The sequence below is a fragment of the Botryllus schlosseri genome, chromosome 3 (genome assembly GCF_051294905.1).
Source record: "Botryllus schlosseri isolate E-star chromosome 3, Bs_hap1, whole genome shotgun sequence".
Taxonomy (NCBI): domain Eukaryota; kingdom Metazoa; phylum Chordata; class Ascidiacea; order Stolidobranchia; family Styelidae; genus Botryllus; species Botryllus schlosseri.
The window spans coordinates 18,252,016-18,540,373 of NC_137238.1; the positions used below are offsets into that span (position 1 = coordinate 18,252,016).

The 288,358-nt window shown below is 40.6% G+C and overlaps 13 protein-coding genes and 4 long non-coding RNA genes across 26 annotated transcripts in view; 12 read left to right on the forward strand and 5 right to left on the reverse strand.

The window, feature by feature from the left end:
* The first annotated feature begins 2,064 nt into the window (after positions 1-2,064).
* Positions 2,065-10,608, forward strand: LOC145435910 (endoplasmic reticulum chaperone BiP-like). The gene is made up of 10 exons (XM_080313174.1): positions 2,065-2,207; positions 2,924-3,039; positions 3,100-3,388; positions 4,046-4,236; positions 4,929-5,083; positions 5,718-5,953; positions 6,761-6,998; positions 8,436-8,603; positions 9,251-9,510; positions 9,923-10,608. The coding sequence occupies exons 2-10, from the start codon at positions 2,924-2,926 to the stop codon at positions 10,232-10,234; spliced, it is 1,965 nt and encodes a 654-aa protein (XP_080169300.1). The 5' UTR covers positions 2,065-2,207; the 3' UTR covers positions 10,235-10,608.
* A 17,029-nt stretch (positions 10,609-27,637) lies between these two features.
* On the forward strand, positions 27,638-41,085 carry LOC145435911 (galactose-3-O-sulfotransferase 2-like). Its single transcript, XM_080313176.1, has 8 exons — positions 27,638-27,870; positions 29,699-29,827; positions 30,616-30,788; positions 32,934-33,033; positions 35,386-35,504; positions 37,555-37,702; positions 38,926-39,042; positions 39,834-41,085. Exons 1-8 carry the CDS (start codon positions 27,745-27,747, stop codon positions 40,194-40,196), a joined length of 1,275 nt encoding a protein of 424 aa, XP_080169302.1. The 5' UTR covers positions 27,638-27,744; the 3' UTR covers positions 40,197-41,085.
* A 15,514-nt stretch (positions 41,086-56,599) lies between these two features.
* Positions 56,600-57,684, reverse strand: LOC145435913 (uncharacterized). The gene is made up of 2 exons (XR_013914104.1): positions 57,401-57,684; positions 56,600-57,165 (listed from the first exon to the last, which is right to left on the reverse strand). It is a non-coding gene; the product is annotated as an uncharacterized LOC145435913 (long non-coding RNA).
* An 88-nt stretch (positions 57,685-57,772) lies between these two features.
* Positions 57,773-65,631, forward strand: LOC145435912 (dolichyldiphosphatase 1-like). The gene is made up of 6 exons (XM_080313177.1): positions 57,773-57,967; positions 58,291-58,391; positions 60,330-60,511; positions 61,906-62,089; positions 63,877-64,004; positions 65,409-65,631. Exons 1-6 carry the CDS (start codon positions 57,904-57,906, stop codon positions 65,443-65,445), a joined length of 696 nt encoding a protein of 231 aa, XP_080169303.1. The 5' UTR covers positions 57,773-57,903; the 3' UTR covers positions 65,446-65,631.
* A 5,169-nt stretch (positions 65,632-70,800) lies between these two features.
* On the forward strand, positions 70,801-75,497 carry LOC145435914 (uncharacterized). The gene is made up of 2 exons (XR_013914105.1): positions 70,801-73,703; positions 74,032-75,497. It is a non-coding gene; the product is annotated as an uncharacterized LOC145435914 (long non-coding RNA).
* Positions 75,498-79,517: 4,020 nt separating this feature from the next.
* Positions 79,518-82,156, forward strand: LOC145435915 (uncharacterized). Its single transcript, XM_080313178.1, has one exon. The coding sequence runs from the start codon at positions 79,679-79,681 to the stop codon at positions 81,875-81,877; it is 2,199 nt and encodes a 732-aa protein (XP_080169304.1). The 5' UTR covers positions 79,518-79,678; the 3' UTR covers positions 81,878-82,156.
* A 21,208-nt stretch (positions 82,157-103,364) lies between these two features.
* Positions 103,365-137,233, forward strand: LOC145434979 (uncharacterized). 6 transcript variants are annotated; one of them, XM_080312210.1, is made up of 8 exons: positions 103,365-103,564; positions 112,982-113,086; positions 119,432-119,449; positions 121,389-121,544; positions 124,710-126,572; positions 129,396-129,578; positions 130,581-130,701; positions 137,015-137,233. In XM_080312210.1, exons 1-8 carry the CDS (start codon positions 103,466-103,468, stop codon positions 137,206-137,208), a joined length of 2,739 nt encoding a protein of 912 aa, XP_080168336.1. In that variant the 5' UTR covers positions 103,365-103,465; the 3' UTR covers positions 137,209-137,233. The 6 variants fall into 6 exon arrangements, with proteins under 6 accessions (XP_080168336.1, XP_080168337.1, XP_080168338.1 ...); XM_080312212.1 differs by lacking the exon at positions 103,365-103,564 and adding an exon at positions 109,196-109,561; XM_080312214.1 differs by lacking the exon at positions 103,365-103,564 and adding an exon at positions 109,591-110,987.
* Positions 137,234-147,727: 10,494 nt separating this feature from the next.
* LOC145435000 (glutathione S-transferase Mu 1-like) lies at positions 147,728-148,582 on the reverse strand. Its single transcript, XM_080312254.1, has one exon. It carries the CDS (start codon positions 148,538-148,540, stop codon positions 147,884-147,886), a length of 657 nt encoding a protein of 218 aa, XP_080168380.1. The 5' UTR covers positions 148,541-148,582; the 3' UTR covers positions 147,728-147,883.
* An 8,480-nt stretch (positions 148,583-157,062) lies between these two features.
* On the forward strand, positions 157,063-170,277 carry LOC145434989 (uncharacterized). 2 transcript variants are annotated; one of them, XM_080312233.1, is made up of 15 exons: positions 157,063-157,225; positions 157,617-157,719; positions 159,784-159,835; positions 160,223-160,620; positions 161,675-161,803; positions 162,423-162,511; positions 162,992-163,037; positions 163,189-163,275; positions 163,328-163,399; positions 165,915-165,978; positions 166,609-166,743; positions 167,575-167,678; positions 168,054-168,131; positions 168,709-168,800; positions 170,137-170,277. In XM_080312233.1, exons 1-15 carry the CDS (start codon positions 157,180-157,182, stop codon positions 170,199-170,201), a joined length of 1,560 nt encoding a protein of 519 aa, XP_080168359.1. In that variant the 5' UTR covers positions 157,063-157,179; the 3' UTR covers positions 170,202-170,277. The 2 variants fall into 2 exon arrangements, with proteins under 2 accessions (XP_080168359.1, XP_080168360.1); XM_080312234.1 differs by having other exon boundaries at positions 157,065-157,225; positions 161,678-161,803.
* Positions 170,278-179,582: 9,305 nt separating this feature from the next.
* Positions 179,583-185,028, reverse strand: LOC145435916 (uncharacterized). Its single transcript, XR_013914106.1, has 3 exons — positions 184,697-185,028; positions 182,345-182,519; positions 179,583-180,003 (listed from the first exon to the last, which is right to left on the reverse strand). It is a non-coding gene; the product is annotated as an uncharacterized LOC145435916 (long non-coding RNA).
* Positions 185,029-194,139: 9,111 nt separating this feature from the next.
* LOC145435917 (glypican-6-like) lies at positions 194,140-212,835 on the reverse strand. Its single transcript, XM_080313179.1, has one exon. It carries the CDS (start codon positions 200,175-200,177, stop codon positions 198,039-198,041), a length of 2,139 nt encoding a protein of 712 aa, XP_080169305.1. The 5' UTR covers positions 200,178-212,835; the 3' UTR covers positions 194,140-198,038.
* A 3,501-nt stretch (positions 212,836-216,336) lies between these two features.
* LOC145434993 (S-adenosylmethionine decarboxylase proenzyme-like) lies at positions 216,337-229,653 on the reverse strand. The gene is made up of 8 exons (XM_080312237.1): positions 229,410-229,653; positions 227,551-227,637; positions 227,131-227,257; positions 226,779-226,881; positions 225,548-225,759; positions 224,483-224,575; positions 218,130-218,285; positions 216,337-216,634 (listed from the first exon to the last, which is right to left on the reverse strand). Exons 1-8 carry the CDS (start codon positions 229,514-229,516, stop codon positions 216,497-216,499), a joined length of 1,023 nt encoding a protein of 340 aa, XP_080168363.1. The 5' UTR covers positions 229,517-229,653; the 3' UTR covers positions 216,337-216,496.
* Positions 229,654-234,880: 5,227 nt separating this feature from the next.
* Positions 234,881-254,138, forward strand: LOC145434998 (uncharacterized). Of its 4 annotated transcripts, none has more exons than XM_080312249.1 (7): positions 234,891-236,812; positions 239,612-239,735; positions 244,396-244,513; positions 246,774-246,848; positions 248,764-248,929; positions 253,162-253,263; positions 253,984-254,138. In XM_080312249.1, the coding sequence occupies exons 1-7, from the start codon at positions 236,734-236,736 to the stop codon at positions 254,049-254,051; spliced, it is 732 nt and encodes a 243-aa protein (XP_080168375.1). In that variant the 5' UTR covers positions 234,891-236,733; the 3' UTR covers positions 254,052-254,138. The 4 variants fall into 4 exon arrangements, with proteins under 4 accessions (XP_080168377.1, XP_080168378.1, XP_080168375.1 ...); XM_080312250.1 differs by having other exon boundaries at positions 234,899-236,812; positions 253,162-253,256; XM_080312251.1 differs by lacking the exon at positions 246,774-246,848 and having other exon boundaries at positions 234,881-236,812.
* A 7,669-nt stretch (positions 254,139-261,807) lies between these two features.
* LOC145434999 (uncharacterized) lies at positions 261,808-267,110 on the forward strand. The gene is made up of 4 exons (XM_080312253.1): positions 261,808-262,148; positions 262,675-262,855; positions 265,626-265,818; positions 266,694-267,110. The coding sequence occupies exons 1-4, from the start codon at positions 262,026-262,028 to the stop codon at positions 266,884-266,886; spliced, it is 690 nt and encodes a 229-aa protein (XP_080168379.1). The 5' UTR covers positions 261,808-262,025; the 3' UTR covers positions 266,887-267,110.
* Positions 267,111-275,247: 8,137 nt separating this feature from the next.
* LOC145435005 (uncharacterized) lies at positions 275,248-276,239 on the forward strand. Its single transcript, XR_013913664.1, has 3 exons — positions 275,248-275,405; positions 275,629-275,719; positions 276,152-276,239. It is a non-coding gene; the product is annotated as an uncharacterized LOC145435005 (long non-coding RNA).
* An 862-nt stretch (positions 276,240-277,101) lies between these two features.
* LOC145435918 (uncharacterized) lies at positions 277,102-282,123 on the forward strand. The gene is made up of 2 exons (XM_080313180.1): positions 277,102-277,255; positions 280,729-282,123. The coding sequence occupies exon 2, from the start codon at positions 280,729-280,731 to the stop codon at positions 281,386-281,388; it is 660 nt and encodes a 219-aa protein (XP_080169306.1). The 5' UTR covers positions 277,102-277,255; the 3' UTR covers positions 281,389-282,123.
* Positions 282,124-285,017: 2,894 nt separating this feature from the next.
* Positions 285,018-288,358, forward strand: part of LOC145435920 (uncharacterized) — a 22,731-nt gene continuing 19,390 nt past the window's right edge. The window contains exon 1 of the mRNA XM_080313181.1: positions 285,018-285,157. Within this exon, the coding sequence (XP_080169307.1) occupies positions 285,094-285,157 (64 nt within the window). The 5' untranslated portion in view covers positions 285,018-285,093. The remainder of the gene's footprint in view (positions 285,158-288,358) is intronic.

The following is a 288,358-nucleotide window of genomic DNA, read 5'->3' on the forward strand; positions in this document are numbered from 1 at the left end:
GTAAATGTGTGTAATGACTCGACTTGCACTCGAGACATTTCGCATAACTTGACCAAGTCGGACGGCCAAGATAAGAATTTCTTTGTAACTTTCGAATAATAGTAAAGTTACAGCATTTTTCGTATTTCGTCTATCTCAGTGGTTCCCAACGTTGACGATTTGGCGGTCTAGGAGGGAAAATAACGAAGGGGGCGATAGGGGGGCGTTGGCGCATTAAAACGGCTATATTGGAGTCAAGTCGGAGAAATGACCTTTTTTTTAGTCAATCACGAAATGTGAGCTGTAAAAGTGTAATTTCGAGGTCTAGCCGAAAAGTTGACCTTTTTTTAGTCAACTCGCCGGTGATTACAGCTTTTATGTCCATTTTTCGGTTGGGGGCGATGATCAAAGTGGAGCTTGAAAAGGGGCGATGAGTCGAAAAAGGTTGGGAACCACTGGTCCCTATCTGGTACTTGAATAATAGAGCTAGAAAATGTTAAGAGTGAGGAAATTAGGACAGTATATATTACCCTAGCAGAGTGTTGAAAACGAAGGTTAAAGATGACCTGAACGGGAAAATTAACAGTGAACACGATGGCTTGGACTCAGACTCAAACTCGACCCTCTGCTCCCCGACTTGGACTCGGACTTGACTCGGTGGTGATTTCAAAATCCCCAAAAAGTGAGATTGAGTTGTGACTTGGAGCCTTGTGACTTGATTACAACCCGCTGCCCGCAGCCTTCAGGACACACAATGCTGAGAGCATCATAACCATGCAATAACCTTACGCATCTACGATTCTTGATAACATAAATGTAAAATACTTCTACACATATCGAGGACGAATCTTCCGAACACGCGCTCGAATATCTTTGTTTCAGAGTGCAGCACTAAAAGTAATAAACTTCCTGGAGTTGTCAATTTAAAGGCATACACTCGTGAGTCGAATTGTGTCATTTCCGTTTAGACTTTCTGTAATGTTTAGCAATTGAAAGCTTTCATAATGGTCGGGCCTTGAGGTCAGGCTATCATAGGCCTACGCTAGCAATAAAAAAAAGCATCATAGTAAGACTATACTTTAGCATTGTCATGGTGAAATATATTAAGAAAATGTATAGTAAAGTCTCTGCGCGCAATAATTATATTTTCAGTACGCATTTCATCGATGTTTTTATAACGTTTCTTGAAGCTTTCGGGGGCCGCACAAAACGGTGTGGTGGGTCGCATGCATGAATGGAAAGACTGCTCCAATTCATTTTGACGACGCAATCTTGTGGTGTTTTAGTGGTGTTTATGCAAATGTTAGCCGCATTACAAAAACACACAATATTGTAAAATTCACAGAAGAATCCCACAGAAGTGGTAATATCACATTTATTACTAAAAGATACGATTCATTAAATCATGAAGCGAATATACAGAACCACGAAGCCTAAACATCTCGTCCATCTCATAATGTCAAAATCAGGGATTGCCCTGTCCTGACTTGGCTATAGCTATGTCTTGAGTGAATCATAAAAATAAATTCGCCTATTATAGATTTGATTATAATTATAGGTGTGAAATACCCCACATTTTTTTTCAATTTTTATATGCAATGGTTTGCCATGAGGTCTTGTTAGTAATTTGTTTGCATCTGATGTAGGTTATTCCGATGCACTTGAGTGCTCATGATTCACGATCCGTAACTGAGCAATATGACACGTGTGCCTTTTATTTAACTCGTTGCGAACTCATAATAATCACTTTCGAGATCTTTCGTTGCTTGCGGAAGTGATGATGCAACCTGGCGGGTTAGCTTTACAATTTCGTTGAAGATGTCGCAAGAAACAGCTGATTCATTCACCTTCTGATGACGACTACCGTTTTAATAACGAATCAGAATTTAACACAGGCCGTTAGCTCGGCCAATCAGAAATCAACACCCAGCCGTTTATCGGCACGGGCTATTGCGCGAACACGAAATCATCATTGCAGAACTTACGAGGCCTCGCGTTCGGTTTATAAGTCTGCGTTTCGATGTTATTCAGTGAGTGCGTGCTTGATATGGTCAATGTTTGTAGTTAGAGTCACATAAGAATATCAAGAGATTATCGCTGTAGTGACCAAAGTATTTCTTTTGCAGAGAGAAATCTACATCTGTAAATTATATCATTATTAGGAATTTTCACTTACATCGTACGGTAGTTTTCGTTTTTCTACAATAGTCTGCGTTCAACATTGTGAGGTGAGTTTGTAAAGATACTTTGATTAGATACATGACTTATTATTAATATATTTGAAGTAGCTATGGAATGGTACTGTAGGTAACCTCAGTCAGTGTTCATGCTGAAATATCAATTGCTCATTTAGGTTACCTCGTCAGATTACCAGTGAAACATATCTAATCTAATTGATGAGTATCGATAGCGGCAAGTGCTAAGCCGAAAGTTTCCATTTTTGATGGGCGAAAGGTACACTTATTGTATGGATGATTCGGTTTAAAAGTTCATTGATAATTTGATCAGATACAGCAAATCCACCACGGGATGTGAAATATATCAACTCTGGTGTACAAGTGTAGTAAAGAAAAAACTATGGATTGCAAGATGAACCTCCAAAATACATGAATATTCATGTTGAAAGTTATATGGTGGCTCGCCAAATTTGAAAATCATGATCATCAGTCAAGGAAAGTTGACGCGTAATAACCGCAAGCCTATTCGTGTATGATAAACTCGTCTTCAAGTCTATATAAATCTTCTTTGGTGTATTGTCGTTTAAATATACTAGGTAGGCTTGTAATTCCAAAATCCACACACCAACCTCATATATGTGAGTATTTGACAGTGACACTGTGACAGATGTCCCGATTCAATTTTAATGAATGATTCTATTTAAATCTCTTGATGTGTTATCTTTTGAATGTTGACAAAAACCTAAAAACAACTTGATATTTTACAGATGAACCGATTCACTTTTATATCCTTGCTATGCATCGCGTTTGCGTATGCTGAAGATAGCGACACGAAAGACGTAGGAACCGTTATTGGTATAGATTTAGGAACAACATATTCATGGTAAGCCGCCAAATCCCTTCCATTCAGCTGATCAAAATTGAGATTCTCAAATATTCTCAGTGTTGGAGTTTTTCAAAACGGTCGTGTTGAGATCATCGCCAACGATCAGGGTAATCGTATCACCCCTTCGTACGTCGCGTTCACTGCCGAAGGAGAACGACTCATCGGAGATGCTGCTAAGAATCAGCTGACCTCCAACCCGGAAAATACAGTTTTCGACGCTAAACGACTGATCGGGAGAGCGTGGGATGAGAAATCGGTGCAGAGTGACATCAAATACTTCCCTTTCGCTGTGGTAGAAAAAAATAAGAAGCCACACATCAGGGTGAACACTGGATCTGGCGACAAAGTGAGTAGGCCTATTGAAGTGTTTTCCGCTAAAATCCAAGGTCATTAAGGCTGTTGTTTTCTGATAGCAGTTGACAGTCAAATACATCTGCCATCAACAGAATTGATAGGTCGCACTCTGTCATTTGAAGCATATTTGTAGTTATAGCCTACATTCTCACCAGCCCAGAGAACTTGGCAAGTGAGAATTGCCAATCGTGTATAAGTAAAAAATGCTGTAAAATTCTGCTTAGACATTTTGAAATTAATTTTCAAGGGTCGAAGTAGAAATGTAGAAAAGTACTCCAAGTAATCAGGTAATTCCAGGTGGCGACATTCCTAATGACCAATAACGCTGGAAATAGATAGAATCTCTTGATATATTCAGTTAGTCTATAATGAAGCTATTTTGTGCGGTTCTTGCGACATAGTCACTTCGAAGTGACTGAAACTTATCCGAAAACTACCATTACGGTTCCAGTTTACAAGAAATGTGAGCAGTTTTGACTTGGAAAAAATTGCAGTAGAAGTAGTCCACTTAACAACCACTTTTAAGTGGAGCAAATATTCTAGAAAAGTAGAAGTACCTAGTTGCTTACGATCAAAGCACTAACAATATATATATATATATACCAATCTCGGATACGCACAAATAATATCCTCTCGTCCGTTGTTCCAGGTGTTCGCCGCTGAAGAAATCAGTGCCATGGTCCTTGGAAAAATGAAAGAGATTGCCGAGGCCTATTTGGGCAAAGAGGTGAGCCACGCCGTCGTGACAGTCCCCGCCTATTTCAACGACGCGCAAAGACAAGCCACCAAGGATGCCGGAGTGATTTCGGGTCTCAACGTCATGAGAATCATCAACGAACCGTAAGTATTTCAGCACTATGGACAAAATTATTGATGGTTTACCATTACGAAATAATTATAATACTATTGTGATGAATAGCGGAAATATTTAGAAATGCCAATGTGTCTTGTATGTAGAATGTGTCTTGTCATACCATCCATATAGAGTTGTGTTTATTTAGACTGGCGAAGTCTTGTAAAAACGATACGATATTGCATTTATAAGACTTAACCATATTCCCGACAATTGTTGTTAGTTTACCTTATTCTTTTTGTGACCACCATTATTGTTTGAACATGATATACGAACATTGACTTTCACCAGGCTAGATGGCGATCAGTCATTGATCAACACTGGGCGAAAGTGGTGACCATCTCAGATCACAAATTCGAAATTAAGCTGTTGTCTCAGTCTTGACCTTCATTAGTTTTTGATCCATGTTAATGGCAACCCTGCTTATGTATTTAAAGCTGAATCGTATCTCTTAGATGTTAACTGCCATTTAATTGACATAAGATGACTGTCATAAGTATATACGTGGCAGCCTAGTTAATTTAGAAAGTGGATATTGTGACAAAATTACATTAGTTTTACCTAATTGAATCTTCTATTGCTAGAAACAAGAAATTGTGGTGTTGTATATCAATTTCATATTATACCACCTACTATGAAGATATCAGTGCCCAAAATGCATACAATTTCTTCTTTGCAGTACTGCGGCTGCTATTGCCTACGGTCTTGACAAAAAGGAAGGCGAAAAGAACATCTTGGTGTTCGATCTCGGCGGTGGTACTTTCGATGTATCCATCCTGACCATCGACAACGGAGTATTTGAAGTCGTTGCCACTAATGGCGATACTCATTTGGGTGAGTCACAGTTTCGAAGGTGGCGTGAATTCGTATCATCAAGAACTTGAGGTCCGTGCCGCTAAAAAGGGCTGACAACATCGTTTTATCCAGCTGTTCGCAGCCCTAATCCTGGCTGGCTGACTGAAAATTAATGGAGCATCATAAGCAGGGCACCTAATGTGCAAAGATCTGAAAAACGGAAAGCCAAATATCAAAAGATTTTAGTAACGTAACATACTGCCAACCATTTCGCTTACATCTATGATGTTGATATCAATGCCGTTATTAAAATCGCTCAATTGGTTGTGCGATCATGGCCAGTTTGGCCACCTTAAGCTCCGTCTTAATGTTGAACTAATTTAGAGCCAAATGATTATCTTCATCAGTAAAAACACAGATGTGACAACTTGCTAGTGCCTGAACTCAGTTGAGATCCAGCAGCAATAAGCTGATCCGCAGGCATGCGACACCCAAGCAGCATCTAAGGATGGGACCAGGGTTAGTTTTGTAGTTGAAATATCACATGCGTGAATGTCATGCATCCCAATATTTCTTCGTATCTCCCTTAACTGAAATTATATGTAGTACAAAGCATAACGGACTTTGCATTCTGAATTCTTGGACAACATCACAAACTCTTATTAATTTTCAGGTGGCGAGGACTTCGATCAACGTGTGATGGACTACTTCCTCAAGTTGTACAAGAAAAAGAAGGGAAAGGACGTCAGAAAGGACAACAGGGCCGTCCAGAAACTGAGACGCGAGGTCGAGAAAGCGAAGCGCGCCCTTTCGTCGCAACACACGGCGCGAGTCGAAATTGAGAGCTTCTTCGAGGGTGATGACTTTTCCGAGACTCTGACTCGGGCTAAATTCGAAGAACTGAACATGGTAAGCAACGCGTTATATTGAACCGAATCGTTGGTTAGTGGCAGTGTACTGGGAGATTGCTTCCACCGGTACATCATTGCCCAAAAGTAAATTATTATAACTGTAAGCTATGCATTTTTGGGAGGGCTTATCAAGAGTTATCGGCACGCTACGAATGTGTTTGATTCAGAAGTGAAATCAATGTGGCGACGGGTATAATGTAACAAACCAAATTACAGAACATGAAAATCAAGAGTCTGAACATTCAAGTCTGTTATAATAGTAGTATAGAACAGAGTAATGATGTACGGTACACAAAACAAACTAATTAACGGGAGATTTGTCAGCAGACAGAATTTTTCATTTACATCAACTGAGACTCTCAACTGATTCATTTTGACTCCATCAGTTGCAAATTTATTCAGGAACATGTCGTTATGTTTCTGCGCACAGGAAAGATACTCAAACACTGTCCAATTGTCATATGACCGTTTTTGTTGTTACAAATAACAGTGAATTAGTCGGTGTTTGCTGGTATATCCGACGCCTGCTGCAAATTACTGCTTGAGGTTATGTTCTCTCTTTTGTCTGAGAATATCATTGTATTTTGTTTTTCTGTTCCCGAGTTCATGTTTTGGATTTCTCTTATGTGGGCAAATGAAAATTCCGAGGTTTGGAAATGGCACGCTAAATTGTACCATTCATTACTTCATATTGTGAATATATTGTTCGATGCTATTGCGAGGTTATGTAGGAAAGCATCACTATGGGTGCAAATGTTGAATTGTTTTCAAACGGTTTGTTGACGGTCGTCTCGCGTTCATCCAGGACCTCTTCCGATCCACGATGAAGCCCGTGCAGCGAGTGCTCGACGATTCCGATTTGGAGAAGAAAGAAATCGACGAAGTTGTTCTCGTCGGAGGCTCGACACGTATCCCGAAAATTCAAGCTCTCGTCAAGGAATTCTTCAACGGTAAAGAACCGAACCGTGGCATCAATCCGGATGAGGCCGTCGCTTTCGGTGCTGCCGTGCAAGCTGGTGTGCTCGGCGGAGAATCCAATACTGGTAAGTTTGACTTCCTTAGTCGTGACTGGGGTGTTTACCCAACTGCGCCGCTAGCTTCCCAAAATCGCAAGTATACATGTAATTTTTTGTCAAATATTTTCAACGTCTCGAATGAATTTCGTTGGAATGTTGGTAGTGTCGCGTGTCACTTTTAAATTTTATACATTTTCAGTCCGTGTGATCAGATGAACCGTTCGAGGTGATTGAGGGGGGTGTCTTGGAAATATTCCGGGCTCAGAATTAATGATGAATACTCTTCCGGTTTTATTAATTACTTCGTTGCATGTCATTTCTTGGCCTCCCATCACGATTGTCGGTATAATCACAATATATTGGAATCGCCCTATGCCCTAACGTTCCAAAAAAACCTTCATTCGTTCGACGCACACGATTCCAACTTGGTATTCTTTTAGAGGATCTCGTTTACCTCTGCGGTGCGCATTGGCGCAGTGGGTCTCAGATTTCCAGGACACTACCGGTGTTGTATACAAAACAAAATATACAAGTTACCCTGAATCGAACCACGCGTGAGGGAAATTTTTAGGAACCAATTCGATAATTCGAAATGTACATTGACTGCCCCCAACACATGCTAATTTAATTATGTGTATACGTAAACATGTGTATAATTATGTATGTGTATGTGTATGCATAACTTTGGTTTCACTGCAGCATGTGGCAGTACGTCCGCAGGTTGGCCAGCCACCTACGACCTAATCGATGAGCATGATCAAAGCTCCAACGTATAGGAAATGCTAAACACTAATCGGCTCGAGGTTACCGGATCACCATCTAACACGATGGTTCTCAAACTCCACCCCTGGCTACGCCCCTGCCATTATGGAAACTACGCTATTTATAAGCTCGTCGAAGGAATTACCAATTCAAAATGTCTGAGCTATCGTGGCGATTTCCTGTCGATTTCCTGTAACGATTATAGACAGATATTGCAAGCTGAACACATGTTAACTATACCCTGTTCCACTCTAAAAGGAACCAATAAGGCCATTGCCAACGGTTAACTGGAGAGGAGAAACAATAGCTTAGGACGTCACAACGTCTACAACTCCACAGTACACCCCATCCGAGTGGTACACCCTTTGAAAATTATGATACACCCGGTTGAAGAGCCCTGATATATCGTGTTTGAGGTGTAAAATGAGGCATCTTGAGACTGGAGTAATGATGACACAAGCAGTCTACTTACTGGTATATATAAATATTTTCACGTATTTCAAATCAGCGATTGATTCCATTGAACTGGTATCGCTTTTGGGGAAGTAATATTGTGAATTGGAACAAGGATGGGGTTAGTTGTAGTTAGTTTATTCTATGGAAAAATGTGGTAGACTGGTAGGATTCATGTATCGATGTCGGAATATGAAAATTCCGTATCCATCTCGTAAATCGGTACCTAACAACCTATTTACTTTTCAGGCGATTTGGTCCTGTTGGATGTCTGCCCGCTGACCCTCGGTATCGAAACTGTCGGAGGCGTCATGACCAAACTGATCCCGAGAAACACCGTCGTGCCGACCAAGAAATCTCAAATCTTCTCCACCGCTTCCGACAACCAGCCCACTGTCACTATCAACGTTTTGGAAGGTAACGCTTATCCCGAGGTCATCAGTGACGAAATGCTACTTTTTACGAGTATTTAAATTAGTTTGCCTACTACTGACGCGCTGGTCGAGTGTCAGCCGAATATATTCGGGCTCATTTCAATATACGAGTATACTTTTCAATTGCATATTGATGTTCTGTATCTCCAAGAAGCTCTTCAAATACGGGTTGGTCACTCGGAGTGGCTCTGACTCACGCTACTTACCCTCAACAGTTTTCGGTTATTTGGGCTAAGCCAGCTCTGCAATACTTCTCTACTTGAAAATCGCCAAGTGCTTGTACTTGGTGTAAATTGATGTCACTTCTACATTGGTATCAGCAGTGACTTCTCCAACCACCCCTGCCAATAACCCATTTCCTACATGCAATCAGTTGGTGACGAAGTACAAGTAGGTTTTGCTGCTATCTGCACAACTGACTTGATGCGTATGTGCTTAGGCTACTTGCTCTTCCACTTGAGATTTTGCTATTTCGCTATATTTGGCAATGTTGATGCAACCCAGTTTCTCTCTGTTCCCGGGTGTCTACAGTTAAGATTTAGGCTGAACTGGGCCAAGAGTACTTTCATTTACTTACTTCAAAATTGGTACTTGAGTTCCTAGTCTTCAGTTCGAAATTTTGCAAACCAGGTGAACGTCCGATGAGCAAAGACAACCACCACCTCGGAAAATTCGACTTGACCGGCATTCCCCCCGCTCCCCGTGGCGTGCCACAGATCGAAGTCACGTTCGAAATCGACGTCAACGGTATCTTGCGCGTCTCCGCCGAGGACAAGGGCACCGGCAACAAGGAAAAGATCGAGATCAAGAACGACGACAACCGTCTGTCCAAGGACGATATCGATCGTATGATCAAGGACGCCGAGACGTATGCCGCGGATGATGCCAAGGTTGGCCCTTTTCTGTCTAATCTTGCGTGTCTATTGCCGGGGGTGGTGGGTAGAAGCAGCGCTGTGAATTTCCATTAAATTATAAGCAGGGGTGTTCAGTAACAAAGTACTTTTACGTTTGTTTCGGCAAACCATCAGTTACGTTTGTTTCGGCAAACCATCGAGATGATACTTCGGCTTTTGTAAAATTGAAAGTAGCCTTGTTCGTCTGCTTTCAAGACATAGTGTTATCACGGTTTGATGAGTCGGCCCCTGTGTCACGATAGGTGAATATATTCTGGAAAATAGCACCATATTTGTAGTGTATTTTGTCGAGGTCACTCTTAAGAGTAACTGCTAACTGCTCTCAATGAATGCTAGATTAGAATCAAATATGGGACTGGATGTAAACAAAACTCCTCGATATCCACAGGTGAAAGAGCGCGTGGAAGCCAAAAACGAACTCGAGAGCTACGCGTACTCCCTCAAAAACCAGGTGGGAGACAAGGAGAAGCTCGGAGGCAAACTCTCAGACGAAGACAAGACCACAGTCACCAACGCCGTCGAAGAATCCATCAAGTGGCTCGACGAACACCAAGAGTCCGACAAGGAGGAATACGAAGCGCAAAAGAAGAAGCTCGAAGAAGTCGTGCAACCCATCGTTTCTAAAATCTACCAAGGCGCCGGTGGCGAAGGTGCCGCAGGAGACTCTGAAAGCGAATCTCACGACAAAGACGAATTATAAAAATGGTTCGCGGACACATGTGGTAAAGCCTTCGGATATCAAGACGCGTGACGGGTGGCCTCTTCATGGAATCTAGAAATTTGGACAGACTGCCATTTGACGGCATGCAAAGTTATCTCTATCTTGCGCGCACTTCCAGAGCGCTGTCCCGGCGGTGCTATTTGTAATTGTCAATTCTCGAAAAAATTCTCTATACTAGGCAAGCGGGGGTGTGAGGCCTGTTCTCGCGGGCGTGCCCTCGGAAAAATGTGATATCGTGTGTTGTCTTTTTTCTTTTGCAGTAGATATTCGTTGTCTTCGATTCTGAAATCCTTGCGTTCCGGATTTGTCTCCGAACATATTTATTTCTTAAAAAAATATAAACGCTCCCGAAATCTGGCCTTGTGATTCCAGGAAATTTTTGCCTTCAATGTCAGTAAGCAGCAGGAAATTGATCATATTTTATGAGCCCAATTAGGGCAGTGGTTCTGAAACCGAGAGGCGTGAAAGCATCTGAAGGGGGCCGATATGTGCAATTAACCTCCAGTTCATAGTTATTGCTGTGTAGAGTCAAATTCATATTTGGGAATTCTGCATCAGAATGGAATATTATCAGCTTGAACATACACATAGAGCTAGACCAGTGGTTTTCAACCTTTTTGTCTTTGCATACCCTCTTATGGCCCATCAGGGACCCCTGCGGACTCCCCATTAAGTACGAAGTTAGCTCAGTTAACGTGCAACCGTCATCTGTCTTGTGCAAATAATAGCTGTAGGCTAGTGATAAACGGCAACTGAATAACTTCACTTGAAAATAACGTCATACCGGGCCCTACGACCCTACGATAAGTTTTCGTAGGCTCCGCATCATATGTATATAGAATTACAAATACTTACATTATTTCAGAGCGAATTAATGACTGCATTTCTTGAAATATGAGGTTGTGTCAAGAAAATTCGTGTAGTTGATTTGAAATGATCGAGTGCCGAAAATCCATTTTCACAGAGGTAGTTGGTGATGAATGTAAAAATAATGCGGGACGCTCTCGACGACTCCTTTGGATATGATCGTAACATATACGGCACCAAATTTGAGAAACACATTTTTAATGAACATACATGCCCTGCCTAGCCTCGCATTTTCATCTCGCATCCCATCTTGAAGTTATTATGGAATAGCGGTTATGCGTGGTAGAGTTAAAAAAGGGATTTTTGCAAACAAATTATTTTCAAAACTCGAACAAAACATCTCTAATCAGCTATATGTTTGTACTAGTAGGCTATTGGCAATTTGACAATGAAAATGAATTTGCACAGCAGAATATTGCGTCTCAGACGGCCGTTCTGTTCATGTGAATCCTGAAGTTTTATCAGATATGAAGCGAGTCTTACTCGTGATTTCTTTAATTTAAAAACATACAAATTAGGTTATCAACCATTTTGCCAATTCGGAGGTTTCGCAGACCCCCTGAAAATGCTTCGCGGACCCGCGGTTGAGAACCACTGTGCGAGACCATAGCTGTCACCAGTGGCGTAGCAGCCACTTTGGCGGTTCAGGCTCTGCGCCAGGCTGCAAAGGGGTGGCAAAATTAGGCTGCACTTCACACAGCACCGACAGATGGCGATCCCGAGCTAATTTGTTCCGATTTGGTCCCACAGACCAAGTAAACTGAGGAAGGTGAACCATATGTGGTGAGTTAAACGTTTAATTTGTTATTAACTGTAAACGTTTAAATGACTGGTTGTGTTTAAATTTATGCAAATGTTAATTTAGACTCGGAAATGAAACGCGTCAAAGACAGTGGAGCTCTTAAAAAAGGAGAAGAAACCAAGAGGAGCAGAATTTAAAAAAGCATGAGAGAGCTATGCAAAAATTTGTAATCTCTTTTCGTTCAAATGTTTCTCTAGCATTACCTGAGAACTATTCAAACGAAAATCCACACAATAACGCTGAGATAGAAATACTGAAAAAAAACTTATCAGCAGAAACGCAAGAAACAGGGTCTATTAACCTAATGGATTAAACGAAAAAAAAAATATTTATGGTTCTAATTTAGGGTTGCCATACGTCCGGAATTTTCCGGATATGTCCGGAATTTCATTGTTAAAACTGCGTCCGGGAGGAATTTCTAAAATATGCCTAAATGTCCGGAATTTTGAAGGCATGAAATAAGCTCATAATTTTTTCGTCAATCCACATAAACAATACTATTTTTCGGCAGATTTATGCTACATCAAATTTTTCTTCGCGCTTCGCACGATTTATAGTACCGCATATATTGGTTTTAATATGGGGACTTACCACCCTCGTAACAACTGCGATCAAAAATAAATTAAAATATAGCATTGATTTTCACAAATGAGTCTAATTTTAATCGCAAATACAAAATAACGGTATATTCATGGAGTCAGTTTAGGCCGTTTGGATGCTTCATTCAAAGATAGTGGTTCTAAACCTGGGGGTAGTTTGCCTTTATTCTGGGGCTCGAGAAGATGTTGAACGTAATCAGCTTCCGAAATTGACCAAGGGTAAGTCTGGGCAAATGTGCCTACCTTTAATTAGTAATCAGCTAATCAAATTTGGAGCTCGGCCACGGCAAATTGGAAATGGAGTCGCGACCATAAAAGGTTGGAAACCACCGGATGTGCGGTGTTTATATAGCTCAGTGGTGCAGTGCGCACAGGCATTAGGCTGGAAAATAATCTTGTCCGTGTGACATCAACATGACTTAACGAGGTACAATTACCCTGCTTGCATTTTCGAAGTCATCATCCTCCACCACCAGCTTTCCAGCTCTACAACTAACTCTGATCATTTGGGTGGAGAGAGGATCAAAATTATATAGTAATATATGGAAGAACCAATATTATTGTCGTAATTCATTGTTGCATCGTCGAAGTTGCATCGATTACCCTACGGTGGGCCCAATATCAGTGTTTATTTGTGCGGGACGGGGCTGAAAAAATGTGGCTTCGGCCCTGGTTACAACTTACAACACACAACCACATACTCCTGAATCGGATCGTGACCATCTCTAGTAGATGGACAAAGCTTTGCTGTTGTGACGTCATAATGATCAACAATGTGCTCATACCTAATTTTAAAACCCACTAGTGGGCGCTAAAGAGTGTCCGGAATTTGAGACACAAAAATATGGTAACTCTATTCTAATTTCGGTTTTATAGTCTATATTGCCCTTTGCAGGGTTGTAACCAAGCCACAAGCTCCAAGTCACATGTTAAACTCACTTTTATAGTTCTGACTCGAGTCAAGTCGAGTCCTATTTAATTCACCACCGAGTCAAGTCCGATTCCAAAGTCAGCGAGCAGAGGGTCGAGTCCGAGTCATGACAGCTCAGTTTCGAGCTAAAGTCTCGTTAACACCACTTTTTATAACTCTGGTGATATCGATTGGTTCGATTTTAAAATATACTGATTGTCCTCACTTTTACCAGGTTCTGGGCATTTTGAAGTACCCAGTGGCGGCTCGTCCTATAGGGCAACTGGGGCACAGTGGCGTAGCAGCCACTTGGCGGTTCTGGCTCTGCGCCAGGGGCGGCAGGCTCCAAGGGGGCGGCAAAATGAGGCTGAACACAGTGAACACAGCCAGCTAAAAGCAGCGTAATTGGTAGTCCCGTGAGCTAAAATTTAATCAAAGTGGTCTCAATCGAAAGCTAGTGTCGCGCTGATTCCGAATATGTTAACATGCCAATGGAACCACTCCAAAATAGCCGTCAAGGCCAATTGTTCCTAACAATCGGAGTGCCGCAACACGATGACCAATTGACCATGATAATGGAAATTATATCGAGCGATTATTCGGAACAATGCCGATTTTCTGACCAGCATTTAAATTGTATTTTAGGAATCAGGGCAACAATAGCTTTCGATTAGGTTCAGTATTGTTAAATTTGAGCGACCGGAGGGCCTGGTTAACTATAGGATGGCCATAGCCATGACCAATTATGCTGCTTCTAGCTGTCTCAGCAGGAGGCTTGTCTGGGAATTCAAGTGTGACAACACTGACAATGAAGTTGCCCATCTATCCATAGGGGGGGGCGAGCTCGAAGGGGGCCCAAAATTATTTCGTGAATTAGCATAAATTATAAAGTATTTCTTGAAAATTTATGCAGCTTTCAAGTTGTCGAATATCTTAATTATTGGGTACTCTTCACTCAAGAAAAAATACGCAGGATTTATAGAAATGGGCATTTCGGTGTTGGCCATTACCGCGCCACGACGCACCAAGATATAAAGTTTTAGGCCATTTTAACATGCAACTCCAAGAAATGTGCCAGAATGATCGGCAGCTGGAAAACCTCGGCCGAAAAGAACTGCGCTTATGCTGATACGTATAGGTTTAATTGTCCATAGGTGCCTAAATGACTGACGCTGAATGTTCCTGTCTTAGCAATCTGAACCTCACAAGACAAATACCATCCCGCAAGGAAATATTATATGCCAGTGAAGAAATACCAATTTGAAATCGTGTGCGTCTTTTATTTTAGTACATTTATGCGATTATATATTTTGTGATATAGCGGAGGTCACGAAATAACATCATGTAACGAAGTCATACCAACGGGTCCGTCCGCCTGAAGATGTTTAATTAGCCTATTATTTACGGGTCTTACAGTTTCCAAGACAATTCACTCAGCTCTACCGGTAAATCTGATAACGCGAGCAGAGAGGACAAGAAATTGATAGCAATATGCATGCAATTCCCGATCTTATTGACCGATTTTATTATTACTTATTATTGAACATTTTCGCGCTTGGCGCGTGCTCACTATATAGTACAACTAATTTCGTGGTAAAAGCGAACAACATGATGGGAGGATGGTCGGTTTATCACCCTATGGGAGCCCAAGACCCTAGTTTTTTGCGGGGCCTGACGAAGTGCTGCTCCGTTCCTGCCAACAGGTATACGCCCGAAAATATTTAATTATTATTGAGTGGTCCTAACTTTTCAAACACACCTCACTCCGCTCTACCGGTAAATCTGATTACGTGAGCAGAGAAAGGATAAAAATTCATAGCAATATATATGAAATTCTCGATCATATTGACCGATTCAATAATGAATTATAAAAAATTTTCGCGCTTCGCGCGGTTACTCGAGAAAAGCTTACTCATTAAATGGACACCCAATATAGATGGTAAGTAGAGGTGAAAAACGTATAAGCTGAGGGGGGGCTGACGAAGTGCTGTTGCGGCCCTGACTCTGGGTCACGATTTGGTACAGTGCTCAGACCTAGATAGCTGTGAAGGTAAACCGGTACTAGGAACTGTTCCAAGTTGGTGATAATTGTCCGATTTACAGATTGACATAAATACATTCGTTCGGTATTTCTTGTCTTTATTATTTTTGGCCTTAATAACGTTGGGACGGTGAGGCTGAGACGCATTATATTATTTGTAATAATATTCCTTGAAAATATTACTTGAACATGAATATATGTAGAAATTTGCTGCGGTCTACTTAGGGGGGAGGGGGGCGGCATTCTAAGCGAGAGCCAGGGGCGGCAGCACATGCTGCTACGCCAGTGCTGGGGCATTGCTCCACCTAAAATTCTGTTCAATAACAATTCTTTACCATTTATAGACGCACAGCAATCTATATATACCGAAATCACAGCGAAAATCGTATTCTTCTTGTCCTTTCGCTTGTAAATGCCGTTATATAGCGAAGTCTCCGCCAAAATCGAATTCTCTTCTGTGTTTACGCTTTGCGAATGCCTAGCCGGGGCGTGCCAGAACAAGCTTTCACTGTCTATTCTCTCAAAGCCGCGCACAATAAAGAAACGGTGATTTACTCTCTCCTATATTCATACAATTACCGAGCAAGTGGGGCAAAATAGGTCTGTGCCCCTATGGTGTGATGTAACAATCGTATCTACATCTGAACTCGGTTACCGTCATATGCATTTAGTCGACCTTTGCTGGTATAAGTGGATTTTGATGGTGTTTCACACCATGATAATTCTTGAAACTTGGTATGTCATGTCGTGATGGTGGTATTTAACACTGCCCAAGTTTCAGGGTTTCTACTTGAATTGACCCGGGTAGTAATTCCGTTTCCGAAGTTGAGTGTGTGACTGTGTGCTGATCCGTCATGTATCGCAAACAGATTTTACTCAAAACCCGTTATTGGTATCCATTGATTTTGACGATGTTCCATACCGAGATCGGTCATGACATTTGGCACTGTAAGTCTTAATGTTAGTATCGAACGCTGTACCAAGTTTTAAGTTTGTCACTCACTGAACTATGTTGTGGTAATTTCGTTTCCTAAGTCGAGTGAGAGCTGACTCGTCATTTATCGCTAACAGATTTTACGCAAAAGCCGGTATTGGTCTCTATTGATTTCAACGATGCTCCTTACCTAGATCTGTCATAAGCTTTTGCACGGTAGGCTATGTCTTGATTTTAGTATGGAAAGCTGTGCCAAGTCTCGAGGTTGGCACTCAATGATTAGGGCAGTAATATCGTTATCAAGGTCGAGTATGGTAGAGGTGTGCGCTGATCTGACACTTAGCCTACAACGCATTGCGGATTTCACGCAAAAGTCGGTGTATCTGTGCTAACGTTAACTGTGTTCCATACTGAGATAGGTGATGAGATGATGATATCATGAAACAGTTTAGCCTACTAACATTCTCGATTTGCATTCGAATATTTACTTTTATATTATATTCTCCAATGTAAATTTCACCGTGAAATTGTGGCCTTCAAGACATTTGCTTACAACCCTCTGCCATTGCGATAGCTATTTCGTTTATGATGGCGGCTAACAGCTGATCAGTGTGATTACTTGATCAGCCTATTCCTCAGTAAATTTTACGCAAAATTCGGTGTTGGTCTGTTCATATTAATTTTGACAGTGTGCCATGCCGAAAAGGGCAATGGGGCTACTTCTCGATGATGTCATGTAACAGTGTACTAAGTTTACGGCTTTCATCCACGTATTTATTCGGTAATATATTTTCCAAAGGCGATTTCGCAGCAGACCTATAGAGATAGACAGTAATAAAGCTGTATGTATCGTGTTACAGTCTGCAGTTTCAAGGCCAGATCTCCTATGCTGTACCGAGACCGAATTTCCGAGGCTGCTATTCTTAGTTCTTCAGAACAGAGATGCCACTGAGATATCTTGGAAAAACCCAGATTTGGACGTTGAAAAATCCCAGAAAAACCCAGATCCTATATTTCACTCAAATTTCTATGATATAGCTGCAAAACAGTGACTTAGAGTCATCAATGACAGTTATACGGACATGGAAGAAGTTTTAGCCCTTGATATTGAAATCCTAACTAACTGTTCATTTTCATACTATACATTTTGCTCAGTTAAATGAGCAAATCCATCGAAATATGATGCTTTCCTCTCGACACATTGCTAGGGGCATTCGGTATGGAGGGGGGGGTAAATACGTAGTTTATTATATATTCGTAATGTTTGTCACAGTGCTAATCCGCATCTATGATGAGGATGATTTTAGGGTAGTTCCAGTGACTGTGAACTGACCAGATAGATTAAAACTAGCTTTCGATTCAATAAACCTGGGACAAGCACTTTTATCTGGGATGTTTAGTCGAAAAAGAAACTGCCAGATCATGAAATTAAGAGTACATTTGAATTTGACAAACCCCTCTCCCTCTGAATAACTTGCCCGTGTGCCCAAACTGTCTCTTTGAGTGTCCCTGTTCAAAGTGAATATACTCTGATGTCAACATGGTAAATTAGTTAGATCAACATTTGGTCTTTCCATGTGCATTAATTGCATACTTTACAGCAGTTACATACTATTTACTGACACACAGCGAATTTGTTGCAGCGCTAGTATTCTAGTCCTAAATCGTTTTGAATTGCAAAACAAATGCTCCAGAGTTGCCTTGTGAAAATTACTTTCTGCGACCTAGTAGTCAGTATTCAATTAAGCTCTCTCATCACGCCAAGACCTCTCATTTTAATAGTAAATGGGTCTCTTTAGACTCAATCACAGTAGAATCCGCCGATATTATGAGATCCTACTAAGCTAATAATCGATTTTGCGCCGTAAAATTGACCTGACAAACATGATGTTGAAAAAAAAACAGATTTCAAGCACAAAAACCCAGAAACCCAGGTGATGCTCGAATAACCCAGATCTGGGTGGAAAAACCCAGGAGTGGCATCTCTGCTTCAGAATGATGTTTTGGATTCAATATGACAGGCCCAATGTATGAGATAACAATTGCGTATGTGTCCGAACTCGTTGGCCTTTCCAGTTAGGGTTACGCAATCTCTCGAGTTATAGTCATTTCCATTTCTGCTGATAATTAGTCAGGTCAAGTGCGAACATGAACCGTGTTGAATCTTTGTCCGTACGCCGTTTACGCAGTTACCACACTTCAAGTCACAGCTCACCGACAGACCTCTCCTGGCACATACGTTAAAATCACTGTTGTCGGGAAATTCATGCCACCGTACCATCATTAAGTTACTTGTTTACGTTGGAAAACGCCATTGTGACGTCATCTTGATAAAAACTCGCTTGCATCCCTTGCCCCACCACCCAATATTGTCACGAGCCGCCACTGGAAGTACCAGTACCAATAGGCGAAATACCAACAGTGTGGACACTTTACTATTCTTGGAAATTACAATGAAATGTCGGTTTGGACGTCTGAGACTTGATACTCGAATCATATGACTTGGTTCGAGTCATGCGCACTGGCTCGAGTCCAAGTCGAGTAATTTCCGTATTTTGAGAAAATGACTCGAGTCAAGTCGAGTCATCAGTAAATCGCGACTAGAGCCATTACAACCCTGGCCCTTTGCTCATCCAACCTCCCTTTTTTAGAAGATTGAAATGGACAGTTGGACAGTATGGACACTGTATAAGCGAAACTAAATATCTTATTCACTAACATCAGACTGTGGAAAAGCAGGGTTAGATTCATGATTTTGATTGGAGATGCCGATGATTTGCTTGGATTAAGAATCGCAAATATATAAAACCTACAAGCTTAGCTGATTGAGTTGGCGACCTATATGTTTCTTATGACATTAGGGGAGATCGGGGAGAAATGTAACTAGGGGCAAATGTAACAATCGACCTCGCCGCTAGTAGGGTACAGAAATTGCTTTGATATTTTGAGTGCGTATCCGGTAGTTATGTCTCCTAACATATCCGAAGTTACGTTGAGCTACGACGCGAAACCCCCGAAGAATTTGAAAAAAAAATTGACCCTTGAGTAAATATATTTTTGGTCTGGAATAATTTGTTCAGAAGAAGAATAGCTCAAGTGCTTACAACGTAATAGATGTAGCTAGAACAATGTTACCACAGTCTACAATCGTGATAGGAAAACTATAACTTGCGTCGTCGGGAAGGTACCGGACTGATCGAGACACTAATCATGGCCGAGCGTGTCAGTGGCAATTGTAGCACTCCGTTACTTTTGCCCCGTTCCAATATCTTTTCAAAGCTGAATATCTTTGCTCATATGTTGGTATAACCATTTATCTGCTGCAGATTAATGCTGACACAGCCGGAAGTTCAATACCAGAACAGATACTACCTTGACAGGTTGCCATACAATTTCTAACATGATCATTTGTCCGAACGGCCATACAGAAGAGGTGATGTGAATCTTAGGGTTCGGTGTTTTCCGTGATTCTACCACCCTTTCTCATGTTGATGGACTTTTCGTGTGTCGACTTTCAATGGTCACTTAAGAACTTTTATATGACTGAATCGTCACCCCGTGACTTTGAGCATGGCCCACTTAAATTTTGTTATTTGGTGTGAACAATTCGTTTTAATTTTGTACAGAACAGAAGAATGCCATTAGCTTTGACTTCACACGATGTTGTCATGTTGTGCCCTCGATTTTCTACACCATCATCGTCCCATTCAACCAAGATATTTTAGCCAGGTCGGCTTCGCACCTTCGCAGGTGACCGAATGCCCAACCCATTATGCACGCTGAACAACAGCAGCTTGGTAGAAGAGTCCGAATATGTGTAGGGAGATGATGGAATGAATGTATTTCTTGTACACTTTGAGCTCATGAAGAAGGCACGAAGGGTGGTACTGTATTCAGATGCAACGAATGAGATGGACGTAGTCTGGAAGCGTTATAACTTCTCTTTCTTTAGTTTAATGCAATAATACAATTTGTGCTCCCGTTTTCGTTGTTCATTTCGTTTATTTATTTATTTATAAATATTACCGTTATAATTGTCCCGCATGGGTGGTACAATTGCCCCTGGGTACGGGGCGATTGTAACATTTGAGCGGCGAATTTCGCGACCCAAAATTTCCATGATCGATTGTTGATTGAGTTCCATTCTAGTTTTTGTATCAAATATCGAGTTGTTGGCTTCTTCATGTAAAACTTTGGAAATGAAATTTCTACGAGAAAAACACGTAATGTTAGAAAATCCAAAATTTGTTACAATTGTCCCCGGTCATCTTCACACGCTGGCTATCTATAGGCTATTCCTCGCCATCTGTTCCATGTAAGCGGTGTCTTACGAAAACCCTGGGGTGGGCTGTGGGCTGCGGTAGAAGTTGGCAAATATTGAATCAAGCATAAATAATATCGACCTGTTGTAAATGACTATTGCAGTCGAAAATAGCATAAAAGCCACAAACAACAACAACGCAGGCTGTGCAAGTGGCTATCCCGTAGCACAATTAAATGTAGCTATGGATGGAAATACACAACAGCTACATCAGTGAGTTAAAGTATTTGCTCTGCATTACGTATTGGCCATCGCTACTTTACAATTCATATAATATGGTCGGTTTCCGAAATTGATAGCGCGTTTGACTGTGCTGCAATTGTCCAATTGTTACCAAATAGCGAGTGAAGCAGATTCGATTCTACATCACCTGGCTATATTGTTTCTCAGCGCTGCCATTGTACGTGATAAAGTCGAATATTACATTCCTTGGCGATTTTGATGGGGTTCCAAATTGCTCTAAGATAGATTGCTCTAAATTTCGGAATCGATGCGACTAAAGTGCGACAATAGCATTTCCTAGATACCAGTTACGAGTTATTACGAATTATTAGCTGTTTATGATGAATTGCATTGTCGCAGGTGAGGCACGACGTGGGCATGCTCTAGTGCAGGGGCGCGCAACTTCTCGGGTTGGCGGATCGGATATGGGGAAATGAAGTGCTTGGCTGGCTGGCCGATAGGTCAGGTCGTAGTCCGGTAATTTTGAGGGCGACCCAAGACGACGGGCGGCTTGTTAGTTGATCTCTAAACGGAAGCCGTACGCTCATAATCAATAGGTTTTGGAAACTCCCTTCTTCAAAATAACACCTGACTGTGGCTGTTGCTGTCTTTCATTGAGACTGTTAAGTACAACTATAATATGGCGTCACTTGCATTGGGTATGCATGCCTATGCGCATTGAAATTCCCTCCTGCTCGGTATCGTTACTTTAATACAGGCTATTTATGGGACGTTAATCGGGAAATCCAGCAACGTCTCCCACCCACGTTATATTCAGCAAACAATTTGCCACTATATGCGAGGTATACTTACTGCGATGTCAGAACAAGACTTTGGATAGCTAGAAAATGTTCGACTTGTCCAAATTAATCTAGCATTAGAGCAACAAAGTTTATTCCAAACTAGACTGGAATTAAGATCATAGCTACACAGTTTTTCCAAATTACATTAGAATGAGAATGATTTTTCAAATTCGATTAAAATCGTTATAATTTTGCTTTAATTAGTCTTATTCGGCAGCTAGAATTGTCCAGTTTTCCAAATCTGATCGGTAGTCGAGTTTGAAGAAATGTCCTCACTTGGCGCAAATATCCTCCCTCTCTGTCCTACTTTCCAGTTTAAAATACCGAGAAATAACACGAATAACGCGAAATGTGGGCCGAATCGACGAGACACCGGTAGTTCGGGAGTCGAGTTTGATAAATTACCTTTTTTTATTCAACTCAATCACATTATCTGTATAAATTAGAAAATCTGCGGTTGTCCAGGGCGCTACAGTAACTTTTGCAGCCTGGGAAAATTGTCCCCCATTCCGGATACAAAAAATATGGTAAATATGGCGCATTCGATCGCAAATCCCCTGACTACCTGAGCAAGCAACGAAAAAAATGATTGATTATCATTTATTGAGCACAATTTACAAACACGAACACCGCAAGAGGCGACTATAAAGTCGTAATCAATGCAGCCGTATGTCGCTGTGACGTCACACTCATGTGGGAGAAATGACCTTTCTGAGGAGTGGCGTCACAGATGAACAAAAGTCAATTTCACGGTTTTCTGCGGAACTTCATCTCCGAGAAGCTCAGGAAGTAGGTGTCGTAATACCACCAAAAGCCCTTCCTGCTGAATTTGTTATAGTTTCCATTGAGATTGCTGTCGGTGTCTGAGTCGGAAGTGCAGTCATCGTAATACCACCAGCCCCCTTCGTGGCCAGAAGCGCAATTCCCACTGACCCGCTCATCGTGATCTGCGTTAGTAGTTGCAGTATCCAGTGGCGGCTCGTCCTATAGGGCAACTGGGGCATTGCCCCACCTAAAATTCTGTTCAATAACAATTTAACCATTTATAGACGCACAGCAATCAGTATATACCGAGATCACGGCGAAACCCGCATTATTCTTGTGCTTTCGCTAACAAATGCCCATACATAGCGAAGTCTCTGCGAAAATCGAATTCTCTTCTGTGTTTTCGCTTTGTGAATGCCTAGCCGGGGCTTGCCCCGGTAGCGCTCATAACAAGCTTTCACTATCTATTCTCTCAAAGCCGCGCACAATAAAGAAACGGTGATTTACTCTCTCCTATTCGTAAAATGGCCGAGCAAGTGGGGCAACTATGCCTGTCGCCCTTAAGGTGTGATGTAACAATCGTATCTATATCTGAACTCGGTTACCGTGATATGCGTTGACTCGACCTTTGCTGGTATATGTCGATTTTGACGGTGTTTCGCACCATGATAATTCTTGAAACTTGGTACGATATGTCGTGAAGGTAGTATTTAGCACTGCTCCAAGTTTCAGGCTTGCTACTCAAAGATAAGGGTGGTAATTTCGTTTCCGAAGTTCAGTGTGTGCTGATCCATCATGTACATTGTACAGCAAACAGATTTTACTCAAAAGCCGGTATTGGTCTCAATTGATTTTGACGATGTTCCATACCGAGATCGGTCATGATATTTGGCACAGTAAGTCTTAATGTTAGTATCGACCGCTGTAATAAGTTTTAAGTTTGTCACTGAACTATGTGGGTGGTAATTTCGTTTCCAAAGTCGAGTGAGAGCTGACTCTTCATTTATCGCTAACAGATTTACGCAAAAGCCGTTATTGGTCTCTATTGATTTTAACGATGTTCCATACCTAGATCTGTCATGAGCTTTTGCACGGTATGTCTTGATTCTAGTATCGAACGCGGTGCCAAGTCTTAAAGTTGACGCTCAATGATTGAGGCAGTTATTTCGTTTTCGAGGTCGAGTATGGTAGAGATGCGCGCTGATCTGATACTTAGCCTACCTACATCATTGCGGATCTCACGGAAAAGCCGGTGTCTGTCTGTGCTAATCTAGTCTGCGTTCCATAACGAGATCGGTGATGATATTTCCAATGGTATATCTCGATGATCGCACGAAACAGCTAACTAAGATTCTCGGTTTGCATTCAAATATTCACATAATTTTATGTTCGCCAATGTACATTTCACTGTGAAATTGTGGCCTTCAAACCATTGGCTTACAATCCCCTGTCAAATGCGATAGCTATTTCATTTTCGATGTCGGCTAACAGCTGATCATTCGATCAGCCTATTCCTCGATCTATTTTACTCAAAGTTCGGTGTTCGTCTGTTTGTATTGATTTTGACAGTGTACCATGCCGGAATGGGTTATGAGATTGCGAATGCTACTTCTCGATGATTTCATGTAACAGTATGCTAAGTTTACGGCCTTCATTCATGTATTTATTGATTAATATATTTTCCAACGGCGATTTGGCAGCAGACAGTAAGCCGTATGTGTTGCGTCACAATCTCCAGTTTCAAGGCCAAAATGTACTATGTTGTTCCGAGACCGAAGTTCCGAGGCTGCTGTCCTTAGTTCTTCAAAGACCATTCAAATTGATGTTCTGGATTCAATATGACAGGCCCAATCTATGAGATAACAATTGCGTATGTGTCCGAAGTCGTTGACCTTTGCAGTTAGGCTTACGCAATCTCTCGAGTTCTAGTCATTGGAATTAGTCTGGTCAAGTCAAGTGCGAACATGAATCGTATTGAATCTTTGCTCCGTACGTAGGCTAGTTTACGCAGTTGTCTTTAGAGCGAAAATTAAAGGTCTAGAAGACTACTCCTTGTCGCTTCGACATATTCCTGTCATTTCATTGTATCGCATTTTTGTGGTGTATTGAACTGATAAAATTGCTAATAAAGCAATGATGATGATGATAGAAATTGTCCAGTCCATTGATCCAATCGTACGCCGGGTACCTCCGCTTTGGTTGCCTATCACCTGGTCGTAACTAGGGCTGGGCACAATGATTCGAGTACTCGAATCTGAATCGAGTATTAATTTTAATGATTCGAGTCGAGTAGTAAAAGACGAATTTTTCGAGTACTGAAATTGTACGCTCCTCGCAACTGAAAGTTAATGAACTAACGAGAATTATGGTTTTGATAATATTTTTTCACCGAGGAAGCCTTGAAACCTTGATTGGCCGTGTCGTAGCATGATAGACATGGTGAAAAGCTACGAACGTTACTGGAAATAACACATTTCCGAAGTCATGATCGTTCCACAACATTGTCAAGAAGTGCAATAAAGTCGGTATGGTCGAAAACATACCGAAGTATCAATAATGTGACGGGTAACAGGCATTATGTTCTTCGTGGTAGCATAAAAGGTACATATTTAAACTTTTACATAGTACATTTCGTTGTGACGTCATAATGAGTGATACTCGAATACTCGACTCGACTCGAAGCATTTTACGTGATTCAGAATCGAATCACTCAGGTACTCGATTATGCCCAGCCCTAGTCGTAACTCGTAACCACCAGCTCAGTGGTCGTAACACACCAGGATCGTGTACGAAACACTTTCGGACGGCCTATCGATTTGCGTAATCTCTAACTCTACCATGAAATCATAACGCATGCTACTAAGGATGACCTGATAATTGATTCGTGGCATAGGGACGATTCTTAGTTCACGTACATTATGTAAAATAATCCTTTGATTAAAAAAAATGAATAAAACATTTGTTACCACACTTCAAGTCACGGCTCACCGGAAAACCTCTCGCGGCACCTACGTTAAAATCACTGTTGTCGGGAAATTCATGTGACCATCATATTAAAGTTACTTTTTTACGTTGGAAAACGCCATTGTGACGCCATGTTGATAAAAGTCGCTCGCAGCCCTTGCCCCACCACCCGATATTGTCACGAGCCGCCACTGGCATTATCCATGCAATGACTGTCACCTGACCCTGTGAGGCTAAGATTGCAGGTTAAAGACTATTTAGATCCGTCAGTTTTGGCGCCTGAGGATATCATTATGTCATGGACAGTTGGACACACAACCATGCTAGCTTCAAATACGCACCGATTACAATGTATAAATGTTGTAAATACAACGCTAACAGTGTCGTCATACCACACTGTCGCATTATTATATTTATCTGTAGCTTTCATGGATAGACGGCCTATACATTTTGGAGCTCGTGTTATCATGATAGTATCAATTACATGTAACACAGCGTAAACATAATTCCATCCTATCAATCTATGGCAGTGGTTCCCAAACGGTGGGGAATTCCCCACTGGTGGGGAATTCAATAGTCTCTGGTGAGGAATAGACGCATTTGCTCAAAAATCTATACAGGACAGTCTATATATTTACGGAGACACATGCGCAATTACCGTTACCAGTTAACTGCTCTGGAATGTATGTATCGAAAATTATATTGCGTGTTGTTCACAAAACCTTTTTACCTCAAGATTGCCAATCATGGTGTCACAAACGGATCCAGCACGACTAGTTTGACGTGAAATAACGCTTTCGCGAAATTTTGATCGTTACTGGTATCGGTTCACAATACGTTTTATATTGCAGTTATAGGCCCTTGTCTTGCGTACTGGTGTGGTTGTGTGTATTGTGTAGTCAAACAAGCAAATAGCTGCTCTGTGATGACAAAAGAGCTGGGTAGTGGAGAACAGGACCGTAACTGCCACACCCCAAACCCCCCAATTGGAGGGGGGGCGAGTTCGAAGGGGCCCAAAATTATTTCGTGAATTAACATAAATAAAGTATTTTTTGAAATTTATGCCACTTTTTCAAAAATATTTCGCGCTGGGTACGCGATTTAATATTGTCGAATATCTGATTATTGGGTACCCTTCCCCCACGAAAATCCGTAGAATTTAGAGAAATGGAGACTTCGGCGTCGGCCATTACTGCGCCACGACGCACCAAGGCATATGAAGTTATAGGCCATGTAACATGCAACTCCGAGAAGTGTGCCAGAACGATCAGCAGCGAGAAGACCTTGGCCGAGAAGGAATGCCCTTGTGGTGACCCAAAACTTCGATATATATACAATATACATATATGTTTAATTGGCTAAATGGCTGGTGCCGACTGTTCCTGTCCTAGCGATCTGAACCCCATGGGACAAATGCCATCCCGCAGGGAAGAATTAGTTGCCAGTAGGCTAAAGCTATACCAATTAGAAATCGTGTGTGCCTTTTAGTTTTGACGATTTCCATATCTTTTGACATAGCAGGTATAGAAGGTCACGAAATACCATAATGTAACGAAGTCAATATACCAACGGGTCCGCCCGAAGATGTTTAATTCTTATTTAGGAGTCCTACCTTCTCCAACACATCTCACTCAGCTCTACCGGTAAATCTGATTACGTGAGCAGAGAGGGGATAAAAAAAATGATAGTAAAATATATGCAATTCCCGATCATATTGGCCGATTCAAAGATGAATTATATCAATTTTTCGCGCTTCGCGCGTTTAGTCGGAGTAAGGCAACGCACTAAACAGTGGACCCAATGTAGCTGATAAGTTACATGGGAAATGCGTACAGGCTCAGCGGGGCTGAGGGGGTTCTGGGGGGCTGTTACGGTCCTGGTGGGGAATGAAGGCTCGGAATAAATCTGAAGTGGGGAATGAAGACAAAAAGGTTGGGAACCACTGATCTATGGTAAACATTTTTGAAATCAATCTTCATTCGAATTCAGGCTTCAAACAATGCAGGCCGATACGTAAGATAGGAACGAGAGAAAAAAGGCTAACAGCCACTGCATCAGACTTCGACATGCATATGACGTTGGAGAAATAGGGAAATAAGGACGAAATTATATACACGCCGTGTTACATATGTAACGGATACCATCATGATAATACGAGCTCCAACATGTAGGCCTTCTTTCCATGAAAGCTACAGATAAATCTAAAACAGAATGCGACATTGTGGTATGAAGACATTGTTAGCGACACTGCCGGTTATCGAATGAATGTACGGTGGGAGATGCCGAACAGAACGTGCCTTCAAAAACTAGCTGTATTACTATCACTGACCGTAATCATTGTTGTACAATGGAAGTATATCGTCAAAAAGTCGCCCGCATCAAGAAAAGTAAGATGAATACTCCTATCGATTGTATGTTCATAATTCGAGAATGTTGCAATGTAATGTACTTAGCATATTTGTTTGTTTTGGGGTATTCATGGTGTTTTTCGACTACTATGGTCATTTACACCAGGCCGATATTCTTCGTATTTTCCGTAACTGCCGACTTATAGCACGGCCCGCCTCTAGGCTTTTGTAGGACACCGCTGACGCGGATGAGGTGGTGAGGAGGACCCTAGGTAAACCTCCAACACTTAGGTATCGGAATTAGGAAATCAACCTAGCATATATATCAGGGGTCTTAAACTCAAATGTGCTCGCGGGTCAATTTCCTTATTTTTGATGACGCCGCGGGCAACAGCATCAAATATGGGTATTCTATGTGTTACCCAGTAGGCCTTATTTGACGGACCTTGCAGACTGGAAATCTATACACATCGTGAAAATGTGATTGACTATAGTAGTAATCACGAAAAAGTGATATATTTAAATTTTTGAATATAATTTTAAATTGGCATAAATTGTCGAAATAATAAATTATAGAGTCGATGCGAGCTATAGGTAGAATGTAACAACGATTGATCTGAAATCAGAGCATTTGGCCAGTGTAGCATGCTTGTAAGTAGGCTATTGTCAAAGTCAAATTAAATCATTGTTCGAATATTGAAACAGATCAATAACAACTTAAATATAATAATTGTGCCATTGTAATATAAATGTCCAATCGCTGCAGGATGCATTCGCGTTACAGCTGTGGACTTGTGGAGCGTACCCCTACTCACCTTCAATTAGCTATAATATCATGGATATGGTTCCATACCAATACCGAGAAAACCATTACCGAGAATGGACATTGTCGAGAATGGCATTATCGAGAATGGACATTGCCGAGAATGGACATTACCGAGAATGGACACCACCGAGAATAAACATTACCGAGAATTGCCAATGCCAAGAATCTAACCTACTGAGACGGCCTTGTCGAAAAATTTGTATCTGAGAATCGACACCGAATGTGATGTGGCAAAGCCGTGATGCAGATACAAACGACCTGTACATACGGTATGCATAACATGCCTGCATTGCATACATTGCATTCTCGGTAATGTTCATTCTCGGTGGTGTCCATTCTCGATAAAGGCATTCTCGGTAATAGTTTTCTCGGTATTGACCGGACACCTAATAGCTGATCTTCCACCGCAGCATGGTAGTCTTTCAAAGTGAGGTGATATTGAAATTTGATGAGTAGCTACAGGAGTGGTTTGGAGTAGTTTTAGGGTTAATTTTCAGTTCTCAAATCAGAAACGAGATATGTGCCGGTTAAATATTGTCGAATACTTGAAAATCGAACATGACGTCGCTGGCCGCACAAAATATTTTCGCTGGCCACATATTTAAGACCACTGCTATATATCCTCATGAAATCTGCAGTACCCTACCAGAGAGATGCCGAAAAAATTGACAATAACCGGTCCTGGCGTGATCTGTAATGAATGGAGTATCTCATGTTTTCTTGATAACCTGACCCCTGACCATCTCATGTGCCCATGCTTGCATAAATGTCTTAAAATATGATATATTAGGTTTCAGCGCTGCACACCAATAAGACTTGATTAGTATATTCTATATATATGCAATCAGACATATCCCACAATAGGAAACCTATTGCTAGCAGACGATGGTGAGTTACTATATGTAGCCTATACGGCACATTATAGCTGCATGTTATGCGGCCCTACATCGACAATGCGAAGCGCCAATTATGATATATCACTCTTATGCATTCTATTACCGGCGGTTACATTATTGCTTTTCATTGTCTTTTTGCTTTGAGAGTTCCATAAGAACAGCGGAATGCAAACCGGTGCGAAATTTCGTATATCTGAAAACTCATAAAACGGGGAGTACTTCTCTCAAGCTCATCCTGGAGAAACATCGTAAGCGACACAAGATATCTGGCAAAGTAAGCAGAATATACCGTACGTGAAATTCACAATGGGGTTCAGTAACGAAGTAGGCCTACTTCTACTTTTTGGAGTACTCAAATAGATTTTACTTATACTTATATTACTTACCCAGGTCGGTATGCATTGATACTACTTTCACTTCTAGTTGATAAATGAAACTTCTTAGCCTATGTTATGCACTGTGAATTTGGTAAAGTAGTTAGGGATACGTTTTTATCACCTTCATGAGTTAAATTGTAACAGAAACTATGCGAAATAGCCCCTATATCACCGTAACTGACTATATTTTCGGTGTTGCCCGACATGCAGCTCAGCATGCGACTCTTTAGCATGCGTCCCTCTGGCAAAACAAACCTAACCCAATCCTTAATTAAAACCAAACCCGGCCCTAAACCTAAAATTTACCGGAATGCTCAAGTGTCGCATGCGGAAGTGTCGCATGCTATTATGTCGCATGCTCATATGTCAAAGGACCATTTTTCGGATGTTGCGCCCATATGCAGTGTCATTAGTATGTTTTATCAGCCTCGAATGTGCATCTTGGAATTGCGACAGTTATCCTACCTACCTTCGATTAACTGCTAAAAATATGCGACCTAGCGTCCAAATCCACTTTTAACTACTTATTGAGTCGTTTTCAGGCCTTCGTTTTGCTCTTCCACTTGCAGTAGTTTTGACATTCGTTAATTGTACTTAGTTAAAATGTACGGCGTCACTTCTATACTTCTATTTGTGTGCCAACGCTGACTAAACATTGACTGATGTTATTACAATGCGCATGCAGGTTCGAGAGTTTCCATTTCCGTATTATTGCGGCTATCCCGGGAGTATACGAAAAGAATTTTGCTTTATCGGTTCCTACAATGCGTCCTCTGGCAATCAACGCGCTTCAGTATTAATGGGACATTTTAGATTTAACAAAGAAAACGTCAAAGAACTTGTGAGCACCGGAGCGAGGTATGAATTCGTAACTTTGAGTCTGTGCGGTGTAAATATTACAATATATAGTTTGGACACATGTGTAGGGCTCGTTCAATCGCGTCTGCGAAATTGGCGATAACCGCAGACTGTAAGTGATTTGAATGCCTCAGCATAGTATGTCCCGAGATGGTGACTGGTGAGATGTATAACTTAATTCGTTTCGCCTATACTTGCACTACTTACTGGAGTGGCTATGTTCTTGAACCACTTCATCTTCTAATTGAACAATTTTGTTCGGGCCAAACTACTATTACTTTTTTGCAATTTGAGTTTTAAAGTATAAAGCAGTTTTGGGGTATGTTTGCACTGTTTTGTAAAGGCTGTATCAGACGAGGCGATGTCGGCGGAGCGTTAGTGTTTGTTTCATCATCGCTGCCATCGGCCGAATCGCCGCCGATTTTAATTGACAGTGTCAATTAACTCGGCGACATCGCCGGCGATGAGAGAAGTGAGAGATGCGCTCATGCGTATCCATATATAAACCAGTGTCGAGACTTGAATAGCGTCACTTTTGCTCAAGCCGTTTGGCGGACGGACCTTCTGGCGAGGCATTGCGAAACGAATTACTGCGATGTAGTACTAAATTATTGAGCCGCTCCACTTATCCAGTATAAACCGGCGTTGCAAAATCGGATGCACCCACCACCTTCGAGTAGCATCAGCACGCGCATATTCTTCTACAGCTATCATGGCAGTCAAAACTCGTGCTACCTTCAACTTTTTTGACCTACCCTTACAAATACCATACTACCATGGTTCAGAGAAGGTTTCATTCGACAAGACATTGCAGCATGAACACATTGGACAGACATCATAACCATATTGCAGAATTAGTTTCGAATATTTTCGGCTAGTTGTAACTTTGTTTCCGGATAATTTTGACCAGACGTGACTTTTGACTTCAAATCGAAAGAAAAAAATCGTCAGCTCGACAACCAAAACGGACAGTGTACCCCTTGTTATAGGACTGGTAGCACTCTAAAGTTGTTTTGTCAAAGGTCCAAGCAAATATAAACCAGCCAACTCTAGGCCCTAAATGTATCTAGCTCCGCTGCACAATTGGGATTCTTCGGAATATTTATTCTGTTCGGATTTTCTGGATTATGGACAAGATTTTTCGGATTTGCATGGGTATTTGGATGAGATTGTTCGTATTCGGAAGGATTGCTCATCAGAGCTTTGAGCTGTCGGATGGATTCGGATTCTCAGAAATCACTATCCGCCCATCACTGATCATAATACGGTAGTATGTACGTTGTACAGTACATTGTACCTGACCTGTACAACAACAAAAAACCGATTCGCAGATGTCAATCATCCCCGAGCAGGTTTAAATGCAACGGGTCAACGCCTTCTGAAACTAATCAAGTGCAACGATCTCTCACATGATGGTAGAGAAATTATCGGCCGACATCGCCGGCATCGCCTCGTCTGATACAGCCTGAAGTTGTTATAAGAACCGCGTAAAATGACTCCCCTGACTATAACTGAATATGTTTTCGAGGATTGAGCCCATTTGTAATGTCCCAGTCGCGAAATTGCTTCTTGGACTTTTGAAATTAGCCGGCTCCGATAAGCCACCGACTGCGCAACCAGTGTCTTACAAAAGCTAAGAAGTTGGCCGTGCTATACAAGCCCACAGATAAGAAATCATAATACAAACACCATGAATACCAAAACAACAACAGAGACTGCGATGAGCTGCTAAAAGTAACATGACCCCTCGACCAGATCTACATTTTGCAAGTATAGGCTACTTGCTTGAGCACTCAGAGACATTTCATTTTATATATACTTGAAGTAGTGTCTACGGGTGTTGGAAATTGCTACTTGTACTTGTAATTGATTAGTTACGGCGCTACTTCTACTTCTACTCGAGTAGCAGCGCCGATTTCTTTGAACAACTATGACTGCGAGGTTGTAGCGATCAACTGTACAGTTTATGTAGTTAATTATGGCGGATACTCCCGCTGTTCTAATTTCGATACTGGTTGCTGTAGAAACCAAATATCAATATAGCTCCATACCGCCAACCATGTATCATAAGTATATCTATTATCTATCTGTTTATTATGGCTTTTGAAAATTTAATCATCTTGAGGCTGAGACGCGTTAATTTAGATATATTTCTATAATGCGAGATCCGGCGAAGGCACTGGAGTCATCATTCCATTACTACTACGATCACGGAAGGATCAATAAATCTCCGTATTACAAGATGGTATGTTACGCCGAGGCATTGCATGTACTCACCATTACACACGGCCAATATCTGCAGACAACGCCGATGTCTTGTTTATTGTACTGTTTTAATTGATCAGTGTTTGGATATGTTCACTGTTCAGTTTCACTGCAGTCATTGACTTACTTATACAGCAGGATATTGCTTTATAGTACATGCAGGGACGGGCAAATTTACCAGTCGGAGGGCCGGATATTGGAAAACGCTCTGCTGGTCGGATTCCTGAATCGATACATTAATCGCGTATTTATCCACATATACCAGGAATAAATCGTATTTGATGTAAACTAAGTTTTAAGCATAAAGACAAAAACAGTATTTATTGAAACTAATAATGTAATGTAGACCTACTTCAATAGCTGTTGAAGTTAATGAGACATCTGCGGTCGATCAAAGTTGTCAACAAGTCCTTGAACTCTGGCTGCATGTTGGACGTACAACTCCTTAGTAAAGACTGCACGTGAACATGAGCAAGATTGGAGCGTCGCTTTCTCCTGTTAATGTTCATGGTCGAAAACGTTTGCTGGCAAATGTATGTATAACCGGGCCGCAAGTCACATTATCATGTAAGACCGGAAGCAGTCCGCGGGCCATATGTTGCCCGAATCTGTTTTAGTATGATCCCTTCTTGTACGTTAAAATCTTGCTGCCTTGCAGCCAAATCGATACCGCCTCCAGCTTCAGAAGTTGCCGCTTTTTGTGTTATGTAACTATTAGTACCAGTGAGCTGCACTTACTTCTTAGATCAATGGTCGGGAACCTTTTTGTCCTGAACTAATCATGCTGGCTGCCTTACTTGAGCATGAGCAATGAGTATGCGAAACTTGAGTTACGAGAACGTAGGTTCGCCGCTATGATCCTTTGAAATGCGATAACCCAATTATTATTGCTGGTATTTTCTATTGATGTTCATGAATGACAAGATTTTGAACATTTTTCTCCCGAATTCACACAATTTGCATTTTATTGTTCGAAAATAAAGCGTAAAACGAGAGGTAAGGCACAGACTGGCCAAGCCTCACCATTGATAACGCAATTCATCGTAAATGGCTCAGACTTTAATATAACTGGTATTAATCCAATGTAACTGTCGCATTGACTCCGAAAATCTAAATACTGATCGACTTCTCAATTCTCAAAGTATTCCGCGGTAACGTATAACACGCCTATTCGCAGGTAGAGCTACTTGCCAATCAAGAACGTGGATAGCTATAGCATTGTTTGTGATTCGAGTTCGTAATTGTGAATGTTACGTTCACGGCAGTTCATTTCGCGCCATAGATCAGGAAGAAGATGTGTATTTGAAAACTGCGTTGTCAATTCGCGAGCTCTTGTCCGTTCCAAGAGTCAGAACATCGACCTACGGCGAGAGAACCTTTTCCTCCTCGGCCGCCATTCTTTGGAACAATCTTCCAATTTCTATCAGACTATGTGACTCGCTATATGTTTTCAAACGCAAAATCAAGACCGTTTTATTCGCACGAGCGTTCGAACTAGAGTAGTGTTCATTCCGCCCTACAACTATGCACTTCGTCTTTTATACATATCCTTTACTTTTATATTTTATTGCCTTTTATGTACAGCGCCCTAGTGTAGTAATGATATATTGTTATATTCGGCACTCTATAAATTATTATATTATATTATTATATTATTATTATATTGGTCGCCGGCGCGACAGTAACTTAAATTTGAGTATTTGGAAAAGAGTTCGAGCTCTTAAACCAGAAGACGGCATTGCCTTTACCTCTAAAATCCATGTTTATACTGCCACGGGAATAATTATTCTGGTCATGATGAAAATTTACTAACAAGTCGCTGCAATATCGATCAATTCAGGACAAAAATTAATATTTGGCAAAGAGCCATATCTTATACGCAAAAGAGCCAATCTATCAACCAATCAGGTCTATTAATATTTCCATCGTTTTTAAACATCACAAGACTGCGATACAATGAAAAGATAGGAAGGTGTCGAAACAACTTGGAGTAGCCATTAAGATCAGACACCCACCTTAGCCTAGGCGAAGTAAATAAGAGACATGCACACTGAATGAAAAGTAATGCAGAGAATATAAGACGCAAGCGACAAAATGCGAGCCATAGGTTCCCGACCACTGTCTTAGATTGATGTTTGGAATTGTTTCGCTGTTATTCACCTATCGAAATCAGTTTGGATCTGTGATGCTCCCGCTTGCAGTGTGATCAGTTGATCACGCCGATGCAGTTGGGTACCGGGTGATAGATCTTGATTTTACTGCATATAATTTGATATTTGATAATGGCTACTTTTCACCAATGATCTTCACTATCGCATGATTCGAATTTTAGGATATTCGATGTCTCGGATTCCCATACGTTGGGGTTCTTGGAGAGCATGGAAAGACCTTTTCAGACTTCATTACAACGGTGTCTCCTTCAAGTATATTGAAACAGCCCTGGGGATTCAGGTTTGATTTCAAGATTTTTAAACGATAAATCCTTCAAAGTCGAAGAGGTTCAGCACATGATACCGTCAAGCATGCGTATAGCCATGCAATTATTATGGAACTTGGTGGAAACGGCTTCAAACATGCAGTAAAAATGTAGCACATTAGTGGAAATTACATGTTTGTGAAGCAGGGCTTTGCAGCAGTCGTAAATTTCAAACTGATCCAGATCCGGAGCTTTCTTCTATCATAAATTAGCTCTGGCTCCAGCTGCGGAGCTCATTGATACCACTGCTCCGACTCCGAAAACTATTGAATGGTGCAGTCAGTATAGTCGGAAACAAACAGTTGCAGCACGGAACCGTCATATGGTATGGTATGGGAAGTCTTGTGACATGATAATTACTCCGTGTCGTCTGTAGATGATGTCAAGAGAATGCACACTGATGTGGCCTAATATCGGCACTTCCTTCGCTAAAATCAATTCATATAGTCGGGTCAATTTGATCTTGAAATGGCCCAACCAAGTGTAACTGTGGCAAGAGCAATATGAGCGCATGTCGCTATTTTATCGTAGAATTCCGCTTTCAACCAATTAGGCCTACCCAACGGATTGAAGTTCAATATTGATGCACTCGTAACCAGTCCGTCCGGTGTCGATCAAGTTCACTGGAATATAGAATGTTCTGCTTCAAACCAATAGAATAAATTGAGCATTAGTGCCACTGACAATCTGGCGTTGCATCAATATTTGAGAGCTTAATTCAACGCCGTGCACTGTGCAAGTGTACAATGCACCGTGTCAGTCATAAATTTAAATTACCAACATGCTCACAAGTGACATTGCGCGACGTTTCAAGAATACGAGTGTGCGAAGGAGACAAGAATGAGTATTGAGTAGCCCACACAAGATTGATAATTACAAATTGGAAAGCGCACATCCAATCACTTTGCAACAATACAATTGCCCTCACAAAATCGCATCGCGGCGAATGTATGCGGAGTATAATTGCGCAACTGGAGTGAACGATCATGAGCTTGGATGAATTTCCATTAGTACATTGGCATACACAGTAACACACTGTCCAATGTCGCGCTATGATTAAAATCTATCACCAACATACGTGATTCGCTACTGCATGCGCGCCTCCAAAGCGACATGTGCAGCAAGGTCACGTTTTTGTCATTTAGTGTCGCTAATATATTCGTCTGATTACTTAGTTATTGCTCAGCTCACATAAGCATCAGTCCCGATTTTTGAAATGCATAGTGATCATTATTTTTCGAACTGCACAATTGGCCATCGGAGTTGTGTTGATGACGAAATTGTGGGTATGACGAATACCCACAATACAGTAACTACGGAGTAAACCGCAGCATATCTAAACTACCCAGGTTTCGCACATTTCTACGAACATAGTTAGTTTCAAACGGTGGTGCCAACGAGGCAACAATTCTCAATTTTGTGGACGATTACCGGAAAATTATGTGAATTCAGACAATATACTAATAGCATAGCATATTATGAATTACGTCGGAGCTGCTTTTCAAACAATCGGGTCCAGCTCCGGCTCCGCTCAAAGTACACTGCTACGGGGCTCCGGCTCCTTGCTCCGACCACGGCTCCAAAGCCCAGTGTGAAGTCGTGATCAACTCACAACATTGTCACAAAGAGCAATGAAATAGCCATGGTCAAAAACAGCAAATTACCTTTAATTTGATTCCGAACTAACACTATACTCCTTGTGGTCACATAAAATGTACCTACTTGAAACTTCCACATCATCCAAACTGTTGTGACGTCATCATAAGTAATATTCGAATACTGGAATCGAATCACTCCACCGTAGACGCAATTTGACAAGTCGACGGTTCTCTGTCTTGTTTATGACGTTTCGTATGAAGTAACATTAACTAAGCGGCTGGCATTTATGTTATAATAACCGTCGTCATCACTTGATCGAGATTTTTAAAAACATGATCAATCCCACTATGAATCTGTTAGCTCTGTTAGATAATTTCCTCTACTTTCACCGCTGAATTATTACCATTATATTATCTTCGCACATAGAGCCAAGAATTATCAATCGTACGATTTCGGAGTTGATCCCCACAACGAAAGCTATCAGTATGTCATGGGAGAAGCCAGAAAACTAGACCAGACGTTTGACCTAGTTTTAATATTGGAGCATTTCCTGGAGTCACTAGTTTTGTTGAAGGTAAGCAGCTGAGTATATTGCACGCGTATTGAGAAGTGATACTGGCATTTCATTGCGACACCGTGAATCATTGGGGCAGCGTCTACTTCAGCAAGTATATCAGTTAAAATGTTTTTCAAGGCCTTGTATGGACTTCCTTACAACCAAGCAACCTACGGCGCTGTTGATTCCCGGATAATAAATTCAGATTTGAAATCACAATCCTTTGTTATATTTGCAGCGGTTGCTGATGATGAGAATCATTATTGTCTCTCAGCTGTTTTCTACTCCGTTGTTCACCTTAGTGAGAAGTAGTGAGCCAAAACCAAGCAAACAATGTCTTCTCGCATTGTACATTGTATGTGCATAGCTTGTTCAGATGAAAATTATAACCCAATGTATTGTATTGTATTGTATTGTATTGATGTGATAAGACAGGTGTCCGGTCAATACCAAGAAAACCATTACCGAGAATGCCAATACCGAGAATGGACACCACCGAGAATGGACATTTCCGAGAATGGACACCACCGAGAATGGACATTACCGAGAATGCAATATATGCAATGCGGGCATGTTATGCATATGCACAGGTCGTGTGAGTGCATCACGGCGTTGCCACATTCGGTATCGATGCTCAGGTACAAATTTCGCGGCAACGTCAGTCCCAGTAAGCTATATTCTTGACATTGGCCATTCTCGGTAATGGCCATTCTCGGTAATGACCATTCTCGGTAATGAACATTCTCGGTAATGTCCATTATCGCTAATGTCCATTCTCGGTAATGACATTTTCGGTAATGTCCATTCTAGGTAATGGTTTTCTCGGTATTGGTATAGAACCGATAAGACAGTGGTGCTTATAGCCTTATGAGGCTTTGTGCTCCACGACAATGGCACAATGGCAATTCAACAGTTCAATGCATTTTTTCGTCTTTTGGTGACTTCTCTTGCTACCACGATTCAGTCTCTCTCTCTTCCACACTCATTCATTCATCGGATCTTTGCTACCGACTTTCCAGCTCGGCTTACTGTACTTTCTGGGCTTTTCGAGTCACTGCAATTGTATTGTAACCAAATATGTAGGCTATTCACAATCCGTTCGACGACTCTTCCAAGTTGACTCTAGTAATCTTCGGAATATGTTTAAAATATACGATTCATCGGCCAGTACACACAATTTTTCCTAATGTTAATGAAACAAACTATCGTCATTCCAATGTATCTACTGAACAATTTTCCAGGATTTGCTTTGCATGACATGGCGTGATATTATCCCAAGCACAAGAACGGTCGGGCGTTATACTACTCACGAACTTACGGCGAGAGAAAGGCATAAAGTAGACCTGCTAACAAAGCAGGTAATTCTTTATAAATATATGTACTGACTGAGACCTATACACTACTTGAAACGCAACAGCCACTGTCTGGTCATTAATTGCTGAGTAACCATATGATGTTTTTTTTGCAAATTTGGATTTCTGCTTTCTCATGACAGAACTGTTTATTAGTGGTTAATTGGTCGATAAGGGTGCGAATGTTACTAATTGGTTTCGAAATATTTCTATATCCGCAGTATAATGCAATCTTCTCGTCGTTATCACTGTTGGGAGCTACAAGCGAATGAATGAATGCATGCATGAATACCACCTAGGCTTGTACGTTTCGTTTCGTAGGCTTGCATATGGGGTATATCTCGCACAAAGCTAAAAGGTATTACCGGGACAGTAATCAATATTAAGTTAATGGCAAATGCTTCAGCAGTTTTGTGATCGATCAAAATACGTCAATGAAAGCTCTCTCTAATCAAGTATTTATAACCTTTGCCCGTATTAAATTGTCACATCGAAAAGTAATCGAGGAAATGCTTGATAGATTACAATCACGGAAATATATTTTGATTCTGAATGTTATTTTGTCGAGGCATCGAGATGCTTTTGTCGTGCTTTTGGGCTAGTTCGCGTACCTAGATAGGTCCTGCATGGATGTGCTCAAGTTTATATCAGCGTCAATATAGTGATTCAATCGAGCAACCACGCAAAATTAGGATTACTTAATCCAAAACCGCTGATGGCAACGTTTGGATATTGAATGAGTCAGACTGTCGTAAAATGCAAAGCATTCTTATTTCGGTATAAACATGTCTTGACAGGATCGCATCTTATACAACTATTTCAATAGAAGCCTCTGGCGCAAAATTGGAGAATACGGCGAAAAAAGAATGAAGACTCATGTCAAAAAGTTGCGTCGTATGATAAAGTTTCCCGCGTCAAGACAATCTTTCACAAAAAAAGCAAAAGGCGATAGAAACAATGCTTCGGTGGTGGTCAGATTCCAAAACAAGACCAATGAAGACCGTGTACTTGAGATTGGAAGACGTCTTGAACTATTGTTTCCAAGGACCGATCGAAAGTCATTGCCAGATAAAAGTTTATTTTCCGGTTTGGCCAAGCACATGGTGGAAAATAATGGCTGGTGTCCAAGGTTCGCCACAAAAGAAATAATAAGAACCTGAAGATATATTGAGGCATGAGGCCTACGTTCCGTTCAGGTGCTCCCGCGTAGTGGCATACGACGATGTTCAACTATTGTTACGATTTCATTCATCCAACTTTATGACGCTGACAGCTCCTGTAAGCCTAACCAGCGACATAAATCTATGTGGAACGATTCCATTCTATGATTCGGTTGGGCTCGAATCGTTGCCTATATGTGATGCTATAGATATAGAACACCAGCGGTTGAGTCCTCAAGTTTCAGAATGGCATAAGTATAGTAATTTCATGACTACTCAGAAATTCGTGACTAATGTTAAACTATATATGTTAACGATGCAACATGCAGTGTGTATGATAAAACGAAATGCAGACTGCCCTGTGTTCATAACAGATGACAGAAAACCGCGAGCCAGTGTCGTACACGCCATGGAAGAACACGGGCAAAGATTTGAATATTCGTGACGTCATGGCTTAAATAAACAATAAAAAACATGTTATAAACAAGGGTCTTGTTTTAAAGATGTTCGTTTTCAATTGATTTCTGTATGAAATGCAACCCTAGTCTAGAATTACCATATTTTTGTGACCCCAATTCCGGACTCTCTTTAGCGTTCACTAGCGGATTTCTAAATAAGGTATGCGCACATTGTCGACCAATATGACTTCACACCAGCAAAGCTTTCTCTATAGATTAGAGTGGACATGATCCGGTTCAGGAGTATGTGGTTGTCTGTTGTGTAAGCAGGACTGAAGCCACATTTTTCAGCCCTTCCGCCCAAATAAACACTGATCTTGGGCCCACCGTAGGGTAATCGATGCAACTTCTGAGGCCTTACTATAGGCCTATGCATCTGGTCGTTGAATGATTTGAATGCATTATTTCAATAAGATTGGTTCTTCCATGTATTACTATCTAATTTTGAACATCCGCCCACATGATCAGAGTTCGCGGTAGAGCTGGTGGTGGAGGATGATGACTTTGAAAATGCAAGGAGTGTAACATGTACAGTATATCGTTAACTCATGTTCATGCCACACCGATAAGATTATTTATCAGCTTATACTGCCGGTGCGCACTGCACCACTGAGCTAAATAAAAACCGCACATCCGGTGATTTTCCAACCTTTTATGGTCGCGACTCCATTTTATATTTGAAAATGTTTCGTGGCCCAGCTCAAAATTTGATGAGCTGATTATACTAATTCAAGGTCGGCACATTTGCCCAGACTTACTCACGGTCTATTATGAAAGCTGATTACGTTCAACATCTTCGCAAACCTCAGAATAAAGGCAAACTACCCCCAGGTTTATAACCACTATCTTTGAATAAAGTATCCAAATGGCATAAAGCAACTTTATGAATATACCGTTATCTTGTAATTGTGATTACAATTAGACTTATTTTTGTAAAGGAATGGTGTTGTTTTTTATCGTAGTTTTTGCGGGGTGGTAGTACCATATTAAAACCAATATATGTAATACTAAATCGCTGGCTGCGCGAAGAAAAATTTCATGTAGCATAAATCAGCCCTAATGTTCATTATGTTGATTTACGAAAAACGTATCAGCTTTATTTAGCCTTCAAAATTCCGGACATTTAGGGATATTTTTAGAAATTCCTCCTGGACGCAATTATAACAGTGAGATTCCGGAAATGTCCGGGAAACTTCGGACGTAAGGAAACCCTACCCTAGTTGCACGACGTCAATTGTTACGGCATCAATTGCGATGATGGTTTTATTATGAACATGCTTCTAATCTGATTTATACGCACACTCGGGTCGATTGAAAAAAAACTTGAATTTCAAAATGTGGTCTTGATATTGGGTTAATATGGCTCTTTGGACAAAAGAGGTTCCCGAACCCTGGTATTGACTACTGTGTGATACTGAAACTATCTTTGAATTTTTTTTGGTTTCAATATGGAATTGTGTGATGCAAACTTTGCGACACTTGATAAGAAGTCTATCGGTCCAGTTCAATTGACGGTTCCTGTTTTAAATGTATAGATATCGCGAGGTCGCACTACTGACGCATCCCATTCTGACATACAATTTTAGAAGTTAATATTAAACCCAACCCCTATTTATATTTGAAGGGGACCTCATTTGTTTGAGTAAGTTTTTAAAAGCAATTCCAACTGATTATGTTTCACTATAGTCTCTATAGTTTCACAGACATAAGATTAATCCTTACACGCTTTTGACATCGCACCCACTGCTTCAGTGCTTTATTTTACTGTAAAATTATCTGTTCATTTTTACGGCACGGTTTTATAGAAGTGAGATAGAAACATGTTACTTCTGCATCTTCTAAGTCCAAAACTAGCGCTCTAGCGTGAGCAGTTATCAATATACGACAAAATTAGCTATTGCCGGCTCATTCGGTGAAATTGCACGGCCACTAGAGGGTGCACAAACACAAAATTATTTCATATTTGGTATTTGGCATCACATATCAAGACCAATGTTTGAAATTTAATTATTTTTATTTCTCATTCAACACTACCACACGGCAAATAAATAAACACGCTTCATAAAAACAAATTTCTGGTTCAGTTTACACATCCTAATCGTTTTAGTTCTCGTTTTAACATTTAAAACTATGTCTCGTTGCGGGCCGGTTTGTCCAGGTCTGTTTGAGAGGGTGAATCCTGCTCAGCGATGATCAGTCGTAGGTAGGTTTAGGAATTTCTAAGGTAAGGCGCAATATGAAAATGGTGCCCCCAACTCGAATTATTTTCCATAGTGAGGTTTTGTAGGGTACACCATACCAGAAAATCTGTAGAAACCCTGGGGTTTATAAATTTACTTCGGGACACTACGGGGATATTGGCTATTTCAAGCCGATATTTTACAGCTCAAAGTGTAAGGGATGAGTTGATGAAAATAAGTCGTTAGATTACTTTTATAAGGCAAAAATCACCAGAGGTGGTCAGTAACGAAGTACTCATCATTTTTCAAAGTACTCAAGTAGTTTTTGACTACTTGTGGTACTTACTCAAGTAAATCTCATATTCGCTACTTCTACACTGTAAATCCGCAAGGTCGTATTGAACACTTCATAACACTTTTTTCTGCGTACAGACACACTTTCTCGCCATATAAACACATTGGGCAAGTACGATCGCAACACTTCTCCATATTTTTCCGTTTATGTGAAACACTTCGAGAAAGGTAACATAACAACTTTGCAAGGGAAATGGAAAACGCCGTGCCAGGTGGTATGACCGGAGTCGAATGGTACCCTACCCCAATTTTCGATAGCTTCAATCGTTGTCACTTCATTGTCAAAGGTTCTTTGCCTTCTTGCACCAAATTCGATCGTGAAAACACACATACACGTGTAAATTGTATATTAAGGATGTAAAAGGTTACAAAGACAGAAATTCGAGTACATATTATGTAATGTGGTCAGCGAAATGTCATTCATAAAGTCTTGATGTCATGTTGACCGTTCCCTTCGACCATACTCTCGAGAAACCTCGTTGTTGCAAAATTATAAATTGTCTTAGGATTGCTACAATAACAGCGAGTAAGTTGAATGAGCTGGACTCTGCACAATCCGTTCGAGCTTTCAACCTTACGCCGACCAGATAGCGTAATGGTGAAGCGTCCGGCTTCTTCGTCGGCAGGTCGTTAGTTCGATTATTGATAACTAACCTACGGATGGATACGCAACACCCGTCGTCACGCTTGCTTGCTCGGAGGAAAATATTGCTCAGCAATCTAAACGCAACGTAATTGCTAATCCCATAGCTGACGACCCGAGCGCTCAAATTGAATAAAGTTGATCTTATTTGAACGCTACTGTCGCACTGATTCCGAAAATATACATTAAAATCCATCGCTGCAGCTGACTAGATGGTCCCTAAGGAACCGTATCGCTGCAACATGTATTTTGTTTTTGAATGTAATTTTTTGCTCAATAAAAACTGTCTCTCTCCGATTGGGGCAATGGAACCACCTCGAAATACACCTCAAAGTCTGAAAATTGGCATTGTTCTGAACAATCGAATACACGCAGGGGTCATTGTTATGGTCATTGTGGTGCGTCGATGCGATTGTATGGAACAATGCCGTTTTTTAGACTTTGAACGCTATTTCGGGCTGGTTATTTTGCCTTGATGAAAGTTTATTGTATATTTTCGGAATCAGTGCGACAGTAGCTTTCTAATAAGATCAACTTTAATTAATTTGAGCGCTCGGTTCGTCAGCTGTGGGATTGGCAATTACGTTGAGTTCAGATTGCTGAGCAGTATTTTCCTCCGAGCAAGCAAGCGTGACGACGGTTGTTGGGTATCTATCCGTAGGTTAGTTATCTATCGTTCGATCCCCGGCCTGCTTGGCGCTCATGCATTACTGGGATAGCATGGGGTGGTGGTGCATGACTTAGAAAGGCGTAAGGCCTATATCTGCACTCCCTTGTCCAGCAGCATATGCGCATCATGCACTCATGGTATGCATATGCACAGATCGTGTGTGTGTGTATCATGAGTCGGTGTGTATGCCGCAAAAATGAACTACGTCCTTTTCTTTTCCAAACTACTGCTGCTAACTTTCAACATAATACTACACTATATTTCACAAACACTTTTAGTATCAGTAGGTTCGTGAAATGCATAAGATTGTAGCACGTGTATGTGAGTTTATTTGGAAAGTTCTAATCACTACGCATATTTGCAGTATTTGAGGTGAATTGATTAGACTTCCCAATGGTAATCACTAATCAGCCGCCAATCAGCCTCTCCCGTCACGGTACAGCGCGTTCGTAGTCCTATTCTAAGCATTCGCGTATGGCGATCGTCGGTGCACGTGGTAACTAAGCAGGCTTGGCGTAATGGACGGTTCTTTGAAGCAGTTTCTGTTAGTAAAAAGCGTGAAGGAACATCATATCCATATACTAGAAGGTATGGAAACACTTTGAATGTTACTGAATGTATTTAGCGTGAGAATACTCGTAAACTGAGCTGGTTTAGACATTGCAGCATCATGAATATATGCATGTATGTTATACTATATTGCTATCTGCTATTCAGTAGCGGTCAATTTCACCGAATGTACTTAGTGTGAGAATACTTATGAACTGAGCTGGTTTTTACACTTTGACATTGCAACAGCGTGATACCGTATGTTATTTTACAAACGTGTAGTCAGGCTACTGCTTATGTTACCCCTTATTGATGTCTCCTATTCAGTAACGGTAAATGCTGCTAGATCTATTTAGCGTTAGAATACTGTTAGCTGGTTTTGATATTGAGACAGCATGGCTATGCTATCCATATTTCGGTATGCTGCAAATGTTTCGGTAATCTACTGCTTGTATGTTATCTGATGCTATTCAGTAGCTGTAAATGTATATAGTTTGAGAATACTAAATAATCTGAGCTGGTTATGACGTATTGACATTGTAACAGTCAGCGTCAATATAATATGTTTTGATAGGCCGTGCCTCTGTGTTATCCTTTTTGATAGCATTATTCAGTAGTATAGGCCTACTACTAGGAAACTTTTAGGCTCGAGCATCCATCAATGAGATAATATATTCCTTCCATCCTTCCTAGTGGTCTAGGTAAAAACACATGCCTATGTATTAGTATTATCTGATGCTATACGTTGCACCTCCGGTACTGCTATAAGAAGGATGGCAGGAATGAGCAATCATTTTGGTGAATGCTCGAGCCCCAAAGTTTGGGAAACCAGTACGGTACGATATTATTCTAGCACTACTAGTGACCTGCATTTGAACAATGCTGAAAATGCACTCGTTTATAAAATATAAATGAGCATTGTTGTGGTCCATTGTAGACAATGACAACAACGTAAACAAATGACTACCGGTATTGCTTCGCGTAGCTAGTTTAGCGGTGGTGTTGCAACAATTTGAAGATGTACAGTACTATGTTTCGGGCGAATCTCACAATATTTTACATTGTAATATTTGTTCTAAGTAGGCCTATAAGGTACTAGAACCAAATAATTCTCAGTTCATCTTGGAATCATGATAGAATACGTCACTTTATTGTAGGCTTTGTGTCATTCAGGTGGGTAACATTCATGAAAACTAGATACACTGTAATGCATAGCAGGGGTGGGTAAGCCTTTCAGCTCGCGGGCCGCATTCAACATCTTCATCCATTTGCGGGGCGCACTTTATCACATGCGCGAATCGCTTCTCCAAATACAGCACTAAAAGTGATTAACTTGCTGGGGTGGCCAATGTAAAATTACACTCGGGATCCAAAAGTCATTCTCATTTTGACTTTCTGCTAGATACTGCTCCACATGTAAGGCCCGGCATATTTGATAGAGCGATGATCTTCTTGGTCGGTCATATGATAAGTGGATGACGTGGACGTGTATGTCGTACTTGTGCACTTTTGATTGCGCGGTAAATAAGTCATTGGAATATTCGGGGCAATGACAGCAGTGGAACTGATACAGAAACTTGGTGATTTCTAGTTTCCACGTATCCTTTATGTTTAGGACACCGAATCTCTTCAGCACTGAGTTGTTGCATGGACAACCAGGCCACTTTGGTGTCCTAGCTATTATACTTAGTACTTCATGTTATAGATTTTGCAGTGGCTCAAGTGCAGTTTACGTCAGGCTATCGCGTCAGCAATGAAATAATAATACAGTATAGTTAGAATAACGAATAATTATCGTGGTGACGGTATAATTATATAAGAAAAGGTTTTATCAAGTCACTGTAGTACATTTTAGTACGCACTTAATCAATATTTGTGATACAATTCTTGAGCCTTTCGCGTGCCGCACAAAACGGTGTGGCGGGCCGTAGTTTCCCCACCCCTGCTGTATAGTGTCTATACCATTGGTTCCCAATCTTTCTCGACTCAGTAACAGTCAGACAACAGTCTGCTAGCCATTCGGGTGGAGGGATTTCTATATATGCTTCGGCTTGCCACATCGAGAGAAACTTTGATAACACTCCATTTGATTCTCTGTCGGTTTTATGATTGAATTACAGCACTGTTATAGCTGGTACTACAGTATCTATGTTGTCATATTACTTTAATGCAGTTCACAAGGATTCTTTATAGAAAATGTCGGGGTTGTCAGAAAGCTGTCAGCTTTGCTCATTTCAGTGTTCATCATTGGATCATCTCGGCAAACATTTGCTCAGACGTCATAAACATTCTCCCTATCTGATCATATCGTGCAAGCTTTGCAGGACTATCTTTTCAAATTATGGACAATTCATCAATCACAAAAAGAGACGCCATCCGATGACCGATCGAACGATGTCAAGTAATACTGCTGCCGAAAACTCCTTTTCACTTCAGAACGATTCAATTTCTTATGATGAAGGCGCAATTATGACCTCTCCTAATGCACCCTATATGAAGCAGGCAACTGATGCTCAAGCAGCTTTAATCCTTCGTCTCCAGACAAAACATAAATTAAGTCAGGCTGGACTTGATGATATAATAACATCATCAGTGACACTTTTGGGAAATATGTATGAGGAAATGAAAAAATATATTAAATCTGGAGTTCACCATCATGCAATGACAGATTTGAGAATATTTCAACCTTCAGCGATATTTTCGTCTTTGCAAACCAAAAATGCACGCAAGATGTTTTTTGAAAAGCATTTCAATCTTGTGCAGCCTAGCAGTGTTACCCTTGGGTCATGCAATGCAAACAGTGTAATCGGTGGACAATATATGCTCGTGGATCAGGCTGCCAAAGGTTATTATATCCCATTTTTGAAGCAATTGGAATCGTTACTGAATGCAACTGATCTGCAGCCCATTCCACCGTATGTCTTTGAGACAGATTTCGATATAATGAAAGATTACTTCCATGGCAAGTACATCAAGAACCACAATGGGATACTGCAACATCCAGACTGTCTACTGTTTTCAATTTACCTTGATGAATTTGAAATAGTAAATCCAATCGGGGCTCACCGTAAGAAGCACAAAATGACGGTTCTATACTGGTCATTGTTGAACCTTCCTCCTGAAAGTCGCAGCAAGCTAGGCAGTATTCAATTGCTCTGCATTGCCAAGTCAAATGATTTGAAAGATTACAACGGATACTCTCATATCTTGAAAGATTTCATTGATTCCATGCAATTGCTCTCTGCAGGTGTTGTGCTCAAAGTCAAAGGGCAAGATAAACTCGTGTATGGGTATGTTTTGTATTGTGTCGGTGATACGCCCGCTGCACAACTACTTGGTGGATTCAAGGAAGGTGTAGGTGGTGCCGATAGGCCTTGTCGCACCTGTCATATACATGCAACTAACCTCCCAAAATATTCCATCCATGAAGATTGCCATCTTAGAACCAAAGCTCAACATGAAGAACAGCTGAACAGACTTAAACTCAGTCAGAGTGCCCGTGAACGATCTGCGTTATCGAAAGAATTTGGAATCAATCGCGAATCATTTTTGCACGCGATTCCATTCTTCGATGTCACCAAAGGCATTCTTCATGACCCAATGCACATTCTGCTTGAGGGGCTTGCAAAAATGGAGGTGAAGGCTTTTTTATTGCATGAGATCGATGCAGGTCAAATCTCTCTTGCCAGGCTAAATCACCAACTACAAAACTTTGAGTACACTCGTGATGAACGCAAAGATAAACCCCAGATATTGGAGAGGAAACACTTGCAGCCAGGTGTCAATCTACCTCAGACAGCTACCAATATGCTTGTTCTCCTGCGAGTAATTCCATTCATTCTCGGACCCTTCATGTCTCAGAGTAACGAGTATTGGAACAACCTTATTCGCCTTGTTAAAATTGTTCAGCTATCTGTTTCTGCCGTTGCTTCAGTGAAGACAGTTAATGATCTAACAACCTTAATTTCCATACATAATGAGGAGTTCAAGCGTCTCAATCCGGATCTTTCATTCACTCCAAAGATGCATTTCCTTGTCCACTTTCCTCATCAATTGTTGATGTGGGGGCCATTACATCATCACTGGTGCATGCGTTTCGAAGCCAAAAATGGATTTTTCAAGCAGAAGAGATGGTTTAATTTCAAAAATTTGGCAAAAAGTTTGAGTAAATACCATCAAAATTGGATTTGCATGGAAATGATCGATGAAAATGGTTGTAGAAAAAACAATTTTCTTCAGTGTAAGACTGAACTTTTCCAGCCATCCATTGTTAGAGTGGAAGATCACTCCGAAGTTCTTGCTGAGATAATGCTCACTTTGCCAGATAATCCTAAAGAGGTTGTAAGAGCCAAGCGAGCTTATCATCAGAACATTAACTACTCAATCGGGGATGTTATTGTTCGCCAAATCCCAGAATATGACTTTCCTGAGTTTCTTGAGATAACTGAACTTCTTCTCGTTGATAAAACTCTGTTCTGCAAGTGCCATGTATTGACTGTTGCATCTTTTGAATCAGCAATTAATGCATTTGCTGTTTTGAATACTGGTAACCTTGGCTGGTGCATTGTAAGTGAATTGGTGTATCCTTGGCCTCAGATCTCTCACCGGATCAATGATACGCGTTTTGTAATGCTGAATCACGTGGACCATATTTGGGACTTGTGATTTGTAATTCCTTGCAACTTGGATGACCAGTGAACTACCTAGGCTTGCTACATTATTGTGCTGTTTTAATTTCGTGCTTTTGTTTAGCCAGACGTGGATACCTTGACCTTGGTTCGAAGGATTTTACTGTGTACTGGAATTAATTTGAAACGTCCCAGAGTAGCTTCAGAACGAACTGATTGTATTGTGACTATACATTTACCTTATATTGCTCAATTTCTTTCAGAAAATGAGGTTGATTCTGCTGCATTCAGTTTACTTCTTGAAAAGGATTTTTTTGATATGTTTGCTGGCAAAGTGGGTGTTGCACGAAAATTAATGGCCATACAGGAAGTATAATGCCTGCATATGTAGATAATTTGCACCACCAATATTTGAAATCATTAATCTTTCTTGACAGTCTTGGATTAGACTAAATATTGGCCAGTCTGATACTGAGTCGTTCGAAGTCTCTGGTTCTACTATGCCTGTGTCATCGAGCAATGTAGAGAGTGACATGACAAATGATGAGGAGTCGTTGACAGAGGATTTTGTACCGGTGCGAACATCTTGATCGTAAAACAAGATTTTAAGAATTAATCATGTCTCGTCTGTTCTCAGGAGTTAAGAAGGGAGGATGCAATGTTTCCAAAATCCACCAGTATCTCTGAAGAGTTCGCTTCAGCTACAAATTTTGCGGGGGTATGTTGGTCCTTGATATAAAAGACATGCTCGTCATGATAATTTCAACTTCAGATATCTAGCCAGCCAAGGTCAATACCACCTGAAGGCATTGCTGTTGGCAACCAGATGGAACATGATTTGGAATCTCGTACCAGCCACGACGAAGACAGTCAGGTTAATATTAATAACAAAAGCTGCATGCATGAATTTATATTATTGCCATGTTTTTAGGAGACAGAGTCATCTGGTACCCATGTACCTGGTAGAAAAAAAATCATGCCTTTACCGAGATTCAGCCCAAATATAGAATCGGCATTGCGCAATGGTGACAATACATATTGCTTGCATGCTGTTATTCAAGAATGTGCTCATCATATCATACGCCACGGCGATATGAGTACTAATGACCAATATGCAGCCTTTTGCAGTAGATTATGCAAAACCTACTCCTGCCTCAAGTATCCGGGGAAACATGATTATGTAAGCCAAGCTACTTGATTTTATACATCGTCACAAATTGAGTAATGCATTATTTATATAGTCATACTTTTCGCATAAACTATCACAAAGAATTCGGACGATTCGCCATGGCCGGAAAAGAGGTTCATCCGTTAACACCGGTGTACTTGACGGTAATGAGCTTGATTAATTTGCACTTATTTATATTTATTGTATGTAAAAACTGCAGCTTCCACAAGCACCTTCACTGAGGAAGAGGCCGAAGAGATTCTTCAATCGGAATTGAAAAAAACGAACTGGAATTGGCCAAAGATTATTGTGCTATTCAATCGTACGCACTTCCGTCGTCGTAGAATGCTATCGGAAATAACATCAAAGAGTGTCAGCCTGATCTTGAAGACGATCCCAACACTGAGTGATATTAGGCTGGTGAGTATTTTTTATCACATTGAGTATGGATGAGTGGTGGGTAGTTCTCAGGTGCTGGATGGTGGCAAGTTTCTAGTCAGCTAGCGAAATGTATTAGGACAGTTCTTCCCAAAAATTTGAAGGGAGGCGCAAAGCTGCGGTCACCTGAAAAATTTCCTCGTGCATTGCGCGAATTCTCACCAAGTCATGGTTATTGCTCTGTGTATAGTCCTTTTTTCATATCTGAGAATTTGCTCGTCAGCGCTCATCAGTCATAATCTTTCATGCCATCAGACTTTCGTGGGAATTGTTAGCTTCCTGTTTGGATTTTGTGATTTGACAATATGTAGTCTGCGAACTTCGTGTCTATCATAAAGGGGCGCGTGGCTGAAAAAGCTTGAGAACCACTGTATTAGAATTTTATATCAATTCAAAAATGTTAGAAGTTTAGACCCTTGTCCATTATTCAAGAAATGAAACATCGATTTTTGAATTGATTTTGAAGTCGGGAACAAACTGCTAACTCCACGATTAATTGCTTCAATTAATTTTATTCAGATAAGGGAGGAATTTAAAATGATGACAACAGTTACATTTACGTCAATGAAGGAAAATTACATTGAGATGCTCAGGACATTTGATAAAATGATACAAAGTAATTCCAATGAAGAGGTGAGATCTGTCGTTCATCTGTTTATCCGCCCCAATTCAGGACAAGTGCAAAATTTTGAATTTTACAATTAAATTTCGACTTGTTATATGAAGATCCCTAGCGTAAGTCATTTGTCAAGATAAGGCATCACATTACGCCCATGTATAAATTTGATATTACTATGTTTGTTCCCTAACGCATTAAATCAAGATGAAGAAGAATATTATTTTTAGGGAGATGAGGTTGATGAAGTGAACTGTCTGCTTCTGCTCCAAGCGAAGTTGAAAGACAACAGAATAAAAGTCAAGTCACAAGTCGATGCCCTCTCAGTGAGCCAGGTAATATTATCTTTAGTATTGTGCGCTATTTTAATGCAGTATTTTTGCAATAATCATAGATGGAGTGCTAAATCCTCAATTTCCACTTGGCCAGATACATATGCTTGTCAATCTCGATATCATATTATGGTTTCGTTTTGGAGACTTATACTACTTACTGCTCACTCCCATATTATTACTAGTTGTAACATAGTTATGTCCAAATGGCCATAGTTTACAGATCTGGCAGGCAGTGGTAGGATTTTACATATTTTTCAGACAGCGCATCTAATGTGATTCTATAAACTATTTCAAATATGTTCAGTGTCAAATTTGTAATAGTTCTTCTCAATCTTCCAAGGCACACAATCTGAATTTGAGCAGCAAGAAGATGGAACCACCACACCTTATTTTTGCACGCCACGAATCGGGAAGTCACCAAGGCTGGGTAGTAGCTGATGGAAAGATTATAAAGTGCTTGGGAGAAGACGGTGTTTTCGGAATGGTCCTTGACCTTTTGGGCTGCTATTATGCCCTGGACTTGGCCTATCCGAAAGACTTCCAAATTTTGGGCTTTTTGCAGCAGATCGTTGTGAAGGATAGCAAAAATCCTTTTTACAAATCTGCCAAGTTTGTAGACTTTGAGAAACGCTTTCTTGATTTTTGTTTCAATTAAAAGTGCTCAACATTACCCAGAAACAGACTTGGGCAACTAGATAATTCTTGTCTAATTGGTTGAAATTTCAGTAATTTAATTCTAATTTGAATGCTACAGTAGAACTATATAGTACGAAACGAGCCAGGCCGATGTTTACGTGAAATCAGTAATTCCAATTTTATTGGAAATAACTAGTCATAATTCTGATTTTCGTCCAATCTGGATATGACTGAAACTAATTTGAAGACTAATTGAAAAGAAGAACTGAAGACTAATTTGAAAAAAATATTGGTAGTTGTTGTAGTTGTAATTTAAATATAATTCAGCAAAATGCCTGTAATACAATATGGCTGTGAAATCTTTTATTGCTCTTATTCAAATTCTAATCTAATTAAGGTTTCCTGAAAATGATACAGGAGAACTGTATTGTGCAAAACGAGTCAGGCGTGGTGATTAGACATTTGCCGTACTCCGTACTAGAATGAACTCTGATTTGATATTATAGAGTGATTTACTGTCCGAGCTTTCGTGTAATTGGTAATTTTATATCTAATGCAATTTGGAAAAAAACTAGCTATACTTCTAATTTTAATATAGGTTGGATAAAAACTGTGAAGCGATTCTTTCATTTCAACTCTAATTAGGAAAATTTTTTGGTTGCTTTTTTAACTCTAATCTAACTTGATAAAGATGAGTATTTTCTAGTTGTTCAAGTCTGACCTGATGTATATACTTGGAATGTAACCACGAAAATTTCTTTCAGGCCTGATTACCGGGCGGAATTTCTTTATATGGTCAGGAAAAAACCTGAATTTGTTTAAGTGTATGTGATACAATTGTTAATAAGCTTACTTGTGGATTGCAAACTGATAGTGCCTTGCTTTGAACTGATTCAATAAAATCTGATTTTATTTCGAGCCCTGTGTTTACGTGCCAGGTCAAGCGGCGTTACAGTGAACACTTTTAGGATGAACACTTTTTAGGTCAACACTCTGAAATTGAACACTTTGCAACACTTATGGGCGTTCAATTTTTGGATCACGTTTCGTGTTCAATTTTCCGTGTTGAGCAACGCTTCAGAATTTACAGTGTACTTCGTAATATTTTGTGATCTACTTACTTACTTTTCGCTGTTCTCAGTTTGTCAAGTAGAAGTAGTATAATCCTCCAATACGAAAGAGAGACTGTGGAATTTCGGGGCTGTTTTCATGGAGTACTAACATTTAATTTTCATAAAAGTTAAGTAAAGCCCACAATTTTCATCGCGCAAAGTCGATTTGGATTGACAAGTATGTTTTCACGAAAGTATTGGTGAATAGGCTACAATTTAGGTAGCGGTAGCGTGACTCCCTTTATACTCACACCGCATTGCCGCCCATATGAAATAGTTCATCATAGTAAATATGGCCCATCATAACGTTTGAAACTAGTAGTTTCACAATCATAAGCATTTGCCAATCATATCCTTATCTAGCAGCTGTTGAAGCTAATTGGACAAGAGACATGTAACACATTTTCTGCTGTACAGAAGTAGCGTTTGTATTTCTCTTTTCATTCACAGTATCATTAGTTTGAGTCCTAATCAGTTTCAGTTTTTTTGTCTGGATCTGCATGGAGAACTTACATGTTGAAGTTCAAAAGCAAATGTAGGAACGCGTCCATTTTCCGAAAATAAAATTACACTACGGTATGGCATTTTTACGATCCGCCATCTTTTTTATTAACGTATACTGATTTCGCCAAGTCTTAACACCGTATCCGATACAGCTTCCTGGTATTGCTCTTCGACTAAACTATAGGCCTTATAATAGGGGTGAGGGCACCGCACCATCACGCTTTCTAAAACGGGGTGTTCGGGTAAAAAAAGATTAGCGTCCATAGTGATACTATCATTTGCATCCCATGATGCGGACGAATGCTTATGCTCTCGAAAATTGATACCTCATGTAATGCATCAATATGAATCAAGCTCTCTGCACCTTCCGTATAGCTCAATTTGCAGCTTTTGCCAGTCCACGCGAACGTATTATGGCCGTTTTCATGACTACTTAGACCTACTTACCTGAGTAGATTTTAAGGCAGGAAATTATACTTCCACTAACAAGTAATTTCAGGTTACTTTTACAAAGAGTAGCTTACGCTACTCCTACTTGAGTAGCCTTCTTGACTACTTAAACCACATCTGCAAATCACGCGTAACTGACCGTGAACAACTAATCATTGAACGTCGAATTCTGTACAATCAACTCTCAGAGGGTCGCCGCTACAGTAACAGTATATCGACACAGACTTATCCGTGTATTCTACAATTTACAATCTAAAACTGATTTCTCGTCCGCTCGAAGCATCTTCGTGACAGCTATATTCGCGCTCTGGTGAAAAAGGAGCATCGTCACAATTCGATGAATCAAGTGACGACCAAATCGGTAAACAAAGGGCATCAAAATGACAAAACCTTTTTAGATGCAACAAAGAAGCATATTTAAATAAAGTAGCCTGGGAACAAGAAAAAGTAGTAATTTATATCAGAAGAGCTTATTCTTGTGGGTACAAAATTTAAATATAAAATTGAATGATATTCGGCGGGTTAATTTTTATATGAATAGCCTATACTACTCAATTGCATAATTTAAATCAGCAAATTAGAAAATGGATGAGCACTGAGCAGGGGAAAATGAAGGTTTATCCATGTGATTTTCTCCAAGTTGGACAAACGAAACAAATTAAATAAAAGTGAAAATACCATGATACGACAATAGATTACTCGGATGAGTTATTAACTTGTCCATAAATTGCAACTTCCGTCGTACTTTTGCGTCATCATGTAGTAATATAGCAACTAAGGAAAATTTCATTCGGGGGTGCGTGAGAGAAGGAAGAGAGAAGTAGAAAGATGGAGATGAGGTGAAAGTGAGAGCATCAGTTGCTTAATTGGAAATTAACCTTCGATAGACCCATTTGATGTAGATAACACTTTCGAACATATTATGTGACCCTATATTGCAGTATCGTGTGAAAAATACTCTGCGTGACCACTGACCATAATGGGTTGAATATAATGGTGACGTAACTTATAACAGACGAATATCGTTGCATAATTTTTAATGTGCTTTGATATATCACGTGAGACTTGTCGCATCCAGCACTAGAATATGTTGCGACTCAACAGGCCTGGTTACATGTTCGACTCGACTTGACGTTCAAGTCGTCTCCGGTGACGTCACGCCTCATCTCCAAGCTGACTCGTTAAAGGGCCCTGTTTACATGATCCTTCAGGAAGCTGTATCGTGGACGACCCGGTGTCGCTTTACCCCTTACAAATATATATTCGTAGTAAGTTTGGTGGGCAAAGGTACGACGACAATGTGTGTTTGGTCGTACTCTGAAACGTTTCTTATCCTCGAAATTAACGAGGATGATGAGATACTCATAACATCGATATTTGTAGAGGAAAATAATCTTGTTTATATCATGATTGTAGAGGAAAACAACAAGTATAAGTTGTCAGCTAGCCTTTTCGGCGTCAACGAAAATGGGCCGTGGAGTATAGGCGGGAGTAACGACTGTTTTGATATTTCAGGCATCACTTGTCGATGCGATTAAAATAAGGTCATTAACACTCAAGTGACCCACTTGCAACCCCCATGTGGCCTCTAGTTGTTCGGCCGCTCCTCTGTAACAGACTACCCCATGTATGCCGGTGACTCAAGAGTCACGATATAACAACTACTGCAGAGATTTTATTGAAGCATCTTGTCGGCATGATATACGAAATAGGAAGTCAACAATACCAAGAATGTCTATAAAAACTGTCATAAAGAGCAATATAGAGCACTATTACTAAATTGCTACCCACCAATTAAACTTTGAGAAGTGCCAATTTCAGCACCCTCACAAACACATAGGCTACCATGAATACAAGACCAAAACGGCAAGCTGAAAATCGTGTGAACACCCGCACGACCGCATCATATCAGCAGAACACTATAACCCAGAACCTAGAACTAAAAACAAAGCAATAATCCTAACACCGCTGCGCTTCGTCATCACCAGGAGAGTCACAAATCTCCATATCACCCTCCCGGGAGAGACACCAGCTCCATCCCATCACACGCGCGCTCACATCAGTTTATCCAGTGGAACAGTATGTAGGAAATGCAGCAATCGTTCATGTATTCATGTATTCCCGTATCGATATAGCACACTGCAAGGCCGCTTCTTCCATCAGTTCACTATGCATGTCGTAGTCGAATTGTAGTACCGGTACAATCCACATCTCTTCCGAACTGTAGTCTGAGAAGTAGAAATACAGATGCAACGTTTTACCTTGTTAGCCATTTTATGTAGCTGATGACAGCAACTAGGCTACTACAGATCGAAGCGTCGCAGCCAAATAACAAAGAACACATAGGGAATCGCTAATAATACTGCCGTAAATGAGCACGGTTGCTACACCGGTTACCGGTACACCAGTTACCGGTACTGGTGTACTACATATATATTCCATCGTAAACAAGCGAGCACTTACAAAGTAACCCCACTTTTCCTTGCCATGTTTGCCCAATTTCTCAACATCAGATGAAAAACACGAATTACGATGCCAATAGCCCGCGCGGCAAAACCCAGCGCCGTCGAACGAAAATCGCCGGACGCCGATGGCCGAATGCTCAAGCCGATCGTAAACCACATTACACAACAGCTTGAGGCTCGAGTCGACTTGAAGCAGTTTGCCTTTCTCTCTTCATCGAATACGAGAGAGTCGGATCGACGAGTCAGCTTCGAAGCTGACTTAAACCGTCATGTAAATGGGCCTAACGACTTCTTGTGGACTTTTACAATGAATGGTAACATAGATTTGCATAATTCTACCGGATTCGAAGTATCTCCGGTTTGCAGGTCCGGATTGACTACAGATTCGCAAAATTGCATTGCTTGCGAGTTAGTTGCAGTGCAATGAAATATGAGTAAGCTTGCTTGAAGAGCATAGCGCGGGATCTGGTTGATCAAGTTTTGCATTTTTGTGGATATAACATGGGGAACGAGGACGACTTGAATTGGAAAAGTGTTTCCCACACGCATGTGGAATATCCTAAAGGTAATATGTCAATTACTGTGCACAAATATAATCGTAAAAGATTCAAATGAAGATACCAATCACGGCAATCATTGCTCCATAATAGAATATGATGTTAAATGGTTCGGGCACAGCCTGTACGTGTACTGTACCATACAGGTGCTATTTCATATCGTTGCGATAGAAAATGCATTTATTAGATGCATTTCCAATCAGGCTTTTCTCGGTGAATCCAGGAATAAGCATATTTTATTTTCAATTTCAATGTGTACGCAGTGCTACGCTTATTGTTTGATTATGTCACAAGTTATCATGGATGTATTTCAATTTTTCCTATTTCACAGGTGATCATATCGGCAAGATTTTAGCATACTCCAGTCTGTCGCCTATTTTTATACTGGTTGGGTTTGTTACACATATCTACTTCAGACGGGAGATTCATACGGTAAGTTGAAGGATCAGTCTGCTTGAAAATATCCTGAAACTGATTGCCTGATTGTCTGTTCTATATGTTCTCCATGTATATGTATATGTGTTCTATATGTTCTAATGTTCCTGTGATATTTTCCCAATTGTGATTGCTGACTAAAAATGCTGTCATTTTCGCTGTACCGTAATCATGGCCTCGTTGGTGGTACCAAGTCAAATTATGTTTTGAGTCGATGACCAATACTCTACTACAGTGGTTCTCAAACTAGGGGCATGCCCACTCAGGGGGAGGGGGTGGAATAGGGTGGAGTGAAAAGAGGGAAATTTTGAATTTTGAAAAGTGCCTTCGATATTTGGTCCCAAATCTTGAATGAATTACTTCTATCATCGTATCAGTTTCCTGCACCCTCTAGTGACTGTGCAATTTCACAGAGCGAGCCGATAATAGCCAATTTTGCCATATCTTGATAACCGCTTATGCTAGAAAGCTAGTTTTGGACTTGAAAGCTGTGGAAGCAACATGTTTCTATCTCACCTCAATAGAAATTTGTCCTGAAAATGTATAGAAAATAAGTTACAAGCAAATTATTGATTTTTAGACCGCCATTAAAATGTCAGTTGGTTTTTACCAAGTTTGCAATGCTTATTTGTATGGTACAATTTGTTACATTGCTGCTTTAACAAAAAAATCTTATTTGGCGGACCTATGAGTTGATTTTTATATCAACCTAGCATAATTTTGATTAGTAGAGAGAGTGATTGAACTGTCATCAAATTAGCCTACATCATCACAAATCTTCATGATATGAACTTGGTGAAAAGGATATCTTCCTGTTCAACTCTGCAACAAACGATAGGCGTAGATTGTTTAAAAAGTAAATCAGCTATATATTTAGCTGGGCTCAAGTGGGGTAATAAACGGAATTAGGCACCGAAATTGCTAAAATATTTATGTGCAACGTGCTACCATTGCACATGATTATATCTAACAAATATTGACCTGTAAAGTTTTTCGGGCTGTGCGCGATCTACCTCTGGTTCCTAATTATTGCTTTGTGTATAATCGTAATATTTCATATTTGTGAAGTGTCTCAAAAGCCAAACACTTTCGATGCTACCAAACGAGGCATTGGGATGGCTAACATTCTGGTTGCACTTTTCAATATTTTTTGTTATGACGGTATGGGGGACGCAGAATTTTTCACTATCATCAAGGGGGCGTGTCAAAAAAAGTTTGAGAACCACTGCTCTAGTGGATTTTGCCTAATGCTAGTTATTGAAGTGGTGTTGTTTTTACAATACTTCCACATCACTTTTACTTGACCATTTCTCAGGCAAAATCACTCAGGCTACTTTTTACACTTTGAATTTTGGAAAGTAAGTCGTTCTTAGATGCTATGTAATGTAGGCTATGCTTCAATTTTATGATTGGAATTGTCATAACAAATGGTCAACATAGCCTAGCCCTAGTATCATGGCAACTGAATATAATAGTCTTAACGATTCAACGCGCAATTTCTAAAGTATAGTCCTCTCCTCCGAATAACTAATAATTCCCTGATGGAATCTAATATTAGGATCTACGTCATTTTCTGCTACAAATTAATGTAACTTTGGCATGACTATGTTATCGCGACGATATTTCTACTTGTAATTGAGTAGGAATTTACAGTGTTACTTTAGTACTGACGCTGACTATTGTGACATGACATCGCTTAGTATTGGCCAAAACTGAATGTGTATAAATTTGTTTAAGTGTGCACGAGAATTCCACCATGTAAGAAATGGTATATCGTTGAAAAACACTAATTGGGGAAGTATTTTAATTGTTTTAAAGATTTTATAGTTTGCTAGATTGTATGGTTTCCATATTCGACCGTCTCTATAGATCCATTGGAACAGATCTTCTGACAGTTTGCTCCAGCTAATTGTTTATTCGGAATTTCGTTTCCAGATCACATTTCTGATCGGTCAGCTTTTGAACGAGATCTTCAACCAGATACTGAAGCATGTAGTGAAAGAAGCCAGACCTCAGGGTCCGCACAAGAATCTCTCCAATATTTACGGATGGCCTTCCGCTCATTCTCAGTTCGTCTGGTTCTTTGTCACCTATCTGCTACTTTTTATTTACTTCAGGTGAGTATTTCATAGCTGTACCTGGCAATTCAAGATAAATAATGATCAAGGTGGTGGTGGTGAGTACCTAGCTGATATATTTTACCGGAAGTTGCGGCAGGACAAATATGAGCACCAGACTTATTTCAATTCTAATTCTAAATTGAAATTATCAGTACAGAGTATTATAAAAACTTCTTGGAGGTACAGAACTTCAATATACAATTGAATAGTATATTCAGTGAACCCGAATATTTTCGGCTGACACTCGTCAGGGGTAATCGTCAGCAACTAGTAGAGAATTGGGAAGAGCATTGTGTATCATCAATCATATCGTAAAATATGTCACCTGCATGAAATTTTTGAGTAATCAGGCTGGAGAGAACGCTGAATGTAGCGTGATTGGCCTATTTTGATAAAAGTTGACTCCAAGGCACCAAAATGAAAGTGTGAACGGCCTTTTCCGACAACACGGAATCTTTCAACACAATAGTTTTTCGCATAAACAGAATTATCCAACAAATGTTTTCCCATGGCAGAATTTGTAGCCTTTGCCTGTTCTGAATCAAGCTTCAGGGGAAGTTTTAATGCTTTTATTCAATGACACAGAAAATCGTTATGCTCACAATTCCAACAAGGAATTTTAATTTGTTGTGTATCAAGAATCACTTGCTTTTTTCATGCAGCCAGTATACAGATGTGTTCAGCAACGAAGTAGCTTCACTGTTTTAGATTACTCGAGTTGGGTTTGCCTACCCAACTGGTTATGTTGTTCGACTGCGCCCGCTTCTATCTACTTCACAGTTTTGTAGAAAAGACTGCATACTTTTTTAAACGTCTGATTTTGGAAAGTATGAAGAAGTTTTCTGATACGTTTGCATCACTTAAGGAGCGAAATTGTCATCCTGTAATCAATAATTACACCCATTGTGTGATTCAGTCACGAAGGTACATCTTACAATTTTGAAACAAGCCATCACCGACTATTATCTGGTAAAAGCATGGCTTCACTTGACCCATCTACTTCTTGAAACTGCTTGCTTGAGCACTTTCGCGACAGACACCTTCATTTCTTACTCCATTTGAAGTAGTTTTGAAATGTTATGAAATCGATACTTGCTGCATCCTTGTAACTGAGTAGAAATTTCTGGCATTACTTCTACTCGTACTGCTGCTGACTAATTTGATCTCTGATCATAGCATTTGCAATTGGTCGAGTCGTAATTTCAATCCTGGTTCCGTAGAAAAGCGAATGTTGATCCTTGTTTTAGTCTGGGACTAAATCATTGCTGCCTGACCTACTTAAGCCATTTTCCTAGGACTAAATCCATTTCTCGCCAAACCTTGATGTCTGCATGATTCTTTTACTTTGATTTTGACATGCAATGTTTACGATTTTTCGTTGTATTTTTCAGATCGCAACGAAACAACAGTACATTAGACACACTGTGGCGAGTTTCCATGTTTTTCCTCTGCGTGGCATTTGCCGTGTGCGTTTCATATAGCCGCGTCTACTTACTTTATCACACGACTTCTCAAGTCATGTGGGGACTTGCAATTGGTTGTAGTACTGCGGTGCTGTGGTTTGGTCTTACACAGGTGAGTTATGCATATCTTATTGAAAGTTCGTATCATATAGATGTAATGGGAATGTTGTGGAATCAATCCGGTAGAATCAATTTTTCTTGGTGGTGATTTAGAGAAAGATTAGTGCATTAGTAATACTCATTATGACGACATAACATATATACATGATGTGGAAAGTTGAAATACATACCTTTTATGCGACCACAAAGAATGTAATGCCAGTTTTACATCACAAGGATTAATGGGAATTCTTTTGACCACACCTATTACATATCACTTTGTGAGAATGCTGTGGGTCGATCACAAAGTGATATGGAATAGGCGTGGTCAAAAGAATTCCCATTAATCCCTGTGTCAATGTTGTGTGTTGATGGTGGTGAGATAGCGAAGTGGTATGATCCACAGCTGCAAGACCAATGGGTTGCTGCGGGTTCAAGTCCGACTCCATAATTCCTACCCAAGTGTTGTAGGTTTATCTAGGCCCCTCCTCGCCATATCATCAGTGTAAGCAGTGTCTTATAAAAAGCCTATAAGTGGGCCGTGCTACAAGTCGGTATCTACGGAATAAAAATGAAGTAACTTGGCCTTTTCTAAATTACCATGGTAGTCGACAAACACCATAAATACCACAAACAAACTTTGGGTTGATTACGACTTCTCAGATATGTTATTTCCACTAACGTGTGTAGCTTTCTACTACATGCTTCTTATGCTGTGATATGACCAATCAACGTTTCAAGGTTTCCGCATTGTAAAATGGTATCAAAACGGCAAGTAACTCTAGTGGTAACTGTATGATTTCAGCAAGTCACAAGGTTCCCGAGTCACAATTCAATCTCTCTTTTATAGTTTTGACTCTAGTCAAGTCGAGTCATTATCAATTCACCACCGAGTCAAGTCTGAGTTGAAGTCGGCTAGTAGAGGGTCGAGTCCGAGTCATTATGGTCATTGGTCACTGTTCAGATTTCAGTTCAATTCGATTCAATCCATTTTTTACAACTCTGCTTGAGTGATATAGAATGGCTCGCATTCATAATATCGTAATTTTCCGTAGAACTAACTGTTTCTAGACCTATTCTCCAACTCCAAGTATCAGGAATAATAGACGTAACACCAATAGTGTGGTGACTTTACTATTCTTAGAAGTTACAACGAAATGTCTGTCATGGGCGTCCTAGTCTCAAGTCATATGACTTGGTTCGAGTCATGCGCAATGACTCGAGTACAAGTCGATTGATTCAAAAATTGACTCGAGTCGAGTCATTTTAGGCATTTGAAAATATGACTCGACTCAGGACGAGTCATCACAAAACTACGACTCGAGTCGAGTCATTACAACCCGGACTTCCAATTCTACTATCGTAGTTTCGAACTACTATTTTTACTCTTTGAATTTGAAAAATAGGAAGTAGTTGTGAGAAAGTCAGCATTACGTTTATTAGAATAACTGTCATAACAGCCACTTCTTTTTGAAACTATTTACTTCGAGTAATTTTTAAATTTCTACTTCTACCCTGAAGTATTTTGGCTCGGTTTGGAAATTGCGATTTCACAGCGTTCTTCTTGTACTTGACCACCTCTGCTCTGAAAACAATTTTCAACAACAATCTCTGTCGCTCCAACGCTTCAATCTGCACTTGTCAATGTGTCACTCAAATGAACCGTTTTGTCTCATTGAAATGAACTGTCACTCTTTGCTCAGTTGATACACCCGGTGGAATCAACTTTTCTTGGTTGCACTTACGACAAAATTTTGCGCTTTGCTTCCATGCTAATGTCAAATTTTCATGCGTTTTCAGCTTGTTTTCACGCCTTTCTTTCCGACCATTGCCAACACGAGAATCGCCGAATTATTTCTGGTGCGAGACTCCACCTTGATACCGAACATCATGTGGTTCGAGTACACCACGTCGCGACAGGAATCCCGGTAAGCACCTCTGTCCGTCTCCGTGACAAGCTTTCTGTGAGTTGTTTTGACTGAATGTAAAACGTCGTTCTCGTCAGATTTGGTCAAAGTAGTGAGCTTTCATACTGAAGTAGAAGTAAAGGTAAGGTCGTGACTTACTACTGGATTATGTGTAGAAGTGTCAATTTCCAAGACATTTCAAAACTAGTCGAAGCATAAGATCTGAAGATTACTCGAGTAGTTAGAAAAAGTTGATTTTGTCAAGGGGTTACGGATTACTGACAAGATAGCTTGATGGTGGAGATGAAGCGTCCGGTTCCTAGATTGGTAGGCATAGGCGCCGAGTTACGACACAAATATGGGGTGGCCGCCACCCCATACAAAATGCTTAAACGCCCACCGTCTGCGCTGTCAATTAGCGAGTCCGTGATATCACATAAATGCCAACTGTTTACTATTAATAATTGAATGCACAGCTTTAAGTAGTGCTTAAAAACGTATTTATAGTATAAGTCAGCGGTTCTCAACCTTTTTGGACACGCGCCCTTGGCGATGGTCAAAAAAATTGCGCCCCCCCCTGTCCTCCCCTGCACATATCGTCATGTCAAAAAGAGCACATCTAATACAGAGGTAGGCAACCTAGTTGCTAATCACGGCCGTATTTCGATTACTTATGAAGCCCAAGGCCGCATTCCAGGGTATAGCCGTAATGAACTAACTGGACGCAAAATACCTATGTCAATCTGTCCAGTCCATATCCATTCCTGGTGAATTCTGAACTATTCTACTTTTCACAACGGCCTATTGTACGCATCGAAATCGCGACTGTCAATGTCATGGATAGTTGCTGGGATTGTATATTGTCGTGCGGAGCGCAAAAATTTTTCAGATTCACGAATGAATTCCGTAATTAATAGTAGCAGTATCAGATATTACTTTCAAATATTTATCCTTCATCAGCCCATATGATCAGATTCACCGGTTAGGTTCATGGAGAGAGTGCTTTCAAAAATTTAGCGCAAGTTATAAATGATAATGCATCTTCGGGTGGGCCAATTAATATAAGTCACTATGTTGCATGCTGTTATTTCTTTCCCCCTTCAGGATTGTCGATTGTATCGGTAGTGGAAATAGTGAAAATGTATTGAAATCGCCCAAATGTACCGTAAACAAATTTCTTTCGTTAGGAGCACACGATTCCGGATGAGATTGAGAAGGGCGCTACTATATTAAAATTAAAAATGAAGCCATGTTGAATTGCGAGGAGCGCGAAGAAAATTACAAGATTTCAAGTTTGGTTTATCACCCTATGTGGGCCCAAGACCAACGTTTTTTTTTGGGGGGGGGGGGCTGACAAAGTGCTGTTACCGTATTGATCTTGAGTACTTCTCGAATAACTAAGCTACCTATTTTAATATGTTGCAGATCAAGACTGAGGCAATTGCAGAACAAGTCTCAATGACCGGCTCGTACCTTCTGCCTGGACAGCGAGACCATAAATAGTCTGTACGGAATCGCATGCCAATGTTGATTATCCTAATAAGCGATTACTCTGTTCTAAGTTTCGGTTGCTATGTAGTTTTAATTTCTTTGTGAGCACACATTCATTTTATCAGCACTGAATAGGAGAAGCTGCTATGGTACTTCACATGTAACGTGTTTTGCGTTGTGGTGTTGCGAAAATGGGTTCTATCAGGCAGATAGGTCATTTGAGACTCTCAGAAGTTGAACCACAGAATCTGAATGAGCTGTGCTCGGATTATGCTGTGGTGATTTTATTACATATGTATTTGTGTATTATACTTGAGGAAGAAATGAGCATTGGCTCAGGCATGCGACAATTGCTGGCTGTGCTGGGCTATTGACACATGCTACGGCTTCGATGTCGCTGGTTGCATGGTTTTATACAGCAGGCAGTTTAGATGTTTTGAGCGCTCAACTTTTAGAGCTGTAGAGTCACAGTGACGTGCGGTCAGGTGAGGCAGTGCACTCAAGTCGAAATACAAGCAATTACTACTAGATAAATACTAGTCCATCCTCAAGATTACCGGACCACGACCTGACGCATCGATCTCGCCTTCCATGACATGTCACCCCAATTTGTCGCTTGCTTTTTTCAATACTATCTTCTTAACTTTTCATCTAGTGTGCATGCCTCCTCTTTACATCGCCTAGGCCAAGGTGGGTGTCTGATCGAGTACTCCAAGTCGCTTCGACACCTTCCTATCTTTTCATTGTATCGCATTGTTGTGGTGTAAGGAACTGATAATATTTCTAATAAACCAATGATGACGACAAAATATGATAACGGTATAACATCTGAATGCTCTCGAAAAGCTTTTTCCGTGTGATAAATTAGGCAATATGAATATATTCTTTGTTGCGATATATCATACGTTCACATGATACCAGATCAATAACATGAGGATTACTTCAGTCGTCATCAGCTACTTTTTGTCATTAAAGTTCCATCCCACCGGGCTTGTGGGCCGTTTATTGAGAATATACTGAACCGGTCGGATTTCAAGTAGGATGCATCAATTCGTACAATGGCTTCGAATCTCTCCATTTGCGATGCTTGGATGACAGGGCAGTCGTCGAATATATCTTCGAAAAAGTGTCTGTGATTGTCGAAGGTTTCGAAAAGGGCATAATCAAGGTAGCTGAGTTTGTCGCCAAGCAAGAACTGGCGTGTCTTTAAATACTTTTTAAACATACCGATTTAGAGACTTCTAGCGTTTTCGTCTTCCTCTGGGCGATAGAAATTGTTAATGAAATGAAACTCCCATAGTATCTTGAATCACACCCTGCAGCATATCGGCCGGGCGTTCCTCCTGCTCACCATCCGGGTAGATTCCAATCTTCCTTGCAAGGTATCGGTAATTGGCCCAGCTCTCGGATATAGCTTCACGTCTCCGTCAATTATGTAGGGTAGGTTGGGAAAGTCGGATTCGCTTGAAAACGTTTCTGCTTGCCAATCCTCTCCATTAACCATGGTCTTCTGTACGTACTCGATTCCTCGCGGTAGCCTACTCTAATATCATTTTGACTGGGTTTCCGAGTCCTCTTGGACGCGAGTAGCAATGCAACAACTTACCCATAGCTGCGGTTATAATTCCTTTACTTGAAGCAAATATTTCCAGTTTCAACTAAGCAAGGATAAATTACGTCCAAATTGAAGCCACTGCCTATCAGCGGAATATTGAAGGTGGAAGACATTTTCAAATTTGAGGCCTAATGAAGTTTATTCATAGCTATATCATATCAGGGTGATTTGCAACTATATTTTGATAATCTCTTCAACATACCTTCAGATACCCACTAACACAAGGATTCTCAGCCCTTTCTTTGCCGTGGCCCATTTTCCGGGTTGAATATGTGCTGTGGCCCACCTCTAATCTTAAATTCATAATCCTGTTCAATGCGTGGTAATCGACGGCGCCGATATGCCTATTTCTCTAAAATATGCGCATTTTTCTTCTTATTCACTGATGAAATTAAAATATAAACATGTTGGAGCATGAAATCGCGCTAAGCGCGGCGAAAATTTTCAAGTTCAATGAATATCTTCCAACAAACGACCAACGAAATAATCTTGGTCCCCTTCTATCTCTCATGATTGGGGGTTTATGGTTCGGCAGTTACGGCTCTGGTAGATCATATGCTAAAACTTTTGAGTACTTTATGATCGTCCGCTGCTCCATTCGCTTCGCGAAACACAATGATCGGATTCCCGCATACACTGTGTGATTGGAATTTTAGTTCCACTATTGAGGGGAATGGTATAATCAGTCTGAGCCAGCTTCAAACAATTCATTGGTGAACGGGGTACTACAGAGGAGTGGAGAAAGATCTTCAGATTATATGCATGCTGTATAGCCTACAATGTACATTGTTTGTCACGTACTGAAGTTGCGATGTCGGAATATTCCATCCAGTGTTACTATATCAATTCATGTGACTCTCACATTATGTACATTGATTTCCAGGCATGACATTTTAAACAGACTGCAAATATTAATGCGCTTCGCCGAATCCCCAATCCATTACTATTCGTTGCGGTGGTGCAGTATACCTCCACCAGAAGTTGCTAATAATTTGCCATTATGGCACTTTTTTTAACCTACAATAATACGACCTGCCGAAGTACAATAAATCTATACATCAGTTACACTTCATTCCGAGTTTATTGCACACCCCTTTTAATGGCATACGACATTATGACCCTGCCGGAATACTTGGTTACTTCAGCATTACCTTCCAGGTATTATATACGCGGAATTAGTTTAGTTGCTGTTAGCCATATGTAGTCATAGCCAGTGGAATAAGCCGCCGTTTCTGCCTCCCATTTTAGACTTGAAATGCTGGCTCCATACGTACCACTACGTCTCATCAGAGTCGGATGACAAGCTTTATGTAGCCTACGTATAATCAAGTAATATGAATTAATTTTTTTAGCGATTAACACATCAAATATTGCTAAACTTACATTATTTCTAAAATTTTCCAAATAGCTCTGTGGCCCACCTCAAATGCTCTTGTGGCCCACCCTTTGAGAACCCCTGCACTAACATCATACCAGATTTTCTTATAACTTGTCTCTGCCTGTGCAACACCACTCTACCAGTCTAGTGCAAAATTCAATCAATTTTATTGGTGTCAAGATAGCCTACTTGGAATAAGTTATTCCACCTTATCTCCATGATTTAGATTCTTGTGCATTTGAAAAAAACAATGTTTTCATTGTCTTATCTCTAACTACCGCTTAATTGTATTTGCATTGTATTTCGAATTGTTCCATTATACCGTATGTTGTTTTTCTTTTCGTTCCTTATTTTTTAATTTTTTTTGATTCATATTCATCAACTGTTATAATTACTCATGTCCTGGATGGCTCATCGGCTCTGAAGACTTTGTCATATCGAGCCTATATCCCATCTATTTTGCATGTCGCATTTCCCTGTGTTACATTTTTGTTGTGTGATGTTGTTGGTAGGTATAGGTACCAGGGGGTATAATAGGGCTTAGCTACTCGACTTTTTTGCCCCAGGACTAGGCTATATCTGCCGATCTTGATTCCTGTACTATTTCAATGGTCTACAACTCTTTATATAGCCCTTCCACTTGTAGATATGCAATGGGAACGAATACGGATTCTCTATCTATCTATCTCTATCTCTCTCTTTTTCTATCTCTATCTTTGTCGCCGTAAGAACAACAACACGGGGGACGAGGAATATATAGAATGCATCGTTGTCTAATGTAAAAAAAAATATAGCTGGCGTAGGATCTATTATCTTGATTTTGTATGTGTTTTGTTTCACAAAAACCAAATCCGCCCGATTGGGGTGTGTTGGCTAGAAACCTATCACTTTGAGGTAATAATCTCTAGCAAGTATAGAAACCGGTATTTCACTCTGATCAATATCAATGTAGCAATAGTCTAAAACAGTGGTTCTCAACCACCGGTCCGCGACGACATTGCTGCCGGTCCGTCAGGTATGATACAATTCTATACTTTAATTCCCAGATGCAATGCCGAAGGCTTGTCCATTGATAAAATAAATAAAACATCAAATTTTAAACTGATTCAGAACCTCGCGAGGTAACATTAGGGTTGGAAACATGTTCGATTTGACTTCAAGTTCATGACGTGTCATTTGACGACATGCGAGCGACAAGTACAGATCAGATAAGAGCTGCCTCATCGCTAAACAGCGCAGTTTGCGTGATCATTCGTTTTCGATTAATTCATTTTGTGCCGGACCGTAAATGGGGCACATCGAACCGCCCAATTGGAGCGGGCCGAGCTTGAAAAAAGCCCAAAATTATTTTGCGAATGTCACTAAATGTCTTGCTTATTAGGTGCCCTTCTCCGAGAAATACGGATGATTTCTAGGAATACACTTTTTGGCGTCAGCTATTACCGCACCACGAAGTACCGACACACAATGAAGATTAGGCTAAGATTGGACTCCGAAAGGTGTGCCATAAATTCGGTGGCGAGAAAACCGATTCAGTCATATGATCGAAAATTTTCGCTATTGGCGCGATTAAGCTACATCAACTGTCTGCTTACACTGAGTGGAATGAATATGCTCGCAAGTACATGTGAAAACATCCACCCAACTGTGGGGTCAGGGGGCGAAGCCCCCGGAAGTTTGCCATTTCGCCCTGTGGTGGCCAAGACCAACGTTTTTTTGGGGGGGGCTGACGAAGGTCCGGATTTGCGGATGGCCGGTAGCCTATAGCTGCTGTAAGGTGTTTTCTTGCGACACTCATTGTATTCGTAGTTGCCAGAGTAGCCTGCGAATGGTGGCAGTGGGCAGTGGGCATTGGAGAATGAGCAAGCCGTAGCACGACAGGGTGCTTGGTTCAACTCCGAAACGGTTCTTCTCTCGATATTGTCAAGGAGAGTTGGCGTGATCGATTAAAACCACGGCCTGCGGCTCGAAAGACGGCAGCACGTTTATCTGGACAAGGCAATTTTTCGAGTCTTTGGTATGACCCGGCTGGGGATCGAACCCACGACCTGCCGCTCGAGAAGCCGGACGCATAACCATTACACTATCTCGCTCGATCATTTATCACGACCAAAACCCTCTCAATGTCACTCTCTAGCACAGTGGTTCTCAACCTTTTTGACCCACGGACTCTTCTCATGCTCGCCTATATATCCGGGGACTCAAGCCATTGTTAACGAAAATAGGTTTTTTGATTTCTATTCAAGAGAGTTTAATACTGTACCAACGAAAAAAGCAAGCACTGTTTTTCACTCAACACACACTCACTGAGAGCCCTGTCTGTCTTGAACTTGCTTGCCCAGCTTATCGAATTCCGGAATTATGGTTGTCAAGGCTTACATCTGATGTCATCTTACGGTTGAAGTCCATTGCGATAATTCTTTTGATCATCGTCTGAGTTGAAAAGCCAAATTCACACAGATATATGGTTGGAAATGGCAAAATAGCTGTTGCAGCTTGCTCGCAAAGATCCCAAAGACTATGCTCCATCGACTGCACAGTGCACATACGCCCGAGTTGAGACAAAGAATAGCCTTTTTGGACTTGTCTTTCCACATCTGTCGGCTTTGCAATACAAGCAACTGCTCACTGTGTTCAGTAATGCAGTCCATATCTCGAGTTCCACTGATAATAGACAACTAAAGATTGTTTATGTGATGAGCACCAGACATCGGGTAATCGTGATTAGTAATCGTAATCGATTACGACGATTACAGCATTTCCAAGTAATCGTAATCGCAATCGATTACATTCGAAAAAAATCCGAAGTAGGCTAATCGTAATCGTAATCGACTACTTCACATATCTAATCGATTTATTTGTGAAAGAACGATTACTTTTCATTTGTGCAATGCCCATGACATAAACTGAACATTCGTGAACAATGAAGAGTGCGATTTAAAACAGGTTTTGGATAGCAGGAATGTCGGATTTTCAAATGCTTTTTTTGCGTCACAAGTATTAGCTTGGTTCTTCATTGCGTAACGAATTATCCACACGTACTAAGTAAATAGATATATTCGATGTTCATGTAGTACTGTGATTTTAAGAACACTTGCTATGCATTATGTCAGGTTTTCAATACACTGCAGACGCCACTACCTCGCAGCAGGATAATAATCACCACTCTACCTAGTTTCGAATAGTAACGTATGTACTATGTATTGGTGTTTTATATGCTTAGGTAAACGCGGGTAGACCGTTGCTGATTGGCGAGCGGCAGGCCTATTTACGTATGCACCGGACAAAGATTTGAAAGTTTGTACGCAAAACATGACAAACATGACAATTCCTACATCGAAGCATTAAAACCAACGGCTGCTGATAAAAAATTATTATACCGAGCCGTTATTTTCCGTTACTCATTCAGAGATCTAAGCTGCGTTGAAAATTAGGATACAAGGATTTGCTCATTTATTTTCATGGGAGACTGATGATGGGGTTGAAAGTGTTAATTAGAACATATTCGCTGGTCACCACAAAGAAATCATAGCCAGTTTCACAATACATACCACATTATTGATATTTGGATGTTTCTCAGACCTTGCATGATAATGTTTTGGATCGATTACTATTCAATGGTAATTCATTCAGAGATTTATGCCACTTTGAAATTAGTATCCAAGTATTTGCTCATTTATTTTTTATGAAAAAACTGCCGATGCGGTAGAAATTACGAATTCGAAACTAATTGCGGGCTACCGCTAATACAATATTGCCAGTTTTATAATACATGCCCCATTAATGATATTTGTATATTTCTTCGACCTACTCTATTGATGATAATGTTTCGGATTGATTACTATTCCAGGGAAATGGCAATCAAATTTCGTGTCGGTCATATAACTATATTACCGTAATTTCAGTGCTGCAACATTAAATTTTACGACTTGACTAGAATCATTATAACAAATATAGTCGAGTCAGATCTCAGCACTCGAATTAGTGCACTAGGCGCATCGAAGAAATTTCTACTTCTTGACTATACAATTCTAAGTGATCACTATGGCCAATGTCAGAGCAAACTTTATGTATAGCTATGTGCGGCTCGATATCATGACTATTATTCATTTTTCAGGGATATTCGATCTCGCCATTCGGAAAGTATCAGATAATGTGTTGTGATTTTCTTCCTAAGAGCGGCTTGACTGTATTTCGGAGAGTTGATTTTACCGACTGGATTTATGCTCTCATCTATATGAGGACAGTGAGAAGCGGTTATGTATTTAGACTGCTTTTTCAGGTTTTAGGCAACACTGGACCCGTAATACTTATTTTCTACTCACCTTGAAATCGCTACCTCTTGTACTTGAGTAGAAATTTACTATGTCATGTAAGCCAAATTTTGAAAGTACTTTTTCAACGGCTTTGATGAAAGATAGCAGTTTATTCTAAATTGCACGATGAATTTTCGTGATGCTGAATAGCTATCGCAAGGAAAACATAGCCAAATAAATCGAAAACTTTGCAAAGTTCCGCTATGCGATATTAGAGTTCTAAAAATTAGCCTTCGACATGAGCCCGCATGTTGGATATTATCGGAAGAAATCGAATATCGTTACTCACCAGTATCCACAGCGCAATGTCGATTAACGTTTTACTTAGTCGGAAATAGCTATACTTATACTTTAATTGAAAGGAATTATCGGACATCGTAGCTTCGATTCCTGTTCAAGTGTTCATATTGCATGCTGTTCATTTATTTCGAGAGGTCGCGATTGGTCACTGGTTACTGAAAAAGTTGCTGACGAAAGGTGACGAAAGGAGTTACTCCTGCCTTTATCAAAGTATATTCTGGTCGGGTTTGCCTACCAACAGTACTTACTCGAAAGAGTATGCTTGAAACCAGGGATGAGCAAACTACGGTTAGCAGATCGCACGCGGACAACATTTTCGAGGTTCACGATAGCATCAAGATATATTTTGAAGATAGTGATGAAATGTACTCAAAAAATATAAATATTTTATCGACCTGATTAAACTTGCTATAATACTTTATTTTTTATTTTTTATTGCTGGTGCAATAGCCTGACTTCGGGGCCCACGCATTTCAAAGGTAGTTCATAAACATCTCATAAATTTAAAATGGCAATGACTTATTTCGTATCATGAATGTGATTTTCGATTGACAATTGCAGCGCGTTTATTGCTTTCAGCGATTTACTGGGAATAAGCGATCCATGCGCGTGTTAAGTTTGTTTTGTTTGTTTGTTTTACTCACAACATTGGCGCTTATCGCACATATGGTTATTTGCGCCCAGCACATTAATTGCATTAACACAATGTCTTTTGCGGTCTTGCTTCGTCTTTTTTGGTCATTAGCTGCCATCTTTCCAGAGTTCGGCTCTCTCTTCTCCTGGGCTTTTCAAGGCGCTGTATTTACAGCGGGATCGGCGATGAGGAGCCCAGATAAACCTCCGACACATAGAAGCATGGCAGAGCCGAGACTCGAACCAGCTCCCATTGGTGTCGTGACTGCAGTGTTTAACCAACTGCGCCACTCGCTTCCCCCGCGTGTTAAGTAGATTGCGCCTGTATAGATTCACTGGACTGTAGGCACAACTCGTTCATAACTTCCGTCACGACTCCAAGCAATTAAAAATCTGACGAGTTGAATATAAACGCTTTCTTTCAGCAACGAATCAAGCAAACAGTATTTCTGTTTGGACGTAGGGAGTAACGTAAAATGGAAGACTCGTAATGTAATGAAGTCGTTGCTGATTTCAAATTATATGAGCTGCCACATAACGTAACCGAATAAATAAAATATTTAGGACATCAGTAAATTACGTTTGTCTTCACAAAAGAATGTGCAGAGAGCATGTTTACATAGTAACATAGTAAGACATTAGCTGATGGGTGACTAAAGGTCACGTGGTTATGATGCTGTCAGCAGCTACCATAAGCAAATCTGTAACCAGATTCCCGCGCTGTTCTAAGAATCTGCACAATCCGCTTTCCTCACTAATTTCCACAAATTGGTTATTGAGGATAAGCAGCTTATAAAACTCAGTAAATGTTTATGACGCGAGTACGTTATCATGAAATCAATACTTGATTTATTCTAAATATATAGTTATTATCATCCTAAATTGGCTATAGTACGCCACACGAATGGATTCATATGTTTCATCCGACCCTCGGGCCAAAACAAGCTTCGAATTATAGTCGCTGCGGGCGTTTTAGTTGCAATTAAATTACCCTTATTCTCGACCTGTAAAAGTTATGCTGGTATTAGATTGAAGCCCATGTGTCAGCTGTTGGGAGTTTATCGCATCGGCGGGCGACGATGACACTACAAATAACAACTGCACGTGTATACAGGTTTGTGAGGCCACATTTAGTAGTGTTGCGACATTGGCCGGACGTATCAGTCCAAATTCTGAAAGCGAGAAAAGACACTCTGATCTTATTTGATTTGGAATTTAACCCCACGGAATCTCAAGTTCTTGCCCATTGGGCTGACAGCTGTCTGATAGATGTCTACGGAAAAGAGCTCATTCGATTTGTTGGTGTCGTCAATATTCAACGAAAATCGGTTTACATAATTGTGCGCGGGTCGCATTGTTAAATGTGAATTGGTTAGCATCCAGCTATACATACTGCACTGTATCAATATAGCATCAATGCTAGTTGAATATGCTCGTTTGTACGTCTATAATATTAATGGCATACTCGTCTCTTATTATTGCTCATGATTTACAGAGCCATTTATCATTGATATCTCGTTGTACGTCTATATAATGATAATGGTAGGTCTTCACTCGCCGCCTCGCGTTACAATTGAGGGCGGGGCTCGGAAGCGTACGGTAGCCCCTCCAATTTAATGCTAGTTTTCTTGAGACCGGAAATTGGACCTGAATCTTTTTCTGAGGCCGACAAGAAACATTATCGCACGCATTATCACGTGTATATACCAAGTACGTCCAATGTTTGTTTGTGCCTTATTAGACCTTTGAAAATCTTCAATACAGACAGGATATTCAGCTGGTGCGATAGTGTAATGTTTACAGTTCTGTTCTACAAGTCATAGGATCCTCGGTTCGAATCTTGGAGGAGGTGCGTTTACATGCTGCGAAGATTTCTTAGTAACACGGCGGTCAGGGTAATTAGAAAATAATAAAATGGCGGTAAAAATATAATTGAAAAAATAAAAAATTATTTACGGGGATATTCAAATTTGAATAATTGATCCCTCGTTGTACGTCTATATTGTTAATGGCACACTCGTCGCCTCGCCTTACAATTGAGAGCGCGGGCTCGGAAGCGTTCGGTGGTCATCTCTAATTTGATTGCAGTTTTCTTGATGCCTGAAATTGGACCTGAATCCTTTTCTGAGGCCGACGAGAAACATTTATCGCACACATTATCACGTGGATATACCAAGTAATAACTGATGATTGCCACGATATCACAATAATAAAAGAATAACTGGAGAAATGTGTTTCAATGTTTGTTTACGATGAGCCTTTATGAGCCGATATGCTACTACTTTTTTTTATAAACTCGAATGCAGACCGGTGTTTTGATCTGGCACGGTAGCGTAGTGGTTACACTTCTGCTCTTTAAGTAACAAGTTTCTCAGTTCAACTCTCGGAAAGGGTACGCTTACGTGCTGCAGAGATTTCTGACTAAAATGCTGCACAGAATTTCGAAAATGAAAAATTGCCCACGAAAAAAAAAGCTGTAGGGATTTTTGAATAAAATGACGGGCAGAATTTCGAAAATTAAGAAAAAAATTGAAATTCGAAAAAATGACGGGAAAATTCAAATTTGAATGTGGGCGTGGCTGGACACGTGGCGTTCACTCATTGGTGTCTATTACAGGCCTACTCCTACTACTAAGCGCGCACCCACTCATTCGTTCCACTCTTATATCCAACACGATGGAGTTCGGGCATCGAATTGACAAGCTCGCATCGCGAAAATTGTTCGAGGACTATAACGGCGTTCGCTGTATTGCGTTGATGCGTTTCTCTATTTACATTCGCAGATCCTTACAGCATTAAACGATCATGCGCAGGATTGAATTCCAATTTGCAGGCATAGGCCTACACAATAACACGCTGGTAAATTTCGCGGTACGATTAAAAAGCTCTATCACCAAAGAACAGGCATTTGCTCGACTAATTCAGAGGGTAGACGGCGTATCTCTGCGTGTGCGCCTCCAAATCGGCATGTGCAATGCAGCAGGGCCACATTTATCCTCTGGCGTCGCTTCGTCTAATTACTCAGTAGTTAACCTGCTTGCTCACATAAGCCCCAGTCCCATTTCGTGAAATACATGTGGTGATCACTATTTTTCGAACAGCACAATTGACCATTAGTGTTGTGCTGATGACGGAATTGTGGGTATAACGAATACCCACGTCCCGTAATACAGTAATTACGGAGTATACACGGCACATCTCGCATACCTAGGTTTAGCGCGTTATGTGCGAACAATTTGAACTTGCTTCGTTAAAAAGGTGGCACCAGCGACGCAACAATTCTTAATTTTTTCATGAATTAGCGTAAAACTTTGTATATTCGGCCAATAGTAGTAGCATATATCATCTTATGAAATACACCGGAGCTGGAGCTACTTTTCAAACAACTGGCTCCAGCTCCGGATCCATTGGAATTTTTATTTCGAGCTCCGGCTCCAACTCCGGATCCGTTGAAACTACACGGCTCTGGGACTCCGGGGCTCCGGCTCCTTGCTCCGGTTCCGGCTCCAAAGCCCTGCTATTACCAGTGAGCTTTACAATACATAGATTGATTGATTTTATAGCTATTCTTCTTACAAATGACAATGCATACATGTAAACACTTATAATGATGATATCAAATATCCTCAAATTACCAACATGTGATAGAATCACAAGATAACGATGACGTAGGTACGTCGCGCTGCCTATACAGGCCACATGACAGAATGCCATCCACGGTCTTCTTGAATTGGCGGGGGTTCAGTTATGGTAGCTCGACGTCAAGGACAATTCCAAAGTAGTAAACAACATTACTATTCGGTAGCAAATAGCCGTGAAATACTAGCAGATTTTCAATATCTGTATTCCCATTAGGCCTACGTATTGCATCTTTTAACAAAGGTTGTTTCTCTTACACTTACACTCAACACTGTTTAGTACCACATGATTCTAACTTTCTGTAATCTGTCATGTCTGGATGCTGAACAGTTCGTGTATGCGCAACAGCTATGAAGGTTGCAAGCGTGTTTTCTTCAACTTATCGTTTTGAATCAGCCTTTTGGGACATGAACTTCGTCAAAAACAAACACAGATCACACCTTACTAATGCGCATCTGGAACACTCACGAAGAGTTGCAGTGATAAGTTACATACCAGAGTACAGCGCACTAGTTAATAGCATGCAATGCCAGGCTTCTCACTGACTAATACAGAAACAGAAAACATGACGTCCAGTCTAAAGTGTGATATGATTTATTTTAAAATTTGAGTTGGCTGTTGTTGTATAATTTATACTAACATGGTGCGAAGTAATTCATGATTTCTTAAAAAAATCTTAGTGGCTAGCTATAGTTGAGATGAGATGTTTTGATTTGAAATCTCTCTCGTTTTATCGCTATAACGAGGTATATGGAAGTCACACCGTCGATTTTCGGGGAATATGTATGTATCCTCAAATTTATAAGTCCGAGCCTAAATCGAAACGTGATTTTATGACAACATTTGATTTAATACTTAATCTATTTTTTGACGGTTGCGACCGAAAATTCTTCTTTGGCTTGCTGTAGCTTAGATCATAATACTGAGCAGGAAAAGTTGTCACATCTGAGTTTTTTAGGGTATATGTGTCATAGGTCCCCGGGTCGTGTGCCATTGGACCCACCGGGTGGGGACCGATGACACGTTCGAGCAACAAATTTTAAACGTCCATAAATATTTTTCGAACAGACGGATATTCATGTCTATGTGCGCGATAGGTAGAGCTTGTATCAAAGTGCTGAGCCAGCAAAAGATCTGCTGTTTTCGGCTGAACATTTTGGGGCCAGCGATCATTTTCCAATTTTTGATCCATCGGTACCACATCTCCCCTACGTTGTTATTAGATCATTCTACTGCTAGTACATGAACGTAAGCTGTCATCATTTCGTTTTCGGTCAATTTATTATGTAACAAGGGGGGGTCAGTGAAATGTACAATCAATGAATGACTGGTTGCACTCACAAGTGACATCGGCGTATCGCGAATACAGTAATCCGAACATAAACAAGATACAGAGATTTAATCGACACCGTTTACTTGATGACTTGAAATTGACTCGCAAATTTTGCTTCGAGTCACAAGTCAATCCACATTTCTGATGCGCCGAGTCAAGTCCAGTCATTTTTGCGAAGTGACTCGAGTCAAGTCAAGTCATACGAAAAAGTCATGACTCGAGTCATCCCAACACTGATATGCAGTTTGGCATTTGACTGACGGCAAGCTTATCAGCTAAAGAAAGTATCAGCATTTTACATGCAGCGTGCAGTAATTCAATTGTAGCAGTCATTTTCACGGCTTCATCAGATTCATCCGGGAAGTTTTTTTTAGTTTTTTGTGAGTTTTATTAGTTCTTGACGAATCTGTTTTAAATCATTTTAAGTCCATCCTAGAAAACAGCTTTGGGAGCCCTCCCTGTCTCATAACGGACTTTACTCAGAACAAAGGATCATAAACGAATGCTAAGCTTGAGGTAGGCCTACGCATAACAACTATTATATTGTCACTGACGCATTACTTCATTCGCCAGTATTAGGTACTTCATGGAAGGGTGAACGTGGTATTATGAGCACTGGACAGCCTTAGTTCCGCTATAGTTTCCTAAGCTCCATAGGTCTGCAATCGATAGTTCCGCATTTCAGTTGCATTATTTGGCTACTAACCTACGTAGGTTAATAATCCATAGTGCAGGGGTGATCAACATTTTTGTTATTCACGGCGTGTTGCGTACGGCCGCATTCCAGCGGACAGTCGTAATGGCCCGCCTGGTCGGCAATTATCTATTTGCACATCAAGGGGGCCGCCGCGCTGCAGTACTGAGAAGATGCGTTCTCGTCATAAATAGCACAGCCTTCGCGCGTATCGGCATTTACTCTAAGCAATTTTGTTGAATAGCTTGGGTAGCTTGGCATTGACAAATTATATTTAGTTCTGCGTGAAGTCCGTCATGACACAAGGTGGACATTCAAAAATGCTGTCTGGACTGGTCATGAACAACAGACAACAAAACCTAGAATCTGCCAGGAAACACCAAGAAAATGGAGCTGACGAAGTCGCAAAAATGGCCAATACAGTTGGAATACTGCACGCTACATGTAAAGCACGGATACTTTCATTAGCTGATAAATTCGCCGTCAGTCAAGTACCAGAAAGCATAAGTCTCATTGACGAACCTGTAAAAGTTGAAATACCCGTGGAAGATTCCTGGGATTTCAAACTCGGTGATTGGGTAAGAATTCGTTATTCCATGCCTGAGTTTAGAAGTATACAGTTAAGAACTTTGGGATGGAACACGCGTTTATGCACCATTCATTCTTTTGATTCGGTCGTAACGAATCATTGGAGTCCGTTTGAAAATGGAGTGAGAATATATACCCCGGCCATGCTTATAGTCAGTGAAGTTTATGCTGGGGTGTTGGAGAAAATTCCTGAGTCGGAAGCGCAAAAGCAAAATGCACTCGTATCACGTTGGAAAGTAAACGATTACGTTATGATCGCGTCGGAAAAAGTTGATAGAGCCTTTATGATATTACAAAAAGGCCTTGACATAATACCAGAAAAGTTGATGATGCAAAGGGGGAGAATTATTGCGATTACGAAAGTTGCAATCGTTGTCACGTACGACGAGCGCGTCAGCTACGATGTGAATTCCGCCTTACTAGCAAAATGTCAAGACCAGGAAACGCCTCTTTCTACCCCCCAGAGACATCACATAGAAGGGTTCAGTATCGGCGACAAATGCAAAGTCATCGAGGATATCAGGACGCTGTTTCAGAATCAATCTGGACACGGTGGTTGGTCAGCAAATATGACGAAATGTGCCGGGAAACAAGTGACGGTAATTCATGTCACTGAAAACGGGGACCGTATGGTCCAATATAAGTATCGTCGGGTCTGGTTTATGAATCCGAAATCTCTTGTGTCCCTTGGAACTTCAGGGAGCGACGATGACTCTGATGAACGTCTGTTACAAAGAGGAGATATAGTTAATGTGAAGCTAATTGAAGATATCAGGGATGCCATGCGCAAAGCAAAAGTACCATCTTCCTTTCTCGAATATTTGCGTATAACTGCTGAGGTGCGGTTAGTTGACGATGCTTTCAACTATATGATAAGGTACAACTGCGATCAGCAAGTAAGTGTTCTTGCACCCTCACTGCGAAAGGCAACGGAGGATGAAAAAGATCATCACAATACAGTCAAGAGTCTGGTGAAAAATATAAAAATTGGATCCTCTGTATTTCTTGATGTGGGTCCACCCAGCTACGTAAAGGCGGTTTTGCGAGGTTTCTCATTTCCGAGTGTTGTTGTCAGAGCTCTCACTACGCCGTCAATATTAGTCGGGTACGAAAGTGGCGGCAAAGCTGTTATTCAATATGATGATGGTTTAAGATACAGTGTTCAGAAAAAGTATCTTACCGTTCCTGAGAAGTTCAACATGCAATCGAATCGTAATGGACTGAGTCTCGAAAGCATCAAAAGTCTTGAAGAAAATATAAAAACTGCCGTTGTCCAGAAAGGCACCAATGTTAGCGAGACAGCTGTTAAAATCATATCCATGTCTCTCGACGGGTCGCCATTCATCGATTTTCGGGTTTACTCCGACGATGCATCGATTAATGACATTTCAGACAATTTAACCGATTTGGACTTGGAAGTAAAACCAGGATTTGATAATTGGTTTTATGTGAGTGGCCTACAATGTTTCGATCGAGAAATCAAAATTTCGATATTCTTCAACGACGAGCCGTATTCACACAATTTCACTGAACTTGAAAAGACCCAAACCACCAACAGTTACCGGGATTTTGTTCAGCCGATGGAGAAATGTTCAAACGCTGTAAGAGAGAGTTCGGCTGCTGCGACGAAAAGAACGGCGGCAGAGCCGATTTTCGGTAAGCTTCAATCACACGGCGTCCGGATAGAACCTTCCCGGATTGAGGATGTGCAAGTACCGGACGCTGTCACGATTAAAGAATGCAAGTACATTCGCTTAAGCGACGGCGTCTATCTACCTATATACATCGGTGAGCCTAATGGCGAACTATTCTCGTCGGTGAAAGATTCGCGCGTTGCGGATACTGCTGGGCCGTCCACCATGATAAATCTCAACATGCACGGAAGTAGAATCGACAACAACGTGTGAAAACTGAGCAAAGAGCAGTCCATTTCTAGATACCATAACACATACTGATAGTGTGTGCGCCCGACTGTATTTCCCTTCGTGTATAGTCGCAGTAAATTTATCTTTGTTTGGTGTAATCGCTATGTCCTCGATAATCCTATACATAGAGCTACCCTTGATTTGCCTTCGTTTTTCTCGTATACCTATGATATATCCATATATATATAACAATGGTCTCTGTATCTGAACTCTATATCGTCATATCATGCGTTTTGTGGAATGAAATCACGATTCAAGGTTGGTAAGGTCTCTACGCAGTCGACGTTTCTTGTTAGGTTATACACAATCTTCCGAATATTAATTAATATTATAAATATAAATATATAAATATTATTAATAGCAAGTTCTTTAAATTATTATTCAGGTATTGTTGATATATATCCTGTGAAAACTTGAATGAAAATTGGAGGTTAGGTTCGGTCCTAATCCGGATAGAAATTATCCTTGCCTATTGATGCAATCGTACGCGGAAGGAATAAACGCACACGTAACCGCAGTGATGGTCAAAGTACTCTGCGTTGCGACATATGTAGAAGTAGGAGTATTATATAATGCCGCAAATATATAGGCTACCCAATTACAAGTAGAAATATAGCAATTTCCGAAACACATCTTTCGGTACAATGAACCTGTACATAAGAATCGTCATGTTCTGTCGTGGATAATTGATTCTAATGAATTATTGGATTTAATGATTTGCTCTTCGTGGCTGCGATTAGAAGGAAAGTTCGCTCAATATAGGGGCTCTTTTTGGATTTAATTATTACTCGGCTTCGACGGATAAGCATTTTGAGCCAACATCTCGACGTCGCGACGGTAGCAAAGGCATTTCAAAGACCATTCAAGATGATGTGCTGTATTCGACAGCCGAAAGATCAATATCAAGCACTGTACAGTGTACATTAAGCACTATATCCCGAGGTGAATGTTAGATTAAAATACCGTAATGGATCATTTCCACATTCTCTCATCCGCTCATTACATCGCATTTTGTATTGCGAAGGCTATCACATTGTACATTGGGTATCGTGAGTGAGCACATGTCCCAGGTCCCTACGTATTATCAGGATCCAGTGGCGGCTAGTCCTATAGGGCAACTGGGGCATTGCCCCACCTAAAATTCTGTTCAATAACAGTTCTTTACCATTTATACACGCAGAGCAATCTACATATACCGAAATCACAGCGAAAATCGTATTCTTCTTGTCCTTTCGCTTGTAAATGCCCATATATAGCGAAGTCACTGCGAAAATCGAATTCCCTTCCGTGTTTTCGCTTTGTGAATGCCTATAGCCGGGGCTTGCCCCGGTGGCGCTCGTAACAAGCTTTCACTGTCTATTCTCTCAAAGCCGCGCACAATAAAGAAACAGTGATTTACTCTCTCCTATTCATAAAATTACCGAGCAACCAGGGCAACATAGCCTGGTTACCCTTAGGGTGTGATGTAACAATCGTATCTATATCTGAACTCGGTTACCGTCATATGGGTTTAGTCGACCTTTGCTGGTATAGGTCGATTTTGATGGTGTTTCACACCATGATAATTCTTGAAACTTGGTATGTCATGTCGTGATGGTGGTATTTAACACTGTCCCAAGTTTCAGGGTTTCTTCTTAAAGTTTAGGGTAGTGATTCCGTTTCCGAAGTTGAGTGTGTGCTGATACGTCATGTATCGCCAACAGATTTTACTCAAAAGCCGGTATTGGTATCCATTGATTTTGACGATGTTCCATACCGAGATCGGTCATGACATTTGGCACGGTAAGTCTTAATGTTAGTATCGAACGCTGTACCAAGTTTCAAGTTTGTCACTGTACTGTGTTAGTGGTAATTTCGTTTCCTATGTCGAGTGAGAGCTGACTCGTCATTTATCGCAAACATATTTTACGCAAAGCCGGTATTGGTTTCCATTGATTTTAACGATGCTCCTTACCTAGATCCGTCATGAGCTTTTGCATGGTATGTCTTGATTTTAGTATCGAACGCTGTGCCAAGTCTCAAGGTTGGCACTCAATGATTAGGGCAGCAATTTCGTTATCAAGGTCGAGTATGGTAGAGATGTGCGCTGATCTGACACTTAGCCTACCTAACGCATTGCGGATTTTACGCAAAAGCCGGTGTATCTGTGTTAACGCTAACTGTGTTCCATACTGAGATAGGTGATGAGATGATGATATCATGAAACAGTTTACTAACATCCTCGGTTTGCATTCAAATATTTACTTTTATTTTATATTCTCCAATGTCAATTTCACCGTGAAATTGTGGCCTTCAGGCCATTTACTTACAATTACAACCCTTGTCTAGCGCGATAGCTGTTTCATTTTCGATGGCGGCTAACAGCTGATCGCTTGATCAGCCTATTCCTAAGTAAATTTTACGCAAAATTTGGTGTTGGTCTGTTCGTATTAATTTGACAGTGTACCATACCGAAAACGGTCATGAGGCTACTTCTCGATGATTTCATGTAACAGTGTACCAAGTTTACGACTTTCATCCACGTATTTATTCGGTAATATATTTTCCAAAGGCGATTTTGCAGTGCTCAGCCATATAGACACTATAGACCAGTGATTCCCAACCGTGGCCCTGAGGGCCGCATGCGGCCCCCACAAAAATATTGAAAAATCGATCTATGAAAAAAAATATATTTATAAAATACTCTTGCTTGGCTTGGAGTCTGGAGTTTTCAATTAGGATTGCTGGCAAGTTGTGAGTAGACTGCTAAGATTACGTCACTGCAGTTTCAATGCAATGTGCCCTAATGTTCCAGTTGAACGGGCAGTAGGCCTACCTCTGGATATAGGTGTAGTTAGAGGTATTGACAGGACCGTAAGTGCCGCACCCCAAGCCACCCAATTGGGGGGAGCGAGCTCGAAGGGGGCCCAAAATTATTTAGTGAACTAGCATAAATTATAGAGTATTTTATGAAATTTTATGCAACTTTTTCAAAGATTTTTTGCGCTGCGCGCGATTTCAAGTTTCCAAGTACCTTATTATTGAGTACTCTTCAAACAAGATAAAATACGCAAGATTTGTAGAAGTGGGCATATCGGCGTTAGCCATTACCGCGCCACGCCGCACGAAGACATATATAGTTTTAGGCCATGTAACATGCGACTCCAAGAAGTGTGCGATAACGATCGGCAGCGAGAAAACCTTGGCCGAAAAGGACTGCCCTTACGCTGACCGAAAACTTCGTTATATTCAAAATGCATATTACATATAGGTATAATTGACCATAGGCGCCTAAATTACTGGCGCCGAATGTTCCTGTCTTGACAATCTGAACGTCACGAGACAAATAGGCTACCATCCCGCAGGGAAGAATTATATTCCAGTGAAGAACTACCAATTTGAAATCGTGTGCATCTTTTAGTTTAGTACGTTTGGGCGATTCTATATTTTTTGATATAGCAGACTGGAGGTCGCGAAATAACAAATAACATCATGTAACGAAGTCGTACCAACGCGTCCGCTCGTCCGAATATGTTTAATTATTATTTACGGGCCCTACAGTTTCCAAGACACCTCACTCAGCTCTACCGGTAAATCTGATTACGTGAGCTGAGAGGACAAGTAATTGATAGCAATATATATATGCAATTCCCGATGATATTGACCTATTTTATTTTGAATTATCGAAAATTTTCGCGCACAGCGCTGGCTCACTAAACGGGGATCCTGATTTCGTGCCAGAAGCGAACAACGGCACGGGGGGTCGGTTTATCACCCTATGGGAGCTCAAGACCTAAGTGTTCTGGGGGGCCTGACGAAGTGCTGTTTCGTTCCTGCCACCGGGTATACGCCCGAAGATGTTTAATTATTATTGAGTGGTCCTACCTTTTCAAACACAACTCACTCGGCTCAACCGGACAATATGATTACGTGAGCAGAGAGAGGATAAAAATTGATATCAATATATATGCAATTCCCGATTCAATCATGAAATATAGAAATTTTTCGCGCTTCGCGCGATTTGTCGTGAGAAGCTGCCTAAAACGGACATCCGATTTAGATGGTAAATAGCGGTAAACAGCCATCTAGCCTGAGGGGGTCTGGGGGCTTCGAAGTTCGGTCTATCACCCTATGGGGAAAGGAAAGGAAAGGACGTAGTTTATTTTTGTCCTTGATGTTTCTGCGGCATATACACCGACTCATGATACACATACACACGATCTGCGCATATGCATACCATGAGTGCATGATGTGCATATGCCGCTGGACAAGGAAGTGCAGATATAGACTTTACGGCTTTCTAAGTCACGCGCCACCCCTCCATGCTATCCCAGTAATGCATGAGCGCCAAGCAGGGAAGCCATGGATACCAGCGTTACTAATCAGGTTTTTGGTCTGACCCGGCCGGGAATCGAACCCACGACCTACCGATCAAGAAGCCGGATTGTGCGTGGCGAGATAGCGTAGTGGTATAATCCGCGGCTGCAACACCAATGGGTGCGGGTTCGAGTCCGACCGAGGTCGACTTCCGAATTCCGATATCAAAGTGTTGGAGGTTTACCTAGGCTCCTCCTCGCCACCTCATCCGCGTCAGCGGTGTCTTACAAAAGCCTAGAGGTGGGCCGTGCTATAAGTCGGCAGTTACGGAAAATACAAAAAGAATATCGGCCTGGTGTAAATGACCATAGCAGTCGAGAAACACCATGAATACCCAAAAACAAACAATCAAGAAGCCGGACGCCTAACCATTACGCTATCTTGTCGGGGGCCCAAGAGCAACGTTTATTTTATTTGGGGGGGGGGGGGCTGACGAAGTGCTGTTACGGCCCTGGGTATTGATAACTAATTTACGGATAGATGTGCAACAAGGGACTCACGGTTGAATACGCCGAGATTCGTACTGCTTAGCCGGCAAAAGCAGCATAATTGGTAGTCCTATAGCTCGCGACCCAAGCGTCTGAATAATTTGATATGACGGTGTTTATGGAAAGCAAGTGTCGCACTGATTCCAAAAATACGAATTGAAATCTCGCCAGGGCAATAAAACTACTCCGAAATAGCCAATAAAGGTTGTTTGTTCTGAACAACGGGAGCGCGGCAACACAATGGCCAATGGCGTCAAGCGAATGATCGGAACAATGCCAATTTTCATATATTGGTGACTATTTTGGGTTCCTTTCATTGCCCTGGTATTCGTGCGGCCCCGGCCGTACTCTGCAATTCTAAATTTGGTCCTGCCATCGAAAAAGGTTGGGGACCACTTCATAGACCGTAAGCCGTATTGTGTCGTGTGGCAGCCTCCAGCCTCAAGGCCAAAATCTCCTATGCTGTACCGGGACCGAATTTCCGAGGCTGCTGTCCGTAGTTCTTCAGAATTATGGTTTGGATTCAATGTGACAAATTGGGACCAAGTCACTACCTTCGAGTCACGAGTCATTTCGAGTCATTGCACATTTTGACTCGAGTCAAGTCAAGTCAATCGATTTGCGAAGGTGACTCTAGTCAAGTCAAGTCACTCTTTTTTTGGAGGTGACTCGAGTCAAGTCGAGTCAAGTCAAGTCACAAGTCAAGTTACAATTCAAGTCAAATTGGTTTTTTGAAGTATGAGTGATGATTCAAAGTCATTACATTTTGCTAGCTGTGTGAAAGATAGATGTATTGGACATATGTCTTGCATCAAATAACGAGTATAAAGTCAAATATACATGCAAAAGAACATAAAGTTAAATATAAATGACGCAAAAAGGCGCTGTATCGCTTGAGCAGACGTAGAGCAGCTAATAAAATACGTGACCCAAAATGGAGGATCGAATACGAAGCGTTGAGAAGTTGAAAGAAATTGATATGGTATAATACACTATCCATCTACACATTCGTGAGAATATATACGCATAAACTATATTCGTTCGATTCAAATCATACAAGGGGGTTAGCTAAGGTGGGCACTGCGCTGCGTAAGCACTGAGCCGTCTAAGAAACAGAGATACGTTGCTATTAGATTATGCTAGTGATAGCACATAAACGTAAGCTGTCATCAGTTCGTTTTCGGTCAATTTATTTGTGATGTAACAATGGGGGTCAGTGAACGGTACAATCAGTGAATGGCTGGTTGCTCTCACAAGTCACACAGGCGTATCACGAATAATCCGAACATAAACAAAATACAGAGATTTAATCGACACCGTTTACTTGATGACTTAAAATTGACTCGTAAATTTTGCTCCGATCGAGTCACGAGTCAATCTACATTTTTGAAGCGCCGAGTCAAGTCAAGTCATATTTTCGAAGTGACTCGAGTCAAGTCAAGTCATACGAAAAAGTTGACTCGAGTCTAACTCGAGTCAAGTCATGACTCGAGTCATCCCAACACTGTGTGACAAGTCCAATCTATGAGATAACAATTGCGTATGTGTCCGAACTCGTTGACCTTTCCAGTTAGGCTTACGCAATCTCTCGAGTTATAGTAATTTCCATTTCTGCAGATAATTAGTCAGGTATAGTGCGAACATGAATCGTGTCGAATCTTTGTTCCGTACGCCGTTTACGCAGTTACCACACTTCAAGTCACAGCTCACCGGCAGACCTCTCGCGGCACATACGTTATAAAATCACTGCTGTCGGGAAATTCGTGTTACCGTAGGTAGTCCGTACCACCAAGTTACTTGTTTACGTTGGAAAACGCAATTGTGACGTCATCTTGATAAAAAGTCGCTTGCAGCCCTTGCCCCACCACCCGATATTGTCACGAGCCGCCACTGTCAGGATCCAAATAACGTCAACAAGTGAACTATTAGTCGCAATAAATGCAATAATACCCAGCGTATATCGGTCCGAAAGCTCGTGGAATGTGCATTGTGCATACGTGTGTATGAAGAGCTGTCATAGGGGTTTATACCTGGCATTTTCGGTATGCGAATACTCAGCGTAAAATTCCGCGTCCATGCGTACCAAATTCAAGTCAATCCGACCGAAAGTGTAGAGTTTGTGACCATGATAGAATTGCTTATGACAATTTTAACAATAGGCTACCTCGGATATAAATGTAAGGCATTTTGACAAATTCCAGTTGGCGATAATAGGGGTTTATACCTGACATGTTTGGTATCAAGCCAGGAAGATGCTAGAGATGTGCAAAAGCATCATCCCCTTTGCCTGTGACGCTTGCAACAAACTGGTTTGCCCAAGACACAGAAAACTTCAGAAGAACGAATATTGATTAGAATGCTGAACAATTAGTTGCAGTGCTCTATGTTTCGTTTTTCCTGCGTTTGAAATATACGTGGCCAAACATCGCTTATTGAGGTATCTCTAATACTGCTTTCTCTAATTTTTGACGAGTCTGCGCAAACACGCCAACTCACTGCGCAGGCCCATAGACAACAGTGCGCAACCCGCCCCCCCTATATGGTGATAAGCCTAATTTCTGGGGGGCTTCGCTCCCCAGACCCCCCTCGGGCCTTACACCTTTCATCGCTACTTAGCATCTAGATTGGATGTCCGTTTAGTGGCTGTACATAGCCTGGGCGCGCGAAGCGCGAAAAGTTTATCTAATTCATGATTTAATCGGTCAATATGATCGGGAATTGCATATATATTGTTATTAATTTTTGTCCTCTCTCTGCTCAATTAACCAGATTTACCGGTACAGCTGATCGCGTAAGGTGTGTTGGAAAAGGTAGGACCCCTAAAACATAATCAAATATTTTCGGGCGTACCCGTTGGTAATGACTTCGGTACATGATGCTATTTCGTCTTCTCCTATCTGCTGTGTCAAAAGATATTGAAATCGCCCAAACGTACTAAACTAAGACGTACACGATTTCAAATTGTTATTTCTTCTTTGAAAAAGTTGCATAAATTTCCAAAAAATCACTCCATGATTTATGTTTATTCACAAAATAATTTTGGTTCCCCTTCGAGCTCGGGCTGCCCAATTGGGGGGTTCGGGGTGCGGCAGTTACGGTCCTGTGCGTAACACCAGACGTGCGTGTATCCATTCGAGTCACATGATTCATTGATAGAATCAAAATACAGCATTTACATTTCGTTTTATTGCATTACACAAGATAATCACGTTATGAGTGAAGATGGGGAACTACGCTCTAAACATGATGTAGTCGCATCTTGAAGTTAAGCTATCGAGGGCATTTTTTTTCAGAAAGCCGTCTCGTTTGGGCTTCTGCTGAAATATTTTCGGGATATGCACCATAGCACACGTGCGACTCTGTGGTGCCGCAAAGTGCTAAGAAGCATTCACCAGCCATTGCGATAAACCTCGACATCATGAATATCGCACGTGTTCTGTGGTGCATTTTTCGAGGGTTTTTGGCTACAGTTCGAGTGCGGTGGCTTTTGAAGAAAATGAATGCTATTTTCCCCATATTTTGCTTCTCTACATATTTTGCAGCGCACACCTTTATCGCTCGAAAAAAAAAACTCTCACCAAATTTTAGTTTTTTCTTCCGTTTTCACATGCCCCGACAACAGCCATGTTAAACGAATCGCACTTTTTTGCTAATTTGGCTTGGTGAGGAGATGAGAAACTACCCATTCGTTTTGCCATTATTAAAAGCGGCCAGTATAAACAGTGCAGAATTAGCGAGTATTCACTCAACGTTGGCCACACAGGCAAGCAGCTATAGCCAAAACACTTGTAGCGACACAAACGGACGCCTCTCACGCCTGTAACCGCCAGTACTATAGAGGTCGAATCGGAATTTTGTGCGATCATCTGTGACGTCACAATAAATCCATGTAAATGGTGACCTAGGCTCCAATAGATTACTAGTAGACGTACACGCACGAAAACGCATCTCAAATCAATTTAGCGGTCAATGTGGGCTACCGCGTTAAAACACTGATGTGACGTCTTAATACCGGCAATATGCGGTCATTACTATCAAGACATAGAGTCAGATATAATGATACGTATATTCAAGTCTGACTGAAGCAAGAACAATATCAGCGTATGACCTCATCGACGGAAGATTGCCGTTCAAACGAATCGAATAAGACCAAAATTTGTGCTGCTGTGAAGCTGATGTAATTCAACGCCCTTCAGCGCACATCAGTTCTAGCATTTCCCGATAAACATTTGCAAAGAGATGGATTTTTTAAACAATATTGGTGCTTGTACTTGCATATTCTGCATATTACCATATCTCAACATAAGTGATCAGATTCACCTGATTGGAAGAGATGACTTCGAAAATTCACGGCATGCAACTGCACTGTAAATCTTACGCAATGCTCATGCCACGCGGAAAAGACTATTCGTTAGTTTTTCGCAGATTAACTTCGAGCTAGCCCATTGTTCTTTAAACTTTGTCAAACCATGTTATTTTGCCATTCCCAGAAAAGATTGCGCTATTGAAAAGATATCAGTATCGCTCACGCGTACGGGACCATACTAAAAGAAAAATCTCTTTCGTGAGGCGCACGTGATTGCAAATTCTCGCGGAGCGCAATATCTACCTTTGCAGGCAGCACTTGTACCACGGTTTCAGACTTCAGCGATAGCAGTACTAGCCCCTGGCAATGTTCCCTATAATTTCTAACAAGTCTGCGCACCTGCGCGGTCCCTTGGACAACAATGCGCAACGACTAAAAAAAGTCATCACTTCGGATTTTTTGTGCGCAACTTGGATTTTCTGTGCGCAGAGACCGTTTCACCACTGCGCATTTGCGCACGTGTGCAGCTTAGAGGGAACGTTGACTCGAAGGCATTTCGTATGCCCCTTATCAAGAGTTAACGGCACAACAAGAAGCAGACGGAAAGAGATTCAAACGAAAACCAAATTACCAAATTATGACGTAACAATGCAATAGTAAAAAAGGAGCGCTAGCTGGTCAGAGTCAGCTGTACCGGTACTGCGGTAGTCATAATAAAGGGACAAGAGAACATCAAATAATACATCACACACATGACCGTAACTGCCGCACCCCAAGCCCCCCAATTTGGGGGGGGGCGAGCTCGAAGAGGGGCCAAAATTATCTCGTGAATCAGCATAAATTACGGACTACTTTTATAAAATTTATGCAACTTTATCAATTTTTTTTCGCGCCACGCGCGATTTCAAGTTCCCAGATATCTTAACTTTTGGGTGCTCTCCCCCCCCCCCAAAAAAAGGGCAAATTTTATAGAAATGGGCATATCGGCGCTGGCCAATATCGCGCCACGATGCATCAAGACATCTAAAGTTTTAGGCCATGTAACATGCGACTCCAACAAATGTGCAAGAACGATCGGCAGCGAGAAAACCTTGGCCGAAGAGGACTGCCCTTATGCGGACCGAAAACTTCGTTATATATACAAAATGCATACATGTTTAATTGTCCATAGGCGCCAATGACTGGCGCCAAATGTTACTGTGTTGGCAATCTGAACCTCACGAGACAAATACCATCCAGCAGGGAAAAAATGATATGCCAGTGAAGAAATCAGGGATATATAGTTCTATAGTTCTATAGTTCTATATATCCCTGGAAGAAATACCAATTTGAAATCGTGTGCGTCTTTTAGTTTAGTGGTCTGCGTTTGGGCGATTCTATATTTTTGGATATAGCAGTCAGAGGTCACGAAATGACATCATGTTATGAAGTCATATCAACGGGCCCTACAGTTTCCAAGACACCTCTCTAAGCTCTACCGGTAAATCTGATTACGTGAGCAGAGAGGACAAGAAACTGATAGCAATATGTATGCAATTCCCAATCTTATTGACCGATTTATCATGAATTATCGAAAATTTTCGCGCTTCGCCCTGGCTCACTAAGCAGTGCGACTAGTTTCGTGGCAAAAGCAAACAACGTGATTTGGGGTAGGTTTATCACCCTATGGGAGCTCAAGACCCAATTTTTTTAGAGAGGCTGACGAAGTGCTGTTTCGTTCCTGCCCCGTTTCTACCCGTCGGGTATACGGCCGAAGAAGTTTGATTATTATTGAGGGGTCCGACCTTTTCAAACACACCTCACTCAGCTCTACCTGTAAATATGATTACGTGAGCAGAGAGAGGATAAAAATTGATAGAAATTTATATGCAATCCTGATCATATTGACCGATACAATCATTAATGATAAAAAAATTCGCGCTTCGCGTGTTTAGGTGAAAAAAGCTGGCTCAGTAATTGGCTCCCAATGTAGATGATAAGCAGCGGTCAACAGCGTATAGACTGAGGGGGGTCTGGGGGCAGTGTTGGGATGACTCGAGTCAGACTCGAGTCACCTTTTTTGAATGACTTGACTTGACTCGAGTCACTGTGCTAAAATGACTTGACTTGACTTGACTCGGCGTATCAGAAATGTGGATAGACTCGTGACTCGGAGCAAAATTCACGAGTCAATTTCAAGTCATCAATTAATCGGTGTCGATAAAAATCTCAGTATCTTGCATATGTTCGGATTGTTCGCGAAACGCTGGTGTAACCCGTGAGAGCGACCAATCTTTCAATGATCGTGCGTTTTACTGAGCCTCCATTGTTCTCTCACAAATAAATTTACCACAAACGAAGTGACCGAAGCTTACAGCTTACGTAGTCGTGAACTAGTAGTAAAGTAATATAATAGAAAATTATCTACCTTGACTTGATTTTGAATTCGAATATAGTTTATATATTCCTCAACGATTGCCGCAGACTCGAATTGTATCATATCAATATGTAAACGGGTAAAGGGTAATGTATTGCATCTTATCAATTTGTTTCTCTATTCCCTATTTTGGTTAGTAACTATAAACTGAGGCTAGGTATATGTGAGCGATACAGCGCTTTCTTGGGTGTATATGTACTCTATATTCATCGATTCAAAATCAATGACAACTCAATCTGTATTTCAGACAGCTAGCAAAATGTAATGACGTAATCATGATGCCTCATACTACGAAAAGGCAACTTGACTTGAAGTTTGACTTGACTTGACTTGACACGAGTCACCTCCAAAAATCGAGTGACTTGACTTGACTCGAGTCACCTTCGAAATCCGATTGACTTGACTTGACTCGAGTCAAAATGTACAATGACTCGAAATGACTCGTGACTTGAAGGTGGTGACTTGATCCCAACACGGTTTATTATCATATGGGGGGCCCAAGACCAACGTTTTGGAGGGGCTGACGAAGTGCTGTTACGGCCCTGAATACACATGCAATATTTAAAGATTGTATAGAAACTCTTTCTCCTTCTTATTGTACCGTTAATAAGGGGAACGCCAAAAGTCCTTGAGGTAATAAATTCCACTGCAATGAATGTAGTTCTGAAAGCACTATTCAAGTTCAGTACCGCCAGTACCGCGATATTTGAGATATCTTTGCATTTTATATGACAGCTATTAAGGCAGGGGTGGGCAAACTTTTGAGCCCGCGGGCCACATTCAACATCTGAATCCGTTCGCGGGCCGCACTATATAAAATTGGGATTATAAACCAAAACGTATTATTGGTATTTGATTATATAGTGACGACATGGAGATAATATATATGCTTATTAAAACAAACCAAACATTGTTCGATACGCGTCAGAAACAGTGACAAGATTTCATAGGCTGGTCGACCAATTAATAACCAATTTGTCAAAACCATAGAGATGAAAGTCGGTTGTCCCGATTCTTAGAACCGGATTGAAATTTAAATCTATGAGCATCGATCTGCTCATAGATTTACTAATTCCACTTTTGGTCCAGTTCCAGGACACACAATGCTGACAGCATCATAACCATGTTAGCTTCAAGCACGCTTCTACTATGTGTAGATAAAATATAAATACCCAATCATACGCATACAGAGAACGAATCTGCCTAAGACACGCGCGAATCGTTTTTTATAAGCACATCACTGAAATAAGTAAAAGTGGAGTGGCCAATCCAATCTGAATTATGTCAATCTCGTTTAGGATTTCTGTGATGTTTAGCAGTTGAAACCTTTCAAACTGCGTGGGCCTTGAGATCGGGCTCTCGCGCCAGAAATTAAACATAAAAAATAATATAGGAAGTATTTACCTCAGAACAGTGATTCTCAAACTTCTTAAGACACGCTCCCCCCCCCCCCTTATGATGGTGAAAGATTTCGCGCACCCCTGATCGTAATATCACTAGACGCAACCAATGCTAGCAAATCTAACGGGTAGTTTGATGGCATGGAAGGCTACTACTGTGGATGAGAGATTTTTAAATATGAAATTCAGACTTAAATACAGAGCATATAATGATGAATGACATGTAAATCGTGCGGAGCGCGAAAAATTTTTTCAGTCGAGCTCAGCTTCGCGACCCCCTCCAGATGCTTTCCCGCCTCCAGTTTGAGAACCGGTGCCTTAAATCATGGTGAAATATACTACGAAAAAGTTTAATCGAGTTCCTGCATTAATTCGATTTTTAGTACGCGTTTTATCAATATTTTTATTAAGTTTCTTTAGACGCTCGCGGGCCGCACAAAATGGTGTTGCGGGCCGTATGCGGCCCGCGGGCCGTAGTTTGCCCACCCCTGTATTAAGGTGACTAACATTTCAAAATCTGGAGTTCGACAGGGCGGACCCGAATCTCCTATCCTCTTCGATCTCTATATGAACTATGCAGTGAGAGTTTTCCTACACAGATCGAAACTAGCCGATATCGCTTTCAGCCAGTATCATTTTCGCACACCGGACTACGAGAAAATAAAAGGGACAAAAACTACCAAGGAACCGCTATCAACATGGGCTCAGGCTATGCGGACGATCTGGAATTCTTTTTCAAAGACCAAACTTCTCTTCAGGAGGGTCTAAAACGTGCTACCTTGCTCATTGCCCACTACCACCAGATACAGACCACTCTGGCAACTACGGATACAATGCGCCGCACGAAAATATCTTACATCAGCTCTACTAGACATCCGCAAATCCGGGCCGAAAAAGCACTTCGTCAGCCCACCCCAAAAACGTTGGTCTTGGGCGTCCACAGGGCGATAAGCCAAACTTCCGGGGACTTCACTCCTAGACTCCACAGACTCGGGGCTGAGAAACACTGCCAGTGGTTCTCAACCTTTTTACCTCGCGGACCGGTAAAATTTCAAAAAATGTCTGGCGGACCGGTGGACTTTCTAAAATTGAAAGGAAGCCAAAATGTAAAGTATGCAACCGTTTTATGCAATTATATGGTGCTGGAGAGTGACATCTACAGGGGTTTCATCGTAATTAATTGTCTTCATGATGGCATCCATGTGATTTTATAGTAGTGCGTTTGCTGTGTCGAGGTAAAATTACCTTGTCCCGATAAACGTGCTACCTCCGAGAGTCGTTTCCAGTTTTCCGCGCCGAAGGCCGTGGGTTTAACCGACCAAGCCAACTCGAATAGTATTCTTCTCTTTGACAATATCGAGAGTAGTAACGTTTCGGAGTCGAACCAAGCACCTTGTCGTGCTTGTCAGCTCTACTAGACATCCGCAAATCCGGGCCGAAAAAGCACTTCGTCAGCCCACCCCAAAAACGTTGGTCTTGGGCGTCCACAGGGCGATAAGCCAAACTTCCGGGGACTTCACTCCTAGACTCCACAGTTGGGTGGATGTTTTCACCTGTACTTGTGAGCACATTCATTCTAGTCAGTGTAAGCAGAGAGTTTTTGTAGCTTAATCGCGTCAATAGCGAAAGTTTTCGATCATTCATGACTGAATCGGTTTTCTTGCTGCCTAATTTTTGGCACACTTTCTGAGACCTATGTTAGCCTAAACTTCATTATGTGTTGGTACGTCGTGGCGCGGTAATGGCTGACGCAGAAATGCCTATTTCTATAAATCATGCGTATTTCTTGGAGAAGGGCATCTAATAAGCAAGACATATAGTGAAACTAAATTGCGCAGAGCGTGAAAAAAATTGAAAAATGTCGGAAAAACTTTCAAAAAAATACGCAATGATTTGTGTTCATTTGCAAAATAATTTTGGGCTCCTTTCAAGTCGGCCCCTCTCCAATTGGGCGGTTTGGGGTGCCCCAGTTACGGTCCTGCACGAAACGAATGAATTGAAAACAAATGATCGCGCAAACTGTGCTGTTTAGCGATGAGTCAGCTCTTATCTGTTCGGTACAAGTCGCTCGCATGTCGTCAAATGACACTTCTTTAACTTCAAGTCAAATCGAAAATGTTTCCAGCCCTAATGTAGGGTTACCATATTTTGGAAATCTGAAAAGAGGACACTTACAATACTGGAGTAAAATTTGGAAAAATGGTAAATCTTTCCGACTTCGTGGTTAGCTGACTAAAGAAAAATATTAAATAAAGGTGATTTTTCCGACTCGGCTCTCCATTCATTGACTAAAAGGTCAACTTTCCGGATAAGCTCCGGAAATAGCCGCCGGAGCGTAACTTCAGTTCTGATTTACTGTATCCCAGTCGGATTTAACCCTATATTAAACTAAAATTATCAAAAAAGAAGACATTTGGGCGTCCTCCGAGGACACTTTCAAAAAGGTCAAAAACGAGGACAAATCCTCTTAAAACATGACGTAAGGTAACTCTGAATCAGTTTAAAATTTGATGTTTTATTTATTTTATCAATGGACAAGCCTTCAACATTGCATCTTGAAATTAAGGTATAAAATTGTAATATACCTGGCGGACCGGCAGCAATGTCGTCGCGGACCGGCACCGGTCCGTGGACCGGCGGTTGAGAACCACTGGTGTATATCACTTTACGGAAATGTAGTCTTAGAATTGGCAATGTGACGTCCACGTTCGCGTTCACATAGGACAGTGGTCGGGAATCTATGGCTCGCGAGCCATATATGGCGTTTTTGGGTATAAGATTTCTGCCTCTATGCCGAATTTAGATTTTTGTGCTTTTAATTTATCAATATTGCAGTGACTTGTCAAGTAAACTTTCATCACAGCCAAAATAATTATTCTCGTGGCAGTATAAACAATAAACATGTCTTTGAGAGGCCAAGACAGTGACGTATTCAGGATTAGGGGTCCCGACCCCCTTTTCAAAATCCTTAAGTTTAAGTTTTACTGTCGCGCAGGCGACCAATATGACTCGCGAATTTGATGTACGCGGCTTTAAATCTTGGATTGCACGGCCGGTATGACTATAGATAGCTAGCAGTGGAAGGAACATTTACAATTACAAATTCAAATTACAAACAGCGCCATAAAATAGCTATCCACGTCTTTATTGGTAAGTATAGCTTTGTAGTACTGCCGTTAAAATGTACGCGTGTAGCGCAACGTTATGTTACTGACGAATACTTTGAGATTTGAGAAGTCCATCAATATTTTGATTTTCGGAAATAGTACCTACGACATTTACATTCGATAAATATCAGGTATAATAAATTCGAAGCTATAATTAGTACGAATTGCGCTATCACAGGTGACACTTGTCCCGTCTGTAAGATATATCTCACTTGTGCCATTACCTCTCCTTTTGCGCTTTACTTTCGAACAGTAAATACGCAAATTGCGTGATTTTGGCATTTAAAATGTTCAAAATCAAGTCATTCATGAATATCGACAAAAATACCAATACTATAATCATTGAAGGTTTCACGAATTACGATTACTCATCCTGACGATAGGTGAGGCACTGCCTCCCGTCACGTGCCTCCCCTGACCTCACGTCATTGACGTACCATACCTACGGTAGAGATGAGCATTGGGGTTGTCCAAAATTTGGGAAATCTTAAAAATACTCCGTGATTGTGTCTCATTCTCGTTAAAATCTCACACAAATTACCTTCTGCGGCCGCAGGTTGGCCTGGCAATCCCGGACGTAGGGCATGGCCCCCATTCTCCTAATCGCTACGCTACGCCTATGCATCGGCCATCCGCAGATAAAATATTTATAACTCAGCGATTAAAATGATGACTATTACTAATTTACTACGACAGTGTGGTACCGAAACATATACTTGAGCAGTAGGCCTACTTATTATGGAGTAACTTAGACAACGTGGGTGGATTAATATTCTCAAAAAATGCAGCAAACAGACGTGGGGAGGCCGGGGACAATTGTAACACCTTTTGTATTTTCTAACATTACGCGTTTTTCTCATGGAAATTTCATTTCCAAAGATTTATATAAAGGAGCCAACAACTCAATGGTTGATATAAAAACTAAAATGGAACTCAATCAACAATAAACCATGGAAATTATGGGTCGCGAAAATCGCTGCTCAAATGTTACCATCGCCCCGTACCCGGGGGCAATTGTACCACCCATGCGGGGCAATTATAACAGTGTTATTTATAACTAAAAACAAACGAAATGAAGAACGAAAACGGAAGCACAAATTGTATTATTGCATTGGGGTCACCAACTTTTTTGCAACCGAGGGCTACTTTTGCGTAATGATTGAAGCGGCGGGCTACTATTTACTCCCGCCGTTTACCCGCACCACACTGAATTTCCGCTTTGATATTCATAGCACTGGGCAGGACTGGACATCATGTTATCTGTTTCCATAGCAGTCAGGGGGATGCCTAGCATTGTATGATATCAACTAGTGCGCTGTACTCTGGTATGTAACTTGACACTGCAATTCTGAGTGATTGTTTCAGATGTGCATTGATTGAGCGTGTTTTGTGTTTGCTTTTGATGAAGTTAATGTCCGAAAAGGCTGATTCACAACGATAAGTTGAACCATAGACGATTGCAATCTTCATAGCTGCAGCGCATACACCACTGTACTTTTCCGTATCAACAATGAACCAAACGTTTGCTGCAGACTGAGGTGAGGGTCATTTTGCAGTGTTACAATTTCAATCTCCAACTGTTCAGCATCCAGAAATGACAAGATTGCATTATACCGGACAGCAGCAACGATTACATAAAGTTAGAAACATGGTATATTAAACTGCGTTGAGTGTAACAGAAACAAGCTGTGCAAAAAGATGCAATACGTAATGGGTATACAAATACATATATTGAAAATCTGCTAGTACTTCACGGCTATCTGACTCCGAATAGTAATATTGTTTACTACTTTGGCATTGTCCTGGTCGTCGAGCTATCGTAACGGAACCCCCCACCATTTTAAGAAGACCTTGGACGGCATTCCGTCATGTCGCCTTTATAGGCAATGCGCCTTATCTTGAATTTCTGGTGATTCTATTATCAAGTACATCTATATATATAACTAATTGTAATAGAAGATATTTTCAAGTGTTTATATATGTAAGTTACATGTTAGTGTGTTTTAAACAAGAATAGGCTAGCTGAATCAATCAATCTATATATTTAAAAGCTCACTGGTAATAATCTGACGAATATTGGTAAATGCTGCTATTCCACCTATTTTTAAAATGAGCTCGCGGGCTACTCATCTAGTCCTCGCGGGCGACCTGGTGCCCGCGGGCACCGGGTTGGTGACCCCTGCATTAAACTAAAGAAGGAGAAGTTGGAACGCTTCCAGGCTACGCCATATCGCATTGTTGGCATCTGAAATACAGTATCACCCTTTGTGCCTTCTTCATGAGCTAAAGGTGTACAAGAAACACATTCATTCCAACATCTCTCTGCACATATTCGGCCTCTTCTACCAATGTGCTGTCGATCAGCGTGCATAATGGCTTGGGCATTCGACCTGGCTAAAATATCTTGGTTGAATGGGCCGATGATAGCGTGGAAAAGCGAGGGCACAACATTATGTGGCGTCAAAGCTATAATGGCGTTCTTCTGTTCTGTACAAAATTAAAATATATTCTTCCACCCAAATGACAAAACGTAAGTGGGCCATGCTCAAAGTTAGGGGATCAGGATTCAGTCATGGGCAAGTTCTAGTGACCATTGAAGGTCGACACACCAAAAGTAGATCAACATGAGAAAGGGTGGTAGAATCACGAAAAGAAACGAGCCCTAAGACCACCTCTGTATGGCCGTTCCGACAGATCATCATGTTAGAATTGGTATGGCAAGGCAGTATCTGTCATGGTATTGAACTTATGGCTGTTGCAAGAATCATATGCAGTAGATAAATGGGTATACAAACATATGAACAAAGATATTCAGCATTGAAAAAATATCATCATGGTGGAAAAGTAACAGAGTGTTACAATTGCTGTCCCTGACACGCTCGGCCATGAATAGTGTCTCAGTATGATACCTTCCCAGCGATGCAAGTCCTAGTTTTCCTATCATCACGGTAGACTATGGTAACTTTCCTCTACATATGTTAAGTTGTAACCACTTGAGGTAACATTCTTCTGAACGAATCATTCCAGACCAGACAATATTCACTCAAGTGTCAAAAATTTCGTTTTTTTCCAAATTATTCCGAGGTTTCGCGTCGTAGCCCAACGTAACTTCAGGTATGTTAGGAGACATAACTACGGCATGCGCACTCAAAATATCAAGGCCAAGGCGATTTCTCCACCATACTAGCGGTGAGGTCGATGGTTACATTTGCCCCCATAGTTACATTTGTCCCCGCCGTCTCCCCTAGTTATAGGCCTACAAAATTCCTGATATTCGTTGCACAAATCATATTTATCGGGTGTCATTATTTCGTTCCGTTCAAGTCACACCCTATGATGCACAAGACACATTGCGAATTGCGATGCTATGAACGTTGGAAAATAATACTCCCGTATGATGTCGAAAGACCTGGTATATGGTTTACGAGTCTAGCATCCACGTTAGCCTATTGGTATTACTATTATGCCGGTTCCGTTCGATTTATTAGCAATTTTTATCAGTTCAGTACACCATAGAAACAGCGATACAATGAAAAGATAGAAGGTGTCGAAACGACTTAAATCACAGACACCCACCTTGGCCTAGGCGATGTAAAGAGGAGGCATCAGCAGTGTTGGGATCAAGTCACTACCATCGAGTCACGAGTAAAATCGAGTCATTGCACCTTTGACTCGAGTCAAGTCAAGTCAATCGATTTTCAGAGGTGACTCGAGTCAAGTCAAGTCACTCGATTTTTGGAGGTGACTCGAGTCAAGTCAAGTCAAGTCACGAGTCAAGTCACAATTCAAGTCAAGTTGCCTTTTCGAGGTATGAAGCATGATTAGGTCATTGCATTTTGCTAGCTGTCTGAAATACAGATTGAGTGGTCATTGATTTTGAACCAATGAACGAATATAGAGGTAAATATACACGCATGAAGGCGATGTATCGCTCACATATACGTAGAACTGCTAAACTACGTAAGTAATTGCATTGCCTCAGTTTATATAGTTATACGAGCCAAAATAGAGAATAGAGAACGAATTGATAAGATGCAATACATTAACCATTTACAAATAGATATGATACAATTCGAGCCTGCGCCAATGGTTGAGCACTATATAAACTATATTCAAATTCAATTTCAATAAAACAAAGAGGTTTGGTTAAGGTAAGAACAGAGAACAGAAATATGCATTTTGCCATTAAATTACTATACTATACTAGTTTACGAAAACGTAAGCTTCGATCACTTTGTTTGTGGTCGTTTATTTGTGAGAGAACAATGGAGGCCCAGTAAAACGCACGGGTTACACCAGCGTTTGGCGAATAATCCGACCATTTGCAAGATATAGTGATTTTTATCGACACCGATTACTATATGACTTGAAATTGACTCGTGAATTTTGCTCCGAGTCACGAGTCAATCCACATTTCTGATACGCCGAGTCAAGTCAAGTCAAGTCATTTTAGCAAAGTGACTCGAGTCAAGTCAAGTCATACGAAAAAAGTGACTCGAGTCAAGTCATGACTCGAGTCATCCCAACACTGGGCATCAGGCATGCACACTTGCACAGTGCACACTGGATTAAAAGCAAAATATGATAAAATAGAAAAGCAAGCGACAAAAATGAGGTGGCATGTCACGGAAGGCGAGATCGATAGTTCCGGTCGTGGTCCGGCAATCTTGATGACGGGCGACTCGTATTCATTTAGTAGAAATTGCTTGTATTTCGACTTGAATGTGGACAATGCTCGTCGACTGTTGGATAGCCGGCGGGATACTGTTTCACACGTCAGGTCCAGCATATTTGATGGGGCGATGATCTTTTCGGTCGATCAAATGATAATTGGACGACGTGGGCGCGCGTTTGTCGTAGGCCTACTTGTGCGCTTTTGATTCCGAGGTAAAGGAGTCATTGAAATATTTGGGGCAATGACCGCAGTGACCGATCGTGCAATTTCCAAGGATATCTTTGGCGGTCTACAGATTCCATCTATTACACTGAAGTTTACGTGCGAATTTACCTGGACAGTATTGAGTTTGGCCATGCCAAACATAAATCGATAGATTACGAAGCTGCAAACTAAACGAAGCATGACGCGCGACATCCGTTGTCAACATAACGATTCCCGGACGCCGTTACCTGGCGCTGTTTTGCAAGTTAATTTTCAGGTCGCATGCCTCGAACAGCTGACCGGTTGCCGTGTGGTAATTATTTTATTATCACCGACGTGTATTCTTATAGGGTGCGAAATGATTCCCATCACGTCATTGTGGGGCCAGCTTACTTGAGAACTTGATTGAAGTCAAACTCGTTAATATACAAAAGGTTCAGTCGATTTTCACTTTTATTGTGTCGTGACTGTGACCTTTAATTGATGGTTATCTTATCTGCAGATAATCTTGAATTTGATATTTGCAAATAGCCTTCAGGCACTAAAATTCACATCGCGATGAAGAGAGACAGTGATATCATGGTTGCATATCCTCCGTGGAAGTTGGAGTTTCTTGAGAAGAAACGGAAAAGGGAATCTAAAGCGAATCAAGTACAGGTATTGTGTGATATGGTTTGATTTTGGATTGAGTTGGAACGTAATTAGTTGGTAATTCCTCATTATGAAGTGATGAACTCAAGTTGAATAGTATGTGTAATCTTCTATAATTATGGATACTTGACCGTTTTCTACCTATAAGTACATGCCAATTTTCAAGTTGTGCACTAATCAGTATTTAAGATTCAGTGGTAGGCCCGAAGTTACCTGCTGGGTTGAGGTTTTTAGCACAGCATGCAACTAGGTTAGGAATATTTAGTGATAAATAGTTGAAAAGCATTCAGTGTATCCAAGACTGTTACCGCTTCTATGGGTGGTTTGATAGGAAAGGTCTTGAACATTTGCATGCGCCTATTCTGTAGTAGACTACCATAGTCCGTAAGTTTATCAAATATCACGGTGTCCTGCAATTTTCTGATTTAGCTTTGTAATGATGATGAATACCCCGTAAATATGCTGTCAAATTCATTGCAGCCAGCATACGAGTGATTGGTGAAGATATCGGAAGCTGTAATCAATTGTCCTCGAACAATTATACAAGTTTGCCTTTACTTCCCTTGATCCCTGAATTGCCCATTTGTTACTTTGTTTAAAGGGGTCATCTGTAAAGAATATATATGTAAAATGGTAATAGTTTTCGGTGAAGTCAATGTAAGTGAATGGTTTCATACTACTGCAACGTTGTGATCAGTGGAAATAGTGAATTTTAACTAGTGACCCTCTTGCACTTGACACATTGAGTTATAATGGTGGGACCATCCTATTCGAGACTTGCCTATCATTGTGATAATATCATATTCCGCTCACAAGCCTCGTTACTATTGCTTATCGATTCTATATTCCTCCTCCGATTCAAGGTTTGTAACATTGCCAAAGTTTGATCACACATGCGACATCTAAATTTTGGACATAGAAAGTCCAAATCTTTTGTTTTATCATTGGTCAGATATCGTTTTCTATCAACTCAGATGGTCACTAATGGATATTTTTGGGAGATTTTAAATTCATAGACAGTAGACTGTAGACACCATATTTTAAGTTTGACATCAGGCTATTGATTTTCATTGAACTCAAACCTAAGCCGTATTTTTGTTGGTACCGTATTAAATTAACTGTTGGGTTATGCCTAAAAGTGGGCACAGCAATTTTTCAAGACGCCTTCTCACTGCTAGTTTCAATGCTTTATTCATGCAACGTTAGAGCCTAGAAACTTCAGTTGACTGTATCTTAGCAACGTAAAATGTATTACACAAGGCTACAAATATTCAAGGAATGACTTTTTTGTCAAGTAATGATCGACCCACATAAGGGTCATGAAGCACTGGGAAATGTCATGCTCTTGAGTTACGGGATTGTTTCAGATGGCATGTGACTGGCATGATGGTCCCTGTTCAAACGCAAAAGATATATTTGAACTTTTCTAGTCATCATTACTGATATGGCTTCATATCGTCGCAGTGGAATCAAAAGGGACTTTTGTCCAGTTTTCAAATTTGGAAGGTCCATTCCTAAAACTTGAAAATATTCAAGTTTTAAAAAAAATTTCATTCTTTTTCAGCCATATCTTGGACATGGTTATGGCTGTTTCATTAATTCAAAGTTAATCAGGGCCAATATATGGCTGAGAGAAGATGAAAACCTTATGAAAAGTCTATTTTCTCAAACTGTGTAAAATGGACATAAGTCACTTTGATTCCACTGCGACGGTAATTATAATAGGTGGTGCTCGTTTCGACTTGACGCTCAATTCGGAATGGAATCAGTCAATTTTGACTAGTTTATTTATTTAATCAACATGACCTCTTCATAATTGGTATAAGTTTCACAACTAAATTTATTAGGTGCTACATTTTCTTTTGGTCGACTCGTATTTAGCATCTAACAGGTTTTGTTGTAACCGTATAATCTGATGAATAAAAACCGGCCACATTTCATGACAAACCTACATCCCTGTTTATTTAATATCGAGAAGCAAACGATAAAGGTATTTGTTCAAGGTGTGCTGACAAACAATGTATGAACATTCCTGGCGGTATTGAAATGAACAAATTCCCTGTTTTTATATTCATGGTATTAGGACTGTACTGGAGGATTCTTGTTCCAATATCAGAAGCTAAAAGCTGTACTTAGTAGTATAAATGGAATTCTCCTTGTGGGATGATATTCCTGGAAACACCTTGATGTATTTTTATTGCCAACCATTCATTGATGACCTACACGCACCTTTGTGTATCTGATCCAAGACACCCTATCGAATTTTGATTACATTTGTAAGAGATTTGAAATTTAATATCTACCTCTCTCATTCTTTCTTAGGCTGATGGTGTAGTATAAAATACAGACCTTTAATTGACCTATTTGCCATTCTTAAACATTGTGTTGACCTGCGTTCTCATATTTTAGGTCATTATCATCCTGCAGCTAGGTAGCAACTGGATATGTAGGTAGACCATATTCTATTGTAACGACTTGCCATTCTAACTTTAATATCTGGAATGTCAATAACCTTGGTTTCATTTTACACTCATGTGCTGTTAAATCTGACCCACATCGCTTGGTACTGGCATTGAGAACTTGCCATTACGACAATTACAAATCTGTCATCTGCGAGCTGTACCTAAACCTACAGATAAACCGATCCATTTCAATGGTAAATCCAATACTACAGCATTATATAACCGTCCAGATACATGTGGGTAGCGTGATACATTTCTGCGTGCGAAGGCCCTGCCAGTGATATCATCAGGCAGGAGTCATCGTAGCACTCAGCGATAAATTTGATGACACTAAAACAGCGTGAAGTGACCATCATTAATCGTAAATGAGGTGCAGCTATGTTTTCAATTGTCGCGTTATTGATTATTTTCAAAGAGTCACAGGTCGCTAAATATCGCGACTAGTCTGTGTGTCATAAAATCATATATTTCTGTCATATAACGTGCCGCACAGCGTCGGTGTCTAGGCTTGGTGTTAATCGGAATTGAAAGTATCCAATTCATGTATTCAGCAGATTAGACCGCATATATGCGACAGGTGAATCAGTATAGTGGTTTACAGTTGATAGTAAGCATGTTACCATAGTTCTTTTCAGGATAGATGCGCGGGGGCTAATCACTGTACTGTGTTATTACTGACCGACTGATATGTGAGGGATTACGTTAGGATATTAGGCCTACTTGTACCAAAAACGATCCATTTTCCCATTACTATCCATAATGTCTTAAAGAAACAATGAACTACCTCCGTGTTTAAAAAAAACTTGTAGCTGCGCTGTTCGGTAGCAGAAACAGTTTTAAATACCCGTTCGAGTTGGCTATCACGTTTTAAACGTTAATTCTACGTCGGCCGTCGCCTCCAATGGACTAATCTGTCAATAAGCAAAGTTTATGCGGGCTTAATAATTTTGCGAGTATAATCTCGCTATGTCCAATGATCACTGCAGACATTAATGCGACGTTGCGGCGAGTTATTACTCGATATGACTGTTGATGGTATTTGGTATGAAGTCTGCGATGATTTTGATCCGTTAAATACCCAGCGTGAATGACTTATCTTTGTATAATATACAGATTCTATTATAATCGTATTTTGCTCATCGCCGATAAATTCGATGTGCGAAGTCACGCTAACAGATGTTCCGGCGTATTCATGATTAAATAGCCCGCGTCTGATGTAATGCCGATGTTGTGGTAGGGGCCTTTTACTGTGTGTTGTCATAGCGATGTGCTGTATGCAAAGTAATGTCGTGGACTCCGTGGGTGTCGGTAAACTGACATTTTCCGACAAACTTAAGCTGTAACGAAAGTATGCGGATAATCCGTTATTTTCCGTGTCTGACGTATACTGTAATCGTTTTTTTTTCGTACTGTTTTGTCTTTCGTTTATCTATGTTTGAATGGGAATTCTATTTGCGGCTTCGTGCTGAATTAGCACAACAGCCTCGTCGGAATTACTGTCGGGTAGGTTAATTCAATCCAAAGTCGCTTCAGACGGATTACGAATTATAGTGCGTTCATGTCAAACTGAAACTATGTCGTGGCTCATCACGGACTTTTAAAAATTAGATCGATTATAAATAGTGATGTTGCAAAAATTATGTATTGTGACTGGGCCATGATGCTTTCGAGGTAGATTAGTGGAACGAATTCGCACTTCCCAGATGTATACGTGCGTATTTAGTATTTACAAATCCGAAACTTGTTCGGGAGTTGAGAATCAAATCCAAGCCGAAATCCTAATCCAGAATTAATGTCGTCTCAACTCTAAATCCAAGGTCTGATCTAGTAATGACTGAAATTTGTCGAAAATTGAATAAAACATCAACGATTTCATGTCCATTCCATCTTTAAAATAATCGAATATCAATATCAGATCCAAATCCATAATTGATTTCGGTTTGCCTCCATATCCAAGTCCACGCTTCATTGCTCATCTGTGGCACGTTGCCATTGTCTAATTTCGTAATTCAGGAACTGTGACGACGGTTTCGTTGTTACGCCTCAATTATGGTTGCAGAATTATGCTCTGGCTGACGTCGGTTGACTTTGTACAAGACTTTTCCCCGCGACCAGGCAATTCACGTATATGTCCGGGCATTCCATAACATAAACTTAGGATTGCAATACATCATCAAACATCAAAAAGTAGCACTGATCTGAACTTACGCTGTTACGTCTCAATGGGTCGAGTTTCATTTTCAAAAACCGCAAGATTCCGACACAATTAAAAGATAGGAAGGATTCGAAAAGACTTGGTGTAATCTTTTAAGTTTTAGTGAATCTTGGCCTAACCCTAGACGATGTAGTTAATAAGCATTATACACTTGATAAAAATGAACGGAAAATCACATAAAAAGGCAATCGACTAAAACGGAAGGTGTAGTATGTGTAGGTGGGCGAAATAGATATGTCAGATCGTGGTCCGGTAATCTCTTGCGCAGATTGGCATTCGTTATTGAGACGGTATTTATAAGTCCCATCTAAATATAATATGGTACGACGGGGACAAACTTAGCTGATGGGTTGACAAACTTTCCAGCGGTATGTATCAAATATTTGTTCTGCTTGAGTATCGACGCCGATTGCAAATTACCCCATCTCGGGACTCGTAGGGCACTGTGAAGTTGATTGGTATAGAAATTCTTCGTGCTACAATCAAATACTCTATACCGCGTATCGCTAGGATAAGTAAATATCGCAACAAACATGATGCGACCTGTTTCTCTTTGCGATTGTGAATACCCGCATATAGCGATTGGTGTTACTTGCGAATTCCGCATTCCGTAAAAACACCAATACCGTACTGAGCCTGGAATACCGAAAACTTCGGTCGCTTAGGATTCGAGGTCAGTGTCGAGCTTTTTATTCACTTCAGAGCCGCGGAAAAATTTACCCGACTCTCGATTCGATTGTAATTCTTATCTTCAAGTATAATTGTTGGTAATGGGAGTCGGATTCAATACGGTTTTGTCGATTTGAGCATGAGTCGGAGTCGTAACTCGGTTCACTTGAGAGTCATGAGTAGGCCAACAGTACGAGTCGCTACAAAACTAACCGATTCGTGAGCCGGAGTTATCGGGAGTTTTAATTCTGAAAAACAAGGCAATCTAAAATCTAGATAAGAGAATCTGTACTGGACTGTCACTAGAAAACGGAATCGATCCGTTTCTTATCTTCCGCGCTCTCTTCTCTGGCGCTGAGGGTCCCACGAAGATAGACACAGTTATTGATTGCTTTTAGCTTGACCGCTAGAATGGCGGAAGCTAGTCGGTTAGCTCATGAATTATCCACCGATGTTATTCCCACGCGAAGGTGTGCATTGCTGTTCATTTTACGTGGATTATGGCTCGCCTAATTGTCTGATTAAGTGTTCGTGTTGCTGTTGTCTGAAGCTTACTTAATGTCATAGTAGGATATCGCAAATACTCGGCCGTGTAGCGACTCCGCGATCAAAGCTTGTAGGAATATGCTGCGCGATAAGCGACGGAGGAACATGGAGGTAAGTTTTCTGTAAGGGTAGATTTGATTGATCGACGGCAAAACCCTCATTGTGGTGACGCGTTTGCGTTGTCAACATGCGTGCATCCATTAAATCGGGTTTAATTAAGATATTCAAATGTAAACGCTTGGTTCTTTTCTCAACAATTGTATCCGGCACTGACTCGAATTTGTTCGAAACTCGCGAATCTGATTCTGTTTATCGAAAATCGCGAGTCCAAATCAGCTCGTGCGCGGAGGCTTAAATAATCACAACTTCCTACTTTAGTAGCGCGGGCACGACCAGCACCGTGGAGACGCACAGTAAAGTCGATTAAACAAATAATAAAAGGTAGTCATTGTAAATGCGTCTTGACATGTCTCTTCTTCAGTACGCCGGTTAGTTTGTGTAGTAGTGTAGTATTTTAGTAGTGTAAACAAAATCTGAAGTGTCGGTCCATGTTCAACCGGCTCGAATGAAGATCATTCACCTGGATTTGAGAGTGATGACTATGCCCGCGATACGTGCCGCAATACGGTACGCGATTCGTTTCATGTTACCCACTCAATTTCGTACACCTTCCGAAATTTTTCGAACCGACAGTTGGCGAGCGCAATTCCCATGACAGCGCGGCAAAAATCTAGTTAAATTGACGACGGTATTGTAATTTCTATAGTTCTGCACTGCGCTTACCCTCGGGATTTAACATGGTTTGCCGTATCAGGGTCTGGCTGTAGCTAGATACGGTGTCGAACGCCGTAAATTATCTGGTTTTGTGAAGTCACAATCGGTAATTTACGCGGTCATCCGCTGGATACCAGACCCTGTGCGAAGTCAACAGAAAAACAACACGCCGGCAGTGGGTTTAGTTTTAAAATCGATGGATAAACATTAAGCAAACATCGGCGCTTGCTGGCGATGAATTGGTGCCTGTACTTTTACCAGGTGCCGGCCAAACTGAAAGTTTCTTATCGAGGACGCGCATTACACGCTCCTCTTTAATATTCGGTACACGCCCTATATCGTAAACTCTCGCCGTAAAACTGAAAATGCAATGATACTGTTCAGTGTTTATGTACAATCTGCACTGTCAGGTATTGAAGAGAGGCTAGCTATCACTTTTAAACGCCACCTTCCCACCGAAATGATAGCGCAAGTCACAATTACGTAGCCTCGAATTCCCAGGTCTCTCGCAAAATTACTGCGCAGACTTAAAGGATCTTCGCTCGACTGCGCGGACAAATCACAGCTAGTATTGGGCTGCATGTAGGGTAAATGAGAGTTGCTGTTTCTGCTGCTCAGTATTTGCGTGTCTCGGCTTTCAAGTGGCTGTTTTCTGTCGTGTGCGCTCGTTAGCAGTTGCCGATCTAGGGCGGGAATTTTACTGGCGCTGTCAGCGGAAAAACCCTGTTAGGATCTAGCAGAATTAAGGGCTAATCAGTTCGCGGTGAGTGTTTTGAGTTTATGGATAGCGCGCATGGCGCAAATATATTTTTGATTCAGTAATTTGTCATTTCCGTGTCGAACAGGTCGCTGAATTGTTTCTAACGACATCGCGTCAATTGACATCAATGTCCTAAAACGCGTCTGCCGTTTGCGATCCCAGAAAATGCCCGGCGGCGCTTTCGTCTTTAAAGACTGTGTGCTTGAATGGCATTGTATAATTTGCTACCAATAAGCTGTTAAAGGCAGCGCCCATTGTTTTTTACCGGCGGCGTGAAATACGTAACAGTTTACCACGTCTGGATCTGGACATTAGCAGGTCGCGAAATACGGTAATCTGCTTACCTCGATTGGTGAATTTGTACTAGACATGCTGATTTTCGATGGCCTTAAAATCGTGACTGCAGACCAATAGATGAAACTTGCTCACGAATGAATATCTTCCCCGTCGCATCGTACTGGAATTATAGGAATACTTCAGTTCTAGGTTTCCAAATATTGCAAACCTAATTTGATGTCGACCCATGAAATGTACCAAACATGCAATTACTGAAAACCATGTGATGTACACCAGACTCTGGCGGAATTGATAATACACTTCACTGGAGACTGCAGATGCAGTGTTGGAAAAATACTGAGTATTACTTGTTTGGAGAATTTGCCCTGCATCTGACTAACTTGGATGAGTCACGTGAGAGCATGAGTAGGTTTGCTCTGCTGCAAGGCAAATAATATTAATGTGAAACATGTTGATCATTCTGAAGTCGTATAGCCTATATAAAGAACTTTAACACAAAGCACCAGACCATTATGGCTCTTTTTAAGTAAGTTGTTGTAATCTGAATTTGTGCATTATATCGCAAAAGTGATGAGGACAGGTTTTATGAAACTAAATGGTACTGATGTTTGCATAACTTGAGAGCAGTGTGATAACGTTGTTTGCTTGCACTGTTATTCTGCTTGCAATAGAATGCTTTCAAAGAACTTCATTGTTTCAGGATTTACAGGGCATTGGTCCATAAATAATTTGAAATATGGTACCGTATTGATAAGCAGTATATGCCCAATGCCCATGCCCCAATAGTCAAATTACACTTTTAAACAATATGACGTAATGGTTATGGTCTCGGAAGGGTTGCCCGACATATGAGCATGCGACACAATGGAAAACGACAGTTCAGCATGGAACACATTAGCATGCGTCACTTCAGCATGTGACTGTATAACCCAAAAACTTACCCTAACCCGAAACATAGCCTAACCTAACCTAACCTAGCCTAACCTAACCTAAACCCTAACCCTAACCCAACCATAAATCCAACCCTAACCTACCGCTAACCCGTAATTAACCCACATGCTCATGTGTCGCATGCCAAATTGTCGCATGCCGAAGTCTCGCATGCTATAATGTCGCATGCTCATATGTCCACGGACCCTCGGAAGACCCTGTTTCTTAGTCTATACTTTTCAGTTAGGACCATAGTCAATTGCCCATAGATTAATTCCTATGCTATATTTTGTTTTAACTTTATATATTCTATCTATTGAAGTTGATTCAATGGTTTTGCTGATAGAACAATAAACATTATGTTACGAAGTGCTCACTTACATTCTATTGTTAAATTCACTCATTAAATCAACTGTAAACAATTATCATGTCTTGACTAATGCCTTGAGGCTGTTTAGAAATACAGGTAAGCAATCTATGACAACCAATTGTCTCGAAAGGGTTAACTTCCTCATGTTTATTGGTATGCGTGTCTATCTCACCTTACAGAAAGCATTATACTATCTGTTCATCTATTATGCATAAAAAGTGTCTCTTGTGTCTCTATAACCCTCTGCTTATAACTGTTTTAAAACACCTATAAATACAGTGCGAACTGGATGGTTGCATTGCTAGCGTAAAAAGAGTTATTGTGACTCATAGTTAAACCTTGAATCATTGTTATTTCTTATTGTCTTGCTATCTGACAGCTTAGCTCTGTTTTAATGCAGGTTCCTCAGTGGAAGCGTGAACTGCTGAAGAGGATTCAATCGAAGAATCTTAGAATGATAGAAGAGCAACAGCAGGGAGATATCTTGGAAGAACACATACCAAAGGTGCTGTAACACAACTTTTTATGTGTCGTAACTGGAAATGCCTCTGTAGGGAAACAAAAAAGCCTCTTCCTTGAGGATATTTAGGACTTGTATTGGCATCAGTCAGATTCCCATCCCCATCAAACTTTTTTTCAGTCTTGCCGCAGTTTTTGAAAATGTTACAGTGATCCAGGGTGATATTGCCCAGTTGTTATGACGACAATTTCCCTCATAAAAGTGATGCAAACATATCCCAAAACACTTTATTCGGTTACAAAATCGAAAGCTTAAAATGTAAGTATTTTGGTCCAAAAACTGAACTAGAACTGGTTCCAAGTAACTATTTGAGTATTCCGAACAGGTAGAAATACTTTGTTGTACCAGATTTGGAACACAATTCCTCTCGGCTATACAATGTTATTTTTCATCAGCATCGATTGTCTCGTAAAAATTGTTTTCGCCATATCGCTTGACCTAACTGACTGGTATTTTCTAATTTCGGAAGGTAATATTGAAATCTCTCAGTTTTCAATCCTAAGTAAACACACCTCTGTCAGATACGCAGTACTGATGCTAGGCATTTGAAATAATAGCATCCGGTCGTAAATATGAAAAGTAATATGGGTGTAAAAGATGTGTGTGTAAATACAAGTTTACCGTATAAGTAATATAATACTGCTTTCTAAACCAGGTAAAATACAGGAACTGCTACAGTGCAAAAGGCTACTTTTAATAACTTGTGACGCTTCCAAGAAATACCTGGGAATGGCAAGTAATTTCAGCTCATATTTAAAATCATGCAATGAATCCAAGTCACTAAAACACAAACCATTTGGCAACGGTTCTTTTATCAAAAAAATAATTTTGAGACTTTATTCCCGAGTTTGTCAGGAAGAGATGTATCATAGTATCAACTACTTGTCAATTGTTACAATTTCACTTAGACATAAGGTGCAAATCTACCCATGAAACTATTTTCGGGCTTACAAAATTAGTATGGAGTGCTTTCATTTTTGAAACTGTAACAATTGTAACATAGGTTGTGGTAGATAGCTGTCCAGGAACAGACCATCCATAACAACTACCACAAGGTCGGCAACTTCAATCGGCTGCTGCTCTTTTTATCAAATGTTACTTTGCTCATGACCTACACCGAATGAGTGTGATAATAGTCATAATCATGTTTGATGTGTGGGAAAATTAATGAAGACTTTGTGTGATCATATCTTCAATGTATTGCCATGTTTCGCCCTTTTGACTTATCATGACACATCAAAAGGTAGACCTCACCAATCCTAACGTATTTGCTGATACTGAGCTGACAGCAAAACGTTTTTCTGACTGTGTTTGAGAAATTGGCAAAGTGGTGTCCATTTATTTCCATTGTCTGCTTTTCTCCCGCTGGTATCTGTTTTCTGTGTCGTAACAATTTTATGTGATTTGTAGAATCAATATCTGTGAAATCGTGATTCTAGATACAGTCAGACACTGTCATAAATCTGCTACGTAGTTAGGCACAGCAATGGAACCTTTAGCTCAGGATTTTTTGAACATGGTAACAATGTTAGTTAGTCCTTGCGGCAGTAGGCTGGTTTGTTGTTGATAGGTTGAGACATTTAGTACATGGTTTTATTTCCTTGAAATGACTTGTTAAAGTTAACTTGACACTTGTAAGGTAGGCCTATATACTAATGTAACAGTGTAACACCAAGGTCTGAGATTACCCGTTTGATTTCAGTTGGATTTAAAGTTCAAATTTATGCATGCTTGACTCTATTGTACTCTGCAGGCGTAACACCTGATGCTTCTAGGAAATTATTTTTAGTCCCAAGCTGAATACAAGCTTGTTGTCGAAAAAATTCTTGCAGTGTTGCCTTCTGAAAAGAAATTCGATAAAGGAATGCTTTCGGCAGTAAGAGTTGATGCACCTCAGTTGGCATTTTTGAAGCAGCTATTGTTCTATTCAAGGAAATCGTTCTGTAACTATCGAATTGTCATGTGCCAGTTAAATGCTGAAACACTGAGGTCTATCATCCGTATATTTTGTTTTTCAAAGCATGGCACAGTGAATGAAGCTGGACTTTTAAAAATTTATTGAGTAATGCAAATTTACTTGGTATCTTGTAAATGTGTCATGGCCAGTTTAGAGGAGTGAAAGTGATTTGGTTTAACATTCTTTGTAGGACTACAGGCTGCTTTTTGGCTGACAATAAAATGCTAAGTTTGTGAAGTGAAGAAGTCTTATCATAGAACACATAGTAATCTAGCCAGTTGCAGCTCAGATATTTGAAATGGGATGGTCTGATGCTGTTTTTCTCTTAGAGGTAGATATCCTATATTCCTATTGTTTTCATGTGTGCTTGTTGCACTTTGGTAGATAATCAAGAATTATCTTGTTAAGTCTGTTCATGTAGGCTACTGGTTATACAATTGGCTGTCATTTGCCAATGAGCATTACCTGTCAGAGATGTTTTTGTTTCTAAGTTAATATCATGGTTTAAATATTCTGTATAGCTTGTTTCTATAGGCCTTGAGTAAAGATGCAGGCAGTATTTGTGGATGCCTTCACTTTTGACCTTGTATGCTTACTCTTACTTTTTTCAACTGAACTACTTGATGAGATCATTGTTCTATAATTTACAAAGTCGGTAATGATTTTCATCACTATTACGATCGAAATTGTCATAACTGACAGGAAACTTGTCACCTGTTAGATGATCATTTGCAATTCTTTCAAATTTTCAACTAATATTGCCTGGTTAACTTATTGTCTCCCTTTGGCTATAAGCCTACCCTACCCGTAGGTGTTACTTGTGGCAGTTACCCCACGTTCATAAAGGGTTGTGTTGTTTCATATCTGTTAAGACTTACTTGGTTTTAGCCCTGGTCTTGTCTTGTGTTTGACTTAAATTGTGATTTTCCGACACAGTGATTTTCCTATATGGTATAGTATATTGGTATCAGACATGGGGTAATCGCGATTAGTAATCGTAATCGATTACGACGATTACAGCATTTTCAAGTAATCGTAATCGCAATCGATTACATTCGAAAAAATTCCAAAGTAATCGTAATCGTAATCGACTACTTCCCATATCTAATCGATTTCTTTGTGAAAGAACGATTACTTTTTATTTGTACAAGTACTATGACATAAACTGAACATTCATGAACAAGGAAGATGTATTATACCAGGTTCATGATAGCACAAACGTCTGATTTTTAAATGCCATTGCTCATTATTACGTCAGAAGTAGCCTATTAGCTTTGCTAGTCATTGCGTAAGAAGTATCCACGGTTAACAGATATTCGATGTACGTCACGTACGTCGTACATTCGTGTGATTGCAAGAACACCCGCCGTGCTGTATACCAGGCTATCAACACGTTCCACACGCCAGTACGCCGCAGCAGGATAATTAATCACCACTCTACCTAGTAACTTGTGTATTGATGTTCGGTTATGCAAACGCAGTTTGAGCGTTGCTGCTTGGCGAGCAGTAGGCCTATGTAGTACGTACTTACACCGGTCAGAGATTTGAAATTTTGTACTCGTCAAATAAAACATCACGGTTTCCACAACGAAGCAATAAAAATCAACAGCTGCTGATATGTATCATAACCGAGCCGTTTTTGCCGTTTCTCGTAGCGGCAGCTTGCAGTAGGCCTACATTATCTGTATTAAGCTGAAGGCAGAATTTTATATTCTCTTCATCTTAATCTCATATGACTCTACTTGAAACAGGCCCCAATCGCTATTTCATAATTCTTTACTCAACATTGGGATCTGCCGCCATAGCCATGGGCTTATATATCATGTTAGCGCGGGTTGCAGCTAGAATAAGGACCGAAACAGCAATTCGTCCCCCAGTCCAAACGTTGGTCTTTAGCCCCCATTGGGTGATATTTTCAAGTTGAAGACTGAATTTCGTCAATAATATTAGTAATTGCATTGTATTAATAATAATTTTTAATCCTCTCTCTCTCTCTCTGCCCCCGATGGCCAGATTTACCTGTAGAGCTAGGGACACGTAATTCATATTTATAACGCCTGTTATCTTGTTATAATTACTTTAGTGTATGTTGGTAATTCGTGACTTCCGGTCTGTTATATAATCAAAAGATATTGTTGTATCCCAAACGTAGCAGACTAAAAGAAAAACTTTCGTGAGACGCACACACAAATTGTCATGTCTTTAATGCTCAGTGGTGTCCTGGTGGCATTTGAATTGTGGGCTCGGATTGAAAGGACCGGACTCTTAGTCACCCCCACCCAGCGCGGCTATTGACAATGGACACATGCCCTAAGTTTCGGCCAAGGTCTTTCATTAGTAGCACACTCCGTAATGTCGTGTATTGGTCGAAATTGCATATGTCTTTTGGTGGGTCGTGGCACGGTATTGACTGGAACCTAAATGCCTATTGCTATAAATTAGGGTGCATTTAAAAGAAAAATAGATTTAAAGCGAGCATGTTTACAACAAGGCCCTTGTTTAAAACATGTTTTTTTAAAAGCCATGACATCACGAATGTGGATTGACATTGACAATTGAAAATATAGGGTAAATATAGCTCCGTTAACGAAATATCTGTACTATGACTGTTGAACCGACTATTTTGAGGGGTTCCAACCATCCCATATCGATGTACGTCGGCTAAATCGGTTGGAGATTGTGGAAAGCATCTACACAATTATGGCATAATTTTACAACTTAAAAAAACACAATTTAGTTTTTTTTAAACCTTTGTTTAAAACACTGTTTTAAACATGTTGTAAACAATGTGTTTTAAACAACCATTTGTTTTAAATGCAAGCCTACTATAAATTATTTACGAAATACTTTTGAGTCCCCTTCGAGCTCGCTCCCCGCCCTATTGGGAAATTTGGGGTGCGGCAGTCATGGACATGGCAAGAATGCAAATCGTTGGGTGCGATAAATCGTTCTCTATAAAAATTGGCAATGGGTACATTATGACGCAACAAGAAAAATGACGCATCTTTTTTAAATGAAGTTTGTTTTCTCATTTGGCCTTTTCAGCGCAATCCATATATTGTTTTCCAATATAACTTCTAAGATACAAAATAAATGTAATCGTGAGTAATCGTGATTACTTTTCAAATGTAATCGTAATCGTAATCGACTACTTCCTGATTTTGCTGTAATCGTAATCGTAATCGTAATCGCGTCATTCGGAAGTAATCGTAATCGCAATCGATTACATTCATGAAGTAATCACCCCATGTCTGATTGGTATATAATGGCAATTGTGTCTCCAAACTCAGTGAAGGAAGTTGTAATAGTAGAATTACAAACCTTCATTTTATCATTGCATCATTGTCGTTATTTTCTTATCTATCACACTTGTTTAAAGTGCTAGCGATTTAAATATGCTGTAGAGTTGAATGATGTAATGGTATGGTAATGCTCAGTTTACTGTGCAAGCAAACTAAAAATACATTAATCTAGCAGCTGTGATAAACTTTCTATGTGGGCCTTCATTCACTTTACTGTGCTATCACTGGTTGTCAGTTATTCACATTCCAACTTGCATTACATCATGACATTGTGGTAAAGTACTTGAAGTCAGCCCAAAATTATTTGCTTGGTGTCCTAATGAGTGCTTGCAAATTCAACCTACCTGTAACATCTATGATTCCTTTTGCTGTTCTTTTAAATTTTGCTGTGGGGCATTGCTATGTTTAGGTCTTAATTACCATAGCAATCATCTACAATAAATTTTATCTGAACAATATTGATATGGAGCTAAAATTTGAATACCAGGTCACAATATAATGATTACTAATAGATAAAAGCACCTACAATATGAGCATCAATAATGATCTCGGATGCATGAAGTTGATACAACAACATGTGCCACTGATACCTAAGTGTTTTAGACATAGGCCTATTTACCCTCAATACATCAAATCTGAAATACAATGCACGATAATTGAATGTCACAGTGTCTGGGACAGCTACGTCTTTCCCTATGTCCTTGGATTTGTTGGAAAACTTTTTCATAAGTAGGGAACATCTTACAAATGTAAATTTTTATTTTATCTGAAATTGCCTGTCCCAAGTATCAGCTTGATATTGATTCAACATGCAATTTTTTAACTCCAGGGATTCAGGATAGTCAAAGACAAGCGTGTGTTTTAATCATGCCAATTATTGCAACCTCTGAATGCTGCCTTTGATTAAACATCAAGATTACATTGATTTTATGCGATTTTTCAGCAAAATATTGATTTTATTATATCCGATGGCAATTACCGATCTCTCGCAGCACCTTATTGCCTTACTGTAATTAAGGGCTACGATTGTACGGGATCCGTAAATCACCGGAATTACCTCTTGATTTTTAGGTACGAAAGGACAGACTAGTAAGATTACGATGTAATTGCCGACGCGCACTGTTAATTTTTGTTTGGCATGTTTATTAATTTATTGTATCCTCTCTGCTCTCTGGGTGAATGCCAATTTTCTCTTGAGTTATGTCCTTGTCAGCTCTTATGCGTCAGTACGAACTGAGCAAGTTGTCGATGTGGCCATCCCATCAACTCCCATTCCATACTTAAGCTTGCCATCCCTTTTAGACGAGGATATACATTTAAAATCTTGAAATGGTAATCAGTGAAATATGAAGAAATGTTGTTACTGCTATAATCTCAAATGATTGACTGACATTATATAATTTAAGTTAGTTTGGCAAGACATAACTGTCAACTAAGTGCTCTGTTAATTGACTAGACGTGTATGGCGGTATGATTGTAAATAAAGTTCAATCCTCGAAACATTTGTTGTTCGCTGCGGCCTTTATGAATATTACTATTGTTCCACTGTTCCACTAAAGCACTGCGTAGCCCAACTTCAGCATGATTCAGCGTCATTTTCGTGGCGTGATTTTATTCGCTTTATTCACTCTCTGACACTTTGTTTGATGGTAAAACCATCCAGTGCCGTGTATTCTCTCCTATGTGTTACGCATGATTCTCGAAACACACTGCAAATTTGAGCACTTTTAATCGATAGCGTGTCAGTTGTCTCGTCACTATGCGGCATGCATCTTGACAGAACGGGTGAATTTGAATTTGATTCTGTTTAAGTTTGGGTATCGTACAATATTGACTTATCATATTGTATGAAGAGATTTGAAATTGTTAGGATATGTTCCCTTGAAATAAATTTATAATGTCAGTGGAGTTGTCAGCATATCATGACATGAGATGCAATTCTGTTAGATATATGCTACACATGTGGTGTACTTGAGTAGAGGTAATGTCATGAATTTCTACTGAAGTCCAAGTAGAAATAGCAATTTCCAAGTCTTTCACAAGTTTCACTTATCAAGGGGGCCGACATACCACAAAACGACATTCTGCTTTACAATGTGAAAAGCTGTAATAAGTAAACAAGCTGGAGTGGAAGTAGGTAACACTTACTTGAGTGCTTTGTAAAAATAGAAGTACTCTGTTATTGACCATCTCTGTGCACGTGTGCAGTATGTACGTTCAAAATATATTTTTGTTTCCGAGTTTTGTGGCTATTAGCTTACATTGTTAGGTTGGGCGAAAAAAATGTTGCACACTAAATTTGGCTCCATTCCGACAAGTAGAAGTGAAGCTATTAGAGTTTGAAAATTTTGAATTTATCATGAAAAAATTAAAAAAAAACTTTTTCTTCAAATTTTACTGGCTGACCCATAAAATTGGTAAGTCGTCCACAAAAACTATACAAATCAAATTTGATTCAATTCCAGCTCTTAGAAGAGAAGATATTTTATTTTATTTCAATAATAATTCTTGGATTACCACAGTAAATACTACTTTTGCAAATCCACGATTCTCAACTCCAGTAACTTCAATAGGCTTTTCGGAGAACGGTACTTCAATATCGCAGCAAACAATCTCGGTTGGAATTTAGTCGAATTTGCTCTGTACCATTTTAATAAACTACTTGACAATTCCATGGGGGCACGCAGAAAAATTTGAAAATTTTATTTACCGTATTACTTATTACAGTAAATTCAAGCATTCAAAATTTTTCAACTTTGCTTCATTTCTAGGCTATTATTCTGAATTGAGTCAAATTTGGTGTGTAACGTTTTTCAGCCGAATTACCAATTTTAGCTAATAGCCATGAATGTCTGAAAGAAAGGTTACTTTTTAACAACCCTACTGTGCGGCGTAGGTAGCCTATGAAGTGGAATTGGTAGTGGTATGAATGCTTGCGATGGATGACCAGTAATTTACTGCACGATGTTGTCTGGAATCGAATTTTGAGTTTGAAATTTTTATTTAAATTCAACTTATGTCTGTTCAGGTGTCGGACAACATATTTCTTACGCACGAGAAGAAGCCAGCCAGATTTGCAAACCTTCCGACGGTACGTTCGTTGTCGAGCGAATCTTTGCTCAGTCCAACGCCGACGATTACCATAGCTGTGGATAATATCATCATAATCGAGAAACCTGACTCGGTAAGAAATTCGATATTGCTCTGACGCGCTCATGGACAAATTGCCGATGACTTCGAATACGTATCATCCTTAGTCAGATGTAATTTTCGCATATTAGCCCACATATCAAGGGGACTTGTTAGATGGAGGCTCTTTATGTCAGTTCATCTTACGGCATAGATCAACCCGCGTTTTTGTTGCTATGATTTTTTCAATTGAGAGCACGACACTGCCCGGTCTGGAAATGAATCTATGGCTCATGAATCAAAGAAATTGTGAAAAATTTCACTTTTCGACAAGGGTCTATTTTGCTTTGAAACTGGCTATATGAAAAAAAATCTGTACCCCACGAATCAAAGAATTTGTGAAAAATGTCCCTTTCCTTGTTATGTAACCGTCAATATGCAAAAGAACATGACATCCTTATCCAGGACAGGTCCCTTGTTGAGAATGCCACAAATTTTTCTGCTGTAATCCGCCACGGCGCCACGCATGGCAGCAGTAATATTTCTGGTGAAATTTCGCTAACACCTGCAACTGGTCGGCAATGCTTTTCGCATGAAGCCTAATCCAGTTCATGAATTGTCACTGAAGACATGTTGTTGGCAAAAGAGCCTTTTCTTTCATGTTATTTATGACAACAAACAGTAGGGCCTAGGCCTACGCTTACCCCTGCTTTACGGCATTAAGATTTGATTTATTCAATACGAAGGCACATTTGACGTGGTTGGTTGGTAGGTAGGGTTGTTCAAATAACTTTTTTTTTCGGGATTCCGGGGATTCACTGATTATATAAATTGTTAAATTGCCTAAAAGAACCATGTCGATGCATAACAAATTTTTGCTCAATTGAGTCAATTCCAAACGGTAGAAGCAAGGTTATTGCAGTTGAAAGTTATAAATTTGCAAAAATAGCATTGAAGGCAGGAAAACCCAGAATAATTATTGAAAAACTCAAATAACTTCTCTTCTATCGGTTGGAATTGCGTCAAATTTGTTTTGCATCGTTTTCGTTGACAACTCGACAATTTCACGGGGTTTACAGTAGAATTTGAAGAAATAATTTAATTTTTTATAATTATAATAAATAATAAATTTCAATTATCTCTGTGACGCATTTTTTAGACAACAATAACATTTTTATCAGTGAATCCCCGGGATCAGGAAAAAAGTTATTTTTGTTTTCAATAACTATAATGTCAGGTCATACCAAGCCTTCACTGCCAAACGGGACAATCTCTATGCCCGAATAGACTTGAATACGGCCAAATTCTCCCTTTTCAGTGACGTCATAAAGGAATTACGATTTTGTGTTTTTGTTTGTTTGATTAGCCATGGGTATTTCTAGAAGTTTTGTATTGTTCCGCTATAAGCGTATCATGGAAAACTAAGTGAGCGGCTTTAGTGCTTACACATTATAACAATACCCTGTATTAGAATTCAGAATTGAAGTTGATAAAGTTGTTAGGTGCCATTCCATGAATATCATTTTAGGACAGTGTATAATATTAATATTACCGGTAGTTTATAATATTGAATTTTTTTAATGGTATTATCATAAATATTAAATGATTGTTAGACAGCTTGACCTCGAAGTCTGTTTATTCACGGTCACATCATTTTGCCTAAATATACCATTTTTCGTGGTCAATCATCTGGAAATACAGTTATATTTAAAAAATTTGGCTTTGAATGGACCTATCCCATCATTTCGTAGTCCATAAAAATCCTGCTTAGACCTTCTACGATGTCCTCTAGTTCGAACCACATTATAAATCTTTTCCTGATACATATTTTAAGGATTCAACATTGCGAAGAACTATTGAGACGCGAGAGATCTATTCAGTAGTTTTCTCGGGATATTTTGAAACATATTCCTTCAAGAACACGGGATCAAAGCCCACTTGACACTGCATTTGGACATAGTCCTATTTATGATATCATGGGCAATGGGCATAGTCTTCTAGTGGTTTCATAGCCTGAATAATGTCACATCCAATAAGTTATACTCGATATATGTGGTTTGGAGAAGTCAAATCAAATCTTTGAGGGCTCTGTTCTAATACTAGGGTAGTTATCTGGTGCGAAATTATAGATATTATGACGTACATCAACGCTGTTGTTCACAAAGGATACCGATATCCATATGGTTATTATTAGCGGTGAAACCGTTTAGTCATCTGCATGCTCCATGACGGTCAAAACTCGTTGTGGTTCTATTCTCGCTAAATTCCAGTTATAAGCTTCAAAGGTTTCTATCTGACTCGACCTTGAAATTGAACTTGTGTATCCCTGATTGAAAGCTAACACTGTAATCACTAGTGCTGTGGTGCAGAGAATTTCTTTCATCAACCATCAATACAAATTATCGTACATCCACGATGGGTGACCCGATATGACAAAGTCTTTGTTTGGAAGTGGGATGAAGTTTAGAAGTAACAGTCTGATTAAGTAATTTTGAATATTATAGACAAATACATGCGTAAAGGCCATTTAATGACGATAAGCAAAAATCAGAGGTGGACGAGGTGGTCACCGAAACGGTTTCCAAAGCCATGTCAGGACTAAATGTAGATCTGAAAAGCAATTCAGCAAGTAATACACTGACCAGATAGCATAGTGGGGGAACGGCCGGCTCTTGAGTGGTAGGTCGTGGGTTCAATCCCCGGCCGGGTCAGACGAAGACCTGAGTAGTAAAACTGGTAGGCTATCCATGCTTTGCGCTCAGCATTACGGGGATAGCATGGAGGGGTGGTGAAAGACTTAGAAGCCTTACAAGGCTATACGTATATACATTAGGGCTGTTCAAAAAAAACTTCACCTTCAGATTTCACTGGCTACTTGATAAAATTGTTAGGTAGGTTAACAAAACGCTGCACACCAACTTTGGCTCCATTCCAACCAGTAGAAGCGAGATTCGTGCAGTATATAAAGTTTTGAATTTATCATTAAAAACCAAAAAAACAAAATTTCGAAATTTTTCTGCCGAACCCATAAAATTGTTAGGCTCTCAGATGCACACCAAATTTGGCTAAATTCCAACCACTAGAAGCGAAGTTATTGCAGTAGAAAAATTTGGATTTGAATAAAATAGTATTTACGTTGACTAAGTCAATTATTTATAAAATCATGGAATTAGAAAGTTTTCTTTGTCTTGAAATCCTAACAGTTATATTTCGTTTACAGGGGACACAGCCGAGCACCGATTCCAAATCTGTTCCAAACGGCGACGAGGTCAAGGAATACCCAACAGCGGGAATAGTCCACCGGTTAATGGGCAGATTTCAAACCGGCGAAGCATACGTTGAGACAGAAAAGCCTTCCGTTCCGTTTTCAGCCTATCAAAAACCGGCCAAAGATACCAAGCCACAACCTGACACTGAAATATCGTCTGAGACAGATAATAACTTAGTATCGGAACGTCAAGACTTTGAGCAGTCCGCGATGCAGTCCGATATGTTATCGCCGCTTTTAATGTCGTCGGCGAAACCGTTTTCGCGTCAAATTATCGCAGATAACGCCGAACGGTATCATCCTGTCAAAAAACCAATTAGAAAGGTCACAGCTCCGACTAATGTAAAGGTATCGCATTCTGACACTACGAAAAAATCAGACGTTATATCGTGCCCGCCTGAATTTGCGGACGACATGTCGAATCTACACGCTAGCGCTAGGGAACCGGCCAAACCGACCCCGGAGAAAGAAGTCCTAGTCATACGGCCCGTGCCTTTGACGCAGACGGTGCCTAGGACTAATTTGAAAAACGGAGAAACCTTGCATTCTAGCGGAACGCAAAACAACGTGGAGAAGCCAGAATCGCGTTTTCGCGCTGGCAAGCCCCCGTTGCCGTCCAAACGTTTCGACCCCGCGTTAGGGACGCAGTACAGGCCGCTCAGGCCGACGTTTGCGGCCAAGACAGAACCGAAGTGGGCCGTTAAGGCAACCCGGGCGGGTAAAACTGTGAGTAAAGACGTGCCGCCTGAACCCACTGTGATACAGCCGCCGGTAGACTTAGAGACGAAATCTGACGAAACTAATCAGAGGGTGACGCAATTAGTGAAACGCGATGAACAAAAGGAGAGTGTAGATGTCTCAAAAGATGTCTCTGAGCACGACGATGAAAAGGAGAGTTTAGATATCTTGCGATCGACAAAGCGTGATGATCAGGCTGATAATGTTGTTCTCTCACAAACACAATCGCAATCATTCACAAATCGCGACGGTCGAAACGAAAATTCTAATTTCTCTCTATCGACAGAGCAAGATAGTCAAATTAAGAATCTCAATCTCTCGAAATCCACAAAGCTTGACCATCATGTCAAGAATAACAATCTCTCGAAATCGACGAAATCTGACAGCAAAGACGAGAACTCTTTCAAGCGAGAGGTTCGCGAGTCTTTTGATGAAGCCTCTTTGAAATCTCCAGCGGCAAAAGCCGCCAACCGTATCATGCAGAGCTCGAAAACGTTCAAGATTACACCGAGCACTCGTAACAATGTCGCCACAGGGAAGGATTTTGTTGAAAATGATCAAAAACATGAAGTAAAACCCGAAACGGTGACGAATAGTGAAACGAAATCCAAGACGCCACCACCTATTCCTGTTCGAAGATTCGGCCCGGGTGGTTCAGCCCCAAGTGTCCCGGTTGTTAGTGAATCTCCATCACAACCACCCGTCATTCCTCCAAGGACGCATGAAAATAAAGTGTCCAACCCGGTGCCAGCCTTGAAGCAAGACCAGGCAGGACAACAGAAAAACGACAATGCCGCCAGTAACGCCCGGCCCAAATTTGGCGGGTCCGTCAACGTCGTGGCTCCCCCGGTAAAGCGGAACGAACAATCGCAGTCTGAAACTGCCGTAGCTAAATCGGAAAAAACTCCGGCTCCCGTTTCAGCCCCGGCGAAAACGGAGCCGGCGGCCGCCCGGTTTGCGTTCGGGACCAGGAAAACTTCGGCAGGCCGAGGAAAAAGCTTCACCATCAACCCGCGACAGTTCAGCCGGTCCTCGGCGCAACCCCCGACTGAAACTGCCGCGTCTGGAAATTCGCAGGTGAGCTTTCCTTACGCCTATGAGTATTAGCTGTCATGTTAAGTATTGAGGCCATTTTTTTTACCTAAAAGACGCAAGATTTTGACTTGAAAAATCAAAATCTTGACATTTTTTTACCTTAAAAAACTCAATTTTCACAAAATGTTGCCCTCGTGTATGTAAATTATGCGTTTTCATACATGCTGTTAGTATTGTATTACTTATCTTCATTTCTGGTTGGAAATGTCCGTCCTTACAAAGTAGTGTGGCCTGAAAAAACTTGTTCAATTGAAAACTGATGAAAAAATGAAAAAACGTTTTTTCAACGAAATCTGGACCAATGAAGAAATCCAGTAGTTGCATTACGCATTGTGGTAGAAATAATTAAAATTTGTTGTAGTACAACGAAAGATACTTTCTTACATTCTCGGGTAGAAAGTGTCTGTCCTTACCAAGTGGCTAGCTAAGAATGGAGAAGGAAGCTCAACAGCAGCAGTTGCTGGCTGGCAACACTAAAGTTGTGCGTACACAGGTACACTGCTGGTGACTCGCCGTGTTGCTTCATTCTGGCAATAGAATTTTAGATCATGCGCTTCTTGTTATAAAAACCAATGCCCACGCAGTCTTCCTTCAGTTAGGATATTGCGGTACGCTGAGCGCATAACACCAACATAACCTATTCGTTTCATTTGACCTTTTATATGTATCACAATGGCAAGACAATGGGCCGTCGACAGTGTTAGGCCTTGGAAAATCACCCTAAACATCACATTGAAGGCAATTTATTATTTTTTCGACCGTACCTATTCCATTGTGCTTTGTGACGGTTGAGGATGGGCACGATGATTCAGTCAGGATTCAAGTATTCGAACCATTGCACTCAACCCTAGTTTACAATGCCAAAGCCACTTTTCCAACGCTGTGATATCACTTGTGTAGGCAGAAAGCTGTAGCTCCAACGCAGAGAATATCATGTGTGATGTCAAATTGATGTCATCTCTCTGGTCCGGAGCTAATCGAGTGCCAGAATGATTCGCTCTGGAGTAGGGTTTGAGCCTCTCAGTCAACAATTCAAGTGCCATCCATAACGTAATACACAAGACAAACTAGAGAATGTCAATTTGTAGATCTCCGCTAGTTCAAGGAAGATTATCATACTCACTAAAATACTGTTGTATCATACCATATCTGACCACAGATCAATACGATATACTGCTATGTACGAAAATTGCATGCCAGTACACTGTTTAAGTGCTTAAACATGTCCAAGCAGGACCAATAAATGTCAGTGTAGAAAACTAGACTTGTGCCCCATGTATTTTTTATTTGCTCTGTAGATCGTGTTTACCATGTTTCGGTATTCGTCCATCCAATCAATATCTATTTAAAATCATTGCGCCGTGTCATTAGTTAATTATTATCATTTGAGCATGGATGTATGCTGTACGTGCAGTGTTGGAGGTAATTGTTGTAGCGTATGCTGGGTTAGTTGCAGTGTCAAGATGAATTGGCTATAACTTGTGAATTAAAGACAAGTGGATTGTGTACCTTCCATGTATAACTTTAAGTTCACTTTTTATGTACTTTCATAATGAATTGGTAGTTAGAGTCCCTGAGACTATTTACAGATGAAGGTTTCTGTGCAATGGTAGAGATTAGTGTTGGTACCGATATGAAGAGTTTTAATATGTCTTCCAATACAGTGCCAGGCCTGATATTGATTCACATTTGTGGAGTATTTCAGTTTCTCACTGATTAACAATTTGGAAAAAGTGACTTAACTATTATTTTCGTAACATTACATTTCAATTTCGAACCCCTGTTCGATGGGCTAGTTTGTACATCTGAACCTAAAATTGCTGAGCAGAAAAATAGCAGTAGCAACCATTTAATGCTGAGAAATTTTTACCCGTACAGATTATACTTTTCTTACCTTGAAGCAGGTTAGCAAGTCGTAATGAATAGACTATTAATAAGATGGCAAAGGCGACAGTTGGTTGTCTCTAGTTATTGGTAGGGCTGGGCAAAATCGAGTAACTGAGTGATTCGATTCTGAATCATGTAAAATGCTTCGAGTCGAGTCGAGTAATCGAGTATCACCCATTATGACGTCATAACATAACATATAATATGTCGAAGTTCAAATATGTACCGTTTATGCGACCAAAAAGGATATAATGCCTATTATCCATTACATTAAAGATACTTTGGTATTTTTTCGACCATGCCGATTTCATTGCGCTATAGGTGACAATGTTGTGGGATGATCATGAGTTCGGAAATGTGCTATTTCCAGTAACGTTCGTAACTTTGTACTATATGTTTCGTGTGCTACGATGCAGCCAATCACTGTTTCAAGGCATCAACAGCGAAAATTAGTATCTAAACTATCATTCTCGTTGATAAATTACCTTTCAGGGCAAGGAGCGTATAATTGCAGTACTCGAAAAAATCCTCTTTTACTACTCGACTCGAATCATCCAAATTAATACTCGATTCAGATTCGAGTACTCGAATCATTGTGCCCAGCCCTAGTTATTGGTTATTATGGGCCTACTATATTTTGGCTTGATTAAAGTTTTTTTTTTAAATGTACACTTTCAATGATGCACTGTATGCATAAAGTCTTAGGGTCGCTGGTTCTAATTCAGAGTGAAATCCAGCCCTCTGACATGCTGCTATAAGTTAGTTTTTATCACTGTTAATTAATACCACAAGCAGAATAACTCTGCAGTTTCCATGTCATCATTAGATTGTGGGCTGTTCAGCATCCAGGTTATACCCATGATGTTGTTGACAGTGAATGTAAAAATAACACATTTTACGAATATTCTTTTCGCGCAGGATGTGAATAGCACCCGAACCATAGTCCCAGGCGCAAAGACTTCAGCAAACTCTGAAACAGAATCGGGTGGCGATCAGCCCAAGACGGGAAAACGAAAAGTCACGGTGGATCAAATCACTGTAATCGGGGGCTACGTAACCCTGCCAAAGTCATGTCTCACGAAAAGCAAGCGGAAAAAGAGTGTATGTATATTCGCCAGATGTCGTTGTATTGTAATAATGCAGTGCTGCTTGACATAATTCTACTTTGTTTTAAGAGATGCATACGGTAGCTTAAATAATGAGTAGAAGCAACTATGTTTCACGTGACTTATTTATAGCTAGTGCTAAACCAGGCACCTGGGTGATTCGATTTCAAGTTGGGTGCCCGATTGGTACTAAATAACGATTGGGCAAAACTTGCTAGTTTATGCGTGGAAATTTATATAGCGGAAATTAGGTCTGTCTAAACACCAGAGCTGTAACCAAGTCACAAAGGTCCGAGTCGCAAGTCACTTTCACTTTTATAGTTTTGTCCCCAGTCAAGTCGGGTCTTTTAAAATTCACCACCGAGTCAAGTCCGAGTCCAAGTCAGTGAGTACATGGTCGAGTCCGAGTCATGGTGTTGTGACTCGAGTCCAAGTCATTGTGTACACTGTTCATTTTTGAGTCCGATCCGGTTCAACCCATTTTTCTCAACTAGCTGCTCGAGTGATATAGAATGGCTCGCATTCATAATATCGTAATTTCCCTCAGTCCTAACAGTTTCTGACCCTATTTTCCAAGTATCGGGAGTTCGGGAGTGATTGACAAGATGCCAATAATGTGGTGACTTAACTATTCTTTGAAGTTAGAATGAAGTGTCTGTCTTGGCCGTCCTAGCCTCGAGTCATATGGCTTCGTTCGATTCATGTACAATGACTCTAGTGCAAGACGAGTCGATACACAAATTGACTCGAGTTGAGTCATGACTCGAGTTATTACAACCTCGCTAAGCACCATCCAGTAGAAATGGAAATAGCCTGAACGCGTCACCCATTAACAGTGCATCACTTTTACGAGTGAAATTCTTGTGACATCGTATCATTGAACACATTGTGTTTGTATGAGACTTATTGCTCGTTGAATTCCACGAATTTTTTCGCCTGGGTTGATCATTAACAACCCCAGCCGGCACTCTGTCGTGACCTTGCTGGTCATTTTCAGGCGAACATATCGTTTCCGGAGAAAGATTTGGAAACCACGTACAGCTACGTCTCGGAGAAGTCTCTTCTCCAGGAAGATCGGCCTGCCGGTAAAACGGCAATAAAGAGTCCGGGTTTTGCAAGTACGTGTGTTTGCTTGTGTTATTTGTCGACCTTGATGTGTATTTAGCAATAAATTTGTGGATTAAAGCTTGCACATGCGGATGCTGGTATTGTGAAATACTTCATGATAATTGCACACTGCACAGTTCAGTAACAATGTGCGTCTACATTTTTGAAGTACTCTATTCAAGTAGATCTGGTCTACATGCACTGCTTGAGTGGTTATATTTTAGTATACTTCCAATCAATGTTCCCTCTAATTTTTGACGAGTCTGCGCACACTCACCAACTCACTGCGCAGACCCTTGGGCAACAGTGCGTAACGACTAAAAAAAAGGTCATCACTTCGGATTTTTTGTGTGCCAGAGACCACGTCAGCACTGCGCATTTGTGCACGTGCGCAGCTTCGAGGAAACATTGCTTCCAATGCTTTGTGGAACCTCGTGAAATAACCTCTTTCTGACTGTAGCTGAATTTGTTTTCAAAGACTATCTATTTGTGGTGTCTTTATATCCGTTTCGCGTTAGTCGCAAACATGTATCTTGCCGTTTTGAAGGCAGTCACATCTGAAGAACTGCTTAAATTATCCGACCCATCAACCAAATCTACTTTTTTGAGCTCCCAGCTTTTCAGACTGATTATTTTCTGCTTCCAGATTGGACATGTTTTGGAAACTTGTATTTGAGTATGAATATATGTCTAATCTTTTTACTTCTATTACTTTTACATTGCTCCTGTTTCTACTGGAAAACTCTGACCACCTCTTCAAATTAAGGGCATTTGGTTTTGAGTATTTTTGGCTTAGTTAGGCTAATGTTACACCGTTTGAGAGTAAAGCAGTTGCCAATTTCTATTTAATCTTGTCTGTGAGACTGAAGTCCTAATTGTGATGGACATGACAAATTACATGTGGAATGAGTTATAATGCCAAACTCATAAAATTTGATTTTCCATCCTACAACCTCGGTTATTCAACTACCGGTATTTCTGATATTTAAAGTGGGGTTTTTCGTCGTTGAGATACATAGACAACCACTTGGGAGCGGTATTTAACTTTAAATGGCCTATAGAAGTTATGCTTAGGGCTTTAGGTCTTCGTGTTTCATACCCTGATGTAGCTAGCTAGGCGCACTACGAACTAGGTCTAAACCTAATTTTGTGGATGTAAGACTATATTAGAACCTGGCAGTAATAAACTTAGAATTTTCCTCATAGATTCTTGAATGACATCAAATTCGTAAGAGCAGAATGATAATAAGCGCATAGCCTCTTCATCAGGTAACAGACATAAGTGCTCTTATCGTAATCTACAACCTTAGCCTGTGTAAGTAAAAGACGACACAAGTGCTTTTCAAGTGGGTTTGCTTATCTAGTGGTGCTAGCGTCAACTGAAGCTTTGTACTGTTGTAGGTATTATTGACATACCATGCCAATATCAGTTCTGCATAATTTTTCGAATTGCTCAACTTAGTTCTGTGCACACGTTCAGCACACGTGCAATTTATCGGAAATCACTGATATTGGTATCCTTTTTGGCCTTGAAAATGTTGTGACCTAGTAACGGTACCCAAATTTTTCGAAATCATTCTTTAGTTGACAAAATTGCAGCATTGAAAATTTTTTTTTTTGGTTCCATTTATGGAAAAAACTGCAGTGATAGCGTGTTATTTTGCACGTTTGTAGTCACTAAAAAGACTGGCCTTATCTGGTTTGGCACAATTAAACTCTAATCACACTATTGCTGGCCTATAGGGACCCTCATTTATCCTCATAATGCCTGAACATCAGTTTGTATAAGGTATTGTGGTGAATAGTGATCTAAAACTATAACCTGAAACAGTGTCATGATCATTGTTGCTTGGTTCAATCATCAATCACAAATACCGTAACCGGAATTAACTATCGATCCATAAGCTCTGATACTAATGAGGACGGAACCTGTATTAATCAGTTTGGCAAAAACTTGAATCTAACAATTTTAAGATTATAATTACGTACAAATCTATTGTATGGCATAATATCTGCTGCATTATGTTGATCTATGGATCTTTCGTTTTATCCAAGATCTCTTCATTAATTATCATACAGGTATTGTGTGTCATAGGACTACACAAGTTACTGCACTTTGCACATACACACCTCTTGCTTGGTTCAAGTTACTTGTCACATCATAGAGCCCCGTTTCAAGTCTTTGAGTTGTATAGGCCTACCTATTGTAATCTCCGTAGACTAATCTTCCGAAAAATGACATCTCAATAATAGATTGCATGTCACTGTAACAGTGATATAATCATCCTATCTGTAACATGAAATTCTCGCTGTGTTGTGTTGTTAATCGTTATGATTGTATTCCTTTTGTATCCATTCAACAAAGCTCCCAATCTGTTTTGCTTTTGAATCCAGATGTTTAATGGATTAGAGTCAATCGAGTTCTAGTCAAGGTATTGTTATATGTAATGCAAGTTTGTATTTTGCATCCACTATGGATCAATATTTCACAAGAACCCTTCCTCTTGTAAGCAAAGCTAGTGCCGCTCCCAATCCCCGATATAGGGGTTGGGGTGCTGCATCTGGCATCCAGTCAAAAGTCACGAGGACAACTGACCATTGTTCCATTGTGTCTCCATAAACGAGAAAGCAAAATACTCTCTCTTTATTACTCAGCATAATCTGTAGCTCCATTGTTTTTATCTGCTCAAGACTTACAAGGTGCGATACAATTTACAAGACACAATTTGATGTACTGAATTGATAGGATTGTGTCAAAACAACCAATCAGAGGTTGTCATAGTGGTCAGTGTGGCTGTGCAAATTGAAGTAGAAGTAACACTGTAAATTTATACTCGTTTACAAGAAGTAGTAATATCCAAGACACTACTTTAAGTACTGGTAGAAAATAAAAGGTGTGAAAATTACAAGATAGCGTAATGGTGAAGCGTCCGGCTTCTTAATCGGTAGGTCGTGCCCGTCGTGGGTTCGATCCCCAGCTGGGTAAGGCCAAAGACCTGATTAGTAACACTGGTATCGATGACTTTCCCGTTTGGCGCTCAGCATTACCGGGAGAGCATGGAGGGGTGTTGCAAGACTTGGAAAGCTATACACAGGCTATATCTGCACCTTCCTTGTCCAGCGGCATATGCACATTATGCACTCGTGGCATAGGCGCCGAACGCTAATTTTCCTTAGGTATGCGGGTTCGATGACGTCACAAAGGAATGACGTCATGATTTGACGGAATTGATAATTAGGGTTAATGTAGCATCAATTCATGAGGGTTAAGTGCATGCGTAAATGCCGATTATACAATCGCCTCGTGTTAACGAACTTGCGCGTATGATAAGCTTGTCAACGAGTCCCGAAGTGCCGTAAATTAGCGAGTCGCTCGCGAACAATTAAATACGACTCTTATCAACGCGTAATACGTAACCTGGGCAACGATTTGCGCGAGGCAAAATTTCCGAGTTGTTATGGAATCTGTTCTATAATGGCACCGATTTCAGGTTGTTCAAACCTTTCTCGTCTTTTACAACTCAAGCCTTGACACACATCTTCTGATAGTTATGTTTAAGTATTAGCGGAATTCAATTACGCATGCACGGCGCCCGCACAATCGCACATGTCTGCAGACGTTCGATGTCATTCAGTTTAGCGATGTCACTCTTTAATCACAATCGCTAATCAGCATACATCTAACGGCATCGTCTCCAAGCCATCGAGAGATTTAAGCAAATGCATGCTAGGCTAGAGACGCGATAGTTGGCCACTGGCCAGCGATGATATCTTTCGTACCAGGCCTGTTGCAGATGCGATTGTGTAGGCAAGCGATGGTATCGTGCGCGCCAATGCAGATGCGATAGTGCAGGCTAGCATTGGTACCAGACATGGGGTGATTACTTCACGAATGTAATCGATTGCGATTACGATTACTTGTGAATCCCGCGATTACGATTACGATTACAGCATAATCAGGAAGTAGTCGATTACGATTACGATTACATTTCAAAAGTAATCACGATTACTCACGATTACATTTGTTTTGCTTCTTGGAACTAATTTCAGAAGAGATATTGGAAGACAACACAAGGCTTGCGATGAAAAGGTCTAATGAGATAACAACTTTCTTTATAAATCATACGTCATTTGCTTGTTACGTCATAATGCACCCATTGCCCAACTCTACGCAGGACTATTCGTCGCACCCAACGATTTGCATTGCCAGGTCCGTAATTGCTAGGATGAAAATTACTAAATTATGTATACGAGCCATTCTATATCACTCGAGCAGAGTTGAAAAAAGGGGGTTGAACCGGATTGATCTGAAAACTGATCTGTGAACATAACGACTTGGGATCGTACACGAGCCAAACACTACGACTTGGACTCGTCCATGTACTAGCTGACTTGGACTCGGACTTGACTGGGGGGGGGGTGAATTGAAAATGACTTGACTTGAATCGAGTCAAAACTATAAAAGTGCGATTGACTTGTGACTCGGAACATTGTGACTTGGTTACAACCCTACCAATACCAACGTTGTGAGTGGGGGACGAATTGCTGTTTTGGTCCTGACTGTGGCTGCAGCCCACGCTAACATGGTGCATAAGCGGATGGCCATGGCGACAGGTATAAATCTCGAGTGAAGAACTATGAAATAATGATTGGCGCCCGTTTCAAGTAGAGTCATATGAAAATAAGACAAAGTGAACCTAAAATTCTACTTTACACTTAATACAGATACTGAAGGCTGCCGTTACGAGAAACAGCAAAGAACGGGTCGGTTATGATATATATCAGCAGCTTTTGATTTTAACCATCGTAATGTTTTATTTGAGTGCAAAATTTCAAATCTTTGTCCGGTGTACGTACAATACATACGTATACTACGTAGATAGGCCTACTGCTCGCCAAGCAGCAACGGTCAAACTGCGTTTAACTAAGCATAACCAAACACCAATACATAAGTTACTATTTGAAACTAGGCAGAGTGGTGATTATTATCTTGCTGCAAGGTAGTGGCGTCTGGAGTGTATTGATAACCTGATATACAGCGTGGCTTACACTGTTCTAACAATAACACAACAATGAGCGTCGAATATATATTTACTATGTGTGGATACTTCTTACGCAAGGACGAGCAAAGCTAATACTTATGACGTAATAATGAGCAGTGGCGTTTGAAAATCAACCGTTTGCGCTATCAATAACCTGGTATAACATCTCTTCCTTGTTCACGAATGTTCGGTAATGTCATATTCATTGTACAAATAAAAAGTAATCGTTCTTTCACAAAGAAATCGATTAGATATGTGAAGTAGTCGATTACGATTACGATTACTTTGGATTTTTTTCGAATGTAATCGATTGCGATTACGATTACTTGAAAATGCTGTAATCGTCGTAATCGATTACGATTACTAATCGCGATTACCCCATGTCTGATTGGTACAGTACGCACCGGGCCTACTGCTGATGTGATTTTTCAAGCCAGTGAAACTAGGCTTGTTGGAGACGCGACAAATCAGGCAAGCGTCCCAAGCGACGATTGCCGAGCGCACGGCAATCAATGACATAATTTCGCGATCATCTCAGCGGGAAATCGCGTCGCGTTACATTTTGCACAGACGAATCTCGCTAATTGGCAGCACGCTTCTTGCTAATTGGCCGCGCACAGCGGGTTACCTCGCTCACATAAGCGGCAGCAGGTAATGTCGTTAACGGAAAGACATTGCGATTTGTTCTAAATAACACAATCGGGGATTATGCCGATTCATGCCAAACCGAATTCTAGGTATGCCGCATACCTAACAAAATGTCTAGGTATGCGTGGCATACCTTGCATACCCAGGTTCGGCGCCTATGACTCGCGGTATGCATTTGCACGGACCGTGTGTATATATATGAGTCGGTGTGTATGTCGCAAAATACATCGAGGACAAAATACGTAACATCCTTTCTTTCCTACTTGAGTAAGTAGTTTCCGAAAGTAGATTTGTTTGAGAGATCGCATACATTTAGCAGTAAGTCGGAGGCGGCTACGTTTAAATTACAACATGTATCTTTGCGAACTAAAGCAAAAATGAAAATATATTCAGAAGTGACTGTGATCACTATTATGTATGTCTTTGAAACTTCTACTTGTAGTTGTTGAGTAGAAATTGAAGATATTACTTCTACTTGAGTATTTTCATATGTCATTTTCTACTCCCACTCGATACGTTGTGGAAAATTGCTACTTCTTGTACTACAGTAGAAATTGACAGTGTTACTTGTAGCACTTTATTTGTATCAGGTGTAGCTTGCCCGCGTTTTAACGCCAAAAATCTCTTTCAATAGAAGACAGCACGATCGGAAAATACACGCCAAAGTACCTACTGTCCATGAAAGACCCGGCGATCCTGGACGACGACATCGACACTTCGAAATCGACCAAATCGGAATCCGGGACAGATCACGCCACCCCTCTTACGGACGACAACGCAAGCGCTTGGAGCGACACGACGTCAGGCGCCACTGACATTCTCTTCTGAAGTTCATTCGTACACACTTTCTTTCGCGCAGTATTCTAGATTTAAAGCTATCTCGGCGGTCCCAGATCACGACATCGGTATATTATCAGTGTGATGCGCAGGGCTGGGATTCTGGTCGAGTATTGATTGTTACGCTTCGAGTAAAGGAAAGTCGGTGATTTTTTTAGTACCGAAATTACGGGCACCCTTCGAAATCGGGTTATTGGCGGTAATTATTGTTTCGAGGATTTCTTCCCGCTGTTGAAGCCTCGAAAGTTCCGTCGTCTATATCGCATAGCATCCAAAACACTGTTCTGCTCAGTATCGCGCCAGTTTTAAGATGCGTCATCATCCGTGTTTCAAGTAACAATTGTAATGATTCCATTCCAGTGGTGAAATCAATTTTTTCGCATACTGAAATTATACCCACCTCTATCTCTCTGCAATTTAATTTATAATCGGCGGAGATTATTGATTATTGAAACCTTTTTCCCCAATATTGGAGCCTCAAAAATTAAGCCGGCTTCATCATATAGCATTCGAAACATGTAAAAAATGTTTTTGTGTAGATATGAATCTGCGGTATCATCACCCAGAGCTATGTCATGGTTATAGTCAACAAAATCAAACTGTTTATTGATCATGATATTTTTTTTTGTGGTCGTACTCAGGTGAATATTGAACCGACTATGACCTCTCAGTTAGCGATATACGAATACTCAACTTTGAATCGGATCATCCAGATACTCGAGTCCAGCCCTAATATCAATTCCTGGAAAACTTCATCAATTTTTTTTGGGTGTGTATTTGCGTATAATAGGTCGCTACTTTGCATCATGCAAAGCAATCTCGCTTGTAATAGTTTTATTATGCTGAGTCCACTATACTGCCGCTAATGATATCAAGAATGTCTTTACGTCAACTGATGGCGGACAGGCATCCATTGTGCAAGGGTGATGCTGCCGACATGTTAAAACGTATTCCATTGTGACGCAGGGAAAATGTGTGATGTTAGAATGCCCGTCAAAATTTGGGAGGTGGATTGTCGTTTCTATCCCCCCTACATTCGTATTTTGACACAATGTTTTGTTGTCAAATTGGCCATCCCTTACATGCGCCATGCCTCGCGTACCCTGTAGCGCAATGCAGAATCTGGGCAAGTACTAAACGATACCAATGCTACCGAGTACGCATCTTTGATTTAGTAGCCTCTGCCTTTTGTATTTAGCCAATCTAGAGCTGTTGTGTCATATATGTTGACTCGGTTTCAAGTTTTGTTTCGCTTATTCGACTGTATCAACGTACCGTTTCTTTTCATATGCTTACGATGAAATATAGGCGATTTATTGAAGATTTTATTTCGTATCAAAGCGAGCATTGGACAGGTTCCAATGACTTTCTGCGAATCTTTTCATCCCAGACTGGAGTCGCCGAACACATCTGTAGTATTTGTGTCCATTGCACTTTTTTACTTTGATAAAATCACGACGGTGGGCTAATATTCTATTAATCAAGTTACCTGTTATTTTTCTCGAAACCTTTTCCATCAAACACCGCCCACAATGATAAGTTTGTTTGATTGTTGGATGTTTATGTGCTCTAATCTTTTCATCCTAAATGTAATGCTTGTTTGGAACACTCTTGGCATACTTGATTGTCACTGTTTATAAAAGAGGCTTTCTCGCTAATATATATAGTATTATATCAGGTCGAAAATAGGAATATATTTCCCTTATTATGAAGAGGTATCTCATCTGTGTCACGCTGGTATAGAACGTCCTCTTGTCCCTTTGACCAGGATAGGCGAATATAGGCAGTTACAACTTGTGTTTAACACGTTTTGGTGTGACCTTTATGTGTGGCCGTTATCTGCAATCTGCATTCGTCATGAATGCGTATTGCGTAGCGTCAGATTTCCGTTGCTGATTGTGGGAACTATTTGTGGAATCACAGGTGTGTTTACCATACTTGTGTGCTCGCTTTCATGTCTGTAATGCAAAGCCACTTCGGCGACGCACTATTTTCTTGAGAAAACATGGATGCACTGAGAATTTATTGTACGCTGATTGAAGAACACAGGAGATTCGGTGGTGGCCTTGATCAGTAACGGGGTGCTCCTAATTTATGAGTACTCGTGTAGGTTTTGCCTGCTTGCACTTCGAATTAAAGCAGATATGTTTTAGACAACAGAGAGAGAGAGAGATTTTATTTTCATCAAACCGGAATACATAACAAACAGATGGCAATGATGCTGGTACAGAAATTACGCATGCACATTATTCGGTATCAGCCAGTGTTGGGATGACTCGAGTCACTTTTTCGTATGACTTGACTCGAGTCACTTTGCAAAAATGACTTGACTTGACTCGGCGCTTCAAAAATTTGCATTGACTCGTGACTCGGAGCAAAATTTACGAGTCAATTTCAAGTCATCAAGTAAACGGTATCAATCAAATCAATGTATTTTGGGCATATGTTCGTATTGTTCACGATACGCCTGTGTCGCTTGTGAGAGTAACCACTAACCGCAGGCATTCACTGAATGTACGTTTGAATGCTCCTCCATTATTGCATCACAAATATATTGAACACAAGCGAAATGATCACAGGTTACGTTGTCGTCGTAGTAGTAGTAGTAGAAGAAGAAGAAGAATACAATAACAATTAACGTATCCATGTTTCTTAGACGGCTCAGTGCTAACATTGCACAGTGATCACCTTTACCAACCCTCTTGCATGATTCAAATCCATATCAATTTGTTACAACTTCTCGATGTTTCGTATTCGATCCTATTGTCTGATATAATAACAGACTGTAGCATAGCTAGTCGCGTATTTCATTTGCAGTTCTACGTGTGCGTGATAAAACGCCTTCTTGCATGCATATCTGACTTTATATTAGCTATTTGATGCAATATAAATGGCAAATTATTCGGTCTTTCACACAGCTAGCAAAATGTAATGACTTTGAATCGTCACTGACTTCGAAAATTCAATTTGACTTGAATTGTGACTTGACTCGTGACTCGACTTGACTTGACTCGAGTCACAACCAAGAAACGAGTGACTTGACTTGACTCGAGTCAAAATGTGCAATGACTCGTGACTCGAAGGTAGTGACTTGATCCCAACACTGGTATCAGCTAAGAATGATCGACACGACCTTTGGAGGTCAACTATAATATGACACAAGCAAATCTCAGGAGCGAGATAGTGTAATGGTTATGCGTCCGGTAGTGACTTGATCCCAACACTGGTATCAACTAAGAATGATCGACACGACCTTTGGAGGTCAACTATAATATGACACAAGCAAATCTCAGGAGCGAGATAGTGTAATGGTTATGCGTCCGGCTTCTCGAGCGGTAGGTCGTGGGTTCGATCCCCGGCCGGGTCATACCAAAGACTCGAAAAATGGTATCCGCAGCTCAGGCGCTCAGCAATCACGGATAGCATGGAGGAGAAAAAAAAACGGGGGCGCAGACTAGATGACCTCATGGGGCCGTAACGCAACTCCGTCGCCAAAAGCATCTCGATGGTGCAGGCGAGAAAGAATAACATATCTCTCTCTCTCAGGGCTCAGTGAAATTATTCTACGTCATACATTCCATTAGGCTAAAGGCAATTCGACGGTAATTTTTGAACGCACTTAGCGCGAGATTAGATAAAACTGGTATCACTCGAAAGCTAGCGGTACTGATTGCGAAAATATAAATTTTATTCTGCTCGTGGTCCTGAAACCCCCCAAAATCAGCCTCGAATGTTGCATTGCAACGGAGTTTGGTTTCTGGCGCAACCATGCCGTCTGAGCAGCTCAGGAGCAAGTGCTCAATCGGTGGCGCAGCAATTGCCAATACGCTTGCGGTTTGCGCTGTCCCTCACCTGCTCCCAGACGCCATGGTTGCGTCACAATACCAAACTCCGTTCTAGATATCCCTGCTGTTATGTAGAAATTGCGTAGACTTTTATTATTCCAACGCGAATTGTGCAACTGCATTTCTTAGAATGCGTGGTCGTGTCTTGAAAATCCGATTTGATATGAACGAATGCCGAAAATCCATTTCCACGATGATAGGTGGTGGCGAATGTATAATGTACAATAATAACGCGTAACACTTCCGACGACACCTTTCGGTATGATCGCAACAAATATGTGGCACCAACATTGAAAAAAAGATTTTATTATTGAACACATCGAACAGTCATACTAGTTAGCCCGATATTTTACCGGACCACGACCTGACATATCGATCTCTCGTTCTGCCACATGTCACCTCTTTTGTCACCTTTCCTGTTATATTATCTTCTTATACTTTTCAGCATGCCTCCTTTTTTTTAAATCGCCTAGGCCAGGTGGCAGTGCGGATCATGGACCGGAGCCGGATTGGATATCCGGCCGGATTTTTACAATTTTGGCCGGATCGGTACTTTTTCTGTTACGGTCGGAGCCGGATCACTACTTTTTTGATACGGCCGGAAACTTTATGGATGAGCATGACTTATATAACTAAATAACTACCAATCAACCACACGCAAGTAACCGCCAAGCCAGTGCGAACATAAACGAGGCATATTTATCAATTCACGGAACCCCCGTACCGTGTAGGGCCGGATTTCTGGCCGGACTTTTTCATTTTTGGCCGCAGCCGGATCAGTACTTTTTCCTGATACGGCCGGAGCCGGACCAGAAAATTAAACAACCGGATTGGAGCCGGACCAGATAATTTGTCGATCCGCTCCGCACTACAGGTGGGCGCCTGATCGCGAAGACTGCTCAGGGTTGTAATGACTCGAGTCCCGATTTTCTGATGAAACGACTTGACTCCAGTCATGTTCTCGAAATGCGGAAATGTCTCGACTCGAGTCAATCTATGTATTGACTCAACTTGGACTCGAGTCATGCAAGAATAGTAAAGTAACCACACCATTGGAATTTATTCTATTGGTACTGGTACTTAAAAATGCGACCAGAAACTGCTAATAGGAAAATGGGTAAATCATGGAAAATTAGTATATCATGAATGCGAACCATTCGATGTCATCAGAGTTATAAAAAGTGGGTTTCACGAAACTTTGACTGGAAACTGAACAGTCAACACAATGAGTCGGACTCGAGTCATGATACCATGACTCGGACTCTACCCTCTGGTCGCTGACTTGGACTCGAACTTGACTCGGTGGTGAATTGTAAATGATTCGACTTGACTCGAGTCAAACTATAAAAGTGAGATTGACTTGTGACTCGGAGCCTCGTGACTTGGTTACAACCCTGAGACTATACTCCAAGTCGTTTCGACACTTTCCTATCTTTCATTGTGTCCCAGTCTTGTGGTATATTGAAATGATGAAATTATTAGCAATAAATTGAATGAATTGAATATAACGCCGAGCCTCGTCATTTCAATCTAGCAGCTCATCTTGAAGTTATTTTCGAATACTGGTTTGCCGGTTACGTATATGTCACAAAGGGAAAATGGATAATTGCAAACATTTCGAAGTCACCGCATGATTCACCTTACTTCTCCAACTTTTTAATTTTTTCCAGAATCCCTAACAAAACATCCCGAAACAACAATATGCTGCATCAGTAGGCTATTGGCAATTTAGCAATTAAGATGAGTTTGCACAGTATAGGTTATTTAATCTCAGACGACCATTCTGTTGATTTGAATCCTGGAGTTTTACTAGTTATGAAGCGAAGCTGTCTTGTGATTTCCCTAATTAAAAAACGTATAAATTAGGTTACCAGGGCAAGTTTTTGTTGCAGTCAAATCAGTGGAAAGACGCACTTATTTTTCACAAAAGTTGCAATAAATTTTCGAACAAGTTTCACTAAAATATTGCATTTATGGACAAGTTCCTTGACGTTATTAGGGTTTGAGATACTCGAATCGTCCCGTATCAAAAGGCACTGTGACAAAACTCAATTTGGCGACTGCAACAAAATCAATAGCCTGAAAAAATTGACCCAGTGAAAATTTAATTTTCGGCGGTCTAGCCTGAATGTACGTCAAATCAGATAGGACCTCAAATTTGAACGAGAATGAAATAATCAAGCGATCTATTTACATGTAGTGCCAAATGTTTTCAGTAAAAAGTTGTTTACATAAAAAAATCGAAAAAACTTGCGAAAAGTCGAATGAAGAATCGTTGCAAAAAGTTGCACGAAAAAATAAAGAAAAGTTGCAAAACGTTGCAATATAAGATTCTTCCAAACAGCTTAAAACACCACACGACATAAGTTCTGAGTATTTAGGAAGCTGCTGGAAGTTGTAAAAAAAGTTGCATAAACTTGCCCTAGTTACCAACCATTTTGTAAATTTGGAGGTTCCGCGGATCTCCGGTTGAGAACCCCTAGCCTATGGTTTAAACACGACTTGCCAACATGGCGGCATTATACTCGGAAAAAGAAATAAGTTAAATTACCAATAAAGTTGATGTTGACCACATTATATTGATGAATTCATCATTGCAGACGGAAACACGATTTTTAATTCGGATTTTTACCCATATGTTTATGAGCCAAATACAGTATTTTTTTTATTTCGTTGCAGTGTGTCCGCTTAGATTTGTTGTCACTATTTTTACGTTTTTAATGTCCTAAATGCGTATAAATTCTTTATTGCTTAATCTCCGCGTAGTCCAGTGAGTAAACGCCATCATCCGCATTGTAGTTGCGGGTATAGGGTTACAATATTTTGGAATCGGAAAATGGTTGATACTTTCTTCAAATCATAAAAGTTAGATTACCGGAATTGAAAACAGCTGATTATAAAATTGTTTTCGCATCTCCAAAGGTTTTACCTCCCATACACCTATATGCATCGAATCACCTGCCTTGGTGGAGTAGAAAAGCTTCTATATTAAGCTGAGTATCGCGTCAAAAATAGATTATTTCATGGATACATAACTAACATAAGTAAGTTGAAGCATTCTATGTCGTGGACTCTAGTGAACCAACATAGTGCAACTTCAGATGTCATTTTCCTCTGTATAGGTTAGGTGGTCATGACAATAAAACGAAGTACAGTGGCCTACATGTTTTGCCTTTTGCCTGCATGCGCTCAGAGCCTACATTGTGACACAGGCGCCGCCATGTCTGCTCTTCTTTGCTCAATCAACGTATTGTGCAAAACTGAATACAGCCTTCAGGACCTGCGATATGTCGGGTAAAGCGAATTAGCTAGGGACATTGATTGCGGGCATGACAGCAATTCTGATTTGTCAAATGTACAAACCTCACATCGAACCCGATATTTTGCGCATAATTTCAAAATTTCGAAGAAATTTCCCGTTGCATCATTGTGAGACGTCAATGGCACACTAGTAGGCCGTGGCACTTACTTTGCGCCGAGCATCAGTACCTATCAAATTAATGAGATTCCACCTAATATCTATATCAAAACCGTATTCATATCACCGGACTATACACATGTATAGCCGAGTGTTATGCACCTGAACTTCAATTGTGAGGCACTTTACAAAACTAAAGGAGGGGTACAATTCAAAATATCGATTTTTCATAAATCTTATCGATCGAAGAATATCTTAGACTCAATTACGCAAAACTGAAGAATTTTCGCACTTCGCGCTATTCACGTCACAGGTATTTGCTGGTTTGGGTGACGGTATCGGTCATTTTGAAAAGATAGAGAGAGATCTTCGTATTTTGTATGCGAAATATCAGGCGGTTTGAACGTCCCCAATCTACGTCCACTGAATTAATCTTGCCTTGTTGACTGGCCGCGTATAGAGGACAGTAAGCCCATTTACATGGTCAAGTCGTCTTGAAGCCAAGTCGTCTTGGAGCGACGTCATGAGACGGCTTGCCAAAGTGATCGAGTTTACATGGTCATGTTTATCGCAGCTCGAGTGATACACAGCACTGTGGGATTCAGCTCGGGAATTTGCTACGGCAGTTGAGATATCCAGAAATACCTTCAACACAATTCTAGAATGACCAAATACGCCGTGTATATATTCTTTCTGACTGTGAGTTGTGCAAGTTATATTGTTGGCTGTACTCGCTTCATAAGATCACGTGCATATTATAAAAGCAGTACTGATAGAGCTTTCATATTCACCCATTTGAAATACGTGCCGGTTTCGTGAAATATGAACATGAAATGTTGGTATGTTGCTGTAGTCTGGATTCGTTTTCAAGTACCGGTACTGTTCAAGTCGTCTCCAAGCGACTCTGCGGAACGGATTGAGCTCAAGACTGATTGAAGCCGTCTGCCTTTTTCTCTTTTTCAAAAACGAGAGAGTCGGATTGACGAGTCAGCTTCGAAGCTGACCCAAACGGCCATGTAAATGGGCTTACTGACGATGTTTATGCTGTAGTCTTGCGGAATGAAATATCTAACATTGGACGATGAATTGTCTTTCGTTATTGCAGAGTTTGGAACACTGTTATATTCAGAAACAATTCAGGTGGTACGCGAATGCTGTATAAAACATAAAAACGGTACGCGAGTAAGAAAGTTTGGGAAGCACAGTTGTTCTATGTTGTAGCTCTGGCTCATGCACCCCTGCCTGGTATATAAACGGTATGCGTTAACTAAAAAAAGATAATCAGTTTAATCTGTCTGTAAATTTTAATACATAGGTGTTTTTACTGTTTCCAGAGACTGATTAGTGATTACTGAAATTAGGTCGACAAAATCACGAGTTTCACATGCATGATATATACCACTTATTTCAAGTGCAGTGCGGTGTCTCGTGTACCCATGTGCACCCTTTTAAACTGACCCACTCCATGTGAATCTTCATGTACCCGGGGGTGTATCGTGCACATTGGTTTAAGAGCACTGTGTAGAGTAGATGCCAGATCTACATCATATCTTGTTCTAAATCCATGCCGCTATACGCGCAATGCGCATGGAAATACGTTTTTTTATTGTATATCACGGGTCGGCTTTCCTCTCCTTTATCATATGACTTGGTATTGTTTAGGCGTGTGTGTTTCAATTAGCCTATGTAGAAACTCATATGCTATTGTAGTGTATATACTCATTCGACCAATACCTAATAACTGACACAACTGTGTCGATAAGTTGTCAGATCAACAGCTAACGCAGGACTGGTTGACAGGGCTTTGGAGCAGCCGTAAATTTAAACTGCTCCAGCTCCGGCGCTCTCTTCTATCATACATTAGCTCCGGCTCCAGCTCCGGAGCCGCATTATTACCACTGCTCCGGCTCCAGCTCCGGCTCCGGCTCTGAAATTATCGAATGGGCCTATCTATATCAGGGGTGGCCAACCCGCGGGTCAAATGTGGCCTGCGAGAGGTTTTGCGTGGCCCGCGAGGTAATTTCCCATTATATTATCGAAAATGAATTGCTCAGATTGTGAACTTGCAATGCCAACCAAAAATTACAATTCTGGCTGCGACACTTGGGATGTTGATGACTAAAATATCAGTTCCGACGCATTGGCAGATCCAGGGTCCAGTCACATTTTCAGTAAATCGTCGTACATTACAATAAACTAAAATAGTAGCGAAATTTTTCTTCACGCTTCGCGTGTTTAATTGTCACACGATTTCTTGCTTGGTAGCCTACCCCTACTGACAATGAAAAAAAAAACGCCCAATTTACCCGATTGAGTCTAACTGTATTCGCAATTACGCGAGAAAGTCTTTTCGCGTTTGCGCTCGCATAATGATCGTCGACGGTGAGATGTAGGCGCAACATTATTGTCGCATATTATCGGAGATCTTTGATATCGATGTGGCCAGACGCCGAATAGTCGTGTCCTTGCAAACTGAGCCTAGCGGGCGGTATACAATAGACCCGCAATACTCAAGTAATAATATTATTGACCTAGTTTATTTATGAACTTCAAAATTATACCCGCTTGGCGCGGCTAGTGGACCGCACTCTCGTTCGTCAATTGCATGTGCCCCTTTAGCCGAAAAGGTTCGCCATTCCTGGTCTATATAGATTACTAATCTACCCATAGGTTAGTTATCTATAGTAATCTCGAGTCTTTCAGCCGTCAGTAACATCCGATGTAGCAACGAAGACATATAGGTGCCGCCGTGTCGGCTTGTGACGTCATACTGAATACTTGTCAATTGTCCACAACATCATAGTTGCACTAGAACGCACTTTACTCTATGCCATTGCTGTGCACAGCAATAAAATTTAGGCCTGCTGTTCAATTATGATAAATCAGCAGATGTGGTTGTTGCATATATGTATAACGGCAATGAAATAGGTCGGAGCCGGAGCTACTCCTCAAATAACGGGCTCCAGCTCCGGCTCCGGCTCCAGCTGAATTTTATGTAGAGCTCCGGCTCCGGCTCCAGCTCCGGTGAAAATGCACGGCTCCGGGGCTCCGGCTCCGGGCTCCGGCTCCGGCTCCAAAGCCCTGCTGGTTGACCCAGCAAATGTAGCCTAAGTTAAGTATATACCTAATCCACATTTTCTGAGGAATTCAGGCTTACGACACTCGCAGGCTATCGGTCATAAACTACTTTGCTGCAATATAAAATACTCTTCAATCAACCACCATACAGCTGAAACCGCGGATCCCGTTCCGCCAGATAGAACATCTGCATGCTCTCGAAAAGATTTTGGAGTGTGGCTGTGGCAATATGAATATATTCTTTATTGCAATATCATATGAACACATAATAGGCCTACCAGGTCAGTAACTGTAGTAACATGATGGTTGAGTTAGTCGTCTTTAGCTATTTTTTGTCATTAAAATTCTTTCCACCCCACCATGTTTGTGGGCCGTTTATGGGGAATATGTTGAACCGGTCAGATTTCAAGTATTCATTAATTCTGCCAATAGCTTTGAATCTCTTCATGTATGTTTGGATGGTCGGGCAGTCGTCGAATATATCTTCGAAAAAGTGGCGGTGATGGTCCAAGGTTTCGTAAAGGGCAAAATCAAGGTAACTGAGCTTGTCGCCAAGCAGGAACTCGCGTGTCTTCAAATACTTCTCGAACATACCGATTTTAGCGACTTGAGTGACTCTTAAGTTATCAATGTTCTCGTTTTCCTTTGGGCGATAGAAAGTGTTACTGAAATTACTCCTGGTATCTTGAATCACACCTTGTAGCATATCGGCCTGACGTTCCTCTTGCTCACTGTCCGGGTAGATTCCAATTTTCTTTGCAAGATAGCGGTAAATGGCCCAGCTCTCGGATAACTTCACGTCTCCGTCAATGATGTAGGGTAGGTTGGGAAAGTCAAATCCACTGGAGAACTTTTCCGCGTGCCAATCCGCGTCCTGGACCACGGTCTTTTGTACGTACTCGATTCCTCCGTATTCTAAGATCATTTTGACTGGATTTCCCAGTCCTCTTGGGCGCCAGTAGCAATACAACAACTTGCCCATAGCTGCGATTAATTCCTTTAGTTAACGCAAATAATACCAGTTTCGACGGGGAAGCGAGTGGCGCAGTTGGTTAAACACTGCAGCCACGACACCAATGGTTGGTGGTTCGAGTCTCGGCTCTGCCATGTTTCTATGTGTCGGAGGTTTATCTGGGCTCCTCATCGCCGAACCCGCTGTAAATACAGCGCGTTGAAAAGCTCAGAAGAAGAGAGAGCCGAACTCTTGAAAGGAGGCAGCAAATGAGCCGAAAAAGACATGCCAAGAAGACATGCCATTATGAAATGTATGAAATTTACTGTGTGGGCGCAAATAACCACGAGTTGCAGGCGCCAATTATATGAGTTAATAAAAACAACAACAACCAGTTTCGACGTAACAAAGATAATTTACGTCCCAATTGAGCCCTTCGTTAACGCACTGTCTATCATCGTCAAGAAAAATTGCAAAGATCTCAAGCTAATCGACGTATTTGATTTTCGCAAAATATAGACCGTCGATGCATTATCGTTGCCTACGGCGAATACATGATAGTAACGGCAAATATATTCCAGTGCGGCGATGCGCGAATAGCTGATCTATTCGTGACAGACCTGTTAGCCTAAATTGTCGATGATACCGTCTGCAATCCGTGATCACTGCCCTGCTTATAAACTAGCATACATAATGGAAATGTCAGCCAGCATCGAGACGACGAAGTCAATAGTGTACAGACTGGTTAAACATTGATCAATCGAGCTGAGACTACAGTGCGAGCAAATCATGTAAGAGGATTCGATATGACAAGGATGCAAATTTACCAGGGATGGTGTGTGAACCTCAGAAATTTGGGGTTCGCGTTCGCAAATGAACCTTGGTAGGTTCTACACTGTGAACTTTTTGATCTCTATTATATTTTTTCACGTCATTATAACATCTTTGGTTGAGGCTCTTTATCTTTAAATTTCCGGCATCTCTCTGTATGACTCCGACAGCATGAATCATTAAACGAGCATGCATGTTGCCCTTTCCTAAAATTGTATTTGCTTTGTTGGAACATTTGCTCGGAATATTTACCTTTCCATTTGTGAATATTCAGTGACTCTCTGCTGTGTGCTTGGCCCACAATAACTATCAATGATGGACATCAATGAAATTGATATAAAGAATGCATCGTTGTCTAACGTAAAAAATATAGCAAGCTCAGCCTGGCGTGCGTGATTTATCTTGGATTTATATCTATTTTGTATAATGAAAATCAAATCCGCGCGATTGTGGTGTTGAATACAGTCAGGGCCGAACCAGCACTTCGTCAGCCCCCTAAAACGTTGGTTGTGGGCCCCCATAGGGAGAGAAACCAAACCCCCCTCACACTATACCTTTTGACCGCTACATATCAGCGAGATTTATTGTGCTGTTTAGCGAGTAACGTTCTGCCGGCTATTCACGCGAAAATGGTATATAATTCATGTTTGAATCCGTCAATATAATAGGGAATCGCATATATATTGCTATCAATTTTTTATCCTCTCTCTGCTCACGCAATCAGATTTATCGGTAAAGCTGAGTGAGATGTTGTCTTGAGAAATGTAGCAGAGTATCACGAGGTCGAGAGATCTAATTTGCCTATACTCTCCTTGATAGTTTTGGAGGGCAGATGCATTACAACAAACATGTACGTACGTTTTGCGTCTGCCGACGAACTGGAGCCTCCGAGACCTTTGTGTCATACTCTTTTTAAAACGATTTCTGCCAGAAAGCATTGTTCACTCGTGCAAAATACGATAAGGACGTGAATAAAAAATATGGACAGATCTTATAAATTGCAATTTAGTTTCCTATTATTCAATGTAGTTCAAGTTACAGCATATGCCTTTCATGGACCCGGTAGAGCTAGTCCGCGAAACCCAAGGGTTTCTTGAACCCCATGTTAAGAATCCTTGCTCTAATGGTGGTGTCCGGTCTTATATATTGAAAAGAGCTTCAATATACAGCTATAAACCAACATATATTACATATAGCCAGCACCGTAACTGCCGCACCCCAAACCCCCCAATTGGGGGGGGGGGGGCGAGCTCGAAGGGGGCCCAAAATTATTTCGTGAATTAGCATAAATCATAGAGTATTTTTTTTAAATTCATGCAATAGCTGATAGCACGCTCACTTGCTCAGTATATCGATTTGTGCACGCATGCGTTGTGCATTGTCCGTGATCATGTGAGGGACTGCTGTCTTCGTTTCGGTGTCGACTGACTTGCTGAGCAAATGAATTTCAACCTGGTCAACCAACGAAGTGAAATATAAGGAACTGTAGAGTTAAATGTCACTGTATGCTATATGCAGGGCCGTAACAGCACGTCGTCAGCCCCCCCCCCCAAAACTTTGGTCTTGGGCCCCCCATAGGGTTATAGGCCGAACTTATGGGGGGCTTCGCCCCCCAGACCCCCCTCCGGCGATACACTGTTTACCGCTATTTATCATTTTCGTTGGGAGTTTGTTTGTTGAATCACCTTTTGTGGCCTAAGCGCGCGAAGCGCGGAAAATTTCTGGAATTCATGATTGAATCGGTGAGTATGATCGGGAATTGCATATATATCGTTATCAATTTTTATCTTCTCTCTGCTCACGTAATCAGATTTGCCGGTAGAGCTGAGTGAGGTGTTTTTAAAAAGGTAGGACCACGCAATAATAATTAAACATCTTCGGGCGTATACCCGTTGGCAGGAACGAAACAGTACCTCGTCAGGCCCCCAAAAACGTGGATCTTGGGCTCCCATAGGGTGATAAAACGACCCCCCACATCACGTTGCTCGCGTTTGTCACGAAATCATCTGTACTGTATTGTGAGTAGAGCGCCAAGCGCGAAAATTTTCGATAATTTATGATAAAATCGGTCAATCAGATCGGCGATTGCATATATATTATGCTATCAATTTAATGTCCTCTCTGCTGCAATTCGCAGCATCACCAAGGTCACAACAGATTTTTAGGCTGCAAAAATGACAACATTTGTGGTTATAAACCGCACGAATCATCAGATTTCGAATCCAAAAAATTTCACAGAATAACGCATTATTTCACGACTCACGTATACGTAGAGAGGATCATGATTATCAAATTGCATAACGAAAACAATATGCTTCGATTTCTCATCATTCGTGTTTCATCCACGCCTGATGATATAAGTGGCTGTGGCATACCCTAACCCGCCTCCAATCTCCCTTTCCCCCAACCCTAATATCCCTCAACCCTAATACCCCCCTTTCCCCAACCCTAATATCCCCCTTTCCCCAACCCTAATACCCCCCACCCCAACCCTAATATCCGTCTCTCCAAAGGCACAAAAAACAATAATTTATTTTGACGATTATATTATCAATTTTTGTTCGTGTTCATGGGAAACATTTATTGGTGATCCTCTAAAACTTCGTTATTACATAAAACACAGAGATCCATCTTCTCAAAAGTCGTCCCTCGTCCAGTCAAATCAACACTCGTGGTCGATATTCCATGTGCCACAAACTCAACCAACCAAGCATAACATACGCTAATTACTATGAGCCATATTCTAGAACACAAAAAGCAATGCACTATGACGTCACAACCATATTATTGGGTCGTCAACAACTACGGTAAACATAATATTTACAAATTCAAAAAATCACTATACTTCTACTTGCCATCGCCAGCAGCTTCGAGCTACTACTACGAGCAACAATTAACACCATCCCCACCATCGTGTCAGCAAATCCAAGGTTCGTATTATTAACCATTACCCAAATATTTTATTTTTAAATTACTTTAAGTTATTATATTTTATTTGCATTAATTTCTGTTATACTCACCTTACATGCATGATGTAAATATGCACTTTACTTCTATCTATCTTATCATTTTATATCCTTTTCGTAATACAGCACTATGGATATTACTCCAAAATTATAAAAAAGATGCAACTGCTCCTTCGGGTGTAAGCATTACCGGTTATTTGCGACAGAAAAGGAGAGGCTAAGGCCCTACCTACATCTTTATACCCTTGACGACGTAAGGTGCTATGGTAGAGTTGCTTTGGAACGAGTCAATATCCATTTTACTATATTCATTCCCTCTGCTTATATTATGTTTTCACGAATTTATATATGTTTTGTTTTAATACATATAAATATATCTGTTTGCAACGACCAACACTTTCATATTCAAATTCTGTACCACATGGAGCCTATATATCTTTTTGTTGAATATCTACTACGTCATACATCTATACTACAACTCCTTTACTTAATTACATCTTACCTTTTATCCACTACTTTTCCAGATTTTATGTTACATTATATCTACCCAAAATACCAATCTATGGATTTTTGTCGGTAGGTTTAAGCCCGCCTATGGCAGCTTACGGAGGAGGATCCTTTGGCTAAAACACCAAATGTCTTGTTTATCGCTATATTTTAACGACATATCTACAATTAAAACTCCAACAAGAACTTTGGTGGATCCATCGCGCTTTCTCTATACTGCGCCCTTGCGGGCGCAGCTCATAGTTTTTGTCGCTATGCTGCCTTCGGCAGCTTATCACTGTGAATATCGCGTTACCTCCCGCGCTTGCACAATCCGTGATCTAATCAGGCCGCGACTGCGTGATCTACGCATGCCCTGACCTCCTTACAAGATTGACGAATCACTTGATAAGGCCCTGTGGATATACGCAGTAGGGCTGTTCAAAAATAACCCTTTTTCCTGAATCTTGCAGGTTACTTGATTAAATCGTTAGGTTGCCTTAAAAAACGACGTACACCAAATTTTAATTCATTCCAACCAATATTTGCGGATTTCGTAGAGTTTGAAAATTTTGCATTTGCCTGAAAATGCAAAAAAAAAATTGTCAAATTTTTCTTTCAACCTTATGAAATTGTTGCGCTGTCTTCATAAACGATGGAAAACAAATTTGACTCAATTCCAAGCTGCAGAAGCGGAGTTATTCAAGTTTTTTGATGATAATTCTGGGATGATCCACCAATCAAGGATAATCCCAGAATTATGAAAGAAAAGCTGAAATAACTCCACTTCTAAGGCTTCGAATTGAGTCAAATTTGTTTTGCATCGTTTTCGAAGACAGCGCAACACTTTCATGGGGTTGGCAGAAAAATTTGAAAAAAATTTTTTTTTTTGCATTTTTAGGCAAATTCAAAATTTTCAAACTCTACGAAATCCGCGAATATTGGTTGGAATGAATTCAAATTTGGTGAGCGTCGTTTTTTGAGGCAATAACCTAACGATTTAATCAAGTAACCTGCAAGATTCAGGAAAAAAGGTTATTTTTGAACAGCCCTAATACGCAGTTCACGCAGATCACGCAGGTATCACGTAGGTATCACTCTTCCACGTTGTTCTGGTGCTCAGGTATCGAGTCTGGAGTGTTTTTGGGGATGTGTTCAAGTTTATTTAGTAATCAGGTATCTCGCAGGTAAACCTCCAGCACTTAGGAATCGAACTCTGAAGTCGACCTCGGCCGGACTCGAACCCGTGTGTCTACCTACGGTGTGTTCACGCTGGTTATCATGCCTTGTGTATATATTTGTCGCCGATTTTTAAATTCGTTGAATTTGCATTTTGCCCGATGGTTTGAAGCGGCTGAAGGAGACACTTTGCTAGAGTGAGCTGACGACCTGGACTAGCATCGAACAGGCGGCCTTGGAAGCAATATCTATACTGCTACCGGTAGTGGTTACTTCCAACATTTGGAACGCAGATCCCAAGCGGCGAAAGTTCATCTGTGATCCTTGATGAGACGAAGGAGCGAAAAGGAAGCGAATGTGATGAACGGGATTTCGTATCTCATTTTCCAAATACATCAAGTTGAACGCTTATGTCCATTAATTAAAGAAATAACACCTCAATGGAGGAGGGTTGGTGCGATGACATGCAAAATAAGGTCAGTCGCGACATGCAAAATAAGGTCAGTCACATGCAAAATAAGGTCAGTCGCATGCAAAATAAGGTCAGTCGCGACATGCAGAATAAGGTCAGTCGCATGCAAAATAAGTTCAGTCACATGCAAAATACGGTCAGTCGCCACATGCAGATTGCAGACTATAGGGTCAGTGGCACAAGATAAAAGTTGGATTTGAAGTAAATATTTGGATCCATACACGGACTGTCAATATTCTAGATGCGACTAATCATCTCGTGATCTTAATAATCGTCTGATTATATTTTGTTGAAACATCTTCAGCTTTAGGATATAGATGAGGAATCTCAATCATGAAATTACTATATAGGAAAGATATTTTAAATTCATTTTTCATAGGAGAAAGAGTTGGATTTGTAAATGAAATATGGATTTGGATTTATGCGCGGACTGATAATAATATTCTACATGCGACTGACTTCGTAATCAAGATAATCATGATTATCTTTTGATTGAAACATCTTAAGATTTAGGATATAGATAAGGAATTTTACTGTTGAAAGTAGGCTACTATACAGGAAAGATATTTTGAATTTCGTTTTCATAAGAAAAAGAGTTGGATTTGGAATTGGAGTAAGGATTTGGATTTATGCGCGGATTGACCTTATTTTGCATGTCGCGACTGACCTTATTTTGCATGTGACTGACCTTATTTTGCATGTCGCGACTGACCTTATTTTTCATGTTTTTGACCTTATTTTGCATGTCATCGCACCAACCCTGTAGCCTCAATGTCGTCATAGTCAATTCATGGTCTACTTTGGACGTACGTCACAAAGATGCGAATTTTCGGACAGATAATATGGAGTTTGCGCAGCTCAGATTAGTTGATATCATTATTGATGTAGTGGAATAATTGGCTACTATATAATTTATTTGCTGTTCACCAATATAATTGGCAACCTTCGTTGCGAGTTACTTTCAAAGAGGAAGCTAAAACTCGTTTCAGACAGATAATAAATGCGTGAACTGCGTGAACTGTGTGAGCTGCGTGAACTGCGTATATCCACAGGGCCCTTGATAATACTATTATTAGTTTAATAATTCATATTAATAGCTTTTAATACACTCTATTACAAAATTTCCCGAGGGCCGAGTTTGTGCGGCCGAATTCACCAAGTGCCGAGTTCTCTGGTAATCCATCGAAACCATTCAATCTGTAATCACAACAACAACAGTAATGAACATGCTCTGTGACTGGCACCTTTTGAGCGTGTAAGTCAGAGCGGTACGAATGTATCAGAATGTTAATATTCGATCGGTAACGCGTCAGGAATAAAGCGTAATACATTTACGAGTCGCGATCGCTTGGATATAGTTTGTAGGTGTATTATGTGAAGCTACAGTTATATTTATTTATTTTTTATTACAGTTTTTGCGAGGGCGGTAGTCCCCATATTTAAATCAATATATGTGATACTTGATCGCAGCGCGAAGAATAACTGCAAGTAGAATATAGCTTAATAAATCGGCCGGAAAATAACGTTGTTTATGTTAATTTACGAGAAAATTATGAGCCCACTTCAAGCCAGTAATGAGTGGATATTGATATGTGACAATCCGAATCTGTCCTACAGCTTGATTCTCTGAGGAACTATCCTCCGAATCCGAAGGGCCGAATCCTAATATTCATGCAAATCCGACAAATGTGGATCAGAATCCGAAAAATCCCACTTGAATAACATTTTCCGAAGCTAAGATAAAGTTAGTAAATAGCCGTTACAAAGGCCATGATTAGGCCTTGCTGCTTTATATTGGGTTGAGCATTGACAGAACAACGTTAAACTGCTACCAGTTCCATCATAAGTGTGCTCCGCTGTTCACGGTCGGCATTTGGCTGCCGAGCTGACCCTTTTTTATTTGTCTTGAAATCATATTACGTCTTGGCGGGGGAGATAGTGTAGTTAGTTACGATAAGCGCCCGCCAAGCAGACGGACCGGGTCGATTCCCGTCGGAGGTTTATCTGGGTTCCTCTTCCCCTGCTGTTGCCGTTCTTACGGCGACAAAAAAGCCCAGAAAAGGACCCAACGAAGAAAGCACTCACAAGGAATGGAAAGAACTAGTAGAAAGGGCCGCGGCTTCAAAAAACAAAGATCTACATCGAAAAGAACTGTGACATCGGGCACTCTAGGCCGAGGTGGATGTTAGAGTATAGGATCGCTACTGATGCGTGTCGTTCGACATCCTCCTGTTTGTTCATGATATCGCATTATGTCTTATCGCATTGTACAATGTACATTGTGTGTGTCTTGTTCAGATGAAAAATATAACCTAACGATGTTATGGTCAGAACTATCGAGAAATATCCATAACAAAGTCGTCAGAAGAATCCGAATCGGATCAGACTGTCAGAAAATTGGTCAAAATCCGGTCCGAATCCGTCCGATGCTCATCACTGCTTCAAGGGATATTTTAGAATTTCCTCCCGGACGCAGTTTGAACAGTGAAATTCCGGACATGTCCGGGAAATTTCTGACGTGTGGCAACTCTACCTCTCTTTCTTTCTCTCTCTCTCTCTCAAAACTCTTGCTCTTCACGTCTTCATTTAATTTTCCGATTAGAAAATGTATCGCTGAACTCGCATTCTTGTGTTTTCGTAATAATAATCATTGCTGTGGATGACTGTTTTATTAAACGGCTGATGGGATCTGGCTTCGATTTGGATGTGACTGAAGAATAGGCTCATCTTGTGCAATGTCTGAGGCGGAAAAACTTAAGAAAGAAATCGAGTACTTTTCTGGTAAAGATTGTGTCAGCATGCTGTTTACCGAGCTTAGTTTATAGGGGCCTACACTGTTGACTCTACAGTACACTATACTACAGTCGCGCACTTTTCCGTTCAATGTTCAATTACTTCATTATCACAGTATATATACGAGAAAATATTGTCACGCGCAATTTATTGCCAAAACAATCACTTTTCCAGTCTATCCGCGTCTCTTACTAAAAATCTCTAAATATAGGATCTCACTGTTATCTATACCGTATATAATTTTGAAGGTTTTTTCCGCATTTGCAATCGACAATCGTGGTTTTGTCTCTGTATTTTCCGATCAGTTAAGGTTCCAATGATTCGACTGTTGAAGTATAATGAAATCTCTCATCAGTAACTTACAAACATGGTTTTACAGTGCTCATACAGAAACACAAGGAACGAAATGGCAATGCAGGAAAAGCTGGCAGTACCACTGCATCGCAATACAGATGGTCCAAGCGTAATACATTTTCAAATGCGTAAGTGTTTTCAATTTACTTGATACATTAACAAATAGTATCTAAGGCTGAAGAATGCCCGCCTTACAGGCATAGGGCTAGTAATGATTCTAATACACGACAACATATCCGTGATTTCTGAGCCGCAAATAATAATTCTTGAGGAATTTATAATGAGACTCGCATTAAGAAATTTGACCAACTCAACCAAGCTAATACATAGTCTAGTACAGGGGTGGGCAACCTACGGCAAACACCATTCTGTGCGGCCCGCGAGAGTCTGAAGAAATTTATTAAAAATATTGATAAAATGCGTACTAAAAATCGAATTAATGTAGGGACTTGATTAAACTTTTTTTAGTATACTTCACCAGTGATAATCCTAAGGTAGTGGTTCTCAAAACTGGGGGCTCACCCACCCAGGGGGCGTGAAAGCATCTGAAGGGGGCGCGAAGCTGAGCTCAACTGAAAAATATTTTCCCGCTCCGCGCGATTTACATGCCGTTCATAATTATTGCTCTGTATTTAGTCTGAATTTCACATTTAAAAATATCTCATCCACATCAGTCGTTACCTTCAATGCCATCAAACTATCCGTTGGGTTTGCTAGCATCCTGGATGAGTTTTGTGACATGACGATGAGGGGGACGCGAAATATTTTACCATCATAAGGGGTGGGCGTGTCTTAAAAAGTTTGAGAACCACTGTTTAAATGTAAATAGTTCCCATATTATTTTTTATGTTTAATTTATGGCGCGACAGCCTGACATCGAGGCCCACGCAGTTTGAAAGGTTTCAACTGCTAAAAATCACAAATCTAAACGAGATTGACAATTCGGATCACGAGTATGATTTCGGATTGGCCACCCCAGTTTTAATTATTTCAGTGATGTGCTTATAAAAAACGATTCACACGTGTCTTATGTAGATTCGTGCTCTGTATGCGTAGAATTGGGGTATTTATATTTTATCTACACATAGTAGAAGCGTGTTTGAAGCTAACATGGTTATGATGCTGTCAGCATTGTGCGTCCTGGAACTGAACCAAAAGTGGAATTAGTAAATCTATGAACAGATCGCTGCTCACTGATTTAAATTTCAATCCTGTTTTAAGAATCGAGACAACCGACTTTCATCTCTATAGTTTTGACAAATTGGTTATTGAGGTAGACCAGCCTATGAAATCTCGCCACTGTTTCTGACGCGTGTACGTTGTACGATATCATCAAAGCAATGTCTAGATTGGCATATATATTATCTCCATGTCCTCACTATATAATTAAATACCAATATTGCGTTTTGGTTTAGAATCCCAATTTTATATAGTGCGGCCCGCGAATGAATTCAGATGTCGAATGCGGCCCGTGAGCTCAAAAGTTTGCCCACCCCTGGTCTAGTATGTAATGTGAAAAAGTAACAGGCCTACCTGATAACGTGATACCTAAATTCAAATTGTTGATTGAGATGAAGTATGTTAACTTACCTTGACTTAATGAAAATACATCCAAATGTGACAGTGTCTTGTAGATACTGTATGGAATCGGTGTCCTGTGCTCACACAATTCTTTATTTTTTAAATATAGTTTAGTAAATTTAACTTGTTGAATCATCGCTGCTCACCTGTTATACTAGGCAAAATGTACCGAGATTCCAGTAGGGTGGATACTTGAGTTTTGTGCTCAGTCAGATCATAGCCCTACCCTTTGCTGATGATTCCTTCAAGTTAATGCATCGAATGAACACTCAATTTCGTATCAGACATCCCAATCCTAATCTGACTCTGATTAAAAAATGTCTGTAATTTTTTCATCATGAAATTATTAGCCTACCAGTATTCTGACGCAATTCAGGCTCTTTACAGCAGTACAGCACCTTTGAGTTAGTCATTTTAAATATGAGTGAATGTTCAAGACACAATTATTATCTGTGATGTGAACTCTTTTAACCATCATCCAATAAATGTGCAACTAGGAAATCAAAAATTATATCCTTTATGGTGGTAATTATCTGATTTTGACCAAATGCTGATGTGTCTCAATGTAAGGTTTCATATGTAAGAGTAAATTATGATATTTTGTCCTTCAGGCATGACGTAAATGGCGGTTTTCGAGAGCAAGGAGCAAAGTTACGAAACAGAGTAAGCATGAGTGCTGCATTTATATTATTCCGTAAAGCGGGGTTGCATGTGGCACAATTTCGCTTGATAATGTTTCTTGGAAATACCAGAGTGCATGGGGAATAGGTTTTGTGTTTTATTGAGGCTAAACTATAATCCAAAAATTATAATTATCTAATCAAAAAAGCCAACAATGTTTGATTTCATCATTCCTCTACTTGCCCATTTTAATTGACTTCTCTCTTATGATATTAAAAGAGTCCTTTCTACATATGCTGATCAATTTGGCTTCTATCGTCACCTCTCTTGGCATAAGCACCTCAGTTTGGCTAATCTCTCCCGTTTGGTAGCATTGTCAGTGTATACGTAAGCATTAGCTTTGACTCTTCCTAACCTCACTTCTTACAGCCTGCTCCGTACCAGTCATTTCACAAGAGCGCAGTAACACGGAGTTATTCTACACAGACTGCTAAGCAACCCCCGACGTTCAACCCCAAATTCAAATGGACTAAAAGCAAAGAAACCTCTGTCAAGTCTTCAGTATCACCCCTGCCAAGTTCAAGCAATGTCACTCTGCCAAAAACAATGCCTTCAGCCACCACTACCTCAAATGCAGTTGTTAAGCCTGTCACGACTACAGTATTGAAAAATTCAAAGTATACGTACCATAAAAATGCCGCCATGGACCCGAATCCATCCGCTGTTCCCGCTGACACCGTCAAAAAAATTGTACCTTCGCAAGTTCGCGTGTCATCAAGGTGGAATGGATCCCGTCGAAAAACCATTCATTCTGAAAAATCTCCGAGGTAAGAACCTTGCTTGTCAGCTAGCCGATAGCCTAATGTGCAATGGACTTCTTTACTGATGATTTAGAACAGGAACTAAAATACGGCCCGCGAGTACCTTATTCTTCAACCGTGTCAAGTTCTGGATAGGCTATATAACCGAAATGACTTGCTGATGAATATTATGGTGCTGAGATGTGCCGGAATTCGCTGTTTCATAGATTATGGCATTCAGTAAAATAAGTGGCCTTACATCTACATAAAAACGAAAATCATGGTGAAACGGCAGAAACATACACCAAAGTGGATCATATTCTCAAAATTAGCTCGGAAGGCTTCCAAGACCTAGCAAAAATCATCAGAGTAGGCTACCTGTGAGCTGTGAATGTGTAATAGGTTTCAAAGCTTTGCTCTGATTTTATTTTGGAGGCTGGCTTTGGGAGTTGTGATTCCACTTGACACTGGAAATTATAGAAGCAAAAAAAAACGCAATCACTAGTGTTATTGGGTGCAGTTAAGAATACTTTTCCTCACCCCTCGCGATTTTACGCCTGGTCAGATGTGTTCTAGTGAAACCCTGACTTCATGTAATTGTTCAAATATTTGTGGCCCCACCCTAACATTTCATCCGGGAATCACATGTCCATATTTTGTCCAAGTCGATATACAGTGTGGTCCCTCCTTGGCGGTATATTTTTCTATATTTGGCTTGTACCAAAAAATATGGGTGGGTCACAAAGTCTGCGAATGCATGGTAGCTCCTAATATCACCGTTTATAATACGTCAATCAATATGGAAGGAATGATTTCTGGCCATCCTACATAAATCGGGCATCGCAAATATGGACACATGACAATCAATTATTTTTCTTGATTTTCCATCATACCTGGAGATGTCGCAAAATCTATATGAGTCTGCCAAAAAGTTGGCTTGTTTAGATTCTTCCATGTCACGTTAGATTTGCTGAATAATTCCTTGTGGAAATAGGCCTGCATGTCAGCGTGCAGTGAACATAGACTCAAGCACTCAACAATGAATATTTGTACCTTTTCTTGCATGTACCTTTTGCTTTAGCAGATATCAGAGGTACCGGAAAAAAGCCCAGTTTGCCAATTCGAAAAACCCATACAAGCTACGCCGCAACAGCAAAACGGCAGCCGTATCTTACAATTTAAAGTCGCCAACCAAACCTATCATATCCAGGTATTTCTGTTATTTACTTGTCTCCAATATGGACCAGCCTTAGGTTTCTGTACAATTTTCTAGTGTTTATAAAAAGTTCTGGTCGATAATCTCGTGTAAATGCATGTCTTTTGGTCAATTTCACATTACTTCTGTCAATCTCATGACTGCCGGTGGCTCAACAATGCGGTCTTCATTTTTCAGAATATTGTCAAGCAAAAACATGGCACTATTATTACAGATGAATAGTATATTCATATTGAAATGAACCCGAATATTTTCGGCGGACACTCGTCAGGGGTAATCGTCAGCAACTGGTCAACAGAAGGAGTTCGTCTACCACCTAAAATAGTACATTAAACGCTCTCTCATTCGAAATTTCATGCTGGTGACGTCATATTTTGTGATACGATTGTTGATATAATATGTCCTTTCCAATTCTCTACAAGTTGCTGACGATGACCCCTGACGAGTGTCCGCCAAAAATATTCGGGTTCATTTCAATATGAATATATCATTCAATTGTATATTGAAGTTCTGCACCTTGAACAAGCTTTTCTATTATTACAGATTAGATTTAAGGAATTACCGTTTGCGATATTGTAATAAGTACAATGTACGAGGTTTATCATTTTGCCAGGCACGTTAAAAAGACTGCACATTTGGAAAAGAGAAAAAAATTGGTCGATAACTCGACGCATATAACTTTAAGTAAAGCGGCGCTAGAAGGTAAGAATATTTACTGGATGGGTTGACTGCAATATTAGGGGCTATGTTAGGGTTACCATATTTGAGAACACAAAATCACGGATATCCATATCTTTTTATGTGACCTTAGTAAAAGAAACTTCATAGTGTTTTCCATTAAGTACTAATTGCTGACCTTGAAAGTCGTAGAAAAAGTTGGCAACCTATGAAATTAACGGGTGCGATATAATTTATTTGCATTGTGAACTTATGTTTATAAATTCATGGCCCAGACTTAACACTGAAATTCCGGACATGCCCAGGAACGAACTAATCTTGCCTCATTTTGATTTGAAAAATTTGTCATGTAAGCAGGAAAGTTTTTTAACGAAATCCTGTGGAATCGCATGTCACCAGTGCAGTTAGACCATTTAATTTGAGTAACATTGTATGCATCTCGATGATTAGCTACAGTGTGACTTGTTACGATCCATATTTCTATATTTATAATGTCTTTTTCAGATCTGTTGAAAAAACATGCCATCAGTTTGAAACAAGCTTTAGCCAAGTGAGTAAACTACGTTCAGCATTACTGCATGTTGATAGCCCTGACTAGTCTTGTTTAAAGTTTCGCTGACGATAAAAAATACAGATAGCAAGCCCAAGCTGTCTTCGCTACCTATATCTACTGGTTTTTACCACTCAGTGTTTACTTGCAGCAAAGCAGTCGTGAAAAGCTACGAAACGAATCGATCCAAAAAGCAGAACTCAGATCGGAAGAGGCAGCATTGCCTCTATTACGGAAGGTGAGATTTTTGTCTTCTGCAATCCAAACCTCATCATGGTCTTTATTCACAGGTTTGGAAAATGCATGCGTGGTGACGATTGCAAGTTCATTCATGATCCAGCGAAGGTTGCCATTTGTACGAGGTAATGACTTCGAACGACACTTAACTGATATTACAATCTAATAGCCAGGATATCAAATTCAAGATGTTAGGTAGGCCTACAGAATGACATATCACTAGGTTTTCTCTTTTAGCACAACTTAGGGTTGCCATACGTCCTCCTTCAGGAGGATTTGTCCTTTTTCAGGTTTTTGAAAATGTCCTCCGATGAAGCCCATATGTCCTCCTTTTTGAGATTTTGTTCTCTGTTTTGAGAATTTTGTTCAAATTTACTGTGAAATTGGAGGTAATCCTAGCACTACTTATCAATTAGTTGTGTTTAAATGACTTGTACTTGAACAGTTTTGAGAGCTTAAGTACTTCTTACATAGACAAACAGACAATTTGTTGTTTCGTCAAAAACAAATTTAACTGGAGATGACGATAATGACCTGTCAAGCTCTTAAAACTCGTACCTCAATAACAGTGGAGTAATACAGTGTGTTAATTTTAACAATTTACCCGTGGACAGCCTGAAACCATAGGATAGTAACAGAATAAGAAACACGAATGAATAACAAAACATTAGTTGTGGCAATGGCAACATGCTGGGGTTTAGATCAAGTAAAAGTTATTTTTCGCTAAGATCTGTGTCGTTTTCATTTTCGAGATTGTCATAACTGGGGTTGACAGCAGCAGGATAATAACACTGGTCAACAAAATGAAAAAAAAAATTTTAGGCAGAACATCCGAGAGCCGTTTCTGGGGTTTTTGAGGTTGCTGATTACGAATATCACATTAGTTTTGTCAGATTGGCTCTCTGTCAGAAGATATTATACCCCTAAAAAAGCCTGGAATTACTGTATTTACCGATAAATATTTCACTTGGTGGGAAGAAAATCGTGGTTTTTTCTCATTTTATACTGCGCATAAATGGCTAATTGACTATGAAGAACCCTTATGTCATTCTATCGATATTAACATGGCATGATGCGAAATATTTGTTTGTCAAAAAAGCAGTTTGTCAAGCCTAAAAATTGTACTTTTCCAAAACGGAAATTCATCTTCTCCTGTATCAATTGGTCATTCTACCAAGATTAAAGAGGAGTATAAAACTATAAAATTTGTCTTTGAAAGGCTCAACTACAATACTTATATATGTCTCATTTCTTTTGACTGGTAAATGGATAATTTTCCACTGAGTCAACGGAAGTGGGTATACCTGGTAACCCTATCAAACGAGAAGCTTAAATCTGGTATCTGGTATATTCGAATACCAATGAAAGATTCCAATTTCACATTAGGAGGAGTTCACAGCATGTAATTTATCCTAAGATGTAGTAAATAAAACTTTTTAGCTGATCACAAAGCACCCAACTACAAACAGTTGGTCCGAAAATTCATATCTGCATATCGAAAACTTGGAACAAACATGAGCATAAAAGTTCACTTCCTGTTCAGTCATCTTGATATATTTCCCGATCATCATGTTGATTAGCAAGGGGGAGAGGTTCTAACAAGACATCAGAACAACAATAGAAAGATACCAGGACAGATGAGATGAACCATTGATCATATTATGTCAGACCGTTGCCGGAACCTTTCGAGAAACTGCACTAAATAGCTTACAGGCGAAAATCGTACAAAAAAACAATTTCGATTTAAAATATATCAGTAATATTGTATTCCAACTGATTATTTCAAATTTACAATAGGTGGGTGACGTAAAACTGATTGAATTAATGAGTATCTAGGTAAAGACTTCTATACATGACTGGAGTTTATTCATGTACAAGTACATGATATCCGTGAAAGTCTGTAACTATGATAAATCTAATACCCCAAAATATAGTGCTGTTACTATATTTTGATTTGATATAGTCTTCTGTGTGTAAAAATAACAAGTAGATTGAATTTCTAAACTTTATTGTACCACTAAGCCGATTTTATATCTAGTCATTACCGCGAAAATGGGAGATTTTGGTCAAAACAGCCCCATGGGTTATCTCCACAACAAGAGCCAATTTGAAAAAACTAAGGTCATATTCGGAGTCAGTGCCCTTTAGAACCCCCGAAACCACTCTTAGTTTGTCTGCCTAAAAATATGTGTTGACCAGAGAGAGAGAGAGATCATTCGTAACAACAGCGGAAGCGATTTATACCGTGAAGCATAGGAATATTGTATCACAAAATCATAAAACAAAGTATCCTCCTTAATGACCAAACTACGTCACAATCGCAGCGTTTTCATCACATTAAATGTCTTTAGCATAAAGGTAGCCGGATTTGGAAGACATTTAATCGCCTGATTCGAATTCCAACGGCAAGAAATCGTTCGTGATTTGTGTTGCACCGTGCTAAAGGATTGTTGAATAACAATAAAATAGTTCATCCTTTCAAACTATCCCAGTATCCCCATTGCGATAGCTAAATTACGCAGCATAATTTGTACGAGATGTGCCGAAGGAGTGTCTGTGACATCAGGCATTTTGCATTCAGTCGCCAAATGGTCGCATGTTGCATTATCGATCCTGTGACGCATTTTCGTTCCCTTACAGATTCTTAAGGGGTACCTGTCGAGATTCCAACTGTTCGTTTTCGCACAAAGTTGAAAAAGAGAAGGTATGTACTTTGTTCGATTCGTGTCAAAATTTCACTCGTTAAGAAGATCGGTTCAGATCGTCTTGAAGTCGTTGTCAAATGTACCATGAACATCACCCACCCGGAAGTGCAGTGTGAAACCAGGGGTGGTCGCGGGCCGTTAACGACAAGCAGCCTACTTCTACATTTTCAGAGTAGTGTAGCATTACGCTTTGTCTAATTTTACTTCTTGAGTAGTTGATCTTAGACTAATCCCACTTCCACTCGACCCTTTTATAGGCATAAATAAGCTTACTTACCTTTGACACTTTTGATTTGTAGCTAGCAGTTTGGGGATATGTTTCTATCCCTTCTGTAAGTAAAATTTTCATAGCAATCGGAATTACCTAATTGTAGTGTCATTATTGAATCAATTCGCACGCCATTTTTAAATTAGTCACCAAATCTACTTTTCAAAACTACCAAGAGTGACTTTACGCTCAATTTCTACTTCAATGTCTTGTAAATCGCTGCTTCCACTTGTAATTGAGTTAAAATTGACGGCCGTTATTTCAACTTGTGTACTGACTGACAAGCGCTGACTGCTATGACCACCTCTGGATGAAACCTATTGCCTTTTCGTGTTCCATTGATGGTCTCTCATCATTTCAGATTCCATTGTGCCTTTTCTTCGTCCGTGGTAAATGCACGGTGCCCGATTGCCCTTACCTTCATGTGTTCCTTGGTAAAGACGCCCCGATCTGCCAACGTTTCGCGTCTGCAGGATTCTGTCCGAACGGGGATAAGGTAATATTGTGTCCCATCATTTGTATTTGAATGCCATAATCTCAACTTTGTGACGCGTTAGTAATACTCAAATTTTAGAGTGCATAAATCTGTAATGTCAAAGATGCACTCTGTAAATGCATCCCTTCCAATCATAATGGCCACTGGCAACCTCAATATGAGGATTAATGATTGATATTGGTCATCGAAATACTCTCCTCAGCCGAGATGAAATGCCATCAAATGATGTTTTGAATATGTAGGCTAACTGATCATGTGACAGAAATGATCCGATTTGAGTTTCGACTCCAAAGTCACAGACAAATTTGATCATTTTTTCACATACCCGAATTCAAGTCCAAAGCCCCGTAAATGTTTAAGATTCTTCAAATTATATGCACGGACATGGATTATTATTACTATATATTTCAAATCTTAATCCTGTTTAGAAAAGTCATATATCCAAATCCAATCTTCAGATATATATATCAAATCCTTGCTCAACTTGGCTACTTGTTTCTAGACTATGGGCATCGTAAGTGCCATGATAATTATCATGCGACTTCCATAGACGTTGCTCCAGCCTCAAACCGGCGTTTATTTATGTTTGATTCCCCTTTTACTGTCCTTATCGCCAAAGATGACCACAAAATTCTACCTATGTCAAAAATCGACCCTCGTCATAAGAAGCATAGCTTAAATCGTGCATATATCCGCAAACGAAATGCTTCCAATTGACAATGTAGGCAAGTGAATACCTTTTGGCAACGATGATTGAAAAGTCTTCATTATCAGTCTCATATTTGAAATGCTTGCTTTATAGCACCTTATTTTCCGTTCTTGATTTCATAGTGCAAGGCTCAGCACATCAAATGCTGTCCCGAATTCCACGAAACCGGAACCTGCGGCAAAGGGAAATCTTGCAAATTGCCCCATTTGAAGTTGAAAAGGCAGGGGTGAGTTCGATATATTTTTAAGCAGTCAGCGCCTGCTTTGTGTCACTGTGCAAGATTACTCGGCAGTCGTGGGTTGACTCGAGTCACTACCCTAAAATGTACCGGTTATGATGTTATGATGATATGGGCATGTTTGCACATTAGCCGGCCTTGTACGTTGTTGAAAATTTTGTGAATACGATATATCGATAACATCAGGTTTTTTGGTCGAGACTTGCTAAGAAATTTCATACCGTATTTGCGCAAGAAGCATTATCATCGAAACCACAAAGAAATTACGTTAATTGTCTTACGTCGTACTCAACAAGCCACACATTTGCAGTTATGTCTCGCCAAGACCTATTTTTGATGAAATATTCCTGATTTGCGTTTAAGCACCAAGAAGACAACGGACTCGCGCGGCGGAGCGGAACAAAAAGAAATGCCAAACACCAGTCGTGGATCTGCGATTAAGTAGGCGTAGGACTTAGAATTCTGCTTAAAACGCTAATTACGTCTTTTGCGAGAAGCTGAAACGGTACGCGGCAACCCGTAAGATTGCTGTGCATGTGCGTATCCATTTTAGTAGGCTACACCAGGGGTGTGCCACCATTTTTAGAAAAGGGCCAAATGTAAATAACTTGTTAAAGCTGTAGGCTGCGCAACAGATCTTCTAGTAGTGGCAAGGCCTCTCATATCGTTTGTCAAATTTGATATTGGACTATGCATGACTTTCCCTAGTAGTGTTAGATAATTCGTGTGAAGCCTAAAAAATCACAACCACGGAATATAATTTATCAAAAATACTTGTGTGCTAAGTCAAGGTAGGCATATTTTGATATTGTCTTGGGTCTTCTCTTAACCCCCTTTGTGCATACCTTATGTCACATGATAGAGCTAAATGAAGAACCGATTTCGCAGGCCGCACAATAATCAGAACTGTCGCTGCAGGTTGCACAGTCCACATCCCTGGTATATAGGATATACAAATACCAATTTTTTTTGTTACGGCACTCAACATTGTCACTATTTGATCCTATGATATTTCTAGATTGCTGACTGCTGACGTTGTACCGTCCTCCAGCGAGGGATATTTGAGTTTGAAGGTCGACCAGCCTGCTCCGCTTAGCGTACCAGTCCGAAGTAAGCGTATGACGTCACCGGCACGAAATTTTGAAATACCAGGGCGATGAGATCCCTCAGCTCAATATACTGTTTTCTTTGCTTTGTTCGTGTACGATCTAAAAATAGTGCATCAAGCTTGAGCGATCTCTGCGCCCCGATTATTCAAAATTTCATGCCGGTGACGTCGTATTTCGTGATAATGTTTGTTGTTGATATACAGCGTTCTTTCCGATTCTCCAGTTGCTGCTTATTACTGCTAACGAGCTGAAAATATTTGGGTTCATTTCAATATGAATCTATTATTCAATAATTTTCAAGTGGTTACTAGGACTCAGTTTTGAAGATTTCATACGTATGACTCTGACTCTGACTGATAACTCAGTTTGGAAGCAGTTCCATTGGCTTGTAACCAAGTTTTAAAAGTTCCCGAGTCACAAGTCAGTTCTACTTTTATAGTTTTGACTCTATTCATTTTCAATTCACCACCGAGTCAAGACGGAAGACAAAGGATCGAGTTCGAGTTTAAGTCCCATTAAACTTGGATTTTGCAACTATGTTTGGCTGATATCGAATGCCTCGCGTTCATAGTCTTGAAATTTCCTTCGCTTTAGTAGTTTTTGGCCCTATTTTACAAAAGCCGGGTTGTAATGACTCGAATCAATATGTGTATTGACTCGACTTGGTCTCGAGTCATTGCGCATGACTCGGACCAAGTCATATGACTCGAGATTCAGACGTCCAAGACCGACGTTTCATTGTAATTTCGAAGAATGGTAAAGTAACTACACTGTTGGGATTTCGTCTATTGGTACTGGTACTTGAAAATGCGACCAAGAACCGCTAAATGTGAGGAAAATTAGTACATCATAAATGCGAACCATTCGATATCAACGAACAGAGTTATAGAAAGTGGGTTTAACAAGACTTAACTGGAAACTGAGCAGTCAACAAAACGACTCGAACTCGAGCCGTATTACCATGACTAGCACTCAACCTTCTGCTTGCTGACTTGGACTCGGTGGTGAATTGAAAATGACTCGAGTCACAACTATAAAAGTGAGATTGACTTGTGACTTGGTTACAACCCTGACAAATAGCAGTACTAATAGACGAAATACCAATAATGTGGTAACTTAATATTCTTCGAAGTTGCAATGAAATGTAGCCGCCCGAATCTCGAGTCAATACACTAATTGCCTCTAGTTGAATTATTTTCCGTTTTTAAGAAAACGGCTCAAATGGCCTTGACTACTACCTTGTAAGATTCTATACCTCGACTCGACTTGTAACTTGGCAATTTAAATAGTGCCCACTACTGCTCCAGAGTGACCCAAAACCGATTTATTGTTTTCAGGGGAGCCCACATTGATCAAGCCGAGGATTGGGAAACTGAAAACGAAACTGTCGTCTTCGCAATGAACAAAGGTGGTATTATTTTTAACTGAATGTGCGTTTTGCGATTTCCGTGTCTGCAATACAAGGTGGCTTTACAATAGGAAGTGTTCCGTCTGTGTAGCCGCATTGTCGTGAGCAGGTGTCCTACGTCAAAAGGAGAAATCGAATGTCAGCAAAGTTCTTACTAGGACTCGGTATAACGGTTTTCAATGTTGTCGGAGTCGGTGGTAATGTGAACCGTCACCGCAACCCGAGTTACGAGCATAGTCGGTCAGAACAGAGAGTTGTGTTGACGGAAAGTTAGCGATCATACGAAGTAGATTTAGCATAAGGAAGCTTCCCATCCAGGACCTTTAGTACGGAATCCAAGAATGATGTTTTGAAATTGACGGAATGGAGTCGAAGTGGTGCACATGCACTGCACACGCAGGATGCGTTGAGAAGAAGGTACAACACACCAGCTCTATAAGCAAATTATGGAAAATTCCTACCACCTAAATCAGTAAGAATAGGGTATTCGCTTTGCACCGTCGCCGCTTCACAATTCATACCTCACCGTTGGTTCGCGAATTACATAGCGCTGTGATTCGGTTAGGCAGAATAATTTGTGTCTCACCTTGTAGGTTTTCACTCTGGGTATAGGCTATAAACGCATCTGGATTCTGGAATATACAGGCAACTGGAGCGTGCCTATTGCCAATGCCGTACCAGCTTCGTTTAGTATCACACAGGGGAGCTATGGCTTGTCTCATGCTATTGAGAGTCAATGCACTCAACGCACCCGACTACGTCCCATTGTGGTAATCAATGAGTTATCCCGTTTCTTATATAGCCTAGCTGTGTGAAGTTGGATTTAGCGTAATGAGTTGTATCATAAAAAATGAAGGAACGGGCGTCGTTTATTTTTGTCCTTCATGTTTTTGCAGTAGGCCTATGTGCAAATTGTGCACCGACTCGTGGTCTGAGCATATGCCGCTGGGCAAGGAGGGTGCAGATATAGCATTGTACGGCCCCACCCCTCCATGTTAGCCCAGTAATGCATGAGCGCCAAGCGGGGAAGTCATGGATGGACTTGGACACCAGTGTTACTAAACGGGTCTTTATATTCTGACCCGGGGGATCGAACCCACGGCAGTCTATTGGAAGTGGAGCATGGCTTGCGATTAAGCTAATGCAAATTCAAGCCGCGTATTAAAGACTGGTGGACGTTATGCAGAGGCAACGTCGCAACAAATTAAACGTTGAATCAGATTGACAAATTCCGTGTTCGTGAAATCAATCTCATGTCTTCATCATCATTTTGATAAAATGTCATTAAATCAAAACACCACAATATTGCGATACAACCTAAAGATAACAGTTCTATATATCCCTGATTTCAGCGAATAAGGATTGTTGTCGATTTTTGTATGACCTATTGGGGTGAATTTCGTTTACGCAAGATCGAGCCGTTTTGTCAATGATAAAGGCGTATCTGAGGAAGAGTAATGCCACTCACACAGAGAAAATGTACCATTCGGTGTTTTTGCCAGATCGGATATTGCAAGGCAAGAGTTCGACCAAGAGCCGCAAGCCCGCAACAGGGGTTAAACCCGCGGCTCTTTTCCATGCATCTGATGCGGCTCTTCGGAGGCTCAAAACAAGATGAATGTATATTGCATGAATAACTTTTATGAAATAAGATTTCTCGTTCTCGTAGATTTTTTTTTGTTTCATGCAGTTCTAAGACAAACTAACTCGCTGGCATAGGATTATATCGTGATCTGTCGTCGCCGCGCGTTCTTCTAGGTCCGCGACTCGGTTTGGTTAATGCGTCCGCGTAACTCCTTTATTAAAAACATCTAAAATCACGACCGAAAACGACTGACAATATCGGTTCGCAACAACAAGAGGTAGCAACATGATCGATGATCAGCGAGGGTAAACAGGGAGCGGTACGCTGCATGATTAAGCGCAACTTCTGTATGGAATTGCATTTTCAAATTGATTGTGACGTGAAATGAGTGGTGTACGTTTTCAGGCGTTTTTCCTGCTCACACCACAGACCACATGCAGCATTCAGCGAGATAGCGTGGTAGTGGTAGAATTAGGGTTGCATTTAAAACAAAAATCAATTTAAAACAAACATGTTTAAAACAAGGCTATTTGTTTAAAACATGTTTTCACTATTTTTTTCTTTGTTTTTTCGGCCATGACGTCGCGAATATTCAACTGTGACGCCATAGAGGATTGACATTGACAATTGAAAATATAGGGTAAATATAGCTCCTTTGACGAAATATCTGTACTATTGCTGTTGAACCGACTATTTTGAGGGTTCCACCCGTCCCATATCGATATGCGTCGGCTATATCGGGTGGTGTCGTGTAATTGTCCGTAGGCTCATGCAACATCAGCACCGTAACTGCTGCACCCCAAACCCCCCAATTGGAGGGGGGCCGAGCTCGAAGGGGGCCCAAAATTATTTCGTGAATTAGCATAAATCATAAGAGTATTTTTTGAAAAATTATGCAATTTTTTCAAAAATATTTCGCGCTGAGCGCGAATTCAAGTAGCCATTTATCTTTATTATTGGGTATTGGGCCCTTACCGCGCCACGACCCACCAAGACATACAATCAAGTTTTAGGCCATAGTATATAACATGCGACTGCAAGAAGTGTGCCAGAACGATCGGCAGCGAGAAAACCTTGGCCGAAAAGGTCTATGCCCTTATGCTGACCGAAGACTTCGTTATATATACAAAATACATATAGGTTTAATTGTCCATAGGCGCAGTGGCGGCTCGTCCTATAGGGCAACTGGGGCATTGCCCCACCTAAAATTCTGTTCAATAACAATTTAACCATTTATAGACGCACATCAATCAATATATACCGAGATCACAGCGACAACCGCGTTCTTCCTGTGCTCTGTGTCTATGCGAAAATCGAATTCTCTTCTGTGTTTTCGCTTTGTGAATGCCTAGCCGGGGCTTGCCCCGGTAGCGCTCATAACAAGCTTTCACTATCTATTCTCTCAAAGCCGCGCACAATAAAGAAACGTTAATTTACTCTCTCCTATTCGTAAAATGGCCGAGCAAGTGGGGCAAATATGCCTTGTCGCCCCTAAGGTGTGATGTAACAATCGTATCTATATCTGAACTCGGTTACCGTAATATGCGTTGAGTCGCCTTTTTCTGGTATAGGTCGATTTTGACGGTGTTTCGCACCATGATAATTCTTGAAACTTGGTATGATATGTCGTGCACTGCTCCTAGTTTCAGGCTTGCTACTTAAAGGGTAGTAATTTCGTTTCCGAAGTTTAGTGTGTGCTGATCTATCCTGTACATCGTACAGCAAACAGATTTTACTCAAAAGCCGGTATTGGTCTCCATTGATTTTGACGATGTTCCATACCGAGATCGGTCATGACATTTGGCACGGTAATTCTTAATGTTAGTATCAACCGCTGTAACAAGTTTTAAGTTTGTCACTGAACTATGAGGGTGGTAATTTCGTTTCCAAAGTCGAGTGAGAGCTGACTCTTCATTTATCGCTAACAGATTTACGCAAAAGCCGTTATTGGTCTCTATTGATTTTAACGATGTTCCATACCTAGATCTGTCATGAGCTTTTGCACGGTATGTCTTGATTTTAGTATCGAACGCGGTGCCTAGTCTTAAAGTTGACACTCAATGATTCAGGCAGTTATTTCGTTTTCGAGGTCGAGTATGGTAGAGATGCGCGCTGATCTGATCTACATCATTGCGGATTTCACGCAAAAGCCAGTGTCGGCCTGTGCTAATCTAGTCTGCGTTCCAACGAGATCGGGGATGATATTTCCAATGGTATATCTCGATGATCGCATGAAACAGCTAACTAAGATTCTCGGTTTGCATTCAAGTATTCACATAATTTTATGTTCGCCAATGTCCATTTCACTGTGAAATTGTGGCCTTCGAACCATTTGCTTACAATCCCCTGTCAAATGCGATAGCTATTTCATTTTCGACGTCGGCTAACAGCTGATCATACGATCAGCCTATTCCTCGATCTATTTTACTCAAGTTCGGTGTTCGTCTGTTTGTATTGATTCTGAAAGTGTACCATGCCGGAATGGGTTATGAATGAGACTGCGTATGCTACTTCTCTATGATTTCATGTAACAGTATACTAAGTTTACGACTTTCATTCATGTATTTATTGATTAATATATTTTCCAACGGCGATTTCACAGCAGACTTATAGACAGTGAGCCGTATGTGTTGAGTCACTGTCTCCAGTTTCAAGTCCAAAATGTCCTATGTTGTTCCGAGACCGAAGTTCCGAGGCTGCTGTCCTTAGTTCTTCAAATACCATTCAAATTGATGTTCTGGATTCAATATCACAGGCCCAATCTATGAGATAACAATTGCGTATGTGTCCGAACTCGTTGACCTTTCCAGTTAGGCTTACGCAATCTCTCGAGTTCTAGTCATTGGAATTAGTCCGGTCAAGTCAAGTGCGAACATGAATCGTATTGAATCTTTGCTCCGTACGTAGTTTACGCAGTTGCCTTCAGAGCGAAAATTAGAGGTCTAGAAATTGTCCAGTCCATTGATCCAATCGTACGCCGGGTGCCTCCGCTTTGGTTGCCTATTACCTGGTCACTCGTAACCACCAGCTCAGTGGTCGTAACACCAGGATCGTGTACGAAACACTTTCGGACGGGCTTAGAAAATTTAGGGCCTATCGATTTGCGTAATCTCTAACTCTACCATAAAGTCATAACGCATGCTACTAAGGATGACCTGATATTTGATTCGTGGCATAGGGACGATTCTTAGTTCACGTACATTTTGTAAAATAATCCTTTGATTAAAAAAAAAATGAATAAAACATTTCTTACCACACTTCAAGTCACGGCTCACCGGCAAACCTCTCGCGGCACCTACGTTAAAATCACTGTTGTCGGGAAATTCATGTGACCATCATAAAGTTACTTTTTTACGTTGGAAAACGCCATTGTGACGTCGTGTTGTTAAAAGTCGCTCGCAGCCCTTGCCCCACCACCCGATATTGTCACGAGCCGCCACTGCATAGGCGCCTAAACGACTGGCGCCGAATGTTCCTGTCTTTGCAATCTGAACCTCACAAGACAAATACCATCCCGCTTGGAAAAATTTTATGCCAGTGAAGAAATACCAATTTGAAATCGTGTGCGTCTCCTAGTTTAGAAGCCTACGTTTGGGCGATTCTATCTATATTTTTTGATATAGCAGACTGGAAGTCACGAAATAACATCATGTAACGAAGTCATATCAACGAGTCCGCCAGCCCGAAGATGTTTAATTATTATTTACGGGCCCTCCCGTTTTCAAGATACTTCACTCAGCTCTACCGGTAAATCTAATTAAGTGAGTAGAGAGGACAATAAATTGATAGCATAATATAGATGCAATCACCGGTCTGATTGACCGATTTTATCATAAATTATCGAAAATATTCGCGCTTCGCGCTAGCTCACAACACAGTACACATGATTTCGTGACAATCATCATCATTGGTTTATTAGCAATTTTATCAGTTCAATACACCACAAAAATGCGATACAATGAAAAGAAAGGAAGATGTCGAAGCGACTAGGAGTTGTCTATGGAATCGGGCACCCACCTTGGCCTAGTCGATGTAAAGAGGAGGCACGCACACTGAATGAAAGAAAAGAAGATAGTATAGAAAAAGGAAGCGACAAGAAATAGGGCGGCATGTCATGGGAAGCGAGATCGATAGGTCAGTTGTGGTCCGGTAATCTTGAGGATGGACTGTATTTGACTAACGCGAACAACGTGATGGGGGGGTCGTTTCATCACCCTATGGGAGCCTAAGACCCACGTTTTTTGGGGCCTGACGAGGTGATGTTTCGTTCCTGCCAATAGGTATACGCCCGAAGACCCTATGGGGGCCCAAAACCAAAGTTTTTGGGGGGCCTGATGAAGTGCTGTTACGGCCCTGGGTGTCAATGTCAGTATAGATAACTAACCTACGTAGGTTAGTTATCTATTATGTCAGCGACCTGCTCCTAATAGTGACTAGAAACTAGGGATGGTGTGATCCTCTGAAAGGTTGCGCAGGTTCGTGCGAAGCCTATATTACTGTGTACACCAGGGGTCGGCAACCTTTGGCTAGTCGCGGGCCAAATTTCGGGTGTACAACTTCTTGGCGGGCCGGAATTTTTCTTAGTACTATATTATCCTACATTGCTGCAATCTCAATCATACCAATCAGAAGACACATGTATTTACACTTCAACAACACAGAATAAATGTGACAACTGACGCAGCTTCCTTTGTGAAAGGTTTTCAACTTCTGGTAACAAGTCAGATGAAACAAGAATCAGACCCTATTCAAAAAGGACGTCCGAAATACGTGATCTTAGCTTGCTCTTCGTGAATTTCATTGTTCAAAACTATTGTTCACATGCGTACGTGCTTCAAAAAATCGATGCAATTTCGTTTGCATTGTTGGTCAAGCTGGGATAAAGGCCAGTTTCATGAACGTACTCTTTGTCAAAGTCATGCAGCGATATGCTCTTTGTATGAGATTTGTCATTCAATTCAACTGCATCGCATTTCAGGAAGGCCCATTTGAAATTATCAGGCAATGTCATTGGCGTCCACATTAAACGGAGTACTGAATAGTCAGAATTCATTTTGTAGAGAAGGAATGTTGGAAAAGCGGGTGAATATTCAGTAGTTCAATTTCGTATCCCAGTTACAAATGTAGTGTTGGTACTAGGTTTTCTCTCCTCCAGTATAGGCAGGGTTGCCATACCGTCCTTATTTCTAAGATTTGTCCTTATTTTGAAGGGCCACGTCTTAGAAAACTCAACTGTCCTTATTTCTAAGATATGTCCTTATTTTCGACTTGCGTCCTTATTTGTCACCCGCTACGGAACTTCGATTGTTTTGATCTGGAATCTGCGTTGCATAATATTCTAAAATTATGCTTTTTCGTCGAGATTTTATAACATCATAAATGAAAGGAACTCTCGTGATGTACACAGTACACACCGCAAGACTTCTAAGTGGTGAGGTAGCTAAGGCAGTGAGTGGTGGTATAGCAGTTTCGTCTGTACCAAGCTACCGCAGCGGACATCATTTTAGCAGTTAACAACAGTACCAGGTCCCTGCTGTTTGGTCTACAATAGAGTAAGGCTAAGCAGTGGGGAAGGCAGCATTTATTGCGTACTGAAAAAAGGCGCAGTGCAGTCGACACATTGGTTAAAAATTAGTAAACCTATAAATCATTAATTAACGTTTTTTTGGGGAGAGGGGCTGACGAAGTGCTGTTTCGGCCCTGAGTAAAAGTAAACCTAGATCTGAGCTTTCGTGGGATCCATGAAGCACTTTTAAAAACAAGAAGTTGCCGGAGCAGATTGTTTCTGGTGATAAGTATGGAATGTGATATGGCACGGCTCGTATAAATATCAAGTATGTACAAAAACGTCTTTTCATGCTAATGTAATTTTTCGACTGTCGTTATTTATGGGTCCCTGTCGATGGCAACCCTGAAGGAAAGTGAGCATAATTTTCTTTGTACTGTTGACATTTCCAGAGTCACAGATTTGTTTTGAATGTGCCTCAACATCTCATGTATTTAGTAGTTTTCCCCCTCAAGTTGCAAGTTCAATTTGTTCAGATGTGACGTTAAATGTACCAGGAAAGCAAGATGAGATACCCATTTTCGATTACAAGATTATGAGTCGGCGATATTTGTGTTTTCGAGGAAAGTGACTATTTCATTTCTCAGTTCGTACACTCGTGTAAGCATAGCTGCTCGACTGCGCGAACATTACAGATATACGCCTACATGACATCGCCATATTGAATCTCTGCTTGTAGTAATATCTGGCGTAACTGATTCAGTTAATGAGACAAAAATCATATTAACAGTTTTCATCATTGTGGCCAAAACAGTATTCAGGTTTGTTGTCTTGGCACACAATGCCTTCAGGAAAATTAAACTATAGATAGGCTAACTAACATACGGAGGCTAGCTATCTATAATTGAACAGTTTGAGATTCCGTCATTGCGTCTGAGATGTTCCAAGCGTTTTTGAAGCAAAGGAAGGACACCTTTATTGTCACACCCCATTAGAGTGGTAAACCCTTCAAAAAAGTATGGAACACCTTCGGTTACGAGATACACACCCGATTGATAAGCACTGATCCAGTCTAGTCTATCTCCATCTCCTACTTCAACTACCTTCATTTTATGGCGTTATAGACTAATACGATGTAGGCTACTATTATATCGTAGCAATGCCGCATTTTTTCATGCAGTGTTGCACTGCAGATTGAAACTCATTATGATATACGGCGGGCCGTATTCTTGTGATAACTAATTATTATGTCGCGGGCCGGACGAGTTCGCTTGGCCGGCCGGATCCGGCCCGCGGGACGTAGGTTTGCCGACCCTTGGTGTACACTATGCCAAGTTACGATTCGGGCCCCATAATGCCACAATGTTGAAGTACATATTGACGTTCGAAACGTCGCTATATGCATCAACTGAGGCAATCAAATGATATAATACCCCATGAAATCAATATCTCCCGTCGCTTTGCCAACAGTTTTGACGACGACTTGCAAGGGAATATAAGCTATGCGACAATGTATTCGGCGTCTGAGTATTGCTACGTGTAAAACGGGAGCAGAGTGTAAAACGGGTTTCTATACTTCGTACCCATATTACCCTTTTAATAAGTTATACAGCAGTAGCCAACACTCCAATCGCATGGATTTGGTTTTTATGATACAATAAACATACGAGGTCGAGATTGACCCCGTACGCCCGCTAGATTTTTTATGCATCAGACAACGATATCAATTTCATTGGTTGGCTGAATAAGCATCATTCGCTGACTACCTACCAGTGATGAGCTTTTCGAGACTCCGAATCCCTCCGACAATTTTAGTATCTGAGGCAACCCAGCAAACACTCGATGTCCAGTTGACTTCCGGTGGAATTGCCGGCAGGACGTCCGGTAACTTACGGCCGTCACCTCCCTGGAGTGGGTTTGTCGACAACTAGAGACGTCCTGTCTGCCCTCTGAGTACGTCCGCAATGACGTGTTGTGGACATGAAGCGACCCCTCATGGACGCGGCTGACCTAGCCTGGACGTCACGTGGTTCCCTATGGACGCGCCTGACGTACTGTGGACGTGACGCCACTCCCTATGGACGCCAGTTCACGTACTGTGGACGCGACGCCACTCCCTATGGACGCCAGTCCACGTACTGTGGACGTGACGCCACTCCCTATGGACGCCAGTTCACGTACTGTGGACGTGACGCCACTCCCTATGGACGCCATACTCCATGATTTCCATGATGACCTCCTCCACTTCGATACCTGCTCCAACTACATGAAATCCAACTTCATATAAGCTCACAAACTGTTCATGTTGGATTACTGGAAAATTGCAAATTACAAGTACAACATAATGAACTATTATTATTTAACAAAGTATATAAAGATTAAGTGAAAATTCGATCACAAAATTACAAATATATGAAATAAATGTGTCACATGAATTTTGGTAACTGCAGCTAGTTCTAACATGACAAACATTCCAATTGAGGTGCATATGAGAAATTTGAAAGAAACGTGTCACAGTGATTTGACAAAGGACAACTGAAAAGACAATTAAAAACAGACCTAAGCAATCATAAGTAGAAACTACCATTGCAAGACGTAAAATGATGCATCGGTTGCACCGCATAATGTTAAGAGCGCGAGCGCGTATTCGTCTTTGGCAATAAACTTGGTTGCAACAACAGGTTTCTTCTCAGTCCTTGTTTCGCCTGAAGCACATAAAACAATGTCAGCAAATAGTTTGTAGATCCACTCTTCATAGCGCATGAAATATGTGTCAGACTCCATTATATATTTCCACTTGCATTAATTGTGATTTGTCTTGTAAATCGCTACTTCTATTTGTACTCGAGTGCGGATAGCTTCTGAACTAGCGATACGGAGTATGCAACACGCCAATCAAATTAACTTGTAGCAACACCTAGGGTTGTAATTGTAATAACTCGACTCGAGTTGCGCTTTTCTGATGACTCGAGTCATTTTCTCAAAATTCAGAAATGACTCGACTCGATTCAATCTATGCAATGACTATGGTCATATGACTCGACACTCAGACCGATATTACATTGTAATTTCGAAAAACAGTAAAGTAACCACACTATTGGTTTTTCGTCTAATGGTAGCGGTACTTAAAATGCGACCAAAAACCGTTGAAGGTGAAGAAAATTTGTAGCCTATATTATAAATGCGAACCGTTGATATCACCGAACGAAGTTATAAAAAGTGGATTAAACAAGAATTTAACAGGAAACTGAGCAGTCAACGCAATGACTTGGACTCGAGTCATAACACCATGACTCGGACTCGACCTATACTCGCTGACTTGGACTTGACTCGGTGGTGAATTGAAAATGACTCGACTTGACTCGAGTCAAAACTATATAGGTGAGATTGACTTGTGATTTGGTTACAACCCTGGAAACATCTAAAGGACATACTCGAGTATTTTTCAGAAATTATGCTTTCACATAAAGTAGTTGTGACAAGCCTTGTAAATCACTGCTTGTACCAGAGTGGAAATACATGGCGTGACTACCACTTCTACTCCATTGATGACACTACAAATACTTCTACTTGAGTGCTGAAAACAACTACTTTTTTGACCATCTCTGTTCAGAAGCATGCACCTACGACTACATGCCATAAGTCTCGACATTTCGACTTCGTCCACTTTTTGAAACTACCCACCCCGGTAGCCTACTTTTCCGAACTTCACTTTCTACTTACACTTGAAAGGTAGTTTGATGTCTTGTAAATCGCTATTGATACTTCAGTACTAACGACGACTACTCTGACCATCTTTGTTTGGAAGTAACCACCTACAATAACTAGGGCTGGCCGCAATGATTCTAGTACTTGAATCTGAATTGAGTATTAATTCCAACGATTCGAGTCGAGTAAGTGAAAAAAGATCTAAGTTTCGAGTACAAATATAGAATCGAAATTCTAATTGTCGGTAAAGTATTATATATTTTCAGTACTCGAAACTATATAATACTTTACGGGGAATTAGAATTTCGATTCTATATACCACTGTGAGGCCTTGAAACCTCGATTGGTCGAATCGCAGAATACCAAACATGTAGGACATATATAGCTACGCATGTTCGTGTAAATGACACATGTATTGTCATGAAGTGCAATGAGCTAGGTATGATTGAAAATTTACCAAACAATCTTCGATTTGATGTAGAATTGGTAATTTCGTCTTTGAAGTTGCATACAACTTGTCATCATTCACAATGTTGTGACATCATAATGAGTGATACTCGAATCGAAGATAAATACTCGATTCAGCATCGAATCACCCGGGTACTCGATTTTGTCCAGCCCTAACAACAACGTGCTAAAAGTATGTAATGCCACCAATATAGTTTTTGAAACTTCTTAAGTACATACTTGTGTAGGCCTACTTTTCAGAACTTTCCTGCTTCTTTTTGAAGTGATTTTTACAAGCCTTGTGAATCGCTAATTAGCCTATACTGGAGTACAAGTTGACAGCGTTGCTACTACTTCTACTCAAGTGCAAACAATGATTACTTTGATCACCCCACCAACTATTCAGTATGCAACGGTCTGTGGACATACAAGCATGCGACATTATAGGATGCGACACATGAGCATGTGAGTTAAATTACGGGTTACGGTTGAATTTAGGCTTGGGTTAGGGTAAGGCTTGGGATCAGGATATATATAGTGGTTAATTTCAGTGTTAGGTTTCGGCTTATGGTTAGTTTTGGGGTAATAAAATCACTTATTGAAGTGACGCATGATAAGGTGTTCCATGCTCGACTGTCGTTTTTATTGTGTCGCATGTTCATATGTCGGGCAATCGTATGCAACACATCGACCAAATCTACTTTTTGAAAGTAATTACTTGAGCATATTTCAGAACTTAATTTTCTACTTCTATTTCAAATAGATTTGACACACCCTGTAACTTGTTACATCTACGTGTGTATAAATTCATGCCGTGACTTCCACTTCAGTACAAAAGATGATTACTTTGCCTATATCTGGTTTCCAAATAGTGTATTCAACGTTTTATACCTTCAATTGCTTTTTGACTTTTTCCCGAGCATGATGCAGCACCGATTTTGTAGTGTAAAAGCAACGCTTGTTCTAGGTGGCAGTAGTTCTTCCAAACGATGTCGGCCCCAGTCTACAAGGCATTCTTCGTACAGCCTGCTTGACGTTGTTGCCATTAATTGAAGACATTGTCGATCTAGAAAATTTAAATAATTAGAATAGGTGTAGTGAAGGCATTTGTCAAGAACTCAAGCCAGTTATCTATAACATCCTGTTAAAAAACAAAAACAATGGTGTACAAGCTTGGCTATTCGCACATTCTACTCACTAATCAGTAGGGCTGGGCACATGAGTACTCGAATCTAAATCGAGTATTAATTCGATTACCAGTGAAACTCGGGTCATGGTGAATTCGGCCCATTGAACTCGGCCTTCGGTGAGCTCGGCCTTCAGAGGTGAACTCAGCCTAAACCTAAGCCCTTCCCATCCTAATCTTGGGATACACCGAATTCACCATGTGCGATCTGATCCTGACGTTCTGCACTCTTTGTCAACATTATACAGCTCCGTATGTCTAATACAGGGGTGGGCAAACTACGTACCGCGGGCCGCATGCGGCCCGCAACACCGTTTTGTGCGGCCCGCGAGAGTCAAGAAACTTATTAAAATATGGATAAAATGCGTACTAAAAATCGAATTACTGCAGGGCTTCATTAAACTTTTTCTTAATATCTTTCACCATGATAATTCTAAGGCAGCCTAAATACTTCCTATATTTTTTTCATGTTTAATTTCTGGCGCGATAGCACGACCTCAATGCCCATGCATTTTGAAAGGTTTCAACTGCTAAACATCACAGAAATCCTAAACGGGATTGACATAATTCGGACGAGTGTGGTTTCAGATTGGCCTCTCCAGCAAAGTTTATTAATTTTAGTGCTGTGCTTGTAAAAAACTATTCGCGCGCGTATTAGGTGGATTCGTTCTCTGTATGCGTAGAAGTATGCTAATTATATTTTATCTACACAGTAGAAGCGTGTTTGATGCTAACATATGGTTATGATGCTGTCAGCATTGTGTGTCCAGGAACTGAACCAAGAGTGGAATTAGCAAATCTACCAACAGATCGCTGCTAACAGATTTAAATCGCAATCCTGTTCTAAGAACTGGGACAACCGACTTTTATCCCCATATAGTTTTAACTAGTTGTTTATTGCGGTCGAAAATCTCGCCACTGTTTCTGACGCGTGTACGATATAATCAGGGCAACGTTTGGTTTGTTTTAAATAAGCATAAATATATATAATCTTTATGTCTTCACTATATAATCAAATACCAATATAGCGTTTTGGTTTATCATCCCAATTTTATATAGTGCGGCCCGCGAATGGATTCAGATGTTGAATGCGGCCCTCGAGCTCAAAAGTTTGCCCACCCCTGGTCTAATATAACATTTTATACATCCGACATACGATACCGCTCCCTGTGGGAATAACATTCACACGACATATCCACCACCACCAATTCGCCATTGCCTTCAATTATTAATACAATTCACGACATTTATAATAATTTGTATTGACAAAGTCACCATGGGCCGAGTTCACTGGTCACCATTAATTCTATTGATTCGAGCCAAGTAGATGACTTTTTCAGGTAGGCCCTCTGAAATTATACGCTATTTGCCACCAAGAGTACCGTTATCAAATAAAATTATATTTTTGATACTATTTTCCAATGCATAAGTAGCATACAAAATACGTAGTACAAAGCTATTCACTTTAGTTGAAATGAAACATCTGTGAAGTCATGATTAACCCACAGCATAGTCACAAAGTGCAATGAAATAGGTATCGGTCGAAAATACACCAAAATATCTGTAATTTAGTGTGATGTAAAACTTCAATGGCATCATTGTATGTTCTTAGTGGAAACATAAAAGATACGTTTTCAACTTTCCAAAATACTCATACTGTTAGGCTATGATTATAGCATCATCATGAGTGATTATCGAATACTTGACACTTAACACCAGATTCAGAATCAATCACTCAGGTGCTCGATTTTGCCAAGCCCTACTAATCAGAACAGAAGTAATGCGGCCAACCTGAGATATCTATGGAAATCATGCATACCAGATTAGCGTCACTGTGAATTATGGCACACTTGGATTCAACGAAACATCGAGTCGTAGAGTTACAATATCAAAATATCATGCAGCAATTTTGAGCACCACTGGCGAAATCCTGATCGGGAGCCCCCGTCACAGAGTCTATTTGCGCATCATTTATGACACTTTTTTCAGGCTAATTAAATCACTGATTAATGAACATGAACAATAATAATTCCTCGTAGCTCATCACTCCAACTTACATGATTCAACTTCTTAATCCATGGACAATCCACGACTGCAATGCGTTGCTCCGAAGTTGAAAAGTACTATATAACATTGCCTGTTCAATATTTAGACTCCTGCTAAAAATGAAGCAATGTTGTATACGCAGACCCAGGTATGCCCCTGCCTCAACCGTATGAAGAACCCATTGATAATAAGGGTCTATAGTGTGCTTTCTCATTCACGACAACATGACTCAGCAATCAGTTTTCCCTAGGGCCCATCTACTTTGTGAATGTCGCTGTAATGTAGGCAATGTTATTGCCGTGCAATATATTTTGTGAATGTCGGCACAATGTTGCCGTGCAATATACTTATTGGAAGGTAATGGACGAAATATCTAAAGATCAATGTCAACTCAACGTCCGAGAAGAAGTGAAAATTCAAATGGAATAATTATCTACTTTCACCCATTTTACACTTTCATATTAATACGTGACGAGGAACGTGCAACATATCCAATGAGCTAACTGCGACTATAATTTTTGCGACTACTATTTCTTACCAGGGATTTCAAGATATCATATAGATAAGCTATATGTAAATTATAAGTTATCGTTATATTGCAAGTTACAAGTAAGCATTTTAAGTATGTTGCACGGCGACATTGCGACAACCCGTCTTCCCCATGAACATGTTAAAATTGATGTAGTTTATAATTGGTTTAGCGTTGGGGTATCATTAAATTAGGCTGAGGTTAAAGTTGGGTTAACTATAATGATTGCTCCTAGAATACTCTAACATTAAACTAATATTAAAGCCATACATTTTATTTTGACATGTTTACCGAAAGCCTCGATTAGTATCAATGGTTAATGTTGTTGTGGACACAACACAAAATCACAACAAATGCGATAATAAATATGCCTACTATATAGTTTTCAGCCACAAATTCAGCGATCTCACATTCCGTAAAGGAACATCCTATAATACACTTTCAAATTATAAACCTAGGCTATAATACATTCATCGATGCTGCATCTGGTTTGCTGGATGGATCGTGCAGTCTTTGGAAATTCTTTTCATATATATCATATATACACATCAAGCAGTAAGTTATTTATTACAACATGAAACCCACTGTGCAGCAAATTGAACTTCAATGATTGCATATTAAATATTATCATCATCATACTCATCCTACAAGTACTGCATAAGTTTACGATTAGCAGCGGGTCGATTAGTTTCGTTCGTACATGATAAACCGCGGCGCAGACGTGCCACTATAATCATAGTGAAATTCATTACGGTATATCGCAGTTAATGATGATCGAGGCTGTTGCTGTTTAATAAATATAGCACTCAATTACTAAGCTTCCGTGCTCTCTGCTTTTCCAGTACTCATGACAGCGACAATATCAATAATAATCAATTGCACGCACAATCGATCCACGCCGTTAAGTATCTTACTCTAACCTAAACCATTCCTGTGATAAATCCGTCACTCCGCCATGACTACAAAACCTGCTCTGGCAAATTCAAATTGAATCACGTGCCCATGCTCTGCTCGCCAGACAGAAGAACGCAGTATTTTGGTTTTATGGTTGAATGAATTTCAAGCAACAGGCGTGCTCGGCTCGACACTCGAGACTTGACCAGTATCGTAAGGCGCCATATGCATTATCGCTGGCCTCTTGCGCAGTGCGGCCGTAATTATCCATAATAGCTGGGCAGACTGAGTAGTTCCGTGATTGGAATAGTCACCATACCATTATTACGGTTGTCAAGTTTTCATGTCGGAAGATTTCACATGCATTGGGTATACGGTATATTTGAAATAACATATTTTGCCCTGATGTGGACATTTCGATCCAGTAATGTCCCAATAAAATAGCTGTTATGCCTCTATCGTACATTATATCTCTAACAATGTGCGATCATCGATAGCCGGGCTTCTGAAGTTCCGCGCGATATAAAGTCATCGCCATATCATCAATCAACATTCTCGCATTCACTCCGATAGATTACAAATAGTGAATGTATCATGAGCGTATTCAGAAAACTTATTTTGCATTGATTGCACATTGCACACTTGAATTCATAGAAACGATTTCCACGTAGGGACATCCTGACGTACTCCTGTGTAGGTGGCATCCAGGCATCGCACCATTATGACATCCACTGGAATGGTAATTGGTGACTAGCATAGGAGCATTCTAAAATTCACTCCCTCTGGTAGTCACCTGGAGTTACATAAATTGACGTCCAATGTTGGGCATGCTGAGCAAGTCCTCCGTAACTAAGTGTGGGAGGTGGGACGAGTGGGAACAATTGTGGACATACCAGTAACTCCATGGGATATCGGGTGTTTGCTGGGAATCTCCCTTCGACTCCGAAGAACTCAGTCCCAGACTCCGAGATAATCTGAAGAATCTCGTCCAGTCTCGCCAGTCTGCCTTGCTAGATCACTAGGTTAAGATAGCTCTTGGCCAATCATACCATTTTAACCAGTTATACATCACTAGAGTGGCAAGCAAGGTATACTTGGTAATGTGTTTTACTAAATAGAAGTGAACATATGGTTGACCTTATAGTATTGTCTACTCTCCACTCGAGTACATTGCAGTGCAGTGCAGATGGCTGATTTTAATGCACTTGGCAATCATTTTTTGCATGTTACCCGTCATATAACAACTTTACAATGGTGTCAACTGTCTATGTTTTGGTTTGTAATCAATAGTGTCTTCTGGTCAGAGCTATCCATAGATATCGGCAGGGTTGTAATGAATCGAGTCATGACTCGACTCGAGTCACGATTTTATGATGACTCGACTTGACTCGAGTCATTTTCTCGAAATACGGAAATGACTCGACTCGACTCGAGTCAATCTGTGTATTGACTCGGCTTGGACTCGAGTCATTGAGCATGACTCGCACCAAGTCATATGTCTCGAGACTCAGACGACCATGACCGACATTTCATTATTAATTCGAAGAATAGTAAAGTAAGCACACTATTGGGATTTCGTCTATTGGTACTTGTACTTGAAAATGCGACCAGAAACTTCTAAAATGAGGAAAATTACAATATTATAAATGCGAACCATTCGATATCACCAAACAGAGTTATAAAAAGTGGATTTAGGAAGACTTCAACTGGAAACTGGTCAGTCAACACAATCACTTGGACTCGACTCGAGTCATATCATTCTCCGCTCCTAGTGTCAGAAAATCGGCAAAACTCCGCTCCGAATACACTCCAACTCCGCTCCGATGCTCATCACTGCTAGCTATCTACCTACCTACATGTAATTTATTTCGCTCATGATGTTGTGTGATTGCGGGTCAAGCTCACAGTAGAAAAAAGTCACTAAGTATTCACATACGGAAAGCTGGATATTTCAAGCAGACTTTTGCAACAAAGCAAGTAAAATGTTTGAGATTGTCAAGGTAGATGCTCGTTTAGCCTATAAACATACTCGACCTCGACAAGTGCTATCTTGAAGGACTAAAAATCTCAGCATTTGTCAGAAATGTGCGCGATAATGTACGCGTTTTTCAATCCACTCAGAATCGCTTCTCGAGCCGTATGAAATCAGCATCTCGCGGGCCGGATGCTGCCCGCGGGATGTATGTTTGACATTTCAGGTTTACGGTTACCAGTGCACTGCTCATTAATTTTATTGCGTGCTGTTCAATTCTGAGGGTCTTAACTTTCACCAATAGCAAGTCGTTACAAAATAAAGTCTTACCAAACGCCCTAACATTTCCACACACCAAAAATAGAATATCACTTGATAGATTCGGCAAGTTGTGACAGTACGGAATATGTATCAAATATGGTATGGAAGAATGTTGCTATGGTATTAAAAATTGTTAAGTATGGTATGGAACGATTAGGGCGTGTATGGAGTATGGAAAATTTCCATACCATTCCATGCCCTGCTAGTCAATACCAGTCAGTCCTCAAGATTATCGGATCACAATCTGACATATCGACCTCACCCATCGACACACGCATCATTCATTTTCTTAGCTTCTTTTATTTATGTTATCCTTTCGTAAATCCAGTTGTGCATGCCTCTCATTTACATGCTGTAGGCCAGGTAGTGCGGGCAATATACGGTCGGCGACGAAATTTTGAGCGGCCCGCTGATATTCTACCCTGAAAGTGAAATTGTAATGTAAAAGTATTAACAAAGTATTGATGCGTCACAGAATGAATCCAAGTGTACCAACCTGAGAAAGTTAGTCATGACATTACTTGTTCTGTTCGGGTCTACATACATTTGCTAGCAAACTTTTTCGATCATGAACATTAACAAAAGACAAGGCTATACGTTCCAATATAGCTGATGTTCACGTGCACGCGGACATAGTCTTTATTAAGGGTTTTTAGGTTCTACATACGACATGCAGCCAGAGTTCAAAGAACCTGTTGACAACTTTGATCGACCACAGATGTCTGATTGACTTCAACAGCTATTGAAGTACATTAGGTTAATAAATTCATCAAATACTGTTTTTCGTCTCTGTGCTTTAAACCAAAAGTTAACAATAAATACAATATATTCCTTATATAGGTGGATAAATGGGGCAATAATATATCGATTCAATTTCCCATTTCAAGCCCGCCGACCGGAGAAGTTGCCCGCCCCTGTTGTAGGCCAAGGTGGGTGTCTGATTATTAGACTACTCCAGGGGTGTCAAACTCAAATTGCATCGGGGGCCGGATTCAAACCTTCAAATCGCTCGCGGGCCGCACCAGTCAACTGATTCCAGAATGTTACCTCTAATATATTATCGAGAACTGCACGAACTTGCAATTTCATAAGCCGTTTTTCTTTATAGTGGCGAAGATTCATCCTGTAATTCCGAAAGCAGCCAATACCGATCAACTGCTGCTAAAAGCGTAGTAACTCATAACTATCGACCTAATCTACCTATTAAACTATTTAGACCTAGCCTACTTGAGTAATTTTCAGAACTTCATTTTTCTCTTCACTTGAATCAGTTTTGATATGTCATGACATGCAAAAATTAGGAAATGTTGCTTTCAAACGCGTCAATTGACAACACTATGATTGAGAACGCTGCATGTTTGTTTGTGGTATTCATGGCGTTTGTCGACTACTGTGGTCATGGTCATTTACATCAGACCTTCATTATTCGTTTTTATTCCGTAACTGCCGACTTGTAGCACGGCCCACTTCCAGGCATTTTGTAAGACACCGAGTACACGGATGCGATGGCGAGGAGCAAAACCTCCAACACTTTGGTAGGAAATCTAGAGTCGATCTTGGTCGGACTCGCACCAGCAAACCATTCGTGTTGCAGCTGTGAATTATACCAGTACGCTATCTCGCCACATAATTGGCTGCAACCCTGTAACAGCGGTACAAGCGAGCCTATGCGAAATCTGAACATAGGGCAGTGTTGTGACGACTCGAGACAACTTGACTCGGAGTAAACTTGCTCAAATTACTTGACTTGACCCGCCGTTTCAAAAATGTGGATTGACCCGTGACTTGAAGCAAAATTTTCGAGTCAATTTCAAGGCATTGGTAATCGGTGCTGGCGAAGTCACTGTACTTGTACGTAGGCCTACTCTACATGTTTTCAACACGCTGATATGACCTCTGCGAGCAACCAGTCATTCAACGATTGCGCACATGCGCAATGCGCAGCTTGAGTTTGAGCCTCCGTAGGGGCATTTTACAAATAAATTGACCGCACACGAAGTTAGCTTACGTTGTCGTAGACTAGTATAGAAATCCATAGCAGTGTAATAGGCTACTCTACCACATAGATGGACTGTATCCTATCAATTTGCTTCAACTTTCCGAGGTTTCATATTCTATCATCTATTTGGCTCACACCCCGTTGAAGGTTTACATTCAGAACTAGAAGCGGCTCAATCTGAATTCGCTTCGCTTCGGCTAGTGGCCTGCGCAATAGTTCGTCAATCGAATGTGGCCCTTTGGCTGAAAAGGTTGGCCAGCCCTGGTGTAACGCGACGCAATCTCCCGCTGAGAAGATCGCCAAATTAGGTCATTGATTGCCGCGAACTCGGCTATCGTTGCTGGCCTGATTTTTCGAATCTTCAACAAGCCAATAGTTCCGCTGGCAGAATCACATCTGCAATAGACTCTGTGGACATTATACCATCACTGGCCTACATAATCGCATCTGCATTGGCTTGGTGCTCACGATATTATCGCTGGCCTGCACAATCGCATCTGCAATAGGCATGAAACGAACGATATCATCGCTGGCGTAGCCATAGTCTCGGGCCTGGCATGCGTTGGCTCCTATCTCTTGGTGGCTTGGAGACGCCGCTGAGATTATTATGATCAGCGATTGTGATTGATGAGTGACATTGCGAAACTGAATGACATCGAATGTTAATTCCGGAAACATGTTCGTGCGTGCAAGCGTAATTGATTTCCGCTGATACTAAATTCGAAAAAAATCTAAACCACCTCGTTTTATTTAAAATACCCCTTATTTTTCGGCTGGCTAAGGGCCTGATAATGTGAATTTCTCATGGAGGAATGAGAGTGAGCCAACATGTCGGCGTCAATTCCGGTATCAGCTACTCGTCCTTTCAACACTGGCGTAGCAGCATATGCTGCCGCCCCTGGCTCTCGCTTAAAATGCCGCCCCCCTATAAGTAGACCGCAGCAAATTTCGACATATATTCATGTTCAAGCAGTCTTTTCAATTAAAATTATTACAAATAATATGCCGCGCCTCAGCCTCACCCTCACCGTCTCAACGGTAATAAGGCCAAAAATAATAGATCAGTGTTGGGATGACTCGAGTCAACTTTTTCGAATGACTTGACTTGACTCGAGTCACTTTGCAAAAATGACTTGAGTTGACTTGACTCGGCGCTTCAAAAATGTGGATTGACTCGTGACTCGGAGCAAAATTTACGAGTCAATTTCAAGTCATCAAGTAATATATATATCTATATATATATCGACTTTTCAATTAGATAAAATAAAATGAAAAGGGCAAAAGAAAACAGGAAACAAAAAAACATCGAGATAATCAGTTTTAGGCTCGTATTAAGCGTCTATCCAACGTAGGCGGTCGTGGGCGTCTTCAAGCGACAGCCCGCGTTGCGCTAGGTCAGTCTCCATTGTCGAGCGCCATGTTTTCCGATTCCATCAAGTAAACGGTGTCGACTAAATCAATGTATTTTGTGCATGTTCGCATTATTCACGATACGCTTGTGAGAGCGACCAGTCATTCACTGGTTGTACGTTTCACTGATCCTACATTGCTACATCACAAATACACTGACCGCAAACAAAATGATCAAACTTTGCGTTGTCGTAATAGCAGTAATTTAATAGCAACGTATCGCTATTTATTGGACGGCTCTGTCCTTACATTATACGGTGCTCACCTTTACCAACCCTCTTGTATGATTTAAATCGAACAAACATATTCTATGCATTTATATCCTCACGGATGTGTAGGCTATAGATGGCTAGTGTATTTTACGATATCAATTTCTTTCATCTTCTCGAGGCTTCGTATTCGATCCTCTATTTTGGCTGATAATAAGATAATGTAGCATGTAGCTCAGAGTTGTCAAACTCAACTGACGTCGATGGTCAAATTCAAATATTCAGATCACTCGCGGGCCGCATCAGCCGAATGATTCCAAAATATTACTAACTCTTAACTCAATATATGCACTTTTTCGCATTCTCGGAATTGGGTGTCAATGTCAGCGATTTTCTCCTGACGATGACTACAATCACAACTCCGCTGTCGGGTGGTTATAATGTGGCCTATGAACATGAACAATTGAACATACTCGAAATTTGCTATCTTGAAGGAATATTTAAATGTGTTGGATAAAATTACGCAATTTTCAACATATACTCATAATTTCTTCGCGGGCCGAATGAAATCATTTGGCGGGTCGTATGTTTGACACCCCTGATGTAGCTATACAGTTACTGAAATATTTTATTAGCAGTTCTACGTGTGCGTGAGCGATACAACGCATTTTTGCATGTATATTTAACTTTATATTCGTTATTTGATTCAAGATAAATGACCAATTGATCTCTTTAACACAGCTATAATAAAATATAATGAATTTGAATGATCATTCATACTTCGATTTGAGTGACTTGACTCGAGTCACCTCCAAAAAACGAGTGACTTGACTTGACTCGAGTCACCTTTGAAAATCGATTGACTTGACTTGACTCGAGTCAAAATATGCAATGACTCGTGACTCGAAAGTAGTGACTTGATCCCAACACTGTAAGAAATAGCAAACGAATGTATTTCATTTTCGAGTCTTAATTAACACTTATATAAATTTACGCACAATCTGTCAATCTGACAATTATTACCAACTCAAACAGTTCCTAGGACCGGTTTACCTTCACAGCTATCTCAGTCTGCTGTACCAAATCGTAACCCAGAGTATAGATCACTAACCTACAGATAGATGGGCTACTTTTAGTTGTCACACTTGAATACCCAGACAAACCTACTGCTGAGACAGCGAAAAGCAGCATAATTGGTGATGTTCATCCCATTGTTGGCCCGGCACTTCAAGCGGTCAAATTTAACAATGCTGCTCTTAATCGAAAGCTATCGTTGCCCTGATTCCGGAAAAACAATTGAAAATCGGCATTTTTCCGAATAATCGCTCGATATAATTTACATTATCATGGTCAATTGGTCATTCTGTTGTGGCGCTCCCATTGTTAGGAACAACCGGCCTTGACGGCTATTTAGGAGTGGTTCCATTGCCATGCTAACATATTCGGAATCAGCTAGACATGAGTTTTCGATTGAGACCAGTTTGATTGAATTTTAGCTTTTACGCTGCTTTTAGCCGACTGTGCAGCCTCGTTTTGCCGCCCCCTTGGAGCCTGCCGCAGAGCCAGAACCGCCAAGTGGCTGCTACGCCACTGCCTTCCAATACTGGACACCTAAACAGAAGAATGGGCAAAAAGGAAGCACAGCTTACTATATTCAGCCTTGCTTACTATTCAGCCCATTTTGTGGAAGCAGAAAGAGCATTTAATACGTCTGGACTCTTTGTTACAAAACTCGGTCCCGGCTGCAGGATGCCACTATTCATGCGATGTGCTTTATAAGGAGGGAGCTGCAATTACACTGTGTAATAATTTTGCGATCCATTTTTCATGCAGACCTCGTGAAATCGATTATCTCACTGAGGATTCACTATCCGGTTAGCTAAATTCCAATTATACGGATATATCCGTTATCCGGATAGTGAAAATTATTGATATCCGAACTAACCCTAGTTCGACACCTTCCATTGTATCGCAGTCTTGCGGCAATTCGAATTGCTGAAAATTCCAAAACTGAGCTGTACAGCGAAGCTAAAACGCCGCATTGCTACCATCTAGTTTGCCTCTTACGGCATCGCAACAACTCTCCCTCCGATATCGCTTAAATCGAGACCACGAAACAATTGCTTTTTTATACCTTTTAATCAACAAGGTGGTAAAAATGAGTGAATATATAAAAACGAGCGAGATAAAAGCTAAAAAATATACAACACAAAACGCCAGTAATACACGATTTCCAGAACATTCGATACACGATAAAAGCTATCAACGTCATTCGATTCGTAGTAGTTAAGGCTTGGTGCGTGATTTCGTCTAACAAGACATGATCGCGTCACACTTGATCCGAGATGATGCTGCGAATGTTAAATATATACAAAGCGCTTTATTTACAATCGGAATGGTAAAAGAAACTTTCCCTTCGCCGGTAGCAGGGACGCCAGAATGATCACAAGTAGGAAATGTAAGCTAGAACACCCAATCTACCACATCGTATGCCGGCAAGCACAATATAACCTCCGCAAATGGCCTTGGGTTACGGGTGACGGGATTCCGCACGTCAAGCGAACGCAGTAACAGCTACAGGTTAGTCATCAAAGCCCGGCTGCGACCAATATCAACACCGTGCGAAGCAATTTCATTTCGGACCCCTGAACCGACAGTTTCGTAAGCCACACGCGTTCACACCGGTGTACCTTACATCAAAACAAAAGCGTATTGGGCGCAGGTTTAACACAACACGGCGCAATCAATCGCACATAACAAAGCGTAGCAGAGGTGATTGAAGTACCATAGTCACTAGTCAGTCTTGCTATGCGAGTAGAATTCACATCCGGTGAATTCACATTCAAATTCCAGCAGAAGTAGAAATGAAGTACTCAAGTGAATTGGTAAAATGGTAGAATAGGTTAAGGGTCACGTACTTTTAGCAGTTGATCGGAGGTGGCCATTTTCGAAGTCGCAGCATGTATCGTTGCGACTTACGCAAAGTGACCAATATGACACTTTAAAGGACCGTAATCTCGGAAAATATATTCAGATACCGTGATAGTAGGGCGCCTTCGCCAAGTTGAAGTGACGATTTCACTCATGTAAGCGATGCATGCACAATTGCACATCCCTAACCACTTTCTTCTTCAAAAGTAAGCAGTTTTGCCTGAAAACCTCTAACGTCAGGGGTTCCCAAACTCGGGGTCGCGTTTGCCTCTTTTCTGGGGCCGTGAAGACGAAAATGGAATACCAATGACTATTAGATGAATGCCAACTTAGCGGATGCTATCAGCGGTTCATTTCTGAATATTTTGGTTCATTTTTCCAAACAGAAGGAAAAACGAATGCGAACCTGGCAAACAAGGTATCAGATCAGTTGAAGCGTCCGTCATTTAAAGCGCCACATACTATAACGCAAGGCCGGCGTCTGGTGACAAGTATGAAGATTAAAGTGTATGGAGTATAGAAAACAATAGGACGGTTGTATTTCCTCCCGGGGAAAATTACATGTGACCCGGTAGTCCGGTGTTAACAATATAATACACAGGACGCGCGAAATAATCACGTAGTAATCATCACGCAAAATTGAGGCGGGGTCGCGACCACAAAAAGTTTGGAAATCCCCTGTCGTAAGTTAAAGTGGTATTAGTATAAAACATAATCACTTGATTAAGCATTACAAGTACGCAAAACCTAGAAGTAGAATCACCCCGAGTTACATACCCCCTGAGGCGCATTATCACGACCGTCTGGGCAACGACGCGATTTTTGTTAACACAAAACCGGAATGCGACAGCCCAAAGACCCATTCTGTCCACGCCAAAAGAAATAATGCCGACTCCGCGCGTATAACACGACGACAAAAATAACCCCGGAGATTCTTCAGTAATTGACAAAAGCGGTCTATTCCGACATACCCGCGCACTAACAGCCCACCACTCCCACAAGCATAAAACAAATTAAGCGGTAATAAGATCCTATTACGAGAATCGACAAGCCCATACCCACACCGGTATCTAATTACTGCATGGCACATCAAATTCGATGCCCGCAATGCCAATTACACTAAACGACGTATTGGATCAATGTTTACCAAACATTAACACTATCCGATCGTCTGAAAGCGCATAAAAGATGATAGGATAGTTGTAAATTGTCGATAAAAGCGACATATCTGGGTTAAATAGATAGCGGATTGACCATCGCTATCAGAGCGCACACAGTACAGTACCGTGTCAAATTACCCGGCCAGCGCCACGCAAATGCCGACGCGTACGGGTAAATAGCGGAAAAGCATACAGGCATATGTAAACAGGCGAAGACGTGCCAAATGACATCACCGCCTAATCATTAGTCACCCGGAAAAAATTTGGAGATTCCGAAAGGGAAATTAATCGAGCGCGACGTGACGCTTTGGCGGTTACTATCCCCGGTTCGGTCATTAAAGATATCGATGGCTTTGGTTGCAAGACAAATAAGGGGGCGCAGATAACACGGCCATAAGCTATTTTCCACAGTTGTTATGACGATTTCATCCCCCTGACCTCGAATCTCGAGACATATTTCAAAACCACTTTCTGCGTGACCAAATCAGACAAACTCAGTAAGTGGTTTTGCACCAAAAATTTTCTGTTGGAAGTGGAATTGGTGAAAAACATAACATGGCTATCAGGCTACGGTTGGACCAAAGTGGGATTGGGTCTCGCATTCAAATTCAGTTATCAGACTCTATGTAAAATGAAATTAGCGGCGTGTAAACCATCGAGGCGGGAATAGGGCGCGGTGATGTCAAAATGCAGAAAACAAAAAAATTGAGGAGACTGAAGTCACTCTCCGAGTATCTTCAGATTTCATAGGACCAAGATTTCAATAGGTTTGTAATTAACAGTCTGAGTAACAATTGAGGCTTTCCCATCGAAATTAGCACATCACCATTAATACTACGATCAAGGGAAACGTTCAGACATACTCTAACCGATGTAATACTTGAGCACTACAAGTTTAAGCAGTCGATGAAACAGATTACGATAGTATACGGTGGCTTGATAAACTCTACATGAAAATTTCGGCCAGTACAAAGTCATGACCATTCATCAAGTGGTTATTAACAAAACTTTGGAGGATATAGGAATTTGAAATATAAGGACGGTGTTTTAGACATGGCAGTCTGTGCAACGAGACAATTCAAAAATACACTATTTGAATTCGATAAAAGAGTTAGTTCAACACAGTTACAGTTCATTGTTAACAAACCAAGTCTACCATCTCCTATATCTGTCCAACTTACGTAAAGAATTAATAGGTAGTTAAACGATTATCATGCAAGAAACAGTACAAGGTGAAGCACTGAAGCATACACGGCATAAGTCAGCAACCATGGTAGACGATAATCGCATAGTAAATATAATATCACATACAAGACAACAAAATCATAAAAAATGTTCACAAAGCTCGATCAGATTTGAATAGAGGAAACACAAGTCAGGGTTCACAAGGCACTGAAAATATGCATGTCAGATAGGAAAGACAAAAGTATGATAAAGATAACAAAATATTTATTGAATAGTATGAAGGTATCCACAAGAAAATAGCACCTTAATGCTTATTAAAATTAGTTTCTTCATACCAAACGGAATCCTTGGTAAGACAGTATCCCTTGACGGGGTCTGTTCTCGTTGCCAAGCTACGGCCAGCCCTGCTAACTTTACAGACAGTCTATAATAGCGCAGTGGGAAAACACTTGGAAATTCGATAGTCATCAAGCCGTCTGGGCCTACAATGAGCTGGACAACTGCAGTTAGGTAGATATTGTTGTCGTGGTCTTGTTTAACAGTATTTGTAACTGCAAGGAATAAACGTGATCCCTACGATAGCGACATACCCAGACTGTGAATATCCAGCCGAATGCCTTATCGCCCACTTGCCCATGCGCGGAAGGCCCAAAAAGACAATATATATATACTCCGCACTGGATCTTATTCATTTTCACGGTCTCAAACTTGTCGTCAATCGATTTCGGGCAACGCCACCGAGTCTAGAAACACAGCGCGTACACAACAAGCGCTACTAACGACAGTGCCACGCTGGGCCGCACTTTAACCGAGTTTGAAGTTGTAGTGACCGGTCTGTTTGTGCTCGTAGTCAACCGTATTTCCTTCGTACCTACGGAAGGATTTTCCGCACGAGTCATTTTATCTTCGATTTCCAACAGTTTTTTCAGCAAAACCACCTGATGTTCCGACAGCCCTTCGACCTTGTGCGGTTTGTCAGGATGGTGCGCTCGTTTCAGGTGCGGATGCTTCTTCAGCACGTGCTGCTTCACATGTTCCAGAGTCTCGTCGTCCTTGATCGAGCGCGACAACGCGTTCTCAAGAATGACGACCTGGTATTTTTCAAGATTTCCGAGCGCCACGGCTTCAACGCCGGAACGCACGGATTTGCGCTTCTCTTTCGACCCACCGGCCGAATTTCCACCGCGGTCCAGATCGGCCCCATCTCCTGAGCCCTCACCGGAACCCTCAGGTTCCTCCACCAGCGGTTCGGTGTCTGGCATGGAAGTGTCATAGCCACGGTAGGCTTGAGACAACGTTTCCGTCACCTCTCTCAACTCGTACACCACCCTACGAAACACTGGGGCCGGCTTGCTTTTGGCGGGGCATCTTGTCTTTTTCGTCGCATCGCCCTCGCCGACCGGCACTAGCGAATGCCCGTCCCAACACTGGCCCTGCCCGTTTGTGACTACACGCGAGCAAATATCGCTCGGGGCCTTGCTCCAGTAACGCACCAGGCTGCGCTGCAGCCCGCGCAGTTCGACCATCAGACTTTTGACAACGTTACCTTTTTTAGCTACGCGCACAGTGTCGTGACCCCGCTTAGACGCAGTGACATCACGTATGTTATGGGGGGCGCGCGATTTTTCAGCCCTTCGGCTGTGTTTTCGCCTGCGTCTACGACCGCGCGCAGATCTTTTCGACCGCCTCAAGTCAGGCTCGTCGCTAGATTCGTCAAAAGGATCGCTGGATAAATCTTCAGCGTTAAGCAGCGATAAACCGCTCAAGTCAAAACCACCTAGACCGTTGCTTAATGTATTGTTTGTCACACTAGACAAGGAAGCTTTCGGTATTGGGCCGCAGTGTCTCTCTACAGCGTCAGTGATAACCTTTTGATTATCCTGTAACAACATGATGCCTTCCGATATCTTAACGTTGATAGGCAGCAGGGCCGCTTCTATATTATAAGGCGACTCGATACGATCCAAAATCGAATTCATAGAGTCTGTGTATCGTCTCCAAGTGTCACTGAAATCTCCGTGTACGCTACACAAAAACTTACGGATTGTATCCGTGCATAGGCTCAAACACGGGCCTTCTACTGTGTGTCCCGCGCATTTGGCGCAGTGCGTCATGCTGATGTATTCATTTATGCTTTCGCGAGTAGGATACACCCCCGTGACGCCGTTAATAGCACGCTGTCCATAAGTTAAAGCTCGCGTATAAGCTCTCACTGCGAGAAACGCCTTTTGGACTTGGGTTCCGAGTTTCTTGGGCAGGTCCGCAAATGGTTTGATCAAATTCATGTTATCTGCGATACACTGTCCGTACTCCTCAGTCATGTCATACCCTGGGAACAGCTTGAACGCCAGCTGCGTCAGGGATGAAAAAAGGCTGTCGAAAATGTCCGCCAAATCCACGTCGCCGCCTTGGTAGTGTGTACGTACGTCATCATAAAACTTCATGAACACAGCCTTGTTGTCGGTGTAGATATTCTGATAAATCTCGTCAAAAAGCGCGTCTAAAGCAGTGCGCGATTTCTCGATTAAATTCAACGTCAGACGGTCCAGTTTATCGCGCCCGCTTCTTAGCGACTCCGATATCGCCAGTGTCGAGTTGCCATACGCATGTTTCACGTCTTTCATGCTTTCCACGGAAAGCATTGCTTCCGTTTGTTCATTGCAACAAGTCATGTTTTCGTTATTGCACACCGAGGAATGGCCACCGACTTCTGGCTTTGCCAGAATCAAGTCGGCTACGCCTGTGCCAGCGTAAAAGCTCTTCACGTCATCGCAAGTGCCTGTACTAGAGAGCTCAGCTTGAGCACCGCACAGTAAGCAAGCCAGCGTGATCGAGTGAAGGAAGAACTTCATGTTAACCGTTGAATATTTTAAGGCTGTCATTCGTATTCCCCAGGTTTCAACATAGGTATCGTAACGGAACTGTTAACTTATTATCTGAAGGTAAAAGAAAGTTTTCATAAATTATGACACCGACACACTGCATGAAGTAGACAACTGAACACACGTGCGACGTGACAATACCAAAGTAATGCCGTTTCCAGTGGTCAAAGCTTCTTGCATGGTATGTCATGTGTGATCTGATTAGTTTCATTTATTTTTATGTCAATCTACCTTAAATATTACTTTCAGGACTGCATTCATTGCAGTAGAATGCAGTCCTGAAAGCAATATTCAAGTTTAGTACCACCAGTCACGTATTCAACTATCTCTCTTAGTCAGCGTTGGTACTTGAACGGATGTGGAAGTAACGCTGAGAATTTATACGTAATTATGAATAGGCCTCGATCTCGAAGTATTGATTTCCAACACCTTTCGAAAACACGTAGCCTACAAGTAGAAAATGACGGTCAGAAAAATACTCTAGTGCAAGTTGTTTCAAAAAGTGGATCGGTTGGATACTTTTATCAATGAAGGGTGCTCGAACTTTAAATTACAAGATGCGCTGTCGCGAGTAACGTAGAAGGGCTAAGGACACTACAAAGGTGTGAAAATCAATCATAAAACTAATGCAAAAATGCAAAATCCAGAGCGTAGTAGAATTGCTCAAAAAACGGAAATCTAAAAACAAATAACACCCTCGTACGAAGTAAGTTCAAGTAGGCCAATCCTACTCGACTAGTTCAGTTAGATAGAAGTATACCATTACTGAAAACCTTTGATTGTTTTTAGTCGCAGCATTTTCATTGACTTTATATCCACACTTCTGCACATGTTTCGCAAATGGGAAAGATCTTTCACAAACATCGTATCTAGTAACATTATTCGACAGGGGTAGCCAACTCAAAGCGTGTCGCAGGCCACTTTTTAAATTTCGTAAAGACCACATGACTTCAATATTGAGAGAAAATAGGCCATACAGTTCAACAACCATGTATTTACAACTTTACGTCAGTAACCAATTTGCTCTTTAACATGGGCGACGGGCAGAGTTACCACAGAAGAAATAAGGTTTTTAAAGAAATACAAATACAACAAAAAATACCATGATCATCACTTTCATTTTATTGTGAACTATGGGCTGCGAAGTGCACTTTTCAGCGACTAAAGAATCAATATTTAGGTTAGCTAGACACGGTATTTGCTGGAAAACTATTTCCCCTTACAGCTTCATCTTGTGGGGTAGCCCCTATTCGTTTACTAAACGAATATCAACAATATTTTGAAACTGATATAAAACTCTACATTTCAAATGCTTTACTAAGATATCTATTGCCAACTTTACGTTTGCAGATGCTGCCCATGCATCAGAAATGGTGCTTACGGATTTGAACATTGGGTACGGAAGACTTTTGGAATTTGAATGTTCGCGACAACACTGGATGAATGTACCAAATCAATTCAGTATTTGGATAAGAATATATTGTTGCTGGAAAACTGTTTTATATACATTTTTGAAAACTTTGACTTCGACCATATATAAACCAGTTTCGTCTTCAATTTACCTTGAAAATTCAAGTTCATATGTCCGCTTCACCAAAAATTCATGCTACTTAAGAACTTGGAACAAGGTTGAAACGAAAGATCTATGTTCAAATAATGATAGAAGAAAAAAATTCACAAATACTCGAAGTGACCAAAAGACAGTTTGGTTGTCCGGCGACGTATAAAGAGTATGCTAGTTAATTTTTGAATTCATGAGAACACAATCAGAATTATATCAAGGTCTGGTAGCTCAAAAACTAGAGACTTCACAGTTCACACATGACAATGTTAGCAATGATATACTCATTAAAGCATGACATTTCTACCTGTACTCTGGACAAAGGGTATGAGAATTGTGGCATTTGCTATTGTGCAATCTAGCGCAACTTTCTAAAAATTCCAGTCTATTTGAAATATAAAGTTAAATACGACTTCTTAGTTCCAAATAAATCGGAGAGACAAACACGTTTTCATAATTATAGAGATCTGAATGTTTTTCGATAATGCATGGTTCATTATAGTCCGAGTTGAGACAATCTGTAAAATGCCTCTTGCAGATTACAGTTACAAGAAAAAATATTTGGACAACGATAAGCGACAACCTCATCTAGCCTCTATAATAACCTCAATAATCCCCATATAACTCATCAAAAATCTGGTAGGGAGCAGACAGGTTTGCCCGCACTATATAAACACTTTATAAACACAACATACTCAGCAAGTGGTTTTACGTGAGAAGAAAGGGAATCTGACGGGTAATTATTTGAAGCACAGTCCTTCTGCCTTTTATCTTAATCCCAGTGAAGTCAAGGACAAGTGGGAATTCAAGCATGTGACTAGTCCCACTGAGTAACTCATCCAAAGGTGGCCATGCAATAATAAGATCCCCTACCACAGGTTGTAACCTAGATTCAGCATGAAACACGAATACCATGGAGATGAAACAGAGAAACGGTATTAAAGGCTGACATTTGGACATGGGTTAATTGATCAGAGGTAATCAGGCTGTAGATTACACGCGTCATACACATCAAATCCAGACACGTTGCTACATAATCTATTGGGAGATTAGGGCATTTTCAAGCAAATTGATTAGATAAGAAATAACAAAGAAGCGCCAATGGAAATCTATGAAATTTTATCCAGTAAAGTTAGGACAGGACCATGGTACCTTTCTTGTTCAACTTACATTTTTATACTGCAGGCACCGTAGTAGGCCTATCTGTTTTGTCATGTATTCTGATCGAATGCCATGTTAAGGGCCTGGTTTGAATCATTTATTGTAGGGTATCTTACACTCATCCAATTAATGCTAAGAGGAAGCAAAATATTATATATAACTCTAAATACAAGGAATAATATAATAAATACTGTCCTGTAGAAATGTTACGTGGGAAAGCGGAACAACTCCACATATTTTTACAGCTAATTAGACTATTAAGAGTCAACAGAATTCAATGAGATTACACCAATGTACCAAAAATAGCAAAACACTTTGTACAACACTGAAAATTTCACAGTCAACACTTTAGAATCACCACAGGAGATTAACCACTAAGGTGCTGAAATTTCAACTAGCTCAAGTTAGTGGGGTCTCTATTGCTACTTTGGATTTTAGACCAATTTTACTTGAAGTCAAGTGAATCAGTTGTACTATTTAACTGCTGCCGAATTAAACCATTGCTGAATCGTAGTTTATGGATAGATTGAAACCATTTTCCGACAATACAGCAGCCATATAATATGAAGTCAGAAGTCCTGAATATGAATGAGACTACGATAGAGTGAAGAGCTTCTTAATAATTGTCATTTGTGGTCGACTATTGACAATATAAGCCATGGCGCAATATAATTTATTATCTTCCTCCGGTTGATAGATTTCAAATATACTTTTTGAACTTCCAATTGACCTTGAAATGATTTCGGTGTGCTTCTATGGGTTCCTGTGTAAGATTTTACAACAATGATTACAACCTTGAATCTGGAAATAATCTTGTACAAAGAACTGTAATCAGCACTTTGCACTTAGACCTATGATATACGCTGATATCGGAAGTAGATCTACTACTCAGATACAAAATTAACAAAGTGGTCAGTAAACTTGAACCAAACGCTTTGTTTGCTGATATAGAGGCAGCCAGTTGCAATTATCATGATGTCATGAACCGATAGTAAAGCATATGAGAATGTTTTTCAATCCATGTTACAACCTACAAACATGTCATACAGAAGCTGAGATTCTAAGATGCTATAATTGTGATGATATCCTTATTGCTAATAGGATTATCCGTTTCAATGCACCTTGCAAGTTTACGAGTTTCATATTAAAATATTTCCATTCATTCAAATACCAAGCACAAGTAAGCATATACCTCCAATATCTTGAAGGTACACACATTACCAACCTGGAGAACTCTACTGATTCTTGCATCTACCATTTCAAATTTTGACATCCCACAAATGTAAAAGGTGCAATGCTTTCTCGTGACAACCATAACAACAATCACATCAAGAAGTTTACATTGTACGCACAAGTCCACAATAGGGAATAAGGTAAGAAAATATTCCTCACACCTCAAATCCCATGGACACAGTCATTCACACGTTTCATAACAATTCGCGGATGTCATAGCCGAGAAAACAAAGGAGCTCCAATTCAATTTCAACATTCCTCTATTGTGACTAACATATTTGCTTCATCAATGACACATAGATAAGAAAACTGTCTGGGGATTTATGAGAAGATAGATATACACAAACTGCACGCCCCCTCTGACAACCCAGGCATTCACGACATGAGAAAAATCCAAAGATAAACACTACAAGAAAAATAAATACCCACTGTAGCCGCACTGTCAACAGACCAGATAAAGAGATATCACTCATGAAGAGTTGACGCTCAAGTAGGCTATTGAAGAGGGAATGTAAAATTTTTCATCAAAGTGTTGAAAGAAGGCACAAGTACCGCACAGCTATCTGACATCAAATATTCCTGCCCCTCAAAGGCTCCGTGATAGACAAGCGTGGAAATTTATATCCATCTTACTAACTTGATAATCCATATCAAGGCTGAATGAGACAATAGTATTGTGGCTTTGCCAACATGGTGTTAATTACCGATAGTGCTAATGGTCCCCTAAAAATTGGCTGACATGCATTAACCATCAACTTGTTAGCGACACTTTGCTTTCAATAAAAACAGCAATTACATTCATCACCAACACTCTGTTTGATGTGGTGGACCATATTGAATGGGGACTGCCTACTTTTTTTGAATTGTGTCAAGCAAACAGGAATTTATGAGGAGATATACATTCTCTCAGTGAGTGAAATTCGAACAGTGAAGGATCATCATAACATCCATGATTTCCATTTAAGTAAGAGGTAAAGTAGCATACAAACCATCAGATTCTGAGATTAAAAAGTAATTTGCCTTTTGTTAGGAGCACTTTGAATTAGCAAAATCTTACAAAGCGAATGAGACTGTGTGACTATTATTGATCTCAGATCTGTAGGCGGCCATTAACCCAGCACATCAACTTTACCCACCAATATGACAAAAATAGGTCTGTTAAAGCATGTGATTGTGATTACATTATAGTTAGAAGATAATAATAATATGAAGCGCTGATAACTTCATAACTAGTCGTCAACATTTCTTAAGTAGTAGGCCTAAGCTTTTAGCAATTTAGTGTAAGAAAATGTCGTTCCATCACAAACTGACTGTCATTCGAAATTGCCTTTTTCTCACATATCAATCAATCTCAACAATCGGTATAATCTACGATTTTTACAATTTTATGAACCCGGTATATCAAACATAGTCAATAAAACATTTAGTATTATTTTCTCCCGACATTTAAATATCTATGGTAGACATGATACAGCAATTGCAAAACTATCAGAGACGTAACATATATGTATTGTATACATAGGCGCCGAACGCTAATTTTCCTTAGGCATGCGAGTTCGATGACGTCACAAAGGAATGACGTCATGATCCGACGGAATTGATAATTAGGGATAATATAGCATCAATTCATGAGGGTTAAGTGCCTGCATAAATGCCGATTATGCAATATCTGCGTGTTAACCAACTTACGCGTATGATAAGCTTGTCAACGAGTCCGGAAGTGCTGTCAATTAGCGAGTCCCTGATCGCTAGCGAACAATTAAATACGCCGCTTATCAACGCGTTTCACGTAACCTCGGCGACGATTAGCGCAAGGCAAAATGTCAGAGTTGTTATGGAATCTGTTCTATAATGGCACCGATTTCAGGTTATTCAAACCTTTCCCGTCTTTTACAACTCAAGCCTTGACAGTTGACACACATCTTCTGATGGTTATGTTTAGGTATTAGCGGGATTCACTTACGCATGCACGGCGCACTCACAATCGCACATGTCTGCGGACATTCGATGTCATTCAGGTTAGCGATGTCGCTCTTTAATTACAATCGCTAACCAACAAACACCTAACGGCATTGTCACCAAGCCATCGAAAGATTGGAGCTAGCGCATGCTAGGCTCGAGAGATGGGAGCCAACGCATGCTCGGCAGAGATGAGCATGGATTAGGATTAGGTTTTGAAAAAACAGGATTTGTGAAATTTTCTCGGATTTGGATTGGATTTGGATTAGACATTTTTTTCAGAACGGATTAGGATTTGGATTGGATTGACCTATTTTCTGGGAGATTGAAATGTCGTGTGGCGAATGGTGACAAACTTTATTCAGATCAGTTATTAATGTATCTAAGGTCACTAAGTTATCTTGAATCAAGTGAATCGTTGGTTGTGAAATAAAATTTTCGAATCCCTCCATTGCATGAATTGGTATTTTTTCTGAATTTCCAGTTGGAATCGGATTAGGATTGGACATGGACTTGAATATGTAAAAGTTATGGATTAGGATTTGGATTTGGATTTGAAGGTTCGGATTTGGATTGGATTAGGACATAGAAATTTCAAATCCGCTCATCTCTGATGCTCGGCTCTAGACGCGATAGTTAGCCAGCGATGATATCTTTCGTACCAGGCCTGTTGCAGATGCGATTGTGTAGGCAAGCGATAATATCGTGTGCGCCAATGCAGATGCGAATGTGCAGGCAGCGATGGCACCGGGCCTACTGCTGATGCGATTGTTCATCATGCTCAAGCGAGTGAAACTAGGCTTGTAGGAGACGCGATAAAGCAGGCAAGCGTCCCAAGCGATGATTGCCGAACGCACGGCAATCAATGACACAATTTCGCGATCATCTCAGCGGGAGATCGTGTCGCGTTACATTGTGCACAGACATATCTCGTTAATTGGCAACGCGCTTGTAGCTAATTGGCCGCGCGCAATGGGTTACCTCGCTCACATAAGCGGTAGCAGGTAATGTCGTAAACGGAAATACATTGCGATTCGTTCTAAATAACACAATCGGGGATTATGCCGATTCATGCCGAACCGAATTCTAGGCATGCCGCATGCCTAAAAAAATGTCTAGGCATGCCTGGCATGCCTTGCATGCCCAGGTTCGGCGCCTATGATTGTATATATTATAATATATATAATATAAATTACATGCAAAGATATATAATCTACACTCCTTCCCTTCTAATCAGACCAGCATAGTTTTGATTTGAAAATGTCAGCCCAGCAGCAGTGTGCATCAGAGATATGAAATTCAGATTTTGGTCATGTTGATCTATTTTTCCAAATAGACGTCTAAATACAATCTGATCACAATCCACCAAAATTCTGGATCAAAACCTTTCTCCCAAATATTGTGCGAATTTCAATCTGATCACACTCCAACTCCACTGAAATATCATAAAAATCGAATTTAGTCTTTATTCGTACAGCAAACTCTGACAAAATCACTGTTTGGTTTGCTCTGGCCAGATATTTACAACTTAATCTAGATTTTAATTAAATCAGACGGCATTTTCCACACTACTACTAGGTAGTGTTGAAGGCTACTTCCACCATCTCAAGACAGAGTTATCTATTGAAGCTTTAACAATCTTCCATGAACTGAAGTTTGCTAATGCCACTCCCATTTGGATTTTACGCATAGTGTCATGACCCATACATCGGCAGCAAAGCTATAACATTCCAGTATCGAACTATTTGCAATTTCAATTGAAAGAGGTGCTGGTTTAGTCGGAAGCTATCAACTATCAAGGAGTGACTGATAGTATGAGACACAGCCTAATCAACAATACTATCACGGGAACGGATTTAGTCTAAGTGCACGCATAAAGTTTATATCATGATGACATTCTCCGTTTCCTGTAACATGAAGTCATAAACGCCTACTAATGTGTTGTAAAAAGATCGGGTACATTACTTCACGAAACAAAGATATTTATAGAAAGTTAAAAATCAAAAAGACATATGTCATCAAGAAACCAGGCACTTGACTGGCCTACTTATTGGTCAAGCACTTTTCTCCGACCACCTCAGGTTAGATTGAGCTTGCAATCATGTAGGTATGGTATATGTATACTGAATCATCATTATGACATAATATCATTATCAATTATCAGTGCCTGCTTAATGACAAACTAACACTAAAGGGCTCAGAACATTGTGGTTCTGTTGAGATAATATCAGGATTATCAAACACACTGCACTACAAGCAATTTGTGGCAGTTGGCATTCAGATTTGCATCAATGTCAACTATTGATTCAAATTCATCCGAGACACTCAGTCATAGTTATGTTGCTCTAAACTAGAAATATTTAGATACTCGACCATAAGTGAGACACTAGCAGCTCCTGTAAGATCTGCAGCCACTGCTCAAAGACACATGATTCATTGCCACATAGACCATATCACAACATTAAAAAATTTGTTATCTATTGAATCTCCATACAGTAGATACGTAATAGATAACTACCAACTACTAACATGAGTAATTGAACATATATTTTCAGTCTGCCTCAATTATCCATTCATCCATCTATCTTAACAAACTAGATGATAAAGGAACTGCAATACTCCCTTTAAATATTATCAAGCAATTACAAATCCACGACAATATAATTGTTGGGTAACGTCAAATCCTACTTCTAATTCTCTTCAACACCACCACAGCTGGAACTTTTGCTTTGTAGCTGAACTGGTCCAATTATTCAGGAATCATAACAACTTCCTACTAATCCGTCTTAAAATTTTTAGTCAATGTCACAGCTCAACGGAATTATGCTTACAACAAAGCTTTACAAACCAATCGGGGAAGCTATAGGAAACCAGTTCATTCAAGCAGGAAATCGTTTCAACAACAATCCTCACGACTGTCTTTTAAACAACTTCCATATAGACACTCCTATGTCACATATTATAACCTACCGAAATATTTAACACTGGTACCTTGAGTGGGGAATGGTCAGCAAACCCTATTTGACACTGTTCGATAGCCAGACAAGCATCAATTTCCCAGAATAGGCTATATCTACACAGAGGCTAGTTGAAACCATGAAATAAAGACACCCATTTTCAAGTGTGCCTACCCCGTTCGGCAGACCAATCCATCAAGTGTGGAATGCCTCATTTCACGTGAATACTTCAAATGACTGATGCGACATGTTAGTCATTGATATTCTGCTAACCAAAGTCCCCAAAACAAACATCCTATGCTTTCCAGGCATGACATAATGATAAGTAGGAGAAGGTGATGATATGGTTTATAAATCACATCATATGTGACGCGCGAAATGAATGAAGTCAATAGTTGAACAGTGTGTCTTAATCTCGGCGCAGGAAAAAAAGGATCTGATAATTTGAGAGTAACTTGTTAACTGTATAGTACAATTGAGTTCACTAGACTTTGTGTTATGAAAGTATGACAACCACACCACAATTCGTTTTTGGGCCAACATACCTGCCACCATTAGTTATTTTTACTCGAGCCATCTTATTATATTGTCTATCACCTATTTTCAACGCAAAAATTGGCAAAACTTTTATCCTGAGCGGAGTAATAACATACACACCATCAACAACCCACGCCCAAGGCATAATTCAATGACATTTTCCTGCACCCACGGATGACTTTATATTGACTGCCAGTGATAGGGTGACAATATCATTTATATAATAATAATAATGCTTAGGCTACTACATATACCTAGCAGGACGGTAATTAGACAAGCTTGAAAATCAGTGCAGAATTTTTATACAGGAAATGCAAACATAAACCCTTTTCCACCAAGTCTATCAACTCAACTTCCTTATTCATTTGAAAAAAATAACTGTCAAGTGTTCAGACATTATTCGTAGAGTAGGTCAGTAGTAAAAAAGAAGTAATAAAACTTGACAAATTGGTGAGATGTATGGAGGAATACAACTGAACCTTAACAAAACATACTACCTTTGATTCAGTGAGGGGAATCTAATGGAGTTAGAAGACACGCACTGCCGAAAAAGAAAATGATGCACTCAACTCAAATGAAAATAGTCAGTTCAAACCTCAGCAGCCTACAGAATAGTCAGACGTGTAGCGGTGATATCACTGCTAAAATCCCGCGTAAGAAGCCTAAGCCTCTGAGTTTAACAAGGTCTTTTTACACAGAAACATAAATTAGATAAATAAAACCGTCAAGGATTAAATAAGGCGACTTCAAACACAAAACAACAGAGCACCGGATATCTATGTTTACCCGCTTGCTCTGGATGACAGTAGATGCAAACAAGGCTGGGTGAACCAAGAGCCATTTTCAAGACCATACGCAACAGAGTTCATTGACCTATGAATTTGCTTAGCGCAAAGTGTCACAAAAAGTATATACACACACAAAGGCTGCAGCTGTGGATCCAAAGCATTGCAGAGTGCACATGAACACACACACGCAAAAAAGCAGTCCGTCATGAACGGAAATATCTAACAAGTTGCATTCCCTGATGCTTGTGCAAAATTTCATGATTCCTCTCGCAAGATGTTCAGTTATTCATCGAGTACAGCGAATGAGCACTATCGGTGATGATGGAAGCAAATGAAATATCGTTACAAAGCAATATTCCTGAGCCAGCACAGAAAATGAGAAAAGATGTACTCCAAACGCTTGATTTGATTTGCATTTTACATAAATATTTTTGCATATGATATTAGCTCGTGTAATCTTAATACTACCGAGAAAGAATTTCTGATTGAGTTTTTATGTGATACCAATTTGAAATCGAAGGACAAATGCTTGCCATTGCCACAGTTTTAGATATCACTCAAAAATGAACATAGTGAGCTCAGTGGCTGATTTTTTGTGCAATTTATCAATGCGTTATATCGATTCTCGCTAGACTTCAATAGAACCACGTATAACACACAAGATATCAAGAAGACAGCAGAGAATATCAGGTTGTCATACTTTCCTTTTGAGCTAAATGTTTTTGTCTTCATTATATTCTAGATATCGAATGTAGGCTATAATATAATCTGTTCAAAAATAACCTATTTTTCTTCAACATTTACTGGCTACTTGATAAAATTGTTAGGTTGTCTAAAAAAACGCTGAACTCCAAATTTTCCTCAATTCCAACCTGCAGGAGCATTGCTAGGCATATGGTATGCAAATCTTGCTTTAAAATTTTGCCGGTTCGTAACCAAAAAAGTTGAGAACAGCGATCGAGCTATCCGATCATGGCACAGTGAATGAGATTTATTATGTGTTTTTAGCCTATATAATATAATGGCCTAAAAATCAAAATATTCAGTTAGGTAGGCTACTGTCCAGTGTCCACAATGCTTAATACCCGATTAGAGTGTTCACAATTCATGTGCATGATACATATATAATAGGCTAATGATTATATTATACGATTCATGACTGGGTTTTTACCAGGCTAACCAACTGTAATCTATCCCACTTCGTTAGTCTGCTCCGTTCCATCAATCCACATTCACACTCAAGATGACTTGTCAGACTGTCTAAAGAGGTACTTAGCGAAGTTCAAATCTACCGTTACAGCAATAGACTCTGGTAATGGCTGCACATGGGCTCATTGACGAGAGTCACCTGTTTTGTCAAGACAACACTTGAAACACTCGACGTTGATTAGAACCAAAGATGGTTAACACAATGAATTAGCATGTCGTAAATAGGCTTGAAATAAATTGATGTACCGGTAGGTTTACATATAGTAGGCTACTTAAACGAATTTATGATTATGGCCTAGTGAAATTACACTTTGGTCAGATTTTATCCATATAACTTTCAATTGCATAGGATTCTACCAGTCCACAACAACAAATATTGATCATCCCATGAGCCCAAACCATAATATCACTTTTGCCAAGCAAACAATGATCATAGCCGAATGTGATAGTAAATTAGATCTGTTTGTGCTGTGATGGAAAAAGAGCATCAGGACTTCAGTCTGTTGTTTGTGATACTAATAAGAGTGAACAGACCCCGCAGTGTTGGTGAACCCGTGAAATGGCTACAATCAAAATCCACGAGTTGAAATTGCAAAAGATTTTTTAAACCATACTTTGCGAAGTATATTACGAAGGTTAAAACAGAGATTGTCACAAGAGCACCATTTGACTGCACCATTGGATATTCCCATTGCCTCCCGTGCTCTCGTGTAGCACTGGGTCCTACTTAGAACCACTGAAACAATGAGGGTTAAAATTGCCCAAGGTTCGGTTAAAGCAGCCAAGATTATATGGCAATAAGACAGATTACAATTTCAATTCAATCAGAGGAATCTGATTTTCAGTGCCTACCTATACGTCCCCAACCCAGTAGGATCTAGTTATGCCTAAGTAAGTCACTAAGCCGCTATATAAAAGCCACTACCATAGTAGGGGAAGGGAGACAAAGTATAGGCACTTTTTTGATATTTCAACGCCACCCAAAGAGTAATGCTATTTGAGCATTAATATTGGTACAGATGGAAAGCCTGTGACCTGTAATATTTATGACCCTACGTCAGACTACTTGCTTCATTACATTACTCAAAACCGTAAATTTTGGCATTATCAGCTAATCCCCCAGTTGCACAAAATTGCGAAGAAGTTGACCAGCTACACTCGCATCCAATTCCATCAGTTGTATTTACAGCTCCTTAGGCATCGGAGGTTACTTGAAGGATATAGTCATTCTACAATGTAAAATCTGCACAAGATCAAAAATAAGATATTCTGGCATGTCATTGGAGTGGAAAGATGATTATATTGGTACGAAATCTAGCGATAGCTTGCTTACTTACAGAGACTGATGATTTTGTGATGGAAAGCTTTAGCGTTACTATAAGTACTGATGCAATATTATATGCAAGTATAGGCTTAACGAACGCGCAACGATAGTCGCTACCTTCAGATATATTGGTTCGATAAGGTATTAGCCTACTTTGATAGTACAGTATCCAGTAGCCTACCTTACCACCTGTCTGTTCATCCTAAAGAAGCTTATAAAGTCCTGATAGCAAATATGTTCCGACTGCGATAGCCTACGAATGGTTTCTCAAGCAATGCAATATTCAACAAATCCACGAGTGGGACAGAAAATTGATTGCCTATATCCAGCTAAGGAAAATATAAACACCCCTACCAACAGAATCATAATTTTAGTATCATATTGATCCATTCAGGTTACCGTACTAAAAGATTTGCAACGCAATGAGAAGAACGCAAGAAGTTGAAACACTTCATGAAGCACCTACCCAAAGAGCAAAAGGTTAAAACTGGCATTAATGTAGCGAGTAGGCTACTGTACCGTAACAGTGATTGACGGAAATATATTAGTTCTCCTAGCAACTATAGCAACAAGAGAGAATACCTACTTTCTTGAATAGTAGGCTACAGATGCATGGACCACCAAGTTTAAAGAATAATTTAGCATATTCCTCTTGCAAATATTTTGTACAATCACCCGAACTGTCTTGTCTTTCACCTCACGAATATACTACAGTACTACGCCCGACTACGCGGCGGCTATTAGTCTATTACCATAAAACAAATTTACGATCGCGGATTGGGGACGCAGTCGTCAAAATTCTTCTAAACGTTTTGCACGGTAATGGATTGTTTGGTTTTCCGGTTAATTAGGTAACATAGTGTACAGCCGCTAATTTTGATCACGGCAACTACTATTTAATAAGATATTATCTGACACATCGGGACACTTCGTCGCCGAAGGAGATACAACTAGTAGTTATACTAATTAACAGCGACAAAACAAGGTGAACGAAGTAAACATTCATGGCCTACTTCCTAACCTGAAACTGTTGGACTTGGAAGAAACTCCGCGTTTATCAATGAGCCAATAGTGACAGCATTTGACCTCCATCACAACTACATACCGAACTCTTCCTTTTGTGCTACATGCGAAAGTTATCATGCTGAGATAAACCTCCTAAAGCCTATGAATAACAATCAAAACAGCTACAGAACGGCGATTTCCAATTCCACTATCGAATTCCAGTCCTACAGGCTGGAGATTGGAGAAGCAAATGTTGTCGATGTTGTTACGCCACCTCACGGTAACGCAGGATAGGAAATCGCGGCGAACTGCTCCATCCAACCCATGGAAATAGGTATGGTAAACGGGCTAGTAAGTATCAGTATCGTTTTATTTATAATATCATTTCAAAACACCACATGACTGAGATACAATGAAAAGATAGGAAGGCGTCGAAACGACTTGGCGTAGTTGTTGAAAATCAGACACCCACACCATAGCAATTTACAATGTAGCTACGTTGTAAATTGCTATGGCCTGGCCACACTGTGCTTACGCGATGTAAGGAGGCATTCAAGAATTACCATTAGCCCTAGCATACCATGTACAATTGTACACTGTACAATGCGGCTCCATACTATTACCGAGAATGCTATTACCGAGATGGACATTACCGAGAATGGACATTACCGAGAATGAACATTACCGAGAATGGCCTGGCCAATACCAAGAATCTAGCTGACGGAAGTCGTCAAGAAATTTATACCTGAGAATCTATACCGAATGTGGCAACGCCGTATGATGCACACACACACGATCAGTTCATATGCATAACATGCCTGCATTGCATATATTACATTCTCGGTGGTGTCCATTCGCGGTATTGTCTATTCTCGGTAATGTTCGTCCTCGGTATTGACCGGACACCGTACAATGCGAAGTCTTATCCAACTACTCCAAATCGTTTCGAAACCTTCCTATCTCAACATTGCATCAAAATCTGTGGTGTTTTTAAGAAAATCTATCAACAATTAACTGAAATTGTGTAGTAGCTGAACTTACGTAACTTCACTAGACAATACGCCGTCGTTTCGATGGAAAAATCCATATCTATGAAGCGTCTGAATCGCACAATCCTAAGGAAAGGACGTAGTTTATTTTTGTCCTTGATGTTTTTGCGGCATATACACCGACTCATGATACACATACACACGATCTGCGCATATGCATACCATGAGTGCATGATGTGCATATGCCGCTGGACAAGGAAGTTCAGATATAGCCTTTACGACTTTCTAAGTCATGCACCACCCCTCCATGCTATCCCAGTTATGCATGAGCGCCAAGCAGGGAAGCCATGGATACCAGTGTTACTTATCAGCAGTGTTGGGATCAAGTCACTACCTTCGAGTCACGAGTCATTTCGAGTCATTACACATTTTGACTCGAGTCAAGTCAAGTCAATCGATTTTCAAAGGTGACTCGAGTCAAGTCAAGTCACTCGATTTTTAGAGGTGACTCGAGTCAAGTCGAGTCAAGTCAAGTCAAGTCACATTTCAAGTCAAGTTGCCTTTTCGAAGTGTGAGGCATGATAACGTCATTGCATTTTGCTAGCTGTCTAAAATACAGATTGAGTGGTCATTGATGTTGAACCGATGAACGAATATAGAGTTAAATATACACGTAAGAAAGCGCTCTATCGCTCACATATACGTAGATCAGCTAAACCTAAGTTTATAGTTACCAGCCAAGATAGAGAATAGATACGAATTGATAAGATGCAATACATTACACACTTACAAATCGATACGATACAATTCGAGCCTGCGCCAATGGTTGAGGACTATATAAACTATATTCGAATTCAGTTTCAAGAAAACAAGAGGTTTGGTTAAGGTAAAAACAGAGAAGAGAAATTACTTTACAATACTAGTTTACGACAACGTGATCTGTAAGCTTCGATCACTTCGTTTGCGTTCAATTAATTTGTGCGAGAACAATGGCGGCTCAGTCAAACGCACGATCATTAAATGATTGGTCGCTCAGACGAGTTATGCCAGCGTTTCGCGAACAATCCGAACATATGCAAGATACAGTTATTTTGATCGACAACGATTACTTGATGACTTGAAATTGACTCGTGGATTTTGCTCCGAGTCACGAGTCAATCCACATTTCTGATCGGCCGAGTCAAGTCAAGTCAAGTCATTTTAGCAAAGTGACTCGAGTCAAGTCAAGTCATACAAAAAAGGTGACTCGAGTCATCCCAACACTGCTAATCAGGTCTTTGGTCTGACCCGGCCGGGAATCGAACCCACGACCTACCGATCAAGAAGCCGGACGCTTAACCATTACGCTATCTTGATCCTATCTTGAATCCTAAAAGACTGATAAATACCTCTGCGGCCCTGATTTGATTCGCACTAATACTCATAATCATCAGAAATTTACAAATCAAAAAATCATTATTATTGCTCATGATCACAGAAGGTCACAGCTCCAGACACCAGGCGTGGAAGTGCACAGTAAAAGAGTGTAGCAGAGCAGTATAACAGCAGCACCATTCAAATAGTTCCACACAAGGTTACATATGCGAGAGTTCGGTGCTAACTGCAGCCGGCTTTATAATTGGTATAAAATAAACTGTAGTCTTGTAAACGGGCCACTTGCTTGTCCTGGCAATCATAGCCTGCGATGTGGGGCCCGTTCCGCTCCTCCCAGACGGAGCAGTCCACAGTAGAGAGCTGTGTAAACAGGGAAGTTAGCAGAGGCACATGTCAATACCAGAAATGATCAGCAGCAACTACTACAGTCACGGCCTTCGAGTCATGTCGTTGCGATGTCCTCCTTTTTGGCAATTCGTCCTCCTTTACAGCTTTTAGAGCTAAGTTGATGGATAGATTCGAGGGAAATTGGGCATAAATGACGCTAGACAGGAAATTTGTGGTTCGAACTTAAGTGACGACCTTTTCTTTTTAGTCAACCAACGGAAAATGGGAAAAGAAAAAACTGTATTTCGGGAATTGGGCCGGAAAGTTGACCTTTTTTTAGTCAACCAACCACAATTTCGTGGTAAATTTACCATTTTTTCACGACTTTACTCCAGTATTGTAAGTCTGAAAATTTTGAAAAAATGTCGTCCTTTCGCGATTCCAAAATATTGTAACCCTAATTCTAGTAAAGATTGAGTCGTTAATTATGACAGCAAAAGGGTGTTAGCTGCTATCTACTTGGGTAACTTTATAGCATTTGTCTATTTATACAGCAGACGAAACATAGGAAATAATACAAAACCTCAGGAAGTGGAAACAAGTAGATATGATGCAATACATAACCAGCCTACATATTGACAAGATAAATTTTGCGTACACCAATTGTTGACGAGTACTATAACCCGTGGCAAGTTTCTTGTCGGCCCGCCATATATATTAAAAGTTTGTATCACAATTGCAAAATGCAAGAAGTTGGTCGCTTGTTCATTTATTATAGAAATGAAATATCAAATGTCATTTGTAATATCAAGGTCAAGAATGTTGAGAACCATTGATACAAACTATTAGCCGTTCGATTCTAATCACAAAAGAAATTTTAGGTGAGCACTAAGTAGTCTACAGAAATACATCGCTATGGATAGATTGCCACCATCCGATGACAACGTAAGGTCTAATCCCATCGTGTATGTTCAATTTTTTGAGACATATCAATGGAGAGCCAGTAAAACCATGCTGCACTGCAGAATCGTTGAATGACTGGTTGCTATCATCACAGATTTATATCAGTGTGCCAAGAACATGTACAATTGTATAGGTACAGTGGTTTAGTCGACCCCAATTACTTGACGACTTGAAATTGACTTGTAAGGTTTGCTTCGAGTCACGAGTCAATCAACATCTCTAAAATGTATTGACAGAGTCAAGAGTGGTGAAATCGTGATTCGAGTTGGTACCTGTCACTGTTGTCATATGTATAATGTATTAAATATTAATCTGCCTAAATTTGAATAATAATTTCAATAGCCCATCGTTATTGCGGCGAAATAATATTTACAATCCCGCCTCAAAATACTCACGTAGTTAAGCCGTGACCGAGTCAAGAGTGGGGAAATAGTGATTCGAGTTGGTACCTGTCACTGTTGTCATATGTATTCAATATTAATCTGCCTAAATTTGAATAATAATTTCAATAGCCCATCGTTATTGCGGCAAAATAATTTTTACAATCCCACCTCAAAATACTTACGTAGTTAACAAATAAAGTCATTGCGAATCTCCCAGGCTTGAAGATTTTAATAATCTTGTCCAGCACCTCAGAGTAATTTTTGCGGGGGGCGTTCGTTTCGAAGCTGACGTACGAAAATTCGGGTTCCGGCGTTACGTGTATTGTCCAGTAGAAATCCTAAATAACGACGAGGACAGCATAAAACATTGCGAAGACAGCCTCTTAAATTTAGCGCTTGGGAGCGCCTACCCTCACATCACTATAACCCATAGGCGCTGAACTCTAATTTTCTCTAGGTATGCGAGATCGATGACGTCACAAAGGGATGACGTCATAGTGCGCCAGAATTGGCAAATAAGCCGACTCGCAAGCGTTCAATATCACCTGGCACTTGTATATGGTGACAAAAATACGATATGATTAAGCAGGCCGCGTAGCCAGCCGGCCGCTTGCTGAATTGATTGAATCCATTTCAAATTTACCAAGGTAGCATCAGTTTATTATGGTTAAGAACATGCGCCAATGCCGATAATACATCGATCGGATCAGCATCCTTGTGTAATATACTCGACGCATCACGCTACCATAAGATTACCAACGCATGCGGCTGTGTAGTCAATTAGCGAGCTCGCAATCTCCGCAACATATTCGCCAACACACGCGCCGACAATCGGGAGATTTCAATCACTCCGCCTCGAGAACAAACGAATACGCATCTTCGGCGACGGCTAATAAAGTTGCAGGAATTATTTTCCCAAATAGAAAGTCTGTTCTGGACTCTATTCATTAGTGACTTTGATTTCATAGGAGTTGGAAGTTTCAATATCAAGAGCCTGCAAGACATTTTCTGATCGTTCTGTTTTAGTATTAGCGTTAGTCAAAATCAATTACGCCGCTGTCTGTTCACGGTCAGTATGTATTTCAATCAATTCCGTCCATGTTCATTGTTCAATGTCTGAGCCAGTCTGACATCACAATCACAGAAGAAGCGATAGTTCCGGCCGGCGCATAAGATATCATGTTCCTTCATAGCAGGAGATGACAATCGCAACATTTCGCGCATATAGAAATTGATATCTTTAGTATCAAATTCTCGGTCTTGTTGCCTCGCGTTGCGTCTTCTGACCACTCGCGTTTGATCAAATATTCAGGCGCATAGCCGAGTTGTTATGGAGTGTGTTCTGTAATGGAATCCGCATCGATTTCATCAGGTGGTTCAAACCTTTCTCAAAACTCAAGCCTTGACTCGCATCTTCTGATGGTTATTGGTTATGTTTAAGTATTAGCGGAAATCAAGTACGCATGTACGCACAAGTCACACATTTTTGCGGACATTCGATGTCAGTAAGTTTCGTGATATCAATCTTTAATCACAACCGATAGATAGGAGCCAAAGCATGCTAGGCCGGAGACGCGATAGTTAGGCCGGCAATGATATACTTCGAACCACGCAGACGCAATTGTGTAGGCCAGAGGTCTCAAACACGCGGCCCGCGGGCCGCATGCGGCCCCCGAGAACATTTTGTGCGGCCCGCGAAGACATTTGGGAATTTCAAGTATTCGACAATATATTCAAGTGTCATATATCTTTTTAGATTTAAGAACATGAAATTCACTCTAAAACTACTACAAAAGTCTGAAATTTAAACAAACTTCACCATCACATCACCTCTAAAATCTACCATCGCGGTCGAAGATCGGTATTATGTCACATTTCCGGTTCATGATGATGATAAAACATGACCCGTTGATGATTCGTGACTGAAAATTTTGATTTTGTTTTGTGCGACCTTTCTTCAAATAACTCGATTTTGGATTATCTGGATAAACTGAAAATGTCTCGAGTTGAGTCGGGTCAAACGTTACAATCAGAGTAGGACTCGCGCCTCGGATAGTGACTTGGAAATCCTACGGACGCAACAATCTATGAAACTGTCATAGGGAAAAGCAATATATCAAAAGCCTGTAGCTTGCGTTGCCTAGGGTATGTAGTTAGCTGGTCTACATGGAAGCCATTGGCATTCTGTAGCCGCCGTGACGTGTATTTGGTTACGTTCTGGGTGTTGTTTGTTCTCTTTATCCATGTTATTATCGGTGGCGAGTAAAGTAGTGACAGCTGTAACACCAATGGATTCTTCGGCGATTGGTCATTTCTACTCCAGGGGTTCTTGACCAGGGGTCCGTTGTATCCCCTTCGTGGTACGAAGCTCCACATCAGGGGGTACGAGATGCATTGTGGAAATAGGCCTATATGCTGTGGAATATTTTCAGGGCGAATTTATGCAATTGGGAAATATTCGTCGTGCTACGCGCGATTTTACGTGAATAGGCTTTCCGATTTCTATATAGGTACCATCAGCGGTGTCCTATAAAAAGCCTCGAAGTGGGCCGTGCTACAAGTGGGTAAATACGGAATTTTCGGCCTGATGAAAGATGACCAATGTAGTCGAAACACGATCATTTTCAAAAAAAAAATCATCAGAAATTGTGTTGAAAATGGACAGGCGGCACGGGAGATCTTATCGAAAGCATAAGCGGTACGATCGCTAAAAGGTTAAGAAACAATGCTGTTACTATGGCACAATAATGATTATATTCAAGTTGTTATTGATCTGTTCCAATGTTAACCGGAGATTACTGGGATATTATACATTGAATACCCATATTATTGATGCTGCGGCCTGCGACCTTATCAAAATTAGGAAATTGGCCCGCGAACACATTTGAGTTTGAGACCTCTGGTGTAGGCCAACGATGTTATCGTGCGCAGGCCAGTGATGGTATAGTGCGCACCGGGCCTATTGCAGATGCGATTCATCAAGCCAGCGGAACTAGACCTGACGGAGACGCGATAAATCAGGCCTGCGACGATTGCGCGCGGTAATCAATGTCCTAATTTTCGCAATCATCTCAGCGTCGAGATCGCGTTGCATTACCTTGTGCACAAACGATTCTCGCAAATTGGAAACGCGCTTCCGGCTAATTGGCCGTGGCCGCGCGCAACACTGATAAAATACGGACAACTGAATTGTAACTGAAGGACGGAGTTTTGTTAAGCGCTTGAACGTATTGCTGCCGGTTTACTTACGTGTTCAGCAGCACTACGAAACGCTTATTTCTAAATCGATCAATTCACCAGCCAGTCAGTAACAGACCAAACCGAATTCTGGGTATGCCGCATACCCAAAAAAAATCCTAGGTATGCGCGGCATACCTAGCATACCTGAGTTCAGCGCCTATGCTATAACCTGTATATTAGGGTTGTTCAAAGAAAACTTTTTTTTCCAAATCTCACTCGCTTAATGACTAAATCGTCAGGTTGTCTAAGAAAACGATGCACACCAAATTTGACTCAATTCCAGCCAGTAAAGGCCGTGCAATCTTGAATTGAAATTTTTAATTTATTAGTAAAAATTTAAAAAATAAAAATTCTCAAATTTTTCTGTCAACCCCATGAAATTGTTGAGCTGTCTTCAAAGACGATGCAAAACAAATTTGAGTCAATTCCGACTTGTAGAAGCGGAGTTATTTGAGTTCTTCGTTGATAATCACCGGATCAAGGATAATCCGAGAATTTTTTTTTTCAATTTTCACTAATAAATTAAAAATTCCAATTCAAGATTGCACGGCCTTTACTGGTTGGAATTCAGTCAAATTTGGTGTGCATCGTTTTCTTAGCCAACCTGACGATTTAGTCATTAAGCGAGTGAGATTTGGAAAAAAAAGTATATTTTGAACAACCCGACTGTATATGTGTGAAAGCTACACAGACTTCAAAACAAAGTTCGTTGAATTCCGACAGTGCAGTTAATCGATTTTTGGCAGTATGATAGAGGTTATAGCAAAGTGGCCCTTGATTCAAAGGATACCTAACGATCACAATCAACTTATTGGTCTCTAACAGGACTTCGCGAGCTTCACCTTGCAGAAACTTCAACAAAACCTCAAAACCTCACATAAATTCTAGTGTCCAAAAGGCAAGCATTAAATGGGCTAGAATAATAGGGTGGAGTGAAAATGACTTTTTTTTTTCAAATCAAAAAAGGCCTTCCTCAATCCTGACAAATGACCTAAAACTTCAATTAAAAGTGACTTCAGGGTGTTGCCCCCATTTTCCAGCCGGCAACCCCCCAATTTCTGCGCGTGGGGGGGTAAAATGGCCCATCTCGGCAACCGCTGGTCGTAGAGTCATGATATATAGCTCAAAATCTGCGGAAGCATCATGTTTCTATCTGTCTTCTGAGGAAAGTTTTCTCTATTGTGAACGCAAAATGAGTTATAGCCAAAAAACTATATATACGCACACTTTTGTTGAAATTCAGCATTTATTCTGACGAATTGTGATCTGCCATTAGTTTTTTTTAAAGTAAAGTAACACACTGGCAATACCGAATATTGGGCCCATATTACAAATATATTCACAACACAGTCCTTTTAAAATCGGTTCAAAACATCATAATGAAACATTCACATTGAACGTCTTATATTAAAAATGCATTCTTTTGTCAAGTTTTTTCATCAGTTTACGAGACTTAATTTTTCGGCGAATGAGGCCATCTCGTCTTTGAAATCCCGAAACGTGCCCTGATGCTTCTGTTACGAGCTTTACATGATGTTCCATGCACTGTTTGATTGCGGCATGGATGAAACAAAATCAGAGGCTTCTCGCGGCATTCTTTTAACTCTGCATCAGTTAAGTGCTCAATCGCTGGAGAAACTTGTTGATATAAGGTTCAATATCAACCAACTCGTGGTATACCTTTGCTTCCAAGTTCAACTTTGAGACGCAGAATAAACGAACAGGACCGCAGTTCAATTGGTTGGAACCGCTATGACTCTCAATGTCCAGGAGTGAATTTTATTCAGCGGCATGTTTTCGAATCGCCAGCACCTTGGTCACACCCAATTGAAAAAAACTACGTGGAAGTGTATCTTGTTGGCCAGTTACTCAATTCAAAAAGCTCTCGCCACCACTTATGGCCTTTCAAAAGCTCCCATAGGAAATTGTTAGTGACTTAAGTAAGGACCAGTTATATGCTTATAAATGTGCTGGGCAATTATTCAAGGAAATGCTGATGATGATCTGGCTTACTTGGAGGTTGGACCACCGGTTGCGCATTCAAGATGGCTAACTTTAGGATGCAGTGCAGAGTTTTGCGGTATTATGTAACAGTTAATGAACAACCTTTAAACCTGGAGATTCTGGTTCGTTTTTGCCTTGAAGTATATTTTCCAACTTGGTTTGAGATCAAGGGAAACAAACATATAACACATGGACCCAGAAACATCTTCAACTTGATTAAACAGGTTTTGAATTTCTCTGACCGAAACGTTCGAAAAATTGCTCCGAATGTGGTGATAAGAAACGGTTATTCCGCACACCCCGAAAATATTATGATTGCAATGCTGGTAGATGATAATGAAGACATACGAAATAAGGGTGTGACCAAGGTGCTTGCGTTTCGAAAACATGCCGCTGAATAAAATTCACTTGTGGACAATGAAAGTCATAGCAGTTCCAACCAATTGAACTGGGGTCCTATTCGTTTATTCTGTGTCCCAAAGCCAAGGCATACCACGAATTGGTTGATATTGAACCTTATCAACAACTTCCTCCAACGATTGAGCACTTAACTGATGCAGAGTTAGAAGAATGCCGCGAGAAGCCTCTGATTTTGTTTCATCCATGCCACAATCAAACAGTGGAACGACATGTAAAGCTCGTAGCAGAAGCATCAGCACTAGTTTCGGGATTTCAAAGACGAGATGGCCTCATTCGCCGAAAAATTAAGTCTCGTAAACTGATGAAAAAACTTTACAAAAGAATGCATTTTTAATAAAAGTCGTTAAATGTGAGTGTTTCATTATGATGTTTTGAACCGATTTTTAAAAGGACTGTGTTGTGAATATATTTGTAATATGGGCCCAATATTCGGCATTGCCACTGTGTTGCTTTACTTTAAAAAAAACTAATGACAGATCACAATTCGTCAGAATAAATGCTGAATTTCAACAAAAATGTGCGTATATATAGTTTTTTGGCTATAACTCATTTTGTGTTCACAATAGAGAAAACTTTCTTCAGAAGACAGATAGAAACATGATGCTTCCGCAGATTTTGAGCTATATATCATGACTCTACGACCAGCGGTTGCCGAGATGGGCCATTTTACCCCCCCACGCGCAGAAATTGGGGGGTTGCCGGCTGGAAAATGGGGGCAACACCCTGAAGTCACTTTTAATTGAAGTTTTAGGTCATTTGTCAGGATTGAGGATGGCCTTTTTTGATTTGAAAAAAAAAAGTCATTTTCACTCCACCCTACTAGAATAAAGTCGGCAAGGTTCGTCACCGAGTTGGTCGACACATAACTTACTTTTTCTATCAGTCCATTTAGCGAAAATCCACACGGATCAAAAAACTCTGCACTGATTTTGGATCCCTTGAATACGTCTGCGAGCCCGGTATTCTGCGAAAGAATGAGGAATTGTCTGAATTAAACGTTACAGCACACGGCACGCATTAAATCAAGGGCTCAAATTGAATAAGAATGGAATTTTCAAAGTTGTAAATTTGTGGTATCAAATTATTGCCTATTATAGGCTAATGAATGACACATATCATTGTGTTGTGTTGCTTTATCACCTCTTTAGGTTATTGAACAGAAACCTCAATTTGTATAGATGATATCACACCAATCGGTAGGCCTACGTATTGTGTAACGTATGAAAACATTAAAGAATTCTGTTAACTGTGAATATAGTCCGAGATCCAAGCGTATCCCAGATTCCAAGTCCATAGGCTATCGACAGAATTCCATATCAGTTATGTTTGTGGTGAATGCCACATTCTCATGAACAAGCTGCACCCTAATATCATTAAGCAAAATATATTATAGGGACTATATAAAAAACATGCGTTAAATTACAGTAGGCTATAATTCATCATCGTAGGTTGGTATCAAAATTTTTGCACCAAAATAGAGAATGAACGTTGGGGCGGTGGTCTAAATATGAAATAACACAACACACAATGATACAGGACTAAATAAGCTAGCGCCAGCCGTAAATTGTCCCATGAGCCCTACGGGGCAAGAGGCCATGCTTACCAGCAACCTTGCCTTAATAAATAAGAGTAAACACCAGATGCGGTGTGGTGTAGAACAGCAGAAACGATAAATAATTAGGATACATAGAAACTGGATTTCAAGACTTTGGCACAGTTTTGATATGCATTAACTATTTTGAATCAGAATTTTGATGCAGACTTGAACTGAATTTATAATTACGGTACTTGAAATTTGCATGCGACTATCCAGCCATTCAGGATTTCAGGATTTGGACATATGAAATCAACTGTGCATTTGGACGACGTCAATTTCAATCTGAAATCCCCTTCTCCTAATCTCTGTAAAACGGCAGTTACAGTCTAAGATACAAACCTCTGTGAAAACAGCAGGCGATTTTGGATCACCGTTTTTGTCGAGCTTGCAAAACTGACTCATTGCTTCCCGGTCAAGGTCCACCATCAAAAGCTCCAGCGTCTGATCGGGCACTTTGACGCCGAAATTCTTTTGACTGGGTAGATCGTTCAGCGTGTACAGGAACCAGCAATCGCCGTTCAACCTTCCGAGGCAGTAGGCAGCACTCGTACCTGGGTAAGTACAGGAGGTGGCTCTTTTGAGGCACCAGTCAAATATTACAAATTACTAATCTAGGTAGTTCAAGCAGGGTGGTATCCAAGTCACAAGGTCCCAACTCACAAGTCACGAGTCGCTTGTACAGTTTTGACTCAAGTCAAGCCGAGTCATTTTCAAACCACCACCGAGTCAAGTCCGAGTCCAAGTCAGCTAGTAGAGGGGTCGAGTCCGAGTTATAGTGTTGTAACCGAAGTTCGAGTCCAAGTCATTATGTTCACTGTTCAGTTTTCAGTTCAATCCAATTCAACCCACTTATTCAACTCTGCTGTAGTGATATAGAATGGCTCGCATTCATAATATTGTAATTTTCCTCCGTCTTAACAGTTTCTGGCCCTACTTTCAAGTATCGGGACTGATAGACGAAATACGAATAACGTGTTAACTTTACTATTCTTCGAAGTTGCAACGAGATGTCTGTCTTGGCCGTCCTAGTCTCGAGTCAATGCAAAATTGACTCGAGTCGAGTCAATGCAAAATTGACTCGAGTCGAGTCATTTACGTATTTGAAAAAATGACTTGAGTCATGTCGAGACACCAGACAACCGTGACTCAAGTCGAGTCATTACAACCCTGAGGGGACGTGATAAAAAATTTTCGAACACTTGAACTAGTTCTGATCATGTGCTTTCAGCCACAACGGGCAAGCTATTCAGAGCCACATTGTCGACCACCAGTGGATAGCAGTGGCTAAGAATAAGTATTCAAGTACAGTGCAGCGCTTTTGGTTGGTTGGTCAGGGGTCACATCCAAACGTCATTTCACAGCACATATTCTCTGTAAAAACTAGAGCGAATATGGAGAGTAAATTACCATGCTATGTTTTCACAATTCCATGAGGCCCTACATGTTTTTTTTATCACATCACACATGGATGTTTCATCATCCAGGTTTGGACGCTAAATAAAGTATAACAATGACAATGAACAACACGACAGATCAAACCCCACAAATGAATGAAAAAAATCATACAGACCTCCAATAATCTTGTCTAGGTATTCCACCTCCGCTTGGAAGCTTTTGTGCATATGAGGTTGCTTGTCAGGCTTCATAAAATTTTTCCGGGAATAAAAGAAATCCTGCATACGACGGGAGATTAGTTAGTAGGCTGATAGAGGCCTACAGATTAAAACACGATTATAAATTGAATTTCATAACGTATAAAAACTATGCGGACTCGCACAGCACCGATTCTTAAGCTAATTTCAAAATTTGGACTGTGTGCGATTAACATCATCTTTCTCAACTCATCAATGCAATGGACTGCACTACACAAACTCAGACATGTAGGCCTATAGATCGAAAAATACCAAGACAGCTGTATTTACCGATATTCCATCGAATCCACATACAGTCTTGGATAGCTTCAAAATATGCGGCAGCGCCTGCAGGCACAATGTGGTTCCACATGTTTTCAGGATGATGCGGTTTTTCGAAACAAACAAGCTTGATTCACTGAGAGATGGAAACACATTCATTACTTCATCAACGGGAACACTACAGCCATATGTGGGCAATATGTGACGCTATTGATGTCGTCGAATAGTAACTAACATATGAATAGTGGTAAATTTATTAAATGTGCTGCAGTAGCATACATACAAGCCATTTTACAATGCAATCTAATGCAATTTTGCGAGTGCACTGCATACACAAGTGTGCCTACCGGAAAATTAATCTGCCTGGGTAGCCTATAGCAAATGCACAGGCCTACCAAGCTTTTGGGGAGCTGAACGTACATACCATACCTTAAAAGGTAAGCGGTGTGTCCATCGTGTTTAATCTCGTCGATAATTTCGCAGTTCACGCTTTTCAGTATTGTCTCCCACTGTTGTCTGTAATAAAATCACAATTATGAAAACCTTATTCTTTGACATTACAAAAGCACCTAAAAACAATTCAGATTGTCCGATACCAATTCGGGTGAATGCAGTTCAAGTATGCTCCAAGCATATTTCATCACTTTGTTGTAATACACACCATATTCTGCTGAGCCATGCTACCCATGATCCTCATACAATTCTGCCTCACTTGCTGGTAAGGGGTTAGATTTGGGGGCAATGAATTAGCTGTTGACACTTGTATGATAGAGAGGCAAAAGCAGGGGTGTCAAACTTAAATTGCGTCGCGGGCCAGACCAGTCAACTGATTCCAAAGTGCTACTTCGTGCTCTTTCTTTTCACTTGAATACCATAAAACCATATAGATGATACACGGATCATAACGTTTTTAAAGGAGCAAGTCGCAACCGCTTTATTCATGAACAATGGAATTGGCAAAAATACGATGTTTGTCAGGTTGAATACAGTCAAGAATCGCTAAAACAGTGGCGATAACGACGATATAAAAGTTGGCATATTCTTTGCTCCCTTTGATTTAGTCGTAATCTGGAGTTAGTCCTGCCTAGGCGCCAGAGTGGAATTGGTGGCAACGTCACGCAGAATTTTCTGTTCAATTACCTAATTATTCTACGCAGAAAAGCTCTCATCACGCAGGATTTATGGCACTTCTTCGATGGCAGTCAGAGATCGAAAAGTGTTCACTATTATCACCAATGAATGTTTTCCATGAACACGAACAAAAATTTATAAACGTCAAAATATATTGTTTTTGCGTTTGGAGAGGGTTAGGGTCAAAGTTGGGTTTAGGGTATCCCAAGATTAGGGTTGGAGTATTAGGGTGAGGGAGGGGGATATTAGGGTAGAAGGTGGGTTAGGGTCAAAGTTGGGGTTAACGGGGGATATTAGGGTTGGGGGAGGGGGAGATTGGAGGTGGGGTAGGGTATCCCAAGATTAGGGTTGGGGGGATATTAGGGTTAGGGAAGGGGGATATTAGGGTTGGAGGTGGGTTAGGTTCAAAGTTGGGGTTAGATTACCCCAAACCGGGGTTTGACCCACCTTCAATCTCCTTTTCCCCAAACCTAATATCCCCTCTCCCACAGCCCTAATATACCCCTTTCCTCAACCCTAATCTTGGGATACCCTACCCCAACTTATACCCTAACCCACCTCCAATCCCCCTAACCCCAATCCTAATATCCCCTAACTCCCAACCCAATACCCCGCCTCTCCCAACCCTTATCTAGGGATACTTAACCCCAACTTTGACCCTAACCCACTTCCAATCTCCCTTTCCCCCCACCCCAACCCTAATATCCGTCTCTCCAAAGGAAAAAAACAATTTATTTTGACGCTTATAAATTTTTGTTCGTGTTCATGGAAAACATTCATTGGTGATCATGGTGAACACTTTTGGATCTCTGACTGCCATCGAAAAAGTGCCGGTTTTATTTCAAAATATGAACCGAGATTCCATACGGTAGCCATAGGGGCCTAGGCGTTGTGAGGAATACAAGATATTTAATTGGAAACGCGGATGTTGGAATTGCGTTTATTACTCTTAAACCGCGAGTCGGCTTGAGTCAAGTCACCTCTAAAGATCGAGTGACTTGACTTGACTCGAGTCAAAATGTGCGAATAACTCGAAGGTGGTGACTTGAAACTGACAAGACAACACTGCAATAAATGTCCACATGACAGATGAGTTTTCAATATGAACAGCGCTGTGAGCAATAAAATACCTATATTGATATTATAACCGACCAAACCTAGTGATTTCTCTTGCATCCCCTCGATCGTCCTGGTCAGATTTTTCCTGAAACCATATTTCCATCAGCTTTTCGACTCCTTCAAAAAATCCAACATCGTCGCCCATAATTCAGGTCATAGGTTATCAGTAAGATTATGACTAGTTCATGATAGAAAACATCCGAGTATGAGGAATCAGCATGGCTACGTTCTGGCGTTTTAGTCCAACAGAAAAGTGCAAAGCGATAGTGCGATGCGATTGCGAAGCGAGCGGCGGGACGGCCGGACCACGGAACTTTTGGTTCGAAACTTGCAATACTAAATGACGGAAAAACTGAAACTGAGGCTGAGAATGTGAGAGAGAGAGAGAGAGAGAGAGAGAGATATGATATTCTTTCTCGCCTGCACCATCGAGATGCTTTGGCGACGGAGTTGCGATACGGCCCCATGAGGTCATCTAGTCTGCGCCCCCGTTTTTTTTCTCCTCCATGCTATCCGTGATTGCTGAGCGCCTAGCAGGATAGCAGCGGATACCATTTTTCGAGTCTTTGGTATGACCCGGCCGGGGATCGAACCCACGACCTACCGCTCGAGAAGCCGGACGCATAACCATTACACTATCTCTTTATTCGCCAACCGTACAATAGGGCTGTTCAAAAATAACTTTTTTTTCCCGATTCAAGCCGGTCACCTCTTAAATCGTCAGGTTGCAGTAGAAAACCTTGCTCACCAAATTTCACTCGATTCCAACCAGTCAAGTCCTCCGCAGATCCAATTAAAAATTTTAATTTATCATGGAAAATTGAAAAAAAAAATTCCAAATTTTTCTGCCAACCCCATGAAATTGTTGAGCTGTCTTCAAAGACGTTGCAAAACAAATTTGAGTCAATTCCGACCAGTTGAAGCGGAGTTATGTTAGTTTTTCTATGATAACCCTCGGATTATCCTTGATCGGTGGATAATACGGGATTTATCAACGAAAAACTCACATAACTCCGCTTCTACTGGTCGGAATTGACTCAAATTTGTTTTGCAACGTCTTTGAAGACAGCTCAACAATTTCACGGGGTTGGCACAAAAATTTGGAATTTTTTTTTTTAATTTTCCATAATAAATTAAAAATTTTAATTGGATCTGTGGAGTCCTATACTTGTTAGAATCGAACCAAATTTGGTGTGCAGCGTTTTTTAGGGTAACCTGACAATTTAATCAGTGAATGGCTGGAATCCGAAAAAAAAGTTATTTTTGAACAGCCCTACCCGTACAAATCAATAAAAAAACATTAGAAAAATGCAATTCAGTGAAATTCGGTATGATAAGCAAGATAGGAGGCTCCATATAACAGAGTCATCATAGCCGAGCAGGGCGGAGGGCGGACTATCACGAAATCCGCAATCAAAACGGCTGACCACAGAACAGGTTCGGAATACTCGCAATGAAATATTGATGTTGGACTCACTCCTTCCACTTCAACAATTGGTCTCCACTACCCTTTATATGATAACCAGACTTTCGGAAATTTTGTTAGTTAATTTGTTAGGTAATTTAGTCAAGTAGTGTGTAGTTCGGCAACCTCTAGTTCAAATTTAATTTAGTCTTTTTAACCCTGTCTTATTCCACTACCTGATGTAGTTTTGATTTACTTTCTAAACTACTTGAGTATAAGAAAGAGAGAAAGATGTAAAGACTCGACCAATCAAAAAGAAAATTACATTAGAGTATAAAAATTTCAAACAAAAGAAGCTTCAACCATCCCTGTATGGCTAATGCTTTAACGATGTATGACATGGTGTGATTGGTATGACTTTGGGTAAGATTAACTGGTCTGATCCCACTATCGAATGCAAACATTCGATAATGGGTTCAAGTCCCCCTAATAATAAACAAAAGCTATGATCGTGACCCCCATTGGGACTTGGGAGATTAATGTAACTTCTGGGGGGCTTTAAAACGCCAAGACTCCCCAAGGATTGTTCAAAAATAACTTTCTTTTCCGGATTCTAGCGATTCCCTAATTAAATTGTCAGGTTACCCCGAAAAACGCTGTTCACCAAATTTGGTTCAATTCTAACCAGTATTAGACGCCGCAGGGCCAATTAAAATGCCTGATTTTAGCACCGGAGTGAGAGATATCTAGACTAGATATCCCTGACCGGAGTTATTGCAGTTGAAAGATCTGGATTTGCAAAAATATTATTGACAGTGGTTAATCCCAGAGTTATTAATGAAAAACGCAAATACCTACGCTTCTACGGGTTGGAATTGAGTCAAATTTGTTCGCATCATTTTGAAGACAAAGCAATTTCATGGGGTTTAAAGAAAAATTTGAATTTTTTTAAAATTTCAATTCTTCATAAGAAATTAAAATTTTTAATTGGCTCTGCGGTGTCTTATACTGGTCAGAATTGAACCGAATTTGGTGTACAGCGTTTTTTAGGATGACCTGACTATTTAATCAGTGAGTCGATCGCTGGAATCCGGAAGTTCCATCCTTCTACCGGAAATTTCAATGTTATAGCCTATACCCTTACATTTCATCGTTACATACGTTTCACTCGCACACACACATACACTCACCTATAGCGGGTAATGGTGAACAGAAGACTTATCTCTTCCAGATTCAGATTTAAAAGTAGGCTAGTTATAGTCGGCTCGATGCTTCGCATTCAACATTCTGAGAGATTTGCAACAGATCGTTTATCATTGCCTGCGGGGGGATTAATATAGGCCTATATATGTATTCTAAACGATCAACTGCGTATTAACTATTGTGAATCTAGCCTATACATTGGTTTCGTATATTATGAGATGCTTCGGTTAGGCGTCATCGTTGATAAATACATAGAGCAGATAAAGGGCAAATATATCAGTTATTAGTAGGGCAATGTTTTTGCTTCAGTCAAATCGGTGGAAAGTTACATTAATTTTTCAAAAAAGTTGCATTTATTTTTCACAAAAATTGCTCTAAAAAGTTGCGCTTATATGGACAAGTTCCTTGAAATTATTAGGTTATGAGATACTCGAATCAATCCGTATCCGGGGCACTGTAGCAAAACTCAGTGTTAGCGACTTCAACAAAGTCAATAGCCTAAAAATATTGACCCAGTGGTTCCCAACGTGAGTGATATCGCCCCCAGGGGAACCACTGGTCTAGCCTGAATGTACGTTAAATCAGAAATGACCTCATATATAAACGACAGTGACATATTCAAGCGATCTATTTACATTTAATGCCAAATATTTCCTATGAAAAGTTGGTTGCATTGAAAATTGAAAAAACTTGCAGACAGCTTCATGAAAATTCGAAAGAATTTGCAAAAAGTTTCATGAAAATTCGAAAAAGTTGTAAACAGTTGCATAGAAAAATGGAGAAAAGTTGCAACATAAGATTCCTTCCAATAGCTTATTAAAACCAGAGGTGGTCAAAGTAGTCAAGAAAGCTACTCAAGTAGAAGTAGAAGTAGCGACGAAAAAATCTACTCAAGTACGAGTAGAAGTACTTTTTCCATAGACAACCTAAAACTACTTGAAGTAGAAGTAGAATTGACTGACTTCAAATCTACTCAAGTAAGTAAGTAGTTGTGAAAACGATCGTAATTCGTTTGTATGGATTGTCAAAGAGAGAGAGAGAGAGAGAGAGAGATATGATATTCTTTTTCGCCTGCACCATCGAGATGCTTTGACGACGGAGTTGCGATACGGCCCTGAGGTCATCTAGTCTGCGACCCCGTTTTTTTTTCTCCTCTATGCTATCCGTGATTGCTGATCGCCTAGCAGGATAGCTGCGGATACCAATTTTCGAGTCTTTGGTATGACCCGGCTGGGAATTAACCCACGACCTACTGCTCGAGAAGCCGGACGCATAATCATTACACTATCTCGCTCGGTGCAAATTGAGCTATGCGAAAGGTGTCGAGCTTGATTCATATTGATGCATACCAGGAGGTATCCAATTTTCGATAGCATAAGCATTCGTCCGCATTATGGGATGAAAAGGATGGTATTGATATGGAAATGCGATACTAATCCTCTGTATACTGGAACAGCACGTTTTACAAAATATCATGGTATGGCGCACTCCCCATATTACAAAGCCCGTAGTTTAGTCGAAGAGCAATACGGAGAAGTTGTATAGGATACGGTGTAAACACTGTGCGCGATTAGAAAACGTTGATAAAAAATATGGTGGATCGTAAAAATGCCATATTGTGTAGCTTTATTTCCGGAAATTAAAGGCATTTACTACACTTGCTTTTATACTTCAACGTGTATGTTGTACAGACAAAAGAACTGATATTAATTAGAACTCAAATTATATGATACTGGGAATTGAAAGCGAAATTTAAATGCTACTTCTAAAAGCGGAAAATGTATTCCATCTCTTCAGTCCAGAAAGTTTCAATGGCGGCATGCTAAAACAGCTCTAAAAATAAAGAAAAAGTCAGAGTCCACTTTTCCAGATTAGGACAAGCCATGGACTGCTAGATTACGACATGACAGGTAAATGCTAGATTGGGAAACATCAGTTCCTAACGTTATGATGAGCCATATATAGGGGAGATGTGGTACCGATGGATCAAAAATTGGAAAATGATCGCTGGCCCCGAAATGTTCTGCCGAAAACAGCAGACCTTTTGCTGGCTCAGCACTTTGATACAAGCTCTACCTATCGCGCACATATACATGAATATCCGCCTTTTCAAAAAATATTTATGGACGTTCAAAATTTGTTGCTCGAACGTGTCATCGGTCCCCACCCGGTGGGTCCAATGGCACACGACCCGGGGACCTATGACACATATACCCTAAAAAACTCAGATGTGACTATTTTTCTTACTCAGTATAATAATCTAAGCTTCAGCAAGCCAAAGAAGAATGTTCGGTCGCAACTGTCAAAAAATAGAATAAATATTAACTCAAATGTTGTCATAAAATCACGTTTCGATTTAGGCTCGGACTTATAATTTTGAGGGTACATACATATTGCCCGAAAATCGTCAGTGTGACTTCCAAATACCTCGTTATAGCGATAAAACATCATATGCAATTATTACATAAAGATTTTCTGTACGTAAGAATGTTTCATTTGTTTCATGATTCGTATGCTCGATTATTTTGCTTGATTTGGCTATTGTATCATCGGTCCCCACCCTACGAATTTTATAGATGAATCGAAAAAAAGTCCACTCAAGCAACGTACTGAACAAAATAATAGGTGCCATTATATAGCCTGATACAAGCCCTACACTTCACAATAAAAATTATTGCTGGTTTGCTCGTGTTGAAGGTTACAAAGAAAAACGTATATGACGATCTAAATTTAGTTAACACCCCCCAAAACAAAAATCATCTGTGAGAAACCCCATAGCTCGCGCACGTCGAATTTTTTTGTATGTGAGGAAAGATTTTGCCAGCATGCAATTGTAGACATGACATGGAATTATCATAGAGAATTTTCGAAGTATTTTCGGTCCCAGTGATCCATCGGTACCGCATCTCCCCTACTGTGATGAAATATCTTATATGGGTGAAGGCCGACAATGCGGTGTGAACGGAACCACGCCAACCCACTAGCTAAATTATATTCACCGATACTTTCGGGAAATCACACTGGTTACTCCGTCTCCACTGAGCGCGAAGCGCGATCCACCATCAAGGATAATCCCAGAATTATCGAATAAAAACTAAAATAACTCCACTTCTACGGCTTGGAATTGAGTCAAATTTGTTTTGCAAAGTTTTTGAAGACAGCGCAACAATTTCATGGGGTTGGCAGAATAATTTGAAAAAAAAATTGTTTTGCGTTTTTGGGCAAATTCAAAATTTTCAAACTCTACGAAACCCGCGAGTATTGGTTGGAATGAATTCAAATTTGGTGTGCGTCGTTTTTTAAGGCAACCTAACAATTTAATCACGTAGCCAACAAGATTCAGGAAAGAAAGTTATTTTTGAACAGCCCTAATGGACAGTGTTCGTAAGTTTTCAGTTGCTGTTATTTGTGCGAATATGTTATCTTCCAGTGACATAAGTAAATCAAGGCGATTTTTCTCCTTTCCCAACATGGCTGGAGCTGAGTGAAGCCCCATCAATGATTACAAAAGTCAGCTTTGTCAAGTTGATGTTTTTGGGTGACCCACGATAACAGTTCGTCATTGCTGAACAACTGTCCCTTCCAGACGTTTGCACTGCCAGCATTTACTCTGTGAAAACGTCCACTATGAGAGAATGCACCCATGGTATGAGCTATGCAATGTCCGTGCAGTCGATGGATTCGTCCGATGCTAAGCTAAAGTAGCCTATGCAGCAGATTGTTTCAGAAGCTGCGATAAAAGACTGACTGACATAAATGTTACTCATTTGAACATGATTGGATCACACAACTGTAGCTTCAAAATTTGCTAGGTAATGTTGTCCTTGTTGCTAAATTCCGGAAACAGGGAATTCGCACAATCTGCTAAAGTTTTCTCAAATCCCATTTCTTAAACTGACTTCTTGGCTCTAGCAATATTCCAAGCAATTTTTAACTATGCCTCAGCAACGTTGTCGGCAATTTTAACAATGCCTTGAAATATGAATCGCTGGATTTGACACTTATAACTAGCAAAGTAGGCTATATGTACTTTGAACTGTGGACGAGACTGTCAGTGATGTGGTTTTAAACTTCCTCGTTTCGTTGCGACAACTGTTCTTCGACAAATGAGTTAAATCGGGTTCCACGTATCACTGCGAAAGCTAATCTATTGTTCCACGCTGAGTTGAAAGCTCAGTTTTCGTGATTTCATTTCCCTTTCCTTGTCGCGATCCGTTCAAGTAAGTGGTGGTGAGTGTAACACTCTTTATAAGTGCAATGCCCAGCGGGATTCGCTGAAACCAGAGTCCATCAGACGAATACCGAATATCAAAACAGTACGAATTTCAACTCGAGCGTATCAAGAAACCAGAGCGGACTATCGATAAATAAAACAGACACGGTGCGATGAGAGAGCAAAAAGATGCTACATTAATATGTAACAATACCATATGAGTAATTGCTTTCATAATTATGATCGAGGATGTCGCGGGCCGCAAAATAAGCGTCTGCGAGCCGCGTGTTGAGAACCTCTGCTATACCGCAATCCATTATAGACTGCTATATTTCATTATATATGACGGGTACAGGCTTACGTCAATTACCGCGGCACTAGCAGGGCGCTGAAAAAGTAAAAGGTGTGGGCATACGAAGACTAACTGCGATTTCTCAAGAGGATCAGCGAGTTGCATATATTCCTATTATACCAAGTAGATCACTCCATTGATCTTACGCTAATTTCAGATTTTATTCTGTCACCTCAGAAACTTCTATTAATGGATTTTAATACGTTGACAGCTATTGCTTGTGTCGCCGCAATCTGCAACGCCTCTGCAGTACGATGGATTACCGCAGGTACGTGGCAAGACATAAAACATAAGGCGGTACAGCCGTACAGGGTACAGGTACTAACGCAGTGGCTCTTAACTGGGGGTCCGCGAAACCTCCATATTTGCAAAATAGTTGACAACCTAATTTGTATTTTTTTTATTAGAGAAATGACTAGGCAGTTTCACTTCATAACTGCTCAAACTTCAGGACTCACATAAACGGAGTGGCTGTATGAGACAGTGGCGGCTCGTGACAATATCCGGTGGTGGGGGTGTACGCAATGTTCTAGAGAACATTGAAGCGGAGTATTTCCTGGCCAGAATATCGGATTAGATACGGGGCTAAAGGGTCGCATAGATATCATTCATGATTTACCACTTTCTTGCATTTCTCGAGATATTGATGTTTCATTTCATTCCAAGTAGGTCGAACAGCTGGATTTCTTGGGTCTATAACCAGCGGTTCTCAACCTTTTTATGGCCGTTGCCCATTTAGCGATTTGAAAATCTTCTGTTACCCACCTCTTAGCCTAGAGTCCTAGTCCTGCTCAATGCGTGGTAATCGCCGACGCCGATATGCCTTATTTCTCTAAAATATACGGAGATTTTCCGTTGCTATTCATATTAAAATCCAAACCTACAGCGCCATAAAATCGCGCGAAGAAAATTTCTATGCTTAATAAATCTCCTCCAAAAAACGACTAACGATCGAAAGAATTTTGCGCCTTCTTCGACCACTGTTCCACGATCGTCGCCAAACACAATGATTTAATCCCCTCATCCACGAACTCATTTTGCGTGATTAGGGTTATATTTCCACTATGTTGGGGAAACTGTGGTAGCGAAACGATTCTGGGCCAGCTTCAAACAATTTCCTAACGTGATTTCGATTAATGGGACATCACAGAGACGTGGAGAAAGATTTTTATTTTGCAAGCTGTGAGTATGTCTTGTACCTACCTATTGAAGTTGCGATGTCAGAACATTCAATGAAATGATACAAACAATTCACGCCACTCTTACATTATGTAGCCCACAATGATTTGAAGGCCGGACAGTTATAGATCGACACTCCGAAGATTTTATGCGCTGCGTTAAATCCTCAATCCGATACGATTCGTTGCCGTGATGCCGTATACTTTAACAGGAAGTTGATAATTGATAATAAATTGCAATTTTAACTCTTTCTATGTTACAATATTAAGACCCGCCGAAGTACCGTGAATCTACATCAAATGCACTTCAGTCCGAGTTTAATGCACACCATTTTGAGCGGCATACGACGTGTGACCCTGCAGGAATACTTGGTTACTTCAGCATTAACTTCCCGTTATTACATAGGCTAATCGAAAATATTTTCGTTGCTTTTGTCCGTATGTTGTCATCATAGGCGTAGCTGGAGAACAAAAGACGACGTGTCCCCCTCCCATTTTCGACTTGTACATTGTGACGTCATATGTGTCACCAGTCACTACATCTCATCTGAGTCAGCTGAACAGCTTGATGTATGTCGATAATATGAATATATGTTCTGAGCGAATAACATGACAAATATAACTGAACTTTCACTAAATGTACAATTTACCAAATAGCTCCGGGGCTCACCTCAAAATGCCCCAGTGGCCCACCAGTGGGTCATGGCCCAGTGGTTGAGAACCCGTGGTATATACTTTTTTTCGCGCAGGTTTTTTTAGAAACCGGATAACCGGATTGTATAGTGGGAAAGGAAAATTTTCACACATCCAACTTCACCGAATTGTGCAATCAATACTATAACCATCATATGGTAGACCAGGGGTCGCCGACTCAAATCGCGTCGCGGGCCACTGTTCAAATTTGGTAGCGGCCGCGGGCCGCATGAATTCAATATCGATATAAACTAGGCAACCACGTTTTAATACTCTACGTCAGTACAACGCCGTGCTACCTAACATAGGCGATGGGTATAGTGACCACAAAAGAAGTAATTTTTTCATTAAAGGAATACAAATACAACAAAAATCATAATCATCAATTTCATTTCATTTTGAACTCTGAACTGTGCACGATACCTGGAAACGCTTTTCGGCGACTAAGGAATCCATATTGGAGCTAGCGAGATGCGTTACCGGCTGAAAAACCAGCTCCACGCAAAGTTTTATCTTGTGGCGAAGCCATAATGCAGTGGCTCTCAATTTTTTTAGACATTCCCCCTTTATGATACTTAAAAATATAGCTCCCCCCTTATCGTCATATCACAAAATGAAACCAGAATGCTAGCAATCCCAACGGATAGTTTGATGGCATGCAAGGTTATGACTGTTGATGAGAAAATTCTATAATATGAATTCCGGATTATATACAAAATTTGAAAGTGATGTAAATCGCTCGGAGCGCGGAAATTTTTTTAATTGACCGCAGGTCCGCGCCCCCTTCAGATGCTTTCACGTCCCTACAAGAGGGGCACGCCCACAGTTTGAGAACCACTGTCCTATGCCTATGCGTCTCGGTCTTGGCAGTGTTTGGGCCATTGTATGCCAAGGCAATATGCCCAGCCCATTCATATCAGCTGATTATTATCCCCCGAAGGAATGCTGTTGCCATCGCCAAAGCCGTTATAGCTAGTGACGAATAGTGATGCTGCGCACAGGCGAGTAGCTTATTTTGAAACAGCAACAACAATATGTTGAAGCTGTAGTCACATTCAGCATTTCAAAATGGTTTTCTTAGCTTTCTTCCGATATCTCAAATCAAGTCGCGGGCCGCGTTTTGGTGACACCTGTGTGAAACTGACTTGGAAGCCAGCTGTTTATTCATTGAATATTACGGTTATGTGCTTACTTAGGCGGCGAAAAAGATACAGCTGGGATCACATGGCCGCTAACAGCATCTCAAATTACTAAAACCACAGCCTTTCAAAGAAAGCTAGTGCAGAGCTTTATCAATATGCGGAATACAACGGAATTCGGGTAACGTGAATTTATTCGTATTTCCATATAGTATTAGCGACCTGGGAAAACCCCGTCTCTCTCTCTTTCTCTCTTTGATTTCAAAATTTCAGCTTCTATTCATCTATAGTGCGCATTCGCCTGGTTTGTCTTCAATACAGTATGCCAAACGCGCATCGTAGAGAGATGCAAATTCGGCAAAGTTTCGGAGTAAGGACAAGATCTGTTGAGTAGTATAACCAATAGGGATGGTGTGAACGTGAGGTTCACGTTCGCGTTCTGTGTGTGAACCTCGGAAATTTAGAGGTTCGGGTTCACAACAGAACCTTGGTAGGTTCTACACTGTGAACCTTTTTCATATATTACACTTTTCACTTCATTAGAGCATCTTTGGTGCATATTTATTGCATTTCAACTGCGGGCCACTCTATGCATGGCGCTGGCAGCATTAAAAATCAACACTAAACGAGCATGCACCTTGACAATCTCAAATGTTTTACTTGCATAGTTACAAAAGTTTGCCCGAAATATCCAGGTTTCCGTTTATGAATATTTAGTGACTCTCTGTTGTGAGTTTGACCCGCAATCAAAAACATCACGAGCAAAATACGTAGTCAGCGAATGATGCTTATTAAACCAATCAATGAAATTGATATCGTTTTCTGATGAAAAATATCTAGCAGGCGTACGGGGTCTATCTTGACTTCATATCTTTACTGCATCATTAAAACCAAATCCGTGCGATTGAGGTGTTGGCCACCGCTGCATAGTGTATAACTTGTTAATGGGGTAATATTTGTAGCAAGTATAGAAACCTGTTTTACACTCAGCTCAATATCAATTTAGCGATACTCAGACGCCGAATACATTGTCCGGTCTGGTCTCGACCGTTAAGGCGTAAGTTTATGTCCCCTGGTAAGTCCTCGTCGAAATTGTTGGCAAAGCGACGGAAGATATTGATTTTATGGGAGTATTATATCCTTTAATTGCCTCAGTTGATACATTAAGGGCGAGGATAATAAAGTTGGATTAGCAATAAAGTTGATTAGCGCATTCGTCAGGATTTATCAACCCAGGATTAAGGAAAGCGGTTGATCGCGGCGTATAAAGTTAGTGTTAATCTCATGATTTAACAAACTGGAACAACTATAGATTTCTAGTTATCTATAGAAACTGCGTACCATTCCTACGTCTAATTATTCCCGATAATGACCGTGCCGATTGTCTCATAGGTTATGGCTTCACTAAACAATCAACGAATTATGTATTCCTACCCGCCATTGCAAAGCGATATCCGTTTCTTAGCTGTACCGTACGAATTGGACACGACTTTCATTTCGCGATGATGATAATTCTACCTATTACAGTGGCAGTATCGTCATTAGCAGGCTGTCGCTTCATTATGGAGATTGTGGGATCTTTGAGTTACGTTCACCAACTAGCAGCCTATATATAACGCATTTTCGCATTATGATGCAACAGATAACGCCACTTGATTGAGAACTCGGGACACCACGACTGGCCATCGCGCGTAACCTTCTCCATTCATGCGTCGCGATTAGCAGTATTTAATCACACGATTAGCATTCTTTCGGATCAGCTAACTTTATTATCTCCACCCTCAGCGACTTTTAAAACACAAATATGTACTTCGGCATTGTGGCATTATGTGGCCCGAGTCGTCGCTAGGTAACGTGTACATTAATATAGGCTATCACTTCATTGAAAGATAGGGTTGGAATTAGCAATATGACGTCACGTGACGTCATGAGGTTCAGGTTCGTGTGAACGCGAACCTTTTTGAAAGGTTCACACCATCCCTAATAACTAGGGCGGTTTTTTTTTGACATGTCAAAATTTGTCAAAATTTTGTCAAAATTGTAGCGTTAGGTCAAAATTTGTCAAAATTTTTCATAAAGTCAAAAAAATTTTGACGTCTGCATTTTGTTTGTATTGCAGATTTTGCACTGTCGGTGAACTTACAATTTCATATTTTACCGCTTTTAGCCTATTTTATAGGACTACCGCTGTAAACGGCTAATCGTCTACCCATTGTGAATCCTAAACGGTCAAATAAAACAAATAATAGGTGGACATGGTGTTATGGTCAACGTAACGCAATATCCTAAATCAGCGGTTCCCAACCTTTTTCGTCTCGTACCCCCCTTGGCCGATATTTGAGCTGAAATCCCCCACCCCCCCACCCCCCTTATGAAAAAGTTGCCTGTGACTATTAAAATTTGCTTTTTAACGCACAACCATGTGTTGACTGAGCAATTAATGGCCAAACATATTCAGATATGTCCGAACTATGGCAAATCCGGACCGCACTAACCTTCGGTAAGGTACAGTCAAATTTGACCTGTTTTTGACCGATCGGGTAGCCGCTGACGAAAAATAAATCACCAAAATCGCTTGCTATGGACTTGAGTTGAATCGATGAATTTGGTATGGTATGTTTTTCGCATTAGCTCATATGTTGGCTTAAAAAGTTAAACAATTTCACTAGCGGCCTTGTGCTGAATTCGGCTTGACGTTTTCCTGCTTAGCAGCAATTTGGTCGAGAGGCTGTCGCGGACCCAACGAAATCGTCTCGTGAGCCTCACTTTATCATGGGGTGTAATAGCTACGGAAGGCATTTAAACATATACCTAGGTTGAAAAAATGTAAAGAATTAATTTCTACTTAACAGTTCTATACCATAAAAATCTAAAAACATTGTGAAGCCAGTGTATCTTCCGATACAATGCCAAAACCAGATTCCCCCCTAAAAATTTCAAAATTCCTCCCAAGGGGGAAATTCCCCCCCGGTTGGGAACCACTGTCCTAAATGAAGAAAGACTTTTTGCGCATCGCATCATTCTTACATTAAGAAGCGCATGATGAAAAATTGTGATGTAGACAACATTGTCAGAGTGAAGCAACACGGTGTGTCACCAGCAACAGCAGTGTACGCACAACTTGAGTGTTGTCAGCCAACAACTCCTGCTGTTGAACGTCCTTGGCAAGCTTCATAGTAAGGACGTGCACTTTCTACCCAAGAATGTAGGAGAGTATCTCTCGTTGTACTACAAAATATTTTAATTATTTCTACCATAATACATATTGTAACCACTGGAATTCTTCATAGGGCCAGATTTCGTTAAAATATTATTTTTTTTCATGTAAAAAGTTGCCTGTTTCTAAGCCAAAAACATTTTTTCAGGCCAAACTACTTCGTTAGGACAGTCAGTTCCAACCAGAAATGAAGATAAGTGGTACAATTTTAACATTATGTGGGAAAACACCTAATTTGCATACGTTAGGTCAAAATTTGGTCAAAATTCAGTTTTTTCAGGTCAAAAAAAGTCAAAATTTTGATTTTTTAGGTCAAAATTTTATTTTTTTTAGGTCAAAAAAAAAACGCCCTACTAATAACCAATGCCAACATCACCGGCAATGACAGGTGACGAAAGTACAAAACACAAATCTTATTAGCATGTGATCTGCGTAGGTCGAATCCAACGTATATGCTTTCGCCCCCCTTGAATTTTGGATTTTGAAGCTCAAGCTGAAAATGTCAAATCCTCTTCTGTTATCAAATCCGAGTCCAAATCTATGCTCTTCTCCCATTCCTGGTACGAACGTTCTCTCCATGTTCTTACTCGGTATGCGAACATTATGAACATTATTAAGACAGATCGGAATTTTATAGATACCTGAGACATGTTTTATCAACTATTTCTTGATTTCAAACTTTCTATCACTCGCTGCATGATGGTGGTAGCAAGAAGGTCATTTAACAGAAAATGAAGATGAACGTCCAGACATTAGATTGATTATCGGGAATTTTTCTTGAAAAATCACACTATTCCGGCTTTAAATAAATAATTGTTTAACCATCGCCACTGCTAAGTGTTGAGTCTGAATGCGGACGAGAGCGAGATCATACTGGTATACAAAGATTCTCCCCGAGCCCAACAATACGGGGTGCCAATGATTGGGATTTACGCACCCACAACCGAGCCCGGATTTACCGTAATTTTACCAAGCAGTTTTTATACGAATACAAGAAGCCATTTCGCTCCAGCCAGACACCAAAACGTACTCTGAATAATTACTAATACTCAGACAACAGAATGGGAAAGCATATACAGGAAGTTAAAATTTGGTTTTAGCATCGTGGCATCGTCAAGTTTTCGTGTACAAAGAGAACCTTTCATAATAGTTTGTGCTCATATGAACCCAGGGCCCTTTTAAATATCAGTCTATCAGTATCAATTTAATAATAGTTTCATCATTTCAATACATCACAAGATTGTGATACAATGAAAAGATATACGGAGGTGTCGAAACGAATTGTAGTAGTCTTTGAAATCGGACACCCACCTTGGCCCTGCTAGGCGATGTAAAGAAGAGGCATGCACCTTGGATGACAATAAATAAAGAATAACCTAATACATCCTTAATATTTAAGTACGGGATTTCTGCGTGAATTCACGGGTAGGAGTTTGTGCTAGAGACGGGACCGACGACGAAATGTCATAAGCAATCGCTTTCGACGATCTCCACCGCATATGCATGATGACGAAACAAAATATTCTACTATAAAATCGGCCCTGACCCTTTATATTTCTCGAACTGCTATTCGGCAGTGACAAGAACTCTATTTAACTGCGGCACTTTGGCAATTGAATAATAGAGTGAAAACCAGACCCGGCGGCTCTCAACTTCAACCGTTACTAAAGGTTTCAACCAAAATTCCAGAGGAAAGAATTATGATAAGTTACAGTTGGTCAAATCAGAAGATCGCATTGCAGGTAGGTGGACAGCAATCTTGGTAGAAGGTGAATGAGTCGCTTATGCTTCTTTCGCATTGTGTAATCTATGTTAAGTGCGATTCTTTCGTATCCGTACGTAAGCACATAGGCTTACATGTAGAATGAATGCGTATAGTCATAGCCATTCGTGCCGTTTCAGGAGTAAAAAGGTTATCTGTCTCTCGATGCCCACTTTTAAACATCGCGAATTGCGAACGTATTTCGTTGCTGCACTTTTGTGTCGCTATACCTCGATGTCTTTCGCATCTGGAATGTAATAATTGCATTGATTGCACGGCCAGATTTAAATGATTTGAAAGGCTAATGTTGATTTTAGTGATTCAGGCAAAAGAGAGGAGCCAGGCTATCCTCTACGTGTGATATTGATAACGTGGTTGACAGAGGTGGTCAGTAACGAAGTACTTCTACTTTTTCGAAGTACTCAAGTAGTTTTCCTCTACTTCTGATACTTACTCAAGTAGATCTTTTTTTTCGCTACTTCTACTTCTACTTCGTAATATTTTGTGAACTACTTACTTACTTTTCGCTATTTTCCCTTTGTCAAGTAGAAATAGTTTAATCCCCTAATAAGAAAGATAGCCTAAGGACTTTCGGGGCTGTTTTCACGTAGTACCGACATTTAATTTGCATAAAAGTCATGTGATACCCGGAATTTTCGTTGCGCTTCGCGCACAATAGATATGGTGTAAAAAATATGTTTTAATGAAAGTACCACTGAATATATGTAAATACCGGGTTGCGTGGTTCCGTTCAGGCAGCATTGCCGCCCATATCAAATATGTCATCAAAGTAAGTATGGCCCCCATTACGTTTGAAACTACCGTTTCGCAATCTAGCAATTACCTATTATACCTTGCAGCCCATGACGCGTCCTAATCTGGAAAAGTAGACTTTGACTTTTTTTTAAACGTTAGACCTGTTTTAGCAGACCACCATTGAAACTTTCTGGACAAAACACATGAAATATATTTTCCGCTTTTTAGAAGTAGTATTTGTATTTTTTTTCAATTACGAGTATTACACGTTGAGTTCTAATTATAGTTTCAGTTCTTTTGTCAGGAGAACGTACATGTCGAAGTATAAAAGCAAGTGTAGTAATGCCTTATATTTTCCGAAAATAAAGCTATACAACTCTATATGGCATTTTTACGAACTGCTATATTTATAATTAACGTATACTAATCCCGCAAAGTGTTAAAGCCGTACCCGACACAACTTCTCCGTATTGCTCATCGACTGAACTAGGGGCCTTAAAATATGGGAGAGGGCGCCATGCCATGATATTCTCTAAATGGGGTATTCGAGTAAACAAAGGATTAGTATCGCATTTCCATATCAAATATCAATACTATCTTTTACATACCATGTCGTGGACGACTGCTTATTCTGTCAAAAATTGACATCTCCTGGGATGCGTCAATATGAATCAAGCTCACTACACATTCCGTACAGCTCCATTTGCAGCTTTTGACAGTCCATGCGAACGAGTTACGATCGTTTTCATAACTACTTACTTACTTGAGTAGATTTAAAGTCATTCAATTCTATTTCTACTTCAAGTAGTTTTAGGTTGCTTATGTAAGATGTACTTCTACTCGTACTTGGGCAGATTTTGCTGTCACTACTTCTACTTCTACTTGAGTAGCTTTCTTGACTACTTTGACCACCTCTGGTGGTTGCACGTAATTAGGCTATACTTATGGGTATAGGGTTGTATTTATAACAAACATGTTTTAAACAAGGCCCTTGTTTGAAACATGTTTTTTATTTTTTTGAGCCATGACGTCACGAGTATTCAATTGTGGATTGACATTGACAATTGAAAAGATAGGGTAAATATAGCTCCTTTGACGAAATATCTACGTACTTTAGCTGTTGAACCGACTATTCTGAGGGTTCCAGCCATCCCATATCGTATAAGTCGGCTATCGGGTGGTAATCATCCGTAAGCTCATACAACATGTTTTTTGGAAAATATTTACACAATTATGGCATGATTTAACTTAAAAAACACAATTCTTTGTTTTTTTTTTCAAATGTTTAAACAGTGTTTTAAACAACCGTTTGTTGTAAATGCAACCCTATACTTATGGGCCAAATAGTAATTCAGCTCTATATGAATATGAGTATTTTCCACCTACTGTAATTTATCCTATGATCAATAATTCCGACAATACAAGCGCGATTTCAAATGCCTGTATCGTTTGAGATTTTATATGCTTCATATATACGAATTCAGCTCAACAAGAAGCTGAAAAACGAAGGCTTTGACGTTTGGATCGATGTAGAACAAATGAGAGGGGATATGATAGAGGCGAGTATTTCTATATTAACGGACATGACATATGGGAAAAGTAGTGAGATCACAAAATATAAATAAGCGATTGATGACTGATCCCGCATTCCATGTCTAATGAAACACTACATATAAACTAATGTAAACTAAACACTTCAATTGGCTGTCCTAATTAATCTAATGTTTTATGCGTGCGCTACCTATTTCTGGAATATCACAAGAATCTGTAGCCCCCAAGGATCATCGCTGCACCACGTATTATATTATGATTGCAATTCGGTCTGTGGGTCTGTCTGGACCAGACTTGGACAACTAGAAAATGTTGAACATTCCCGAGTTAGATTAGAATTAGAATTAGAGCTACTCAGTTTTCTGCAAATTAGATTACAATTAGAATCAGAGCTACACAATTTTTCCAAAGTAAATTAGAATTAGAATTAGAGCTACACAAGTTTTTCCAAAATTAGATTAAAATTAGAATTAGAGCTACACAGCTTTTTCCGAATTAGATTAGAATTAGAATTATAAATATAGCTATACAGGTTTTTCCAAATTAGATCAGAACTAGAATTAAAGCTACACGGTTTTTTATAAATTAGATTGGCATTAGAATTACTGACTTCGTAAAAACTTGGAAAATGAATGAAATTGTGAATAGGAAATAAATGCAACAAAAATCAGTTCATATCAAATCACCGCACATAACCATGAGAATGGTTAACGCCTGTACACAAAGCTGGGTTCGTTTTGTACTATACCAGGGGTCACCGCAATCGCGCAGTTGCGACGGTCCACGGGTAGGGCGCCGGCGCAGGTCCGAGCTCACGCCCCGAGAGCTGTTCGCCCAGTCCGGCCGCCGCCCGGCACCCGCTTCGCGTCGCAGGCCGACCGACCCGGCCCTTAGAGCCAATCCTTTTCCGAAGAATTATCTCGTTGTCCAAGTATGGTCTGGACGGTCTATGCTGCTTGGATGTGAAAGAGGATTTTGCATAGTAGGAGAAATGTATAGGCTACCAGCACAAAACATCAAATAGCAAGTACTTTAAGCTCGTTACTAGAATGTCGTCTAATTTGATTCCGGTCATCGACAGCAGGCAATGCCAGGCATCCATGTTATTTTATTGAATCATACATGGAAAAAGGATCTCATTAATAGGTAGGGTTATCATATTTTGGAATCGGGAAAAGAGGACACTTTTTCAAAATTTTCAAACTTAGAATACCTGAGAAAAAAATCTTGAAAAACTGGTAAATATTCCCACTTCGCGATAGGTTGAATGAAAAAGAAAAGGTCAACTTTTCGGCTCAGGTCCCGGAATACCCGCCGGGGCGTTACTTCGGTGCTGATTTACGGTATCTCAGTCGAATTTGGCCGTAAATGGGACCGAAATTCTCAAAAAAGAGGACAAAATCTTAAAAAGGAGGACATTTAGGCGTCCTCGGAGGACAATTTCAAAAACCCTAAAATGCAGGACAAATCCTACTAGAGGAGGACGTATGGTAACCCTACAAATAGGTGTGTTACTGAGTATCAGCATGGACCACATATTCTCTGGAAATAGGCAAAGAATCATGTTCTTTGCTTAAAAACATCCCAAAACCTTTATAACGCTGATTATTTTGACAAACGAAGCGAGCTTCACGAGGCATCGGTTCGCCATCGAGTCCGTAATTTACACCTATACCCTCTACTCAGCCAAGGATATCACCACGCCACACCGCTCACATTGCCGCGCACCCCGTAACATGGTACCGAAACATTTTTTAATACTAGTAAAACTAAGGTAGCGACGGTTCTTGAATATCCGATTTTTTGGTAAATCCCAATGAGTGGCTTAAAATTGCGAGTAGTGATTGCGGACTGCAAGAAATCTACTCCCGGGCCACGTTCCAGTGGTTTGACTCCCGTGATTTAAGAGATATTTTCGTTTAGAAAATGGCTGAGGCAGTTGAGGGATCAACTATCATAATGATATTGGTATCCCAACAGTACAAAAATAGCTACAACGCACATCACGAAGCAATCTATGCGTACCAGAAAAGAAAATACTTGATATATCTGAAGGTTCAAGAAGATTACATACCTGACGGATGGTTAGGTAAGAGTTGTGTTGGATATGCTGTGCGTTAGGACCAGGGGTGGGAGACATACGGCCCGCAGTCATTGTTATGCTGTGCGTTAGGACCAGGGGTGGGAGACATACGGCCCGCAGTCATTGTTATACGGCGTACGGCAGGGGTGGGCAACACACGGCCCGCGAACATTTTCCCGTCTTACATGTTAATGTGGCCCGCGGACCCAGTCTGCCGAGATTCTCCACTACTTGATTAAACGTCAAAATTAGTGACTGTATGTTATTATATACGTGTGTGCGCAGCGTGCGATAGTAGAGCTTACGCATAACTTCGACGGAGCGAGAAGACTTGCATTATCGGCATTTACCGTTTGCCCGACATATAAGCATGCGACACAATGGAAAACGACAGTTCAGCATGGGACACTTCAGCATGCGTCACTTCAGCATGTGACTTTATAACACAAAACTTACCCTAACCCGAAACATAGTTCTGAAATTAACCCTTATATATATCCTAACCATAACCCAACCATAAATCCAACCCTAACCTACCTCTAAACCGCAATTCAACCCACATGCTCAATTGCTCACCGCATTTACCATGTGGTCAACCCTAATGAAATGATATCTTGGTTAAATTTGATGTACCGGGCTTATCGAACGCCTTGAATTCTTAATTAACGATTGCACCGTTTGTCAATTGATCAGAAAGAAGCAGACACGACGGCGCCTGTATCACAATGCTGTTCTCAAATCCACATTGTTTTCGTCATTATCAGCATGAAATGGCTTTGAAGTGACACTGCTGTCATTATAATACATTCATTAAATACGATTTATTCCTTGTATATGTAGATCAGGGGTTCTCAACTTCCCTCGTATAACGGGCCGCATTTTAACAGCGAAAGAGCCTGCGGGCCGCAGAACATTATCACCGTGTATTTGTGGGCTACTATTCGATTTAGGCTACTATAGCACATTTACGAGTCTTATACGGGCATTTAGTACATTTTTATGCATTATCAAGCATTGCAGATACTGTTTTTTGTGAGAATATCTAACTTCCAGTGGCGCAAGTAAATCCCTTCATGGAGCGTGCATTGCATACGTTGCCAAGTCGGTATCTGCACCCTCAACCCAAGGATATCTAGAACTACCAGTTCTAGATATCCCTGCTTCAAACGCTTCTACAAGAGAACCGAATTATCTGTTCCAGTACGCGAGCTAGCAAGTATAAAATTACGGTAACTGTTTCGTTACAGAGGCCAATATCCCTTTGAGCTCTCAGCTCAGCGATACGAGAAGAAGTCAGGCGTTCGGGATCATTTCTGAGAAAACCAATCAACTCTTCTCCTTTCCTTCCATGGGGCCATACACCAATAGTTACAGAAGTCAGCATTGTAAAGTTGATGTTTTCTTTCACTGGTCCCCTCCCCACGCTTGCCCAGTCTGCATTTTCTCTGGAAATATGTCCCGTCTTATATAACGCACCTGGATAATTTGCTATGCCACGTGTGTGCACTGTGCAGTCGGTGGATTCGTCCAATGCTAGGCTAAAGTAGCCTACGTGGAACGTGTTTCAGAACATGCGATAATTAAAGATCTACTGGCTGTCACTCTTCTGGTGACTGTTGAATCAGACAACTTTAGCTTCGAAATTTGTCAGGTGATGTTGGACTTGCTGCAAAGTTCCGGAAACACCGAATATTCGCACAGTAGCCTACGTTAAAGTTTTATTGAAGTCACACCTTCTCTAACAGATTCTTGGGTTTAGCGATATTCCAAGCAATTTTGAACAATGCGTCTGTAAGGTAGGCTATTCGGCAATTCTATAAATGCCTCGAAATATGGATAGGTGGGCTTGAAACCTAGCTAGCAACGTTTTCTCCCAGATCAGGCAGTTTAAATCCAGAAGAAACTATCGTGGTATCATTTTGAGGTTCTACGCTTCGTTACAACAACTTTTCTTCGACAAATGTGACACATCGGTCTTCCATAACAATACTTTGCCAGTAGTAATTGCGTTCCTATTGAAAGATGTCGCGGGCCGCAAAATAATCGTCTGCGGGCCGCATGCGGCCCGCGGGCCGCGGGTTGAGAACCCCTGATGTAGATGAATGGGCGAATGATGTATCGATTCAGTAATCCGGCCCACCAAGTACTTAATTTTCCTATATCCGGCCCGCCGACTGGAGAAGTTGCCCGCTCCTGGCGTACGCCATACGGCATTGTTATTAATTACTCCGTTGCATGTTGTTATTTCGTGACCTTCCGGCTGGAATCGCCCAACCATACTAGATTGAAATAAAAACAACCTTTTTCGTGAGACGCATACAATTCGAAGTTGACATTCCTTCGCGGGGTGCTTAATTTTCTCAGATACCGAAGACTGGACTATTCGGCGCCGGCCAATTAGGCGCCTATAGGACCAATTGAAAATTGGACATATAAATATATATGTTCGGCCAAGATTGATATATGTTTATCATGTTCGGCCAAGGTTTTCTCGCAGCCGATGTTTTTGTCAGTACACTTCGTAGAGTATCATGTTTGTCAAAACTTCACATGGGTTGCTGTGTCCTGACGCGGTAATGGCCGACGCCGAAATGCCTATTCCTATAAATTAAATTAAATTAAAGAATTATCGCAATTAAAATCGATACATGCAACAACATTAAATCGCGTTACGCGCGAGGCATATTTTCAAGTTTAATAATTGTACCAAAATGCTATATAATTTATGGTCATCTACGAAATAAAATTGGGCCCCTTCGATCTCGCCCCACAATTTAGGGGTTTGGGGTTAGCAGGTTGCGTCCCCGCATCTAATACATTACTATAGATTACTCGTGCACAAAATAAACTGTGCATAAACACGGTGTTAAAATAACAAAACCATTAAAATATAATTTTTACGCAAAACGAAAACATTATATTAAATATTGATTGAAAATCAATGTGACTTGTGCTGTTCATATTCAGATACCAGTCCTGAAATGCGAGGCTTGACTTTGGTAAAGTGTCATTGTATTGTTCGGTCGAAACGCCACAGCGTGATACCAAGTGCTTGATTCCAAATTGTCTTAAAAACATTGGAGATAGAATGAGCATTAAAGAAGGTCGTCGTTTCGTTTTCGAACCACAGCTTCACCGCATAAGCCAGTGCAAATGACAAACTACCACGACAGTCACAATTCGACTAGTGATCGAGCCCAATTAACTGCAACCAATGATGGCTATCACGGGCGTGTCATCACAAATCATATGTATGAGTTGAGTGGTTGCCCGACATATGAGCTGAGCATTCGACACAATGGAAAACGACAGTTCAGCATGGCACACATCAGCATGCGTCACTTCAGCATGTGACTGTGTATAACCAAAAAACTTACCTTAACCCGAAACATAGCCCTGAAATTAACCCTTATATATATTCTAACCTAAAGCCTAACCCTAACCCAACCGTAAATCCAACCCTAACCTACCCCTAACCCGTAATTTAACCCACATGCTCATGTGTCGCATGCCGAAGTGTCGCATGCTGTAATGTCGCATGCTTATATGTCCACGGACCGAGTTGAGTGTGTGTCTTGACCTCCACGGAGCCCCTGAGACTGGTTCATGGAAGACCTAGCGGTTAAAAACCGCTGTTTAGTCTATGGCTGTGCGTTTGCGTGTACGTGAACAGTTGGCCTACGACCTTCTAGCGCCGGCCATACATCCCGCTACAGGACACCTAAAGCCGTATGAAGTTTTGGTGCACATGCGACGCCCTCAGTGCATAACTATCGATAATAATTATATCTCCAGGCGCCGAAATTACCGAGGCCGAATAATCTCATCCTGCAAACTCGTCCCCGCAGTACAAATGCAACACACAGAGATAAGTATTACGCTCGTGAATCCCCGGGTCTATTCGATACGGAGAGAGCGTGTTTGTTTGTGAAACGTGTGTATGAATGGTAGTGATGAAATAGCCCGTGACAATCCAATGGAGGATCAAAACCAGGGTAGTGAAGCGACCTGACAAAGCGCGGTTCCGATCATGGTCTGGGGTTATGAGAGATCTTCATAAAGCTCACGATGTACGAGCTCAGATGAGGTTGAGAAACACTGTCCTACATCATAGATTCCGATAATATGTTTATTTCTGCATTACTCAAAAAACCTTCGTCAATAGATTGAAATGATCCACGGCATCAAGACCGGGATGACAAAATACCACATCATAAATAACATGCATATCTTCACAGGATTCATCCTCAGTGGAAAACTATATTATGAAGTATATAACTCGACACTGGTAGACAAGGAATTCCCTCGTATCGTTACAGAGATACAAGATGTGGTGAGTCGTAAGTCGGCGGTTCATTGATAGCTCTGAATTTCCGCGCAGATTTGAAGCGGTTTGAGACGATTTTACGCTTATGGTATGGATAATTTCATTATGACAGAATCCGCTTGAGATCGTTTGCATGCTTTAGTGCAGCCAGCCGCCATCGCTATTTCGGCGTCAGCTGTTTCCGCGCCAGGACACACCAATACATATAAAGTTGCGGTCAACATGCTACTCCTCGACGTGCGCTCCCAGTGAGATCGATGACGATGAAACCTTGGCACAAAATGACCGATGAATGTACTTTACAATGTACAATTATACATTGTTGTCCAATAGGGAACCGCATTTACGCGATGGAATTATAATCAGAAATCGAGGGTATAAGAAAGAACCTGAATTCAATCCTTCTGATTTAAATCAACCTAATTTAAGCCAGAAGTCTACGGACAATAGGCACCTTCGTCCCTTTTCACATAGGGATTTACGATATTTTGCGACGCAATAATAGTATCATGATGTCATGCAGCTGCTAAAACCCTGTTTCAAGTTTGCACCGTGCTGCTGGGGGATAGATAATCCAGCATGAATGTTGGTGTATTGGGAATCTAACTTAATTTCACAAGCAACGGAAATTTACTTAACGATATATATGCTGCGAGTGAATCGCTATGTGTAGAAAATATAAGATAATTTGCTCGATTCCCCGACCGCTTATCATTTTATTCCATCTTTACAGTTCCGGAACAAACGCATGGCTTAAACGGAGGCTTTACTATTACCGCGCCGCTGCTAACAGCTGGATAATGCAACTACAACGTATTTCGCAATGCGTTGTCAGTTGTTATTCTTCCGGGTGATATTGTTATTTACCAAATAAACTACTTTGCATTGCATGTGCGTCTTATTTGTGTTGGAGGGGATTACGCGGGTTGGCCATAGTGAGACTGCAACATTCGATTTCATGCGACAACGCACAAGATGGGAGTACGAACCAAATTTGGCCATATGAGCATTCCGCAGGGATTCCAGCCATTCACTGATTAAATTGTCAGGTTACGCTAAAAAAACGCTGCACACCAAATTTGGTTCAATTCTAATTCTAATTCTGATTCGATTGGAGGATAATCAGAGAATTATCAATGAAAAACTTAAATAACTCCGCTTCTACTATTTGGAATTGAGTCAAATTTGTTTTGCAGCGTTTTTAGGGTAATCTGACAATTTAATCAGTGAATGGCTGGAATCTGAAAAAAAAGTGATTTTTGAACAGCCTTAATGAACATTGCCATTTGAGCATGTGGGTCAAGATGAGGTTTTGGTCTAGGTTTGGGGTCAGAGTTTGGATTAGGGTTTCACTCATAGTTAAGGTTAATTTAGGGGTTGCAATTTTACATGATCGAGGGTCTCAAGCTAAAATGTCATTTTCATTGTCTCCAGCTCAGATGTCTGGAGACCATCGTCGCTATCGTACATGTTTGACGAGTTAGTTCAGCCGTTATCATAAGCTACTTGAAAACAAAAGAAACATTGCCAACGAGTCCAGCGATTGATTGGTTACAACACCATGACGACGATGGCATGTGAGATAGACTGTATCATAAAAGAGAGAGCGAGCAAGAAAACGGCGTCCGAATAAATGCATTGAACTGTTGCAATATCTGTGTAGTGGTGCACAAAGCCTGTATGATCATAACGGTGACTTCGCCATGTTGAAGTAGGAAATTCTGAGACTTTAAAAACTTAAATATCATCAAGATATGAAAGAAGAGGACCACAGTGTTGTGACGATGTCATGACAACATCTGCAGTGATGCGTACAATTATAATCTGACAACCCCCCAAAAATATCGCATCCTGGCGAACCTGGCCGGAAACGCAATACCGCGACGTATACGTGCATCCCACTGAGCCGCTACTATATTGAGTGTTGAAATAACGCATTCTAAACGCTCATCATGAGTCAACTGGTATCGTGTCCCTATCGCAGACCTGGACCCCTGGATAGTTAAAGTTTTGTAACCAGACAAATTATAGCGAAATACCGGCAATCTAATTTGCGGAATGTTTCTCTGTGTGTTGTTGTTGTTGTTGTTAGTATTGTAAATATGGTGTTCGGCTACTATGGCCTTTTACACCAGGTCTCAAGAGTCTGATAATCCATTAGGGTCACAACTGTCTGCCGGTGAGGATAACGAATTCAGCCACTGGCAGTAAAATCCGTGGGTCTGATAACAGTTTTTTGAGCTGAAACGGTATGCCTAGATTCGCCGCTGTAGTCTTCAAGTGATCGCGGTGGGTCGAGTAGCGTTCGCAATCAATTAAAAAGTGGTCGACCGTCTCGTTGACATCGCACGCATCGCATAAACCCGTGTCATGACACCCGATTCTGCGAAGGTGCCAGTTGAGTTTGCAGTGGCCCGTTTGCACTATCATGAGAATTGATGAGATTTTTCGTGAAGATATGCTGCAGCTTGGCATGATTGTTTACGAAGCAAATATTTCGCGATATTGCGAATATTCATCTGAGTCCTTGAATTCATCATTCCATCTTTGCTCACAGTGTTTGGCGATTTGCAGTCGTACTTCCTTGATTGACAGCGAGATTTGTTCGACCTCACGAGCTGACGTTGGGCACGCTGCGTTTCTGGCTAGCTGATCAGCCTGCTCGTTTTGCCCCACTCCTCTGTGCCCGGGAATCCATATTATATGCGTAATTATGTTGCTCCGCTCTGTGTGTAAGTATATCACGAGTCGGTGTATATGCCGCAAAAAAACACATCAAGGACAAAAATACACGACGTCCTTTCCTTGTGCTTCAATATTAATTTTAATCTAATATGTTTTTTTTCTGAAAATGTTACAGGAGTGCTGTTCAGTTCGAAACGAGCCGATTTACATTTTCATATAAGATTGAATTCTGATTTGATATGAATTTTGACTTGATTTTTGTTGCATTTCTTTATGATTCGGAATTAATTTCACTATCCAACTTTTTGTGATTTTCAATAATTCTAATTCTAATTCTATTTCTAATCTAATTTAACAAAGAAATGTGTAGCTACTTTTCCAATTCTAATCAATTTGGTAAAGCTGAAAATATTATAGTTGTCCAAGTTTGTCCTATCCCTTGGTGCACGTGATTGCTGCAGACGATTGTTGGAGAGAAATTTGCGAACCCATACGTTGCTAGCATAATCGTTTAATCTGAACATTCGTCATCTCTCACGAGACATGTTTTAGCAATCCCAAGCTAAAATATGCGATGGCCACGATGAATTGGAACACGATATCGCGGTGTGTAGGCGGGCCGAATAATCCTTATCTATTTAAATCAGTCGCCTGCAATCAATCAGTACCTCACACACATTCCAACAGTGTTGCCATAAACACAATTAAGTAAGTAATACTTACCAAGAACACCAACTTATTTAACACATCGAGTGAGAAAGTGCTTTGCGTATAAATTAGTTCACAGAATAGAGCGAAGAAAATGCTGCTGCGCAACGTTTGCGTGCTGTTGGTATAGTTTTGCATTTGCAGTTCGTTTTAATTTATCATAAGCTATGTGTTTTGAGCATTCCAAAAATACTTCACACTACAGAATACAGATATAGGTGAAATTTCTATCCATGTGTATGATGCTACACCTGCGATTTGATGCATCTCATAGTATAAATATGTCCCGCAAATCGAGACAAGTCTAACTATATAGGCAAAGACTTGGTAGTGTTATGGGGTATTATAGCTCCCATATACATTTTAAAAACTTTATAACTTCTCTGATATACGTATTTCAATCAGGCTTCTACGTACCTGATATCCAGAAGCTTGAAATATAAAATACTTACGGCCTTAGCTTGTCTCGTGTGTATCAAATAACAGGCTGTTCACACCCCGTGACAAAGAACAACCAGTGTCTAATTATTTTGCCCATTGTTGTTTTGGCAAACCATTCAAGGCAGGTGTGAATAAATTGTTTATAACCGTCGCGAATTTTAGACGGTGAGGTTTTTCGTAATAAACTTGTTGATGTGACTCACAAGCTGTTATTACTATAAGGTCTTCGAATGTCATTATCAGGATGTACCAAGTAACTTTGGAGCGCAGTTCGGTCAGAGGCCAGAGTACATGGAGTGAGCGAATTTACTGCAATTTGGCCAGATTTCCGAAGTATTCGATAAGGAGTCTCAGAATTAAAAAGGATTGATACTGTAAATTCAATCCAAGTTTGTAGGGGGATCTCAAATGAAGGTATCTTCATTCCCTTTCTCTTGTAAGTACAGAAGATTAATCTAAGCTGGTTTGGACGTTAGCCAATATTGTATGATCCAAGAAACCTTCGACATCGATCACTATTGCGAAACATACCTCATTGACGCAAGTATAGGTTGGGTTATTTATAGTGTTACAAAACGGTGTGTCGTCTAAAATATACTATACGTGCTCTAAATCGACTTTAACTGTTGCGCAATGGTTAGTTGTATCTAGTTACTTCATAAAATACTTCATTCCATCCATAAACAGTCCTATATTCGCGATAAAATTTCTCTCTAGCCAGTATTTCAGCGTGACGTGATAGTTTAAATATTGTAAGCATGGTCATTGGTCAATTGATCAGACAATCGACTATGGTACATTATGTTTGGAAATGTTGGATAATTGACGTATGTCTTACCAGTCAAGTCGCTCCTGATAGGTATAGGGTGGTATGCGAGGCACTAAATAAAAATTATCGGCAGGTCACCATGTATCAATAATCACCTCACCAACAATCGTAATATATATATACCAATTCAATTAATTTAATCCAAACTTGGTCCTAACGTCGACTGCGTCTTTGACTTCCTTTGCCTTCTGGTTGGCGCCGAACATTGTAATTTAAAGATTTAAACTGAGCAAACTGAGATAAGATTATAGTGTATAGCATTATAGTGTGGAAAAATAAAAAGTGGCGATAAGGCGAGCTTATATAGCTATTTCTATTCGGCTCGATGCCTTTCGGTTACGGAATGAGTATGCTATTTGGGCTAGTGCGACTCAGAAGAGATCCATCTACGGCGGATGTTCTTGAACTGGGGTCCGTGAACCAGTGGCGGCTCGTCCTATAGGGCAACTGGGGCATTGCCCCACCTAAAATTCTGTTCAATAACAATTTAACCATTTATAGACGCACAGCAATCAATATATACCGAGATCACAGCGAAACCCGCGTTCTTCTTGTGCTTTCGCTTGCAAACGCCCATACATAGCGAAGTCTCTGCGAAAATCGAATTCTCTTCTGTGTTTTCGCTTTGTGAATGCCTAGCCGGGGCTTGCCCCGGTAGCGCTCATAACAAGCTTTCACTATCTATTCTCTCAAAGCCGCGCACAATAAAGAAACGGTGATTTACTCTCTCCTATTCGTAAAATGGCCGAGCAACCGGGGCAAATATGCCTACTCGCCCCTAAGGTGTGATGTAACAATCGTATCTATATCTGAGCTCGGTTACCGTAATATGCGTTGAGTCGACCTTTGCTGGTATAGGTCGATTTTGACGGTGTTTCGCACCATGATAATTCTTGAAACTTGGTATGATATGTCGTGAAGGTAGTATTTAACACTGCTCCAAGTTTTAGGCTTGCTACTTAAAGATAATGGTAGTAATTCCGTTTCCGAAGTTCAGTGTGTGCTGATCTATCATGTACATAGTACAGCAAACGGATTTTACTCAAAAGCCGGTATTGGTCTCCATTGATTTTGACGATGTTCTATACCGAGATCGGTCATGACATTTGGCACGGTAAGTGTTAGTATCGACCGATGTAACAAGTTTTAAGTTTGTCACTGAACTATGTGGGTGGTAATTTCGTTTCCAAAGTCGAGTAAGAGCTGACTCTTCATTTATCGCCAACAAATTTACGCAAAAGCCGTTATTGGTCTCTATTGATTTTAACGATGTTCCATACCTAGATCTGTCATGAGCTTTCACACGGTATGTCTTGATTTTAGTATCGAACGCGGTGCCAAGTCTTAAAGTTGACACTCAATGATTGAGGCAGTTATTTCGTTTTCGAGGTCGAGTATGGTAGAGATGCGCGCTGATCTGATACTTAGCCTACCTACGCCATTGCGGATCTCACGCAAAAGCCGGTGTCGGTCTGTGCTAATCTATAGTCTGCGTTCCATAACGAGATCGGTGATGATATTTCCAATGGTATATCTCGATGATCGCATGAAACAGCTAACCAAGATTCTCGGTTTGCATTCAAGTATTCGCATAATTTTATGTTCGCCAATGTCCATTTCACTGTGAAATTGTGGCCTTCAAACCATTTGCTTACAATCCCCTGTCAATTGCGATAGCTATTTCATTTTCGATGTCGGCTAACAGCTGATCATTCGATCAGCCTATTCCTCGATCTATTTTACTCAAAGTTCGGTGTTCGTCTGTTTGCATTGATTTTGACAGTGTACCATACCGGAATGGGTTATGAGATTACGTATGCTACTTCTCGATGATTTCTTGTAACAGTATACTAAGTTACGGCTTTTATTCATGTATTTATATATTAATATATTTTCCAACGGCGATTTCGCAGCAGACTTATAGACAGTGAGTCGTATGTGTTGTGTCACAGTCTCCAGTTTCAAGGCCAAAATGTCCTACGTTGTTCCGAGACTAGGGCTGGGCAAAATCGAGTACCTGAGTGATTCGATTCTGAATCACGTAAAATGCTTCGAGTCGAGTCGAGTAATCGAGTATCACTCATTATGACGTCATAACATAATGTAATCAGTCAAAGTTCGAATACATATCTTTTATGCGACCACAAAGAATATAATGCCTGTTATCCATTACATTAAACATACCTTGGTATTTTTTCGACGACAACGATTTCATTGCAATTGGTGACAATGCTGGGGGAATTTCATGACTTCGGAAATGTGCTATTTCCAGTAGCGTTCGTAGATTTGTACTATATGTTTCGTATGCTACGATGCGGTCAATCAAGGTTTCAAGGCATCAATAGCGAAAATTAGTATCGAATATACAATTCTCGTTGATAAATTAACTTTAAGTGGCGAGGAGCGTATAATTTCAGTACTCGAAAAAATCGTGTTTTAGTACTCGACTCGAATCATTAAAATTAATACTCGATTCAGATTCGAGTACTCGAATCATTGTGCCCAGCCCTATCCGAGACCGAAGTTCCGAGGCTGCTGTCCTTAGTTCTTCAAAGACCATTCACATTGATGTTCTGGATTCAATATGACAGGCCCAATCTATGAGATAACAATTGCGTATGTGTCCGAACTCGTTGACCTTTCCAGTTAGGCTTACGCAATCTCTCGAGTTCTAGTCATTGGAATTAGTCAGGTCAAGTCAAGTGCGAACATGAATCGTATTGAATCTTTATTCCGTACGTAGTTTACGCAGTTGCCTTTAGAGCGAAAATGAGAGGTCTAGAAGTTGTCCAGTCTATTGATCCAATCGTACGCCGGGTGCCTCCGCTTTGGTTGCCTATTATCACCTGGTCGTAACCAGAGATGGCCACAGTCCGGTTCAGGAGCAGGAGCAGGATTTCAATGTTTTTTTACCTGGCCGGACTGGATCCGGATTTCGAATTTGGGGTGACGGTCGGATTTTAGGGTCTATCGATTTGCGTAATCTATAACTCTACCATGAAATCAAAACGCATGCTACTAAGGATGACCTGATACTTGATTCGTGGCATAGGGACGATTCTTAGTTCACGTACATTTTGTAAAATAATCCTTTGATTAAAAATAAATGAATAAAACATTTGTTACCACACTTCAAGTCACGGCTCACCGGCAAACCTCTCGCGGCACCTACGTTAAAATCACTGTTGTCGGGAAATTCATGTGACCATCATAAAGTCACTTTTTTACGTTGGAAAACACCATTGTGACGTCATCTTGATAAAAGTCGCTCGCAGCCCTTGCCCCACCACCCGATATTGTCACGAGCCGCCACTGCCGTGAACCCTTTCGTGGTCTGTGCACTACATTTTAAGTGGTCTATGAAAAGGCAGTGTAAATTTTAGTGTTTTATTTCAAGGTCACGTAAATGTTGTCAGATTATATATAGCATAATATCATCTAGTTCGAAATTGAAGCTGACAATTTCTAGTCCGGAGTTTCCAGGTATTATCGCATTCTGCAGTCACATAGTCTATTACACCACTTTCCAGCTTGTTCTTTTGCCACTATTTAAACATTGTATTAAATATCATACCAGTTGCAGCTAGGCTAGACGTTAACTGTAGGCAAATTTCCTCAACTCAGTTAATTTCGGTTGAGTTGAGTTGATTTCATTTTGCGTGGCTCCGTTACCGATTAGTTCGTTTTCATTTTTCTGCGTTGTGTGCTATATTGCAGTTCATTTTATTATCAGACCAGGTCACAGAGGGCGCGCAAATTAAAAAAAACAAATCTAAAAGTTTTTTTACACTAAAAAAGTTTAGGAATCTATCTGCTACTGCAAAAATGGAGGGCGAGCGCGAGAGGTAGAAATACCACAGCTGATCAGTGCCCTCTGATCCATATCATAATTTGGCTGAAAGTTTACGCTGGATTCCCTTCATGCCTTGACCCTGCCGATTCACCAGAACTTGAGACCGGCACTGGTTTTATTCGCCAGTGACTGGGTTATGAGGACCAGTCGAACTGAACCCATGACTTCCATTCTGCAAGACTTGAGGTGTGACCACCGAACTCAAAGATTATGCCTTATAGTTTTTCAGATCCTAGTTAACTGTGAGTAGAGAAGAGACATGGCTCCCGGAGACTTCGAAATAAACACTGTCATCATATTCGGTATGTTGTCAACGGTCGGAAATGCAACTCAAGTTTTGATGTCCGTGCAGTCAGACGGTGTTTTCTTTGCCGATTGCAACGTGAGTATAACCCCCTGTTATAGCTCCGCATGCTCCTGGCCTGGCATGAATCGGAATTGCTAATGATCATCAATGTTCATATTACTGGAAAATAGCGATTAACAGCAGTCCCCCGTCGACTGATTTTATGCTGAACCTGATCAAATATTGTCTTTCAGATATGCTTGTTACTCCTTTCGGATCCATTTTCCAGTGGTGGTTATGTTTAAGGCTACTTTCGCTTCTATACTTGATAGTTTGGTAGATGAAACTACTTAACTTTGCACACGTTTGGCTTCTAAAGTAGTAAGTAGTTTCGGATTAGTTTGCATGGGAAATATAGCCCCTGTACCACGATAACTGAATATATTTCTGAACATGGCAACCATTTGCGTGTCATTTAGTCATTTTGCTTTAGTCGCGAAGATGCATTTTGGCATTGCGAAAGTAGCCACCACCGATTAACTTATAAAAAGGTATCCCAACCACCGGCGGCTACGATATAACAACTATTTGACCACCTCTGTAAATACCATCCGTATTTCAGGATTGCCAATTGCTTGCGTTAGCGAGCGTTATACCAGGGATTTGCGACACGACTCAGACATTGACTACGGACGAATTACGTACCACTGTCGAGAACGCAGAGGCCGCGAACACACAACCATTTACCTTCGATGAGTTGATCGTGTGCTGCGACGGTACCTCGGCAACCGGCTTACTCTCCGGTAACTAGTGATGTACCAGTGTGAATCCTAAACAACATGGAGTTGATAAAAGGGCATTTATTAGATTCATCAGACAGACATCGTCAGTAACGAAGTACTTATACTTTTTCGGTGCGCTCAAGTTCGTTTTGCCTATACTTGCACAATAGGGTTGTCCAAAATTTGGAAAATCTTACAAATCCTCAGTTGTAATGTCTTATTCTATAGATTATTGATAAAAAACGACACTGAGCCTGAAAGAAGCTCACAGGAAGGCCGTTAAGATTTCGTACAAAGCGTTTGAAAGTAGCTGCCGAAGAACGGGCGTGCCACCGACCATAGAACGGCGAGAAGACTAGTAGTCACGAAACCACGGCTCTTGATTGGCTAATCGGCTATGCTTCAATGACCACGACAGCAGCAGCTTGCTGAATTGGTGATCAAGGAGTCTGCTACCGGCGGCGATTCTGAAAGCGCACTGTATGTAGGCTGACAGATAACGATTTAGGATTGATTCAGGATATGTTGAGGTACGAAATACATGATGAACAAACAACAGCTGCTTCACAAAAACGTCTAAAGCATGACCGCTTTGTTGTGAAGGAAACCGCCGTAGCCTATATGCCTTGTTTTCGACGAGGGAGGGAAAGCTGCGCGCTTATGCAAGTGGCGACGGATTCCTCGTTTCACAAAAGATATATCATTATTGAATACAAATATAAAGCTTAACAATGACACTATAATTTGTATGATCTTATTGGGCTCAGGTTGTAGTACATAGTTGAAGTTTTGAAAGCTCTAAGGATCGGCTGAATCAGCGGGTTATGCTTGGCACTTGTCAGATGCTTGCATCAAACTGTATTCACTTGCAAGTGTTGTCAAAGTCCTTGATGATAACGCAGAAAAGTGGCGTAAAGGTGAGCACATACTATGCTGGATATGTTATGTAAAAGTCCTTAATAATCGCGCAGAAAAGGGGTGTAAAGGTAAGCAGTAGCACAGACAATGCTGCATAGTGCACAGTAACCAGCATAGTTTGTATATCATATCAAGCATAGTCTGTGCTTACTTTTACACCTCTTTTCTGCGTTATCATCAAGGACTTTGACAACACTTGCAAGTGAATACAGTTTGATGGAAGCATCTGACAAGTGCCCAACATAACCCGCTGATTCAGCCGATCCTTAGAGCTTTCAAAACTTCAACTATGTACTACAACCCGAGCCCAATAAGATCACACAAATTATAGTGTCATTGCTAAGCTTTATATATGTATTCAATACTGATATATCCTTTCTGAAACTAGGAATCCGTCGCCACTTGCATAAGCGCCTATGGTTTCCCTCGTTGAAAACAAGGCATATAGGCTACGCGGCGGCTTCCTTCACAATAAAGCAGTCATGCTTTAGACGTTTTTGTGAAGCAGCTTTTGTTTGTTCATCATGTATTTCGTACCTCAACATACCCTGAATCAATCCTAAATCATTATCTGTCAGCCTACATACAATGCGCTTTCAGAATCGCCGCCGGTAGCAGACTCCTTCATCACCTAATCAGCAAGCTGCTGCTGTCGTGGTCATTGAAGCATAGCTGATTAGCCAATCAAGAGCCGTGGTTTCGTGATTACTAGTCTTCTCGCCGTTCTATGGTCGGTGGCACGCCCGTTCTTCGGCAGCTACTTTCAAACGCTTTGCACGAAATCTTAACGGCCTTCCTGTGAGCTCCTTTCAGGCTCAGTGTCGTTTTTTATCAATAATCCATAGAATAAGACATTACAACGGGGGATTTGTAAGATTTTCCAAATTTTGGACAACCCTATTGCACAACTTAACAAGTGTTGCCACAATTGTTTCCACAATATTTAGAACAAGTTTTGAGGCGAAATTACTTACTTTTAACAATTTGGAATTTTAAAAGTAGAAAATAGTTTGGAGATAAATTATAAATTTTCAATTCTTTTATGAGTGAAGTTTTCACACAATCGCGTGCAGTATAGTTCTATTCGATACTGAATACTTAGGAATGTACTTTATTTTTCTTTCGAGGCCGCAAAGTGTCGCCAGAGAGGCTGGCATCTTGCCGATTTTCAGATTACTGATCGTTTATATGTCCACTTTTTCGAATCCGTTAATATGGGGGAGATTGTTTGTTTGTTTGTTTTGGGGTATTCATGGTGTTTGTCGACTACTATGGTCATTTACACAAGGCCGATATTCTTCTTATTTTTCCGTAACTGCCGACTTATAGCACGGCCCACCTCTAGGCTTTTGTAAGACACCGCTGACGCGAATGAGGTGGCGAGGAGGAGCCTAGGTAAACCTCCAACACTTAGGTATCGGAATTCGGAAGTCGACCTCGGTCGGACTCGAACCCGCACCCATTGGTGTTGCAGCCGCGGATTATACCACTGCGCTATCTCGCCACTAATGTGGGGGAGATAATTTGTGTTGAGGTTGTTAAGAGGGCGATCAGTCAAAAAAGGTTGTGAACCACTGGGTTATTGAGTCTGAACCACAATTCTTCTTCGCCACACAATCCCATAGTGCTGCGTGCCTACGGGGCAGCCATGGATACCAGTTTTCAAATCAAGTCTTTGGTCAGACCCAGCCTGGGATTGAACCTATTATCTACCAATTGAGAAGCTGGAAGCTACTGTTATGATATCTCGTCATTCGATTTGAACTGATAGGATCGAGTTCCAATTACAGTCTAGACTTGACAATGTTTGATCGACTTCAATCCGTAGCACTTCAATTGTATCACAAACGCTTTTCATGCGTTATATATTTAGATGTACTTCATCATTCGTCTGTGAACGAGGTGACCTTCAACCTCTGTCAGCAAGAGTTCACCTCGGCCTACGACCACATAGTTCTATACGGACTACAGGAAGTTACCATCATATCTCCGACATCGACAGATAATCCGCGGAATAAATTGGACGTGACTCAAACCGATCTGAGCTCAAGAACCACAACCTACAGGTTTGTATTTTAGTCTTCTTGTGATTGTAATAACCTCTCATTGCGATCGGATGCCTGAATCTGAATCTATGTGCGTTTATAACGTGCGTTCCTGTCATGATGGTGATTGTGATTAACGTAATGATTAGATGTGTCTCGGTCACGCGAAGGGAGAACGGGCGCGAAGGCGATGTGACTGGTGTGCTGTTGTAGAGAACGTTTGAACTTTAAAGAATACATTGAACCTTATTACAATGTGTCCACGCTTTTCCTTCATTCATAATAGTGCATGATAACATTAAGAATATTAATATTAAGATAACATTAAGAAATATTCCCCGATACAAATGAATCTGCAAATAGATCTAATTTCTGGAGTCAGTGGCTATACATACTGGACGTGTCTGAAGTAAACTTGATCTGTGTGGTTATGATGATTGCAAGTAACTCTTGTACAAAAGTAAACCAAAAGCTGACCAAATTCCAGAGGTGATCAAAATATTCGTTGGTGATACTAATGTGTAAGTGTATCCAATTACAGTTGAAAGAGAGATCAAGAGAGTCGTTTGGATACGTAGATTGGGAGGGCGTCGCAGACCGTAGGCTAGTTAGTCGATCGATCGGTGGTGACAGCTGACAGCTATCACAATTCCAAAATGCATACATGTGACAAATGCAAATTGACTTATGCTGCCAACATAAGGTGCAATTTTTGAAATTTATTCCTTACCATGTAATGCGAGTAAACAAACAGATACTTTAGCATTCTAAAAGAGTACTAACCGTCTCTGCTGAAACATGAGTTCATCTAATTATGGGTGACTCTATAAAGTTACCCACAACCACTACGATCCACAGCATTCAATCATCATAATTCACTCATCTTTCCATTTCAGAGACCACCACATCGCATTACTATTCAAAAATCTTTTCGACGGTTCGCTGGCGGTGCGCAGCTTCAGCTTGATTTATGATCACACCGCAACCGACTTGTCGACAGAGATAGACGCGGCGCTGGAACGAGCACCATCTAGCGTAAAGTCGAAAGCCGACAACACATTCATGGCTACCGCGATTTACGGCATGTAGCGCGAAACTAACCGGTTGCGGGCGAGGCGCATTTCAAGACGATGCGCTCTGCAGGCGTCAAACGATACAGAGCATTTTGATGACACTATGACGACCCAGTCAGCTGAGCTGGGGAATTAACAAAACGAATATTTCAACCTTAATCCACTGTGTTTTAAGAACTTCTCTCTCGCTGATTCAGCCAAGATGCTGCCAACATAAAAACTTTAAGACGTGAAAGCGAACCTGTCATGTTCTATCGATACATTGCTTAGTAAATAGTTTAGTACATAGGCAGCATGCAGGCTCCTTGAAAATGATATCAGGAGTCAATCAGGGATTTAATTGTGGTGGTGGTGACGTTAGCAGTGTAAGGATAAAATATGGCCTGTTTTGTCCGTCCTCACGACCATAATCGGTGCATATGCTAATCCAATTGCTTGAATCGTATGTGGTGCCTGCATTTTAAACACTGGGCCTAGTCCATAGCGTTCTTCGAAAATACCCCTACAATTGTGATAACATTTTTGCGTTTATAGCGTAGGCCTACTTTGAAAATTCTCCACATCACAACCATTAACATTACACCACACAACTAGCCACATGCACTATCGCCGGATGGCTACATTCAATAGGCCTAATCACCACCCTCTTCACAATGCGCACAAGACACAGCAGACTCATAAACATAGCCTTGTTTACTTATACAGGAGTCACAGAATTAGTCAGCAATAGTAACAAACAGCCTATGGTATTTTCCACCGCTCCGAAATTTCCTTTTTCTGGCCTTGATATTCTTTCTTTTCACTGAAATGCTATCTTGAAAATAATATTTTGTCTGTCCAATACCTACGCCATCATCGACTGCTTTTCATTTTTTAAGCCATTATTGACCGTGCGGTGCAAAAGACCAACAGGTGATAAGAGCCAAACAACCTTATGCCACAACAACAGGCATAAGGTTGTGCTACCACACCCATTTAAACAAGGGTGAACAAGTCGAATACACCAATCATTATGGATATATAGGGGTGTATGTATGGGCTCTGTTTTCGTGTACCACCCCAAGGAATCTAAATAGGTGGTACGCAAAACAGAATCCATTACACTGGACCACTGTCTCTCAACCTTATTACCAGCGCCTCCCAAGGGGTGATTTGGATTTTGAAGGTGGGCTGAAACGCTCAGGGGGCTATATGGGGGACGCTGGGCTCAGGGGGTGGTATGGGGGACGCTAAAGAAAAATGGCGTCGCTGTAGAGGGTGCAGTAGGGACTAATGATAATATAGTTAAACAACAGTTCTATATATACCTGAGTTCTCCTTGCGAATTTACATTCGATATATTTTGTCAAATCCAGAAATTTTTCTTCGCGAAATATTTGCCGATAATGTTTAAAACACGATTCCACAAATGCAGTGGTTTATTACAATTAATGTAAAATTAATTGCGCGTACTTTTAGATCGCCAATTCCCCGTTAAAATACTTCCGTCACTCTAGCTCGGGTTATTTTCACAAAATGTTCCGAAGTAAATCTCGCAGCGCACATCGTGTCGAAATCGAAAAAAGAGTGACTCTGCCACTTTTTAGAGTGAGAGCCCTTTGTACAATAAACATGCTTCGAAGTTTTTGGTCAAAATGATCACCTTATTTTATTTGTATTTGAGAGCTACAAAATTAAAGCTTCGGAATATCTCTCCATCGTAATCATAAAGAATGCGATTGTTTAGTGTTGTGACCCGCAACCTCACATGAATGTTGTATGTATAATATGTTGCTTTGTTTGGAATAGCCTACCTGTTGAAGTTAACAACTGGGTGCAGTACTAAATTCAATGTGAGCGAGCAAAGATCTCTACCACATTCACAGTTGATTTACTATAGTCACACAAAGCAATAAAATAAAACCCAATGTAATTAACTTTCCCGTATTATCAATCGCAGATGTGAATTCGGGACGAATAGTAGCCTATATATCGGGCTCGAACCAGGTGGTTTATGAGCCCGTACCCGATGGTTGTTCTAACAACCTTGATTCGATCCCGAATATAGCACATAGGCCTACAATTATTTTATCGTTAATTATTCGAGTGGTCTTCGCGCGCGATTCAACTGCGGAATAGCCTACTTCTAATATTAAAGTCCGACCGCACTTAGATCTCTTAACCATTGCTTTTTACCATTCTTCTTAAAAATGTGGGGAGGGGCGCCAGACCTAGGCCATTATTGAATGGGGACGCTGGAGGAAAAAAGGTTAAGAACCATAGTGCACTAGACCATGGAATATATCTTGATAAGGATTGAAGTGTTTGACTCATTTTCTCTCCTTTGAGAGGGGGAGCCTGAAAGTACATTTCACCCCATTTACAATCCCCTGCTATGGCGGAAATATGATAAATACACCTATATTTATAGTGTAGGCTAGGCTACACAGTAGGGTATGTTCGATATTGCTGACGTTAGAAGCGATCTCAGGATATCAATAAATGGACATGTATGATCATATGCAGTTAAATGCTGTTGCAACAAGACAAAATCTTCAGTGACACAATAGTGATCAAGACAAGGGTTCAAATCAATCACTCAACGAACTCGACTTTCTGTGACGTACGACTTTAATATTATATAAGTCTGCATTGCAAGACGCCAAAGTCGTTCTAATGTTAGTAAAGTTGATGGTGGTGGAATCAGGACAATTGGACAATGGTGACCTGAAGAGGCTACACTTAAGGAATCTTACTATTATAATAATTCGTAATTTGAGTTTATCATTTTTTCTGCGTACGTCCTTCGGGGCTTTCGGCTTACCTATCCTCATGTATTTTACGGATTGTACCAATAAAGAACGCGTCGCCATGAGTGAACGCAGCAATTGAAACTCATCTCAAGAAATGTATATTTTCATATTGCCGCTTCTGTCGCTACGCGGTAGATGCAACAGAAAGTTCTGGTAAACGCGCTATTGCTCACGTTACCGGAAAGTAGACTGTATCAAGTAGCACCGCTGGTATCGTGATGAAGGGAATACCTTGACAAGCGAACGGCTATTAATCACGCTCATTCAGGATAAAGATTGCTCATGAGTTTCTTTATTGATACAGCGCGACTGCAAAGAGCCAAGTCGCGTTCTTTTCCGTCCTATGTGATCAACAAGTGCAGTATGCACCATGTGGGCTTAGTCTGCATTACAGACCTAGACCTCGTTCTGCGTTATCCATCTTAGTGAAAATCCAGACCGATTTTACCCGGCCGCACAGTAAGTATAAAGAATTGGTTTATGAAATTTTCGCCACATTATTGGATGCAGGTACGCTGTAGCGTAGACGAAAATCGTGTCGAATACTGATTTCCATCACAGCGTATATAGGTGATGCATATCGATGAACAGCACCACCAGGTTCTTGTTAACCATATTTTCGTTCGCACCTATACTAGTTAGTTCAAATACATCAATTCGTATGAGGATATATCTCATGGGAGAAGTGGATCATTTTACGTGTACAATGCATTATGTACTGTTGTTGTAGCAGCCGTGCTCTATACTGCCTACATATGGCGCACTAGCGATGCTTTGCGCTATTGACCGTTTCTTTTGTGTGCGGCTGGTTCGGCAGTCGGTCACCTTGATATAGTTTCTGTAGAAGTTGCATCATGGATCATCAGCTACATAAGGAAGTCTTTTACAATATTGCGTGTCTTTTTATGCCAACAATGTAGATGTGTTTTGTGGTACAAAATCATGTTTCAAAACTATAGCATAAAAGAGTCAAACATACCCAAACAGGTCACTGACTTGGGGTGAGCAGGTTTCTGTTGATATATACTTATCTCTATGTGAATTAAGCACACGATCCACCTGCTAAAGTATCGCATGTTATCACATTGCATGTTCGCGCGTTCGTCCACATCCAGCACTGGTTTTACCAGCTTAGGTGGACTAGTGTGCTTCTGTGTGTCTGAAATATGACGAGAGCGGGAGTAAGTTTTACACGATGCACCAAGTTTTAAGATTAGAATTCGGCAACATATTTAAAAGCGACCTTCGTATTGTCGCTTCTGCCGCCATGCAGTTGACGACACTAGCAGTGCATGGTGGTGAACGGGTAATCCAATCTACTAAGGTGATCGAGTTACCATAGGGTAGATTGTATTGCGCTGGTGCTGTCGTGATGAATCAAATACAGGCGAACAGGTATTTATCACGCTCATTCAGAATAGATCTATGCTAGTCGGGAAGTTGATGCGTCACGACATCGATATCATAAACCATATGGGCTTGTTACCAGCATCTTAGAGACACCAATATCACTCCTAGTCATCTTTTTATCTATAAACTGTTCATAGCCAAACGCACTTTAAACGTAAATATCCGATTTCTATGATTTCCGCCACATCGTGCAATTCAGAATAGCGGCATTTTCTGGCACAAGATGCAGCTTTCGAACGTATATGCCAATAAGTGTAGATGGGACAAATATCACGAAACAAATCAAGTCGTGTGCATAGGGCTAATGGATGCTATTAACAAGTAGCCTATCTGTGTCTCTGTAGATTTGCCTCATTTAAACAATCGGAAACTGAAACTTGACTACGTTTATACACGAGTCCCACGAGTCCCTGTAACCGATGAGTCGATCGATTTTATACACAATGGATTTCCTATTAGAAGCCGAAAAACGGTATGAACACAAGGTGGCATGATAACCACAGTACACAAATTCCTGTTAGATCAGGGGTTCTCAACCCGCGGCCCGCCGACGATTATTTTGCGGCCCGCGACATCTTCCATTATGAACGCAATTGCTACTGGCACAGTATTGTTATGGAAGACCGATGTGTCATATTTGTCGAAGAACAGTTGTTGTAACGAAGCGTAGAAGATTAAGATGATGCCACGATAGTTTCTTCTGGAGTTATACATATCGCCTCATCTTAGGTAAAACGTTGCTAGCTAGGTGTCAAGCCCAGCAATCCATATTTCGAGGCATTGTTAAAATTGCCGACGACGTTACCGACGCATTGTTCAAAATTCTTAGAATATCGCTAAACCCAAGAATCTGCGAGAGAAGGTGTGACTGCTATAAAACTTCAGCGTACTGCGCGAATATTCGCTGTTTCTGCAACTTAGCAGCAAGGCCAACACAACATCACCTGACAAATTTCGAAGCTACAGTTGTCTGATTCAATCGGCACCAGAACATTAACAGCGCAGTCTCAGTCGATGTTTTATCGCGTGTTCTGAAACACGTTGCCACGTAGACTACTTCAGCCTCTAGGGTTGGACGAATCCACCGACTTCACACACATTGAATAGCTAATTATCCAAGTGCGTTTTATCAGATTGGACATGGACATATTTCCAGAGTAAATGCTGACGGGGCAAACGTGCGAAGGCGACCAGTGAAAAAACATCAACTTGAGAAAGCTGTATTCTGTAACTATGTGTTGGGCTCCAGTCATGGAAAAAATGAGATGGGTTGATTGGTTTGCTCAGAAATGACCGCGCACACCAGACTTCTTCTCGTATCACTGAGAGCTCAAAGTGATAATGGCCTCTGTAACGAATAACGTAATCTGAACGTAATTTTATACTTGCTCGCTCACGCATTGAAACAGAGGCTTGATTCTATGGTGGAAAGGTTTGAAGGTGCACATACCGACTTGCAACGAATGCTATGCGCACGCTCCATGAAGGGATTTACTTGCGCGGCTGAAAGATAGATATTGTCACAAAAAACAGCAACTGAAAACTTACGAACGCTGTCCATTATTGCTTTAGAATGCATTAAAATGTACTAAATTTCCGTATAAGACTGGTAAATAGGCTACAGTAGCCTAAATTTAATAGTAGCCCACAAATACGTGGCGATAATGTTATGCGGCCCGCGGCGTCTTTTATTGTTACAATGCGGCCCGTTATACGAGGGAAGTTGAGAACCCCTGTGTTAGATCATAGTGCCCCATATGGTGTGGACGCAAGCAAATCTCACGGCTCAGTGAAATTGGTCTACGTCACGCTTTCCATTTGGCTAAAAGCGATTTGACGGTCATTTTTGACCGGCTTGCCGTGCGCGAAATTTGATAACACCGGAATCAATCGAAAGCTACCGCGATACTGATTGGGAAATATAAATTTTATTCTGCTCGTGGTCTTGGAACCCCCAAAATCAGCCTCGAATGTTGCATTGTGACGGAGTTTTGTATTGTGACGCAATCATGCCGTCTGAGCAGCTCAGGAGCAAGTGCGCACGAGAGTGAAAGTGGGAATGCTCAATCGGTTGTGCAACGATGGCCAATACGCTTGCGGCTGGAGCTGCTCCTCTCCTGCTCACAGACGACATGGTTGCGTCACAATACCAAACTCCTTTACAATGCAACATTCGACGCTAATTTTGGGGGGTTCCAGGACCACGAGCAAAATAAAATTTATATTTTCGCAATCAGCACCGCGGTAGCTTTCGATTGACACCTGTTTTATCGAATTTCATGCCCGGCATGCCGGTCAAAAATTACCGGTAAATTGCCATTAGACAAATAAAAAGTGTGACGTCGACCAATTTCCTTGAGCCGTGAGATTTGCTTGTGTCCACACCATATAGGACACTATGGTTAGACCAAATAGAATTCGAGACATCTAGTGTTCAAATATTCGAATATGTTTAAAGATATTATGAATCACAATAACTACGTATTATAATTCATTCGTAAATCTTGTGACAGTAGTAAGAGATCTTGTGCATGAAGACAATGAAATTTGTTGATTTATTTTTTCAGGTACGATTAAGCCATAGGCCTACACCAAAATATATTCATTATGCCTTTATATATACCTGAATCCAACTTATACACCTGTCGCGATGTCTTTTGTAGTTGACTAGCATGAAGAAACGCAAACATCGAGCAATTATAAAGTCTTTTCGTGTGCAAGTAGGCTACAATGCATGCAAGGAAGAATCCGCCTGCAAAATCTATCACAATCGATTGTTTCCTCTATTGATAGACTCGTCAGATATGTAATTCGATTCCGATAAGGAAAAAGAACTTCGCGTATGAGGTAGGCGAAGGAAATACGGTTAGAAATAAAAGCTACGCCCAACTAGGTAGTGACTCGCAGTGGAAATGAGGTCCTATCGAGAATGTAGTAGAGCTTCATTCCCACTGTAAAGGATCAGTATTATAGACGTTACTATGATTGTGACGATTTGAGGGAAACTGTAACAGGGTATTAATAGGCCCGATTTCTCTGCTACAAATTTCGCATGCTACGTGAAACCCGGTAAAAGTACTGTCATATAAAAGCATCGGTATTACTTCGGGCAGAACTGCCTGGAATTAATCGGGGTGAGGTGTGGCTTCACCGATGAAACGACCTCACGCTAAAAATCACACACACACACAATCACGCCCAGATTTGGAAATCAAAATCTTAACGAGGGCGGAGAAAGTAACACGGGGGCGTATAGCCGGTACAAAAGTTTAAAGGGGTCACTAATTTTATTTTTATCTTTCCAATTTTCTGATGGAAGGATTTTGCTAGCAATGACTTGTTTGCGACAAGGCACATTCCGTTCTCCTTGCTCAGCCCCTGTCAATGGGAATGTTGTTACTTACCGTGAAGCATTCGTTGGAATAATATTGAAAATTGGGAGGGGCAACTAAATTCAACTACGAACTGATGTCACACAGGGAATGCCACAGAAGGATAATGACTTCACAATTCCGAATGCCAAACTTTTGAGGGACTTATGATAATTATCGTCTCAGAGGTATAGCCTACTGGCCATATTCCATTGGCATTAAGAGTCGGGCAGCACAAATAACGTATTCTCCTTTCTTTTTGTCAGTAGTAAATTCTGGCCAACATGGGATTATCACAGGCATAATATGAGTTTTTGAGAACTAAGCGTGTAAGCCCCTATGCAAAGTCACGATACACATTCACTCTGCATATGTTCACTATCAAGAAACAGCTGTGGTGCTCGTTCATAGCATTTTTATCGCGATAAGTCGTTTCTCGTTACTTCCCCCAGTCGCCTTTAAATACCATGGAATTTTCAACCATGAACCATATCTTGTCTCTTGACAAATCTCCCGGCACAGTTTTGCCGTGGATATAATGAGCACGCGATGCTTCACCACCCGGCGCTGAGCATGCGGGTTAAGTTTAGGGCTAGGTGAGGGTCGTGGTAGGTGTTAGGATATGTATAACGTTAATTTCACGGTTTTGGTCGTGCGTTAATTTCGCATATCTGAGAGATATCATTAGAATCCCGCAAGCGATCTTACAAGCGTCAACTTAGTACAACACTTGCTCTGTTGAAATTGCCTACAGTGGCAGTTTCAACAGAAGTAAATCTATTTACTCATATATTCACTGACTTGACGTACGACTCGTGAGGTCCCAGTGAGTCTAATTACCTTTTGATATCAACTGTATCTCTAGATTGCAGATCTTACAGCTCAAACATTCGTCAACACGATGGGACTTCTACTGAAGGGTGTCATGTTTCTTGCCATGATTGCGGCTGCCAGTGCCGTGTGTAAGTATCTTCTCGCTATATTTTTTCTCGGATTGATACCGATATGTGATAGACGAACTTGCCTTAAGTTTAACAGATGTGGAAGATCCCCATCATTATCACATATTCTCAATTAATAATAATAATACCACCACACGAATCGCGATTCATTGTATAAAAAGATTACTCAGCCCGGTCACAGCATTAGCTGATTATTCAATGATAGAATTGCTGATTTTCGCAGGTTGTACTTTCACTAGAAGCTGTCCGTCCGGAATGCTATGCGATACAACTTCCCCATGCGGCGGTCAGAGAGGTACTTGCATCTATTAAAGGTAAGGCTTAATGAATTATTGTTCAATCAATATAATCAATGTTCACACTTGGACAGCAACTACTATATAGTTAACCACCAATGAATTTCATCAGACTCGTAACTTACGATCATCACCGTGAATGTCTGTAATCAAATAGCTAACTCTGCCCTATATATTACGTGCGATTTTTCGGAATGTTTATATTTGCCATACTGCATCAAGTTGCATGCTTTCATTATTATCGTTTGAATTGATAATATCCTCAGCCCAAGGATAATTGTCCTATTTCGTGTGCTGTGCGCGAATGTGCCTTTACTTTATTCCTTGTTCAAACGATGAATTATTTATCAAGGCTCAGAAACATGTCGGCTTACTTACATAGCCTTTAATAAATATTTCGCGGTTATTTCTACTGATATCAAGCCTAACCCGACATCGCTTCAATTTCAGTTACCAGGACGCCACAGAGAAAGAATCAACCGACATGTATTTTTCTTTTCGCGTGTTGATTTGAATAAACATAAAATCTGATCGGCAACTATGCATCTTCCTGTCATTACAAAGAGACAGTTATATTGGTTAGAGACAGAATCTCTGTGTAGTGTACACAGTGCGGGCGTTGGGTGTATGAAGGCAATATTCCCGAATCCCGATCCCAAACGCACATGAATATAGCTAAACATTACGTACAGGGTAATAAGAAGGGATAGGCCTATAGTGTGAAGTTTGGTGGAAGACAATTGCGACTGCATTACGAATGGGATGTATACAAAACAAGCCTTACAGTACTAGGGATTTTCACTATTTCCACCATAGCAGGGGTGTATATATCAGATGTCTGGCATTTTTGTACAACGTTCAACTTTGAAACCCATATCAGTCGGCGTGGATAGGATCAAGATCCAAGTCATATGCCTGGTACGTCGCAGCATAACTGGCGTCCTAGCAGGGTAGAGATTTCAACTGATGCCGGGTTATAGGGACTCAGTGACATTGCTAGTTACCTTGCTCGAGGTCCGGGGTTAGGTTTGGCTGAGTAGGTTTCTGACTCCTGTCATATTAACAACAATAAACACGCGATAACTTTCCAAATGATCACACCACCGTAACTTCCGACGGTTTATTCAGCGATGGAAACAAGTTGGATTTATAAACATATTTCGTATTATATTATATTCCCCTCATAGAGTGTAAATTTATTCACTTTGTCACATAAATAGCATTCTCAGAGGCCAAATACTACATACTAAATTTATATATTATGGACAAAAAGCCGTAGTCTACAACTACACGTTCTGATATACTAGTTATGTATAAGAGCATAAAAGCTTACAGTCTGACATCACAATCCGTGAACAGTTGAACACAATAAACATGTTTATCAAATTGAAGGTATACAATTCATTCCTCAACTATACGTTGTGATTTTAGTGTCGTATACATAACCCTCGAATATGATGCACAACGAGTCACTAATCCGTCCGGAGTCCATCAATTAATAGAAGTTATTCCAATATTCCGTCAAGTGGATTTGTGAAGCTTGAGTGATATGAGGTGAGCGAATAAAGTGGATTTAACGAATGAAAAGGATTGAATACTGTCATCCTCCGAGATAATTCGAGTACCATCGAATAATGGGATGGCCAAAGTGGAATGTTGTTGAAGTTGTTGTTGTTTCAACTTTGGACGTGAAATGTGATCAAGATATTAAATATAAAAGGGTTTGAAAGTAGCCCTGCGAGACTAAGGGTTACGAGCGTTTGGTAATTCCCTCGGCAACACCAAAGTTAACGCGTTTTATCGCAGAAGAATTGAGTGCAGTAATCGAGCTCTTACTGTACCTGTGTGTGTTTCAAGTGTATAGCACCCTATATAGATATGCACTGTGCAGTCAGTTGACTTGCATAACAGATAGAGTTGCTATTTTAGCGCGAGTGCGATATCATATGTAGGCTACTGTGTATGTGGGAATATGCTGGATGCAGCGAGGTCTATCCTATGACGAGAATAAGCATAATGTTCTAATTACATATTTTACTGTTTAGATTGAGTTTGAGATTGAGACCGTTTTTAGTCAGAATAACAAGGCACCTGTGCTGTCTATTGAGCGGTAAAGACCAAGTTCATTCACTAACTTTTAGAATGCTATATATATACGGATTTAATAAACTTTCTATTATCGTAACGTCTTGTGAATTAACATATGTAAGCCATACCTAAATTATCCCTCACGGCATTATGCGCGCGGCACCAATATACACGCTATTCTAGCATTTGTTTGTGAGTTCGTAGCCAACTATTCGAAAGTGATGATGACTGAGTAATATAGCACGATTTGCAGAATGTGCCATATCATCGACCGTGGCGCACTGCACTCTTGTTGTCAATTAGTATCACCATATCCTCTGTCACAAAATAATGCGCGTGGCGTACTATGTTATTTATGCATATAGCTGCAGGAAACATGTGAAACTAGCGGGTTAAAATTGGGTCAAGTATAAAACAAATGGGAACGGGGTGTTCGAAAATCCAACAGTATCTGCCTATTTGAAAACATTATACCAGGTAAAATTAGCAGCCTCTTAAAATACTCAACTTGAACTGAAAATTTTTTTGAACGTTATTTCATAAAGCCTATTCAAATCTAGAAAGGACGTATTCCAACATATATTTGATGCACAATTGTACACCCAGTGATCTACGAATATTTGATGACGAATACAGATGTGGTTAAAATATATAGTCAGCTCTGCTACTCAAGTATAGAAGGAATACATGTCAAAACTAATTCAAGTATATTTAGGGAGAAAACAAAGGTCTAAAACAGGGGTGGGCAAACTTTTGAGCTCGCGGGCCGCATTCCACATCTGAATCAATTCGCGGGCCGCACTATATAAAATGGGATTATAAACCAAAACGCAATATTGGTATTTGATTATAAAGTGAGGACATGGAGATGACATATGTGCTTAAAACAAAACAAACATTGCTTTGATGATATCGTACACCCGTCAGAAAGATAGTGGCGAGATTTCATAGGCTGGTCGACCTCAATAACCAATTTTTCAAAACTATAGAGATGAAAGTCGGTTGTCCCGATTCTTAGGACAGGATTGAAATTTAAATCTGTGAGCAGCGATCTGTCTATAGATTTACTAATTTCACTTTTGGTTCAGTTTCAAGACACACAATACTCACAGAATCATAACCATATTAGCTTCAAACACGCTTCTACTATTTGTAGATAAAATATAAATGCCCTAATTCAACGCATAAAGAGAACGAATCTACCCAAGACACGCGCAAATCGGTTTTTATTAGCACATCACTGAAACAATCAAAACTGGAGTGCATGGCCAATCTGAAATCCCACTCGTGATCCGATTTATGCCAATCTCGTTTAGGATTTCTGTGATGTTTCGCAGTTGAAACCTTTCAAACTGTGTGGGGCTTAAGATCGAACTGTCGCACCAGAAATTAAACATAAAAAATAAAATAGTAGGTATTTACCTTAGAACAGTGGTTCACAAACTTTTTAAGACACGCCCCCCCCCTTATGATGGTGAAATGATTTCGCGCCCCCTTATCGTCATATCACAAAAACGCAACCAGGTTGCTAGCAACCTAACGGATAGTTTGATGACATGGAAGGCTACGACTATATAGATGAGGGGTTTTTAAATGTGAAATTCAGACTACATACGGAGCAACAATTATGAAATTGCAGGTAAATCGCGCGAAGCGCGAAAAAATTTTGCGGTTGAGCTCAGCTTCGCGCCCCACTTCTCATGCTTTCACGCACCCCAGTTTGAGAACCACTGTCTTAGAATGATCATGGTGAAATATACCAAGAAATAGTTTAATCAAGTCCTTTCATTATTTCAATTTTTAGTAGGCATTTTATCAATATTTAAAAAAATTTCTTTAGACTCTCGCGAGCCGTAGTTTGCCCAGCCCTGGTCTAAAATGTAGGCCTACTCAAGCAATTACTTTCAAAAAGTAGATAATATCGCGGAGTTGCATACTTTTAGTAGTTACCTGTAGGTGACTGTAATATGAAATGGCAGGACACATCTTCATGACTAACACAAGATGACTAATGACACAGAAAATATATGATTAACGACCTATCTTGACCTGATCCGTCAAGGCTTGAGATATATCTTCAATCGAAATCAATTTATTTCAGAGCAGCAGATATTCTGTTCTTACAGCAGCAATTAGCATCCAGTGTAGACAACACAGGTAATTCAACAGAAAGGGCTAGCGAACACACAAACGCATTTATACACTACGCCCTAACCTAACAACCAAACAATCATTGACCTAATCACCAAATGAGAGGAACAGAATTACTAAATGAGAGTTCACAGGTCATAAGCAATTAAAGCCTCGCAACAATATAGCCGTAATCAAGGAATAGATTCAGTGTACCATGCTCATCAATATGTCCATTGTCAATATACCTCTCTTGTAGGGGCTGAGTGAGTTTCCAGGTCAAATTGAACCAAAATATCACGTAGTGCTAATGACCATTTCACTCATAAAAATAATGCAACTTCAGGCAGTCAAAGTAGTCCGCGTTGATACTCCAGTAGACTTACCGTCGCAAATTTCTACTCATGTGCCAGTAGAAATAGCGATTTACCAGTATATGAGTGACAGAATTAGTATCTTAGGTCAAGTTTTGCCAAAAAAATGAAAAAATAATATTGAGTAGAATCACTTGAGGACGTAGTACAAGTAGGCAGAACATGATTGAATACTCCGAAAAGTAAATATACTTGATTACTGACCACATAGACTGAAAAGTGAGCAATTCCTCCTACAGAACTGTTAAGAAGTGGAAAGTACAAAACATAGCTTCTCGGGTAATTAGTGTGATGAAAAAAAGTCCACTTAAGTGCCCAAAAAAGTAGTATTCGATACTGACCTGGTCTGGAGGAATATATACCACGATCGAAACATCTCAGTTTTTCAACTTGTACGGTAATATTATAACCATTCCGAATTTCCCGCTGTTTCAGATGCTAAACAAATCTTTGCATAGATTCCTGTGCGCCGCCCTACTGATACAAGCACAATTCATCCAGTCGCGCGCCTCAACGGCTGTGATCGATCTCGGGCTGAGTTTCGCTGTTAACAGGACCTTCAGCATCTGCCACAATGTAGCCTTCAACCTCAACGGCTGCTATACGTTCTACCCGAGTCTGACCTCGGCCTGCGGGCCGCCGAGAGGCTACGAGCACGAGGTGAGAGGCAACTTCACCACGGAATGCGACGACCTCACGCTATGCTGCAGAGTTCCGAACAGCGGAGAGTACAGCGACGTGTCTGACTTCGCTCCGATCTTGAACAACCGCAGAGTGCGGAATTTGAAAAGCGTTGGATGTAACTTCACAAACGCGGTCCATCCTTTTGTGACTATACGCAATTTCAACACAGTTGAGATCAAAAACCCTCGTGGAGCCACGGAGTTGGATATCAGAGTGGACGATTTGTCGACGCAGCGTTGGCTAGATAATTTTCCTGAACGTAGTTTCCGCCGGAAATCGGTGTTGCACGTGGCTAAGGATATTTTTACGTACAAAAGAGAAGAGGATACACGAAACGTGCTGAAAGGTTACTCGTTCCTCAGCGATCCCGATACGAAGGACATTGTGTCCGTGGCGTACTACGGATCTTGAGAACAGGTGGTCGGCACGTACTGCTTCTCCTTTTTGTGAGCAGTGAGCAGTGAGCACTCATATAGGCTTTATGCATATACTTGCGCTGCTTATTCAACTCGTTATGTTTTTACACTACTTCGACTATTACTTGTGCAGTTTTTTTTAGGTGAAACTAATAACTTTTCACGCTTTGGATTTTATAAGAAATTAGTTTTTGGATTAGTTTGCATCACATTTGAGAATGAGATTGTGACAATAAATTCATAACTATAACAACCTGTATTGGAATTTCACAAATACGAAAATAGTTGGTTGATGCCCAGAACTATAACGCCGTCACGACACTAATGGTTGTTGGTTCGAGTCTCGGCTCTGTCATGTTTCTATATGTCGCAGGTTTATCAGGGCTCTTCATCGCCGACCTCGCTGCAATTGCAGTGACTCAATTTGCTCAGAAATTACGGTTGACCGCGCCGTAAGTTGGCAGCAAAGATCTGATATAGTGGGTGTGCAAGAAAGTGAGAGAAAGAAAGGGAGAGAGAGAGAAAGAGAGAGAGAGAAAGAGAGAGAGAGAGAGAGAGAGAGGCAGAGTGAAAGAAAAAGACGTCCTGAACTGTTGCAAAATGTCATCGTCGTGGATCACAAAGCCTCATAAAGCTACAAGTATCACTGCTGTATCTGATATTATGAGTAAATATTAAACCAGAACTGCAAGATATTGATTGACATCCTATTACATGCTCATGTGCTGAAGTGTCGGGTACTCCATCCATTATGGATCCATGCTCGAATTCAGTCAAGTAGGGCTGACATCGTAACGTTTAATGAGAATCTCGAATGTTGGAAAGCTTTTTAAAACTAATGTTTGCAAGGATTATAACATTTGTCATTGTTGTGAAATGCATTTGGTGATGGTCCAGTCAAATGTCCAAAAAGCGGCGTTGGGAATAAAAATTTAAAATACAATCGTCGTATATCGAATCTAGTAATTTATTCTGTCTTTCATATGCCCAGTTTACGCACGAATATATACTCTGTTAGGATTTTGGAGAGATGATATTTGACATTTTTATTGTTGAAGGCATCTCGTCTATGTATTTGACTAACTTATTTCTCATTGTATCATGTAACAAATGATATTTGTTACAAACTGTGCTCTGTAGTGGCCCACTCATTATGGCAAATATCAATATGCTCGATATCTCTGAGCTACGAGAAAATGTTAGTAACGCTACATCAAAATAGGTATACTACGAGTGTCAATGTGAACGCGTGTTGCTTCAAGCTTATATATAGTCGCCCATTTACGCTATCAGTATTTCGGCGTACTCATCATCGTAGTCTCAGGAAGTAAAGGCCAGGTAGATAAAATCTAGATATAATATTAATTCCTATAGCCTCTGCTACAGCTCTCCCGTCCGATGCAAAACATTTGTTGCTTATACTTATGCCAGTGTTTTATGTATTTCAGACAATACCACTGTTTCGATATAACAATGCTTTTACTTTTTCATGTAGCTGAAAGAGATTAAAAATCTCTTGGAAACAACTTCTACTTTTATTTTAATATGAATTTAAGATATTACTCCTACTTCTACTTGAGTAGTAATGCTGGCTAATTTTATCACATCCATATTATATAGTCTGTTAAGGAAAGATATACGGCGCTGTTAATGATGTAGCGGTACAAATTAACGAAGTTTCAGTAGCATATTCATCATGGTACCAACAAAACTTGACAAATGTGAAAGTATGGAATTTTGTTTCCATACCGTAGTTAACGTCTCATAGTTCATTACAATCCATGCCCTGCTAAGCTCTATGTTCTCTTATGAACGGATACATTGGATTGTTGGTTTGATATATTGACGTTGTTTCGGTACCAATGGTCATATTTCACCAGGCCCATATATTCTTATGATTCATGAACTGCCGACTTAAAGCACGGCCCCTCTTTCTTCTAAACTTTTCTATGATACCAGTTACGCGGAGCAGGTGGCCATGCGGATCTTATACTTGGGTATCGATTCTGGAGTCGACCTTGGTCGTATCCAACCCACGACCCGTTGGTCGTCTGTTTTACATTGGACATCAGCAGTACCTCAACAGATATTGGTGCGAAGGATGAAATTTGAACCAAGAAGGGCTGCAAATTTAACTTACGCCGCACGCCGGGGTCAAAATCCGAATAATCACATTTTTCCTTCACAGTGTATGCTATTCCTTCCGTCAATTGGCACACAAATAATCACAACTCACCGGGGAATATGGTGTGCACCGTGTACGACTGCCTACTGTCCGATGTGATGTGTGTAAAGGCCTACTGGCAATCGGTGAATTACGACTACTGCAACTCGCAATAGACTGGACAAGACGAAAACCATCAACGCTACCATCGCGGGCATTCCAGTAACAGGAATGCGGTTCGAAATGGAGCGCTTATTCATTTGTAACGGATGTTTATCGTCCTGCGTGTTAATCATATGTTGTCGAACGTGAAGCGAAAGACCTTGTCAGTCCTTAGGCAAGGGCATTGGGTAACATGCTATGCAGAAATAGGACATTGGTCCGTTGGTTTTCGAGCACATTATCTCGAAAGTGAAATGACAGGGGAACGTGTAACCAGAATGAAAACATGAGGATTGCTGGTGGGCGAACCAATTGTTACCCTGCCGTTATGCCAATGATGTCAATAACGTATTGTGTCCACTGTGACAGTGAGCACAAACGATTTTCGGGTATACCAAGTCAGAAGTTTTAAGGTGGAAAAGGTGTCTTCTGCCCTCTTGGCTACGCCAGTGATTGCAGGATTATGTACTAGCGTTCAAATGCTATTGCCATATATTGCTCCTTTCATTTGGACATGCCTATTCATGTTCGAATATTATATAGTTTTGAATACAAAGTCATTATTAGAAAGCGTTACGGATTGCTATTAATAGGGTCAATTTAAGTTCGCGACAGATCTGTACTGTAGAAGGTTGATAGCACCGCCGAAAGTGGCTGAATCTTACCTTGTAAGAACATTTTCTGTCTATATAGGCTTATGGTGACTATACCGATACACATTAGACTTAATCATGTTAAATAACTTGTTTTCACTGCACAGAAAATAAATCCCCGGCAAAATACAGTTCAGGGTAAATAAGTAATATTTTGGGCGAACATGTTTTGACGTAAAAACGGAAGATTTTTTACAAAAAATGAATATTTTGACATTTTTTTACTCCAAAAAACTTCATTTCAACAAAGTTTTGCCATCAAGTATTTAAAATAGGCATTGTTGCACATGATGTTAGAATTGTTGTACTTTCTTCATTTTTGGTTGAAACTGTCAACGCGGCAGTTGCTTGCTGGCAGCATTGAGCTTCAGTGTAACAGATCAGTTGCTTCATACCGATAATGTTTTCTACATAGCACTTTTTAGACCGCAACCTGAATCTGAGTCTTGTTAATGTCTCGCGATCCACCCATATTATATACCATTGTCCGATCCCGTCGTTAATGTTAAAGAAGAAATTCTAGAACACTTATAACAGCCCGTGATGCCTGATTTCATCTCCGAGAATTTAACCGTATTGTTGTCTGTTTCACTCCTAAAAAAATAAGAGCATCTTCTTGTTTCTTAACAAATTCCATACTTTTTAGTTATTAGATATCCATTCTCTTCATGCACATTTGCTTGAGCCTAATTATTTCCTTTAACGATTTGTGGAGCGAAAGATGAGAAGCAATGTCGTATGTCGCGTCATGTTGATAATATTCATGGTTGTTGAGAACTCTCAAGGTAAGTATGAACGAATGTGGATAGCTGGGTTCGCTGAAGTGGTTGACGTATACGTGTCGAAGACACATGGAGTTTCTTGGAGAGGAGTCAAAGTAATATGGTTTCACGACATATGTGTAATATGAATGAAACCATTACTGGAGCCTACCCAGTACCCTGCCAGAGAAGCTATATAAAGAGAGATGGCGGGGTAACTGCGTCGGTCATTTACTTGTCAATCAGAATATCCAGAATCGATCGTTATGTTTGCTTCACTCATGCGATAGCATGAAAAGGCATTGATTGTTGCTTGATGGTTGCTGATTTTCGATAGGCTATATATACGAGGCATATTCGGATATATCTGAGACATATTCTATTGACAAGGCAGTGACTCCTGCTGTGTAATATAGTATGCTTGGTTACACTCGATTATTTGTATATGGGGTGTGTTTGACATATATCGAAAGCGAAAATGTCGTACGTGGTGTTGTTGGTAGCAAGTTAAATGCGTTTTTGCATTGCCAAACTCAAAAAGTCATATTTTTAAATATTTGAATAAAGCTGTTGTTGCACTTGGCATCATTTGTCGAAATGATTAGTTATACGAGAGGACAAATACATAAATCATGACATCGTAAAAGATGTCCCGTTATAATTTTGCAGCTATCTGACACTTGACATCCCACAACTATGGATAGAACGTTTTAAAATGTAACAAAAATTGATCTGTTATCAGAGCATTCGAGCAGTGTAGCCTTATCCGGGTTTTGGGCATACTCCTTGTAATGAGGCTATTGATCATGTCATTGCCAAAGTCAAATTAAATCCGCGTTCGAATTTTGAAATAGATCAATAACAACTTAAATATAATGATTGTGCCATTGTAATTTAAAAGTTCAATCGCCGAAGAATCCATTGTTGTCACAGCTGTGGAGGGTGGGCTACCCCTAATTACCTTCAATTGGCGATAATATCGTAAATAAAGAGACTCAAAATGACCGATGATGTAAGTAATTATACATCAAAGTGGTAACAATATTCCAATAGGTTGCCGTAACGACCTGTTTAGATAGCTAAACGCCACACATAGCAAGGCACGACCTTTTGATATTTATACTATTCTCCATGAGAATTTGATAGTAAACTATGTATCGCCCGTGGTAGTACTAAGTCACGACGTTCCAAGTCACAAGTCCTTCTCTGATTATGACGTTTGACCCGACCCAACTCGAATCATTTTTATTTTATCAACCAGTCAGTCCAAGGTCGAGTAATTATACGAAAGATCGCGGCCAAGTCCAAATCACAATTTTCAGTCACGAATCATCAACGGGCGATGTTTTATCATCATGATCAGACAATGTGACATAATAGCTGATTTTCCATACTTTACCATAGCTGATTTTCCATACCTAGCTTTTGAAAGCATGGTGATAGCGAAGTTTGATGGGACGCTTCAGGTTGCTGAAATGGCTTTAGAGCAGGGGTGTCAAACTCAAATTGCGTCGCGGGCCGTCTTCAAACCATCTGATCGCTCGCGGGCCGGACCATTCAAATGATTAACATTTCATGCCCTTGTATTTTGCATGAGTGCTCAATTATTAAGCCTACACAATAATATATTACATTAAAACGGATCAAAGGTTTCTAGTCTAGCAACACCTTTATTAGCGGACAATAGAATTGGTAAAATTACGATTATAACCGGTTAAATACGATAATATAAACTGCTACAACAGTAGCTTTGTGTATAGGAATACGAGAGAAATATTAAAGCTGGTCCATTACTATTACATCGCGATTCGAGTTTCTCCGTATGCAGAGCTGTTGTTAAGTCATAAGCAAAATTGGTGCGTCCACAGATATTCGAATGATATTTTTGTGTAACAATTATATTCTCCATGTAACCTCCACTTACCGGTTTCTCACTATGGTGGTTTCACTTCTGTGAATAACTACATTTTGGTCCATTTTCCGTAAAACTAGGAATTGAGTATGCATTTTTTGCCTTCTCGGAATTGGGCGTAAATGACGGCTCTTACTTGCTGATGTTGACTAGAGTGAAACCACAACACCACTGTCGGATGGTTATAATGTGGCCTATGAACAATTGAACATACTCGACATTTGCTATTTTGAGGGATTATTTAATGATAATATTTCGTACAAAATATCTCAACATTAAAAAAAATGTTCTGGATAATACAGACATTTTTCAAAATGGCCCCTACATATTACACGGGCCGTATGTTTGACAACTCTGTTTTTAGAGTGAATTGTAAGTTCTCGAATCAGAAATAAGATATGTGCCATTTAAAAATTGTCGAATACTTGAAAATCCCAATGGCCGACACGGGTCGAGTGTTTAATACCACTACATTAATACGATCAATAGAGGGTTGGCAAAAAGCATCGAATTATAATTCCAGTTATGATATTATAACTCCTAGTGGAGTGGAATGGCGAGTAGTGTAGTGCAGGGGTGCCAAACTCAAATTGCGTCGCGGGCCGGATTTGAACCTTCAAACCGCTCGCGGGCCGCACCAGTTGAATACCGATATGAGCTGTTGAAACTGTGGCGAAGAAGATGATCAAAGTTAGCACTTATCTATGATCCCTTAGCTTTAGTCGTAATCAGGCGTTCGCGCTGTGTATGAGGAGTGACTAATATTAAGAGATTTAACTGTAGTCCGGGGACCTTTCGAGTCAGAAGTGACACCGCAGTGCGACCACAGACATTTGAATTATATATCTTGTATGACTAATATATTATATAAGTGCATATAACGCATATAACGCATATAACGGTTCCGCATTGGCGTTTTCGCCTCTGTGAATAACATTGTTTTGGTCCATTTTTTCATAAAACTCTAAAATTAGTGTATGCTTTCTCCCTCTCGCAATAGAGTGTCATGATGTCACGGGCTTGCTCCTAGAGGTAATTACGGTGAAACCACAACCCCGCAGTCGGGTGGTTATAATGTGACCTATAGACATGACCGACATTTGCTGTCTTGAGGGATTATATTTAATGAAAGTATTTCCTACAAAAAATCTCAACATGTGTTACAAGTGTGCTGGATGATATAAGCATGATTCAATTTACTCGAAATTGCTTCACGGACCGGATGAAGTCGTCTGGTGGGCCGTAAGCGGCCCGTGGTCTGTATGTTTGACACCCCTGGTGTAGTGGTATAATACACAGCTGCAACACCAATG

Coding starts and splice junctions, on each gene's coding strand:
- LOC145435911 (XM_080313176.1), top strand. CDS start 27,745: ATGAATGTACGGTGGGAGATGCCGAACAGAACGTGCCTTCAAAAACTA. Junction 29,828..30,615: donor GACACAAGATATCTGGCAAA/GTAAGCAGAATA, acceptor ATGCGCATGCAG/GTTCGAGAGTTTCCATTTCC. Junction 33,034..35,385: donor AATCTCCGTATTACAAGATG/GTATGTTACGCC, acceptor TTCGAATTTTAG/GATATTCGATGTCTCGGATT.
- LOC145435000 (XM_080312254.1), bottom strand. CDS start 148,540: ATGGGCAAGTTGTTGTATTGCTACTGGCGCCCAAGAGGACTGGGAAAT.
- LOC145434989 (XM_080312233.1), top strand. CDS start 157,180: ATGTCTGAGGCGGAAAAACTTAAGAAAGAAATCGAGTACTTTTCTG. Junction 160,621..161,674: donor CATTCTGAAAAATCTCCGAG/GTAAGAACCTTG, acceptor CTTTTGCTTTAG/CAGATATCAGAGGTACCGGA. Junction 161,804..162,422: donor ACCAAACCTATCATATCCAG/GTATTTCTGTTA, acceptor TCATTTTGCCAG/GCACGTTAAAAAGACTGCAC.
- LOC145435910 (XM_080313174.1), top strand. CDS start 2,924: ATGAACCGATTCACTTTTATATCCTTGCTATGCATCGCGTTTGCGTAT. Junction 3,389..4,045: donor ACACTGGATCTGGCGACAAA/GTGAGTAGGCCT, acceptor CCGTTGTTCCAG/GTGTTCGCCGCTGAAGAAAT. Junction 9,511..9,922: donor ATGCCGCGGATGATGCCAAG/GTTGGCCCTTTT, acceptor CGATATCCACAG/GTGAAAGAGCGCGTGGAAGC.
- LOC145435918 (XM_080313180.1), top strand. CDS start 280,729: ATGCTAAACAAATCTTTGCATAGATTCCTGTGCGCCGCCCTACTGATA.
- LOC145434993 (XM_080312237.1), bottom strand. CDS start 229,516: ATGGGCGACGATGTTGGATTTTTTGAAGGAGTCGAAAAGCTGATGGAA. Junction 224,576..225,547: donor CGCCTGCTGTTTTCACAGAG/GTTTGTATCTTA, acceptor ATTCTTTCGCAG/AATACCGGGCTCGCAGACGT. Junction 216,635..218,129: donor TGACTTTATTTGTTAACTAC/GTAAGTATTTTG, acceptor CTGTTTACACAG/CTCTCTACTGTGGACTGCTC.
- LOC145435915 (XM_080313178.1), top strand. CDS start 79,679: ATGACACAAGGTGGACATTCAAAAATGCTGTCTGGACTGGTCATGAAC.
- LOC145434979 (XM_080312210.1), top strand. CDS start 103,466: ATGAAGAGAGACAGTGATATCATGGTTGCATATCCTCCGTGGAAGTTG. Junction 129,579..130,580: donor AAAGCAAGCGGAAAAAGAGT/GTATGTATATTC, acceptor GGTCATTTTCAG/GCGAACATATCGTTTCCGGA. Junction 130,702..137,014: donor AAAGAGTCCGGGTTTTGCAA/GTACGTGTGTTT, acceptor CTCTTTCAATAG/AAGACAGCACGATCGGAAAA.
- LOC145434998 (XM_080312249.1), top strand. CDS start 236,734: ATGGATTTTAATACGTTGACAGCTATTGCTTGTGTCGCCGCAATCTGC. Junction 239,736..244,395: donor CGGAATACAACGGAATTCGG/GTAACGTGAATT, acceptor ATTGAATAATAG/AGTGAAAACCAGACCCGGCG. Junction 246,849..248,763: donor TGAGAGGGGATATGATAGAG/GCGAGTATTTCT, acceptor ATTTTCGTTTAG/AAAATGGCTGAGGCAGTTGA.
- LOC145435917 (XM_080313179.1), bottom strand. CDS start 200,177: ATGACAGCCTTAAAATATTCAACGGTTAACATGAAGTTCTTCCTTCAC.
- LOC145434999 (XM_080312253.1), top strand. CDS start 262,026: ATGGCTCCCGGAGACTTCGAAATAAACACTGTCATCATATTCGGTATG. Junction 262,149..262,674: donor TTTTCTTTGCCGATTGCAAC/GTGAGTATAACC, acceptor TCCGTATTTCAG/GATTGCCAATTGCTTGCGTT. Junction 265,819..266,693: donor TCAAGAACCACAACCTACAG/GTTTGTATTTTA, acceptor TTTCCATTTCAG/AGACCACCACATCGCATTAC.
- LOC145435912 (XM_080313177.1), top strand. CDS start 57,904: ATGGGGAACGAGGACGACTTGAATTGGAAAAGTGTTTCCCACACGCAT. Junction 60,512..61,905: donor CTACTTTTTATTTACTTCAG/GTGAGTATTTCA, acceptor TGTATTTTTCAG/ATCGCAACGAAACAACAGTA. Junction 64,005..65,408: donor ACGTCGCGACAGGAATCCCG/GTAAGCACCTCT, acceptor AATATGTTGCAG/ATCAAGACTGAGGCAATTGC.